General features: G+C 38.0%; 13 protein-coding genes across 34 annotated transcripts; 7 read left to right on the top strand and 6 right to left on the bottom strand.

The window, feature by feature from the left end:
* Positions 1–1,306: 1,306 nt before the first annotated feature.
* LOC126368545 (transcription factor AP-4) lies at positions 1,307–7,705 on the top strand. The gene is made up of 3 exons (XM_050012555.1): positions 1,307–1,692; positions 3,078–3,243; positions 3,420–7,705. Exons 1-3 carry the CDS (start codon positions 1,604–1,606, stop codon positions 4,203–4,205), a joined length of 1,041 nt encoding a protein of 346 aa, XP_049868512.1. The 5' UTR covers positions 1,307–1,603; the 3' UTR covers positions 4,206–7,705.
* Positions 7,706–9,233: 1,528 nt separating this feature from the next.
* On the top strand, positions 9,234–18,684 carry LOC126368546 (plasminogen activator inhibitor 1-like). 4 transcript variants are annotated; one of them, XM_050012559.1, is made up of 10 exons: positions 9,234–9,424; positions 11,889–11,963; positions 12,785–12,873; positions 13,066–13,196; positions 13,492–13,569; positions 13,985–14,315; positions 15,433–15,573; positions 16,898–16,989; positions 17,073–17,510; positions 18,117–18,684. In XM_050012559.1, exons 3-10 carry the CDS (start codon positions 12,788–12,790, stop codon positions 18,266–18,268), a joined length of 1,449 nt encoding a protein of 482 aa, XP_049868516.1. In that variant the 5' UTR covers positions 9,234–9,424; positions 11,889–11,963; positions 12,785–12,787; the 3' UTR covers positions 18,269–18,684. The 4 variants fall into 4 exon arrangements, with proteins under 4 accessions (XP_049868516.1, XP_049868517.1, XP_049868515.1 ...); XM_050012560.1 differs by lacking the exon at positions 11,889–11,963 and having other exon boundaries at positions 12,788–12,873; XM_050012558.1 differs by lacking the exon at positions 11,889–11,963.
* Positions 18,426–19,977, bottom strand: LOC126368547 (male-enhanced antigen 1). The gene is made up of 3 exons (XM_050012561.1): positions 19,666–19,977; positions 19,423–19,554; positions 18,426–19,024 (listed from the first exon to the last, which is right to left on the bottom strand). Exons 1-3 carry the CDS (start codon positions 19,858–19,860, stop codon positions 18,896–18,898), a joined length of 456 nt encoding a protein of 151 aa, XP_049868518.1. The 5' UTR covers positions 19,861–19,977; the 3' UTR covers positions 18,426–18,895.
* A 433-nt stretch (positions 19,978–20,410) lies between these two features.
* Positions 20,411–26,588, top strand: LOC126368587 (protein-L-isoaspartate(D-aspartate) O-methyltransferase). 3 transcript variants are annotated; one of them, XM_050012652.1, is made up of 8 exons: positions 20,411–20,477; positions 20,898–21,053; positions 21,126–21,262; positions 21,553–21,778; positions 22,067–22,152; positions 23,293–23,370; positions 23,564–23,651; positions 26,474–26,588. In XM_050012652.1, exons 1-8 carry the CDS (start codon positions 20,414–20,416, stop codon positions 26,512–26,514), a joined length of 876 nt encoding a protein of 291 aa, XP_049868609.1. In that variant the 5' UTR covers positions 20,411–20,413; the 3' UTR covers positions 26,515–26,588. The 3 variants fall into 3 exon arrangements, with proteins under 3 accessions (XP_049868609.1, XP_049868610.1, XP_049868611.1); XM_050012653.1 differs by lacking the exon at positions 26,474–26,588 and adding an exon at positions 24,666–24,859; XM_050012654.1 differs by lacking the exon at positions 20,411–20,477 and having other exon boundaries at positions 20,647–21,053.
* On the bottom strand, positions 22,918–40,427 carry LOC126368560 (DNA repair endonuclease XPF). 3 transcript variants are annotated; one of them, XM_050012596.1, is made up of 16 exons: positions 40,412–40,427; positions 30,647–30,796; positions 30,404–30,556; positions 30,142–30,322; positions 29,887–29,999; positions 29,255–29,420; positions 28,709–28,845; positions 28,474–28,628; positions 27,901–28,391; positions 27,502–27,813; positions 27,188–27,284; positions 26,876–26,994; positions 26,607–26,780; positions 26,023–26,163; positions 25,534–25,728; positions 22,918–25,023 (listed from the first exon to the last, which is right to left on the bottom strand). In XM_050012596.1, the coding sequence occupies exons 2-16, from the start codon at positions 30,775–30,777 to the stop codon at positions 24,868–24,870; spliced, it is 2,721 nt and encodes a 906-aa protein (XP_049868553.1). In that variant the 5' UTR covers positions 30,778–30,796; positions 40,412–40,427; the 3' UTR covers positions 22,918–24,867. The 3 variants fall into 3 exon arrangements, with proteins under 3 accessions (XP_049868553.1, XP_049868552.1, XP_049868551.1); XM_050012595.1 differs by lacking the exon at positions 40,412–40,427 and adding an exon at positions 35,710–35,905; XM_050012594.1 differs by lacking the exon at positions 40,412–40,427 and adding an exon at positions 30,904–30,922.
* An 834-nt stretch (positions 40,428–41,261) lies between these two features.
* On the top strand, positions 41,262–57,354 carry LOC126368565 (hrp65 protein-like). 4 transcript variants are annotated; one of them, XM_050012606.1, is made up of 15 exons: positions 41,262–41,414; positions 41,518–41,712; positions 42,173–42,469; positions 42,624–43,214; positions 43,306–43,527; positions 43,618–43,919; positions 44,003–44,111; positions 44,195–44,349; positions 44,709–44,931; positions 45,629–45,694; positions 48,440–53,208; positions 55,686–55,726; positions 55,886–55,951; positions 56,290–56,732; positions 57,185–57,354. In XM_050012606.1, the coding sequence occupies exons 2-11, from the start codon at positions 41,533–41,535 to the stop codon at positions 48,560–48,562; spliced, it is 2,268 nt and encodes a 755-aa protein (XP_049868563.1). In that variant the 5' UTR covers positions 41,262–41,414; positions 41,518–41,532; the 3' UTR covers positions 48,563–53,208; positions 55,686–55,726; positions 55,886–55,951; positions 56,290–56,732; positions 57,185–57,354. The 4 variants fall into 4 exon arrangements, with proteins under 4 accessions (XP_049868563.1, XP_049868564.1, XP_049868565.1 ...); XM_050012607.1 differs by having other exon boundaries at positions 42,176–42,469; positions 48,440–55,726; XM_050012608.1 differs by lacking the exon at positions 48,440–53,208.
* Positions 57,355–57,408: 54 nt separating this feature from the next.
* Positions 57,409–59,756, bottom strand: LOC126368580 (lipase member H). The gene is made up of 5 exons (XM_050012638.1): positions 59,672–59,756; positions 59,392–59,575; positions 58,804–59,201; positions 58,282–58,485; positions 57,409–57,955 (listed from the first exon to the last, which is right to left on the bottom strand). Exons 1-5 carry the CDS (start codon positions 59,715–59,717, stop codon positions 57,732–57,734), a joined length of 1,056 nt encoding a protein of 351 aa, XP_049868595.1. The 5' UTR covers positions 59,718–59,756; the 3' UTR covers positions 57,409–57,731.
* A 518-nt stretch (positions 59,757–60,274) lies between these two features.
* LOC126368555 (protein turtle-like) lies at positions 60,275–149,285 on the bottom strand. Of its 9 annotated transcripts, none has more exons than XM_050012577.1 (19): positions 148,976–149,285; positions 125,380–125,420; positions 91,751–91,779; positions 76,642–76,767; positions 76,292–76,434; positions 74,956–75,102; positions 72,992–73,127; positions 71,659–71,903; positions 70,961–71,231; positions 70,400–70,660; positions 70,251–70,321; positions 69,980–70,171; positions 69,433–69,654; positions 68,012–68,120; positions 67,498–67,581; positions 66,886–67,071; positions 66,486–66,713; positions 65,041–65,110; positions 60,275–64,826 (listed from the first exon to the last, which is right to left on the bottom strand). In XM_050012577.1, the coding sequence occupies exons 4-19, from the start codon at positions 76,712–76,714 to the stop codon at positions 63,782–63,784; spliced, it is 3,483 nt and encodes a 1,160-aa protein (XP_049868534.1). In that variant the 5' UTR covers positions 76,715–76,767; positions 91,751–91,779; positions 125,380–125,420; positions 148,976–149,285; the 3' UTR covers positions 60,275–63,781. The 9 variants fall into 9 exon arrangements, 7 of the variants coding, with proteins under 7 accessions (XP_049868534.1, XP_049868537.1, XP_049868538.1 ...); XM_050012580.1 differs by having other exon boundaries at positions 71,659–71,900; XM_050012581.1 differs by having other exon boundaries at positions 76,304–76,434.
* Positions 149,286–151,201: 1,916 nt separating this feature from the next.
* On the top strand, positions 151,202–160,312 carry LOC126368562 (polyphosphoinositide phosphatase). Its single transcript, XM_050012597.1, has 12 exons — positions 151,202–151,391; positions 151,674–151,884; positions 152,530–152,959; positions 153,542–153,862; positions 154,011–154,355; positions 154,775–154,973; positions 155,562–155,695; positions 156,336–156,563; positions 157,034–157,217; positions 157,782–157,936; positions 158,454–158,624; positions 159,828–160,312. Exons 1-12 carry the CDS (start codon positions 151,317–151,319, stop codon positions 160,066–160,068), a joined length of 2,694 nt encoding a protein of 897 aa, XP_049868554.1. The 5' UTR covers positions 151,202–151,316; the 3' UTR covers positions 160,069–160,312.
* A 485-nt stretch (positions 160,313–160,797) lies between these two features.
* Positions 160,798–165,563, top strand: LOC126368557 (synaptojanin-1). The gene has a single exon (XM_050012585.1). The coding sequence runs from the start codon at positions 160,913–160,915 to the stop codon at positions 164,225–164,227; it is 3,315 nt and encodes a 1,104-aa protein (XP_049868542.1). The 5' UTR covers positions 160,798–160,912; the 3' UTR covers positions 164,228–165,563.
* A 110-nt stretch (positions 165,564–165,673) lies between these two features.
* LOC126368598 (uncharacterized) lies at positions 165,674–166,593 on the bottom strand. Its single transcript, XM_050012666.1, has 3 exons — positions 166,434–166,593; positions 166,168–166,344; positions 165,674–165,897 (listed from the first exon to the last, which is right to left on the bottom strand). The coding sequence occupies exons 1-3, from the start codon at positions 166,506–166,508 to the stop codon at positions 165,757–165,759; spliced, it is 393 nt and encodes a 130-aa protein (XP_049868623.1). The 5' UTR covers positions 166,509–166,593; the 3' UTR covers positions 165,674–165,756.
* A 586-nt stretch (positions 166,594–167,179) lies between these two features.
* Positions 167,180–168,370, top strand: LOC126368599 (ubiquitin-60S ribosomal protein L40). The gene is made up of 3 exons (XM_050012667.1): positions 167,180–167,312; positions 167,607–167,839; positions 168,100–168,370. The coding sequence occupies exons 2-3, from the start codon at positions 167,614–167,616 to the stop codon at positions 168,261–168,263; spliced, it is 390 nt and encodes a 129-aa protein (XP_049868624.1). The 5' UTR covers positions 167,180–167,312; positions 167,607–167,613; the 3' UTR covers positions 168,264–168,370.
* A 1,248-nt stretch (positions 168,371–169,618) lies between these two features.
* LOC126368563 (WD repeat-containing and planar cell polarity effector protein fritz) lies at positions 169,619–185,749 on the bottom strand. 4 transcript variants are annotated; one of them, XM_050012599.1, is made up of 14 exons: positions 185,577–185,749; positions 185,192–185,490; positions 184,682–184,803; positions 183,152–183,318; positions 181,189–181,303; positions 179,965–180,198; positions 176,812–176,945; positions 174,916–175,036; positions 174,281–174,422; positions 173,712–173,838; positions 172,742–172,893; positions 171,607–172,226; positions 171,006–171,218; positions 169,619–169,895 (listed from the first exon to the last, which is right to left on the bottom strand). In XM_050012599.1, the coding sequence occupies exons 1-13, from the start codon at positions 185,651–185,653 to the stop codon at positions 171,033–171,035; spliced, it is 2,496 nt and encodes an 831-aa protein (XP_049868556.1). In that variant the 5' UTR covers positions 185,654–185,749; the 3' UTR covers positions 169,619–169,895; positions 171,006–171,032. The 4 variants fall into 4 exon arrangements, with proteins under 4 accessions (XP_049868556.1, XP_049868555.1, XP_049868557.1 ...); XM_050012598.1 differs by having other exon boundaries at positions 171,062–171,218; XM_050012600.1 differs by lacking the exon at positions 171,006–171,218.
* Positions 185,750–206,731: the final 20,982 nt, after the last annotated feature.

Here is a 206,731-nt window from a genome sequence, read left to right as displayed (position 1 = left end):
CTCCAAACGTCGTTTCATGTACGGCTCGGCTAGCTGTATTGCTAGTTTTTTCAGGAAATTGTTTCTGAATTTGTTAGCTGGCGTATTCGGATGCTTAACTTCTAGATAGAGAATCATAGAATTGATCCCTGCTTGATCTAACATGCCAAAGAAAAATCTAAGAGGCCAGCGTCGAGTACCCCTTGCAGTCGTATAATTGTGCAATTTGTGCATCATCTTGTCAAAGGTATATCGCATTGTAGTCCTCAATTATAATTGGCTTGTGCGTTGTGGGATTAACTTCTTCCTTATTGTGCATAGTAGATAGCAATATCACCGATTTGTTCACCTTTGAACAAAACAAAATACCTACGTAAATAGTAACAGGGGTGACGCATCACCCCACACATACCTGCAGAACGAAATTGGCGTGCTGCCGGACCCACCGCGCAACGACTACTGATGACTGACAGTAAAACAAAAGAATACACAAAATGCTAGAGCGGGATAGCTAATAATTTTCAATAAATCGGCACGTGATTGCTCGCGTGGGGTGTTGAGTCACCCCTGTTACCATCCTAGGGTTAATAGAATGAGCGTCTTTCCAAGCAACGTTCAGGCATCATCATCATAGATGGCGTTGTACAGACTAAACGTGAAAATTAATTATATTGTTTTTGGGAGTAAAAACATAACACTACACGAAATTTTATAACATCATGACTTGGGTTGGGTTACTAATACAGCTAAGAAAAGAGTACCATTGTCGTAGCTAACATCAAAATAAAAACATCAGTTTAGAAAGAGTGAGTTTATTTGTATGTTACGCTTTCACGATTTATTTAACTTTTCAATCGCTCATCGTGAAATTACATCATAAATGTAAATTGAAACACATCACAATAAATAAACAACATAGTATTCCCGCTATTCCTAGTGTAGACACAACTTAATAAAATGAGGTGGTGATTAGTGCATAATTAATTTTCTTCTTTACTTTTGTCTACTCATTCTATGTGTGGATAAGATTACAATAAAATGTTCTGAATAATTCAGTATTAGTATACAATCATAATTTTTCAATTTTTTACAAAATTAAGGGCCACAAAATCGAGTAATGCATGCAATGAATCAATATTTTTGAAGATGTTACCTTGTGTTATTCAAATAGCGCTAACTCTATCACACTCACAAAATAGTGGTAAAGACATCTTGCTTTCTCTCTTTACATTTCTTGAGGTCCCAGATAAAAATGTTGCTATAAAAAATATTTAAACATTATACATGGCAACAATACTATGGCCATTGATTATAGAGTATGGCGTAGTTTGCATCGATGTTACGTTGCCCTTGACTCCCTCCATTTAATTGCTGTTTTTAAAAAGTTCTTCGCGTAAAATCAAGAAAAATCGTTTTTACTTGATTTATCAAACTGTGAAAAGTGACTTCAAAAGTGATAAAAGTGTTTAGTGTGCAGGTGTTAGCTTAAATTTATGTAGCGTCACCTGACCGAGCTCATTGTCATTTCCCGCCATTGTGGCTAATGTAAAAACTAATTTCTACTTTACTGCGAATATTCAGTGTGGTTTAGATGTAGAACAACTTTAATTATTGTACTTAAGTTATGTCATTACACGGCAATGATGTTTGTTTGCTAGAAGTGGAAGATTACAACCTGTACGAGGAAGAAGCATCGGATCACGCTTTCAGCAGGTATGGATGCCCGGCGTGGTCGCCGACTTATCGGTTTATTCTGTTTATAAATGGCATTTTAACACTCATTTTAACATATAATCGTCAATATCATAGCAAATAATGTTGTTATTTTGAGAAAAGTGTGATTTCGCGGGCCATATGACGCCACTCCCGCCCGTGCCGGTCCATAGTCAGCTGTTGAGCCGCCATGTTTGGACAAATCAAATAGGCGTAGTAGGCGCCCCTACCTATCCGCCGTGATGATATCGTACTATCAAACACATGTATGATTTAGCGTAAATACAGTCATTCATATGTTTTTATGCACATTCTGTTCTGTTAGTTACCATATTTAGGCTATTATTCCTATGAAAGTACATTTACATGATACTGAATGTACAGAAACACATGGAGTACCTATATTATCACTGACTCTTGCAACAATCTCAACCATAGAATGGTGTGGCTTTCCGTATATATTTACCCAACCTTTCACAGGACATTTCCAGAATTTGGTAGTTTTAATATTGTAATCTGATTGGGGATTATTGTAAAAAAAAAACTGAATTGGATATCTTAATTGATGAAGTAATGGCAATAGGCTCGGTCCCCTATTACATGGGATATAAACATAGCTGGCGAGGAGTGGGTATATACTATACACCTATTCCTAAACCCCTTGGAGATACAAACAATGCTATGTTATGTTATTAGATACCTTTTTGTATTTTATTGTGATTATGTTATACAGGAAAGCAGAATATAATAATAATATTGTAATTATTATGATCATCATGTGCCCATCACATCGTGACATTACTATAATACCTATCCTAAAGTATAATATTTCAGTCTTGACCATCTCAAAAAAGAATGGCCAAAAGACACTTTAAAAAAATGGTATTATAGATACAATAACTTACACACAATATGTTATACAAATAAGAGAGATATATATTATCTTCATCTTCACTGTTACTGAATGCGTACATATTATGATGTATGGTCTAGTATGAAATGTATGACACATGGGAACATGTAGTAGGACTAAAAAAGTGGGAAGCACTATAGTTCTGCCTATTAAATGGGATTTAAATGTGAATAAAAGAAAATATCATTGGTTTGCTAGGTAAGCGTGATCTACCCTAGACCACACACACATTGTCACTTACCGTCAGGTGAGATTTGGCTGACCAAATCTATAGGCTCTCGTCTGAACGAGAGCCTATATGATGTAAATAAAAGAAAACCATAGTTACATTTGTTTTTTAAAACAACTGCAATGCTGTTTGTGACATTATTTTTGATCTCACAGAATAAAATATAAGATTTTAATTAAACACTAGATAAATTCTCTTCCCTCTGGTTAAACTTTTTTACATTGAAGTAAATTAATATTGCAGGAACGAAAAGCACTCAGGTTCTGGAAGTAAGACCATGGAGGCAGAGAAGAGGATTCGGCGCGAAATTGCTAACAGCAATGAGCGCAGACGAATGCAGAGCATCAATGCCGGCTTTCAGGCCCTGCGCACTCTTTTACCGCGACATGAAGGCGAGAAGTTAAGCAAGGTAAAAAAAATACAATTTCATTTCTGTAGTTTTTTTTTCCTCTCTAACTTATGATCAGTTTTCCGACCATAAGCAGTTTTTTTGCTAAGCAGTATTGGCCCTAGTGTGTGCCCAAGCAAACATAATTTAAATTTGTTATTATTATTTAATAATTGCTTGTATTTTTTCTCTTTCAGGCTGCTATATTACAACAAACAGCTGAATATATTTACTCCCTTGAGCAAGAGAAAACAAGACTCCTGTCACAGAACTGTCAATTGAAAAGATTGTTGAATCAGCATGAAGGAGGTGAAGTACCTTTGAAGAAAAGAAAAAATGACATATTGTCTCATGTACCATCAGTCATCCCACCTGATTCTACTGATGATACTATTACTAATTCAAGATCGCCTGAACCTGTTGCTGTTATCACTGTAACAAGTGTGTCCCAGAAGAAAGAGGCAGAGGGAGGAGAACTTCGCTCACAGTTAGATCGTGAGAGACGACTTCGACGTCTGTTGGAAGAACGTTTGCATGCTCTGGAAGGGCAAATTTATCCTGACACCAACCACTCGACTCGGTTTGAGCAAACAGATTCCACGGAGTGCAAGGTGGAGACCGAGACCATAGAAGAGCTCCCTGTGGAGGTCCCACCCGCACCCGCGCCGATCGCACCGCCTCCAGCTCGCGTCACGCACCCGGCGCCGCCCGCACCGTCTGCACCACTGCTTGAAGCTGCTATCAAAGCCGAGCCTCGCGTTGAAGTAGAGGTTTTACCAGATGCGGCCCATGAAACACCTTCACGCTTGTATCTCGCCAGTACGAGCCGCCAAAACTTGGAAACCATCGTAGAAGCAATTCGCCACCTGGAAGGCGATCATTTGTTCCGCGAGGAGGCTGGTGATGCTCCCCTGGCACTCACTAAGAAGGTAGAGCGCGCGCCGCCGTCGCGGCCCGGCGTCATCGTCGTGAAGCACTCGTGATCGCGTTGAGCGCCGTCGCCGCTCGGACTCGTCTCGTTAAATCGCTTTCGCTCTGCAAGCGCTCCTCATCCTCCTCGAATATAGTTTTAAAACCTTAGTTGTTTAATTGTCTTTTCCAAAGTGACAAATTGATAAGTCTGCATCTTTGTTTTTTATTGCATTAAAGTCAAATCAAAAGTAGTAGAGTGTAGCTGAGTGCATTGTAGCATGATGTCGATCGGCGCTGTGCTTAGTTTAGTCTCAAATGTAATTAATTTAAAGTTGGAATGTTGTGTTACTCTGGCTTTAGTACATGTTTGACTTGATGGATTGGGGACTGACTGACTTGGGTAAGATAAGATGAAGGAAGGTAATAAAGGGATAGTGTGCCGCGTGCCAATTATTACTTCATGACGTCTTTAGAAAAGTTTAGGATATAGGCGAGTGTGTGGAAGGTCTTTTATAATTAGGCTTTGTGATAATTTTTGTACTACTTTACCTAATAGAATTGGAGTGTAAGGTTTGATAATACCATTGGTGGAAGCAATAAATCAACATGAGATTGGTACTAAAGGGTTGTTGTAGGTAATGTTACAGCAATATTATGCATCAAGTGATTTAAATCATCTTCAAGCATTTTAGTCAAGTACATGTTAATAGAAGATTGGATTTAGGTAATTATGTATGTGGGCATGCGGCTACAAGACGTCTGACTTGCAAGCATTCATTTTGAAAGATTTTAATTACTTGTGTAGTTTAATGCTCCATATTATGATGATTATATATGATCACTGTCTTGTGATCAAACAATTACAAGCATATGCTTATTGACATAAATTGAAATACATGTTGTTATAGTTTGGCCTGTAGAACCAGTGTCATATTAGTATTCCCAGTGTTTTGCTTCTCTTGACATTAGTAAAATTTTGTTGATAACATAAGTTGTCAAATATTAAAATTACAGCAGACATTTTAAAGCATTCCATGTTGTTGAATTCTCCCTAAATATTATAAGCAGTTTTATCTGCGTATTAAATATTCATAACTAGTTACTTGGGTCATCAGTTATATGTATTGTATTCAATTTAAATAGTGTAATTATGTACTGTTTAGTCTAAAGCATCCTTTACTTAAGTCTGGTGGGTGTAGTCAAGTAAGGATGCTGATAGATAACTATCATGTATCAAAATCAGATGTTTTGAATATTGACACAATTCATATTAATGTAATTGCAATGTAGGAAAATCTACAGTTACGTATTTGATGATTTAATCATCAATCTTTCAGATGTGTAAAATTTGGCAGTGAATATTGGTTCACTATTTTACTTTTAAGAGTTTTTAGGTAAATGGGCTCTATGCCAGCCCATGGCTTAGGTAATGTAATCCTAAACAGTGATTTAATTATTGTTTGCTTTAATGTGCTGACATTTTCGTTAAAATTTAACTTGCAGTGCTTTTTGTTAATATTTCTCTTGTAAGTTTTGAATGTATTTTGTTTAAGTTAGGCTCAGCAACAGAGTGACATATAGTTCTTGCAGAAACAGTGCCGTGATCCGTTTTGTCGGATCACTTGAATTTTTTAAGACTGATCATTTATTCATTGTTAAGTTATGCTAGTTCGAGCCACCATATTGGTAGTACATAACAAGTGTGCGTGTGTGTTTATTGTACCTATTTGTGTATGTATGTATTTGATAATACGAATAATTGTATTGTATTAGGTGTTGCTGCCTCATAGTATTACAGAGATTCTTTAGATAAATATTAGCAATAAGTTGTGGATCTTACTTTTAACTTGGTTATACATTACATCAATTCTCCTTAATTTATAAGAAGTATTCATTAATGGACCTCTGAATCTCTCTAAATCTTTGAGGCATTAATTTAATACTATTTGTATGTTGTGAGTGTTACACAGACATTGTATTATTTATTTTGCATTTGTCTCTGATATTGACTAGGGTATAGAATATATTTTAAAACAATACCTATCTAGGACTTCAAATCTAAAAAGTCTTCTAATTGCCACGTTTGTTGCAAATTACATTGTAAGCAACTCCAATTGTAGTTTGTGACGGATAGATAGCATTTTACTGCCTAGTCTTGTAAAGACTTCAGCTACCTAAGTCCTGAGAGTTTTTGATTAGAAGTCCTGGCCGATGGATTCCCTGAATGGCTTACTCCGCACTCTGTTCCTGAGTCCATAGTTTTAAGGAGTTGTCTGCCTACCGCCTTTTACATTATGTCAGTTTAGAATAATTAACAATGTAATATAACGGACTTGGTTATACTATTAGTGTAGTCGATAGTAATAAGAGATTTTAAGTCAAAGAAAGCAAGTTAAATTGTTTAAAATGTGTTATTATTTATGTCTTAAAGTATTAAAATGGTTATTTCTTATTAATTAGTTTGTAAATGGTAATCATCTGTATGTAATCGAGCTCTTTCCTTTGTCGTATATTGTATAGCTAAAACCAATAAAACATCTACATTAATTTATTTTTGCGGATTGAAAATGATACTTTATCGTATGCAAGTGAAGACTGATTGTGTTAAGAAAACGGCATCAGGAGAGCGTGTTTATTAAAAGTGCACAAAATATACATATTCATTGTGAGACCCATCAATATCTCTAGTCTAGGTAGGAGCTCGGCTGTAATGCTGAAATAATTCTCAGTGTTTTCATACTATAATGATATACTAATAGAATAATAGCCACCAAGTTCATGCTTGTAACAATTTGAGCTTACTTTCGAATGAAAATTGAGAATTATTTTGGTGAACTCTGTAGTTAGATATAAGATTCCCCCGTAACATAAGCCAGCACAGTGTTGATCATTCTGGTAAATAGCTTGGTCAGGTTAGTTCGTGCCATGTTTTATTGGTTTTAAGCACCTCATTGTGAATATTTCCATTTTCTACACTCTATCGCGTGAAATGTTGTCTATCATGTGTTAAATTCTGACTATTCCTAAGTAAATTGTACATTCAGCTTTCAAACCGAATAAGTCAGTTATGAAAATGTTCAATTTATATTGCATTTAAAGTTAAGTTTTGGTTCAAATAAGTGTCTTTATTGAGCCTTAAATTCAGTTATGGATTTATTGACAGGGGAGAGACGACTATTTTTGTTGTAAACCACCCCTTGGATGGCAAACCTTACAACAGTATTCAATACTCAAACTTCTATGTGAATATTGTTGTGACATGAAATAACCAGTATGTTCTGTAGCAATATCCACCATAAATAAATGTGCTTGCAGTACTGCTGGCAAGTCTGGGGACAATATAATTTTTAAATACTTGTCTATTCTCTGTCAATTAAAAAGCTCATATGTTCCTATACATATTGCTATTGTATAATAATTTACAATTCATTCATAAACTAAGATTATGATAAAGTGTAGAAAATAATGCATGGATGTTTCCTTTTGATATGAAATTGATAAAAAATATTTCCTCTGATTTTAATTGTACCACATTTGACCTATATTTACGAATATTTATAAAATATTGATACTTCAGTGTTTTATTTACTTACACAAGTAGTCCTAAAACGAAAACCTTTTATTATATTAAACAAAACATAACAAAAGAAGAAAAGTAATCCGCAACCTGTGAAAAAACGTTTAATATACAGGATGTTAGTGACATCGTAACGAAAACTTTGAGGGTGATTCAGACCATGATTCCGAGGGAATTTTCCGTTACAAAAGAACTATGGAACTGAATTATTTAAAGAAAAAACATGAACACGAATTTTCCGATATATTGTACCTAGATTGTGAAGGTAAACGAAAATATATCTTGATTCTATTCATGTATACAGTTTCGTCATCAATCACATTGGTGTATTCATAAAGACCTGCTACAAGAGATTGTGTGAGAGTGGGATTACCCCGTCTAGAAGAGAAACCCAAACAAAATGATGTTGGAAATGGATACTCTCCAACCAAACTATTACTCTAAACTGATTGCTAGTAAGCTAATTCCGTTATTAATCTTTCAAACCGCTTGGACTGCTGGTAAAAATTTCCTCAAACAATTAACAAACATGGATTAACACCACTGTTGTCAGCGATTGCGTTGCGTTTGAAATTTTTCTTTACGTCACGATTCATCCATTAATTAAATCTTTAAAAGAATAATATTTGCTTTGGAGACGTTTTCTTCGCATCTACCTCTGCTAAGGAACATACCCTTCTACACACAGGTGGTACAGATAGCATGGCTGGAACTTTTGTACCGAGAATCTCCCACCAGTATAGAGCACCCGCCACACGGACCGCCCAACAGGTACCTACCTATTGCCTCTGTATGAAGACATGTCTCTCTCACGTTTTGCAACAAGAGTCGATCCTGCACAACTTTCTTCTGCGAAACCAAAAGCACCCGCCATCAGCGTGTCTTGTAACAACCAAGTAACAACAGATAGGTCGATTTGGTGTACCTACTTCTGCTATAGTACCTTTACCAGCTGCTACGTACGTGTGCTGATCTGTCTTCAGTGAGCTTTTCTTAGCATTCCTAGATCAATGGCAGCCACATAAAACCGCAGGCTTCAAATCGTAGTTATACATAGGAACTTATTTGTGTGACATAAATACATTAACGCTTGCAATCCCTTATGGCGTGACCAGAGCCACAAGTCATCGAAAGTCAACGTAAACCATCAAGTTAGAGGGACGTACCTATTTTCATCGTTTCCAAGTAGTCTTACTTCAGTCAGTCAGTAGCAAGGTGGGTCTGCCGGACTGGGATTCGAAACTACGACTTTCAAAATGTAAGCACAACGGTTACAACTAGGGACCTACACATTTTCATAGGTACCTACTGTTGATTAGATCGGGTAAATCCAAGAACCCACTAATTCGATTTGTCAATTCGTCTTAAAACTTAGTTTTTTTGCTCCGTCAGCATTATTATTACAATACAAGTAACGTGGTAGGTTACCTAATGTATTCCACAAGTTCAGTGATTCATTTTGTTGTCATTCCCCGAGACCGAGCAAGGTTAGTAAGCAGTTAACATTACATACGAACGGTTAGCACTTCTACTTTAGTAGCCTATTGAGCGGCTAAAAGAGTGGTTGTGTTCGTTTGTGTGTGGTAAAATATTTATCGATCGATTCAGTCTGTCGTCCCACGGTTTCAGTCAAGAAAATCTACTATTTTGGAGACTTACATTTTTAAATGTACTTATCTACCTATATGTACAATTCATTTACTTAATTTCTAGGTAAGTCTAAAAGGATTTAACGTCGAAAAACATTACATTCTAGGGTACCTATATCCCGTATACAAATAAGGTTTACGTATTTTGATAAGTTTATGACCGAAGTATAATCCATCCGAAGTATTATCACAGAGAATACAGAATCAACCGCCACAAACCGTGTACCTATGTAATACAAATATAAGAAAACAACATAAGGTTATCAAATAATAAAATGGGTTATCTACTTAGGTATTTACGTATACTTTAGTTGGGGTTAATATGTATAATTTGGAGAAATTACATGGTCCGAATACCTTAGCGCAAAGACCTCTGTGGGATTTCTACTGGGTGAGTGAATAGGTACACAGGAGACACTAGGCCGCGTACGCCTCCTCCTTCCGTCTCGCACCCATAAACTCCTCATTTGTGGTGGGAAAAATAAGTATGTTAATACATGTTTCTCATCTAGCTATGCATGTAGATATCATTAGTTGTATCTATAATTTGAACCTCGTCCAGTAGGTAAAACGTGCCATTTAGGGTTCCAAACCTCAAAAGGAAAAACGGAACTGTTAAGACACTTTTTTCGGGAACGCGTGGAGGTATCAAGTAACAGGTTACCGGGTGAGAGCCTTCAGCGCTCCCCATTTGTCCGGCCAAGTAGGTAATGCCATCCGCGGCAAATTTACAATAAGTCACGTCAAAAAAAAAGGTTCATAGGTACTTATGTTTGCGGTCCGTTGACGCTAAAAATTCAAGTTTATAGATCAACCCATTTCAAAGATACGGCTATTTTTAGCTATATTGTCATACATTTCGTAGGGGAATCAAAACCTATGGGGACTTGCCATAGACCTAGAATCATGAAATTTAGAAAACAAAGAACTAAAGTATTGCACAAGTACCTAAAGGAAAAATCCGATAATCTTTTTTGTTCTTCCATCACGAAAATAATTTGCATTTTTGTTGCGATTAGAAACTCATTTGCAGTTGGTAGGTAAACTAACGATATATAAGAGACAAAAGTTTTTGAGGCCTCGGAACCCTCGTTGCGCGAGGCGGACTCGCATTTGACCGACCAATTTTTTACATTCAACACTCTGTAATATTGAATTAGAGTCGGTAGTTAAAGCTCGCAGAGTAACGTAATGTCCGCTTAAAAAATACAACTGAATTGAGAAGAATCTCCTGATTTATTTTTGAGGTCGTTTAAATACCTGGTGCTAATTTAAGTAGGTACCTACTCAAGTAAGGAACTTTATTAGGATTTAAGTAATTAACGCCCGTAATCCCGATTGGGGTAGGCAAAGAAAGCTATAAGGCGTCAGAAATTACTGGTGGATTCGCAGTGTTAGGACTGATAACATAGTAGGTATTAATCTATGCCATAATAATCTCTGCTAACAAGTAATTGGATAGAATACCTATTAATGCAAACCATTATTGAGCTGTGGTAGCCCAGTTGGTAGAACGCTTGCCTCTCACTTTTCCAGCACAGGCCTACACCAATGATTTTCAAATTCATGCTTGGATCATAAAAGATTATCACGTGCTCAGCGGTGAATGAAAACATCTTGAGGAAACCCACATTCCTGAGACCTAACCTGTATTGGGCTGGTTTTCCCTTCGCGGGTTTGAAGGACAAGCACTCGCTTCTGTAAAAAACCGGGCCTATCAAATCGTTAGGTAAGCGGACCCTGTGCAAAACGAGATAATGCTAGGGGGATGATGACCTACAATGCAAACAGTCACCTAAATAAAATGATTACTGCATATAAGTACTGAGTTCATTGCCTATGTACATAAAAATAAGCAAAACTCAAACTATATAAAACAGGTAATTATGTTTTAAACGCGCTCGGTTTACGATTGTTCAAGTAAAGCAACTTTCGCAGAGGCCGGTCATAGGATGGGTGACCACAAAAAAAAAAGTTTTCATCTCGAGCTCCTCCGTGCTTCGGAAGGCACGTTAAGCCGTTGCTGCATTAGCAGTCGTTAATAACCACCAATCCGTACTCCCTATCCATCCATAGGGAAGGCCCGTGCCCCAGCAGTGGGGACGTTAATGGGCTGATGATGATGACGATGAATTATGTTTTATGTAGACAGTTATATGTTTACCCTATTACATTGTTACTTATATGTACCTTACGTATATGTACCTGTATTGCACCGTCCGATACTCCAATTTTGAGCAAGTTCTTTCATCTTAAGGTTGCCTAGAAGAAGTAGCTATTTAGCAATAAGGCCGTCGATTGAGCTTTTCTTGACATTTTGTTTTTAATGTTGTGTTCATACGTATGTGAAATATTTCGTTTTTGTATTGTATTGTACCTATCTACTAGGTACCTATTAATAAAATAGGTCTCTCAGTGTACTGGTGTGAACCCAACGCGTAAAATCCGTATACGTAATCTGTACCAACAAGTGACGAATTCGACGAATATTTAACATAACCAATTAAAACTTTTGCTTCTCTACTTAGTTACTGGATGACGGAATACCTACCTACTTACTATTCCAACTACACGCACACCACTACGTTCTACTACACCACTAGGTAGGAGTTATTTACCAATTGCACAGATAAAAAAGTAATAGAACAACATAAGCTCACGACTACAACCCAATTGGGGTAGTCAGAGATACAACCATCGCAAGATGAACTAAGTACCCACACCTCACCGAGCTTTCTGTCAGACCAACAACGTGATAGGTGGTGAGTGAGCCGTGTCGCCGCCTATAATGGTCGAGCCCAATGTGAATAGAAAAGAATAAATGTTTTTTTTTTCATACACAAATTTGGTTACAATAAAAACCATAAAACCAATTGCTGGCACTGAGCCGTGCCGACTACACGCACGCATTCGCTTTGTGTCTGTCATATTCGAGTATAAAATAGGTATGTACATCACAATTTGGACAATTCTGAATGGGGTAGTAAGATATCTATACACACGGTACGGTGCGGCTCGCCAGTTCTGTTTCTTGAACTTGGCTTATTTGACACGCTACCGCGTGTCTAGATATAACCTACCTATAAGTTTCATAGTAAATTTTTCCTTGTTTTAGTGTAATAAAGTACGTAGGTATATTTGTGTTAAGTAAGTATATGCGTACGCTACGTGTTACCTATTAGGAAAATTAAGCGCGTGTTTCTGGCTTATATCCTCAAAATAGGTATTTTATTTTTCCGCTACCTACTGCCTCGCGTAACTTTACAATGATAAATGCTCCCTGTTAAGTTACACTTCGTTGCTTTTATGAGAGAGGAGCTAGGTATTTTATGGTAACAATATTAAAATATGATTACACCACACGTATTGCGTTACATACCCACCTACACAGTTTTCATAACTTGGCATTGAAATTTACTTTCAGAAGATGGCTATCAAAATTGCATCGATTATATTCGTGACAGTATTGTACATTACAAGTTCAGTACAAAATGAAACTACTGAAGTGCCAAGGTAAGCTCAGAACTTGTTAACCATCCGTGCTTTCGTTTCGTAGGCCAACATTTCTCATTGTTACAACAAAAGCTTCAGAATTGCTTATCAATTACATATTCAAAACATTTTTCATATAACAACGACCGTGACCTATAGGCGGCAATGATACGTTGACCCCGTTTCATAAATAACAACAAATTGTATTTTTAGCGCGATGGCGGCCACACAGGAACGGGATGTTTTATCGCGTTCTATCAACGAGTTTGGATACCAACTTATGATGAAAATGATGAAACAGAATGTAAACAACAATGTTGTGATGTCGCCTACAGGAGTTGCTGGTAAGATTTCTTACATGCACATCGACAACTTAAAAAAACTATATACTTATCTAAGTAACCTACCTGCCTTAAACGGTGCAAAATAAATTGAAGTTCAGTTCATGCAGATATAAACAGTAAAATGTAGTTTCTCCACTTCTTTAGTAAATTATAAACGCATTTTTCTTTTCTTTGCGTTACAATGGAAAACCGTTATGGCAAACCCCCTGACATAAACTATCTCTTGCAAAATAGGTACGATGGTTTCTGAGCCGTTAACATGGTACTTATTTTAATTACTCATTCTTTTGTACAGGTTTACTGGCGATGACACTTCTGGGTACCGCCGGAACATCGTACGATGAACTAGCGAAGGCACTCGGGTTTTCCCAAGGTAAGCTTCGACGCGACAACAATACAAATATGGACAATGGTTTTTAAACAACCACACGCTCTACTTGCTTGTATACTGTTATGTACACATAAATAAACTCAACTATGAATATTTTCGAGTTACCTATTTACCTACTAAGTACGTATTGGATGTTGCGGTTTTTGTACCTACAAAAAACCGCAAAGATGTAGTATTGTTTTTTCACAAAAAGTACGAGGAAAAAAGAAAACAAAAGGAGTTAGGAACATGTTGATCTTTAAATAAAAAAACAATAACGTACTTGTGAGTAATAGCGGGAAGTTATCTACTTACGGTTTACATTTTCTTATGGCTAAGGCCAATTTTCCTTTCTTTAGAACGTAATAATTGTCTTTAAAATGTAATAATAAGCTAAAATATCAACCTACAATTTCAGATATACTGTCAAATCGCAAGAATCACGAGATATTTGGTAATTTATTGAAAGAGCTCAACAGCGATGATGAGAACCTTCCTAATAGCGAAGCTACTCATACTGTTAGCAATGAAGTTACCCCGAGCGTTAGTTCAACTGAAGTTCCTACTAACGATAGCATCCCTTCTAACATCGAGTTTCCATCTCGCACGTTGTATGCCGACGCCATCGTGGTTGATGATAATACACGCATTCGCAAAATCTACCGCGATTACCTTGAACGAGTATACGACGGTGATGCTCTGACTACTCAATTTGCTGACACAGTCAAATCTCAACAGTTGATTAACGAGTAAGTTGGTTTCTAGTTTACTTAGTCACTTTTTAGTCAATTATTTTTTACTGAATAGAATCAGGCGTTAATTTGCGGAAACCTATTATTATTATCTAAAAACGCGTGTCGATAAATTACTTTTTAACCGACTTCAAAAAGGGAGGTTATCAATTTGACCTCCGTATGTAATATTGTTGGGATTGCATAATATTTGTAAGTATATGTTAGTCTATATGTGGGCTTCTAAACACATGTGCCAAAATCACATTAGGTATGTAAGTAGGTAGCATATTTTTGTCCAGGCATTTCTCGGAAACTACAAATCGTATTGCAATATGTTTTTTTATTTAATTAAGTACCTACGTATCATTCAACTTAGGTAAAAGTGCAAGTTTCAGCAAAATCGGTTTAGAAGTTTTAAAGTTACGGTCAAAAACATTGTGGAATACCAACAATTAACTCGTTGATGTCTTTTGTATGAAGGGAGTTTTTAGTGTTAGTAAGCCTTACTGTAAACCTTAAACCTTAGTATTTATAGGCACAGGCAACATGAAGCAGAGGTCATTTAAAAGTATAAAATATCATGAATTCAGTTAATTATAAATGGTTCGAATGCGTTAATCAAAAAAAGTTGAAAACTGTCAAGGGTGTGTCGGAAAGATATTCGAACATCATGTCCACGGTCCATCCACCCTGTAATCATGGTAGGGTATTAGCAGGGTTACAGGCCTCCCCTCAATCAACCGGTGGTACGAAGCACGCGGGTTGGTGAAAGTGCGGTTACATTTATTCTGCAATAACCTAGCGAAACAAAGGACAGTCTCACAAAGTGATTTCGACAATGTCGCCATCCGTACAGCTCATGAGCCCAGCGCTCTAACCACTGATCACGGCGGCTGTATTCAACAAAATACATTTTTTTATGCTTTTTAATTATTTGAAAATTATTTTGATGGCTTTATACTTGTGCATTGTCAGCACGTGCAGTGACTATCCGTTGTTCCGCGGAAATAGCTAAACATACCTACAACCGTACACCGCCTCTGTTACGTAACATAACCGTATACCATGCTATACTTATCGACAACCTTAAGCCTATCAATAATTATGTATTTTGTCTTACCTTTCATCGTAGCTGGGTGAAAACCCACACCCAAGGAAAAATTGAAGACTTTCTGAAGGAGCCATTACCAGTGGCAACCAAGGTGGTGCTCCTGAGCGCTCTGTATTTCAGCGGACAATGGGCGTTTCCATTTATTCCAGAACTTACAAGAAAGTAAGTTGTTTTTTTTGTATGACACTGTCCGCAAATCAATTGCACTTTTTCTCTCTCCGCCAAACGTGCGAAATTATTCCTATTCGTAAATAATTGTACCAACCCAGTGGTTTTGATTGATGTTACAAAAGAAAAAAAATACTTATAAGTAAGTATCATTACGATCAATAATTATTAACTTGTTTAATTACAGTTTTGCATTAGCTTGTTTGACAAATTGAATCTAAAGCCCAAAGTTCAGTAAATATCAAGTATGTTAATGCGACAGGGTTCTAAAGAGATACAAAATATAACTGATCCTGAACATCGACATTAAAAAGCAAAATAAACATGGTGCGTCGCTTACAACTACGAATAAATATTATTATTTATTCGTAGGCTTACAAACATTATTTTCTGATACTATGCATCAACGCAAACACTTTTGTGACTATTTTAACCGTATGTATACTGTTCTTTGGTTTATAAAATAATGTTATAGCCTTCTGCGGGGTCTGCATGACAACCGCGCCGCGCGCGAATTATATTGAGCGCTTCAACCAATCTAAATATATAAAAGGAGAAATTGACTGACTGACATATCAACGCACAGCCTAAACGGCTAAACGTAGGCACTTGAAATTTGGAAGGGACGTAGCTTATGTACCGTAGAGGTGCACTAAGAAAGGAATTCCCGAAATTCCAACGGGAACGGGAATTAGCGGGAAAATCCTTTTGTATGAAAAATCTATCCATCTTTGGACTTCGTATCAACAGTGGCTGCAAGTTGTCTTTGATTACTTGTGGCTCTGCCCACCCCATTAGGGATTACGGGCGTGAGTTTATGTATGTATGTATGTGTATGAAAAATCTAAACCACTCAAGTTAAGACGTTTGAAATTTGGTATGCAGGTACCTTAGTAAACTTAAAGCTTAGTTGGAACAGGATATTGCAAAATTCCCACGGGAACGGGAGTTAGCGGGAAAAAACATTTGTATGAAAAAATCTAAACCGCTTAAGATACGAGTAGATGTTTTCAATCTAGCATGCATGCATAGCTTAGTAAATATAAGGCTGTATTTTGAAAAATGGGAGTTAGCGGGAAAAAAATCTAAACTGCATAAGTTAGATGCTTGAAATTTGACATGCACTCCCACACACACAAAGATCTCTATTTTATAACACGCCACGCGGACGAAGTCGCGGGCAAAAGCTAGTAAACGATACGAATGCTATCAAAGTAGATGGACGTCAAACGGCTACTGGTCGAAGGTCTCAATAAATTCGAGCCGCGCGCGGCGCGGTTACCGTGCAGAGCCTACTACACGTCTTATTTTGTTATAGAATGGAGTTCCATACTCCCAATGGAGGCAATGTAACGGCCGACCTCATGTTAAATCAGGGGCAATTCAACTACACATTCAGTAAACAGCATCGTAAGTAATTTAATAACTTCCGGGACATGTTATTTATATTGCTACTTGAACCAGTAATGCACTATTATTTTATTTATTTTCAGAGGCACAAATGTTAGCATTCCCATACCACGATAGGTCTACGACTATGTACGTTTTAAAACCCCTCCTCCGTACTAGAGTGTCTTTAACTGAAATTTTGGACTCATTGGACTATTCGAAAATAGAAGCCATAATGGACAGTATGACTGAACAAAGATGCATCATTAGATTCCCTAAGATGGAACTGAAAACGAGAGCAAATTTAAAGGATGCTCTAAAAGAACTCGGTGTCAAGTCCGTTTTTTCACCTAGTGAAGCTAACTTTGCCCTTATGGTAGATAATAATACGGTTATTGAGAAGAAAAAAGAAGTAGAGTTAGTTTCGAGGATATACACAGGAGACGAGGAGTTGGATGTCATAAAGGAAGCGATTAACAAACTGCCGAACCCGGGTGTACATGTCGACACTGTGCTCCACGAAGTAAAGATGACCGTTAATGGTATGTATGGTCCAGATTATTTCAGCAGTTCGTACACACAACATACGAACGTAACAAACGCCACTTACGTAACACACCGGCTTGCTTCTCAATCGGGGAGTGCCGGTTCGAAGCCCGGTACCAGATTTGCACCAATGAGTTAGTAATTTCACTAACACAGTTGGTGCGATTATTAGCGTTACGGCTCACCACCTATCATGTTGGTCAAACAAAAAGGTCGGTGTGGTGTGGATATTTAGTTCATCTTGCGAGCTCGCTCCATCTTAGGCTTCGTCAATGCTTTCGGGCAAGTTTGAGGCCAAGAGCAAACCCATCAAAAGTAAAAAAAAACACTACCCCAATTGGGATATACTCGTGATCTTATGTTTATGTACACAACATTAAGCATGAATTTCCCACTTTTACTTTTTTGTTTTGGCTACATAATGCGAACATAGTGTCCACATAAGATTGCTTATTCAGGTATGCTTTATCTTTGGATGAGTAGAGGCCACTATCAAATACCCAGGCCCGTATTAATAGATGGATCTAAACCGAGAACTTAAGTTCATCTAAGCAGTAATACAGACCCTAGTGTCATTCTCTATGTATATTTTTTCTTTTCAGAATATGGTACAATGGCAGTAGCAGTGACTAGCGGAACATTAGCGCGTACAGCTCAGATGTTCTATGCGGACTCTCCATTCTATATGTTTATACGAAATGAGAAGACTAAACTGGTGACATTTAGTGCAATTATATTCGATCCAACGCAATGATTGCCTAAGGCTTTATCGCCAAACTAAAAGATGTGCTGTATGGATGTGCATTTATAGGATATTTTAGGGAGAATGTTGAACATTCCTGTTGTGTATGTAATACTTATAGAAAATCTTACAGTCACAGTGAGCTGGTTTCAGTTGTTAAAAATTAATCTAAAATAGGCTCAAATTATATATTCTGCAAGTTCAAAGTAATGCAAGCTAAGCTTTGTGTTCAATACAAATAGTATGATCTAACTGTGATGTCTGGGATATACTTATAAGCACAGAATTTATGTAGTTCTACATAATATATAAGTTATAATATATGATCATATTCAATATAGTTATATATTTTATACTTAACAATAACTTAGGCATTGTCATTATTTACAATTTTATTTGAAAATAAAATATGAAAGTACTTGTTTAAAGTTAATCGTTTTTTTTAATAATAAAAGACTACTAATTAAGGGATTTAAAATACATATAAATGGAATGTATATAATCCATTAGTTGATTACATATCTGCAAGACATCAAAGTATGCAATACATCAGCAAAAATTTGATTTTAAATAAATATTTACGTTAAATAAGCCTACAATACTTCAATTACTTATTTACCTATCTTGCATAGTCTAAAGTTATCTGTTAGACTTAATTTTTTCTATTTTGTCTATGAGAGTTTGTTTCCATTGTTCTTCAGATATACTCTGCGCCCATTCAGGTATTGATGTTCGTGGAAGAGCAAAGTTAGCCATTGCAGACATCACCTGGAAATATTTTTTGCATTAATACTTCACCTTAAATCTTTCTCATCTATACCTATATTTGCAGAAACTTATCTTCTTCATATTTCTGATAACATGCAGCCACTTTCATGTAGGTCCTATCTAGCCACACACAATTTTTATTTCTTAGATTAAAATAATAATACGGTGATTTCGGTACCTAGTGCCTATCAACATAGGCACTAGGTACTGAAATCAATTTAAAAAATAAGTACCTAGTTAGTTGTAACTAGGTACTTATTTCATCATTAGGAACTTAATAGTACCTACACAGTTATTAAAAATAAAACACTGATTTCAGTTAAAGGTCTTAGAAAGGCACTGAAAATGATCAAGCATGAAATATGGAATAAAAAGTCAACATACAAAACTAATCTTACCTCTTGTGCTCTCTCATTGTCCATTTGTATAGGGTCTATAGGTCGAGGAGAGTTCCATACTTCTCTTGTTAATGCAGTCTCAATTGGTTCTATTGTTGGTACATCACTAGGGGGCACTTGCAGACCAACGTTCTAAAACGAGAATAATATAAATAATAAAATAAGAAAAACTTAATGGTAAATTTTGCTTTCAAAAAAGTGGCCGTATAATGGAACAGGTAAGTAATTTATCTAAAAAATTACCTCGTCTTCATCATCACTTTCATGATCCGAATGTACCGCATCAGGCCCTTGTGGTAAAGGCTCGTAGCCAAAGTGCTCAGTTTGCTCCTCATCGCTTTCGTCAGCCTGGGGTCCATTCATTAGTAGATCTTGCCGTGTTGGAGGGGTTAATTCCTGTGGAGAATGATCTGGTGGATCTGGACCGTGGCACACCATGGCTAAATTGAATATTTTATTTGTATAATTAAATTACTTTTTTATATAAAGTAAAAAAAAATCGTCACACCACGAGAAAACAAAGCAAAATCATCATCTTTTTGACAATATGTTTCTGTCTGAATGCTTGCTGTGACAAAGACCATTAACTCATACCGCCACATTTATTTTCATCAGTCTTGGCTGGAATGATGAAGTCTTCATTTTTCAAGAAGCTTCATCAGTCGTTGACGAGTTAACGAAATTACAAACAAATCAGCGCTTATATTACGCCTCAAGCGTCATTGCGACCCGATGCCTCAAGGTTGCGGGTGTAAGTAAGTAGTAAGTATAAAATGTATGGTGAAATCTTAGCCCTATCCCAAAAGAGCAGCATAATATAATTACTATACTCTTTGCATCAATTGCTTGCATGGACTGTTGCCCACTGCGCACCGATGAGCAGAGTCTCCATGCTTGATGTCTCTCTGATTGATTGTCAAGTGTAATAAACACTTTACTGACGATAACTAGGCAGCATGGGTCATTTAATCTTAGCCTGACTCTTAAACGGATGAAAAAAGTCCCCATCTGTCAAACGAGACTACCCAAATTTCTTTCTTGTTTGTCTGGTAGAAGGCTTTTCGGCGGGAAACGGGAACGGGACAGTTGCTTTCTTCATTGAGTAATCTAAATAATTAATACGAAGTGGTGTTTTGTGGTTAATGATCGCATTAAGTTAGTCGGAAGACATTCGCGAGTGTTATTATATTGGAGTATTCAATAAACAAAGTGTATCTGCCTATTTTCGCTTCGTGCCGGGAAGCCGCTTCATAACTCAAAAGTTTATGCGGACTTTTGAGTTAATTCGTTTGGGGTTCGGAGTAGGAGTCTACTCCGAGGGTGGGGGCTTAGGTTTCATCATCATCACCTTTCATCATTTCATTAATCATCAAGAAAAAAAAATACGTAAGACATGGCTGTATGGGCATAGTTCCCTTTGCCTTACCCTTCGGGGAAAAACAAAACAAAAAAAAAAAAAAAATTGTCTGGTAGAAATTCTGAATTTTTTAGAATTATTACCTGTAAATCCGACAAAATTACGTCTCAGTGGATAAAATTTTGTGTACCGTTAGGTTGCTTCTTAATTTTATCAAATATGGCTTGGCGGAGCCATGGAATAAACAATGTCGATATGGTTCGGAACCTTCGCGGTAAGAGCAGCTATTTTTGTAACTGTATATTATTATTATTATGATGTTTATCTAAGTAAGCTTTTTTTGCAGCCAACGGCATCATCAAATCTGATAATGTTGCCAATGCTATGACTGCTGTTGATCGAAAAAATTACTGCCCGTATGCCCCGTATCATGATTCCCCACAATCAATAGGGTATTCCGCTACCATCAGCGCTCCCCATATGGTAAGTGTCTTAGTATTAGATAAACATACTTAAATTCACAGTTATGCCGACTTTTTACGTTTACATACTAGAATATATTGAATGACGATAACTAAAAACAGCCTTATACCTTCATCCCACTGTTGCACCTGTGCCTATGGAACTACTGAGGATATTCAGGGGAATTTGTTTCAAGAGAACTTTGAAATTAAAATGTCCTAAATAATAATCTGAAAAAAGTGGTATCAATAAAAAAGCCGATTTCTATTTACAAAATTTATTTTTTATTTTAATTAAGCCTTTTTTTGCAGCATGCTCATGCACTAGAAAAATTAAAGGGCCAGCTGATACCTGGTGAGAAGGCATTGGATGTAGGCTCTGGATCTGGTTACCTGACTGCTTGCATGGCTATCATGCTTGGTGAAACTGGGAGAGTGGTTGGCATTGAACATATACCAGAACTTGTCACTATGGCCACAAAAAATATACAATCTGATAACCCACAGTTGCTAACATCTGACAGAGTTAAATTAGTTGGTAAGAATCTGCTTTTGCTATTTCTAAGCAAATTTAATTACCTTTAACCTTTCGAATGCCGGAACACAGATCTCGACCAGACATAATTTGAAAATTTATTGTATCTGGTATATCAACAGATAGGGGGTGAATTCATCCTATAAAGCTGTACCTCAGAGTATGTTAATTGGGAAAATAGTTGTAAATTATGGTTTATTTAAGAAAATTGATATTATTATTATCTTTTGTCTATATTTTTAGAATATACACACCCATGCTCAATTATTTAAAGTGAGTATTTATTTTCAGTTGGTGATGGTCGCCAGGGCTATCCATCAGAGGCACCATTCAATGCTATACATGTCGGAGCAGCAGCTCCCCATCTGCCCAATGCTGTAAGGGAATACTTTTTAATGATATGACAACTTAATATTATTATTTTTTGAAATGGAAAAGGCTTGAGCTGATACAGCCCCAATGGAGACTGCAACCTTGTGACATCATTTGCAACCAAGTCCCTAATTTAAAAGTCCCCTAGATCAATCCGCTTGATAAGATCCAGTGTCTAGGACAACTTGATATTTTTTATTGATTATTCAATTGCTTTTTTAAATTAATTGTTTCAATGTGGCTTTTCTAGCCCCCCAGGTATTTTTAGGAAATAGTTGTATATTGATTAGTAGTCACACAGTATATTGATTGACCTATTTATTTTTATAGACCCATTTTTGAAATAATATTTTCATAACTCCCATATTATTTCTCATTTGTTTTACAGTTACATCATGAATAAGCCGATAGTAGAGTATGAGTTTACCAAAATAAATGTTAAGGATAGGGTATTTCACAAATAGGGTGTTGTGAATACAAGGTGGTTTTACTACTAAACGTTAACATTAAATGTGCTTAGTTCCATAATTCATACCTATGTATGCAGAGAAGATATGTCGTGGCCAGATCATAGAATTGACCATTTCATGAAATGATCGACCATTTCATGAAATGATCGACCATTTCATGAAATGGTCGTATTTCATGAAATGGCCAACTTCAACTGACCATATCGTTTAAACGTTAGCGTTTAATGATATTTCCATCCACGTTTGGCCATATCATTAATGTAGGGTATCCATGATAAGTGGTGTAATAAAAACGCGAAATAAGGTAGGAAATAATGTATTACTCTAGTACAAAGTACAAAAATGTTTAAAAGTCAATTAAAAATTAAAAAGTCATTTCGATTAACGGAGTGTTGATGTAGTTGACATATACGCCGTAACTGCATCTCGCTTTGAAGTCGTCGTCATATTTTTTGACACTATTTCATGCCATTGGTCATCATTCAGTATACTTTTCGTGTGTAAGATAAACATACTGGCGGCGTAGGGGTGGCCCAAGGGCCACCACCGCCGCACCCTAACCTACTGTTATGCCTTGTAAAAATTATAAAAAAAAAGGATTATGATAATTTAAATTATGACAAAAACATTTATGCGCCACAATATATACATATTTAATAGTTGTCTACTTTTCAGTTGATTGAACAGTTGAAACCTGGAGGTAGACTGATAGTTCCAGTGGGGCCAGAGGGTGGCGAACAACACCTCACGCAGGTAAGATCTTTCACAATTTTTTATATTAGATTAATATCAGTTGAGATTTCTTTAGTAGAACATTGCAAAAAAAGCTATGCTTTTTCTTTCTTTCATATCCATGTTCACTATGGCTGATCTAACATCATATAAGGCATTTTAGTTTTCGGCCTATGGCTTGTGAAGGCCGTTATTAAAACTATCCTTATTTCAGGTGGACAAGGCAGCTGATGGCACCACTACAGTGAAGAAGTTGATGAGCGTGATCTACGTCCCTCTCACTGACAAGGACCACCAATACCGTGAGTGACGTATCCCATTCGTTCTCATTTGTGTCTCAATCATTGGCGCGATGATCCTTTTATGCCTGTCGGCACGATCGGCATGGAAACCTCGCAGACCCTGAAGATTCGTAGCTTTACAAATCTATGTAAAATTGTGATAAACCTTAAGTAAGTTAATTTTACGCTTATATTTATTGAAATTTATATCCATGACGATATTTTTGTAAAAAGTAATCCTATTCAAATGATTTGTGGCTTACAAATGTAAAATGCAAAGCATCTTCAAATTTTAATGACTGTTAGCTGTAGAGATTTTATTTATTTTCAGGGTTTTCAAAGATTTGTTGCATAATGTGAAGTAGTAAGTTAAAATGTTTATTATCTTTAATTGTAAAGACATGTATCGCCAAACCAGATGTATAAATCAAATGCATGAAATGAAGCCACTTCTCTACAGCCTGCAGACATATTCTTAAAATAACAGTGGCAAGCATTTTTCTGCCTTAGTTTAAAATAGATTGGTTTGTGTATAATAGTACTTCATTAGTCGTATGTGCCTTTCATTGTTAGTAACATATTTCATCAAACAATAATCGGGCATTGTAGACAAGATAATCTTTGTGGACAGAGTCTGGAGTGCCAAGGGACAAAACCAGGGCGGGCGGCCACTTAGCCGTCCTGTTGTCGTGCATATTTATATCCGTAAGCATCAAGATGGCGGAAGCATGCTTCGAATTTAATATATTTCACTTCAATATGTCTCATTCACATAATATACTATTTGTACTTGACATGTGAATACCTTCTGTAGGCCCAGATAGTAAGAAAAAATCCTGGTAATGGTAAACTTGTTTAAGGCAGGAAGCAGTAACAAGATGTGAAATATCATAAATTCGAAGCTTTAAGCCGCCATCCTGAAAAGCTGACTATGTGTCTACTAAGTGTTGACCTCTATAATGTATTTACAACAGTAGTTCTGTCCCGAGATTTGGCAGTCGCTAATGCCCATTAAAAGGCAAAAATTTGTTCTAGGTACTTGGCGTTAGATACATATACTCTCAACTTTAATATTTGTATAAATTGTCATAAATAATTAACACCGTACTGGAGGCAATTATTCAGAGTCACATGTTTATAAAAATAGTAAATTTATTGATATTTGTATTCAAAATAATGGACCTTAAATCTTAATATACTGTATAAAATAAATACCTAAAACTAGAAAACATTGGTATTATTTTATACTTTTGAACAATTTCCCTGCGAATTTCCTCTTGCCGTATGGTTTATCGTCTTTACCGGTAACATCCGCAGGTTTCGCTTCCACATGTAGTATTGAGTACAATGATTCTGCTTCATTTTTGTTTTCTATAATTTCTGTTAACTGTTCCTGCAAGAAGAATTAATTCTTAACTAGCGGCACACTGTGATGGCCAAAAATCAGAATCATTTATTCAACGTAATTATCATGGATAAACTTGTTGAAGGTCAATCTAACATTTTTGAATTTACGTCATTTCGCAAGGTGTTATGGCTGAGGAGAAGAAATGACAAGAAACTGCAACAGAAACACATCTTATACGTAAATCAATGCATTACAAGTTATTAAAATAACTAGAGGAACACATTCAGTACCAGACATTTTTATCATTTAGGTAATCATTAATCTTATAATAAGCTTTTTTACATAAAGTAAGCTTCACATGAGCTGTAAATTTATTTTAGGCCATTTTGACACAATAAATACTGCTAATCCCTCTGTCTACATTAAAATGAAACTTGATGAACACAATAAAGTACAGCTATTTCCTTGTTTAACATACCAAGTTATTAATTATACAGGAAGAAAATACGTTTGTTCGAAGCACAATGATAATAAAATATCTTAAGGTATATTTACCAGTGTGAGAGTAATTAAATGGTCGAGCGACACTCCTTTGTTCATGATTCTAGTTATATTCTTGGAAGTCACGCCAGGCAACTTCTGTACAAAGTCGTGAACCATCACGTTGTACCTCTCGTAATTCATATCGTCTGCGGTGTTCTCTCCACTAAGTGCTAGCGCCTCGGCCACGTTTGGGTTTTTTCTACCTTGCTGTAAACATTATTCTGTTATCAAATAGAAGTCGACCTTAGCCAGACCCGCCATTCGCCATTTTGCGGCTAAAATAGGGAACTAACTTTTTCCAGATTAACATCAGGTTTATTAACAGACCCATAAAGCGTAAAAGATAGCAGCGCTTTTTTATATTTTTGACAGCCTCTGATTACATCTAACATTGTTTTTATATTAAAAAAAGCAAGATATGGATTTACAGACACGAAAGTCTAAAAACACTCTTTTTTATTTACTAAGTTTATATTTATTAAAATCTAAGTAGATCTTTACCTTAAGTTCGTAAAATAGCTCGGCAGTCGCATACGGGCTGGGTGACCACACTAGTTTCAGTCTTGGGAAATGTATCGTAAGCAGTTGCAATTTCTGTTGGATGTCTGCACCCGATATGTCGGTAGACACCACAAAATGCCCCTAAAATAGGTTTAAACAAACAGGTATTTGAACTATTGCTAATGTCCAATATTTTTTCTGTAAAATTTCAGTACCGAAAGATATTATAATTTTGACACGAAGTCCATGGATTACAGCGGAGACGTGCAGAATCGACCAATCGCAGCGCGTGAGAGAGCTGAGCTGTGGCTCTCTCCCTCGCGGTGTTGGTCGATTCCTGTACATCTCCGCTTTGTTGGAAACTCATCCTAATATACATATACAATAACATGTGTTAGACGACACATTAAGGGTAAAATGATTTACTAATTTATTTAATATCTATCTGCAGGTTTCCGAACTGGAGGCCCATGGAAAAGAAGAGATTTATAAGACTTAAAATTACACTATTTATTTTAACTTTTGTATTTTCCATTAAATTAAATTATTTAAACGATGTTACATAAGGCCTTGGATTTGTTTACCTGTAGGTTAAAGGATTTATTCTGGTCAAATTCTATAAGTAGGACTGGGCGGCTGTAGTTACGGCACATTTGCGTGCACTGGGTATAAAGGCGGCCCGAGTTGAGAGAGCCGATCAGGTCCGATATCGACTTCCTTTCCACACATATATCTGGCGTCAGGATATAGTCTCCAATCTATGAAATATAGAAGTCTGCTGATGTTAATACAAACTATATTTTTATCATATTACGAGAGAAAGAGATACAACTGGTAAATAACATGTACTCACGGTTATAGTGACCGGTTCGATATTAATTCCTTTTTTATGCAACAGTGAGGGCAGATCCGAGCGGAATTCTCTCATGTCCACTATTACCACTGGTTTCTCTTTAATTTGAGTTTGCCCCCCTGTAATAAATAAAAATATTTATCTACCAAATAGCCTATTGTAACAAAGTTGAAACAAAAGTAGGTACTAGGTACTTACAGCTTTTGAAATAAAATAATAAAAATTTAGCCTATTTTAGAAAATGATGACAACATGCGAAAAATTTTATTCGTAATGAAATGCATAATAAATAATATAAAGCTTTACTATTACCAGCTTTTCGAGTGTCTTTTGAATCATCTTCCTCTTCAACATTCATATTGAAGTATTCATCAGTTTTTCCATCTTGATATGAAGGAACAACCATTACCTGTCAAAATGAGAAACACCTAAGAGAATGAAGTTGCTTATTGGGCTGATCAGTAGCTCTGATGGTTCGACGATAGCTAGGATGATGCTAGTTAGAGCTAGAGGCGAGAGAAATGTAGAAATTATACAAAAGCCTATACTAAGTAGTGGTAAGATTGTGCGCTTAATGAATGATGGATACAAACTGCAACACTACATATACATAAACGTGACCTTACACATTTGGTTTGAATAAGCAATTCAAAGGACTGTTTCTCCCTCTTCAAGGCAGTGAGGTATGCTTGTTCTTCCACAGTTTTGTCGTGAATCATAAAATACACTTTAGCCACTGGTTCTTCAGCCTTTTTCTTGCATTCAAATATTTCTATCTGTCTTACTGCGGATATATCACTGTGATACATTATAATGTATTCTGGCCGTAACGTTTCTAGGGTCTTCTCTAGTGAAAGGTGATTTCCATTTTCTTTGAATGTTTGTATATAAATTAGGGGTTTTTCAGCTTCGATTTGTGTTATATCTAGATTGTCCAGCTGTGAAATGTAAAATATAAGTACACATACTACATTATTATTTAAAAAGTCGTGTTTATTAATGGAATGATAAGAACATATTTATACCTGAGAAATAGGCTCAAACATACTTTCATTTGTATCTTTGCTTGTGTGGGCCTGTGATGCGACTTGTGTCAATGTTAACACATAATTGGATTTGTTTGATTCATCTACATTAAATTCATCATCATCTTCTAGTTCACTTTTTGTATCAATATCTTCTTTCTGAACATTTTTATTGTCATTCTGTTTGGAATTCTTCGTTTTCTCTTTTTTAACTACTTTATCAGTAGGTAATTGGTTTTTGAAACCAGTGAATTTTGATGACAATTTATTTATAGTAATATCTCTTCTAAAAGCAGTGTAGAAGAGGTATTTGTTGGCGCCCATGGTGAGATAATGATTCAACTGGCTGCAAGTTTTATTGTCTTGACACAGTATAAGTATCTTGGTTTTATTTAAGGAGCTATTTTGTGTAGTCCTTACTTCTTTTGGTATCTCATCTAGTAATAAATCGCTGAGACATTTCCATTTAGGACACGGTTCTGGTTCAAATGCTGAAAATTATAATACTGCTGTTCAGCAAAGTAATCAGTCACATCCTCTAAAATAGAAAGTAGAAAGAGTGTAAATATTTACCATTTTTGGAGTTAAACACTCTGTTTTTGGCCAATGTAAATAACTGCTCAGCAGAGTCTAAGAGTATCCAACCCGAGTTTATTTTGGCATATTCCGGTGATCTGTATTTACTAACAAGGGCGTAAAATGACACAGAGTCATCATGAATGAGGTTTCTGAAATGTTAAAATGTTATGGAATTATTTGTTTGTCTCTTAAGCAGCATCAATTAAAATTGACATAAAATAATACTGACATAATCATACTTCTAAGAACTTTGAGGTCTTGAATATATTCCTTAGTTCTGGTGCTTAGCTGATGCCAAACACAATCCAACTGTGACTGGAGAATTTTGTGGAACTTCTTAGTCATACAATTTTCTGTTGTTATTTCCTAGAAATTAAGGCCATAAGAGAGAAAGAGTTTAGTTTGTTATACCTACTATTGTTTTATTTTTTTATAAACAGGAAAACAAAGAGATTGCACCAAATATTTATTGTGTAGTCACTTTCATTTTTTTACATGAACATTCTTTGTAAAGTTGTAACACTATATGTATACAGACACTATACAGGCTGCAGCAAATGTGGACAAATACAGCAGGAAGTGGTCTTCAATAATGTCATAGTCACTGTTACTTAATCCATTAATAAAATTTGAAAATAAGTCGAAAAGTAAAATGATTTTTGATCATCTTAGTCTTCTACTTCTATTTCTAAATTAGCATTTTATAATTTATCTTTGACCCAGTTAAATATCCCAATGTAATTGGGAAGTTAAATATCCCAATGTAATAACTTGCCTGCATATCCAAAGTTCTATTCATACTCTTTAACTGCTTGACAGTGTAGTTCATGATGTCCAGTAGACAAGTTTGGATGAATGTCATGTTTGTGGTCATTGGCACATGCAACTCCACAACTTCAGCCTTCCTGCTTTTAAGACTTTTGATAATCGCACCATGAAACCTGTAAAGTATAGGTTTTAAGTTGAATAATATTCAACATACATATTATGTATTATATAGGAGCAATGAAAAGAAAGAAATCTTAATTACTCTTGTGTACAAAATCACAGGATAAGTTCTCGACAGATCTACAAACAACCGCGTTACGACGCACCACGCGCTAGTATACATAATAAGACGATGCATACTTTCTTAATTTGACACAATTTTATTGAATGTATATACCACTGTGTATTTACATTCACTAAGTTTTCGCCGCATTTTTGTGTCAAGTGTTGTATCTATGGTAGTGGTAAATCAATGGGTGTACAATATTCTATACACCTCTGCCTACCCTTTCGAGGTTACAGGGGTGATGCTATGTTAAGTTTTCGTCATTGATCTTTGTTACTACTATTAATTTCAGTTTTATTTAATTATTAAAAATAAGATAGGTAGTCATTATTATGTAACTGAAGTCAACTTACCTAGGCCATAAGAACAGTTCAGTGACAAAGAGTGCCCTCATAACCTTTTCTACTTGATGGTATCCAAATGTGAAGGATATAGGCGAGTTGGAAAATGCCTTGATGAAACCTGTCTAAATTACAAATAACTAATTACAACATAATAGGTACTTTATAGTACAATAAAATTGATAAACATCAGAAAAATTATGAGAGAAAATAATATTAAAATAGCAATGGGATTTATGACTAAACAAAATTAACAGATTTACTTACCTTATTTTTTTGTCTATACAACCTCAGTGCAAACGCTTCCTGGCAAGATTCCAACACAGTGTGTGCTCTTAGCACAATTATGCCAGTGATGTGTGAGATTGGCACACGGTCCTTCAACAGGTCTACCACCAATATGCGAGTTGACACAAAGTAGATGCCTCCTTCCAAATAAGCTTTCTCTCTGAATTACAAATTATTACAAAAATTAACATAACATTATGCATAATACAGACAATAACGCAAAATAAAAATAAATTGTTACCTTTCTGTTCCAAGAGCAGGCAATGCCGTCAGGTTGAATTTCTCAGTGAGGAGTTTTTCTTCATATTCGCCACTGTTTATAACTAGCACTAAGTTTCCAGGATCTTTGAATACCCACAATAGATTTGATAGTATTGAGGTATAGTTGAGTCCCCTGCAATTTAAAAATTCACAAATATGAATTGTCTAACGGTTTATGGTTGTATAGCAACCGGTCGTCATTTTATTTAAAGTAAAAACTTACTTTGCCATTATAAGCAGAGCATCTTTTTCGAACATATCAATGAAGATTTGTTTTTCAAACGGTAGTAAGGGGTATTTAGTTTCTATGTTTTGAGTTTCATGTTCAATTTCTTCCTCTTCGTTTACCTCCATTGCTGACCTTTAAAAGAGGCTGAGAAATACCATATACCATAGAAATTATTACAAATAAATAAAATATTCGAAACTGACCAAAACAAACTTAACCACAGACTACAAATACAACCTAACTTAACCTACCCACTAACCCCAACCCACTATGTCAATCGACAAAATGTCATTTTTCCTTTTAATTAATTTTTTTTTTTTTTTTTTTTTTTTTTTTTTTTTTTTTTTTTTTTTTTTTTTTTTTGTAATGGCTTCGCAACGCATTTAGCCAAATACAAGGAATTAAAGTTAGGGAAACGTGGATATGGAAAAGAAATACGGTAATAAAATGAAGGGAAACAGGATTGGAATTTGGGATATTCTAGTTAGATATATACATGTTATTTACAATTACATATTTACAAATACATGTTTTTATAAATTAATATCATTTTTAGCAATATATAGGGCAATAGTTTTATATACAATAGAACAATTTAAATAAAGTAAACAAGAAATAGAAGTAGGGAGCGGAACTTGGATATGGAGCAATTGGGTAATAAAACTGGAATGGTCATTTAAGGGACAGGAGAAGAAAATATGATTGACATCTCCATATTCACCGCAGGAACAAAATGGATCGGATATAATATTACATTTATATAGATGTGCTGGAGTGCAGACGTGCCCTAGGCGAAGTCTGCATATGACAGAGGTTGCTCTTTTATCAATACCTAAGCCTGATTTAAAAAACCAAGGTTTATTTGGGATCGATTCTTGGATAACACGGTAGTATTTACCTTTGGCCATGTTGTTAGCCCAAAGCACATTCCAGGCGTCTCTTAAGTATATGTCAGGTAAGTTCTGTAAGTCGTGACTAAAGTTGTTGTAAGGGAAAATATCTCCAGAAAGAACTGCATCCTTAGCTAATCGGTCCACCCTTTCATTACCAGTTATACCAACGTGTGCTGGAATCCATGCCAAAGTGACATTATAACCCTTCACCCTGCATTGTAACAACAAATCTCTGATAGAAAAAATTAAAGGGACCTGTTTGTGAGATTTAAAGGCAAAGCGTTCTATTGCCTGCAGAGAGCTGAGAGAATCAGTAAATATAATAGATTTTTGTAGTTTCATTAAAATTATGTACTCCAATGCCTTGAAGAGGCCAAAACACTCACCTGTGAAGACAGATGTCTCCGGTGGAAGTTTAATTTTCTGTACAATATTGAATTGAGAGTGATAGACTCCCACACCGACGCAACTTCTACCGGAATGCTTAGAGGCATCAGTGTATATACAATGTGTGTCAGACCAATTTTCGTTGACAGCATTTCTAAATTCAAAGTTTTGGTTGGAATCATTTTTAATAAAATCGTAAATAATGGTAGGCTTTAATACGAGACAACTAAAACTAGATTGATATAAGGGCAACAAGGAAGATCGATAAGTCGGGGCAACTATATTATTGAATCTTTTATAACTTTTAACTAAACAAGGGAGATCTTTATGAACCCAATAGGATGAGGAAACAATTTCCTCAGAGAGTCTAGCAATTTTAGTGAATAAAGGGTTATTTACAATCTGCAAAATTCGAAAGAAAAATCTATCGCACAGATATTGTCGTCTCAACGCTAAGGGTGCTTCACAGCACTCAACTTGGAGGCAATTTATCGGGCTAGATTTCATCGCACCGGTTACGAGTCTAAGGGCTTTTGATTGAATGCCATCCAACTTTCTAAAAGGACCTACATTTCCTGGATGTAACAAAAATGATCCGTAATCAAGAACACTCCTTATAAGAGCGTTGTATAGGAGTTTCATGGTAAACGGATGGGCTCCCCACCAAACCCCAGAAATGCATCTAAGAATATTTAGATTACGCTCACATCTCTTCAGAACATAATCGCAGTGAGGCTCACCAGAAAGTTTAGAGTCCAAAATAACTCCCAGGAATTTGTAATGTTTGTTAACGGGTAAAGGCAATTTATTGTACAAAACATTTACATCTGGGTGAATTCTTTTCCTAGTAAAAAGAACCACAGAGCTTTTAGATGGAGATAGATTAAGACCATTGTTGTCTAACCATATCTTTAGATTAGATAGTGCAGATGAAAGAGAGCCGCAAATATCCTCCGTAGATTGCCCCGAAACATATAACAGTAAATCATCTGCATATTGCAGGACGTTAGAATATCCATACAATGAATTCTCTAAGTCGTAGGTATATAAGTTATATAGTTGCCCCGATTCCTGCAGACATCTCTTAATTTTACTTTAAGTTATACCTGTCATTTTCTTATCCGCCGAAAAGGAAAGGGACGGATGATTGACAGCTCTTAATTTTAGGAAGAATGAGTAAATAAATGAATAACCCGGGCGAATTTTTAGACGGTTGTTTTAGATTTGTGCTTAAAATTGACGTGTGTTCCATAAATTTTATGCTTGTCGATTACCCGTCCCTTTCCTTTTCGGCGGATAAGAAAATGACAGATATAACTTAAAATAAAATTAGATGGTGTTTACAGGAATTAGCACCAATATAGGGCTTAAAACTGAACCTTGTGGTAGACCTTTCCAGACGGTCCTGCATATCCATGAATCGTCTTCATTCATCACTCGGTATTTAATAAACCTTTCGGATAACATGTTAATAATGAAATTACTCAATACATATGGTATGTTTAATAATAATAATTTCTGATGAAGTATGGAAATAATTACATTGTCGTATGCGGATTTGATATCTAAAAAAGCAGCAACCACCGAGTCATTTCTAGAAAAAGCTAGCCGTATGTCTGTGGTCAAAATACCCAAACTGTCAAATGTGCTTTTTCCCTTTCTAAATCCAAACTGACTAGCAGAAAGAAGTTTATTATGTTCAATGAACCATTCTAGACGGTTTTTTACTAAATGTTCTGTTATTTTGAGCAAGACTGAAGATAAGGCTATTGGACGATAGGAAGCAGGATCAAGTTTTGACTTATTTGGCTTTAATAACAGGATTAATGTTTGAGTCCTCCAAGTGTTTGGAATAACACCAGTGAAAATGACATAATTTATGATTGTGAGAAAGTAATTAAGGCCATTAGCGTCAAGGTGGGTGAGAAAGGAGTATGGTATACCGTCTTCGCCCGGAGCCGAATCTTTAACATAAGAGAGAACACCCTTCAATTCTAGCAAAGTGAATGGAGCGTTCATGTCATCATGTTGAATATTATTATTTGGATTGAATGGTAAATCAGTAAAAGGAGAAACAATAAAGTTTTCAGGGGCTGATGGAGGAGCCAAACGATCCATGACCTGTTCAGCAAGAATAGGAGATATCACACTGTGTTGGGAGTCATTAAAAACGGACCTGAACCGTCTAATATTCTGCCAGACTAAAGACGGCTTTACATTTGGGCATAAAGATAGACAGAACTTTTTCCATCCATCATATTTCTTTTTTTTAAGTAGAATCTGTGTAGAAATAGCAGCTTGAGAATAAATAATAAAGTTATAATCAGACATACATAAACAGTACTCTTTTTCTGCCTCTTTTCTTTGTCTAACTGCTTTTGTACATTCCTCATCCCACCATGGTGGAGATGGGATCCATTCAGGAGAATTACTCTTTAAGGGAAAAGTTTCATTAGCTACTTCGATTAACATTGTAGCTAATTTTTCTGAACAGTCTACCACATTGTTCTGCGTAATTTCTGGTAAATCTACTAATTTATTCTTGGCTCTAATACTAAATAAATTCCAGTCTGCATCTGCCAGCTTGTGTTTCAAATGAGTTCTTCTTACTAATTTGGAAGGTTTATTAAAGGGAAAAGTAATTACTAATGGATAATGGTCGCTACCTAGTCTTGATTCCAAAGGGGCCCATGAGAGAAGAGATGCAAGGTCAGGTGTACAAATAGATAAGTCTGGAGCACTAGGCTCCTGCCGAGGGCCTCCAAGACGAGTTATTAAACCAGTATTTAATACGCATAGATTAAGTGAATCCAGAATGCCTAATAATTCATTACCATAATATGTGGATGTAGAGCAGCCCCAGCTTTGATGGTGTGAATTAAAGTCTCCCATGACTACAAATGGTTTAGGTAAGAGGCTAAGAATGTTCTTAATTTCAACAAAAATACTTACACTAGGACGAGAAAAATATACAGATATAAAACAAATGTTATTTACAATAGCAGCAACAATTGATATGTTGCTGTCATGAGGAGGAAGGGTGAAAGGAGAAAAAGAAAGGGAATTTTTGATGAGTATGGCTACTCCGCCATGCTCATGTGGTCTATCTTCTCGGATACAGGAATAACCAGGAACTTTAAAAATTGTATCCTGCTTAAACCATGTTTCCTGGAGACATAGAACAAAAGGTTGATATTTATTTATAAGATAAATCAGTTCAGTTTTCTTAACACTATTAAGGCTTTGACAATTCCATTGTATTGCCTTGGCTTTTAGGTCCATCTTGGGTATTTGCTGTAAGTTCGTATAAAACATTTATGATATAGGCAACGTTGGACGGTGAAATAGTAGTAGAGGTGGAAAGTAACTTTATTAATTCTTTTATAATCTCAGATGTCTTAGAAGTTTCACTAGGCTCACCACTATAAACTGGTTTGCTTTTATCTAAAGTGGGTTGTCTAATTATTTCATTATGAGCAATATGATCATAACCCTTAGGGTTATAGGAAGTGGTTGACCTGGGCTTGAGGAAGACTGTCTTTTTATAAGAACGGGAAATGTTTTGTTGTGTTGAGAAGTTAGGATTATTGGGAGTGGATGGTGAATTGGAAGGTGAAGATGCTTTTGAAGGAGAGGGTGGAGCAGTAAGTAAGGCCTCTGCATACGAAACTCTGGAAACAGGTGGGTGAAGCTTCACAGCTTCCATATATGATACACAACTTTTACTCATGGTTTCTTTTATGGCTTTCTGTCTGCTGAACTCTAAACATTTCTTACTTGTGGCTTCATGGCATCCTCCACACAAACAACACTTATATTCTTCCTCCTCTACATCACAGGACTCTCTAGTGTGCCCTTTACCACACTTTGAGCACCTTGGGGTTGAGCGACACTGATTTTTTACATGTCCATATTTACAGCAGTTGTAACATTGTACAGTAGGATATATATAAAGAGACACAGGTAAGGCTGTATAGCTAGTGATGGGCAGGGAAAGAAAAAATTGGGTGGGAAAGAAAAAATATCGGGAAAATATGGGAAAATAAAATAAACACCCGAAAAATTCCCGAATCATGGGAAAATATTTTTTATTTAATTGTTTTTAATCTTATTATTATTTGTATGTCGTTTCCATGTCTCGGGTCGGGTCTGTCATGGAGTCCCGGACTTTTGGAAGGCGTGCGTGGGGCCGAAGCCAACACGTAGAGGCCCCTTAAGACAATTTACTCTAAATGTGTTGTGACACCAACCGGCGATTATCCCTGTATGCACTATGGGAGTGCACCCAAAGACAATCCCTGGTTCGTGTAGGACTATTGCAGATTATGGGAACAAAAGGAACTGGGCTATTGGGTTGGGGGTTAGTGAACCTATATACTGGGGCTATGGGGGACTATGGCGCCTGCTCGACCAATGTTAATAACAGAGATACATGGGGCAGGCGGTGACTCGTCACTCACTGGTTGGGCCACCTATCTAGCCGACGCGACTGGACGGCAAGGCAGCAACATGGTTGTGAGCATCTCAGGGTGTCAAGAGGTGTACACCGCTTTCTGCGAGGCGGTTTACCCGCCTTACCAACTCGCGACTTATGCATCTTTCACTTCCACCCTGCGAGCGTATAGCTCTAACGCCCCACTCTGGCTGGCCAATGAAGTCAAGCCAGAGGTGAGAGTCCTGCGGCCCCCGCTAAGGTCCACTCCGGCCAGCCAGTACTGTCACCATCTTTGTTGCTCTTCTTTGGACTCTCTCTAGTAGTGCAATGTCCTTCCGATAGTAAAGTCTCCATATTTGAAACCCATGTTCTAACAGCGGTTTGACGTAAGTAAGTTTTGTAAAGCCTAAGAAACAATTCCGTATCTATATGATAAAAAGCTTTTCTAATTATGTATAAGAGGGAGTTATCCTTCTTAGTGATTCCAATAATGTGTTCGTCCCACTTTAGATTATGTGTTATCGTTATGCCAAGGTCTTTTTGTTTTTTAACACACTCGAGAGGTTTTGAGTCAATGGTGTAACTCAACGTGGGGTGGTTACTGCCAACATGCAACACAGTGCATTTGTCTACGTTTAATGTGATTAGCCAATCTCGGGTCCAAGCAATTACTCTATCAAGATCATCTTGGATTATATTATGGCTAATAAGTGGATTCCCTGTTATTTTCGTGTCATCTGCAAAGAGTGATATATCAGACATGATACCATGTTTAAGATCTGTAAGGTAGATACTTAATAAAATAGGTCCTAATACCGATCCCTGCGGCACACCGCTGAGGACTTTTCTGGGAACAGAGTATGATTCTCCGATGCGCACAGAGAATGTGCGATTTGACAGGAAGTCTTCAATCCACTTCACGACATTGCCTCTGATTCCAAAGGGCTCTAATTTAGCAATCAATGGTGTGACAGGAACTCGATCAAAAGCTTTTTCATAGTTCAAGTAAATAATATCTGTAGGTATTCGTGCCTCCCAATTTCTTGCACAAAACCATGTTGCTCCTCGATGATGACATTCTCTCGTGCCAAAAGCATCCTATATATCCTATTGCATGAAATTATTAAAATCGAACATTCCATTCAAAATATATTTCCAATTAGATCATCGGCTTTCCATACTTTGGCCGGCCCAAATTTGAAAGTGCCGGTCAGAGAAAAAAAATGTGTCCAACCTTTCGAGTAGATTGTTCTGAACATTTTTTACTATGACACCAGACGTGTATGACCATTAGTTTGGCTTTAATTGGATTTTAAAATTCTTGATTTCTCATTTATTTTGTATGAAAATAAAGTGCTTTGGGTAAAAAATGCGGTACGGCGGATTACAAAGGACCTTTAGAACATTTAATAATCTGGCGCAAAACATTTTTGACCGTTATCTTGACTTTTTATTCGTGTCTCTTTCCGTTTTGGTTTAAATGGGAAAAATGTCAGCCAGCGAAACAAAATAAGTCAAATCTTTTGGTAAACGACTTGAACGACGTATTTTTACTATACTACCAAATGTCGACTTTGGCTTTTATTGGACTTTTTAAAAAAACTTTTTTTTATACATTTTAACAATGACAACAAGCAGAGCTTTCCCAATGACTAGTTATTAGTGAGATAAATACTTTGTGTTTTTGTTTTGTATGTTGTTAGGTGAACTTCTATATTAATACTATCTGATTTTAGATATGACGTTGGCTGTAGTTTTTGCATTCGACTCAACGTTACGGCCTAAGTTTAGGTTGAATTATGGTATTGATTCACCTTGACTGTAAATGGTTACCACCCTCCAAAGATAAGCTTGCCATCTAGTGACGAAACTCGTATATTGGCATGACGTCTGAAGTATCTGTTAGGGAAAACAGGAGTCGGGTAGTTGTACTTTGCAAATATGCCTATCACAATGTCCTGGTGCTACTCGGCCGATAACATAGTAGGTACCTCTATCACCCCACTGTTTATTCCTTGTATACACTTTTCTTTAAAAAAAAATAGTTTCTTAAGCGTGTATCACCATCAGGTAAGGTAGTGGTCAAACGCAAACCTACTTTTCAAAAGACGACCACCATATTACGCCTTTAGCAAGATAGTTACATTATCACTAGATAAAACTTTTTTTGATTTTTGGAAAATCGAATTAAGTTCAAAATATTGGTCATAGTCGTTTAATGCCATAGTAATAAACATTCTGACGATCTTTTAAATAACGCGCCTGTTATATTTTATTTTTATACAAAATGAATCAAAAATCAAGTTTTTTTTTAAATCCAACAAAAGCCAAACTAATTAATGGTCATACACGTTTTTGTCATAGTGAATAATGTTTACAGGTATCTTCTCGATAGCTTTGACATGTGTTTTTTGCTGACCGGCACTTTTCACACAGAAACTATAACGTAAAGTCCAACAAAAGTCAAAATAATGGTCATAGACGTTTGGTGCCCTAATAATAAATGGTAAAATGGATAAGTTCTAACGGGATATACAAATATTGTTTCATGGCCGGCACTTCACATTTACACCAAAAATGTATGAAAATTCAGTTTTTTTTAATTCGAATAAAACCGAAAATATTGACCCTACAGCTTTGGTGCCATAGTAATAAATGCTCAGACGGATAAGTTCTAAGGATATATACCATTATTGTTACTTGGCCGGCACTTTACATTTTCACCTAAAATGTATGAAAAATACAGTTTTTTAAAATCGAATAAAACCGAAGATATTGACCCTACAGCTTTGGTGCCATAGTAATAAATGCTCATATGGATAAGATCTAACGGAATATAGCAAAATTATTTTTTGGCCGGCACTTTGACTTCTGGGCCGAAATCCGATGATCTCCTTTAAGTATTTTAAGAGTTCATACGACACTACGACAGAAGATAAATTGGGCATAAGTAGGCATACATTATATTTAAATGGTCTTTGTTGGAAATCCTTACTTTTAATACAAATATATGCGATAAAAAATATTTTCCCTTGAAATGGGAATTTTTCGGGTTTTTTCCCTCAGAATTGGGAAAATTCCCAAAACGCGGGAATTTTCCGGGTAAGAACCCAACACTATGTATAGCACATATAAACACGAGTAGGAAGTACCTGTCCGTCAAAAGTGACGACAATGGTACCTTTGAATAAGTATTCCGTAGTATTATTAACTGTAATTTTTTGTTTTATCTTCCTTATTTTAATAATAGGACCGCAACCTATAGGGACAGTAATGTTTGCAATGATCTCCTCATCTGACCAGTCTGCGGGCACACCTCTAACAACTCCCATTCGGGTGATATTGAAAGTAGGAATAAAAGCTTTAAATTTCTCCATTAGTAAATTCTGATTAGATAGGAAGGTATTTGCAAACATGTAACTGGAAAATTCCATGGAAATTCGATTTCGTCCTATCCTTTTTAAGCTACCATTGACGATACCTTGAATATTGTTTCGTTTTAAAAAACGGCCGAAAGAAACAGGGTGAAGGGTTACTCCATCATTACTGGATGATGTTTCTCTTTGAACATGAACAATGTATGGAGAACGGTCCAGAGGTTCATACGAGACGCGACCGATAGGAATACGGGTTGATGGATCATTGGATACCGGTGAGTCATTAGATACCTGAGAGACTTGCGACCCATGAGGAGCCTCAGATTCCTGAGGGGCCTGATGTTTCCGAAGCTGTGTACTTTGGTCTATTTCGTCTTTTAATAAAAGACAGTGGCAGTCATTTGGACTGCTTTCCTTTCCTTGTCGTCTTTTTTTCTTGTGGCAGGTACTACAAACGCGACGTGGAGTAGCTCGTTTGCGACTTTTATTAGAAGTCGGTGCCGAAGTAGAGCAATCAGTGTCCATTGATGACTCCAGCACATCTATTAATATGTCCATGCTAGTAGGTTTAGTGAAATTTTCTTGTTGAGACCTTTCAGGGGGAATCGTGCCCCCTGGGTCGTCGGGCGGATCGCCCATGGCGCCAAAAAAAAATTAAAAGACTTACCAATGTGAATACAGCTAACTACACTTTTAAATAATAAACTATACAAGTAAGTTATAAGATATATACAAATTATACTAAGAAAAACCAATCCTTATCGCGAAAATAATAATTTTAAAATTTTAGCGCTGAAAACTACGTCCTCTAAACACGGCGTTTCCCGCCCTTTTTCTTTTAATTAATTCTTCAATCACGCTCCTTGGTTCCGCTCACTCTTCAAAGGCTTTCCTTTTTCAAGTCTGGCATTTTTAGTAGATTACTCAAATATGTTTGGAAAATGTGCAATCATCGATGTGTTAGAAAAAAGCTCAATCAGTTTCAATAAAAAGTAATAATAATGAAACGAACGACCCACTTAAAACGCAGTGTTGCCAGTATTTGAGTAATACTTACATCCCAAGCCACATCCGGTTATTGTCTTTGTCTTTGGTACACGGAAACTGAAGCGGGTGCAACACACATGAGCGAATCGGTCACAAAAAATATTCAGTTTATTCCATTGATGTTGTAATATGTTCATTCAAACACACCATAAAAAAAAAAACTTGTTTAAATGATAATTTGTTTGATAATAACGTTAGTTACGGGTCATATTAGTTAGTTCACAACATGTCATAAGTAGGACTCCACATGACCCTACAAATAACGGTCACAGTATAATAATAACAAGATCGATTTTAGTTTGCGTAAGGCACGCATGATTGACGATTGATTGAAAGATGTAATAAATATCGCTCTATGTGAACATGGCTTTAAGAAAACCAAAGACCAAGTAAGAAAACATTGATTGAATGGATGGAACAAGGAGGGAATGAAATGAACGAAATGAAGCATCGAGTGAAAGTTTGATGTGGAGGCAAATGTGGAGGGGGTGGATTTGGATACGCCATTTTGTCTTGTCGCTTCGCTTGTCTTGTCGTTTGATCGATCCAACCAAGCGTCGAGCTATTTACGTTACGTTGCAATATTTGAGGGGTAATTTCACAATAATTTTATTTTACAAGTGGTAAGCTGTTTCCTTTTCGTATAATTGAGTATTTTTAGAGTGCAATTACAACTTTATTGCAAAGTGAAACGAGACTTCACTTCATTATCCTTTCCCTTTTTAGGATTTGGGTTAAACTATGCAAATGCATGCCATGAATCAATTCGGAAGAGGTTATGGAGGGCCACCTCAGCCACAGAGACAGGGTGGCCGCCGTGGAAACCGCGGAGGAATCGGTGGCTTCCGTAATAATTCAAGATTCGAGCACAACCAGCGAAATAATCCAAATATGCAAGGCGGTCAACGACCCAATAATGAGGTGAGTACATACGCGTCACTTGTTAACCAAAATTCTTGGCCTGGGTAATATGTAACTGTTGCGGATACAATCCAAAGTAACAAATTGAGATTGATTGATTAATTACAGCTGGATTCTCAAATTCTACGCATGTTATTTTGTAAGACCGCCATCTTGTTGGTACTTGAGTCACACGATTGGATTCTGGGGAAGTGTACTCTGTCTGAGCCTGTTATCTAGTACCTATCCAAATTAGAAAATTTGGTACCTACTAATATTATATACAGTAATTAGTACCTTTCTAAAAACCTAATAAGTTGTTTATGCTGGTGACATCTAGCTTTTCAGAGTAAAATCAGAATATTACTATGCATGTAAATTACCCATACTTTGCGAAATAGTCCAAGTTAATAATTACTATGAATATTGTATTTTTTTTTACAAAGCGGCTCAGTTAAATTTATGTTTGTTCTATTTACAGCAGAATAAATTCCAGCAGAACAAGCCTCAGCAGCAAGGTGTGAAACCAGTGCAACAGCAAGCTCCAGCCCAACAACCAGCTCCAGCCAATCAACAGGCTCAACAGCAACCTGCTCAACAACAACCACAGCAGCAGAAACCGGAAACTGTGACACCACAGGCACAACAACAGAAACCATTGCAGACTACCCCTGCTAAAGCAGAATCACAGGACAAAGTAGATAAAGCAGTTGTTGATCAGAAGCCCCAAAACCAGGGCAATGTTCAGCAGAGTCCACAACAAAATAATCAGGCCAAGGTATGTTATGTTTCAACATTGGAATAATAAAACAATAAGTGCCAATTAAAATATGAAAAAATAGTCATTTTCAACTTATCATTAAAAATGACTGTAAAAACTTCATCATAGTCAATAGATGTAAAATTAACTAACAATTTTTTAAACATTGCAGAATGTCAATGGTGGGCAATTTGGCAATAAGCAGGGAGGCTGGCAAGGTGGCCAAGCTAATAAACCACAAGGAGGCAACTTTAACCAAGGAGGTCAAGGTAATAAGCCACAGGGTGGCAACTTCGGCCAAGGGGGTCAAGCTAACAAATCACAAGGAGGTAACTTTAACCAAGGAGGCCAAGCTAATAAACCACAGGGTGGCAACTTTGGTCAAGGAGGCCAAGCTAATAAGCCACAGGGAGGCAACTTTGGACAGGGTGGTCAAGCTAATAAACCCCAGGGAGGCAATTTTGGTCCAGGTGGCCAGGCAAATAAGCCCCAAGGAGGCAGTTTTGGGCAGGGTGGCCAAGCTAACAAGCCCCAAGGAGGCAATTTTGCCCAAGGTGGCCAAGCTAATAAGTCACAGGGAGGCAACTTTGGTCAGGGTGGACCTAATAATAGTGGTCAACAAAACAGACCATTTGTACCAAAGACAGGTGGACCACAAGGTGGTCAACAGGGAGGACCACATGGGGGTCAGCAAGGAGGTGGTCCACCTCGCAATCAGTCAGGGAAGCGCCCACTTGATGGTAACAAGCCAGTGCAGAGAGAGGTAAGCAGATTGATTGTTGTTATTTTAATTTCAAAATACCATTTTTTCTTTGTAAATTACCATTTGTCAATATTTTAAAACATTGTTTTAGGAACATATGCTAGCAAATAAATTAAAGGAGTTGATGGGACCACTAATAGACTTGCAACCAATTGATCAGACTGAAGTGAAGTTCAATGGTAGAAGTCGCTTGTACATTGGCAATCTTACCAATGATGTTTCTGAAGATGAGATCCAGAATATGTTCAAAGAATTTGGAGAAACTGCTGAGCTGTTCTTGAACAAAGAGAAGAACTTTGGTTTTATTAAAATGGTAAGTATTTTATTTAGTAATTAAATGGGTAGTTGGTCTAAAGTTTGATATGTAATTTATAAGCAAAATCTTTGAAATGTTGTTTCACAGGATTACAGAGTGAACGCTGAGCGCGCGAAACGTGAGTTGGATGGAAAAATGCGAAGTGGTAGGCCACTGAGAGTCAGATTTGCACCACACAACAGTGCAGTGCGCATTAAGAACCTGCCCCCGTTCGTATCCAACGAACTCCTGTACCGCGCGTTCGAGATCTTTGGCAAAATTGAGAGGGCTTACGTAAGAGTTGATGAGAGAGGGAAGACTCTCGGAGAGGGAGTTGTAGAATACGCGCGGAAACCCAGTGCATTGGCTGCTATCAGAAATTGTACGGAAAAATGCTTCTTTTTAACATCGTAAGTAACCAATTAAGTGGATGGTTTTCAGAGTAGAAAAGAATTGGGAGTGTTTAAACCTAATTCATATGTTTACCTTCCAGATCGCTACGCCCAGTAATCGTGGAAAACTTTGAAGAACCAGATGAGTTTGATGGTTACCCCGAAAAGAACTTGCCAAAGAAGCATCCGGAATTTTTGCGTGCCCGCGAGGTTCGTCCATCGACAGTTTGCTTCTAATTATTTAAAAGTAAAGTTGTGAGAGCATTGTTTTAATGTATGGTCTGTTTCTTTAGCTTGGGCCGCGTTTCTCGGAGCCCAGCAGTTTTGAGCACGAATATGGCACAAGGTGGAAGCAGCTGCACGAGCTACATCGCCAGAAAGAGGAGGCGCTGAAGAAGGAACTGGCCGCAGAAGAGGAGAAACTTGAAGCTCAGATGGAATATGCCAAGTAAGTATTGTTTGGGTACTTGGTCTATTCATAGCCAGTTTAGTTAGCTCCATAGTTAGTTATTTTATTTTATAGTTAAGTAAAAATATGATCAAAAAACTATTTGTTTTCTTTTTGATATATTTACTAATTTTAATCTAGAACAGATGGAATATGCCAAGTAAGTATTGTTTGGGTACTTGGTCTATTCATAGCCAGTTTAGTTAGCTCCATAGTTAGTTATTTTATTTTATAGTTAAGTAAAAATATGATCAAAAAACTATTTGTTTTCTTTTTGATATATTTACTAATTTTAATCTAGAATTAGGTAACAATGAGTACCATTTGGCCTCGTTTATTGATGACGTAACAACCCGCAGGTACGAGCATGAGACGGAGTTGCTGCGCGAGCAGTTACGCCAGCGCGAGCAGGACCGCGAGCGACAGAAGCGCTCGTGGGAGATGGCGGAGCGCGCGGCCGAGGAGCGGCGCGAGCAGGAGCGCGCGCACCTGCTGCGCACCGAGGAAGAGCTGTCGCAGCGCATGCGGCGCCAGGACGACGAGCTGCGCCGCCGCCAGCAGGAAAACACGCTCTTTGTACAGGTTTGTTTCTGTTATACCTCTGTTAGGCTCTGGGAGGTGTTTGTCCTATCCATTGATTGACTAAAATTTGTACATTTTAACCAATGAAAATATAGGGAGTATAGAGAATAGGGTTCCTCTCTTTCACGCCACTATTTCCGGTCCTCTGCTCATCCACATTCACTCACTCTTTCTTAACAACAATGTGAACAATACTTAGAAGTTTTACGAACTGAGGTTTTCAAGTTTTTATTTATTTATAACACTTCATAAATTATATACATAGGTAACATCGCTAAACTTTCAGTCTACGAAAAAAAAAATCCTGTAGGAAGTAGACTACACTCATTATTAATTTTATAATGTTAATTTTCTTTTGAAGTACAGTGTTAAAAGTCATTTAGTACATAACAATTGGATATTTGTTAGGTACTTCCAACTAATAACTGTATCAAATACCGTTACTTGGAACTTGACCTCGAATTGTGCTCAATTTCGCATCTGATTACACACATATGTTTTTAGCTCGGCCATTGTATTCTCGGATTAAATTTGTAAGGTTATTCGCACATCATCTATACTGCGACGTGGTTGAATATCTGAATATTCCATATCATCAGCCTGTTTAAAATGTGAATTCGTTTCTCTTTTCGTTGTGCTGCAGGTTTTGACCGTGAATATGAAAAGACAAGGTATTTATTATCAATGTTTGTTACAGGCGCAAAGGCTCAACTCAATGTTGGATCGTCAAGAACAGGGCATGTTCGACCAACAGCAGCCAATGGTGAGTACTCTCTCTCATTTCAAAGCTTGCACCACATTCACGCCACTCAATGGACAGTGTGGTACAAGCTTCACAATTTTATTACTTTGTTTTTTGATTTATTATAACAACATCATCATATTATTTTCATTCAACTCTAATCGAGTATTTAACAAAATCTATTCCTTTAAACAGTACCAAAATCAATAATAGGACGAATCTATACAGGAATACCATAAAATTGTATTAGCCTTTGTTGACTTTTTCATTATATTATGAAATTATATCTATTCATACATTGTAACAATTACATTTTTTGGAGGAATGCGGTCGATATTTACGGACTTGGTCCATTTGCTGATTAATTTTATCGGAACCAAAAGGAACCAAACAACGTGTTACGCAAAGCTTGACTGAGCTTGTAGTGGACATAATTTTTAAGCACTTTAAACCTATACCTCAACCCTATTCATTTTGTGGTTTAGTTAATAGGTTGATATATTAAGGAATGGATACTTACTCATTTAAGAGCCACGCTTTTGTCGGTGTAGCATTCTCCATGCTACTTTTTTAGGGAAAAATAGGGCAGTGGTTTCGTTTTACCTCCGCCTTCGCACAAAAGGAATGGATAACTCTGTAAAAAATCTTATTTTTACTGTGTGCCGCCTTATTGTATAATTGCGAGCGAAACAGATAGTTCGCGCGCTCCCTTTTACTCTTTAGCGGCATACGGCCATTTAGACTAAAGTAAGACCCAGAGGTAAATCCACCTCGGCGCCCGATACGAATTGGTGCGGAGAGCGTTCAGTTGTATGTAGTATCATTCTTTATTTTATGGTGAAAGGTGTCGTGAACGGTGGCATATATATTTACCACGGTTTACTACTGGAATGGTGCAAACTGCCTGCGTTGCGCATCTATCTATCTATCTATGCGTTTGTGCTCGAAGTGCCTAAAATATCGTTTGCCTAACCTAAATTAATAGCTGCTGAACGCATTCTATGTTTTTCTGTAGTCCAGGAGATAAGACCTACACAGAAAAAAATAAGAAGTTATTGGTGCAGATTCCTGTAGACGCCATTTAATTTTATTTTAAGTTATTCCTGTCAATTTCTTATCCGCCGAAAAGGAAAGGGACGGGTAATTGACAGGCATAAAATTTATTGAACACACGTCAATTTTAAGCACAAATCTAAAACAGCCCTATAAAAATTTTACATTGGCTAATAACCCGACAGAATTAAGTTCACAGCACACGTCCAACGGTTTGCATACCAGCGAGATACCTTTTTGATTCGCCCAGGTTATTCATTAATTTACTCATTCTTCCTAAAATTAAGAGCTGTCAATCATCCGTCCCTTTTCGGCGGATAAGAAATTTACAGGTACTTAAAGTAAAATTAGGAGGTGTCTGCAGGAATCGGGGCCACTACTGTACAAAATCAACTACTTAGAATAAAATACTTGTTTAAGAAGTTACCATGACTGTTATAGAGGTAAATACCGTTGTAGAAACATGAATATTTTAATCGTTACTATTACGGTTTGGGGGTGCGGTGCAGGAGCGGTGGTTATAGCTCAAGATTTGATAAGCACTTATCAAGGGTCACTAACACATACACATATAGAACATACTATGGTGGTAGAAGATACATTTAGTTAGACCAGCGCCCGCGGCACGGTATCGAGGGTTTCGATCAATATTCGTACGACGTCTATCCACGTAGATAGGATTCGCTACATTTATTGGCTAAACCTTTCGATATAATTGGCGCCGCGCGTCTGCGCCCTCGCATAAGCATATACCGCGCCTTAGGTATCTGTGCAGCGGGGGCTAATGTATTCAATTAACGAATATCTCTTACACAAAGGGCTATTTTAATAAGTGATACAACAATAGCAAATAATGCAATAAATACACGTAGCTATATCTTTCAGGAAACCGAATTATACTTTTTACTTCAACCAATCTTCTAAGTATGCAAATATGAGGGATCCGTTTTTCCTTTTGAGGTTCAGAACCCTAAAAAAGGTTGTATGTGGTTGTGTGCTTGAAGGGGAATAAAACACTTGTCATAAGGTGACGTACAAAACATACACGTAAGGAAGGGAATGTGGATTTAATTATGTATTAAGTAGATACTAGAAAAGCCAATGGTTGTATTATAAGTTTGATAGAAGGTTGGACTTGGTTATAATAACAATTTAAATGCGCTTATATCATACGGCTTGACGTAACAAATAGTAGCTACTGTTTACATGTATATACATACAAAACTATACTGTATATATTACTGAATAATTACTACGTCAATGTTTTAAAAATCGTACGTATAGTCATGGTGTATGAATAGATGTAATCTCTTTGAAAAAGAAAAGTTAACACAATATGACAAAACAAGTGAATTACTCCAGGTTAATATCTTCACTCTGAACATTGATTGAATCTATTTCAGCATCAATTTATACCTCTAGAATGTATTTATCATAAAAAAAAAATACTGCGAACCACAAACTTAAGCATTTATTCTCGAATGCGAACCAATTTCTATTTTTCAGATTTTATTATATGAAAATCTTTAAAAGAGAAGTGAACTTAAGCAGCGACTTCTATTATGTAGTTTTAAGTTATTAGCATTATTGACCTGTAATTTATTCCTTTATACAGCGTTTTTTATTTACCAATGATATTTTTTATTTAGTTTTTTTAATTATATCTTTATATGAAATGGAAATCTATTGGCAAGTTTATGATTGCTCATTTAGGATGGAGGCTTCAGAGACCAGTTCGATATGGGACGAGGCGGCTATGACGACATGCCACAAGGGCGCGGTTGGGAGGGGCCCCGCCAAATGGATGATTACCCTAACAAACGTCGCCGATTCTAGGTTGCGAAATGTTGGAGCTCCTAAGTTGGCGACGCGACGCCATCCAACTATGCAAATTCCACACTTATCTTTGTACCGAGTCCTTGGTTAGGCAAGCAAAGGGAGATTATTCTGTAATCTACTAGGTTAAATAGGTTATGTCGTGTTGAATGTTTCTTTTCTATCCACGTACATAGTTACAATACTTAGAATGTTTTTACAAAGTTATATGACGTAAGTCGCGGTTTCGACGCGCTCTCTATCTACCCGTTGTTTGTTCTAACCGATGGCTTGCCTGCCTTGGCAGGATTGTCAGTAAATTGTCTAACACTGAACTTGAATTACTTAGCCGTAAATTACCATTATTATAAATTAAATATTATAAGTATTTTAAATTTTGAAACTGCAAACGTCTTCATCTCATCCGTAGTTATTGATCGTTATCATAACTACACTAGGATAATTTCAATCATCGATACAATATCATTCTGCGCATCAACCACCGTGCTTCACTCTCCAATATATTAATGACATATACTTTCATATTCAATCATCATATGTATAGTTAGGTATTGGGATAGTCTCAAATTAAGTAACGTAAGTTGTAATTTTTATAGTTTGATCACATGGATGTTATTTTTATATTTTGTGGAGAAACGTAACCTTTCTAAAGTTCATTTAACGAGACCCTCGGAAAACTATAGTGAAAGCTACTTACGCGTTATGTCACACGATGTGGCTCTTAGTTATAATTTTGACTTTAAAAAGATATTTATTTATAATAAAAAAGGTAAATATATATCACGTTTTGTGAAAGGAAGTATTATATATGAATGAATTACGATGATGGTTGCAATGAAAAGTTGGTTTACAATTATTTTCGTGAGCATATTAAAGATAGTACATTATGTTAATTTTATAGTAGTAGTAATGTAGGTAGTGCGAATTATTCAAAGTTCGTAATTTCGGCAGTATATTTTATTTAATAAACTAAGCTCTTTACGTGTATCTGATGTTTTTTTCTTTAAAATTCACCCGTTTATTTTCTAACATATTTTAGTTATAAATAACATGGTTGAAAGTATTCTATTATTGCAAGCTTTTAGATGCATGCGTTGAGTAGTGAAATGCTTCGACCACAATTTTTTCGTTACGAGCATACGGTCGAATCGGTCTGCACTTGAATATTTAGATAATAACAATAAAATAACTACTAGTTTTAAACTCCATTTCATTTATGTCGTACGTAACATAGTTACATAATAAGGATCTTTGTCATAATTCAAAGTAATACTTGTGGTACTAGATACGCAAGGGCGGTTACCGGTTAAATACAAGTTCAAATTCAAGAGTAGTTTAAGCGAGCTTATATAGGACGGAGTGATATTACAACCCTAGTTTAGACTCAGCATCTTTAAAGTACATTACTGAAAACATAATATTGCATTATCATATAAGTTGATATCTACCATGTGATAATGATGATGTCCCTCGCGACGTAGGGTGCTGGATTCAATTCCTTCGATGCGCATGGATCTGGCTCGCAAATCCAAACTTTTCCTTGAAGGTATGGCTGCAGGATGCACATTACATTGGCCACTGTCATTATAGTCATGGGACTGTCACATGTACCATGTGCTTAATGGAGGAAATAACCTTTTTACTTACTTACTTTACAGCAAACTAAATATGTGTAGTATGTATTTTGATTCATAAGGTACATATCTATCCATTATAGCGAACCATATTTATAATACCAGCCTTTAACTTTCTCACAAACAAGTCTTAATTTGGCTAGATACATCTTATTTTATTTGACATTTAATTTTGTCAATCATACCAATGGTAGTCTTTCTAGGATTATAACAAGGATCCTACGTTTGTAACCATTATACAACAAATATGTTTTTGCAAATTATAGCCTCTTCAGATTAATTGTTAACAGAAAAATAATTTTTGTTTCAAGTAACTCTTGAATGTTATCTTAGACGACTACTCATATCACAGGGAGTTTTTTATGATTCGAGATCAATCAATATATGTGGCGCGAGTGTTGCTACATGTATATGTATGGCTTAACACGTCTAATCACATTATATCTTAGTCCAAAAGATACTGAATAAACAAAGGTACATTTCAGTATTACGATTCCAAAGATACTTCAAGGAAACCTCAATTCACGTTTGAAGACGTTTCGTTTTCCATCGGGAACAACTCTTCCCTACCTATTTATATTTCGGATGGTGGTGACTATTCTGTCCCATTCTTTTAGTCAAAGTGACTGACTTAGACGTCACTTTATATTTTCTACAGGACAAATAAAAGGTGAACAAGTAAGTATATCATGTACACGAGTATTGAAGCAAATAAAAGGAAGTGGACACAATATACAACATACAGACACTCATTGAATAATACACCTGAAACAATACACATTCACACTCCTTCATACTTTCCGTCCTAGTCAGATTTTTTTTCAATTTAATTTTCTCTTTGTGAGTTTCCCTAAGCACGGGTGAGTGCTATAAAAACAAAAATCACTTATACATTTACACACTTTTGTGTGATATGTGTGTAATAAATACTTAGTTTGAGTAGCACATACACATTATGTACAGAGTACATACACGTCTCTCCCGCCGTTTGCTTCTGGTACAGAACGTCAAAATTTCTTGGATAATAATTTCAAGGATGTTATTCTGGGTGAACAATGAGAAAAACTACGGCTTTGTAAAAATAGACCGAATGAAGCCAGGGGGAACTTTGTCGAAAGGTTTTAACTATTGCGGTTCTATGCGCAATACATTTTTACATTGGATTTATGAGAATGTCCAAAACAGGCGATACGATTTCGTTCACTACACTGGATAGAACGAACCATTGTTTTTTACAAAACGAAGACTAAACCGGCTTCATAAGAACTGCGGGTTCAAGTCCCGTCCGAGTCTGAAATGTTTTCGATTTAATTTTCTCTTTGCGAGTTTCCCTAAGCACGGGTGAGTGCTATAAAACAAACATACATCACGACCAAATAGTCCCAGGCTTTGGCCTGGCGGTGGGGCACATTTTGAAATAGGGTAGTGTCCAAATAGTAAAATCAGTTTTTATCTAAACAAGAAACTTGCTATAGGATTTGTATGAAAACACACTATAAAACGTGACAAAATATCAAAGTTATTGTTGCGTCTTGCGTAAATATGTTAAATAGAACAAATAAAATGTTTTTAATTATTTTAAACCTGTTATTGTTGTTGTTGCTGTATGTTGTTTAATAATTAACATTTCGTAATTTATTTTTCACCTAGGACACTACCCAAATATGGACTAACATTTATACACAGGCCATAATTCGTCATCTTAAGGATTTCGGAATTCAAATCGCCTTGCAGGGATGGGGGATTTATGTATACTTCTTCTATAGTGTGAGTTGTGAGGTGGATGATCAGCCCAGCAATCCTGGTGTCAGGGTTATTATTGGGCCCCCAGAGGCCTGACATGGCTCACGTACCGACTACGTACTTATGTCAGTAAATAGTAACCAGGTCCAACGGTTTTACGTGCCTTCCGAAGCACGAATTATCTTACAAACTGGAGACAATCTCACCAAGTGTTTTTTTGTTGATGTGTCACCGGGGCTCGAACCCAGGTCCTCGGGATCGTGAACCCAACGCTCAGCCATTGGACCACGGAGGCCGTTGTATACTTGATTCAATGCTAATATTGTTTTAGAAATATGAAGTCCCCACAGTGATATTTAATATCTCTTCTTGTTGGGTTATAAAATCAATGGATTCGATGGTGAAACAAAAATGGGACTATTGTTCAATAGTAATTGATTTTTTGTTTCCATTGAGGGTTGGGGTGTTGTGAAATGAGGGTGAATTTGCATTCAAAAATGAAGGGGCGCAGGCATCGCAAGACAATGCAGTATTTCAAAATGAAATAGTGTTTTACCTTATATAAAATAATTGCGATAATAATGAAAATCAATTTGGGACTTAATAAGTACATAATTTATTTTGTATAAAGTATTGACGCGCGTGTCATACATAGATACCTCTACCTACAACAGGGAAGCTGTTGAAGTTGCAATTATTTTAAATACAGTGTTATACAACCTGTATTTTAATCTTTCCTCGGGGATTTGGTTTTCTTTTCAGGTTTGACAGAGCTCATTAAATTAACACAGAATTTGACATTTACTGTCTTGTACTCCCAAATAGTTGAATCTTGTGAATTCCTTGCTCAGGTCTTCATTATTAAAGTTATTCTGATTACGAAATATCTGTAGTTTCTACGCCTATATTGACGACATCTATTTTCTGTTAGTAGTCATATATTTTTTACTTCTTTTGTTTCATAATCGCCCTTCTATAATCAAAGTAACCTCCATATCAAATACATATTTCAATATAAACACCGTTATTTTCAAATGCTTCCAATTTCAATTATATCAAAGTTTCATATGCTTTAAATGCATTTTTCCAAACAAGAGCGCGTATGCGAATTTTTTTGTAACAGCACTTTGTATTGAGGACTTAAGGAGAGAGAAGATACACAAAGTTCAAGAAACGATCTGCCAGAGTATCATTTCTGAGGACCACTCGGTCCTCCACCGTCAACGAAGAACTTATCTCTTTCTATGAATTTCTGCGGAATTACGTGTGGTAAGTTGGAACGTAAACTCTGCACACAGTGTAAGGATAACGATGGCACTATTTTAGGAGTACCTTATTAGAACAACAAATAATTATTTTGTAAATGTCGCTGTAAAAGTCCGTAATGCGGTAAATTCTGACATTTACCAAGGTGATGTTGGTAAAAGTTGGAATTGTTTTACTATAATCGTTCATTTTGGACTTTTAACCGGCAGGCACCTGGTTAACCTTAGAATTTACAGAGAATTTTGAGTCATGGTTGTAAAGAAGAGATGTTTACACATGCACGGCATACGATCACCTCCGTGATCTAGTGAAATATTAAGATTTACCGTGCTTCGGGATTTTGCAGTAACATATACAAAGTTACTCTGAAAAAGAAGCCATTGTTGAACCTCATACTATGTCAACGTTTATTTTATATTTCGAGATTAATAATTTTATACTAAATCGTGTTAGGGACGATTGCACAGCACTGATTCGGAAAGTAAAGATGCAGTTTTTTATCTTGAAATATTTTTACTACGATTTCTTGAAATATTTTAATATGTGTACGACGTCTGTGACTTATTATTTTATCGAATGTGGTTAATTTCTATGACACGTATTAAACATTTTTGTCATCTGAATTAACATTTCGTTCCATTTAATCAGCGTTTTGACTGCGCCACGTACTCTATCAACGTTTCGTTTCCTGGTGGTTTCTTAGTTACGTGTGAACTTGCTACGTATTGAACAGAACACTGTTCTAGTGTCAAGTGAGGACAATTAAGGTAGAATTCAGTTTAGAAGCCTGTAATAGGCTAGTTTTCAACTAGTCAAATCAGTTACTTTTTACTAAACGTCAAAAAACGAAATTACTATGGAATTTAAAAATAAAATTCATAAATAAGCTAAATAGAAAAAAGAAAACGTTTTTTGTCACCTTTAGATCTGTCTTTATTTAGTAATCAGAATTTAATAATTTATCTCTGACCTAGGAAACTACCTAATTGTGACAGGCCCATCAACTTATTCATTGCTCGTAAAATATACTGTTTTCACAAATACGATGTATCAAGCAATTAGACCATATTTGACCTGTTACGTGACACGGGGCCTTATTCAAGTTGGACCTGATTGTGACAATCAATAGTCACAGTGACAAAAATGCGACATAGCAATCCTATATATTTTTATCACTGTCACTGTCAATTGTCATAATCGTCTGCAATTAGGCTAAGACCTCTGATGGCGTTAGAAGACTACGCCCGAGTTAATTTTACCACTATTCCGTTGTCGGATTTTCCGGTTACTAAAGACTATAAAATGGGGGATTGGGGTTTTTAGGTATGTACATTTTATGTGCATCATCGGGAAAGAGTTTAGGACTTTTTTAATAAAATTTCTCTGAAGTTGTTCTCGGCTGTGGTAGTCATTTGCCTGCGAAGCCAGGCTATTTGGTATGAGTGATATATTGAGATGATATGGGATGTAAAAAAATAAAACTATTCGGTTATACATCAGTACTAGTAGTTCACAATCTTTACTTTCCGAATACGATTCGAATCGTTTAAATGTTTCTATGTATTATTATAAGTTTTAATAGTTTAATTAATGATTTCGGTCTGAAACGATCAAAAATACTTACGTAATTCAAAATGAGCGCACACGTATATTTTAACATACACCAAAACTTAATAAACCGCTGCTTGAATTATGTTCTCTATTTTAATATATTTTTTACATTATATTGTCAATATTCATTATCACGGTATATCCGTTAACCCAATTTGAATATAACTTAAGCTACGTACCGTTAATTTAAAAATCATAATAAGCAACTTAAAAATAAGTTTCATAATCTTTAATTTGATGATATCTCTCTGCTGACTTAGCGTTTGCACAATGATAATGAATTTTCTAAGTTATAAATTATTAGGTATGGTACTAATACGATAAATAAACACTGCACGCTGTAATTCAGACATATTTAGAATAGAATAGATAAAACTATTGAATTCAAATTTCAATCAATTTAGCCGATTTGGTGAGTAACAATATCGACCGGAATTTCTTCGGGAGCCAAAAGGCACTGAAAGCTGTTCAAAAGCCTGTTTTGATAGACTTTTATAAAAAGCAAACTTACTCTTAGTTATAACATACCATAGCGGATACATCAATACTGATAATTTATAGTACCTACCTAGTTGACGCAAGTCGCAAATGTGCAAACCTATGTACTGACAAGTGAGATGATTTTTCTGCCATGTTCATACAAACCGTAAATTTAAAATAAACTTGTAATAATCATACATTTATTATTCCCAAATTCTTTTATTACAGCCTTGTATCGTTACTGGGATTTCAACTAACGTTATAATTAATTATATCTCTTCTAAATAATTAGTTTTGATCAATATCATTCAAGAGTGTCGTACAGTATATTGCCTTCTAGATAATTTAAACTTAATTTCAAGTGCACTAATATATTTTTATGTTCGCAGGTGTCCGTATTTAGTTAGACGCGAGACTGGCTGTCATGAAGGTAATTATTACATTTATTATTCTTTAATTTCTAAGAATAGTGTTTTTTAAATAACGAATAATTTATTCCATTCGTACTTATTATACCTATTGTTGTTGTATTGATTACCTAGGTGACCAGGAAACTATTCGCAATAATATAAATTTATTTTGTTTGCAGATTGACCATTGGCAAAAGAAAACTCTTCTGATCGTGTTGAATTTCACCTCGGCTAGGCAGTATACGGTACGTTTTCTATTCCTAAATCGTGTTCCGTTGTCTAAGACCAAAGTATATTATAGATATCACATACTCCAATTAGCAAAACATACATATATACATATAACTTTTGCATCTTTCGCACGTAAAAGCCTTCAAATGCCTATGCATTTAAATTTCGACCCAGTGACGTATGTTCTTTTTTTAATTGTTTTCTATGAAATGATGATTCTTTTATTTTTGTCTTCTTTTCCCGACGGATGCATAATGACGCATAACACTTAAATCTGATACATGCAAGACTTATATCACTCCATTTTTAGTACTATATGATATTTAAAATTAAGTATTTTATTTATTTGCAGAAGGAAGGCTGTTGCGCTGATCATCAGCAGCGAAGACATCATTTTAATTAGTCTAATCAAATACTGCAAAATACGCAATGTAGAAAATTTGAGACCATTACATTACAGTAGTTTATACAATATTAATTTTTTTATGAAACTACTGACGTATATCAGCAATAATTTAAAAAAACATAATGTGGAATTGCAAATAGACTCAATGTTAGTAGTGCCTTAAATGTTTTTCAATATCACAATATTTAGAATATTTTACAAAACATTCCGAGGTATAATAGTTAGACTGATTGTTCATGAATATTGTTGTAAGACAGATTAGGTTTGTTGCTACCCTTTTGTTTCATTTAGACTTTTGTTAGGACTTATGCATATAAATAATTGCAGTATTATTGAGACTAACTTAGATATATAGCAGCATCGGTGAGACGCCGGTTGTAGTTTTAATGGTAAGTTGGATTTGATAATGACACTGTGGTCTTGTGTTGTGATACACAGCCTGTGTGATACGGCTCACCACCTATCTATCATGTTGGTCTAACAGAAAGCTCGGTGAGGCGTGGGTATAGTTCATCGTACGATTAATTTACCCCTCACTAGCCCTATTATGAATATAGTCGTGAGTTAATGGTAAGATTAAAAACTACCTTCGTCTCTACATCGAACTACATGTAAGAAAGCAATATTGCAATTTGACATTTGCGCATGTAAAAGTAAGTGCGCAATGCAAATACAATCGACTTAAGTACCTACTCAAAATGATGATTCCTATTTTTTTGTCTTCTTTTCCCGACAGATGCATAATGACGCATAACAATTGTTTATCTGAAACGCTCCTAAGATACAAAATTTATATTTTATATCAACTGTAAATACTAAAGTGAACTTTATTTTGTTACAGATTACGACTACAACAGTGGTTAGGTAGTTAAAAATATGATTTTGTTTGTCTGTCATGTATCAATTACATAATAACGTTACGAGAAACACCATTGTAACAATATGATGTACCTACCTACATAAACGACTTTTGTAAAACTATTAAATCAATATACATTATCATGATTTGAAGTATATTTTTTATTTATGCTAGAATATTATACAGTGCATTCACAAATACTCTTTATTGCAGACAAGTCACAACATAAAAGACAATAAAACACACACAAGAAAGATTACCCTTATTCCTCTGCAGCAATTTCATCACATCTACATTTCCTCGCCTTATTAAAGCGCCTTTTTGACATATCATTCTGATATGATTTTCACAACGACACTTCTACTTCTTTCAATTATTTGAAGCCGGGTCAAAATTAAGACCACAAATTATTACTTTTATTAAAACTTTGTCTATTGCGAGGTTTTATCTGCTGAAACCACACCCTAATGTAGGTTTTTCACTATAAGACGACGATTTGTATATAATTATCTATATCTAGAAATACATTTCATTCAAATTCGTCGCCCATGGCATATTTGTATGTGTTATGGGTATGTAGGTAATAGTCTCCTCGACTGTTCAAGCATACTGGGTCCCCCATTTTGGTAGAGTCCGTCTTGCAGTTTCCGTTTTGGAAGCTTTTCCAGCTGTCGCAGGGATACGCTATAAACGGGACATCCGAACTTATAGACTCGTTATAAAATTCACATGATCTTCCGTGACTGCATCCCTCTGTAAGATAGTTGAATCAAAAAGTTTGGTCAGGAATACATATTTGAATAGGCACACGATTTATTAATATCAATAATTTTTGAACTCGATGTCATCCATGGATGTGACCGTTTTCACGGGATTGCTTCTAATTAACAGACAGAACAGATTAAAACTGACTTCGGACTAAAACTAGCTCGATTTCTTTCATGCACATTGTGAATGAACGACGACATTACTTTAAGAGCTGTCATACTAAAATTAGTTTTTTGCAAGTTCAACAATATTACATACATAGGTACGTCAAATTGATAACCTCCTTTTTCAAGTCTGTTCGAAATACTCACCTATCATATACTGCGGACCCTCACAACCTGGTTGCCGTGGACGGCCGCTATTAGGGTAGAAATCTGCGTGTCCGTGACTGTTCCTATACCCATACACTCCAGCGCAAGAGTGAATGATATCTACGAATTCCGCGTCACTTTTCTCTAGACGAAAGTTTGCTGGCATTTCAGGGAATTCGAAAAGTGGACGGGCAGGGTCTAGTCCTGAGAAAACAATTATATCAATTAAAATCTGTAGAAGCTTTGGTGCGCATGTGCCATTTTGATTAAATACAGACGATTGATAGCTTACTCTCATTAAACACGTTTGTATTTTCTTGGTAGGTGAGAATCTTTTGTTTTTGTCTCTTGCTTACGTCATTTAAGTTAAATCTTAATTAAGTTCGTAGTAATAAACTATCGCTCTCAACTCTGGCTGGGTCTTGAGAGCGCTGCCCATTAGTTGGTCGAGTAGTAATAATGCAATTTCTTCCTTAGATCCTTACGACATCTGTACGAGATGTTAAGTTTTGCTTTGCTCACCTGTAATTCTATCAATCCTCCTTCCTGAGAACATGCCAGCGTAGCCCATCACTTGTGCTCCTAAACTGTGCCCGATTAGATGCAATTTTCTTTGTCCCTGGTAAGATTTTTCTAGAGAATCGAGTAATTTGGCGACTCGCTTCCCTACATAACGCGTGCTAAGAGCCGGCCATACATAGGACGGGTTCCGTGCTATTTCGCTCCAATCTACTGTGATGACATTATAGTCATATTTTACCAAATATTCGTCCCTTATGTTCTGTAGCCAAGTGGTGCTCTCGCTGGATATCCACCCATGCGTTATCACTTTAATATCATTTGAAGCATTGAAGTATGTGCTATTTATGTTCGCGTCGCCTTCAGGTATGATTAGTGGTTCAGGATTATCCCGGTTTTGTCTAGAATTAAGAAGTGTTGTCTGTAGTGTTTCACGTTTCGTGTCGTTACACAGTACAGAACTGTGGTAGGTAATATTCAAGATTCAGGATTCTATAAGTTACACTACCTACACCTAAAGTGACTGTCTTCTGACCACTTATGGCTCTGCCCACCCCACGTGGCTAATAATTTGTGCTTTGTATAACAAACCTGGTGTACAAAGTGAAGTAAGCTTCTCCGAATAAGAGTCCTCTGGTGTCAGCAGGTAGTGAAGAGAAGTTCATCACGATTCTCGTAGCATTGTCCGTGACGAAGTACAACCACTCGACACCATACTCGTCACCATACTCGTTCTCGTAAGGGTCGTCAGCCACTACTGCCCATGCCGCTAAAACTAATTTAAAAACTAACTCAAGATTTTATTTTTATAAGAAAAGAAAATATCGCTAATTAGATATTCTGATTTTAAATAATTTAAAAAGCAAGTCACCGAAGAAACAAAAGACGTTCACTGTCACTCGTTTCCGAAAAGACATATCGCTACTGCGCTTGTGACGAATATGAGTTCTAGCAATTTACGTATTTCGAGTGTTAGTAATTATAATAGCTCTATTAAGCGAACATTCATAACGCCAACTTCCTCTGATAAGTCTACACTTATCACTTAGGATAAACCTACGTTTATCCTCATATAAATTATACTGAAATGCACTGCCATGTTTCTTAGTAAATAGGCGTTTCTTTGAAAGTGAAGATAAGATGTGTCGGTGTCGCGAATGCATATTTTACGTTTACGGCTGCATCCTGATGTTTGACGTTAATCGTTGAAATATTGCTTTGGGTTTACAGTGTTTCTGATTCCTTGTAATTCTATGCATCCAGAAGCGAAGGTCTTGTAAGAACAGAAATTATAGTCTTCTCACAATTTGTAGTTTTATCTCGATCGTTAGCGATTCTGGTTATCGTCGACGTGGCTGTGGTATGGTATTTGGAAGGGCTCATTACCTCAGTTTCATTCTTATTTAAGAATGAACAGTGTTTCAGTAAATTGATTTTAAAGGGTACGTAATGTTTAACAAATAATACAACAATGTAATCATAGCAACGTTATTGTATTTTTATTTTTTGAATTGAATCCTTTTTGTGCTTACACAGTAAACACATGATCTCAACACTTATAACTAAAAATATTCTAAAAATGAAAATAATGGATATTTCGAGTTATAAAAACGTGGCTTGTGCAATTTTGTTTCCAATCGAGGCGAACTTATTGTGGAGTTGGAGAAAAGTGCTTCTGCTTTGAGTATGATACCTACTGAATAGTCGAGTACATTATTATCATTGTGCTGAGATATTGTGCATATGCCTTAAGTTTTTAACGTTGGGTGCCCCTGTTTCACCGCATTACAATCTGCCAATGTGCACATAACTTCATTTACTTACTTTCCTTTATACAAACTGATATATACGATTTAGTTACATTAATCTAATATATTGCTATCTTTTTCATTTTAGTCTATAGAAAATGTCGAATGACTTTAGGCTATGTTTCAAAATGCTATATCTTCGTTATTTTGTTTGGATTTTTATGTGTAAATAAATAAATAATTATTTTTAAATAGTTTAGACGTGCTTTATACGTGAGGGTGTGAGTGTGCTCCGACTGTGTTTGCTCGTGTCGGTGATATTATATGGTAATAGCTAGTCCATCTCTTCACAAATCAAGCGTATTGCGATTCATTTACGTCTAATGTAATATTTAGTAAGTAAAGGAAGGATAAGTAATTTTAATGGAAAAAGACTAGATATCACATGGTTTGAGCTATGTCTATTATTTTTGAATTACTTACTTTTTTACATACAAACGAGTCAAATAATATGCTCATATCAGCACATGTTAATTGATTTGAATAGTTTGGTTCTTGTTGGTGGAATTATTCAAAGAAGAACGGAAATAGGAGTCAGTGTTAGGCATATAAAACCTACATAAACTACCCGAATGTAGTCGTGTTGTGTACCTACTCGTGTGCGATATATAGTGGTCGCGTCATATCGTTTGTCGAAACATGGGAAACAAATTGAATAATATTTACAATAACCAACTACGTCAAAAATGTTACTGTAACCATTGAACAAAATGTCTGTATATTACTGATGTCGCTCTCGACTCGTAAAGCGTCTACTGCGCTGGTCCTGTCACTGACAGTACAGGGGCTTCAACAACGTTACACGTTTACTGTGTCGTAAGGTACCTCTATGAGGAGATCAGACAAGGACCAGGTAGCAGGCGACACGAGTCGACCCACATCAAAGCGTAAATTCGTGTTAGGTATATGATCGTTTACCAATAATTTTTACACTTGGTCAGTCGAAAAAATTGAGCACATTTTTTAACATATAATTAATCGTATTGAACGGTGGATAATAATTTATTGCACGAATCGTCGACCCTAACATTCTAAGTGTATGCTATGGCAGAAGTTACCTAAAGAACATATTAGAAAATGATAAAAACAAGGTCTATTGTGTGTCGTTATACGTAGCTTAAGTCTAGTCGTCGTCGGCAGTGAACTAATGCAGCGCCGGCGGCGGCGGGGCGGTTGCCGCTCCGCCGCCGCGCCTGCGCTGTGTACAGACGCTTCCATGCACGCACATACATTACTACACCTTATCATACCTACCTATCTATTTGTTATGAGTAATTTTATTTCAATTTCTTTAAAGCGTACATTTTTATACTTATCTCTTAGGAGGTTCTTACACGATATTAAATTTGAAACAAATCGGTATCATAAACAATAGGTATAAAAAGTGCGACGTGCATGCAAGGAAATATCGATGAGACATTTGACACGGTAAGTATAACTAATAACAAATAACACTAAACAGTCTTCGCATTGACTGGTCAACTATAGGTGGGATCGCTCCAGGAACCGACAGGATACGAAGATCTCAACAGATATCTTGGTGCCTCAGTCGAAAATAAAACGTGAACATAACAAACCTTCAGTCAAAACATTCTTATCGGATAGGATACGTACAAAACAATTGACTGAACTTTTGCAATTGCTTTGGGCATTGACACGAGGGCGCGGGCGCAGTCGCGGGTGTACCGTGTACCTACTGTACGAGGGCAGTTGGACACTGCACTGGCTCGCTGAGCGGCGCCGGCACAGCACCAGCTCCGTCGCAACCAATTTATAACTTTAAGTAAATCAATTTATCAAGGGTGTGTGTCTAGTGCCTCAGAAGCATTGACAAAAGCTCTTCAGAACCTCAATCATACCATATCTAAATAAATAAGTGTATACGATAATATCTATTTTGTTTTTACATATGTACAGCATTTTAAAAATTATAAGGTAGGTACACAAACAATAAAATTAATAAATTTGTACTTGTAAAACAATTAATTAAAAAATATCAAACAAAGTTAATCAATACGTTTTTGTCTCGACCTACTTGTTATGTCTAAATTCTACTTATGATTATTTTGTTGTATATTTTGAAGGGGGTACAGGGCCGGCGCAGGACGGTTCTGCTTATTAATTTAGTATTCCGTCAGTCGGCGAGTCGAGCGCCGCCCCTGTGCTCCCCCCTTCAATAAGTCGTTATTCGTAATTAGTTACAATAATAACTACAATATTATAATGTTGGTATGAGCGGTGTCGTGGATGCTTCCCCGCTCATACCTAAAGCGTTTAGGTGAACGAATTCCCGCACTGCCCGCCTGCCAGCCGCGCCGTTACACGCCCAAGCCCATTGGACACTATATATGGCACTTTCTTTTAGAACAATTAATTTTGAAAACAATACCGACACATGGAAGCGCGTTTCAAGGGGTTCAACTGCATTTCAAAATGCAGGCAGCTCTGGTTCGACGAGTTTAAATGTCACGATGATAGTGGCGCAACTTAATGCGTAGCTTTGCAATGACACCGTTCAATTAATTGACATTTATATGGGATAAGGAAAGCGGGCAGTGCGAAGATAAAACGCCACGGCATCCACTTTTATACATAAGTACATTATTATTACAGTCAACAGCGACTGCAGTCATTGTTCCTACGTACCTAGAAGTGTCCGCCGACGCGGTGAGGTGGGATCCTTTACACTACGAAACGTGAACGTATCAATTCAGGCCTATCGGAGCGTTACCTTACTAACACGATATCGGGCAGTGTGATCTTAAAATGCTCTACCTACAGACAAAACTGTCGGAAGTTTATTATCAACTATCTAAGCCCGGGCTCTCGCAGCCGCAACTAACTCGTCAATGAGGTAGACCACTTTCGACAAAGGCATTTCTTTAATTTTATTCGTTTTCAATACGTTACAAAGCAGTTCAAGCGCATTATTTCAAATAAAGATTGGACTCATCGAAGTTATATCGAATTCTAAGTCGAGTTCTAAGTGTCAGAAGTAATTAGTAAGTACCAAGCATTATTTTGGGTAAATTATGCAGGGTTTCGGTGGGGGAGCGAGCGAAGTACTCTGTCCTACGGCAAAACGATACTTAACGGAGTTGGATGATATAATTCGATATCAAGTTTTGCCGGAGGAACATCAGCCGGAGGATGGGCGAGGGGGAGCCGCGGCGTCAGCAGACGGTCTCGGCGGGCGCCGGCGCCAGCGGGGTCAGCGGCAGCGCGGACAGCGTGGCGAGCGGCGGCAGCGGCGACAGCGGCGGCGGTGGGCCCAGCGGCTCGGGCGAGCGCCGCCGCAGCGCCTGCCGCTTGCGGAACTCCAGGAATTCCTCCTTCATGGCCCGCACGCGCGCCTCCACGTCGTCCCGCGAGGGGCGCGCGCGCGGCCGCTCCGGCGTGGACGGCGTCGGCGTGCGCGTGGCGCGGTCCCACTCGTAGTGCACGTCCACCGAGCCCGCGTCCGCCGCCTCGCCCGGGCCGGGCCAGCCCGCGTCCGCCGCCTCACCCGAGCCGGGCCGCGGCGGCGGCGCGGGCGGCGGCGCGCGGTACGGCGGCGGCCGCCACTCCGCCAGGCTGCCCGTGCGGCTGCTGCGGTTGTGTTGCGATGACGACGCGTTCTTGCTGCCGAACCCGCTCGACGACGAGCGGCTCTCGGGCGACGCCTCGTGCGGCGGCGGGGACAGCTCGGCGGCGCCGCGCGGTCGCACGTGGCGCGGCACGGGCCGCGCGCGCGACCGCACGAACGGCCCGCTCGTGCGCAGCGTTAGTGGCGCGTGCGGCAGCGAGCGCAGGCGGAACGGCGAAGGCGGTGTCGGGAAGCTCGGGAAGGAGCCCTCGGCGGAGCTCGGGAAGGGCACCGAGCTGAGGTCGGAGATGTGCAGCGGCGACCAGGGCGTCCAGGCGGCGGCCCACGGCGGCCAGGGCGGCCACGGCGGCCAGTTCAGCGCGAGCGCGGGCGAGGACGCGCGGAACAGCGGCGGCGCGGCGGCCGGCTGCAGCGGCGCGCGCATGCGCGGCAGGAAGCCGCCGTCGTCGGAGGACGAGGGCGCGGGTGAGGCCGAGGGCGCGGGCGAGGCGCGCGACGAGGCGCTCGCCCAGGACGCCGGCGCCGCCCGCGCCCAGTACTGCGGCTCGCCGCCGCACCGCGACGCCGGCCACACCCAGTTGGCCGTGAACTTCAGACACTGCACTATACTCGATATTCCGCTTTCTCTAAATCTGAAATTTGAAGATCGTGTGTTAACTCTTAACTCAGTACCTATACGTCTTGCAAAATACATCATAATTCGTAAATTGTGTATAGACTAAAGTATAATTCGTTTCTGCGAACTGACCTGATTTCCTGAGGGCAAGCGTAGTAAAATAACAGAGACGGGTTAGATGTTGTGTTACATTCAATTCAATCTTATTCTATTAAAAGAAACACACTTACTTCTTAAAAGGCACTTGAGTGCTGTCTGCGGCGCGGAGGTCGGTGAGCCGCGCGGCTACCATGTTGTATGCTGCAAGCGAATAATTTCTGAACATTAACGCAGCGTCACTCGTCCGTCCCCTTCCCAATCGCCGCCGCCCGCGCCCGTGCCTTGCACCACACCGCCACCCACCATATTGTCAACTTTAAAGCTATCTACGATTGGAAATGACGTCATACTGCAATTACTCATTCAGCGATAAACATTTGACTTCGTGAAGGTACATTTCATAGCGTAACACTAAAAGTAAAATTGTTTAGACAGCTAATGATTTGGAATCGATAAGTTGTGTAAAGCTAATATACACACTGAATAGAAAACCCTTTCGTCATTTCCATTCATAGATGTTAATGGTGTTAATAATGGCAAAGCAAAATAATCGAAGTCAATTATCAATATGTAAATGTAAGTAAGTAACATTCATATGATAACTTACTTGGAATAAGGATAATGGTTATATTATGTATGACATACAAAGTCAGACGTTGATCACATTCATTCTCACAAACAAGTTTAAATAGACATTCACATGAAAAAGATTAATTTCCTACAAGAATGTTAGTGTTAACACATAATTTATATACATTAGTAGAAAATATGTTTAAAAGTATATAGGTAAGTACTATAAACACCTCAAAGCATTGACAGACAGCGTAAAGTACTCAGAGAAAACAATAAAGGTATAAATAACACTATTTCTACTAAGTGATTCTAGGGTAGATCTAAATATGAAATCTGATACAATACAGACAATTTTACGATAACATGCAAAAAAGCTGGGGAACTCATAAGTAAAGGTGATAATACTAAATGATTGTGGTGATTTTTCGCTTCGTCACCGACAATATGGCAGTAACCAGGGACTTGCCTCCATACTTGGACATGGTTACTAGGCTATGACGATTGTTGTTACTGTGTAACTGATTTGACGCCAAGAATACTTTTATACTTAAGTGTACAAACTTATTAGAGCACATGTATTCGTAATTGTTTAATTATGGTACTAAACGCTTATGATCTATTACTATCTATCTGTATTTGTCGATTATCTACGTTTCAAAGAATTATTTCACTTCTGTCCTGTGGATGACCAACCCCAGCAACCCTGGTGTCAGGGTTATTATTAAGCCGTCATAAGCCCCTGACATGGTTCGTGGCTATCTTACTGAACACCTATTATTCACTACCTTCTTACTGTGTGGAAATTAGCATCTATTACTTGGATATTGACAGGGTACTATCGATCGAGCACGCAAAGCACTCTTCAAAGTGTCAGCAGTTTTAAAACCTCGTAAAATCTAAAGGGATCTATAGAGGAACGTATCTGAGCTAGTCGAGCGTCAAGGTGAGCTACATAGTAACAACGCGTCACGGGAGCGGGCGCGCGGCCTCGTCCCGGTCTCACCTTTCTCCTGCTTGCGGCGCTTGCGCTTGTTGCAGATCTTGACGGCGCACACTGACAGAATAATAGCCACGATGAAGAACAAGATCCCTCCGACGACGCCCGCCGTGATCGCTTTGTGCTTCACCCTCGCTGGCACCGGGAACTTCACTTCCTCAGAACTCTCGTAGCTGGTGGCAGAGTTTGCTAGCACCCGGAAGTAATACGTACGGCCTCCGACCAGGTTCTTCACTGGAAGGTGAGTGTAAATATCAAGATTAAAATTGGCGATTTTCTCAACGGAAAGCGAAAAATTCAACTCTGCATTTAGTTAAGGAAAGGGAATTTTTTGTGTGGAATTGTGGAATTTTAGATTTTGAGATAGGTAACATTTATGTTTCAGATGTTCCTTTTTTTTTCTTACCTAAATAACTAGTCTCCTCAGGGCGGATCTGTCCCCGATTGAGCGTCTTCCACTGAGCGTCAGTGCGATACTTGATGGTGTAGTATTGGACCAGGTTGGCGCGCTCCAGCGGCGCTTGCCACGTGATCAGGAACCCATTATGGACCTCTGTCACAGTCAGGTTGCGAGGGTTGCCCGGCCGAGGACCTGACGAAATATGTAGGTAATTATTTTAGGGAATGGCAGCAGGTTTTAGCCAAACCGTAAAGATCAGGATTTTCTTGCATGGTCTTTTGGTCTAGTTAATGTGTCTACGCACATTGTTTGCACTAAGAAAAAAGAGACGTTATGCTGGCAGATTTCGTTGACAATAATTTAAATGGACCAAAAATGAAAATGTAATAACAGAATGAGGCTAAAGCCTAAGACAATGCATAAGTTATACGGTTATATAGCACAAGAACTCTAACAGCAAAATAAAATTATGAACTGAAAATACATCGAATAATAGTAAACGAATCAAAAATATGGAAGCAATTATAGCGAATAAGAAATTAAGGAAGCAAAATGTTATTTCTACAAGGTTAATTGTAGGGTGAAAGCAGATAGCAGTAACAAAAGGTGAGTCAGTACCCGAGTCCCTGGGAGCGTTTACGAATATTTTCTCGTCTACAGGCCCCGGAGAGCTTGGCGGCGCCTTCGGTCTGGCACCTACATCTACAAAAAGCAACAACAATGTGTTAACACTACCCTCAGTTACATCAACCGTTAGTTGCATCAACCCTTGAATAGAAAACGGTTTAGTCACAACCTCACAACATTATTCAATGTTTAACCCCATTTTTTTAATTATGGGTTTTAAATCCAGTAACAGTCTTTAATTGTCAAGTTCGTCAACAATTAAGCTTTATGTTATAGGTATTTCTCTATGTATAGTCATGAGTAATATTATGTAAACACTTTAGAACTTTGTCGCACTATCATATTTGTCATTTTAATGTGACATGGTTTCAAACTGTATACACTATTAGTACTCGTGACCGTACAGTTTCATGCCACCCTTTTCCCTTTTAAACAAATATTATTGTCACACAAAAGTTAGTCCTATATACGACCCACCAACACCGCTAATAAAAGATCTACATACCGAGAGTTCGTATCGTTATAGCTTTGCTCATCATCCCTTCGCCTATTGTGTTTTTGCTGTTCACTTGAAATTCGTAGGTCGTTCCTGGCTGGAGTCTATTTATAGTTACCTGAAAACAAAATTGGTTAAATTACGAAACAGGCTCGACTAATATTTTTTTACAATGCTCCATTTCATTAATAATTTAAATAAGGTTTTATGTATTTAATGTTTTATGTTTAAATGTGTGTATGTATTTAATAAGGTTCAAGTACGAAATTCTGATTACTAAATAAAGACAGACCTAAAACTAACGAAAAACATTTTCTTTTGAACTTATTTATGAATTTTAATAAAAAAAAACGTACAAATAAGTCCGAAATTTTATCACGTTTGTCTTTCACGTCACAATGTGCTTTTTCATACAAATTCCATAGTAATTTCGTGTTTTGAGGTTAAATAAAAAGTAACTGATTTGAATATTTGCAAACTAACCTAAGCGCTAATTTCTAGACGTCTTCTTGTAGCCTAATCATCTAAAAGCTAGTGATATTATTTCTATATTTGTTTTCAAAACAAGATCTGTCCTCAGTACTACTAATGTGTAAGTAGATAAACTAAGTAAGGTTTGTATGTCGTCTGATAACTTTTCTTACTTTCTGAGACAATCTATAAAGAATCGTTCACACACAATTAATTTGTCAAATGAGTCAGCAGGTGTAATTACGAAGTTAACTGTAAAGTTATCTGTTGTATTGTTTTAATTGCCATTGTTCTGCACCGTGACTGTTGAACTGATCTCAGATAAACTATCTGGTGAACAGTAGCACCAGATGCATGTTCAAATCACTCTATCGCCGGAGAATGCGTCTCAGTTGACCTATTTGCAATAGTCTGTCTGTTTTGGCTTGACAAACTGGTTCAAAAAGCTTCTGTGACTTCATCGTTATACTAATTTCTGAATCAAAAGCAGCTAACAGATGTAGCACCAGAAGGAACAAATGAGTGAATACCTTAATAATGCTGATGTTAAAATTCGAAAAGCTTCCTTCCCTATATTATACTTCTATTTTGTCGTGCCCGAATCGTCTATGATGTGAAGATCATATCGTCGCTGACATCGCTAACTGGTGTAGGTAAGTATATATTAAATTTTTGGCGAATCTGATTGCACCTTTTGCTATTGTTAATAAGACAAATTATTGTAGCAAAAAATTGCAGATACGTCAATTTGCAAAGTCAGCCACGATATGTAACTTACCAATATGTACACCGTAATAGTTATGCTAATAAAAATTGAATATTGACGGTCACCCACTCGGGAAGCTGGGTTGTAGTTGGGCGTACCTGGGTTGCTAGCGCAGAAGTCCGTCGCCGTGCCAGATACATGTTTTTGCGAGTATTGATATAGGTAGTTAGTTAACAGAGCCCTTTTTACTTACAGAAGTAGCACCAGAAGGAGTGACGGGCACTTTGGTCCACTCGGAGAAGCCGGCCTCGCGGTACCAGATGGTGTAGTCCTGCTTGTAGTCGGGCCCGCCGGCGTACCCGGGCTGCCAGCGCAGCGTCACAGAGAATTCCGTCGCCGTGCCAGACACGTTGTACGGCGCGTGCGGCTGCGTCCCCTCTATCACCAGCTGCGTGTCCGCTACTATCGTTGCCACCTGAGGAGTTATATCACAGTTTAGAATGAATTATTTTACTCATTTAGCCGTTTGATCGCATAAGTTATTGTCGGGATATTTGTAGTTAAAACAAGATCGATCATACCCTACATAACAAGATCACGCTTGTTCTCAGCGTTGGCAGTGACGTATTTATTACGATCTTAGCTCAGTCGCTGGTGGGTGGGCAGAGAATTTTTGTACGTCCTTATTCTATGGCATGGTTTAATGTACTTTTGGTCTGACCTTTCTTTAAAACATCTTGACTTTGATTGTCGTATGTTCGCCGAGAGCTTCCTCTATTGATATTTATCCCGCTCCTTACCTCGTTAGAAGCGACGCACTGATAGATGCCGAAGTCCTGCCGACGCAGCGTGTCAATGGTGATGTTTCCCCCGAGCGCCCGGACTCGGTTCTTCTGCAGCGGTAGACCATCACGCCGTCGCCACGTCACGCTGGGTCGCTGCGTTCCCTCGGCTTCTTGCGCCTCACAGTGCATTTCTACCGATTCTCCCACCTACAGAAATAGTAACATCATGTTTTACTGTTTGATCATTGATTAATTTAAAAACTAATCATTTGATCAAAAGCCTTACCTTTCGTTGATATAAAGGTTCTGGTTCTACAGTGAACACAGGTGGCTTCCGCACTAAAACTTCCATAGGACCTTAACAAATGAATTTCACTATTAGTAAGCAATTATACATTCGCAATTTTTATAGCGAATTTTGGATTAAATTTATACCTGACGACCCTTGAGTCCCTTGCGCGTTGTAAGGCGTGCACGTATATCTTCCTTGATGGTTCTGATTGACGCGTGTGAAGAGTAGCGAGCCATTGTTCATGATGACGATATCCTTCGTCTGGTAGGGCTCTAGAAGCCTCTTGTCTTTCGTCCACGTGACATACTGTAGTGGCGGGTTCGCTTTTATGTAGCACTGCACCACTCCAGCGAGTCGAAAGGGAAGGTATTGTACCGTAGGCGTGAACGTTACTTTCGCTGGATCTGTTGGTGAATTATTTAGCGTTATTTACGATACAGTTTCTACTGATGGGTGTATCTATAATAATCTATTATTGTTGTTTCTATTAAAATTATACAGCAGTGTAACAGAAACAGTAGCGTGTTGTGGAAAGAGAGGAAGGGGAAGACTAAGAAGAGCGTACATGGAACAAATTAAAGAGAAGGCGAACGTCGTGTCTTATGAAGACCGAGCGATAAGATGATGATGAGTTACTCACAAAATGTCAAGTCACAAAATTGGTTGAGGAAATTTGAAGACGACAAAGTAACATGAGATCTTACATTCAACATTAAGATAGGCCGATGCGCTCTGCGGGTCTCCGATGCCATTGGAAACTTCGCAGAGATACTGTCCGGAGTCGTCAGCGGCTACCGGGTTGATGACGAGCGCGCCGTCTCGCCGGATGGTTACACGTGTTTCTAGTGCTGCCACCTCCGCCACTGGCGCGCCTTCGCGGAACCACTTCACAGTCACATTCCCTGGCAGTGCTTTAGCTTCACAAGAGAATTGGACCTTCTCCCCCTCTAGCTTCGTTTGGTTTGTCGGGGGCATCTGAAAGTTCACGTTACACGTTACAGTGTACGGTTCGGTGTATATTTGATTAATTTTGATTCTTAGACTTCCAATAAATTACCAAGATACCAACAGATATTATTTTATTTTTTATTTTGTCTCTATTTAAGGTCAGCGGGGGAGGGTACAAGGTCACTATGGGGAGCTGGTTCCTTGGACATCGTTAGTGGAAGAAAATCAGTAGAAAATTGTAGGTACTTAATTAAATATATCTAGTCTACTAACATTTACGAGTATTAAATTGTATTTACGAGTATTATATTCATTGGCAGTCGCTTCTGTAAAGACTGTATACCTGTCATATGTTTCAGGTTAGTTAATCTGACAACGGGAAAACGGGTTATTTAGAGAGATGATGGATTACGATTGTCACAGCTTAGGTACTTTTATTTATTTATTTACTTACGGTAATAACAGCACCGCCGGCGATGATGACGCGTGCGGTGTGCGACACCTGCCCTTCGCCGTTGCGCGCGATGCAGGTGTAGTCGCCGATGTCTTCGTGTCGGATGTTGCTGATGCGCAGCTCAGTCCCGTCGTTGAATATGCCCACGGTCCCTGACGGTTCCACGGGGTTCGCATCCTTGTACCACAGGATCTCGGGCGTGGGCGTGCCCTCGGCCTGGCAGTTGAGGATGATAGCATCTCCTGCTAACGGATGTTTGGTTACGTTTCTATCTTTCATTCAGGAAAACTTTGTCAAACCCTACTGGTTACATAAGAGGAAACCTGAAATATGGGACAAATGGGAGGGTAATGATGATTTAGAATTATTTTCTGAGATTGAAGGAAGAGTTTGACAGACTAGTTTGGTTGGGAAATTGCAAGGCTGAAGTCACCCGATTGTCATGATGATCTAATGGACATCCTCTATGCTTTTTGTAATTGCTTTGTGAAAATTTTTAAGTGTTCCAAGTGTCGTTAGTCCCAGCTACTTACTGAAGTATACATGAGCATGAGTAGTCGTTACATGAGCTGTATTAGTCTTTGGCGTTGGTGGGTTTGATTTTGTTGAGGTTGGTCATGAGTCTTACAACCCAAGGGACAGAAGAATTCAGGAAAATAGGAATTGTTGGTATTTGAATGTAGAAACTCTAGAAAATAAATGTAGATTTAAATGTGGTCGGCGAGATTTACAAGTCAGACAATGAGTATTCGCTGGCGCATGGCCAAACGGAGGTAAGCTCAAAACGAGGTAGGTTGTATGTTCCAAAAAGAAGGGACCAATTTTGTATACCCAATAGGTACCTATACAAAGTATAAAGTAAGTGTAAAATTGTTGAGAACCCCATAACAGTTGCCTACTAGGAAAGTTTTATTGAAGCTAGCCATCAATTAGTTTGCATAGGATGATGGAATTTGAGGATAATTGACCAAATTGATTTACCAACAGTCTTATACATTAAAAGCTTTCAATATTCATCAAGTACTTAATAATTTATAAGGGCTGTGTTGCTAAGAAAGAGGCTTGTCGACTATTCTCATCATATGTATAATACCACTCGAGAATCCGAAAGGAGTGGGCAGAAGTACAAGTAATGGGAAGACCACAAGAGTCATCTTTATTAAGAAGTCATGAGATTATTTTGAATATTTTATCATGCTGACACGTCGCCCATATCTACGCCCATATCATCTGACTACGAATCGGATTTCAGGTTCGAATCTTGGCAAGGTTCCGTTTAGTTTTCTAATGGTTCAATGTTACAAAGTCGATGAAATAACAGAGATGTAATCACCTAAATTAACGTAGATAATGTCTTCCGGTGTGATGGAGAAGCGCGGTGGCGCGTGCACGTCGAGGTGGAACCAGGTTCCGTTCTTGTGCTGGTTGGGGGACCGGTTGAGGAAGACCACCTTACACTCGTACCACCCCTGCATAGCACCACATGTTAACGCCGAGAATGCGGGAGTATTTACGCGCTCCATTGACGGTTAGTATCAGTACTGACGACCATTGTGCCTTGTTGATGTTTAACATAACACGACATAAGCTCACGACCATATCCACCACCACGACTTTCCAGGCTACGTTCTCCAAAAACAATATAGATGGCGTTGTACAGTTGTAATATGAAAATTACCTATTTTCTCATTGCTCGGGTACATAATTATTCAAATTACAATGTAAATGGCAAAAGCACATATACAAATAATTGTTGCTTGACATTTGGATCAGATTATGTATAGATTTATGTCGCTACCTATATTGCGTCTCTTTATTTTGATTAGAATAATATTGGGTGGAAGATGTAATTGTACTTGGGTGTAATAACAAGGGTCATCATTGGTATCCATAAACAAAGATACATACATACATACATAAACTCACGCCCGTAATCCCTAATGGGGTGGGCAGAGCCACAAGTAATCAAAGACAACTTGCAGCCCCTGTTGATACGATGTCGTAAGCTGGATATGATGAACCTTATGGTGATAAGGGATCAGACTATCGCCCGTAACATGAACAAAGATAAAAGATGCATATGTCTGTTATCCGTGAAATTAGATGGTTGAACGAAGGAAAAGCTGTACAGTGCCACCTACTTATATGGTTTTTGAGGAACGTATACCTGGAAAGCTTGTTTTTTGTTGACGAGCTTGTTTTTTGTTGATGTTTACGGTGAATTAATGTCAATAGTGTAGTTATGATTAGTCATAAGTAGTTTAAGTTTACTGTAGATACTGGAACTGATTCATGCAGGCACCAACTTGTTTTTAATTTAGTTTATCCGTTGTAAAACAAACTGTGTTGTTCTTATAGAAGGATAGCATTACTTTTTTCTAACTTTTTTCTTTTTTTTTATTTGACTGTTCTCAGTAAAATTAAGATAAGATTACGTTTGTGTCTGTCTGAAACAGCACCATTATCGGACTGTTCTGTGAATAAATAAATCGCATGATTGATATTTTTAGTTTCAGTAGTGCATAGTAGCTATCTGGGGGGTTAAAAAGGCCACATCGAAGATATTCATCTTAAAAAGCAACATTGCAATTTGACATTTGCGCATATAAAAGTAAGTTAATGACAAATGGCAATATTGCTTTTTAAGATGAATTGCTTTGCGGCCTTTTTGTCCCCCCCAGTAGATAGCGATAATATTCTCGAACTCTACACACCGACATCAGTACTGTCGGTCAATGGAGCGCATAAATACGACAGGGTTAAAAAATAAAACATAAAAAGAAAAAAGCATGCATATCTACTTAGATTAAAGCAAAAAGGGAACTATGACGATTTACTATTACACTCAAAATCTACATTTCTGTGGCCTCTAAGTGATTTTGAGGTGTATGAAGCGCTTACTATAGGGATACTTAATTGGTGGTATGATTTGCGCCTTTTTGCTTTAATCTGTGTCTTATGTTGATTTTTTCATTTAAAAATGTCGTCGGTTATAAAATTACAATGGAACGACTAAACTGATATTGGTGCAGTTTTTAATGTTGTGTTAAGGTTTTTTCAATGCAAGTTCACGACAAAAAACAGTTTTAACATTAAAAAATAATTTAAGTAATGATATGATTTAATTACAGTTGAATAAATGTCTGATCTATCAAGCTTTCAGATCAAAGTTTGAGTATATGACAGATATTTCGATTCCGAGGATGACGTTATATAAACTCTTTGCGGGAGAGAAGATGCCAATTATGTTTAAAAAAGTAGAAATAAAGAGTAGTAAAAAAATAAAAAGAAACGTGCCTGGTCAGACTCGCGGATATTAGTGAGGTTGAGGCTGGCCGCGCCGTAAGGCGAGTCCGGGGCCACGCGGGAAACTCGCCCCTCGTAGCCCTCGCCGCTGTGCGTCGGGTAGCTCTCGTACCAGATGTAGATCGGGATGTCCTGTCCCTACACACCACACAACTATCAACCACCCTCGAAACTCCTGGCGCGAGGTCTCTCCACTACCACTTACGTACGCTACCACACTACAGCTCAACCCTGTCTGCGTCTTCGAGACAGTTGCACGATACTGCACGACATCCAACGTGTTCTACTTTGTACCAGTAACTACTTATCATACTTAATTAACACTTATAATTCAAATAAAGAAGAAATCTAATTAATTATGTTACTGTTACAAGATAAAAAACGCACAATGATTATAAAATGATCTACTGGAATCATGAAACATGCAGCAATGGTTTGTTTCAGACACGGTTGTCCATTGATGACCGTTTGTATAATACGTTTTCAAAATAAGTACTTATTTTTAATTTAGTTTAAGTAATTAAGTTTGCTTATTATGTTTATGAAGTGCCAATGAATACTGTGTCAAATCGTTAAAGGTAACATTTAAGTTTTATTTTTAACAAATTAAAGGCATGCAAAAAGTGAAAACATGAAAATGCATGAAAACGAAACAATAACTACGGCATGCATAGGAGTGGGTATGACATTATGGTGTGCATTATAAATGTAATATTGTAAGTTGTATACGTTATTTAAAGTACTTGTACATGAATCTACGTTTGCAAGAGCGTGGGAAAAGCCCACAGCCACAGGAAGAGAGAAACAGACAGAACCGCCGCCAGTGCGCGAGGGAGTGCCGTGCCCGTGTCAGCCGTGTAAGCGCAACGTGCTCCCGGAACTATCTCAGAAACAGGTGCACCCCAAACAAAAATAATGGAAAAAAAGTCTTATCATAAATGTCAAGTGGCAGTGTATGTGTATGTTCGTATCTAACGGGGGTCTGCTGCTCTCTCGGACTCGCTTTGTAGGCCTTTGTCACTGTGGTGTTAGTCGACCGGTCGGTGGGACGACGAGCGCGGTAGGAACGAGGCAATACGCAGAAGAGGCAGAGATACACAAAAGGCGTGCGCGGGGCGCCGCGAGCGGGGTCGGGCGGGCGGGCGGCGCCGCCGCGCGCGGCGCCCGCGTTACCACTAGACGGGACAAACGTGTCGGTCTCGACACAGCAATATACTTTACAGTCTGCGGCCGCGTCGCGGGGACGAGCCGTCCTCTACTGAACAGAAACACACACACGGTAGATGAGCAGCGTTGTATTGTAAGAGTGGAGTGTGGGCCGTCGTACCGTTTCGCCTACCTTCTTCTCCCACTGCAAGACGTACGGCACCGGGATGTCTTCAGGGAAGTCCACCTGGCAGTTGAACACGACGCTCTCGCCGAGGATCGCCGTGATATGCACAGCATCTTGGTGGTCTTGGTGGCAGGTCACTGCAACCATATATACTCCATGTACTTGCTAGATAGTCATAAACATAACATTACGTATATATATAGGTTTGTAACTGACCTGCGGCAGGTTAGCTAGCAGCAAGCCGGTAATGATTTGCTGCTGTTGTACTGCGCAAACTCATGAATACTCGTAGCGCAGCGCCAGGTGTAGTGGCTGATTGCAAATGTAGCGTATATGTTACTGACCTGGCAGGTTGGCTAGCAGCAGTAACAGCAAGCCGGCGGCGATGTGCGGCGGTTGCACGGCGCGCCAGCCCATGCCTGCGCTCCCATGTCACGGCCGCGCGCGGCGACTCATCGTTGATGCATCACCTGCAACCAAACTTACTCCATTGTCATCTTGACCACAAAAAAAGAAAGACAAAGAACAATCGCCGTTATGTGTTCTATGATTATTATCGTTACATTGTCCACCATGTGTCTGCATTCGGCGATTTATGGGCTTTTCCGAAAGCACGTCACTGCATCCAATCACCAACGTTCCTCATGTTCATTGTCCATGTTTATTGTCATGCATCGAACTGGATACTTCTTACACTACCGTCACTATAGACCTTTGAAATCAGACATGGCTCACGACGTCGTGTTTATTGGAAAATTCAATGGATCGAATTAATTCAATCAGCCTGCAAGTCCTAACCAAACTAGGGAAAGTAGGGAAAGCTTACATGAGGATTCGAACCTAGAACCTTCAAACGCTCTGGCTACAAGATCGTCAATGCCGTTATATATTATATATACATGTTCTTGTTCTGTAAAAGTAACTTGCGTTCCCAAAACTGATCACCTCGTTCCAGATCACATCGTTCAGCGGAGCATATTATATTTATAACCAATCACTCGCTAGCAAACCGCAAACTAATCTAGCCGTAAATTAACGTAATCCAACCTCGGCGATCAATCACGAGCCTCTACTAATTCCAGCCCGCCCGAACCGCAACTGTTGATACAAGAACGAAGCCTATCACTGTTTGAATTAACAAGCCGGCGCTTGTTAATTAAAACAGAAATTACGCTGTATTAGTTCGCCAGTGCACAGTTGTGAATAGGTTCACTTAATTACCTACACAGGTTGCAAGTACGGTACGAGGGTGGGTGGCCTTAGCACACCGTCCTTGGACTATTTCCATGTACACAGAACGGTAATTGCGCTGCATCACGACATACAATCGACCTCCGCGCCTCGTGGTTCACTCGCGTACTTGTGGAGTAATCAACTTATTGATTTTTTATACCTCGCCTTCATGAGCTACCTATGACTTGCAAAGGTGAGATTGCAATAACGTTGATGCAGACTCGGTGACTGAAAATTAACTCGCGACTGAAGTTGTTGGGGTTGTTTTGGGAGCGACTTCCAAAATCGATATGAATATTAAACTGTTTTGTTTTCGCGTCATTTCTTTTGTATTACATCAATTTACATGTTCTTAAAAAAAAGTTTCCGGGAACTGTTCCATTTTTTGATCCGTATAAATATGTATAAGCTCTGCACAGTTCTTATTACACAAAAAAAGGTAGAAACAAGCAAGGAGGTTTCTACCTTTCATAACAAACAGCGTGTTCTCGTGTTTGGTGAGGACTAATAGAGGAATAATTAACCGGTAATAGGCAAGTGAAACTAAATTGTGGTCGCGGTTGGTAACGGCGCGAGTTAACTTCTGCAAGTGACGAACATTCTCGGATCCCTATGCGCGTAATGTAGTGCTGTAAATCTGCTACTTTTATGCACTTCTTAGTCATTAAATAAGTTCACTGGGTGATCACAATCTACCTGCCTCTTTCTATTGGGGTACGCGAAGACGGAATAGTTAATTTATACACTTCTTTTCTTTTATTGTTATTTAACTCTGTATCTATAACATAGTGTAATAATTGTTACATATACACTTACTTTAAGGTATAGTTTTTCTTTTGTACTTTTCTTTAGAATACATTTCCGAATTTATGATTTTCTTTGATTTAACAGGTGGATGTGCCTAATATGGTAAATACTTAATTGTAAGCCTTGATAATATTATTAATCTGCCAAGAGCATAAAATATATTGAAATATACTCAACATCAGATTTTTTGTTTACAATGTCAAGAATTGTATATAGGATATGTTTGTAATTGTATATGTTATTAGGTCCATTCCATTAAAAAAGTTGATTTTATAATTTACTTAAGTTTTTTCAAACAATTTTAATACATAAGACAGAAATATGTATGTTCTTATTCTAGATAATCGAAAAAAGTTACAAACTATAATGAAACTTGATAGATCTATTATAAAAGTTCAATATTGTTGATTATAGGGTGTTACCTATTATTTATTCGTAGGGAGGTATGAAAGTTGGAGGAGTTCGCCATTTAAGTGAAGTTTATACCTTTTTGTTATTAAGTAACTTTTTTTCGGATTTTATGTGAATTTTACACATTATTTTTACAAATAATTTATACAGTTACGAAGGTGTTCAATGCTCGTTCTATGTAAGTAATGTGAGTACAAACTCACATTAAATCTGCTAATTTAAGACAACTTAATTTTATTAGCAGATTCGGTGAAAGAAAAGAGTTTGTCAGAGATCTACATTTTTAGCGTAGTTTGTGTTTAGTTCTAGCGTAGGAAGACAAAAGTACATACTTAAGTGCAGATATTACCTCCAAAAATGGATGTAACACTACTTATTTATCACTTTAAGGCACGTACTTATTTATCACGTTGGAATAAGTAAAGATATATTTAATGGTTAATATTTTAAAATAGTGTAATTCGTTATATTTGGATTGACTTTTCTCTTTAAGATATTGTGTTAATAAGTAGTCCAAGGTTTGTGTTTGAGAAGAAACGACTCATGATTCTGTTGTACCAACGGGATAAGGTACGAATGTAACTGTAACTTATCGCATATTTCAAAGTTGAATATACGTACATGTCCGACCGTCGCAAACTTTCCCTAGTTATATTTATTTCACATTTCCAGTAGTCGTTTTCCTGTTTTTCAATTTGACTGATTTAAGGTACACGTACGTAAATTGAAGCCCTTTTCAAAAACTCGCGTTGGTTTTGGTTACCTCAATTATATCAGGGTTTTATACGTAGCTCACTGGGAATGTTGTTGTTCAAGTTTTAATTGCTGCTTTCGTTGAATGTGTAATAGGTAGGTATTTCAAAAAAATGTAAAGGCGTTTCTTTTTGCTAACAAACGGGAAAAGTATAATTATGAACACGCCTACATTTTTTTTTATTTAGAATTACACTGGATATTGTTATAAGTGAGTCTGGAGTTAAGCTACAAAGATTAATTGAACAGTGAATTATATATTTTTCATCATAACTAATTTAATAGCCACGCTTTTGTCGGTGTAGCATCCTCCATGCTACTTTTTAGGGAAAAAAATAGAGCAATGGTTTCCCATATATTTTTAAACATTATTGTGTATGTTAAAAAAGCCAAAAGCTATAGTCAAATTTAAAAAGTATAGTCGTTAATTTAGCGATTTTTTTATAAACTTAAACTATTTTCCTATACTGTTTTATTAATGAACACGTTTTATCAAATGTTAAAATGTCGGTCCATGTGTGTTGCACGCTATGCGCGAGGCGATGGTGTGCGGCGAGGCAGAGTGGGTGGCTGGTGGTCGGTTGTGGCTGGCGCTGGGCGTGCGCGGTGCGGGCCGCCTGGGCGAGCTGCGAGCCCCGGGCCGCCAGCACGCAGGCCGTGGGCCGCGGCTATCGATCGTACCTGGTCGTCGTGAGTGGCTGCGTGCGGGGCGAGGGCGAGCTGGCTGCGGGGTCGGAGCGGCTTTCTCTTGGGGCGCGGGCGGGCTCCGTCATCTGTGTCTGTTCATGTGTCTGCGAGCGTGCGGCTCCTCGCGCGGCGGGCCGGGCACTGCCCGCAAGCGCGTATTGATCGCTGCGCGCGCACGCCGCCGCCCTCGCACATGAATGGTCCGGGCACCTCACGTGCTCTCCGCAAGCTCGAGCCGCCAACGAGCCCGCCGAACTGCCCAACCCCACATACTAAATATGTTCCACTTAACATCTCTATAATTTAGACATAGGAATCTTGGCACTTGGAAAGTGCAACTTTACTAAGTCACAGTCTTAGTCATAATATGTCGCGGCTGTAATGAATATTAATTTATTTTTATGTGAATTTATTAAGCTTACAATATGAAGTGAAAGACGCAAAGTATATTTTAGAAAAATCTACGTTAAGCATATTATGCTAGGTGGACGGATTGTAGCAAAACTGCTACGCGCGTAGTCATTATGGCTTACGCACATTATTTAGTTTTTCTAAAGTAGGACATGTCCTTATTTTAATACCGATTTGGTCTAAAAACCGATGAGTACAATTATAAGCGCACTACATACATTCGGCGTCGATCGCCCAGCAGCCACAAATGTATCGCGAGTTCGCGTAAAATGTTATGGCTACGACACATTTTCCGAATTAAATTCCTCCCATACAAACTCTGATATTAAACTTTTGTATTGGTTTTGCTTAATGAAAATTTCGCTATCGACGATTCACTGTTACAATGGAGCGCTTTCTGACTAAATAGAGTGTAAATATATATAGTTCACTTCACTTTTTGCTGAAGCTCGTCAAAACTAATTCTTTTATTACTGGGAGGATGTAAACAATAGTTGGTTCACTATTTAAACTATATTTTCTTTTTATTTAAGTACTTATAATAAAAGATCCATACCGGAATATAAACTACTTGAAATGTTTTTTTGGCGACTTTCCCCGTCGGTTGGGTGTATCTATACCCTAGAATATGTATGAACAAAGTGGCAGAATAAATCTAACATTTATCGAGGAATCCGGCCATAATGTGGCGTTAGTTTGGTCTGCGGCCACCTTGGTCGTATGATCGATGTCCACGACACCGCTCATTGCCGTCACAGACCCCCCCTCCAGCCCCTCGATACTTTATTAAATCTTCAGGATATTTTTTCCCGTCCCCTTATTCCACCTCCGTTATTTGTGGAGATGAAAAAGTGCAAACAGCCCACTTATTCCGTAATCTTTTACATCAACAATCTTTTATTCCGACCGTTTAAAATGTATTTCTTCCCGTTTTATATAAAGGTAACAGGGGTTTAGCGATAATAAACACAAAACGGCTAAAATGTATTTGTAAATGTTGTAACGAAAATGGTTTGTTCGAGCGTCATTTTGTGAAAATGTGTATTTTCTTTTAAAACTTTAAAATAAAAAAGCATTTAGGTGCACATGCTTTAGTTCAGTAAGTATATACAAGGCGTTAGTGACATCGTAACGATAACTTTGAAGGATGATTCAGACCTTTATTCTGAGTAGTTATCAAGTGGAATTTTGCGTCACAAATTTTTCATAAATATTCCTACAGGAAACTCCACTTGATATTAACTCAGAATCATGTTCTGAATCACCCCCCTCAGTATTCGTTACTATGTTACTAACACCCTGTATATTATTACGTCCATGATATCGACTTAACTTTTATAAACTTCCTACTATTTAGTTATTACTTTCACCTGAAACTAAGCTATATAAAGCTTTACATTGTAATCCTTATTGAAAAGGGCATCAGAGACTTCACACTAGGCAGACAGGCGCCCTAGCTAGATAGTATTGAGATAGTTTTAATTTCGTGGAAAAAAATAGCAGGAATTTCACGTAACGCGGTTGTGTCTCATGTAATGAGGGGCGCATCTATTGCCGTAAAGACTTCGACGTCTTGTCATAACGTTATCAAAAAATTGACAAGCGAAAATGTAGATGCTTTAAACGAAAATGTACTTAGATGCTATCAATTAATATCAGATGTATTATATTTAAGTAATTAACCGGACCTACCAAACCTGTCTTGTGACCTGTCAAATCTTCAGGTTAGGTAAGTGGATCCCGTGAAAAACGGGATAGTGCAAGGGAGTTGATGATGATATATTTAAGTAATTAAATTTTGTAAAGAGTATTTAGACTGTCATCTACTATAAGTTTGGTATCACACGAATTGCGTTGCGCTATGAGGAAGGTCGCTAACTTTATTATTCATTTCATTGAAAGTAGTAGTTCATTGAAATGATAAGCAGTATGTAAAATCAGCGATTTTTCTTCTTTGACCACTTATGGAACGTTGTAGGAATTTAATATCTCTTCCCACTAAATAGATCAGAGTCGAAGCTTACAGGGCACAAGAATTTCCCGAGCTGCATCCATAGCGATAATGCGCTTACGCTAAGGTCTTAAATTGTCGCCTAGGGCAAACGCATATTTATTTATTTGTAACACGATAGAACTAAATTGCAATCCTTTTGTATGGGAAAAAATATTTTGCTGGCCTTTTTATATTCGTGGACTACAACGAAGCTTTTGTTAAGAAAAAATGTTTTAGATTAAGTACTTAGATATATTAATGAGAAATGAGTCCTTATACTTTATTTTCTTGAAAGTTTGTCTAGGTGAGCATATTTGTGCCTCATTTACCCTCCGATCGACAAAGGGAGGCCTGTATCCAGCAGTGGGATGAATAAAGTATTGTAATACAATACTCGCATACTATGCGAGTTGTTTGTCGTAGAATAGGTACTATGTTTAGCTTTGGTTTTGGCTGGTTACCATTTCAGATAATGTCCCAATGGCACGATGACAGAGAAGGGTCCATTTGTATCATTATTATCAATTGTGTTGTTCCACACCCTTGTGCTTCCTTGTTGCCTATTCGCTTTAAAATCATATTGATTTCGACCTTAGACTGCATTGTCTGCCTGCTAAGTAGTTAATGCTATTTGCGACAAACCTACAATAAGTCACATAAAAAAAAAATACTGCATTCTCCATATTACGGAGGGGGACACTACAATACAATATAAAAACGCTTTATTGCTCATATAAAAACAACACTAAAAACAATTACAAAGGTGAAGAGAAGAACAACCGGCACACTACATGTGGTGAATCTACAAATCGTCGCCTCCAAGAGAACCTCTTTGAAAATTCATATTTAGAAGAGATTTTTGTTAATAAAACCTCGCAATATACAAGTTAGTTTCAATAAAATGTGATTTTTCTAAAAAAGCGCTTAAGTACATGGTTTTCACTATTTACACAGACACTACACATTTACGTTATCGTACACGCGCACCTGTGTGTGTGACGTATGACGCCCATACGATTGAAGGCTAAAGTACGACTGAGGGGGGTGAAGTGAACCTAGCTCAGACGTTGGTGGAGGGAGCCAAAAGTGACCGTTCAATACGTAGTATTATTACGCTGCACGCTGTCGAAGAAGATGCGACGTATTTTAATATCGCGGGCTACAAACACATACGCTGCTTTCTATGTAAATAAACATTGCATAATACTGCCTACGATGTGTCTATTGGCCGTAGCCAGTAATAATTTGTCGCGTCTACGTAGATAACGTGCACTATACGGCTGACTCATGCGCGTCTACGATTTGACTACGCGCGAGCGCGTAGTGCTACGAGCGTTACACCGTAGCAATAATGTGCTCTTGACTTGAATTAGAAACGTCAACAATTCCGAGTTAAAAAGTAGGTTATTCCTCAAAGGTTTTTAAATACAAATTATATTAGTAACTAATAAAAGTCTGAAAATGCAAATGAACAAAATACATTTTTTAAATAGGTTTTGTTTTACTTTCGAACTTCAAAACAGGGGTAAAATCTGTCACAACTGTAATTTAAGTATTGATAAAAACATTTTCCAGTTTCGACACATATTGAATAAATCGAAACTTTAGCTTTTAAGTACGTCGTGTTATTGTAATTATTCTCTTATTAATATTAATGAAACGTCGCTCTGAAGCACACTCACATACCTATTAATATCGCCAACAGTTTGTGGTATTATTAAATTAATATCACATGTATATATTTAAGTGATTATATTTCAATAGATGGACATTTTACCGATAAAACTTTGCATAAACACTCTTACACACATGAACAGCACTTTCCTGTCGACAAAACGCGCGACAACTGCAGTTGACGTTTGACGTGTCGCGTCGGCAGCAAACGTCAGTCGACATCGATAGCAAAGTGCTGTTTCAAAGCTGCTCCTGTTTAAGGCCTCTTACTCACGCTCGTGTTCTACCAGGGTGGCCAGAGTGCAAAGTTATCAAAGACCATTTGCAGAAAACTTCTTTGTCTGCAATTTTTTTTCTTAATGTTGTTCTATGACATATTAAGTATATATTATTTATTTCTTAAAAAAAGTATGATCAAGCAGTGTTTTTAGGTTTTTTTCTTCTATCGTGTGGGTTGTAAGGTTGATGAGCAACCTTTTCAACCCTGGTGTCAGGGTTGATTGAGCCGCCAAAGGCCCCTGACATGACTCATATCGTAACGAGTACGTATTTACATCAGTCGTGTTTTAGGTGTACTCGTGTAAACACAATAATTATTGAACGTATTTATTTAGACACTTAAGTAAGTACATTAAAAAGTATAATAGAACCCATCTTGTCATTAACAAAAGACAGAGACCCGCTCTATCGTTAAAAAAGAATTGAGCCGTCGAGAAGAGAAACTATCTAGTTATTCTCAGTTTTTTGTATCTATCTACTAAGCCTGTATTCACCCACTGTTGGGTATAGACCTCTTCACTTTCACGCCATCCTTTCCGATCTTGTGTGTGTAATTATGTACTCAGTTTTTTGTATAAGTATAAAATAATATAAAATAATTTATATTTCAATTAATTAAAGGTCTGCCTATATTAAATCGCTCAAAACTCACTGTCCAACTATATTGTGGTTCCGTGTTAGTCCGCATAACAATGAATCTGCATAATGTTGGTTTTAGTAAATTAATACGCATAATTTTATGCTCATTAGGTTTTTGCTTCCAACAATAGAATACGCATTATCATATTATTAGCGATTCGCTTTATTCTTTTTCTACCTAACCTTCATTACCCTATAGACTTCAGATCGCAACAGTAATAAACACATTTACGCGGCTACTTCCAACATATAGCAAACATTTATGTATTGACGATTTAATCAATGAAGGACTTTCCAGGCTATGTCTCTTAACAACAATATACCTTCTAATTATATGGATATGACATAATAATATGCATCTTTTTTTATCTTTGTTTTTGGGTATAAATGATGATTCTTTATATTACACACAGGCACGATTTTCTTCCACCCATTATTAATCTGATCAAAATAAAGAGAAGCAACATACGTAGCAACATATTCTATAAATAATGTGATCCTAATATCAAACAAAAAATATTTTTATATATGCTTCTGCCATATATAAAGTTAATTATCTAAGAACCCGTTATTATGTGTTTTAATTACGATAATAACCGCGTAAAATTAAAACAATGCACATTACGTTGTATTTTAGAGTAATTATGTACTCGTGTAATGAGAAAATAGGTAATTATCATGTTAAAGCTGTACAACGCCATCTATATTGTTTTTGGGGAACGCAGCCTGAGAAGTCTATCACAGGCCAATTCCTTGACTTCCCTATAAGACACGACGTTAACCTTTTCTTTAATCTGTTCCATGTAAGCTCTTCTTGGTCTTCCCCTTCCTCTCTTTCCTTCTAGCTTTCCTTCTATGATGTTTTTAATGAATTCGTCGTGTCTTATTAGGTGTCCAATCATCTTGCCTCTTCTGTCCTCAATAATTCTCAGTATTTGTCTCTTTTCCCTTACTCTTACTAGCACTTCCTCATTTGTAACCCTTTCTGTCCAACTTATTCTTTCCATCCTCCTCCAACACCACATTTCAAAGGCCTCGAGTCTCTCTCTGTCCTTCTGTGTCAGTGTCCAAGTTTCACATCCATAGAGGGCTATACTCCATACGAAGGTTTTGACACATCTTTTGACTGGAATGGAAAATGCTACACCGACAAGAGCGTGGCTCTTAAATTGATGATGAGGAGCCTGAAAAGCCCATCATTGACCTAAAAGTATGGAGTTCTGTGATATAGGTAATCTGTTCATTTTCTTTAGGTATTTTCGTAACAAAGTAGCACAATACATTTAAGTGACTAAGTCACACTCACTTTCAGAATATTGTATAACCACGGGCTCGGATGCCTAATGGCTATTACTGGTATGCAATATGGGTATTAAAAATGTAGGCAGCAATTAAGTGTATAAAGGGTGGCAGGCAGGGCGTGGTAAGGTAACACGTGAACTGGAGTAGTAGAGTTGTAACGTCGTTGTAACCGGGACAACATTTCACATACCATGTGGATGAGTTTTATAAAACACACTGCCAGTCTAGTACATCAATCCATGACTCTTATTGATAAATACCTAAATGTATAGATAAGTAAAACAGGTATTTGCGAAACCTCACACACTCATACCTACCTATACCTAGCGGATACGGATTTAAGAATGATTATTATACGGATACGGATAATAAATTATTTCGGATTATCCGTTAGTTTCGGATAATTTCAGTTACGGATATTATTTTTTTAAGGAATTTCAAAAGTAAAATACAAATAGGTAGTAAAGCGGTTTTATTTATAACGACAAAAGAAGAAAAAACAAATATTGCGCGCGGCTTGTGTGTCGGCACTGGCAGCGGCCAGCCGATGAAAACAACTTCAATGTAATCAACGTCATAACGTGTCTCAATTAGGTTCCGCCCCGATGATTTTTTATATCGGATATCCGATAGTTTCGGTTACGGTTACGGACCTCCCTAACATCCCTGTTAAAAACTACATAACGCTTTCGGCCACGTTTCATATTGAGGTTTTAAATGTAGGTTGTAATGGTAGGTCACAAGTTTTTGAAGTCTTAAAGGGACGTTTCTTTATTGTGAAAACCACGTAACTGCATTTTTGTATAATTACACTCTGATGTGATTTTGGAATAGCAATGGTAAAGCAAGCCTCTCTCTTAATCCGACGTCGGCGCCATCTTTCTAGAATATTAATTACTAATATTAACGATACTTATTATTACTCAAAGATCGAAAGAATTTCGCATGGACAGGTGGAGGACCCGGTGGTGTAGTTGTTAACACGCTCGTCCCGGCTTGACAAGATCTGCGGTTTCAAGTCCCGTCCGAGTCAGATTTTTTTTTCCATTACAATTTACTCTTTGTGAGATATCAAATTGTACAACGGTATCTATCGTTCCTTTAATGATATCAATAAGTAAAAGTATATGCTATCAAAAAGTAGGTAAGTATACATAAACAAGTTCTTTATGGCAGCTCTATAAACCGGGACATGTCCCGGTTTTGGGACGAGTGGCAGCTCTAATGTTAACTTAATGGTTGGCTAATGGCGGCGCGACTTGCCTTCTCACCGGCTCGTGTATGTCTTCTATTGACTGACTGACTACCAACGTGAGGCAGACTAGTTCCTTGTAACTTAAGATTACACGAGGAATTACTTAAGGATTACTTACATCGTACTTGGAAAACAAAGTACTCATGTAAGGACTTTAAAATCAAAGAATTAGTAGAACGAAAGATAGATTACGACGTTGATGTTAGAGAATAGCCCCCTTGATTTGCGTAAATTAAGCACCTATTCACAAATAAGCAAAGCGTATGCCGTTTTTTGTTATGAAAAGCGAACTTCAACAACGAATACGATAAGCAGGAACAAATGCATATTCCACTTTCACGGAGGATTTACTTCTTAGATAATATGATAAACGGCCCCCGTAATCGAGCTGTCACAGAGTAACGTTCTCGATTTAAAGGTCCCAGATTCGATTCCCAGTGGGGACACTGTCAGAAATCGGTGCAAGACATCGCAGGTTGAATCGTTTCGGAAGACACATTGGTTCCGGCTACTAATAGCTTAAGCACAGATACTTGATACTTTTACGACAGATACTTTTAGTGTCTCAATATTATCTAGGCCACCATAGAGTTGGTGAAGTCGATCATCGACCTTAAAACCCACACATGAAGAAGATACAAAATGCATTAAGGACGCTGCTTGTTTATTGTCGAAATTCTGAAGCTCATTAGTGCAGCTTTTTAAGTAAAACGTGGTATCTACATGTGAAACTTCTGATTTTAATACAGCACTTACGGAGACGGCGGACGGAATAACATGGCGTACTAAGTATCATGGACTATTTACCGCATATCTTTTGAATATAGCCTCTATGGCGATGAAGGAAGGTGCATTTAGTGTGTACGTGTCTAGTGAAGCATCTCGTGACCGGAATGAGTGATGGAGGACGGAGGTACCACCGGAGGGGGAGGGTTTAGGGAAATGACTTTCACGCCAAAAAATACTACATTTTCGCTCCTGTATTCTACGAGTGTTTCATATCCGAGATTCATATCTGAACGGTCTGATTTGGTGACACCGTCTCGCGTAAATAAGTTAAAACGATTGAATATCTAGTAAGTAAGTATAAAACATACTATGAAACAAGTTTTCTTCTTTAAAAGTTAAGTATTTACGTTATCAATATACATGCATTTTATGTATTGTTAGTAAGTACTTACATACAAAAGTAACAAGTTCACAGTCGAACAATATTGTCATCGTTTCATCTTCACAATAAATCACCTCCGAACTTTGAACAAATTCATCCAATGCTAACTGGGTGAATTCACGTGCCTTTTATCTTTAACACAATCACATTTTGCGACAGGAACGCTATGATCAAACAGCGAAGTTTCTTTTATAAGTAACGAAGTAAAAAGCTGGAGTCGTCGAGCCATTGGCACGATCCAGCAATGAAGTGCACGATTTGGAATACCATCTGCGAGGTGCATCGTGCCGAATGCAGAATGCGGTTAAATAATGCACCAAATGCCCTGCCACCGCACCAAGGCTGCTCCTAAATTTATCATACACGAGACCGTACTTTAATACTGTAACTACTACCTGCCCAGGACTTCATTTAAGTTCTGCAGTTTCGTGCATGCATCCACTGTAAATTATGTCACAGCGCCTATTCTTCGTGCCACAGAAATTGAGTAGAATTGTTTTTAAGTTGGACACGCTCGTAAACTGTTCGCAACTACCATGGATGTCGCACATTATGGAAATATACTAGCTTTCAAATAAATTTGAATTACTTATAACGTTTATAAGTATGAGTATACTAACATGTTATTATCGTGTCTTGAAAAGGACTAATATTATGAAAAACTGTCCAATCTGTATGAAAAGGGGACGAAGCTTAATTTTATACGTGTAGAGAGAAGGCGGAGGAGAAGAACCATAAACGACAAAACTCATTCAAGACTCATTTATCATCGCATCTCAAACCCCTGCTCCCGGAAAACGATGCCATACAAAAAGTTTGAGCTGTCTGTCTGTTATCAACTTATCATGACGACGAGCCATTCTTGAAATTACGTCAGTTACGTTATAACTGTTATTAGTCGAATAACGAGAGTAATGATGAAGCGTGTAATAAGCTCCCTTTATTACAGAGCCCCTCGCAACAGGATTCTCGAGTTGAAAACAGTATTTTAACTTTCCCTATTCATGGACACACCAGACCCGACAATGGACGCTGAAAGCGATCGATATTCCGAATCAGGTTTAGAAGTTGGAGTTTCAAAGGTTTAAGAAAGTTAGCTGAATGCGGATCTTATTACTCTTTCGTCGCATGCAAGTTTAAAGTACAGAATCCAGAAGAGCGATCGTCGAAGTTGCGGCTGTCGCGGCAAAGCGGATTAGTTGGGTGCTCGTGGGGCCGCTAGCGCCGCCGCGCGCCGCGCCGCCCAGATAACTCGATTATTATAGCTGCTCCGCGCTCACCGGCTATGTTCTATCTAAGGGCATTAGTCAATGTTTAAGAACCTATTTTACTTTAATAGTGGCTGTAAACACCCTTAATGGCCGTTCGTGGCCAGCTCATGGAGGAAATTTCTCTTGCTTCAAGAATTAAACTGGTATTCGTATAAACGTAAGAATATTAGGGGCACCTAGTTAGTGTGTTATGTAGTGAGACTAGGCAACTAAATGGCAAAACAAAAAGCTGCCAAATTGAGCGCAAATATTCACAAGACCCTTATCTCTGTGTAATGGAATGAGTGGCATGTATAAATTGCCCCCTCGTACGTTTGCACCACCACTAACAATAGGTAATTGGAGGGGTGGCCCCCACCAGTTTAATTGATTGTTTGAGGAAGACACAAAACATAGTTTAGCCGTTCCGTTCGTACCGCAGATTTGCAACACATTACCTATATTTAAGACTATCGACAGGTAACATAAGTAATTACTGAAAGTAAAGAAATATAAAAACGTTTTTTCGTCAGAACTTTTTTGAGAAAACCATATAACTGATGGTAAGTAAATACTTCTTATAATAAGATAAATCAAGTAGTAGTATCAACAGATGTAGCACTAGCACATGGTAGGTAGGTAGTTAGTACCTATTTTTATACCCATCAGCTACAGCCATGGCGACACAAAAAATACGTTGTTTAAATTCAAAAGCGCTTCAAAAGAGTCGTTCTCATTCTCGGAAGTCCAATATTCGAGCTGAGGACGGAACCCGCCTTTATTGAATTCTAAATCAGACCTCTTTAATCAAATGTCTGACATTCTTCCACAAATTGAACCACACATGGTGTCCCATTTTATTCTTAAGGCTTAATAAAACAATCTAACGTGTAACGTCTTATAAAGGATGTTAATTAAAATACACCAGCTGAGTGGTGCACGACATGGATTTGGTACGATAAAGACCATTATTTGGAAATTATAAAAAGAGGAAACACATGTGTGTGTTTTATTATATTAATATTTTTTATTAAGTATATTAATAATAAAAATGTTTATTTCGGACAAACTTAGAAAATAAATACTAATTAAATGGCAAGTACTTACTTGCAAAAGTAACTTCAGTCAAAGGTTGGCGAGTCAGTTGCCTACTCGTTAATAAATAACTAATTCCAGTTACAAGATCAAGCTTATCGCTGGAATGAACTTTGTGAACTTTTTACCGTTGGCAGTGTTTACGGAATGTGAATTGTGTACTTCAACAAAGCAAAGAGTTTTCTTTGGTGGTTTTCTAAAAGCACGGAGCGTTACATAATTTAGGGAGAGATATTGAGCTTCGACACGCGGCGCTAGCGCGTGGTGCGGTTACCCCGGGCGTCGCGCGATGTATCCGCGCGTATATTTCATTTACGCACAATTTCAGCCCGAACCAAGCGTTGGAGCGAATAAACAAATAGACGATTAAAGTCGGCGGCTGTCATAACTCCCGAACAAACGTTAGTAGCTGTTTTAATTAGCCAAAAGGCACCGAGCCAAAGTATTCGAGTGGAAAGCTCTCAAAGGAAACAAAGTCAAGTGGATATCTCACCATTCGCTGCATCCGACCACAGCCAGACACTGAAACAAGAGAAAAAACTTTTAGATTTTCTCGCCGTTAAAATATTACGTCCTAGCGGAGGACTTATTTACGGTGGAAGTCAATGCTGAAGATTGCGCTATTTTCAGGGGGAAATGTTCAAAATAAGGGCAGGAAAAACAGAAATAAATATCTCGTTAGGTGGCGTTTGGAAGCAGGTTTCTTAATTCGCAAAAGACTATTATTTTTAGATTTTCATAATGTATTTAAATAGGGTGGCTATTTTTTTTGAAATTAATCATATACACGTTGCTGTATGTAGGTTTCTCTGTTCAACTATTCTAAATGGCGTGCTATCATGGTAATCTCGTAGTTAGAGTTAGGATATATTTTCTGTAGTAAGGGTTTGGGTACTGGAGTTGTCATCGTTCTTTCATTACCAACAGTGTTCGCGGTATGCGCCGCCGGCGTGGGTGCGGGCTGGCACAATGGCGGAGGAAGTTAATTAAGTGCGGCCGATGCCGTTTCCATTTGCAATTCCGCTAAACTCGCTGAGACACTGTACCATAGACTAATGCCTACATAATGTCTATGATAACTGAAACGGGCCTGACGTAAAACGGAACGGGAGACCGCTCTCTATTTTATTGGTACGAGCTTTTACTTTTCATTGCGAAAGAACAAAAGAAACCATAACTAATATCTAGATGCTAGTGGTTGGTTGGAGTAAGAACATAAGAACCTCTAGAAATATTATTGTAGGCTTCTTCTTGAGTGTCTAATGAAACCTATACTGCAAATGATAACGATTGAGTAACGTTTAGGTAGTCGCAGCGTTGGGTTAACTTTATTTGATTGAGCTTCTTTGATCAGACTTTGATATTGACAACTTTATTGTTGTCTCGAAGATGTGTTAATTGGTTAATTGAATAATTATTGAATTTCCTCGTTTGAATTTAGAACTCGCCTCTTTGATTGTTTGATACGACCGCTATAGGCTACTAATACGGAATAGGAAGTAAAATTCTAGTTTATACGACTGGTCGCTATGAGCTCATATATTCAAATATGCATTTATTTTCGTAATAACTAGACTTTTAGTGGTATCCAAATGCTTCATATTATAGTATCTTGTGTTAAATTCCTCTCTGCCTTGGCATAGATTAGACGTGTCATATTAGGCACGTGTATAAGAACGGGGGCTACATAATAGAGTCGTGATATCCGCGGTGGGCATCCATCACGAGAACAGGTGACGCGTGCCCATCGGTTACCGTCACGCGTTCGCCACGTCGCGCGTCGCCTAATGCGTTCCTTTACGTGTCTAAGCCTGGCATCTCCGCATACCTGAAATTCTTATATGTTTTCTGTGAGTTTTTTTAATTTGAAATTTTACGGCAGAGTAGTAAAACACGTGCTTTGCATTCAAGGTGCCCCAAATTCTAAACTTAAAAATAATACAATTCTGTAAGTACGACAAATCCAAGGCCTTGCGAAAAAGAATTACTTACGTAATTACTTGTTATATGATTTCATATTTTCCTTTAGTTCAGATGATTTTATAAAGTATCTAAGCGTATAAAAGCATCGATTGACATAATATTATATAAATGCACTGCATTGGGACTAGAAAATCCAAATTTTACACAGAGCTTTTGTTTATAATGTAGGCCCAGAATTACAGCATAAAAATTCTTCTCTACCAAACCTGGCTATGTAAGTGATCATGCTATTAACAATTTACGAACCTATGTAATCCATACGAGTACAAATGTAAGTGAAAGGCTAAGGGCGTGTTTATTTATTATTTATTTAATTATTTCGCGCATACATGAAGCGTCGCCGCTTTTTCTTTGGGGAACTTTGTTAGGTACCGCGCGGTTAGATGATTGCAAGGACTTTGAATGTTGTTCTCTGATAAGTAAAGACAAGAGTCGTTTAACCGCAGCTTTAACATAACATAATAGTCTATACACGTGCACAGGGTACAGGCCTCTTATTAACCGGAGGTTTGAGCTTTACGTGCCTTCCGAAGCTCGAAATCATCTTACTTTTTCGGATAATCAGGTGATACAGCTTACAATGACCGTCTCACGTAGTGATTTCGACAATGTCCCCGAACCCGGACCTCCAGATTGTGAGCTCAACGCTCAGACCATAGAGGCTTTTGTTTGCTTTTACAGTGCTGTGATGTTGTAATAAATGTGCGTGTGCATGAACGGGCTGCGGCGGCAATCACTCATACCACGGCACAGCTGTCTTCATTTACATAATCGAACGACGGCGGCCGGAATAGGACAACAAATTATTTGCCTCATCGGTAGGTACGCCAATCCATCGTACACTGATTAGGTACGCGATTTGTTCGGTTTGAATCTTTTTCCATATATTTATTGGCCCCAATTCCTGCAGACACCTCCTAATTTTACTTTAAGTTATACCTGTCATTTTCCCATCCGCCGAAAAGGAAAGGGACGGATGATTGACAGCTATTAATTTTAGGAATAATGAGTAAATTAATGAATAACGCGGGCGAATCAAAAAAGTATCTCGCTGGTATGCGAACCGTTTGAGGTGTGCTGTCAACTTGATTCTGTCGGGTTATTGGCTAATGTAATTTTTTTAGACGATTGTTTTAGATTTGTGCTTAAAATTGACGTATGTTCCATAAATTTTATGCTTGTCGATTACCCGTCCCTTTCCTTTTCGGCGGATAAGAAAATGACAGACATAAAATAAAATTAGATGGTATTTACAGGAATTAGCATTAGTATCTATATATTTTTTGTCTAACTTGTAGGATCAGTTTTTAATATCGCGAAAGCAATAGAGTACTTAGTAACCTACTTATATTAGGTAATCTATGATTATACGTATATTACCTTTTTTAATTCCATAACGACAGGGTTGTTTTACATTCAAACCGCATTAGTTTATTATTTTCCCCGTCATGTCACTAAACTATTACCGTGTGTAACTTGTTAGTCACATTCATTTAATTTGTACTACAAATTAATTCTAAACTCGAAGCGGAGTTGCGCTTTCCAATTTGTTAGGGTTGGTAGGAGATTAATCTCGTGTTTCAATAAATAGAATCGTAGCGAATTAGCTACTTCGACATGCCGCTCAGGCAATGACATTATACCTACTTATTCAGATATAAATATATGACAGATAAATAGCGACTTATTGGTTATTGTTTTAGAGAAATAGATATGTAATCTATACATATGATTTTTCTTTTCAGTATATTAAACTCTTTACTGTACATATTGTAAATAATGACAAAAAATAGGTACAAAAGGTGGACTTATTTATATTTTACATCTAAAAGAGATCTCTTCCAGCCAACCCCGCATGGTGTGAGAAGTCAATAAAAGTGATGAAATTGATAGGTAGGTATATAAATAAATGAATAAATAAATAAATATATAAATGACTTCTTTTACAATAAAGAGTATATTAGACTAAGTATTTATTTCCATTGCGAAACAGTATTTTCTGTATCCATGTTCCATTTCAAAGTAGAAAATGGTGTCTAGTTCCAGTGGTGTGGTGGTGGTAGGCGACGGAGTTAACCGCAAATTTCCGGCGGCGCCGCGCGATACTGCAGCTCCGGTGCAATCCGAGAATGATTAGATTTGCTTCATCAACTCGTCAAACATGCTCCGTGAATCCACCACGTCTAACTACACCCGCAGCACCCACGCCGTGCCATCTATGTACCCACCTAATTACATTTTACCTCGCTGATTTCAGAGTAGTTGTTGTTTGAGTTACGCTGGGACGTGTCTTCATTCTCATTTACATTAATTTACTTAATAGTCGCTCGGATGGATTACATGCCGCGATTTCAATATAAATTTTCAGGAAATTTCCAACGAAGCTTTCAGCGACGCGCATTAACGCAAATACAAAGTCTTTTAACAAAAATCTGATAGCTACCGGCCGGCTATTATTGGCATTCACCCTGAAATGGGCAGACCAGTTTACCCGGAAAACATTTTAGATAAAAGCTACACGAAAGGCGTAATCGGGTACGTGGACAGTACTAAATAAACCTATTGGCCACCGTTACGCGGGGCGGACACGCCGCGTAATCAACTCGCAAGTTTAATCATCGAGGGATGTCGCACCGCCGCCGCCGCCGCGCCCAAATAAACCCGCATCGCTCGCGACCAATATCTCACTCTATTATATTTTTTCATCACAAAACATCAATAGAGTTCGGAAGTTTTTATTTTTATAAAAAAGAACCTTTGAAATATTTATTTCCACCATAGACAAAATATTTACAAAGAGTAATATTGAAAAAAGGAAACCATTTTTTTTATAATATTTCCTTTATTATTATATTACAAATACGTGGGATTTTCTAATTTAATGCAGTACCTACCTCACTTATCAAAAACTCGTGTTAAAATTGCATATTACTTACCTAATTAATGAAAGTTAAAAGTTTCGAACAGTTTTAAAAGCTTTTCAAGAGGAATTATTCCCAGAAGAGCGAGGAGTAAAAACCATGGCGTTTGATGGCTTTTTACGCCATAACGCCACGCCACATAACACTTAATATGTTGTAACGTAATACGCCACGCGAGACAGAGAAACTCACAAATTCATACGTTTTGCATCCGTAATGCTAATGGTCTTCCTTGCCTGTTTTAATATAAGTACATTTCAGTTCTTAGCTTTTTATACTACGTTTCTTATTTTAGGATCATGGTAAGTACATGCAAAATTTGTTAAGACTGTTATTATCGTATATATAAACATACGTAATAGTGAACGCGAAGACCCTTAAATAACTACAAACTATATTTTAAAAAACTTTTCATATCAAACTTTTGTTGGCTCGATCAGGAATTTTCCACTCGTTTTCCTCAATGAACACATTTTCATCTGGTGCGAATGTGCTAAGTACCGCAAAAAGGAATAAATCAAGTCAAGATATTCGCCGGTATAAATAAACGTAATTTACGGCTACGCTTCGCATTCAGAAAATAAAATGACATTACTGAGAGTCTCGGAGAATGGAGCGACGAAGGAAATCTATACTTTCTTTTTTTACAGGTATTTCGTAACTAGTACGAGAAGATATTTTTTATTTTTTTCACTCGTTATAGCCGGTAATTCTTGACTATCAAAGCTTTTATAGAAAATCGTTGGAAATTGTCATCTGCAAGTATGGGTATATTTGAGTACTTACTCGAAAAGTTTAAAAAGGATCTTTAAACACCCTCCTACTAAGTACTCTGGCACACTGGCTAATCTTGTCGCCAAAGAGTTTTCAAGCCCTAGGGTTGCACAGATCAATGGCGACTACGTGATATGGTCTCTGAGAGCTGATAGACCTGCAAGCTAAGCACTGATCCTTTATATTCCCATCAAATTATTGATTTTATCGAAAGATATTTAACCAATCGCCCATCGCCTTTAGGCTGCCCCTAATAATGATTTCAATATGTCGCTACTAATGCGACAAGTCACGAAGCACGGCTGAACTGAACTATGATATGTTCATCCCAATTTGAGCGATGACGGATCTGTCGGATACGATAGGATTACTATCCCGGATTGGACCGGAACGTAAAATGGTTCATAACACATTCATAAGAGGCAGCCGGAACCTTCGTCCCTGCACCCCTTAAACATTGAAGCGGCGAAATGGCTTCATGAAATCAAAATGTAAGTTCTTGTTTGCATCTGGTTTTTTTGCTTTCATAATGTAGTAGTGTAGTGACATGGTGGAGCTTGGGAGGTACAATGTTGTTGACTGTAGATACATAGTTTTACATATACCTAATACTTTATTGACACAATTTAGTCAAGTTTGATTTATTCGGATGTCGAGGCAACCACAATGAAACACAAATCATTTTCTAACTTAGTAATCTTTTAAGTTTATTCCGTAGATTTTACAGCGCTATATCCATACACTAATATATGTGTGTGTTAAGAAATAACCTATCCAAGTTGCGAGACTGAAAATCGAAAAAAAATACTTAGACATTAAAAGAGATGTCAGACTTCAAAGATATCTTAAGTGGGGATTGTCAACAGTTGGCTATTGGAAGTTATCTGGTCGGTGTTGGAAGCGAGGGTAAATTCAGCTTTATCAGGGCAAACACGGCGCCGGAAAGGAAATGGAACGATGCCTAGCCGCGCCCAGCCACCGCTGCGGACGAGGAAAACCAGACGTCTCGTTTCAATGTAAAATGAATTTTATAAAAAAGTATTTGGAAACGTCCGAGTTGAAACGTGCTGACGTATGCTGGAGTGTTAGAATGAATAGGGAACGACGAATAGAAGGAAAAATATTGTTTGTAGTCTCAGATTCTGAATTTAAATGTAAGTAAGTATTCAATTTACCACACGTTGAAACACGCTCCATGCATTAAGGGCTTATTGATTAACGGTTATAAACAGTTTATTGTTTTTATTTACTTGCGACTTCTTCTTCTTCTTCTTCCTAGCGTGAATCCCGCCGTCTTGCGCCGGGGTCCGCTTTCCTACTTTATTTACTTGCGACTAATAGCCTAAAATTTTTTACTCCTGATAAAAAAGACACTATCATGAATATGGGCATGACTTTACGTAAGTATCCATTGTAAGAAGTCTATCATCTCCCGAGCATTGTCCTGTTTTCACATGGTCCGCTTAATCGTAAAGATTTGATAGGATCCTTTGTAAGAAGTATGAACGATATATCTACTTATTAAAAAATAGTCATGTGCAGTTTACATTATTGCATCAAAGTGGTTGAATCTTCAATTTCCTAGATACGATTAGCAGTTGGTGACTCCAAATGAATTTAATTTCCATACCAGCAGATAGCACGCTGAATGCGAATTTGCAAGGATTTGATAACGGAACAAATTTCCGTTGCACGAATCGAATATTATAGAAGATTTACCCCAAAAGACGCAACGCCCTCCTTGCTTTACGAAATTATGTATTCATCGACCAATTTATTTTGAATTTATTCCGTTTAAATCATAACACAACTTGCATCACTTTTGATATGAGTTCCGAAAAAGGAAATGACGAACTATGTGATAACAGGGTGTGGTGAGGTGAGGGGACTTTAGCGGCTCGATAATAACCCTGACACTTGGGATGATGAGGTTGGTAATCATAATCCACCTTACAACCCTTATAGAAGAATATAGGTGATTAGCCTATGGTAAGTATGATTCTAACATAATAAGATAATTTTATATTGTGTCGATTCGCATACAATCCCGCTGTTGGTATTTACGACATGTTCGGGAAGTAGTAGAACATGTTATGTTACGTTAGGATACCTATATTAGAGTTTGAGTGAGTACATTTTTGCGTGAGTGATACAATGGATCAGCGAAGCAGTACAAGTACAATATCCTGTAAGTAAGGTATATCGAATCTCGACCGCATCCTGGGCTGACCGGCGGAAATCGAGCTGGCCGCAGCCGTATAGATAACATCCGACGTTGCAAAAACAAGTAAAAGTCATTAGCAAAGGAACTTTTATTCCTTTGTTTCATCTCCTCCCTGTAATGGAGATGTTGTCAGCGTGGAGCGTGGTGTCCTCCAGTTTACTACCTACTGACGTAAAGTTATAAAATTCCGTAATCCTTGCTCCGTATCCCAATAAGGGGATGGGCAGATTCGTAAGTAGTGGCGTGTTGTTGACCAATAATTCCTCCTCTCCCCTGTCCTTGATCGTACCTTGCGATCGTCCCACACCTTATCCCTTAGTATCCCTGTCCATTCCACTGACTTTTATTCTTGTTCTTTCACGTTGCGGGCTGTCCGGTTGTGGAACTTTCTACCTGAGGCTGTCAGGAGGACGGCTCCTTCTCTGAACTCTTTCGGGGAAAGAGTGAAGGCGCTTTTCCTGCAGGCATAACTTGGAAGTGTTTTTCTTATTCACCTTATATGTATTATATTGTACAGGCTATTTGTATGTATGTTTATGTATGTGTGTGTAAATATATACAATACAATACAAATACACTTTATTGCACCAAAATAAAAAGAAATAATTACAAAAAGTCTCTTAACTAAGTACATGGCAAATGGCGGCCTTATCGCTTAAAGCGATTTCTTCCATATAACCAACCATATATATATTTATTTACGGTATTGTTTAGTTATGTTAGTATCATTATATGTTTATTGCACCATCCCGTGCTCCAATGCATAAACTTTTTCACCCTAAGGTTGCCTGGTAGAAATTGCTGTTTAGCAAGAAGGCCGCCTATTGTGCTTATGTTAATTCGTTTGTTTACGTCCTTTGTATATGTTGTTATGCAATAAAGTATTATTGATTGATTGAATTGATGTGGTGGTTTTTTTCAAGATCGAAATTATAAAAATCATGGAACAGTTATACAGGGTGTTAGGGACATCGTAACGAAAAAAAAAATGGAACGCCTATTTGATTGTACTAAAAACGATGGTGGGTGTTTTTCTTGTCGCAAATGTTTAATTAAGATTTTGAATTTTTACTGTGCCGCAATGTAAGTCGAACAACGCGGCACACAGACGTTAAACCTACGCACGGCTACGTTACGCGTGCGTGCGTGATACGATGTTGTATCTAGGTAGGAGTTTTCATTCTCTTGTATTTAGATGCTTAGTGGTGCAACGTTTAAAAATGTTGAGTTTGTTGAAGTAGAACAACTACTGCCACGATTTTTCACGCACGGTACCTACCTACCAGTTATTAAAACGTTCCTAACTTATTAACAATAAAAACCCTACTCTTGCCTTACCTTAATTGTTATTCCTTCGGATGAAGTACCTAGGTACGTACCCTAGAACATGTCACGTCACGTAGGTATGCAACATCGCGTTTCCTCCGCGGTAGGTAGGTATCACACGCACTCACAAACACAACACCTTGCTCTTTAATAAACATCAACAATCTTCCATACTTTTGCGCAGTAAATGGTCTATGATCTATCATCATAGTCGACACTACTCATTTACAGAATGAAACAAACACAAACAAAACACGAAAAAAATATCCTCGAAAAACATCACGCGATTCGGGTCAAGCTTAGTATTCGACTGAGCGGAAGCGCGCGGCGGCGTTAGCGCAAAGCATCAAAGGCGCCGACTAAGGGCGCCGACGACGCACTGGCCGCGGCCGAGTCGAGCCGACGACTAGAGAGAGAGAGAGAAGTATGTTTATGGTGCAAGTGACAGAGAAAGAAATAGTATCTGTTCGTATGCCTACTTTATTGGCGAGCGTTGCCCTTGACCCGTGCGCCGGCTATTCACCTGCGCATAGCTGAAGTTGTAGATACGTTATTATTATTATTGATGACATTGATAAAATTTAATAATTAGTAATTTTTATTTGTTTATTTTAAATGTGCGTTCTATGCAGTTTAAAACACAATATGGGACTGAAAAAAATCTAATTTTTTTATGAATTTGGCGACAGGAAACTTCACTTGATACCTATCAACTCAAAGAAATACCTAGTATCTGTTCGTAATGCCTACTTTATTGGCGCGCGTTGCCCTTGATCCGTGAGGCTATTCACGTCCGAGTATCCATCAAGACAGATCAAACAAGCCCTAACTCGGAGGTCTTGCGTCCCAGGATCCTTTAATTATGTCTTAGAACCTTCTTGGCCTATGTGGTCCAGTGGTTGAGCGATGGGATGCGGAGGGCCCGGGTTCGTTTCCGGTGGGGACATATCACAAAAATCTGTTTATAAGGCCTTTGGTTGGGACGTTACAGGCTGATCACCTGATTGTCCGAAAGTAAAATGAACCGTGCTTCGGAAGGTACGTTAAGTCGTTGCTCCCGTCTACTAGGTACTTATGTAAGCACGTAGCCGTTACATGAATATTGTACACAGAACAGGATAGGTTTAATTAGTTCTTTACTGTTGATTTAACAATGAGATTTAAAACCACGAATAACTTAGTACTTAGTACCTCGGTACCAACATGTAACAAGAAAAATAAGATCACTCCTCTCGGACAATTTTTTTCTTTGAACATGCCGACATTGCCTACGCGGCGGAGTTGCCGAACTATCGATAGGTAGATTATCAATTGTTGAACTTGAAAATTGTCTAAACTATCGAAAGTAGTGATAGTACATTTAGATCGATACAAGCGATAGTACCGATAGGTCTTGCTTTGTAACAATAATGGGTATTGATCTAAAAGATCTATCGATAGGTACCTACTATTGGTTTTTTTTTAACTAGGTATCGATAGAATATCGATAGGCAACACTCTGGCGGAGTGTCCGCCCAATTCTAGACGCGATCTCGCTCGATTTTTGTGTAGCGAGGTTTTGCGTAGGTACTTACATACTAAGTTGGTGGATGGTTGACATAGTAGGTAACTAATTACCTAATCTGTGGTGGTTGTGTTAGTTGGTTGTTAGTTATTCTAATGACAACAAAGAATACAATTATTTACTGTTTCAACTGTTTTAGGTAGATAATGGCCCCGATTCCTATGAGTAAATGAATGAATAACCCGGTCGAATCAAAAAGGTATCTCGCTGGTATGCAAACCGTTTGACGTGTGCTGTCAACTTTTCTGTCGGTTGTTTTAGATTTCTGCTTAAAATTGACGTGTATTCCATAAATTTTATGCCTGTTGATTATCCGTCCATTTAAGAATAAGAATAAAATAAATTTATAATTTACGATGGACAGAGAAAGAAATAGGATCGGTTCGTAGTGCCTACTTTGTAGGCCGCGCCGCCGCCGCGCCGCCGCCGGCGTGCGGCGCGGGGCGCGCGGAGCGGGGCGCGCGGAGCGGGGCGTGCGGAGCGGGGCGCGCGGCGCGGTGCGTGTGGCCGTTGACCCGTTCGAGCAGCTGTTGTCCCCATTACATCGAAAATTTTCGATAATTTGTCATTATTGTTTTTTTTATTGAAATTTGGGTTCTATGCAGCTAAAAGCACAATATGGAATTGAAAATAATTAAAAACAAAACTCAAAATTTCATGAATTTTGCGACGGAAAATTCCACTAGATATTAACTCAGAATCATGGTCTGAATCATCCCTCTCAGTATTCGTTACGATGTCACTAACACCCAGTATACAAGATACGACTGTATTTAAAGGCAGGACGGATGCTATAACAAATTACTGAATATTCGTTTTACGATGACTATCCTACAGTAGGTACAGCGTTGCCTTCTCCAGACTACAGGCACACCACGGTAACTTCATACAAAATACCTCGTTTTACACAGACATTACGTATTGACGTTATCGCGTTCGCGTTACGCGCGTCTGTCTGTCGCCCATACGATTGTAGACCAAAGTAAGAGAGGTAAACCTAGGTCAGCCGCTGGTGGGGAGCGCAGAGTTGCCGGTCTATACGTAGTATTATTCCTTATTCTATGCTACAGGCTAAAGTAGTGTTATATCTACGTATAACTGTAGCCATATATGTTCACTTTGATATTCATTGCAGATTGTGTTCCACGAAACCGAGAGACTAATTAAAATCCATCGATCTGATGCTAGTGCGGTGCTAGCATAGAGGTGTGAGTAGTCTCAAGTTAAACCTGGAGGGACTCGAGTATTGGGACGCATAGAAAACAAGTGTTAAAAGGTAATTTTTTACATACATTTTCACATCCTTAATCCCCAATAGAGGGGACAGAGCCACAAGGAACCTGTCTTCTTCTTATCGTGTGGGTTGTGAGGTGGAATACCAGCCTCATCAACCCTGGTGTCAGGGTTACGATTGAGCTGCCAAAGGCCCATGTAACGATTGAGCTGACATGCTTTATGTAACGTTTAATCACATCAGTAAATAGTGACTGGGACCAACGGCTTAACGTGCCTTCCGAAGCACGGATCATCTTACTTTCGTACAATCAGGTGATCTGTAATGTCCTAACCAAACTAGGGATCACAAAGTGATTTTTGTGATATGTCCCCACCGGGATTCGAACCCGGGTCTTCCGGATAGTGAGTCCAACGCTCAACCACTGGACCACAGAGGCCGTTAAGGAACCAGTAGACAACTTAGAGTCATCTTTGATACGAATTACGAAGTCCAAAGGTGGATATATGGTGACAGGTGATCAGCCCATCGACCACTGTGGGCAACATGTTAGACCGGACTCAATCTCGAGGTACAGTCACGACCCACGGCCTCCTATGTACAATCTGTCAAAAAATTAGTTTAAGTACCACCTAAGGTTCAATTTCATGTCAAGATCATGCATCTCTTTCATTGTTACACACACGTAGTGCTTAAATATAGCGATATTTGGGCTACATGGGAAGTATTGTCAAAAATTGTAAATCAATTATTTGGCCAACCGTAAACATACTTGCTAGCAATAAAAAAAAGGGATTGTTTTATGTTTTTGTTAATATGTGGTTCAGATTTGAAAGTTTATTATAGAAATTTATTGTAGAAATAGGTATTGTTTACATATGTCGCAATAGGCATGTACCTGTAATGACTATGTGTATTGAATACTTTAGTAAGTAAATAAATAAATCTTCATAGGCATTTCGCTTCTTAGGCATTTATAAACATTGTTGTCAAAGTATATTGTAGGCAAAGGGCATTGAACATTTCACTATGGAGGCTGGCATAGCCTGGTGGCGCCACCTAGCGGATTTTTTAAAACTGCGGCGCACGATGAAACCTGTGCATATCGATAGGGGGCACTTTTCTGAACAAAAAAGCTTTAATGAACCTATGCTCTAAAGCGTCACGTTTTCAAGATATTTAGCTTGAAAGTTCCGAAAAGTGTTGTATGAACAAATCGATTTTACTTTTATATGCAATTGGAATATAATGACTAAGTGATTATGCATGGAATATTAGTGTTTAATATACCACATATTTACTTTATTGAAAAATAAATAAATAGAAAATAGGTAAAATAAATATCTATAACTTACTTTTATGTGTAACTTAAAAGAAATCCAGAAACGCGTCGTGAGATGTACAGCTCATGACTTATTCTCGTGGTAATCACGCTCAAAGTTATTTGCTATGATTGTCTAACAATTTCACACTTTTTGAGTTTTTATGTTTATTCAATGAAAGCAGGTGGGGTGTGAAAATTCGCTTTTAGGACTACTTTACTTTACAGCAGTGTATGGAACATACCTAGTTCGTATAGACACACCAACGGGGTGTGTGCCTTCAATGCAACGGGACCTTAAGCTGTTTAGTTCATAACAATCATATTACATGAACACATTGTTCAATTATTTATCGATTTTCTTAGTTGTGTTTTTATAAGTATGAAATAAAACATCGTAAAAGTAGTCATATAGTTATTTATATTTTGCTTAAAATGAAATCAATACTAATTGTTATTGAATACATACAGTGTATATACTTATAACAAATAGGCTTTTTTTATACAAATTCGTACCTATTAGGATAATGAATATCAGTCTTCTTGAATAATCAATCTTCTTCTTCATCAGAAATAATAACTTGATCTAAAAAGGCAGCAGGGGGTTGAATTTCTTGGTGCCGAGCCCATCCCATATACCAAACTATGCACATGACATGAGCACAGCACCCGAGTGTCCGTTTTCCAACTATACAGCTGCAATAGTGACCGACAAGTTTATTTCTGTTTTTCAAACTATTATTTAGCAAGATATATACAAAATAAATTCTGTTGCTCTGGTGCCTCGAGAGTATTTTAGCTCTTGTCAGCCAAGGATCACAAACTACTATGTTGTATTGATTTAAATTATAGTCAACTTCAAAATCTTCATACACTTCAATGAAAAACGTTCCGTTTTCTTTTAGGTGTTCGCCATAGTAGCTTCTTGCCTGCGTCACTTGATACGGCCCCAGAGACATTATCAACAGATCCTCATATGATAAGATGGGAAACTGTTGAAAGCCTTCACTTGAGTTCATAGCTTGGAAAGCGGCTCTGCGTTGATTTAAATTGTTTTGTATTACAAACTCGCACAGATAGTTTGGGGCGTCGTGCTTAAGGTATATATCGTTGATTATTTCATTTACGAGTGGGTGATCTGTCACCCGTTTTCCGAAGGCATTTATTAGGGCGCAAGCAATCCTCACTTCCTCTTTTAAATGTGGCATATTCGGTATTGCGTAGTTAGCTGGAAACGATAAGAATACTGTTCCATCAATAATGAAGTAAGTACGTCACATTTAGACTGCGTTTCCACCAGTAACATGCTAGATGCTACGTTGCATACCCTACAATCGGGTTCATTGTGCCGATCAGAATCAGACCCAATTATCTGATTGGTGGATATTAAACCTAGCAACGTAGCACATGTCAGATGAAAAAACAGCCTTACCGTTGTGCTTGCATTAATATGAACTGATTACTCTCTACTGTTACAAAAAATGCAAATATCATTTATTATACATAATTAAGTGGTAATAGTTGGCTATAAAATCTATTGAAAGCGTAAGTCTGGTACACAAGTGATACGCTTGGCGTAAGAGCTATCTCTGGCTAATTATAATAGAGATAAGTTGACGACTTTCTGTTAAAAATGTTTTGCGTTGATTACACTCCGTCTAAGACGCTACATAATGAGAGCTTCGATAAAGTAGGATATATATTATTTTCATACACGATTTTTTTTTCATATGACATTTCGATTATGAAAAGCACGATTGAGAAACGAGCCGAATTATACATTGTCATTTTATGTATTATACTGACCAGGGACTATAATATAGATACCAGATACACTGCATACTGAGATTTTTAATTTTTGCAATGTTCAAATAAGATTACTTAGCTCTCGATCGTCAAATAAGTGGCGAGCATAATTCAGGATGTTGGGGTGCCTAGCAATATAATCTTCAGTTGTCAAGTAAGACTATATAGGACGCCGAGATCTTCGGCGCGGGCCACGAACAGTGCTTACACCACAACAAAAAACATTGCTTGGCACCAACATGACTGGACATCTTGCCAAGACAACAACAACAAATTCAACAATAACACTAACAAAGTCAACAAAAATACTAACAAACTCAAGAGGAATATTAACAAACTCAACAGTGGTAACAAATACAACAGAATGAACAGGATAGAGTCTCAGAACAGAGAAAAGCGCGTGCGCACGTTGAAGATGAAAGTGGCAAACTGACTGAAAGTTCACCCGGCTGCCAATCGTCCTATTGTATTTATTGTATGATGTTGTCTCACTCACACTTATTGTATGGCTATTCGCTATCCTTGTTGATTCCGCCGAAATAATAGAAATTCGTGCAACTTTAAACAAAGGACCTCCATTTTCGTAGTTCCTGGAATTAAACGAGAAAGCAAAATGGCAGTTAATAAGTACACCATTTTGTTTCTCTTACACAGATTTCTTAAACTTCGAGAATTCTGCTTTTTAACGAGTACTAATGATGCCGCACTAAACGCATTGCGTTTATAAAAATGTAAACTTTATTTTATATTTCATTAGATCCTATCGTTGTGTCAAGTAAAATCAAGTTAAGGAGTAAATGACGCCTATATCATACATAACACAAACTGATAAACTCAGTTTGCAATTAGTAACCTTAGATAAGGTGTGCACAGTTAAGTACCTATGTACTTCCTATATAATGTAGCAAAGACAAAAACCATTAATGTTGTTGCAAGTATTTATTAATTTCATTTTTTCAATAAGATAAATATGTTGTATATTAAATAATGTTTCATGTATAATCAATCACTTTGTCACTATATTACGATTGTATATAGATAAATAGTAAAATCGATTTATCCATACGACACTTTTCGTAACTTTCAAGCTAGATATCTTGAAAACGTGACACTTTAGAGCATAGGTCCATTAAAGCTTTTTTGTTCAGACAAGTGTCCCCTATCGATTTGCACAGGTTTCATCGTGCGCCGCAGTTTTAAAAAATCCGCTAGGTGGCGCCACTGAGATATGCCAGAAAGGTTCATAGCCCTTTGGTTTTAGGCATTGTGCATTTTAGGTGCTTCGCTCAAAAGGGCTCTTACCTCCATTACGAGTAAGTAGGTACTCTGAAAGAGTTTCCATGTCTACACCACCTCACAATGTGACAATGTAAGTATACAAAAATAACATTTCAAGTGATGTCAAGTAATGTCAAGTTAGTTGCCCGACCTTTGTGTATTTTCGCCGTAATGAACGGCTCCTTCATTCTTCGCCTTACCACAAAAAAGTTACTATCTATGGAACAGAGGGTAGAACTAACCCCTTTCAAAATTTAGGGAGCTATTGTTGTTAGGAGAGGGGTTGCTACCTGGGGTATTCAAAGCAAAAACAAACTGCCCAAATTTTGCAATTAATTTTCCACTAGATGGCGCTAGGGTAGTTTTAAAACGCGGTATTGAAGTTTACTATCGTTTTGATTGGGGCCAGTGTTTTTTTTGATACAGTCGCTTCACGCCGGCTCGGTCCTTAGACGTCCGCGGACTTTTAAGGCCGAGGTTCCTAACCTAACCAACTTCTTGGGCCTCTTTCGCGGGGTTGCGGGTCGGCTTTCGAGCCAGGAAAAATTGAAACCCCGTACACTTAGTCATAAAATTGGATGACTAGCTAGTAAAGAGAAAAAGTTTTGATAGGTAAAAATTGTTTAAATAAACGAATAGTGTTGCTGAGTAATCTTTTATTTTCCCTTGAATATCGATATGGCTGTTATGGCTATCGATTTAATCGATACTATTGGGAATTCTACAATTATATCGATTATAATCTAATAAATGTTAGATATAATCGATTATATCAAAACTATCGATTGTAAAGTAATGGCAATACTATCGAATAAATCAATTATTTAAATATAATCGATTGTTACAATATAACCGATTTAGTTTTGCATTTATTTTACAATTGATTATATCTATCAATTATTAGATTATAATTGTAGAATTTTCAATATCGATATTTAAATTACTTAAGGGTTTAGAAAATAATCGATATACAGTCGATTATCGGGCAACACTAATTACGAAATATTTCTTCGGGGAGGACGATAGAAAATCTCAAACGGTCTTGAAGAAAATTTTTCGCTTCAATATCTTCGCGTTCTCAAGTGTAAAGTAAGTAGAAAAGTTGGGAAATGAAAGCAGTTTCTTCCAAGTTTGCTGGCACTACAGTAGCAATAATTTCTTAGCCGGCATGAACGCGGTTATTATCGATTAGGTCGAAGGTTCAACTCGTCATCACAGTATTTACCAAGTCGGTGGGCTTCAAGCAGTTACTTTACATTATAATTTCATAAAATGTTCCGCGCCGTGACGCTAATTTCTTGGCTTCGTGACGAATACAATATCAGTATTGTGAAATCGAAAACAGTAACTATTCTTGGATTATGATGTTATGAAATGCTAAATATACATTGTTAGTGGAATTAAATCTAGTCTCTTAACAGGGTAAGCATACAAAAGACGACGTTAAACGCGTATATTTTCCATTTCCTTTATATCAGTCATTTCCTATGAGATCTTCGCGACTGAGAAATAAATTTGTTATGTGTTCCGCTTCACATACGTATCGTTGGTAAGTATATAATATATGACACACCTACTCTAGTATTGCCTGTATTATACTATGCACAATGAGCGGCCTTTAGAAGATCAGCGTTGAATGGTGGATGTGCATTCGTACAATTACAAATTGCCAACCGGAAAATGTATCCATCACTCACTCGGTTACATTCAGCTAATTTTACCAGTTAAGTCAGGTAAGAATTTATCAAACTGCGATTTTCCTTTCCTCGGATATATATAAATTTATCCTGAACAAATAGGTAATGAATTATAGTAAGGTATACTGTTATTTATAAAATAGAACGTAGTAATATAATACATGAATGTGCGTCAGCTATCGTCTTTTTCCGCTTTTAGACGTGTAATGTATGTTTCTATTGTCCCCACGGGTGATTTTCCTGTGACTTAGGGCGTTGAAGCCAGGGGTGGAATGCCCCTCAATTTAGCGCTGTATTTTCCTTGTTTAGGCAAAGTTGGCCAGTATTATTTAGTACGAGTGCTATTATAACTTCGTTTTGAATCAGCATCTGACAAAATTTTTGACAAACAACAGTCAGTTATTGATTTTAGCACATTCAGTTGTTTCAGACAGGGTCGTTTGAGGGCGCACGCGGGCGCGGGGCGCGGCGGCGGGCGGAGAGGGAGGAGGCAGTAAAACGGCAACCATACCTCCACACGTGAATATTTGATGGCTGAATCTCGCTGTGGCTACAGATCCACACGGATATACAACATGTCAGACGGTTTTCTAAGCTGCACGCCAGATATTAGCCCCGCTGATTAGGGGATCTATGGCTTTGTAGTGCGTGTCATAAAGAAGCTTTGATCTAAGACTTTTCATTTACAAAACGAGGATCCTTTTCGCTGTCGGCATCGTAAGCTGTGATTACTGCGTATTTATAAAGGAAAATGACTGAGTCGCCGCGACGTTAGTTGGTCTGCCGAATTTATTTTAAAATGTTCATCTTAAAGATACTATTAAGGTAGCAGGGAACTTTTTTTACGTAAACCATAAACAAATACCATTAAAACCCAGATTCAATCATCGCGTATTTGTGTATTGTCTATTCCTGAGAGGTGTAAAGATTTTATTGTGTATAAAGGTAGGTACTTGTACAGCCAGCACAATGTGCCAGTGTTTCAGGATGAGAGTGCCAGATTGTATAGGTACCCGGAGCGCCGTCACACCGAATGTGTTTTAATAATTGATTCCGAGTGGAAAACGAAACCAGAATGGTGAAGTCGACACCGCGTTCTTTAAATATTTCCAAACAAAGATATTTTAAACAAAGAACAATAAAAGGTCGAATTTTTTAATATAATTAGTGCTGTATTTTTGTAATTTAATTCTATTTTGCCATTCCTTCCGGCTCAGATGCATATTTTTGTTTAATTACAATGACGGTCGATTTGTTTGGCATAAATTAATGTTTTGAATTTAGCAGTTACGTTTTGCGTTAAGTTATTAAATTATTCGAATATATTTGTGTGAGTACATTGGTTTACACAGTATTACACTACCTATACAAAAAAAGCATAGGTATATAAAAATACTGTAAGTAAATATGTCTACAAGTAATTTCATTAACAGAATTATAACTTTACAAACAACACTTAGTCACTTTCATTTGTCGTCGTAGGAAAACATGCTTTCGCAGCAATAATTAGCAAAAACATGACATCAATAGGAGTATGAATAACAAACGTAATCACGAGACGCTATCGCACTTCCGATGTAGATAAAAAGTTGCAGTTTCCGCGTGTGGCTGCAATCATTGCAGATACATGGTTAGGTACTGGTATAATAGCGAACGACGGCAACTTTTATCATGTTTCCTCCGCGTTTCATTATCCGAGATATATCCGTGACATGTACGCGTGATATGTGGAGATGATGTAGATATTCAAAGTTACGGCTTCAAAGGCTGAATCAAAACTCGCTACACACACCCGTAATCCCTAATGAGGTGCGCAGAGCCTCAAGTAATCAAAGACAACTTGAAACCATTGTTGATGCGAAGGCTAAAAAGAGATATGACGAATCTTATAGTGACAAGGGACCAGCCTATCGCCCATAAAAAATACCATCATGTCCCTCTGTCGGATTTTATGACAAGACTGGGAAGACAAGCAGCTGAACGTGTTCTATATATTTTGTTTGCTCCCAGTCCAGCTCAGACCGGAAGGCGACAAAGGCGAGGCCAGCATTGCGAGCTGAGATTTTTATAACGTTCGAGTTTATATGCATGCGATTATTTACATATAAATTCGCCGCAACCCTCGCGGAAATACTTACACATAAAAATAAAAAAGTAGCAAAGAAAAGACTAATAATTGTTAGGTACTTCTAAACCAACTTTGTTAAGTGTATTTAGCATTGAAGTGGAGTATGCTCTAACCCCTTCGGTTGATGAACGGAGGCCTACGCCCAGTTATTAAAGGATAGTACTCGTATGCACTTACTTTTTCTTCTACCGTGTGGGTTGTGAGGTGGATGAACAACCTTAGCAACCTGGTGTTAGGGTTATTATTGACCCTGGAACCTCCGGGAGTTCCGGGACAATCATTGGCCCATGGAAAACTTACTATAAACATAATATTTATACGCTTAAGTATATTAAGAAGGGTGCACAAAATGCACAACAAAAATACGAATGTATCAGTCCGTTGCTTGCTGAATCAATTTGCATAAAGGATTGTCTTTGTACGATGTTCCGGACTCGAGCAAAGGTTTTGAATTAAATAAATTGTATGCATGACAAACTATGGATGCGCAAGTTGTTTAACTGACTTCAAAGGAGTTGATTCTACATATATGTCTTTGTAAGCTTTGAAACTATATAACTGGTTTACGTATTTTCGTTTGGACGTTTTTATCAATTTACAGATTGATCTTCTTCGTAGTTTGATAAAAAGTTTTGATTTTCTTAGTTTTGTCTGTTAAAAGAGTATCTAAATCTGATAAAGAGACCACCACATATCACGTTAGCTTAACAGAAAGCTTTCGATTAAGAAAGAAAGAAAGAAAATATTTATTCGGCAAAAAATACGTAATTACTTACATATTCTTAAGAGGTAGGTAGTTAGTAATAACAATAGAATTATAAATAATGCCGAAACGGCTGCAGCTCAGCAAATGTCGCAGCCTAGCTGTAGCTAGATTATGGCGCTGATTTTCAGCTGCAGCCGATTTATCATCAGAAAGAATTGAACAAAAACTGGGCTCCTAAGTCAAAGCACATTTGTTCTTACGATTAATTAAGTATATACGAAACTAAAAAGAATAAAAAATATATATCAGAAAAAACACAAAGAATAACTGTCAAAGTAATTAAGTATTCGAAATATTGAATACTTAGTGTGTATTTTTCTGAACCGGCGTGCAAGTATTAAGCGATTGATGAATGTGGAGGAAGCAAGAGAAGTGTGTCAGGCTCTAATCCCGGTGGGAAATAGGCGTGAGTTTATGTATGTATGTGTATTTTTCTATTTTAGTTACTGCCTGGACTGCCATTTTCAGTTACTATTATCTTTTTTACCAATCCATACCAAGCTAAATCTTTATGAAATGGATGGTACAATATTAAGCTGTGCTGAGAAATAAGCAGAAAAAGTTCGTAGGAAGAAGTTATTACAGTCCTCCGATATAAATCTAGATCTCAGTCTGCGATCGCGATTGGCGATTGTATCGCAACAGCGAGCGCGGGAGCGGAAGCGATAGCGGAATCTTTACATCACTACTATATAGTCGGTTTGATTTATCACCTGACGACTATCGGCTTAATAATCGCATTTCCGATACTATTCGAAAAGACTATTTCCAATGCAGATTTATTGCCGAGCCAGATTTAGATCGTCAGCCAGCACGCATCACGTGTTATTTTTAGAATTTGCTTTGCGAAGAATTATTGTTTAGTTGGGTCTATGTTCTTGACTGTGTGTAATATGTGAAATGACAATAGATTTAATAAATAATACTTACTTAAATATTCAGATAGAAAGATCATATAATTTTATTATTTTTAACTTATACTTACTTAATCTATTCGTGTACTCGTTGATGTCTTTTAAATAAAAAATATTAAGTACTTACTAAGTTTTTCGATAGCTGTATGTAAAGAAGACGGTCTTTTCCAAAGAAGCAAGATTCGTTCGTTCGTTCGCTCTAAACACAGAAAAAAATATCTACTTATTGTGAATATATTTATTGCACTTAACAACTAGTTACATAACAAACATGAAATGGACGTTTACAAGGGAGGACTTATCTCTAAGAGAGATCTCTTCCAGCCAACCCAAAGGGTAGTAAGAATGGCTGCGGGAGAATAAAAAGAGGTGCAATATACGAAATACATTATAATAATTACATCTACCTACATAAAATAATAATATATAGTGTTATAGCCATAGCTTATATTTGAAGCGATTACTATTATCTAAGTTGTAATGTAAATGCAATAGTTGAAACTCACTATTTTTTACTTGTATTTGTATTTCAATCACACCTACTTATCCATGGTCAGATGATGTAGATTGGCCATTTGAAGAGCGTAGGTGACTGGTGTAGTGTGGTGAAGTATGTGACGACCTTTCAACAGCCTTGGGTCATACCTCGATGGAAGAGACAATCAAACAATCTGTCACTTTATTCAAATTAGTCACATTGTTGTCGAATGTGTGAGTGCTCATAATTTAATGTACCGAATTTTTTTTATTTTTAATCTTGTTTCTTCGTTTTGTGTCAATGTCTATTCCAGGGGGCTATTTTTATGGTTTCGTAGCCAAATGGCAAAAACGGAACCCTTATGGATTCGTCCGTCCGTCCGTCCATATGTCACAGCCACTTTTTCCCGAAGCTATAAGAGCTAAACTGTTGAAAGATGGTAAGTAGATGTATTCTGTGAACCGAATTAATATTTTTATACTTACAATAATAATAATAATAAAAGGCGTCGGGATGTGACGACCCCATCGCCCCCTGGTGAATTCATCAGCGAACCTGGTGAATTCAACAGTGCAGTCAGTCTCCGCAGGCCAGCTTGTGGCGAGCTGTTGGTGAGTGACGACACCACGGAGCTGAGATCCCCCGAGAGTCGGTCAGGTCCTCCGTCTCCGGCTTGCCTTCACTGGCCTGCCGGAGTGGACCCCAGCGGGGGCCGCAGGACTCTCACCTCTGGTTGCCTTCATTGGCCGGCCAGAGTGGGGCGTTAGAGCTATACGCTCGCAGGGTGGAAGTGAAAGATGCATAAGTCGCGAGTTGGTGAGGCGGGTAAACCGCCTCGCAGAAAGCGGTGTACACCTCTCGACACCCTGACCTGCTCATGACCATGTTGCTGCCTTGCCGTCCAGTCGCGTCGGCTAGATATGCGGCCCATCCAATGGGTGGCGAGTCACCGCCTGCTCATTGTATCCATGTTACCAACATTGGTCGAGCAGGCGCCATAGTCCCCCATAGCTCCAGTATCCCAGTCCACTAACCCCCAACCCAATAGCCCAGTTCCCTTTGTTCCCATAATCTGCAATAGTCCTACACGAACCGGGGATTGTCTTTGGGTGCACTCCCATAGTGCATACAGGGATAATCGCCGGTTGGTGTCACACCACATTTAGATTAAACTGTCTTAAGGGGCCTCTACGTGTTGGCTTCGGCCCCACGCACGCATTCCAAAAGTCCGGGCCTCCATAGGCCCGAGATATGAAAAAGACATACAAATAATAATAAAAAAACAATAAATTTGGGTGGTTGCCAATACTTAGAACTGAAACACAGAAAATGTTTTTTCATCAAACCCATACGCGTCGGGTATCTATGGATAGGTCTTCAAAAATGATATTGAGGTTTCTATTATCATTTTTTTCTAAATTGAATAGTTAGCGCGAGAGATTCTTCCAAAGTGGACTAAACAAAATATATGATATGCAAACTTGTACCAAAAAAAATGGTTTGAACGAGATTTATTAAGTATTTTTTTAACATGTCATAATTTTTTAACCGATATTTACATTAAAACATCGAGCAAAGTTACAACGAACCACAAGAACTTTTATATTGTGTTACTTGATGCTACGGAACCCTTCATGGACGAGTCCGACTCGCACTTGGCCGCTTTTTATATTTATAGTAACTACTCTACTTTGTACTCTTCACTCTCAATGTTCCCTAGGATTCTATTGTCTTAAGTTCACAAAGACGGACACAATTACAGTCAGAATTGTCTAGGCGGAAATTAAACTCAGACCTTTTACTCGGGCACTACTAACTTAGCTAATAGGTGGTGAAGTTAGTGCGATAAGTGGCCTTTGTCAAGATCTCCATCTTCTATCATAAAATCGGGCGAAAATCGGCAGCTACTTAAGCTAAGTGCTAAGCGCAACTGACAGCATTACAGATGTTGAAAACTCTATAATGCATATTCCAGTGGAAAGCGCACTGTAGCTCTATGCAAACTTAATGCACTTAACTTACAAAGGAACTTTTGTTTCGTTGCTCGAGACTGGAGTGGGAACTGTAATTATTTCTGAGCTGGACATTATATTGAGAGTGAGAACCGAGTGAAGTTTAAATTCAGCTGATTTCAACTTCTTTTCTAGAAAATGGCGTTACGAATGTAGAGGTGTTTTGTTACATTTAGTTACATATACATGTCTACTTTACGCCCATAATCCCTAATGGGGTGGGCAGAGATCAAGTAATCGAGGACAAATTGCAGCCACTGTCGAAACGAAGTCCTAAGAGAGATACGATGAACCTTGGTGACAAGATCAGCCTACCAACTGTAACAATGCTTTACTTGGATAATACTTATTGCGGTGGCCGAGTTAGGTCAGACTTTGACGCTAATACGAGTGTCCGCCATTTACAACAGAATAGAGATATTCAAGAAATAAGACATTTTATCTTAATACGTACAGTAATTAACCGAAAATTGTACAATTTATTACACTCACTCTACACTATCACACGCAATCGGCGTATTCAGAGCGAGTTTGTCATGGGAAAAGCTCACACAAATAAAGTTCATGTTGCCTCGCACCCAACAGACCTTAACACTTGTAATGACGTAGGTATAAGGTATACGATTAAGAAATAATTATCAAGGGCTTTGTCGTCATTACGTATTCCACGGCATACGTATGGCTAAAGGTGTGTACCGCATGGTCGCACGGCACTTTCGACTTAGATTTTTCAAAATCGTGTCCAAGAGACCATTATTTTATTTTACTTATTTATTTAAAGGTACACACAAAGGTTACAGATGTGGGTAATAACTAGATTGAAACCCAAAACGTGTATACACGGCATGGTTAGGAAATTTTGTAACGTGAGGTTAGTTGCAGTTAAATGCTAAAAAGTGGTTAATTACTACATAACAACAAAATAAGAGAAGAAAAAAAGTTAAAAGAAACATTCTGTCACGGAGGGTAAGCATCCATCATATTATTATCCATAAGTTAAGTAAGTACTAATATTATATATGCAAATATAACAATATCTGTTCGTTTCTAAACCGGTGAACAGGTTAAAATTAAATGTGGTAAGCACGAAGACAGTACGAGACCCAGGGAAGTACATAGGATAGTAAGAAAAAAACAATTCTATGTGAAAAGAGACTATTAGAAAAAAACGTAAACTAGATAAATAACCTAAATCCTCACGAACGGAGTCGCGCCCAGAAAGCTAATTCATGTATATTCGGCTTATAATTAACAAAACAAAATGAATAATAGAAAAAAGCACGAACTTGTCTTGGTTGGTTATTTCTCAAAAGTTCGTCCATATATTTATTAATTGTGTCTAGAGTTTCTGCTCGACAAGTCTCGAGACTCGACAATTTGGCTTCGAGAATGCTCGTGCCTCGAGAATGAAAATAGTTCGAGAAATCAGAAACCCTAGTTGTGTCCATTTAATTCAAGCCGTACGTGTGTGTATTGGCCCTAAGCTCCGCTCTGCGGCGCTCCTCTCATAATTAATACACAGTAAGATTTTGATATACTTGAAGCCGAGAGCGAGCGTCATTTAAATAATGCATTGGGCTGTAGTTTCGGAAACGTCCGTTACTTTGTGTATCATGTCTGCCGGATTACACAACGCTCTGTTGACTTATGTCAGCCACCGTTCGAATATCCACACCGTAAATACAAAATTTGTACCAAAAATGGAGCGATGTGTCGTGTGACGCAATATTAGGAACACCTTGACCTTAATTGCTTTGTAATTTATGTTAACTTAAGCCACCTACGTGTTATTCAAGATCAATGAATCTCTAAAAAAGCATGGTTATGTTCAAACGGAAGTGTAGGAATACATTAGTACTTTTATGGATATTATGACAAAGATATTTTTAGCTAAATGTATTCGAATATTTTATTTATATCGTCAGTGAAAAGGCAAAATTACGTAAGCGCCGAAATGCAATTTCAAGAAAAAGTCATTTAAAGTGTTTTATCATAACTTTTTACCCATATAGCCAATTTAGATGACGTCTACGCAAGATTACATTGTTATTCTTTTTAAATTTTTATCTCTAGCAGTAGATATCATAACATGGACTACTATTTTAGGATATTTTGGCGCTTATGTAATTTTGTCTTCCAGTGACGATATGTATGTATATGGTTTGGCACCAAAATAAAGATGTAGATTAAGTAAGTATAATATGAAGTGACTGCAACTAACCTTGTAACATTATGTAACTAACATTATTATTATCATCCCCCTAGCATAATCCCGCTTTTCACAGGGTCCGCTTACCTAACCTTAAGATTTGACAGGTCCAGTTTTTACAGAAACGACTGCCTGTCTGACCTTCCAACCCGCGATGGGAAGACCAGCCCAATACAGGTTAGGTCACATATCTTTGAAAATGCATTTCTCGGGAATGTGGGTTTCCTCACGATGTTTTCCTTCACCGCTGAGCACATGATAACCATTTATGATCCAAACATGAATTCGAAAACAAATTCAGGTTTAGGCCTGTGCTGGATTCGAACCTGCGATCTCAAAGTGAGAGGCAAGCGTTCTTCCAAATGGGCTACCACGGCTCACGACTCGGAATATTTCCTGCATTATGAACGAATTCGTATGCAGCACTTGTTACTTCCGAGTGCCATCATCGCAGCTGTGACGTCACAATCCCCAGTATCAGGTGACAATGCAACATGAACTAGCCACCACCGCGCGCCGCCCCAAGGAATCGGGGTGAGGAATCTAATTAGCAAACTTCCCCTGAATGTCTCATGGGTCGAGGGGAGCAGCGGAATGAAACTTCACGGAACTTAAATATGCCTTTGAAGTCGTGTAACGCGGATCAGACAAGTCACAAGTATCGTATTCTCAATTGTTCCTTTCTTAATGAAATAAAGGAAGTGATAGCTTGGGATTAAGCTTGACTTGTGAATGAGAGGTGTCGAGTTCGTTTTAAGTCCTTCCTTTTTGTAATGAATAAATATAAAGAAATCTTCAAGCCTTTTTAGAAGAAAAATAATAGTCGACTTGTAAACAAATAAATCTTACATAAACTGCAAATAAAATACACCATTAAGTAATACACCACAAAGGAAGTGGATTTAATAACAAAGTAAATAATAGGAAGACAATGACGATATAAAACGAAACAAATAAACGTTTTAAAATGACATCCAACTATACTTTCTCACAGTTTTCTAAGAGAGAACAAATAATAATAAGCTCGGAATGAACGTGCGAAATGTGGAACTAGACCAATCTGGGAGCATGCTACTGACAGGTTTGTCGCCTCTCGTCGTATGCCGTGTCTTTCTCATCATTAGCAGTGACGCCATGTTGTGCAGCGCGAATGTATTCTATTTTTGAATAAAATACCAACGGAAGAGATTTCCCCTGCGGGTTGTTAGACTAAATATAAAAAAAAACACGATATTCGATAGGTACATATTAGCTACCTAATGTTAGAACAGAATCGATCGCCGGATCTCGACTGACACATCACTGTGCTAATTTACGTCACAGCACTGGCTTTTGAATTTAGACAGATCGGCGTTCTGTTTAATACCAGCCATCGGTCGTCAAACTAAAGAAGAAAAAAATATTTCGGTCGACCATCAATGTAAGTAGGCCCTGCCGGCTGCCGATACAGTAATGTACTTACTACCTACTTACAATTTGAGGGTAGACTTTTTATTTTAAGCAACTTTCTTTTATTTTTTGAACTTTAATATCAGTTGGAATAAGTAGCAAAGTGACTTTACAAAAGAGAAAGTAAACTGTAAAGTGTGCGATTTAAATTAAGGTTAACTTTCAGCTAACCGATGCTCATTACCATAGTACTAATAACGTTAGAATCATTGACTGTCGACTGCTTTGGGGGATTTCACGCTTAAAACAACTGGTACCTACTTAGTAGCGACTAATGACAGAGTTTCCAACATTGCGGTGAATTCAAGCTATCTGCGTTTAGTAGTAATGTCATTAGTATTAGCATCCGCCAACCCCACTAGAATAGAAATAAATTGTATGGGATTGACAAAAGCTAATGCGACATTTCGTTAGCTTAAATCAATCGAGACACCAAGGTTGATAATGTTGTTCATTGATCTCACAACCCACACGATAGAAGAAGAGGGCTAATTATTATACAGTATTATATAATGTGAAACTAACTTAGGGTGGTATTAATAAACTAATATCAGCTGAGACTGCCCTCAAGATCATGCTTAAGTCCCTGTTTTTATATAAGAACTGTCACATTGACATGATCTTAAGAGCAGTCTCAAAGCTGAGATTAGTTTATTAATTCCACCCTTAGTCTCTTAACTTAGTTTGTTACCTTACAGCAGAAACGCTGGGGCGATTTTGACGAAAACTGGCATAACGATTGGTCAAAAACCATATATGCTATGATACAGAAGAATATTCTTTCCAAGTATAGTGTGTTCCAGAGACACTCTTAGAGTGCTTACTGCGATATAACCAAAATCCACGCAGATGAAGTCTTGGGCGGAAAGCTAATCCCATAATCTTTCTAAGACGCTAAGGCTAGACTCAGATAGATAAGGTACTCGTATTACCATAGAATAAGGAATAATACTACGATTAGAACGGCAACTCTCCACTCTTCGGTCTTACTTTAGTCTTCAATCGTATCAGCGTCAGACGTTACACAGTCATATAGTACGCGTGTACATAATAATTATAATAACGTCAATTTGTAGTGTCTGTGTAAAACGAGGTGTTTTATATGAAGTGTCCGAGGAGTACTGTTATGGAAGAGGCGCGTCCGCGATGGTCCGTAACCACGGAATAGAAGAAACCTCCTCCCTTTTTATTCTATTCCGTGTCCGTGACCGTCTCGTCGTGTGTACTATATTCCAACATGCGTGCGCTTGCGCATCGATTGTTTATTGCTGACCTTCGTGCAGTGAACCTGTTTGCTTTTTGCAGTGATGTTCCTAGTAATAAAGCCTTGACTTATTTGTTGTTATGGTAACAACATACAGACAGCAAAGAATGGAACAGAGGGTCAAACCAAAATGTTATCGCTTTTGTTAATGCTACGCTAACACTAACGAAACGAATGAAAATGTCAAACACTTTGGCTTATCATACTGGTTAGGCCCTCAGTAAAGAATATTACTTACGTTACGTACTTACAAACAAGAATTGAGTATTCCTTTACAGTCTATAGGGTAGAGGTTTGACGCCAACAATTGGATCATGAACGTAGGATTTGACGATCGAGGTAGGTATCTTCTAACTAGTACCAATAATAGAAATTTGCTACACCATAAAGGTCATCAAGATTTAGTATTATTACTAGTAAGATGTACAAGTACTAGTTACTATAGAGTTTTTATAAACTCATGAGTGAAATAGCCCACCACTAGCTATTATAAAAAGTTATACAGTGAATTAAAAAGGTAATGGTAACATATTGTGTTTGTATAGTAAGTTGTGACAAACATAATACTTACATAGTATATACCGCAATCACAACAAACAAATACTACGATACTACTACAGTGAATAGGAAAATATACCTAATAAACTATCTAGCAGTAGTGTGTAGTGTCGGGTTTTGTGGCGAAGGCATCGCGGCATGGCGGACCGGTCCCGGTCGATGACCTCAAGCTAGGCTTTACATTACACACCATCCTTATTTGACAACGACTTATTAAAATCTGTTACAGTGTAGGTACAAATCGTTCTAGGCTGACTAACGGTTGAATAAGTAGGTTAATGACGACTATTGTTGTTTTGTTTTGTTTTATAGGTTTTTGTAAAGACAAATTATTTTGGCTTTTTTTGTTTCATATTTGCTAATTGCTCTAGCACATCGAAGCGAATTAGATGAATCCATCAAAGAAAGCAATATTGCTATTTGATATTTGTTGACACTACGCACTTACTTTTCTAGGCGCAATCCCCGTGCTGTCTGTTTTCTTTGTATGTTCTATTGTGTACAACTAAATAAATAAATAATTTGTCAAATTGCAATATTTCTTTTTAGATTAATTGTTTCATTGTGGCTTTTTTAATCCCCCAGTTCACTTAGCTTGTACTGGACTCTATTTACCCTTTGTCTTTTCAGGTTGATTGAAAATAGGCTGCGCTCTTTTGGAACTTGCGCTATTTTGTAACGAACCAAAATGTGAACAAAAAACTTTTCAAATATGTCTACAATCAATGAAAAGCACGTAAGCGCGATGTGATTTTTCTTAACAAAACTTTGCAATACACAATTTAGTTTCAATCCGGGTAAAAATGGAGACCACTTTAATGAAATTAATTAAAGGAATTCGAGGTTTTGTTGAAGAAAATCACATCCGAATGTTAATTCAAAACGGTGCTTCTTTTTCTTCTATCATGTGTGTTTATGTGATGTGTGTGTATTACCATCATCAACCCTGGTGTTAAGGTTATTTCTGAGCCGCCGAAGGCCCCTGACATGGCTCATGTAACGACTACGTACTTACATCAGTAAGTTACCGGGACCAACTGCTTGACGCGCCTTCCGAAGCACGGATCATTTTGCTTTTGGTCAATCAGGTGATTAGCATTTAATGTCCCAACCAAACTAGAAATCATAAAGTGATTTATGTGATTTGTCCTACTGGGATTCGAACCCGGGACCTCCGGATCGTGAGCACAACGCTTAACCACTGGACCAGAGTGGCCGTTAAAAAAGGTGCTTACGTGGTTTTCACTGGCGACGAAAAGGCAAAATTGTTTATCTATTGGATCGCATATTTGTGCATCCACTAGATAGCGACAATAATCTATCAATGTAGGTATTGCCTATTATTGCCGGATAATGACGGACAATCCATTAATAAGGGTTCCCATTGATTACGAGCACCTGTGACCGCTGATCGCTCATTCTGTCCGTACCCGTCGCTGGCACGCGCGCAGCCCATCTACATATAGGTACTACGTCATTCGTATTGTAGTAACATGTGTAGCTATATCGTGTACTAACTAGGTTCAAGATTATGAATTTCTGATTACTAAATAACGACAGATCTAAAACTAATGAAAGACAACTTATTTATGTATTAATTTGAATAAAAAAAACGCAATAATAAGTCCGACATTTTATCACGTTTGCCTATGAAGTCACAGTGTGCTTTTTCATACAAATTCCATAGTAATTTCATTTTTGACGTTTGATTAAGTAACTGATTTGACTAGTTGGAAACTAGCATATTCACGTTCTAGATGCTTCTAGAACTAACATGCTTGTTAGGGACGTAAAGAAAACGAAGTACTTAACGAATACTGTGTGGAGTTTGATCACAGAGATCTTTGTGTCGGCGATTTTTTTTGACAAGACTTATTGTATGTCTGCCTCTGGCAATAACTACTTGGCCGGACAATTGGGGAGCGCTGAGCTCACACCCGGCTCAAAATTTAAGAAGTTTTTGTAATGTTCGAGTTTTTATTCATGCATTGACATATAAATCGTCGCGACGCGCTTTATAACATTTCGTTTGTACCGAAACACTCGCGGGACTTCTGGGTCTCTGTTGAACTACTATAATAATGTAAAAGCATATACTTATACGTAATATATAAAAAACATTAGCTTCCCACTAATCGTTGTTTGCCATCATTTTACGACACCTTAAAATTATGTTACCCTAAGGCGTGGTAAATGGAGTTCACAAATAAAGGCTCGGCATATTTCGTTGCTGGGGAAACTCGTAAATTAATTTCGTTTGGATCATAAAAGTCATTTACTTTCCTATAACATTATCGATGATCTCGTAATATTACAATATCCATTAGGACATTTACGGCGCTTTCATGAGTGCAGCTAAAATAACCTTTTCGACTTTATTTGGCTTTTCCCACTTTGTTTATCCAATGGAAAGCTTTTCAATGGGGAGCGTGAAAATGAACAATTTTGTAACAAGCATAATCCGTGCTGTTATCGTGGGCAAACAGATTGGTTAATTCATTTTCTCTGGTATTGCCGATTCTCGTATGAATGGCGGGCCCTGAATGTCCGAAGGTCGCAATCCCATTATGCTGAAGGTTGCTTTGAGGTCCACCTTTGATGTTCTCTGTGTTTTTATATTATAATATATATAATATCGTTAAAAAGGACTCATCGCCTGTAGGTTAAGTGAACGTTATCGAGTTGTATTCTTATCGAGTACTTACTTAACTGATTTGTTCACAACCGACATTACTGCCATCGGCGTGGTTCTTAAAAAGGGATCGCCGGTTCGATCCCCGGTAACGGACTTGCATCAATGAGTTAATAATTTATCTTACATGCAATTTCCAATGACACTCTTGGTTTGAAAATTGTAGACGGCGATAGGGCTTACCGCCTTTCACGTTTGTCTAAAATAAAGCTCTGTGAGATGTGGGTAGTTTAATTCGTGCATCAGGCGATGAATTTACCTCTGACTACCCCAATTGGGAATATAGGTGAGCTTATGTTATGAATTGTACAGCAATCTTACAGCGGGATGTTTTATAAGCTGTTAGTTTTCCATGTAATAAATAAATAAATAATCTTTTAAAGTCTTTTTTTAAGTATATAAACAATATATTTTTCTGAAACACCCTGTGCAGTTTATTTTTTTTCATGATATTTGCTTTCTCATAGAAAATGTATGGGAAGGCTGTTATATGTTTATGGATTTCTATCACCATGGTAATAAGCGTTACAGGTGAATGGTCTTTATGGAGGGGGAGTCGAGAAACGAGAATTGGAAGGCATAAAGATGTTTACTTTTTCATAAAAATGAAGTCTTAGTTTAACTTGTAAGTTCGAACATCTAAAAAACAAACAAACAAACATCTAGTAAACATTCATAAGTGCGATGTAATCTTGTAACTCATGAATAAAACAAAACAGCATAATGCGGTCAAGGTTATAAGTGTTGTACAAAAAAGGTCTTCACACCAATAAACTTCCTAATACACCGAATTATTTAACGTTGCATAACACGACGTGAATTAATGAATTTGATTTGAATAGAGTTATACGAAACACGTGGTATAAGCACAGGAGTTTACTTCTATCGTGTGTTTGTCATTCATTAGTAAACTTTTATCATAGATTCAACAAGTGAGAATTATCATCTGTTCGTTTATTATAGGTACCGCACGCAACAAAAATACGTAAAAGTTACATTTGTTCAGTTCTTCTTCTTCTATCGTGTGGGTTTTGAAGTGGATTACCAACATCAGCAACCCTGGTGTCAGGGTTATTATTGAGCGCCAAAGGCCCCTGACATGACTCATGTAACGACTACGTACTTACATCAGTAAGTAGTAACCGGGACCAACGGGTTAACGTGCCTTCCGAAGCACGGATCATCTTACTTTTGGACAATCAGGTGATCAGCCTGTAATGTTCTAACCAAACTAGGGATCATAAAGTGATGTCTTCACCGGGGTTCGAACCCGGGGCCTCCGGATCGTGAGCACAACGCTCAACCACTAGACCACGGAGGCCGTTTTCTTTGTTCAGTTAATAAATTTATATTGGAGTTTATTGTGATCGTGAATCACTTTTTACATACCTATAAACTTTTTAAAGATACGTGCGGGGTTGCATGGCAACGGCGCCGCGCATGGCGCGAATTATGTCGAGGAGGATTAGAAATAGTGGAATGCAAATATAAGCTCTTTCCGCAAGGTCGATTGTTGTTACATACCTATTCCAGAGCCGCATACAACTCTCCAACACCGAGAAAAACTGGAACGATAAAATAAATTGATTAGCATTACTTCTATACAAACAAATATACCTACTTATAAATATAAACAAAGGGTGAGCTGTGGTAGCCCAGATGATAAAACGCTTGCATCCCACTTTAAGATCGCAGGTTCGAATCCAGCACAGGCCTAAACCAATTATTGTCGAGTTCGTTTTAGAATTCATGTTTGGACCATAAATGATTATCACGTGCTCAGCGCTGAAGGAAAACATCGTGAGGAAACCCACATTTCCGAGAAACGCATTTTCGGAGGTATACGACCTAACCTGTATTGGGCTGGTTTTCCCTTCGCTGGTTGGAAGGTCAGACAGGCAGTCGCAATCTTCAAGTTAGGTAAGCGGATCCTGTGAAAAACGGGATAATGCTAGGGGGATGATGATATATAAATAAATTGATGCAGTTGGAGCCACAACTAGACTGATATGTATTCACAGTGATAAATAGTGCTGGATAGTAACTGTTTTAAGATTGCTAATTAGATAATACGACAGAGTACGGAACGTATCTGGGGTGATGTTAAGTATAATGGAGTATTTGACGTCTTCGTCCCAAACAGACATGGAAAGTTTCACTTTCCTCCATAAAATATTATCAAAATAAAACTGTTTACGGCGGAATTAAAAAGTGATAAAAAATTAAACCGACTTTAAAAAATCTGTCTAAAAAGTAAGTTTTTTGATTACTACTAACTACTACACCCATTTGGATAAAACTGTCACTATGCCCTAAGTGAAATTATGCTTAATCCAATAAAAAAATATGTTTGCAATACTTAACATAAACTGCCTATATACGTCCCACTGCTGGGCACAGGCCTCCCCTCAATCAACCGGAGGGGGTATGGAGCATACTCCACCACGCTGCTCCACTGCGGGTTGGTAGAGGTGTTTTTACGGCTAATAGCTGGGACCAACGACTTAACGTGCCCTCCGAAGCACGGAATCATCTTACTTTTTGGACAATCAGGTGATTCAAGCCTGAAAAGTCCTTACCAAACAAAGGACAGTCTCACAAAGTGATTTCGACAATGTCCCCATCGGGAATCAAACCCGGACCTCCAGATCGTGAGCCTAACGCTCTAACCACTAGACCACGGAGGCTGTTACTAGACCACGGAGGCTGTTACTAGACCACGGAGGCTGTTTGCAATACTTACATACTATTAAATGACCTCTAACGGCTTCATGTTGCCTACTAACACCCATAATAGCTTCTTTCATACAAAAGACATCAACGAGTTCATTGTTTTTTGACCGTAACTTTAAAACTAGGTACTAAGCCGATTTTGATGAGACTTGCCTATTCCCTAAGTTGAATGATACTTAATCCAAAAAAAATGCAATATTATTTGTAGTTTCTGACAAATGCGTGGACAATCATACACCTATGAAAGGCAAAAGTTACGTGTTTAGAAGCCGACATAGACTAACATAACCGAATATTTTGCAATTCCAACAATATTACACAAGGGTCAAATTGTTTGCTTTGAAGTCGGTTAAAAAGAGCTGTTATTTATTTAATAATTTCGCATGTAGACTCATGACTCAATTATAACAAAATTGTACGATTAATATTCCATTTTCCATTAATAATATTCCTTGTTTATTGACATGAAATGAAATATATTTTGCAACGAATAATTCGACGAATCGATAATTGTGAAATGAAATGCATCGTCGCGAGCCTGCATGTATTGTATTCTTGATTACCTCTATAATGCAGAGTTAAATACGTATTATTATCAAGTTTAATCACTTTGAACAAAAATATCGTCAACTTTGAGATTGAGATAATAAATTAACTAGTAATTTTTGAAGTGAATTATGCTGTATAATGTCTGCTTATATATGTATAGAAAAAATATTTTATAGAGATTAATTTATATCGTAATTACTAGACTATTTATACACAATTTACAATAAATAAATTTATACACAATTTACTGACAATTATTAAACATTTTGATTATTATTATATAAATTTATGGACTCAATAAGTTTTATTTTAATTGTTTACTTTTTTAAATTATTATTATTTCAGTTAAGTACACACATTTCTACTGATAAATAGTTAATAGAATACATTTTGATTAACTTTTTTAAATTATTGTTGTTATAATTATGAATAATTATTTGCATGCCTAACTGTGGTTTAACATTTAGGTACTATTTTATTATTTTAAGAACCAATGTTTTCCGCAATTAAATGATGATTGATTGATTTTATTCCCTAAGATGTACTTACATATTTTTTATACTTATACCTACTAATCTTTACCTTATTCATCATCACAGGTAAAAACACACTGGAAAAAAACATTGGCTGTAAGCGAATTTTCAAGAGACTAAGATCGCAGTCGTTTGCCAGTGTTATATTATTTCGCATAATTTTATATACCTGTACCTGAAAAACCAGTTAAGTTAAAGTCACGTTCACATTGGACCAACGAAAGCAAAACAGGACAGAGAGCCGGTGAACCGAGACATCAACATTCGCTTTCGGTCAACATTTCGCGAATCTTGCACTCGACAACGTTCTGAAGTTAATTTACCATGTCGCACGCGTCACGGTTTTTGCATTCAATAGGTTTTTTATGGATGATGGTCGTTGCCATTTTTATGTATATTATAAACATATAAACTAGTGAATAATCATCTCATTCATATCATTAGCAAATGATATACTTAAATCAATTTTCCCTTGCGGAATTGAAAGGGTGAAATAAATATATTAAAAAAGTGTTGTCTCTAACGTTTTATGTATCTGCCCGTCTGTACTTATGTTCAAATTCAAATTTAAAAATATCTTTATTTAATAGGTAACCTAGTCAATTCTTACATAACGGACGTCCTAAAACTACTGCAGCTTCTGAGACAATCTGTAAAGTCGAGGAAAAGTAGCTGCAAGAAAAACCTCGGCACAGGGCCCTAAACGTTCTTAAAAAAAGCCTAAATTATTTTTCCATAGTATTATGCATATAATTGACAAGGCTTTATGAAGTAGATGTGTCTGCGGCGTTAGTAAAGCGCAGGCCGGCAGCTGCAGGCGCGGTCGCCAATGCGGAGCTATATTTCAGTACCACCTGTTTTATCTGGCCTGTTTTTACTGCAAGCGCCAACTACGTCGCATCTTAATAATATACTAGTCACACAGGATGGACGGCATAAAAAGGAAGCTCATATTTGTTACTGGGAATACTCTCAGATGAGTTAGTGGCATAAAGTTAATATAGAGTCAGTAGCGCGGCTTAGTTTAGCTTGACAACGCAATATTGGATTAGGACCTCACTTAGCAACCAAAGATTCACCGCTTCATATTTCGACTCAGATCACGATTTCCCATCGACAGAAATATATTAACTTTTCCCTGGCATAATACGTAAGTTTCCCGTGAATCCCGGTCGTGTCGCGGAGGGTGCTCGGCTACGACACCAAATTGCCGACATAACGCCGCGATAAAGCACTCAGCCAAGAACCAATCTCTTTTACGGTTTAATCAGAACTTGCCCTACCTAATATTATACGCTCGACGGTGCTGTGCGATCGCAATTTTACGCATAGATCGTTGTGGGTAATTCCTTACGCGTCTCGTAAGAATAAAGTTTATTTATTCCTCATGCGTTAGTATTGATGATATGGGTTGTTTCGGAATACGGATATCCTTATGGATATCCTTCCTTACTGTTATCAGTAAAGAAGGAAACAGCTAGGTTAAAATGAGCAATACAATATGTGGGTGTAACGTCGCCTTATAGCGAAAACCTCGTAAGAGCCATTTTACACTGAGACTATAATTTTTTACTTGGATTAGCGTATCTGGTGCGTTTTCATTGTTTTCAAAACTCTATGAAGCGACGATAAGAGCTAATGTTAATATAATTTGTTTTCCTATTATCATACGTAGGTATTTTGCTATCTGTTTATTTTGTGCTATAAGTAAATGTTATTTATAAATACCTACTTATTGACGAGAGATATTGTGAACTTACGTTACGAACATTTTTAAAGCATTTATTTTGATAATAAGTAGATATAACTGTTTAATAACCTGTTTCTATAAGTCAATATCCTCGTAATACGGCAAAAGGACTGAATTTAAATCAGAAATAACAAGATGGAATCTCTTTTATTTATGCTAATACGATAAGTAACTGTATTGTAAGAGCAAAGTTTTTAAAAGTTAACATACAGAGTGTTAGTGACATCGTAACGAAAACATTGAGGGATGATTCAGACCATGATTCTGGGTTGATATCAAGTGAATTCTGAGTTTTGAATCGCAAAAGTATGAAACTAAAAATAATTTAAAAAAAACACTAGAATTTTCGTGAATTTTCCGATGGAAAATTCTACTTGATATTATCTCAGAATTATGGTATTAGTCATCCGCCTCAGAATTCGTTACGGTGTCACTAACATAGGGGGTATAAGTGACGTCGTAACGAATACTGAGGGGGATGATTCATCTCATTATTCCGAGTTAATATCAAGTGGAATTTTAAATAATTTGAAAAACACAAAAAAATAAACATGAATTTTGTGACGGGAAATTTCACTTCATATAAACTCAGTATCATAGTCTGAATCATCACCCTTAGTATTAATTACGATGTCACTGACATCCTGTATATAAGTAACATAACACCACGCCTGTATCTGATAATGAATAGAAAGAGGAGTATAGTTTATACATCTAATCCCTGGCCAGCTATGTATAAGTGTCATGTAACAATGAGCGAGGTTATTACCATTAACCGGGCACAAATCCTTAAAGCGCTTCAGCGAAGGTTGGTGATAGGGCTGGCTAATGAAGACCTTGAAGGGCATACATTGACCAAATTAGAGATGTCCCTAGGAAATGTTTAGTACGATCTACTCTGAACCGGGGTGAGAGTATGAAACGATTGATGAATGTGGAGGAAGCAAGAGAAGTGTGTCAGGATCGAAGCAAATGGAATTCCATAGTCTCTGCTTACCCCGGTGAGGAATAGGCGTGAGTTTATATATGTGCGAATTTTTTAAATCCACGAGATATTAATTCTGTGATCCAAACATGAATACAAAGTCAATAAAGTAAAAATAAAATGAAAAAGTTTTAAGTAAGTACTTAAATCAAATATTTTATAATAACTGAATTTTGTTGTTTCGGGCAGTAGATCTTATAACTTCGTATCAAATCATAAGTGGCTGCACATGTCTTAATTTATTAATTTCTTATTTATGTCTTTAGATTAAGTACTTGTAACTCTGCTCTTCCCATTAGGGATTAATTTGTCTCTTTATAGGCTTATTGTATTATGGGTATACAGGGTGTTAGTGACACCGTAACGAATACTGAGGGGGATGATTCTGAGTTAATATCAAGTGGAATTTTCCGTCGCAAAATTCATGATTATTTTTTAGTTTTTTTTTTAAATTATTTTCTATTCTATACTTTTGCGATCGAAAATTCCACTTGATATTAACTCGGAATAATGAGCTAAATCAGCCTCCTTACACACCGTATGTATACTTAGATCTAAAAAGTAATCTATTGTTGGCCAAAGATTGTTGGCAAGGTGCTTAAATCCACTTGCATTTGAAATTAGTTTTGACAGTAACCTACGGTAAACTAATATCCAGTGTGATGGAAGACGTTGCGACATGAATAACTGTAATGCAGATAATGACGGTACAGGCTTCGTGTTGTAACAACGAGCACCATACGAAAATGTAATGTAATGTAGTATTGACTTTCTAACCTCGTTCCCTTTTGCCGCAATGCCATGCCGATTTGTCATTAAACTATTTTATATTTATAGTGACTAGTCGTGACGTAGAGCAATTACGCCCTAGATATTCTTAGGGCTGTTAGGGTTCGTTATTTTATAATTTAGATATTATTAGATTCATGGGACTATATCAAAAGAGAGGTTGTAAGTAACTTTTTTTTTTCTTATTTTGTGACTTGCAATCGGTCCGAAGACCATAAGCAGGTCTGTTCCTTCATATCATCAGTCGGGTGAGGAGCATTTGGATTCATCAATCTCAACACTCCTTATTAGAAGCCAATCCTCTTTTGCACAATTGCAGGATCTGGTGTCTTTTAAGCCGCGACCTTGTCGTCTCCTTGTTAGTCAGCTGGGTTGCGAGAGGATTTATGTGGTGCTGAATGTAAGTAACATAACATAAACAGCTTATATACGTCCCACTGCTGCGCACAGGCCTCCCCTCAATCAACCGGAGGGGGTATAGAGCATACTCCACCACGCTGCTCCACTGCGGGTTGGTGGAGGTGTTTTTTACGGCTAATAGCCGGGACCAACGGCTTAACGTGCCCTCCGAAGCACGGAATCATCTTACTTTTTTCGGACAATCAGTTGATTCAAACCTGCAGAGATTGTAACTATTACTTATTTAGAAAAATATTAGTTTAACCCTTTCACGGACAGAGACCATGGGTCATTGGTGGTTCATAATAGGTAGTATGAGAGTATGACAACTTGGAATCGGAACGTCATTAGACGTTCTGTCCTTGAAAGTGTTAAAAACTAAAACCCGACTACGGAAAAATGACGCTCTCAAAAGTATGAAACAAGAAAAAGTGATTTTCTCTGAAATTCTTCCGAATAGTGACGTTTATAAGATAGCCGTGGTTGTATGCCTATTTCTCCTAAAAGTTTGCTTACCACGGTATAAGACCACGGGTAAATAAATTTAGTGTGACGTCACATAGCCTGTAACCATCGCATAATCAAGACGCTTCTTGTGGCACCTTATTTGTTAAATTCTGACAGGTGGTTTAAAAGTTAGGTTGGAACAGACGTGCCTACATACATACATAGCGGTCAAACACATAAATAACCCTCCCTTTTCCTTCGCCGCAGTCGTGTAAAAAAGTTAGATACAACTTTTATTATTACTACCAAAGAGGTACTACCTACAACTGTTTGTAATGTAAATTACTTACGTAGAATAAAATGTAGAATTTATACAGGAACTCTTAATAAATACTTGAGATCGGAAAAGATACGGACTTCAAGATACTTTTACTCATAATTGAAAAGCATTGTTATATGGATGAGAAACAGAGAGATATCTTGAGATAACGAACTTAGTGGCTAAGAGCTACTTAACTTCTCACTTTAATTCATTTGCCAATGGTCGATGGAAGCGAAATCGGATTCAACGTCCTATTTATTCAGTATCGAGTTCTTAGAGAGTTAATTCAGTCGTTATACTGTTTCAATAGTTGAACTGAAAGCCAAGCTTACTGGAATATAGTTCGACGCGCTGCTGCGTACTTAATGCATGAAAAGTTATTCAATTAGCTTGACAGACTTACTGTTTAATGTAATAAAGCCCGCATTATGACACACAGTTGAGTTGTTTACTTTCTCGCTTGTAACAATTTGCAACCCTTAAATAAGGCTTAATGTAAATTCAGTTTATTGCAGCCGAGAGTCGGAAGTTCGGAACGTGACGTGATTTCAACACAACACCCCAGTACCCCCTTCAATTTTGTTTACTTACAACAAACCGCCACCAGAGTCATGTTGTCCCATTAATATATTTTCCAGTAGGGCTATTAAAAGCTAATTCTCTTTTAATTTGTTGGTCTGAAGCGGCACTTCCGTCCGAGGCGGCGCGCACCTCGCCGTTCATCGCGAACACTCAAAAGACTGCTCGCTATATTTTTCTTTGATTATACTTACTTCCTTTATTCAGCCTTTTTGGTAGCTATTAACCTATTTGCGTGACCTGGAGTCGAAGCTGGGTCTATTACAGGGCTTTTATGACATCAAACTAAAATGCGGAACAATTGCCTCGAGCGCGCCATTTTTTTAAATGTGCAGTATTTTCCAGCAAGGTAAGTGCCTCAGTTGAGTAGAATTTAAAAGACACTGAATATTAAAATGCGAAATGTAAGCACGTCCCAGCATTAGCTGTCGGAATCTTCTTGTCGACTGGAAGTAGCAAGAAAAGGGCTTACAGGACTTGATTTAAAACGGGACATGTCCCGTAGAAACGGGACTCACTGCGCTGTTACAAGCTACGTCTGATCATTAGCAATCATTATGAATTTCTATCTTAGATCAAGTACAGTCTACATACATAACTGAATGATGGGAATTTAGGAAAATATTGCAAACAATAAATAATCTAATCAAACAACAGTGCCTGCATTGTTTTGCATAATAAATTAAATGCAGTTTATAATAATGATTTTGCTATGCCAGTGTATAAATGTGTGGTTTGCACTTCACGTCGACTTGGGTTGGATTCCAATTGAAGTCAAATTACGAATAATTTAATACATTTCGTTAATGTTGTAGAACAAGCTCTTTACGGCACACTTATATGGTGTTATGTTTATGAAAAGCTAAAGGATTCGTGCTAATTTAGTGAACCCGCTTTGTATGGGTTGGTTCGTTTGTTGCGTGTTCTCGTCTATAATTTATTTTTTCACGTTGATATTTTCGCCCGGGCTTTCGTGTTCGCCGTAGTGACAAGTGGGTGGCTTTTTGTAGAGCCTACAAGGGCCTTAATTTGTTTGATTGCTTTTCGGATAACTCGCCTTCCATATCGCCGTGTTATCGGACTTTTTGTGGCCTCGTTTACCTTCACCTCTGTGTACGTGGTGTAATTAAATAAGTTTTTTCGGTTTCCCGATAAATATTATGATTATACATATTTGCTGATAATATGTTTGTTTCCTGTGTTTTTCGTTTCAAATGAACTGATTGTCGCTAATTAATATTATCATTATATTTAATACGAACTACGTAAATCGTTTATACATTCATTATTATTCATAGGTTATAAAAATACCTACACTTATACCGTGTAAATTATAAGAAATAAATTATTGACTAGCTGATCCTACCCAGCGGAGGTGGTCCTCTGTTCAAAAAGCACAATATTTTTAAGTATATTAAAATATTATTCAGACTCACTGACTTTTTAAAATTCGGTTGTCTGATCAGTGATGCGCTTACCATGAAAATATTTATTTTTATTCGACTCAAAAATGTTTTAAATAATATGTGCATATATATGTGTATATGTTTTATTATATAAACTGTTGGTGTACCTTTTTATAAATAAATAAATAAATATCCTACAACAAAGTAATAACGGTAGGTTAGTGGATATAAATCCGCGTTCATTACGAAGGGTCCGCGCAACTTTGCTCATAGATTCACCTCGTGATCACGAACCCCGCTGGCTCTGACTTATATGATAGTGCTGGCTTTGTGGGTTCTATACTATCTACTGTTTAAAATAATCAGTTGTGATTATTTACCATGAATGGTAAATGGTAAATTTACCATGAATGGTCTAGATTGACTGACACGAGTCTTAATACTTTAGTGGAGTTTATCACTTTGCAATTTATACGCTGTTATCAACCCAACGACGTCGTATTTTGTTTTGATTCTTCAAATTCGTTCGCGCTGTTAGAAATTTTTGTTTGTAAATTATCGCAGAGTAGATAAGGTCAATATCTAATGTCAATCATCGCTCATACACAGACATACGAACTGTTCAAAATAAACAATAAAAAGCAGATATTGCGATCGAAATTCTGATATATACAATTAAAACTTGTATTTTGTAAGTATTATATTGACGTATCACGCATGTTATCTCTATCTTCTACTAGCCATTGTAATTGTTACTCAACCAAACAATTGGCTTCACAACCCACATGAGAGGAGAAGAAGAATTGGTAATTATGTGAGTATTCCTTTTTTAAGTTGTAAAATAAGCGCCAATTGATACATCTAAGACGATTGTTTGTCAACCTATTACAACTGTGACAAAAATACCAGCTACCATTATCGCGTTCCTACCAGCGTATAAAATCCTAAAGTTTCCCGGCGGTTTGTTTTTCCCAATAGGGTAACTGAAACTTAATAATTACATGTCTTATACTGTTGTTTGTAAGTTGTGAGACAAGTTGTTTGTCTTCGAAAATAAAACAATGGTTTTAAAAACATAGGTACTATCCTTAAGAACATAGGTACATATAAATACTTAGATTGGTTTATTATTAGTATGAGTAAAAACTCATTGTTTATTGAGCAGACCCTAGGCGAGTGTATGACGATGGTAAAGTAAATTATGATGCATTACATACTTTTAAATGTCGGAAACGCATAAATTGTACGTAGTAAATACTTCGCAACCTTTCTGTAGGTATTACTATAAGTACGTAATATTTCCCTTGTGTGATATTCTCGGTAAAGTATGTAATTAATAATTCTATTGAAAATGAATCATTAGATATTGTGGCAATTTGTTTGCGTTTTAATACCCGTGTAGCAAATAATGAAGCCCGATAACATCAATTCCTGACCATGAAACCTTTGACATATCGGTTTTTTACAGACGCGACTGCCTGTCTGACCGTCCAACCCGCGAAAAAAAAACCAGCCCAATACAGGTATGTGACCTATCACATACCACCGAAAATGCGTTTCTCGGAAATGTGGGTTTCCTCACGAAGTTTTCTTTCACCGCTGAGCATGTGATAATCATTTATGATCCAAACATGAATTCGAAAACAAAATCGACAATCATTGGTTTAGGCATGTGCTGGATTCGAACCCGCGACCCGATAGTGAGAGGCAAACGTTCTACCAACTGGGCTGCCACGGCTTCCACTACATCAATAGCCCAATAACTTCAATTAAAAATGTATAAAATATTTCGTGGAAACAAATAAAATCTGGTATTCAATTATCGCGTTAGTGAGTAGTGCGAAGTTTATTGAGTTATATTCCCAGTAGCGGGTAATAATAGTTTATCAGTTGGCGAGGTAGCAACTCTGGTTGAGTTAATTAAGTCAAGTTTAGCGGTGGCACGAGCAACTTGCAGAATAACCGGAACCGGGCGATATGAGAAAACTCCCGCTCGGCACAACACCGCAACTTATCGGGCCCATATTGTTATCGCAATAAAAAAGTTTCCTTCGTTGTCTTCTTATCCTTGTTTGCGGAATATTAATAAAATTACAACTCTGCTTGAGATGCCCTTTGTTGCTTGGTGTAATGATAGTCTGCTCTATCTTTACCGAGTAGAGACAGAAAATTACCTTTTAAAGACACTCTTGTTTTTCTTCACATACTCACGAGCGAAAAGAAAACTTAGAATTTTTAGATCCCAGGCAGATGCACCGTAAACTTGATATTTTAATTATATTTAAAGCGATGATGATTGCGCACGTTTGTGTATGTATGTATTAACATACTTTTACTAATTTCTTTGCTTACTTGTTGTAAGTTAGTTTAGTTTGTTTTTTTATAACTGTTGGTTTTCCTTAAATAAAATAAATAAATAAGTAAGTAATTGTCACTTGTAGGTATAATTATTGAGATAATTTATTTAACTTGACCACGTCTTGCTAGCATGAATTTAGCGTAGAAGCAGTTGCACATTAGACGTATGATGATGTGTGAAGTTTAATAAAGTAAACACATAAGCGATCAGTAAAAGCAGAGAATGTTTGTCATGATTAAACAAATTAAACCGGCGTGTTATGCATGGTGGACCGTACAGTAGAGCCGTTAAACCGGCTCGGAGTCACGGCCGCAGCGCCAGTGCGCCTGCGACGCAATCCCGCGCTCAATCTATACCTCGTGGCCTGGGCACGCGCACTCGCGTATGGACGAAACGAATCCATCGCTCAAAACATCCAAGAACCCAGATCGCTACCCATTGCAGACAAGCTCTGTGTGAACAACTTTGTTACCTAAGTACCTACTACAGTTTCATAAATTATTTATCGAAGAAACCATTTTATAGTTTAACATACAGATTTTATCTTATGAAAAGATATATAACAACAATGTAAACGAAAAAGAATAAAACAAAACTGACAACTTAATAACATAATACACAAAACAACATCCGGTATTTGGTTCGTCGGATAGAAAAATTGGAAACACGAAGCTTTCGTCTTCGACTGAAAGTGGCAACATCGGATAGGATCGCAGCTCGAGCGGATCACGGACTCGACGGCGATGAATAAACGCATCGAGTTTCGAACACGAGCGTCTCCTATTGAGGAATTCAGTGATCAAGTATTTGCTGCACTAGCCGTTTCAATTTGTCTACTTATATGCCAAATCATGTTACATTGGAATGACTGCACTCGTCATTTACATTATTAGGCAAGGTAATCGAAAAGTAACCAAGCATAAAACGGATGCCAAACAGACAAAAGGAGCAAACACATTCAAGTGTAACATTTCTTCATGTTAACCTCCCCACTGAGTGAAAGCCAACTGACTCGGAAGCGTTTGAATTTATCACATACCAACAAACAAAACAAGCAAACAGATTTCCATTCCGTGCTGTGCGACAGGGAGACATATATGCCGAGGAGCGGGTAGGTCATCCATCAACAGAGATATGTGTTTCTTTAGGTGAGGGCACTCTTCCGGTTACTCCTCGTTTTTGGCTCGCCTCGTATCTACCGACACGCAACCACATCAATCTTGACACAAGTGTCGTTTGCTCAAATGAAAATCATCGTATACGGACTTCAGACGTATAACGTGTCAGGTAAGCACTGAACTTCGCTGTTCTGGAGAGCTTTTTCATATAACTTTTGGAAGAGAAATATTGTTGCTATTTTTCGTCATATTGCGGATTGAATAAAGTAAAAACCAAAGAGAAAATCACAGGTCAGGAAATAGGAAAAGGAAAAAAATAAATAAATGTCGGAAGAAAATAGTGGGGTGTGATAGTACGGGGAAGGAATAAGTCGGCGGCGGGCGGCACGGGGCTGTTTGCAGCGGCTTATTGAGTGCAAACAGCGCGCGAACAAACACCGCGCGAGCCGCGCACCGCACCGTACCACAGGGAGGAGCGACTAGGGGGCGGCGATACCAAACCACTGGAACGTGAGGAAACCTACAAACAGAGCTGATTTTATCTGAGAATCTAACATACATACAAAATGTGGAAAAAAATCTAGCTTTTTCTCACAAATACAAAACTTCTAAGCTCAGAAGCTAGTAAAGCAAAAGAGACGCAGAATGTATTATTGTATAAATAATCAAACTCAAAACATTGGTGGCGCCAAAGATTCACTGAGGAGCATTAAAGTTTCCAATTACAGCCCTGGCTCCTTTCCTCGGTTCGTTTGAAGTAGACTTCTTTACACAGTGGAACTATCAAAGCAGTCAAATTAATTAAAGAAAATGTTCAATGAAAGAGAGTCTGTATAATGAATTATAGAGGCAGGTGTACAGCGACAGATGGCTTGTTAGAACCTGCGGGAAACATATGGCAGGACGATTAGGGTGTGAACCATAAAAAATGACTACTGTTGTAAACCACAGGAAGTGCTGAACAATATAAATTGACCCAAGTTCTTGAGACAAAAATGTTGTAAAACCTATTAGCGCCGTAAAAGAAAATAGAAACAATAGTGAGTAATTATCGACTTGCATTGTTATTCTACTCAACACTTGCTAGAGTTGCCAGTAACAAATAGTATCCGACACGCACGCTATTTTACTCAAAGCATCAGTACCGTTACTCTTTTATTTCGCTTGCTTAGTTTTATTTTTAAATTGTCACTTTCGATAATGCTTTTGAATGCGTGAGAAAAAGAAAAATAAGTATTATTAAAAAGCATAGCAATATATGGTAGGTATATAAAAAAATCCTCCCATGCGTATGACGACAAGTATTATCATAGGGAAAAATAAAATGATATTATTATTATATCGTTTATCAAACATGTGAGGTATGAGATAATGAGTAAACTATTGTCAGATTGTAAAAGTGCATTGAACCCCAAACATCAAAAACTGCTTGGTATTCTTTCGCGATTCGCACCTCTGCCTCCCCAGCAAGTGTTACAGGCCTATTCAAGGTCACAGTAGCGATATGAACTTGAAGTCGCGGAGATAAAACGCGATCGAGAGACAAGTGCGGTGCGTCGAACCTTGCCCATCAGGTTTGTCCCGTCCGGCGGCTCTCCAACCGTCAACTACAATTATGTAAGATGTTTGAACATATACGTATATACTGTATACATATACTTTGTAGTATGTATACAATTATCTCATGCTGAGGTGTTATCGCTTTAATTAGAGGAGCTTGTGTTCGTGGCACTGCTGAGATTACGGTGTAAGTTATGGTTTAGTAGGTTGGTGGATTATGTGGTTTATATCCACAGTAAAATATGAATCCACTAGCTTTTGCCCACGGCTTCGCTCGCGTTAAATTCGGGGTAACACGGTTCCCCTTTCCTAATATACCAAATTTAGCTTCCCACCTTGAAAACTGCAAAAATCCCATATAAGGTTTTACCCCCTCTTTGAAGGGGTTGGGGGCAGATTTCCACAAAAATAAATGTACGATTTTTTTGTTGGTCACAAATAGTCCGCATACCAATTTTAAGCTTTCTAGCTTGAAAATTGCGGGATGCTCCACACAAATTTCCACCCCCCATTTTAATGAAGTGGGGGATTAGAAAGAGACAAAATTTGGTCTATGTCAACTATCTCCACTTAAAAAAAATCACGTCCATTCGTCGCTCCGTTTTCCCGTAAAAGACGGAAAAACAAACAGACAAACTCAAAAACACTTTCCCATTTATAATTATTAGTATATGGATTTATAACTACCTAATTTACAGTGCTAACCACTAATTAACTCCACATTAGTTGTCTCTCCATAAGTCAATTTGTAGGCAACTAGCCAACAATGACATATGTCTTAAGATAAATAAATTATGACTTTGGAAAATTGGATACAAACACCGCTGCATTTTCTTCATAGTTTCCAGAAAAATCCTTTATGCATTCTCGTTGGATCGCCGTCCCATTCGTGATATCCTCATAAATTACACGAACGACAGAGATAAATCGTTTGAATAAATTTATACAGATATTCCATCAATTGGGGGAACATCAAGTCTACTATATTAGCGTATACTTAAATGTACCTACAAACGCTAATCGTACAAATTATTCTTACTTAGTATGAAAGAAAGAAGTGACCGAAACGCGTCTCCCTGTAGGTACATGACTATCTTGGAAAAACACTGAACTTTGTATGCAATTTTTACGTTATTGTAGTGCAGGGGGTTAAGGAGGCCACATCAAATCAATTCATCTGAATAAGCAATATTACTTTTTGACATTTGTGTGCATTGCGCACTTACTATTATATGCGCTAATGTCAAATTGCAATTATTTTTTTAAAATGAATTGATAGTTTCAATTGAAGGTTCGTTTTAGAAGTAAGGACCTGGTTATTATTTATTGTGCTTTTGTACGTAGTATTCTTGAGTACGCATCACAGGTTTGGAATCCACAATATGAAACCTATATAAACCGAGTTGAAAATATTCAGAAACGGTTTATGCGTTATCTGGACTTTAAGGCACAAGTCTATACATCTGGCTATCTGGAACGCTGCAAGAGATATCATTTCCTATCGCTAGTACTAAGACGAAAGGTCACCGACATAGCACTTCTAATGAACATAGCCAATGGTTCTATTGATTGTCCGGAACTTTTGTCTAAATTGCATTTACGCGCAAATATTCGTAGTTTGAGGCAACGTCCTATTTTATGGGCACCTTTTGCGAGAACTAACTATAGGCATAATACCTACTTGATACGAACAGCTTACCACCTGAGTACGATCTAGACTTGTTTTGTTCTAAAATATCCATGATGCAACAAAAAATTGCGAAAACTTTCTTTGAGACACAAGTGACTTATTAGCCCTAGTTTGAGAACGTCAAATGTTATACCTTACTTAACCTGCTTTAACCTACTTACTTAATTCTTGATTTTTATAATTGTAAAAGGGTAAATAACTTAGCCACTATTAGGTGGAGACTTGTAATTAGCCTTTAGTTATTGTCTGGTTATTATGTTAGAAAATGTATATGGCCGTAAGTCTTCCTCAAAATAAATAAATAAAATAAATAAATTATAGAAACATGGTCAACCTAGTAGGTACTATAATAACAGCGATAAATTAGAGGTGAACGTAAGGTGTTATTATGTGTACGTATGTAACGTACTAGTAACTGCTAGTTGCGTAACTAGGTTACTGTACATCCATGGTGGTCAGTCGGTTGAATGGTCTCAAACTTTTAATATTCTATTAAGTAGGTCGGTTTGGTTCACTTATACCTATTGTATGCTGTGTTTTGCTACTGTGTTTGATAAAATATGTTTATTTTTTGCAGCTGAAAATTAGCGTCATAGTCTAGCTACAGCTAGGCTGTGTCATTTGCGGAGCTGAAACCGTTTCGGCATTAAGTATGTATAATAATTATTAAGTAATTTAATTACTCTAAGTGAGTAATGTTAATGCATGTTATGCTGAATAAATATTTTTTCTTTTTTAATCTAACTACATGGTTTGAATGATGCCGTTGAACCACAGAGGTTTGTCTCGACACCCATTCTATGTTAGGTGAGCTCGAACTGACCGTAAAATTCTAATCTAAGTATCCAACTATTTTGATTAGTCTCACTTTACAAATCTTCGTAGACTTGATACTTTTTAAGTTTCACAAAGACTCTTGGTATATAGATCTAAAGGCTTACCCATGTGAAACCTGTGTTTACTGTTTATAAAAATCTTGTTATTACTAGGCTTCTATAGTGCGTATACCTTGCACAAATACCTACGATGCATACTGAGGACTTGTGCCTCTTGCTATTCCTAGTGTATTTCCTTTGAAATGATTTAATACGTACTCTTAAACAAAACTCGTAGAACCAAAGTCCACGTCTATTCATTGAAAATGTTCTTCGTTCGAATTCAAACAGTTAAGACGACGAAGTTTGTGCTAAACAAAATAACTGAGATGGAGCTCTCGGAATAGTAGGTTGAGCTGAGAGTCTGAGAGCCCGAGAGCCGGGCTCTCGCCGAGAGGTGTGTGTTGCGAGGGCCCTCGAGTGTGCACAGTGGTTGCGGTTAGCTCGGCGAACTTTCACCGATGCTCATTAGCAACGCCGGCGCCGCACCAGCTCTTCAGTAAACACTCCACGGCCTTGCCCCAACCGCGATCACCAAAACAATGTATCAACACTCAATCCTATTTTCACGCACAACTCCATTTAGTGGAAAGACTCTTGTAAACATACAAGATTGATACACACATTATTACGTCATAAGTTTATAACATCACAGTTTTATATCGACGCCGCCGCCGGCGAGCAAGATTCTAGAATCTATTGATTTTATTATGATATAAACTAGTACGACACTTACACTGACAATGAGACAACCTATTCAGGTGCCACTAATGGGTTTTAATGGGCTTACATCTAGGAGCTCGTGTAAGAAGGGCCGTCTAGTCGCAAACAAAGCTTATCGTGTGTATAAGTGCGAGTAGAATTAATCCGGGCGGTCCAGTGGGGCAGTGGCTGTATAAACGGACAGATTTGCGCGTCATGAATCCGGGAAGGCGGGGCACGTCCCGGCCAGCCAAGCATAAATAGCTTACAGTTGGTCCACAATAGACATCTGTGAGAGCGGACTATTACATGCATTCATCACTGCAGACTGCCTCTGTCGTGATAACGAACGTGTGACCTACCAAGCTGTGATACATTTCCGTGCGCAGTATTGGTTTTAGTGGACATTGTTCGTACAAAATAAATAAACCAGAAGAAAAATGGAATACAGATATGGAATTCCTTGAAATTTGTTGCTGCATTTAAACGATAAGGCCACGATGTATTTTAACTCAACAAAGTTGAGACTAGAGGTGCGTATTCCGAGTAATTCGCGGTACGCCATGTTTGGGTTTCCTCACTTTCATGTTTTCCTAGAGTCATCCCAATTTAGATACGGGAAGAAACCCAATTTATTTGTTTATCATGAGCACGCCCTAGAGAGAGTTCTCTATGTATTTCGAAAATACCACCCACAGCGCGTTAAATTTATGCCGACACTTGACAGGGTTATAAAGATAAAATTGCTCCACCATTACTTAACCTGCTATGAAAACTGTGTTTAGAAAAAGATTCAAATATTCCCTTAACTAGCGATTGAAATTTTACATAATGATTAACACCATCTAGAAAATTATAAATAAAAAATTGTATAGTTCTCCAGCAATGTCAGTGTAAGTAATTCAATATACTTAGTAGCGTAACCCAGCGCGCCGCTTACAAGCCGCATTCCCTTCCCTTACGTGACTTTATGTGGCGCACTGCTAAAAATCGATAGCACGAACCTTTAAAATTAAAGACATTAGCATGCGAGCCTGAGCCCGACAAAAGTACAGGGCTAACGAAAGGGCTCCCTGCTCCGGGTTATTATTACGTGCCGCCGGGCGCCCGCGGCGTGGGACCCAAATTTTGAACAATCGTAATGATGTCAATTTTTCTCTCCCACCCCAGAGTTTTCTTGACGAGAAACAAAGCTTAAAGTGCAGCTAGTAATTAAAGCCGGCAGATCGTTAAATCACAAGGAGACAGCTAAAATAGTTCAACATTGAGGTATTTATGTGGATGAAGGCGGTGCCTTTATTTGTTTCTTGAGAATGGGTAATGAAAGCCGATATCCTGCCGACTCGCTTTCGTCACGCTATATTACCTTTACGTATGTAAAGAAAATACCTTTAAAGTAAGATACGTTTTAAAGGCATATTTATTCAGGTGTAAGTACACTTATTACGGTCTTAAAATAAGCATAAATAATAATTCTCACTTAGTTACGTACGCGCGTTGAATTCGTAAATTGTGTGTTTGTTTCTGTAATTAAACAATCAGTATGCATGAAACCATATTAGCGAGCTAAATTTGACATTTGCTAATTCAACGCGGTGACTGAAATTAAGCTGGTGCGAAATTATCGCGCGACCTATTTTCGTTTAATTTTATTAGCGCAATTCGATCCGAATTGATTATAGACGTGATTGGAGTATTCCGGCGGTCGATAATAGAAACAGATCGTTTTGTTAAGGCCGGTCACACATGGTGTGCGCGCGACGTGAATGTTAATCCGGCTCGTGGTAAGTACAAGGACCTGGCTCCGCATCGTTGCCTCGCTGCGGCGGGGGTGAGTGAGACCCAAATAAAATTTCAACTCCACTGAAAATACCGCTATATTTTCCAGCTAACTTTAATGAAAGAACTCTCAAAGAACTGTTACGCTATGCGCTATGATCGTTACGGGTCTGTTTAGGAAAGAAATCTCAAGCGACATTAACTACCTTCGGTATAATATAGTAAGATTTCGTTTACAAAAAACGCAATTTGTTTATCAAAGTATTTTTAAATATTAATAACCGCAACTAAAACTAATATTATGATAAACTTTCCAATTCCTTCCCCTTCTTACGATTATAAACCCTTTCCATAGTATATGTAGTAGTTTAAGTAGTGATATTTATTTATTATAACAATTATAATTATGTGTATTATTATTATGTAGTTTATGTAGTCAAAAGTGTATTTTTTTTTTTTTTTTTTTTTTATATGCACAAGTATTCGCATGCTGCACTATCCCGCTATATTACCTAATATTCAATATCTCCTATACTTAAAGGTTGCCTGGAAGAGATTGCTACTTAGCAATAAGGCCGCCTATTGTACTAATTCTATTTCTCTTTTGTTTTGTATTTTGTTTTTTCCTGTTTGTGCAATAAAGTATTTGTTATGTTATGTTATGTTATAAACATTATACATTCATAAAGTCAAAGTTTGAATGAAGGAACAATCTCGAACGTAAGGATTATAATATGTTAGCCGGCCTAAAAATAGAAAAGTCGTAGTCCTAAACCAATATTTAAAACTTCAGTAAACGAGTCCAGTAAATATAAACAGATCTATTCACAACCCACTTATTTGGTTTCCCACGTCTAGTACAACTTAAGGTAAATCTTAAATTGAGGTATAAAATTAAGGAATTTATTGTTTGTTGTTCGAATCTGCAAAGTTCCACAAATTACGCAGCATGATGTCAAGGGTACAGAAGAAATTTCCTAGAAGATATTCTATAGATTGCGATGGTGACAAAAAGTTTACGATGAATCAAAAAAGAGCAGGTACGTGTCTGTGTACTGTAAAGATTCACAGCGGAGTGTGTCTGAATGGAAGGTGCGTCATCACTGGCCGGGCGCCCTCGTTATTACAAAAGGCTGAATGCTCCGCATCCCTCGTCTGCCAATTTTTTTGCGGGAAGTCCTATATTTTCAGGCCGTGATTGAGGAAGAGGACAAAATTGAACCTCATCAGGTGGCTGTTACGCATGGTCCACAATGAAAGGACAGAAATTGAAGGGTCGACATAGCAATACGTAATGGGAAATAGACTGAGCGGCCGCCACTCACACATTGATTTCTTTCAATATCGTTGGAAAAATGAACGTGTAAAAATAAATGCCCTCGTACTGTACGTGGAGTCATTTGTTTTCATTGAACTTTTGGATGTTGCATTTTTTTGAATTCCTTCAACGTGAATATTGAATGTTAGGAATAGCTTGTTACGAACAATGCTCATTTACACTTTCACCTAAAAAGTATACGATACAACGATACGATTTACGAAATTTTTCAGTTCAATAAAATTCCCTTTCGTTTAAAATTGTCTCAAGCTCCTTTAAGCTCCCTCCTGAATGGCATTCTTAATTTTCAATCGTATTTTTCATTTATTTTTGGGTGAGCTTGTAGGAGTGACTAATGATAGTTGACTTTATCATATCATAAGTAAGTACTAGAACTGATCACGACAATTCTTGATCTTGCAATTTTCTTTGTTAAAATGTAAGACGGGTCGTGATCTCTTTTCTTCCCACTACACAGCACTTCATTGCACTCGAATAATACAATCTTGCAGTAAGTGAAGTGGGGACAAGACATTGTAAGGAAACAACAATAGGATGAAGTTTTAATGTTGAAGTCACATACTGAAGGTGACCGTTCGAAAATAAAGCTAACAATGAATAGGTGTTATTCCTCAGTAAAAGAACTACAAACTAACTTGTAGCATGCGTGAAACAGACTCATTACTGGAATAAACAGTAATTGGATTGGACGCGCCCTAAATAGATTACTAGTGACACTATACATTTCCCAAGAGAAAAACGTCGGCTATAAAAGAGTAAAATCAATAAAAAGGCAACATGATTACACACGACCACCGAAGCTTATAACAAAGATTGTTGCTTTAATTTTAAATCTTCGTGTCGGTGTTGATATTGTATGGAGTTATTATGCGTCAAAGGATTACTTCCAGGAGAATACACAGCTTTGTGTTGCCGGGTCTTTTCATAACGTGACGTATCACGACCCACGCCTCGTGGCTCGATGCACTTACGGCAAGTCACCTCGTACAATACGCCGTCACTCCCACGCGTAACTTCGGATGCCTTCTTGCTTACACTACTATTTAAACCACATTTTTACTGCAATGAAACACTTTCTTTAGCCTAGATTGGTGTCTGTAGCTCAACCTAGCATTTCAACTATGTAGAATGTAATCTTGACAATATCCTAGTCACTCAACGGCAATCTAATCTAGGTACAACAATCAATCAAATTCCATCAAGGGCCAGACAAGATGGACGGGCGTGTTATACCGTGTTAATTAGATCTCAATTGCATGCTGATGTTGATAATGTCTTGTACAAGTTTCATATTATCATCATAGTAATTATTACCTGAATAGAGCGATCGTGTAATTACCATGAAGTTCTCATGTAATTAATTGTATAATTTAACTTAATATTTCATGTCGAGTACCTACCTATACTACCTATAGATATCGATATTTTTTCATTAATGTTATTAGTTATTACTATTTCTGATTTCGCCGGTGCTGACTTTTTTAATTTTAATTCAATTTTTATTATGTAGGTAATGTGTGTGAGTCGTGCAAGAAGTGCAATAAAGATTTTTGTATTGTATTGTATTATTATTATTATATTATTATATACGATTCAAACGTGTAATTGAGCGAACCTTATCCCTTTTTACTAAACGTCAAAACACGAAATTATAATGGAATTTGTATGAAAAAAGCAAACTGTGACGTCACAAAAAAATATTACGTGTTTCTTGATTAAAATTCATAAATAAGTAAAATGGAAAAAAGAAAATGTTTTTCGTTAGTTTTAGATCTGTCTTTATTTAGTAATCATAATTTCATAATTTATCTTGAACATAGTACACGACCCAATTAGGTAGTTTCCTAGGTCAAAGATAAATTATGAAATTCTGATTTTACTAAATAAAGACAGTTCTGACAGGTGACAATAAAGATTTTCTTTGTTATATTTACGCTATAATCAATCAAGAAAAACGTAATAATAAGTGCGACATTTTGTCATGTTTTTCTATTACGTCACAGGTTGCTTTTTCATACAAATACTATAGTAGTCATTTCGTGTTTTGACGTTTAGTAAAAAGTAACTGATTTGACTAGTTGCAAACTACCCTATTGTAACATACAAAAGGTAAAATATCGACTTCCGCTTCATGAATTATTGATATCCACAGTTTACAGCGAAGGCAAACAAACGCAAATGACCACGTAGAACATGTTACATCTAACAATGGATATTTTATAGTTCTAAGTCGTTAGTGACGTTCGCACACTATCGTGAGAGCGAAATGGATCGAAATAAATCTCCGCTGGCGGCGGGCGGTCGATTGTCGAAAAGAAAGTGATCTTAGTATTCTGTCTTTGGAGTTACTTCTTACTTAATCCAAAACGTGTCTACTTATGTTATATGTACTCTGTACAGCCATTACGCTATGATATTTCGCAAGTTTAGAACGTAATATGTAATTTGAAGTTTCGAGCATTATCAGTAGGTCGTCAAGCGAGGCATCAGTGAGGCTCTCCTACTTGTTTATAAATTGCCTTTGTGGTTCTTTGTTATCGGTTACCTATATTATGAAACCATTAGTTGTTCAACAATAAATGATATCATTTTTTATATAAATTGTTGATAGTTATAGGTTACGTGTTTTGTATAACAATGTAGGAAATAATTGCCTTGGTTTCTGGTAGAGATCTAATTAGGTAGGTATATGAAATCTTATTTTGCTAATATTATATTTTTAGATAAATTACCTACCTTCTAAAAATATATATTAAGGCGTTGGCTGAGCATGAAACATATCTAGAGGTATCTAATTACCTACTTAGATTCAAAAATATTTCAAAATAAGTAACGACAACGTAAAATATTTATATACTAACATACTTTATATTAGCCTATCACATTATAGTCTAGTAAAATAAACTAGGAAGATATAGGTGGGTAATCTTTATACTGTTCTGCGTTCTCTATCTGCTTTAAACTGTCGTAGGATAGAATTTTTATGTACTTAAATTTAAGTAACGTGATATTATTATGTAAGTACCTATTTTTTCTGCATTTCAGTAGGCACTTATTTAATTTCACGTCATTATTTTCAACTTGAATTACCTAATAACTAAAAAAATATAAGTAAGCACTCTACCTTTTGCTTGTAATTTGAATAATCAGAGTCGTTAAGTTAAATCTCTCGTAACAGTTATTCTGGTTTGAAAAATAAGACTTACCTGTTCTTGTATGGTCAGTATTGTTCGATCCCTATTCGTAAATGGGGTCCCGTGGTCCGCAGTAGTTAAAATTGCCGCATTCCACTGTAGTCGGGCGTGAGCCGACGCAGCTTCCTATCTGGACCGGTTGTTTACCCGCGCGCACCCCGGGCACCACCACTCGCGGCCACCATACAGGAGACGTTATAGCACTTGATAATTAGGAGTAGCGTCTGAAATCATGATAGGGTGAGGGGTTTCATTCAGCGGAGCGGCGAGTGCGGCTGCGAGTCGTGCCGGCGTGGACAGGTGGCGCGGGCTCGGCGACGCGCGCGGGACTGCCGGCCGCGCCGCCGCGCCGCCGCCGCCGCCTGCCCTCGCGCCTGCGCTCGGGCCTCGCCGACCTCACTTACACGCACTCGCCCGCCATCCACGCTCGATGCACTCCCGCATCCCGGTCCCGCCGCCAACCTCATCCTGCAAACCTCCACGATGCAAATTTACGAGCAGCTCGCTTGGCAGATGCGTCGCACAACTAATTGAGTTATGGTGCACCGCACCTCGAGTAGTCGCGTCAAGGGCCACAGGTTTGACCCAGTTCCTAGTCCACACAAATATTTCAGTGAAGCTGGGAGTGGCACCTTGACGTAACGAAATGTTCTGCTACATGCGTATATCGCGGTAGGGGCGGTTTGAAAGCATTATATTAAAGAAACATTAAAGTAAATGAGCTAAATATGCCACCGCATTGCGCATTTTCATAATAAAACAGTTTAGTACGCATAAACAGTGTCCCGTCCCGTAGGAGTATAAGTAATGGTTTCTTGTAGCGGCTTTGTTTCGTTAAATACTCGAATGGTAAGACACACGTAGTACACAAGACTCGTACAAACAATGTAAGAATACTATCTATGCACTAGCCAATAGAGATTTCATCTCCCTTATCTCATTCGTCGTGGGCAAGAGTACATGAGATTTACGCACACAATAGACATCAACGTGCCCCAAAATGAATTAAAAAATATGCCCTTACGCAAGTCTTATTTTAATCGTAAGTAAATACTTACTGGTAAATCAAAATGAAAAACATGTAACAAATTGTAAGTTATTTTATTTTATCTTATAATTAATAATATGAACAACACTGAAATAAAACGAAATTCTTTACTTATTTAGATCCTGCCCCTACTGAAAAGTAAATATAAATAAATATAATTGTTTTAATATTTATTTACACCACAGACAAAATGTTTTAAAATTCCTTACGTAGTACTTACATCAATCATCACGCCACTTATCTTTTGGGGTAGGGTAGGCAACAACGAATCAATGCATAATATTTATCTTCATCTTCACTAATACTAGTGTTAAAAAATAAAATTAACCCCGTAGCATTATTCTATCTCTATCGAATTTCAGGAGGTTTTCATGTCTTTTTTTATGCTTCTTCTATCAAGCAACGTTTTCCGATTAGTGTTTTTTCAGAACCAGTAACGCCACGCCATCTACCGGCTACAGAGCATAGAGCAACACGGACGTCCGAGAAGGGTTACATTATTACAGGGTTTGGATACAGGATATTTGAGCTAATAAAAAAGAAAATCAATTTGACAGTTTTATGTTTTTTGTGCACCTTTTTTCCATGCGCCTAATTTTATCTTTGTGTGTACACCACCCCTGTAACACACTTAGTACTATCAAAGGTTCGTTGACTAGTTGGTGGTATGGTTCTAGTACTTTACTCTGTTGTGAAATAATCGCATCATTTTGACACTTGGTCTTTGTTTTGACATAAAAGTATACTTTCGAGTGTTAGTTAGACTTTTCTTTATTTTATTAAGGCTTTTTGGCGGGAGGCGGGAACGGGACAGTTGCTTTCTTCATTGAATAATCTAAATAATTAATACGAAGTGGTGTTTTGTGGTTAATGATCGCATTAAGTTAGTCGGAAGACATTCGCGAGTGTTATTATATTGGAGTATTCAATAAACAAAGTGTATCTGCCTATTTTCGCTTCGTGTCAGGAAGCCGCTTCATAACTCAAAAGTTTATGCGGACTTTTGAGTTAATTCGTTTGGGGTTCGGAGTAGGAGTCTACTCCGAGGGTGGGGGCTTAGGTTTCATCATCATCACCTTTCATCATTTCATTAATCATCATGAAAAAAAATACGTCAGACATGGCTGTATGGGCATAGTTCCCTTTGCCTTACCCTTCGGGGAAAACCAAACCAAAAAAAAAAAAAAAAATTTTGAACTTATCTCGTTTCCCAATGTTTTCCTAGACATACAGTGATAATAAATAATCATAATTAAACATAAGTAGTTTCAGAAGTGTTGTCTAATCAAATATTATACGTTTAAAATGTCGAAACAAAATGTTTTGTTCCACCCCATTATTAGCTCTATACAGAGGATAGCTTTATATGAAACGAAAGCTGTGAGTATAATAATTTATACAATTTCATAATAAGAAGTATTCTTATATCATTGATATCATCGACGACTTTTAAGTCGCCTATACACATTTATTAACACATATTATTATCCGTCTTACGAATCTGTTACTAATACTAAGTTAAGCTTTCTGTTACTAACATAATATGGACTAGTTTCCGAAATAAAAAAGAAACTGCCTTATCAATTGATATTCCATTGGAATTTCAAACACTTTCTTTATTTATTTCCTATTTGATTAACAAAGGTACTTCATTTCTTACAGAGATTCTACCTAATAGGTTCAAACAACACCCAAACTCGCTTCAGAGTGTTGAAGATCGATAGGACGGATCCTCGGGACCTGATATTGGTAGATGACAAGGTGGAGTATAATAAACAAGAGATCCACCAACTGCTGAACATGATTGGTTTTGGTAACCGCACTGGCAGGACATCCAGCTTCAACAAACTTGTCTCTGCTTTTGGCATTGTTGGTAATTATACATTTTTGTACAATACAATATGCTACACGACATAGATATACATACCTACTATACTATCACAACCTACTATTACAGTAGGATTTCTATAATATAATATAGAGCATTATATATAAGTATCAGTTAATTTTAATCCAATCTTATCTATCTCTAATCTTATTTATTTTGTTAGAATGCACTAACCCGCTATTATTATACTTGTACAAAATTTTCTTGTACCCAAAGGTTGCCTGGAAGAAATTGCTGCATGAGCAATAAGGCCGCCTGTTGTGCTTTTCTGTATATGTTGTCCTTATCTCTGCATTTTGTGTCCATTGTGCTCAATAAAGTATTTTATCTATCTATCTCTACTTGCATTGCTTTAAATACTTTTATTATATTGATTTCTTTTCTATTGTTTTATTTTTTGGAATTTTATACAATGGCATTGAGAACTTTTCATCTAGGGGGTTAAAAAGGCCACATCGATGCAATTCATCCAAAAATGCAATATTGCTATTTGACATTTGTTTGTATTGGGCACTTACTTTTATATGCACAAATGTCAAATTGCATTTTGACATGAATTGCTTCGATGTGGCCTTTGTAGGTTTACACTATTTCTCAGTTTCTTAATTTTTCTGTAAAATTTTGTTTCAGGTTTCATCAGATTCCTGGAAGGGTATTACATAATTTTAGTGACGAAACGAAGGAAAATCGCCATGATTGGCTTACATTCCATATATAAGATAGAAGACACAGCTATGATATACATTCCCAATGACACAAGCAAGCCACAACACCCCGACGAACAGAGATATGTAAAGATGTTTCTAGCAATGGATTTGTCTACTAACTTCTACTACAGTTATAGCTACGACATAACTCATACTCTGCAGATGAATATGGCACCTCCTAGGAGACTGGCTCCAGCATTATTTCCTAAGCCAGTTACAGCTGCAGTGTATCACTCCAACCTGAGATCTAGTTCTTGTCAAGAAGAGCCACAATGCACCTGCAAGGAAGATGATGATGAAGATATATTCGAGACTTGGAAGAAACAGTTGCAACAGAGACAAGAAAAGACTGGGTAAGCTATATATAGTTTTAAAGAAAAACATAGGTTTTAACTGTGCAAAGTATTACTAAAGTCAGTAAAAACACTTTATAATTTCCACTATACATTTGTCTACTAATGAAATACATATTAATAACTTTTGTAAGCTGTAACAACCAGTTGTGGTTCAAATTGGCGAACATCATCGACAGGTAACTGACTCTAGTCTAACTTTAGTGAAAATGCAATTCCATCAAGAAGTATTAATACAGACTGTACAATATATGTAAGAACTATGTACATCCAAATTACTGACTTATGGAAGTGAGCCATGGTTTGTTATGAACTTTCATTTCACACCAATCACCATTGCATCCTCCATGCTACTTTTTAAAAATGAGAAATGGGAAAAATAGAGCAGTGGTTTTCCTCTTGCCTTCTGCCCCGCAGTACTCTGTCTGTCGCGAGTGGGATGGCGCCCAGAGTACTCTATTTCAGAGCCATATTAGGACTCCTGTCCTGCACCTCTGAATAGTGCTACAGTAGCAGTAGTGGTAGTAGTCGTCTGACTATTTTCAATAGACAAGAATCAAAAATGTTTAAATTTATTTTCAGTCAAAAAAGCCAAAGACTAGAATTCGGAGTTCGCACAGTACCTGAGTGGAGGTTTGTGTGGAACAGCCACCTCCTGTCCGCTGTTCACTCACACTTGCACCCTGACTGGATACTATACATAGTCCATGGATTTATAGAACAGAGTAATCTGAACATCTTTGGGAGACCAATATTCTTGACTCTTATAGCACGAAGAAGCAACAGATACGCCGGCACAAGATTCCTAAAGAGAGGTGCCAACATGCATGGGGATGTAGCCAATGAGGTGGAAACTGAACAGATTGTTCACGATTCCATGGTATCTTCATTTACATCTGGCAGGTAAGAGATGTTTTATTTACAAATATATAACAGTTTCGCAGCACAAAATCAGATTCATCAATTCCTCGACGATACAAGCGCATTTTTAAAGTATTCAAAAGTTTCTGTTAAATGGTCAAGGCTAAGAAAATATTTATATACTTTGCAGATTCAGTTCTTTCGTCCAAATGCGAGGCTCCATACCCAGTTACTGGTCTCAGGATGTATCCAAGATGGTGCCAAAGCCTCAAATCCTGATCGACCAGAGTGATCCTTTTGCAGAAATCCCAGGAAAGCATTTAAATAACTTGATGAGGCGATATGGTTCTCCGATAATGTTCCTGAATCTAGTCAAGAAACGAGAGAAGAAGAAGCATGAGTCTTTATTGACAGATGTGATCAGCAATGCAGTGAAATATCTAAACCAGTTTCTACCACCAGAACATGGGATTCAGTACTTCCATTTAGATATGGCGCGCATGAATAAGGGAACTGACGCCATGGTGCTTGATAAGTAAGTCTTAATGTTTGCATTAATCCAAATATATTATGTTATTCTCTCAGATGTTGATTTTATCAACAAAAGGCTATATTTTATTAGACAGTATAGTAAAGTATTTATTATTAGAGAACGGCACAGTACGTATATAATCATAGGACAATCAGCTGCATATTTTTCTGGGTATTTTGTAAAACCCGAGAAAGGCATGAAGGACCATATTAAAGGCAACGGGATTTATCACTGGTTCTCAAACGGTTCAGTTGATTGACTGCAAATTGACTTCTGAACTCTGGCTATTTCGTCAGGGATTATTGTAATCAACAATCAATGTAACACTGACCATTCACTACCCCATTTTCGTTCCTTTTTCTATACCCCACGCAGTATACACACACGCACACACACGTAGTTTTATTTTTCTACACTTCCAGATTAACAGCGATAGCCGGCACCGTGGTCCGTCGCACGGGCGTGTTCCTGAGCGCTTGCGGCTACAGCGACGATAGCGGCGTGGCGGGCCACCAGGCGGGGCGGCTGCAGACCGGCCTGGTGCGCGTCAACTGCGTCGACTGCCTCGACCGCACCAACACGGCGCAATTTGCTATCGGCAAGTGTGTGCTCGCTCATCAGGTTCGTTGGATTTTATATGAGTGAACAGGGATTCCGGTTTGGGAGAGGCTTAGCTTTTTGCTGTAGAAGGTATGGGTACGTGTTGCGGGTATGATATAGGTACGTGTGGGTACATGATATGGGCACGTTTTTATTATAAGATTAGTGATTATCTAGAAGATATGAATGCATGGCTTTTTTCCCCGGCTATACAGGTTGTGAAAAGCTGCAGTAGTTTTAGGCGAATGAGACGTTCGTTATGCAAAAGCCTCCTCTGTTTTCCACTCCTCTCGACTTTGCGCGATCTCCGTCCAATCCTTCCTATAAGCATTGAGGTCGTCACACCATCTTTTACGCGTTCTACCTCGACTTCTATACCCGCCTTGAGGTGTCCAGTAACGACTCGTGCCCATCGCTCCGGATGCATCTGACAAACGTGTCCGGCCCAGTCCCACTTCAGATTGGCCGACTTTTTCCCTACATCACTGATACCTGTTTTGGAGCGCAGTGTACGCAGTCGATTCGTTCGACGCCTAGGACATCCATTGCTCTTTGGCAAGGAAGGTTCTTTATGAAAATATTTAAACCATGTATTGTGTGTTTTTACAGCTCTACGCCCTAGGACTACTTGGAGAGCCAGTGATCGAGTTCGACTCAGACTGCGCGAGACTGCTCGAAGGATTGTACGAGGACCACGGCGATACTCTAGCGCTGCAATACGGCGGGTCGCAGTTGGTTCACAGGTATTGTATTGTCTTAGTATGTATTATGAAAGCTGCCAGACTATTACACCATCTTCAGAGATATAGCCGTGGTAGCCCAGTTGGAAGAACGCTTGACTCTCACTGTGGGTTTAAATCCCACCACGGGGCTAAACCAATGCTTTTGGAGTTTGTTTTCGAATCCAAATTTTTATCATAAATAATTATCACGTGCTCAGCGGTGAAGGAAAACTCACAAAGAAACCAAAAATGTGGGTTTCGGGAAAGTTCCCAAGAAATGCGTGTATGTAAGCAGTATTAGGCTAGATTTCCCTTCGCGCGTTGGAATGTCGAGTCTATCTTCTTAAATATGTATATAAAAGGAGAAACTGACTGCCTCACTGACTGACTTATCAACGAACAGCCAAAACGGCTAAACGTAGGCACTTGAAATTTGGAAGGGACGTAGCTTAGGTACCGTAGAGGTGCACTAAGAAAAGGATTCCCGAAATTCCTACGGGAACGGGAATTAGCGGGAAAATCCTTTTGTATGAAAAATCTAAACCACTTAAGTTAGACGCTTGAAATTTGACATGCACTCCCACACACACAAGGGCAAAAGCTAGTTTTAAATAAACTTTTACTTTACGCTTCAATTTTCTTCAACATAGCCTTGTTTCAGGATAAAAACTTACCGTAAAACGGCGCCATGGTCGTCTCACGGCAACGATATAATGCAGACTCTAAGCCGGTACTACTCCAACACGTTTTCTGACGCGGAGAAGCAGAACACTATGAACTTGTTCCTGGGTTTGTTCATCCCGGACGCCGGCCGGCCGCCCATCTGGGAGTACACTAGTGATTCCTCCCTGCATCATCCCGAAGCTACCGTCTATATACCGCATAACAGGTAATCATACATAAAAAACAGCGTATATACATGTCTCTGCTGGTCACAGGACTCCCGTCAATCAACCGGAAAATACTCCACCACGTTGCTCCACTGCGGGTTGGTGGAGGTGTTTTTTAAGCCGGAACCAACGGCTTAACGTGCCATCCGAAACATGGGACCATTTTACCTTTTTAAGACAATCAGATGATTCAAGTCTGCAAAGTCCTTACCAAACAAAGAACAGTCTCATAAAGTGATTTCGACAATATCCCCATCGGGAATTCTTATTTCAATGATTCTTTATTGCGCAAATTACAGATAGGGTAGGTACAAACGGATATAACAAGCACAAGGCAACCTTACGATGAATAACATATTGGTGCAAGTCCAGTACCGGGGTTCCAACTGGCGCTCCCCGTTTGCAAAGCTAACGAGGGTATCACAGTGACTAATAGTGATTATAGATGGATAAATCTGCTATTTGTCAGGTCGTTAACAAAATGGTGGGACGAGGAGGCGCTGCGCCACTTGCCACGCGCGTGTAACGAGATGCGTAAATTATGCTGCGAGATCATCGGACTGCAGGGCGACGCGCTCGAGATGCTCGACCCCTACCACGACTGCCACCGCCCCTTCGAGTACACGCAGTTCCACGACTGCTACGAACTCAAGGTAGCAATCTTTGTCTATGGCTTGGGAGGTGGATTAACAACCTCATCAACCCTGGTGTCAGGGTTATTATTGAGCCGCCAAAGGTTAATCCGGCTCGAAGAACCAATGTAAGGGCGTGTATAGTATGTTGGTGGAGTAAATAAGAATGTTGAAAATGTTCGTATGTTATGTTAAATCGTAATGTTAATGTAAGTGTGATTAAAATGAAAGCAGGACAGAGATATAGTACATCACTAGCGCGAAAGAGACGAGAGATATATTACTAATCATGCTAATCATGCTATGTTTATATACAAATGTTGTTCTCCCCGATCGTAGCGCCACCTACCACATAGGTTTTTTTTTAGTACATACATACACACATACGTACATAGTGCATAATTAATCAATATAAATTATCTATGCTTCCAATTAAACGCATGTAAAGGTCGATCAGAAGGGTCGAACTATTTTCGAGATCTTTTAACGCTATCTTGATCGACCCCATTTGTGGCCAGTTATCCCAAACATAATTCTTATAAACTTAATTTGTCGCTAGTAATAAATAAGGATGATTATTTCTAGATGTGCCACACACTACGCGACTTGGCCCCGACATTCACAGAGAGTTACAGCCCGTTCATGGTCCGCGGACGTACCCTGGGCCAAGCCAAGGGGCCCACCTCTAAGAATCCGGTCATCAGTGGTCGTTCCAGCACCACTTCTAATAATTCAAGCGAGTATGTTTTTGTTTTACGCTAATATTTTGAGAGAATACAAAAACTAGGTTTGAAAAGAGTATAAATTGGAGATAATTATGTATCAACAAAACAAACACTGGACCACGGAGGCCGTTAAGTTATTTACTGATATGTTTGTCATGTTCATCACCATCATCACCCCATTAACGTCCCCACTGCTTAGGGCCTTCCCTATGGATGGATATCGGGCCTTAAACCATCACGCGGGCCCAGTGCGGATTGATGGTTATTAACGCCTGCTAATGCAGCCGGGACCAACAGCTTAACGTGCCTTCCGAAGCACGGAGGAGCTCGAGATGAAAACTTTTTTTTTTGTGGTCACCCATCCTATGACCGGCCTTTGCGAAAGTGGCTTAATTTCAACAATCGCAGACCGAGCGCGTTTACCGCTGCGCCACCGAGCTCCTCACATCTCCGATATCTGTCGTAAAAATTGCGATAACAGGATCAGATTCAATGTTAATAATCGTCTTCTTAATTTAAATGATGTTCCCAGTTCAAACAGCGACTCATCGTCGGACGACGACCTGCCGAGCGCAGCAGCGGGCGCGCGGCCCTGCGCCCCCGCCCCCGCGGCCCCGCCCGCGCCCGCTGCGACGCTCTTCCCCGCCATCAAGCGAACCGGACGCAACCTGATACATGAACCTGCTAAGCGGGACACGCTCATGTAAATATTCATTTTAAGATCTTGACTTAGAATAAGCAATAATACCACGTATAAAAGGGACACTCTCCGCCCCTTATCCCGTTACGAGCTCGATTACCCCACCCCCGATTTGCGTACACTTCAGTTTGGAAGACGTAACGAGTAAGGAGCGACCGTCTAACTTGCTCGCACGCACGTGGTAACGCAGCACGGTACACACACAGTTGCGCGTGAACTACTTATGCATTATGTCATGACATGACAACAGGAGAGAAATATAGTCTTCTTATCGTGTGGGTTGTGAGGTGGACAAACTCATCAACCCTGGTGTCAGGGTTATTACTGAGCCGCCAAAGGCCCCTGACACGACTCATGTAACGACTACATACTTGCATCAGTAAGTAGTAACCGGGACCAACGGCTTAACGTGCCTTTCGAAGCACGGATCATTTTACTTTCGGATAATCAGGTCAACCTTTTTTTTTTTTTTGGTAACGAAGGGGAAATCCTCATGGATACCTCGCCACCCGGGGGAGTGACGAGGTTATGTCGGACTCTTACCGACTAAAACCCCTCCGATGGCCCTCTGCTGCGCATGTCGGGAAGCTCCGGGATCTCTAACGAACGCACCGGTGCTTCCCTCGCGCCTGCTATAAAAAAGCGCGTACCGGGGTAGGTCCCCACCCCTACGCCATGCCAGTTGTACGGCAATGAGAGGCCATGTCACATTGCCGTCCCTCCCGGAGACCGTATGAAGAGCGGCTCGGGCCCCCGCCCTTACCACCCACGGTCTCCAGTGTCCCCTTTCAGTCGCCTTTTACGACAGGCAGGGGGTACCGTAGCCCTATTCTTGCGCCCGGAACTACAGGGCGGAATCAGGTCAACCTAATCTAACCAAAGCGATTTTTGTGACATGTCCCCACCGGGATTCGAACCCGGGGCCTCCGGATCGTGAGACCAACGTTCAACTACTGGACCACAGAGACCAAATAAATATAGAGTAGGTAATACAAAAGAGACACTAAGAAAATTTACTATTCTGACAGTTGTCATCCGCATCATGATAGAGCGCAAATAGTATAAAAAAACAAGACAAGAGCTTTGGTCATATTCGTCGTGTTGCGAGATAATTACTTCAAAAGCTTTCCTTTCCGGACATTCGACAATGAAGAGATTTTATCATAAGCAAAATTAAATGATACTTCATTTTTTAATAATTTCTAGTTACAAGCGCTACGTCAACTTCGACCGGCGATCGAATCCGCATTACGAGAGCGACATTCACATAGTGATGACGGTGAGCAGCGCGTTCACAATCGACAGCACGACCCACGTGATCCCGCCGACCGTGTCCCGCGCCGCCCGCGACGTCTACCGAGATTATGTCGCCCGCAGCACGGGACATGTCACCGTGCCGCCAGAATCGGTAGCGATGTATCACAAATACGTAAATTTTAGTTTGTAATTAAAAATATTGGTGCCGATTCCAGCATACAAAACTTTATTTTATTTTAGTATGACAGCTTCAAAAATCTTCGCGATTTTCGCTTACAACGAGTGCAATATAGAGATAAAGCTAGTTTTAGAGCTGTCAAACTAAATTAAAATCAGTGAATCAGCACCAATACCTCTATGTAAAAAAATATACCTATGTATATAAAATATGTTACGTTGTTATGTATGTAAATAAAAAATATCATTGTTATATATTCGTTTGTTTTATTTGATTCCTCCTACTTCACGTTTAAAACACCTTCACCAACCCGCAGTGGAACAGCGTGGTGGAGTATGCTCCATACCCCCTCCGGTTGATTGAGGGGAGGCCTGTGCCCAGCAGTGGGACTTATACAGGCTGTTATGTATGTATGTACTTCACGTTTATGTGTTGACGAACTATCGAAAATAAATCGCAATAAAGAGTAATAATAAAAAATTGTGATTTCAAAATCTTATCTGGTAATAAGTAACAAATAAATATTATTCAGTAGAATACGATGCCCCACCATTGACCAACGTGGTTACTTTAAAAACAGCTGGAACATCCTTCAACTAAACAAAAAACTAAAACCTCATTTCTCACTTTTACTTTGTTGTAAATTCGGGCCAGCCAGCCAGTCCCTATAAAAAAAAAACAATAGTTTAACGTTCATCGTGTAGGGGGCGTACTAAAATGACATTTGTTTGACATTTCGGTTGTGGTCGATTCGATCGTCCACAAAATCCGTGTGGAAATCGGTGTTGTGATAAAAATAAGACAAAACGGGGGGCGGATAGCACTTGGCTGCGTGTAATCACGACCTACAGCAGCCATGGCTATGTCAAAGGGTTTTAAAATCCTCGAGAAGTCGTCACCGCCGAATCCATACAGTATAATATTACAACATAGAAATAAAGATACGGCGCTACTGTTCGAGTCTCAAGCTGTAGTTGCGTTGTCGTCACAAGAAACGGAAACTCTTCGTAAGCAATATCATAAGATTGCTGATGCTTACGGGTGCCTGGGAGTCCTACAGCTAAACGCCGGTGAAAGCTGCCTACTGTACCTCGTCCTCGTCACGGGCTGCTGCTCCGTGGGAAAGGTCGGTGACGTAGAAGTGTTTAAAATAACACAAACACAGTTCTTGCCGTTGTTTTATCAATCTCAAGGAGATGATAAAGTGTCAGAAGTGAGAAAATTATTAAATTCTGGGACATTTTATTTTTCATGGAATTCTGGCAAAACAAATGATAATCTCTTTGATCTTACGTTATGCGCTCAAAGAAAAAGCAAGGGAGCGATTCCAGACAACAGATTCTTCTGGAATCGTACATTATTCATTCATTTGATCAGGTATGGGATAGACTGTGAAGAGTGGCTCACTAGGGCCATGTGTGGCTCTGTTGAAATTCGAACTATCTATGTGGGTCATCGACAAGCACGCGCAGTTCTGGTTTCTCGACTCAGCTGCGAGCGTGCAGGCACTAGGTTTAATGTCAGAGGCTGTAATGATGATGGCAATGTTGCTAACTTTGTTGAAACAGAACAAGCTATATACATTGATGATTCAGTGGCTTCATATATACAAACCAGGGGCTCAGTTCCACTGTTCTGGGAGCAGCCTGGTATCCAAGTTGGATCTCATAAAGTGAAGATGTCCAGAGGATATGATGCATCAACTAGTGCATGTGACAGGCATTTCACTCAATTAAAACGTAATTATGGTTCTGTGATAGTAGTGAATCTTTTAGGATCCAGTATGATTGGAGGCAGTGAAGGTGAAGCTACTTTGAGCAATGCATTCCAGAAACATATCAATGAATCACCTCATTCTGATGTCATACAAATCATCTTTGACTATCACCAAGAAGTTAGGGCTGCATCAGTTGAAACTGCTTTGGGAAAATTTAAGAAAATCATTGAAAAGTACTATGACACTATTGGCATATTCAGTGCGAAAGGTATTGATATCTATAATATACAAAAGGGGGCTATTCGCACAAATTGTTTAGATTGTTTGGACAGGACAAACTCTATACAAACATTTATAGGTTTGGAAATGTTAGCAATTCAAATGATGCTACTACAGTGCATTGATAAAAAACAAAATGTCACCAGATTTGAAGAAGTTTTCAGGCAGATGTGGGTAAACAATGGAAATGAAATATCTAAAATTTATGCGGGCACTGGTGCCATCCAAGGTGGCTCAAAGTTGATGGATGGGGCGAGATCTGCTGCTCGAACTATTCAAAACAATTTACTAGATAATACTAAACAAGAAGCTATTGATATACTTTTGTTGGGCTCTACTTTAAATTCAGAACTAGCAGACCGTACCCGTATCTTATTACCATCACATTTACTGCACACATCCACTCCAGTGCTAAGAGAGATGGTTCGTAGAGCCAATGAATATACACAGCCCACCAGCATCCGAATCACAATTGGTACTTACAATGTTAATGGAGGTAAGCACTTTCGTAGTCTGGTTTTCAAAGATGTGTCATTGGCTGATTGGCTCCTGGATTGTCCAAATTCTTCTTTAGTCAGCACTGTAAATAAAGATCAACCATCTGATATATTTGCAATTGGTTTTGAAGAAATTGTTGATTTAAATGCCAGCAATATCATGGCCGCCAGTTCAGAAAATGCCAGAGCTTGGAGTGAAGAATTAGAGAAAGTACTATGCAGAGATGCCTCTTATACTCTTCTTTCAAGTCATCAGTTAGTTGGTGTTTGTTTGTTTCTGTTTGTTAGGAAAGATTTAATTCCTCACATAAGAGATGTTGCACTTGATTCTGTGAAAACCGGACTTGGAGGCGCGACCGGCAATAAGGGTGCAGTGGCAATTAGAATGGTTATATATGGATCCTCATTGTGTTTTGTTTGCGCACATTTTGCTGCTGGTCAATCTCAAGTCACAGAGCGAAACGCAGACTATGCAGAAATAACGAGAAAAGTCGCCTTTCCTATGGGCAGATCATTGTATTCACATGATTACGTATTTTGGTGTGGTGATTTCAATTATCGCATAGATTTAGATAAGGATGAGGTGCGATTGTTGGTATCACAAAATAATTTACAACGCCTTCTAGAAAATGACCAACTTTTGAAACAAAAATCTCAAGATTTGGTGTTCAAGAACTGTTTTGAGGGAGAGATTACATTCCCGCCCACTTACAAGTACGATCTCTTCAGTGATGATTACGATACAAGCGAGAAATGCCGTGCTCCCGCATGGACAGACCGTATTTTATGGCGAAGCAGAAAACATACAATAGAACCTGAAGCATCTTCGGAGCTAGCCGCGGGCAAATTGCTGTATTACGGCCGAGCCGAGCTGAAGCAAAGCGACCACCGTCCAGTGATCGGGATTTTGGAAATCGAGGTATTACAAGTCAGTTACACTAAGTGTATGGAAGTTTTTTACGAAGTCGTGCAAGACCTCGGCCCTCCAGATGCAAGCATCATAGTTCAGCCCTTCGAGGAAATTAACAGTGAGGAGTCCGTATTCGACGACAACGTTATGGCGGCGGTATTGCAAGAACTGGCCACTATCGGGGAAGTCACTCTAGTTCGCTTCATAGACGAACATTCCTTAAGCATTACATTTAGAGACGGTCAAAACGCATTAGCCGCCGCTCAGAAGGGTCAGATCTGCGTATGTTCGATTCCTCTGTCGATAACATTAAAGTCTCCTAATTGGACCGATATAGTTCGCTTGGAAATAAGTTTATGTTCTAACAATACGGTGCCGCTATTCGGCGAAGTTCAGCCCGAGCGGCCACTCAGGTCGGCGCCACCGACTCCGCGGAGACAGCAGCCGAGTAGACCCCCGGCGCCGTCTCCTACCCCGTTGGTACCGTCGAGAGCTCCGACGGCGAGCCCCGCCCGGCCGCCGCCGCCGCGGCCGGCGCCGATGACCCCCATTACCCCCGAGGCCGGGGCGCCGGTCGGGTCCCCGCCGCCGATGTCGCCCCCGCCGGCCACCAGCGTCCCGCCACCCACGTGCGCGCCGCCTCCGCCGCCAAGCAGCTCGCCCCCCACGGAGGGCCCTTCCCCACCGCCCACGGGCCCGCCGCCGCCCGTGCCCGCGCGTCAGGGAGCTCCGCCCCCCTTACCGGCGCGTCCACGTCCGGTCACATAAAATACAGCGATGTATTGATACTGTCTCAGTCGAGTCGGAACAATCGAGTAGTAACTTAGGAGTAGTATTATGCCGTATATTGTATGTACGTCCCTTGCTTTGAGATTATAGTTAACGTACCTACCTACATGGAATATAATAATATCGCTAAGTGTTACACCTTACACATGTTGCGAATATTGTACCTCTACATTATTGTGTGTACCTACCTACTAAGTAATGCTGGCATATGATTTGCTGTAATGTTATTATAAATATGTTACTCACTAATTTATTTTAATGAACTTTTTAGCTGCATAAGTACATATCAGGACAGGATACCATCATATTAGGATTCCGATCCTTCAACAAATGAACAAAGTTTAAATGAACTGATTGTTATTACGAAACAAATGAACGAGACTCTAGCTAAATTATAATTTGTTGACTGATATTCTATGCCAATCATGTTTTTTCTGTCTGTTCAGCTTTATTAAACATAATTATACATGTTCTCAAGCAACGAAAAGATTAATTTGTAAATGTGCAATCTTAGAAATCAGTATTTATTTAAAATAACGTAAGATAGGATATAGGTACCTATTATAATGCATAAGTTTGTAATTTCTGTATGTCATTGTGCATTTGAATCATGTTTGCATAGCTGTAGTATAAGCAATTGTTTAGAAAATAGATCATTATACACGCATCCCTGTTAAAAACCTAAAAAGAGTTCCTTTTATTATTTTCAAGATTGATACGTATTATAGGTACCTACGTAATTATGAATGTTTTTTATAGTGAGTACCTATTGTATTTAGTTTATTTTAAATCTCAGAAAATGAATTTATTTTTTATTGATTTATGGGTCCACATTTTAGATTAAGATGCCACTCCATTTATTTGTTACGGCTGTGTTATAGCATTTATTTTAGTAGAAATTATTTTTCTTAACAAATGTTACTTTGATACAAATAGAACATTCGTAATGAATGATTATGCTTGGTCATTATTGGATGGACCCAAACCCCTTTAAATCTCTTTTATGAATTTTTTACAACATTTATACCTACCATTTTTATTATATTAATTTGTCCTTAAAATATCCATAATGTACCTGACTGTTCCATGTTTCTGTAGAAATGAAATGTATTATAATAAAGTGTTCATTTTGATGTTAATGTTTCTAAAATTAATAATTGAAAATATTGAATGAATGACAAATTTTGCGCATAACATGTAGATGCTGTTGTTCAACATTGCTATGTTTGTCACAAAGGCATCATAAGAGGCCAGTGTTTATATTGTTACATAAATATCTATATGAAATATAGAGAATTGTTTAAAATCATCTCTTCATGCTTGTTTTATTTATAGAATTCCTGCTGTATGAATGCATTGTCTTTTGGTAAAGGAAAATGGAACCAAATATAACTATGTATTTGTTTCAGAAATAAAAAAATCATATTTAAATTTCCCTTTATTAAGAGTGCTTCGATTGTCTATAATATATATAACACAGGCAACTAATACATTAATTTAATAAATATTTACTGTTTTTTGGGAACAGCATGGGAGTAAATGGTATGTACGACACCAGCCAAACCCACAATGCATAGTCCCATGGTCAAACGGTAGAGAATACCATCAAGAGGACCACCCTTCAGGAACACTGGAACGTCATTGTCTTTCTGAAAACAGTATAAAGAAAATACTTTAGTATGTTGTTATTTACTAACTGCTTGTGAATATAACACAAACAAGTGGTGAATGTTTTAGTATTTGACAGTAAAGCAAAACTGAATCCAATTACCAAATAATTCGATTGAACTTTCCTTGGCTGTCAAACACTTAACACACCTTGTTTAATTTAGTATTGGGAAGAAGGTTAGTTTGTTTAACGCACATTTGATCAGTTGATAGAAGTATAAATTATGTTTTAATACACGGAAATAGTTTACCTGGAATTGGTCCTGGCGTTTACGGATGGTCTCCGGTACGGGAGGATAGGGGATGTTGGTGCCAGGAACGAGCCTCCTCTTGCCAGGTGCGGCGCAGGCAGCCTCGGTCACCGTAGACAAATGAGAAGTGTTGTATTGGATGCTAGGCGGCTCCGCTCGTTGCAGGGCAATTGGTGCCTAGTAGGTACCAGAATATTAAGAGATAAGCATATTGGGTTACTTGAAACTTCAATAGTACATATATCTAGTTACGCAAAAACACTTACAACAGGAAACAGTGGGCTTTGCAAGTGAGTAGCAGCTACCAGGCGGCCGGACATTTTGCTAAGTTGGTGGTACATTTTTATTTCCAGGTGTTTTTCTACGAAAAATGAAGAAAATCTGAGCTGTTACGAAACAACTCCTCACGACACGTTCAAAAATTACTATTCAGCTATTATATTATGATAATGTTACTGTTACTGACGTAAGATACAAATAAAATGAAATACAGAATTTATGTAAATACTAATCAACTAATTAATGCTTTATCTAAAGTTTACTAAAATTGTGTATTGTTACTGTATTTTGGTAAATAAATAAGATTCTGATTAGCCATTGTATTATTTTGTATCTAATGTTAAGAACAAATCTTTCTAGAATTGTTGCCATCCGTAAAATTCGTAGGAAAATTCTTAAAGAAAATATTTGCTGATTATAATCCATAAGTGGGATGGTAGGTCTTTTAATACAATATCAAAAGATCGTACTGTACTGACTGACATAAAAATTACTGTAGCTAGAGTTTATGCAAGTTATAAAATTAAATAATTGTAAATAATAATAATAAAATTAAATATTTTTTCATATTGTAACATTTTGATGTCGTTTAGAAATCTAAAAAATGTATTGATTTCATTTTGAAAATCGTAGAAAACAATATATTAATTTTCAGAAGCTAACTATATAATACTATAACTACATAACTAATATTAACACAAAATTTACTTTCCTTTCTTGAGCGATAAACAACAATAGGATATTTTTTCAAAATTTACCATGAGTTTCACTATAATTTTAATTTCAGAATTTTTGAACGGTATGTCCGCCATATTTATTTCCCGAATTTGACAGATTCTTTCTTTTTGAGCACGTTGTAGTAAAAGGTGAGCTTGTAAAATATAATACTTTTGTTACTTTATGTGAGTCCTACGAGTTATATTTCGTATTTAACCTACTGTTTGATATATACGCCATCGAAAAAAGCCATAGTGTGCAACAGTAACCGCCTACCTAACCTTGTATTGGCATTTACATTCGAAATTTGAAAATCCGCGTGGCGTGTCATTTTGACGAGCTCGATCTGCTTTTGTTTTTCAGTTTCAGTTCTTGGACCGCCGTGATCATAGATCACCAAAAATTCAGTAAATGTTTGTCCAATAAAATAAATCTTTTTCCAGAACTGCAATGCAGATATTTGTGAAAACCCTCACGGGGAAGACCATCACCCTTGAGGTGGAGGCTTCAGACACCATCGAAAATGTGAAGGCAAAGATCCAGGATAAGGAGGGTATCCCTCCCGATCAGCAGCGACTGATCTTCGCCGGCAAACAGCTTGAGGATGGTCGCACACTATCAGACTACAACATCCAGAAGGAGTCTACTCTCCATTTAGTGTTGAGGCTCCGTGGAGGTATGTGTCAAAATGTTTTTGTTGTATCTCTTGACAGTATAATTCTATAAATTAACACATAACTAGAGTAATTCAATTGGATTTTAAATATTGCTAGGGGATATTTTAAGGTTACATAAAAGAAAAATTAAAACAAATATCTCCCTAACATTATTTTTGTATTTCGAGTTCTCGAGTATCCACTGCTAGCTGTTCAAGCTCATTCTGATCTTTTAACATAAAGGAATATATAAGCAATAAGTTTCAATTTGTTTTTACAGGTACCATTGAGCCCTCCCTACGTATTCTGGCTATGAAGTACAACTGCGACAAGATGATCTGCCGCAAGTGCTATGCTCGCCTGCATCCCCGTGCGACCAACTGCCGCAAGACCAAGTGTGGCCACACCAACAACCTTCGCCCCAAGAAGAAGCTTAAGGATTAAACCATCTAATTTAGTACTATCAATTCCATCATTGAAATGAAAATACCATTCTAAAAATGTAACTGAAACTAAAATTATTACAAGTAATAATAAATACATTTCAAAAATTTTTTCTTTCAGTCAGAATCCCTTCAATTCACCTATATATATATCATGCCTCATGTAGTGCTAATATGTGGCGTTACCACAGCGACATGTCCCTAGAGATATGTATCTCACGACATTTATCACGCATTTACCTTTTTGAAGCTCTTGAAGAGAATAGTAGTGTTACAATTGCCGGGCAGAGATCGCTGATGGCTGTATAGCTGTGGTGTGCTGTACCGATGATAAAAGCTGAGCTGTGCTGTGCTGATAGAATTTAAGCTGAGCTGAGCTGTTATTTATTATTACGCAATTATTTTATTTAACAATCAAAATAATACTCCTTGGTGGAATATAGTTGGTATAATCTAGCAAGGAGGCTCAATATTAAATTGATACAGGCGTAATTGAAACTTGTTACGTTCGGTACATTTTTAGACTGTGGTTTTAAAAAGAAAAGGGTGAATTCTTTGTTGTTAGTTTTTGATGACGGCAGTTGAAAAACTTGTTAAATAAATAATGGCGCAATTATACACATAAAAACTATTTCGTATTTAATTCAGCATCTCCTCTTACAGTAGTCATTCAATATTCCTCTAGTCTCAGTAGTACGGTTGTTTTGTCCGGTCACGTACTACTGAGCCCTTTTTAGTCTCATTAGTACGGTTATGACGTCAAACCGAACTGTTGAGCCTATAGCTGTAGTTCGGTTAGTGGTGGGCAAAACCTGGTGTGACCACGAGTCCGAAGGGCTTTAAATAACAGCCGGCATTCGGGCAAAGCTCACTCTGCAGTGAACGTTGGCATATCTTTGTACATTGGTATACGAACTTTTAGCATAGAACAAATTAAAAAATTTGGAGTGAAGTCAATATTTCCGGGGGGGGGGGACACACACGACAATTCTCGCCGGGGTTCAAATGGCCACAGAAAGCAGTATTGTAAAGTAAGTGTGCGCAATGCAAACTAGCAATAATGTGGCCATTTCTGGTCAGATGACGTTGTTTCAACAGCAGGAAAGTTTCGAATGAGGTCAGAGCAGGACCAGAAAATATGGTGCAAAATATAGAAGGCCTAGCCAGCATTGGAATGATACAGGCTGATTGGATGGAAGGCTCAATCTGTCACTAGAAATGATGATTTTTGCCCTGCCCGAAGCAAAAGATATTACGAGCGTGACGTAATAAAAGTTAATGGGGTTTCAATTAATTATCAATATATTCTACCTATGTTAAATAAAACAACTTTTTTTCACAACCATGTATATTCCACAGATATTGTAAAAATATGGATGGTATACACCCTTATATAATGTATAAAAATATATTTTATAGCAATATTTTACAATACTAAGATTTGTTGTTATTTGAGTAAATAATTATACTTATTGGACATATTTATATAAAAATACACATTTCTGGCTTTCTCTAATGTACGCGTAAATGCTATGTAAATGGACGGATACGATTTCGGTCACTCAAAGGTATTATTACTATACCATGCCAAAATGGACGACTTTTATTTTAGGCGGTTTTTGAACGGAATTTTCTGAAACAAAACAAAAATCTTTATGAGATAAAACAAGAAAGTACCTACAATGTGAAACATCATTATACAACTGAAGGTATGTAACTCTTAACACTTTCCTCTAACTAGTGCTATTTCGTTTTCACGGAGCTCACCTACCGCTTACTTAACCTGAAGATAAGAGAGGTATATATTACAGAATCGACTGTCTGTCGACCTTTTAACCCGTGGAGGAAAAACCAGCCCAATACAGGTTTGGTTACGTACCCCGAAACGCATTTCTCGGGTATATGGGTTCCCTCACGATGTTTTCCTTGACGGATGAGCATGTGATAACCATTTATGATCCAAAGATGAATTCGAAAATCATTGGTTTAGGCCCGTACTCGAGTTCAAACTTGTGAACTCACAGGGGAGTCACGCGCTGTTTCAACTACTAAAACACACACTAAAAAGACTGTTGAATCAGCCGACATTCTGAATTCAAGTTGCTGGTTCAATCTACACAAAAAGGTCAGGCCACTCTATTGGACAGAGAACCTAATGTCTTTGGGTTAATCTTTGATCTGTGTGTGATAAGGATCCTGGCCCATAGGACTGATCCTGGACCTATTTTTACGTAATTATCCACTCTAATTCTATCGCAAAAGGTTTAATATTGTGTTTTGAACAAAATTTAATTACCAGCATACTAGCTGCCAAAGGAAGTATGCCTTTCTATCGTAATACTTTTTTTTTTGAAATTGTTATTGTGCATTTTCATGCTATTTCCTTTGACACTTTAATTTCATGCAGAGCGTAACAAAGAATCGACATGCGTAACAAGCAAACATATTTTTTATAGTTATCTTTCACTCTATCAGACTTTGAATTTGGTTACTTTTAACACTTTTATTGAGTACTACATTCTTCGTGCAACAATAAAGATAATGTTGGCGTGTACGAAATGGCAAGCAGCGGTTCGATATGATCAAGTGCGAGAAATGCAGCATTTCATTGATCTTGACTTATGAAACAAAAATAGTGAAGAAAAAAACTACATGACTATAGTGCATGTTTGATGTGACTTATTATTTCCCGTGACGTTGAGCGTTGAGGGCTGTGATAAAGTGCAATGAAATGATAACAAACATGTGCATCGTGCAGGCATGCGGTGTGTCACACTTCGACGTAGTCTAGCGGAGTACCGGGCGGCGCATGGGTGGCGTGTGTCGCGTGGGTGGCGTGTGTGGCGTGGGGCGGCGGGTGCGGCGCGAAGGCAGCCAGGTAGCGGTGCGGCGCGCACAGCGGCAGGCTGGCCGCCAGCTCGCGCGCCGGGGACGGGCACGCGGGCGCGGGGGGCGGCTGCGGACGTTGTAACATTACTACAATAAACAATAACATTACCTATACAAAGGTGACCCCCCGCTCCGCGCCAATTCGTATCGGGCCCGACCTCATCCCCTCTGGGTCTTACATGGCGTAACGGTGTGCACGGACGCGTGTGTATCGCTCGCACCTACGCGTTAGGCGGCATACGGTAAGTATAAGATTTATGTATGAAGTGTTTACTACTCTTTTTTCTTCATGAAAGCGTAACAAAGCAATTCTGTTTCGCATTTAGAAAGAAAGAAAGTATTTTTAATATTTATCAAGATAAAAGAGATTTGTTTGCTGATAGGCTGTTATAAAGACACGTGGCTTTGTCCTACTCCGCCTTCTACACATAAACGGCTAATTCAAACAGACTTACCGGCATAACAGCAATGGTAACGGTATCCGAGAATTTAACTTTGTTCTTCTCTCCGGCGCGACTCGTTCTCTCAGGGATGTCGCCATCGTGTCTATATTGTCTGCTAACACTTGTGCTTGGAAAAAAATTGTTCGTGCTTTGGTAACGGTACAGTGTATTTGGCACATCTTCTCTTAGTTCTGTTTGGAGTAAGTGTCTGAAATGGGCCGGAGTCATTCTATCGTCGTGAGGCATTAGATGGGACTTTGTCTCGCTTATAGGTAAGAGAGTATGCTTTGAGTTCTGCTTATAGCTCGATAGCACGTTGTCGACGCTGTGACACTTCATGCTTTGACTGAGAATGGGTTTGAGGTCATTGTATCCGTTGACGTGCGTGTCGTCTCTAACAGCTGTGTTCCATATAGTGTTGTCTCTTTCTAGGTATTGGTGGAGGTTCGGTCGGATGCTGTTGGTGGATATTGGCTCGGAGTGTGTGTGTACGGGCATGATGGTGGGTTGGGGCACGCGCGGCAGCGGCGGCGGCTTGGTGGCCGGGCCTTCGGAGGACGCGCTCGTCGTCACCTCTGAACCAGAGTACGAATGCGAGCTGCATTGCGAACATGAGTCGGAGCAGTCTGATTCTGTAACGTAAAAGATGTAATGTTTTAGTATTGTCATAGATTAAAGATTAATAGTACAGATCACCTGATTGTCTGAACAAGATGATTCCATGCTTCGGGCACGTTAAGTCGTTGGTCCCGGCTGTCAGCCGTTAAAACACCTCCACCAACCCGCAGTGGAGCACCGTGGTGGAGTATGCTCCATACCCCCACCGGTTGATTGAGGGGAGGCAGTGGGACGTATATAGGCTGCTACGTATAGATAGATTTGCACGGTAAAACTTTTTTAAGTTTGAGAGGTACTGTATTAAATATAAAAATGTACTTTGCAATTGTTTATAATAAATAAAAAAAAACCGGTAACTCCCCACCCAGCAGCATTTTCGACGCGGACCTCACTCGCTCTGGGCTAAGCAGTAAGTACATACTTACGCACTGCCGCGTTACGCAGCTCATGGTAAGATTTGTGTACGTATAGTGTCCGGGGTGGGGTATAGGACCGCCGATGTATATGTACACGTAGCTCCGCGGCGTACCGTGCGCGTGCGCGTAGTGCGCGGCGAGCGCAGCAGCCTCGTGCGCGAGCGCGGGTAGCGCGCGGCGGGCGGCGGCGCAGCGCGCGTCTACGAACAGGTCCCAGTCCGCCAGGTCCACCGCCAGGCTGAGGGCCTTCTCCACGCGACCGCGTCTGTATACATATTTTTTTTTAATATTCCACAACTCATGTCTCGACTTGTGGTTCGACTCAGTCTCATGTTGCATTCAAATTCACTGTGCTGTTTAATAATAACCTGTGACCGGGATAGGAAGTGCCATTTGGGGTCAATAACCCTGAATGTCGTAGTTAATGTAGATATGACTTAATAATAATTATAATTGGTTTCACAAAGTTATAACCCCTTAATTATACATATAATAGTGAACTGTTGTTAACCCGAATATAAAAAAAAGACCACGAGATTTTTGAGATTGCGTGATTACGTTACATTATAATATTGTCTTCTTCTTGTATTACATTGTACTACATAATATTCAATTTACTTTCTTTTTCTGAATATAATTATTAAACTTGTATTAAATAAAAGTCAATAAGTTCGAGATACCATAAGTACAGTCCTACTAATCTTATAAAATATGTGAAAGTTTGTTGTTCCAGACAAACAATAAAAACAAAAATACATAAATAATAATAAATAAACAAAAACAATACAAATTCCTAAAATAACTCACAAAATAAATCGAATATTGTGTATCGAGATTTGAGTGACATATCCATGTTAGAACGACAAATGTCGCAAATGGCAGTATATATCCCGATCACTGATAATAAAACTCATACAAAATGTGTTGTGTGATTGAAGACATTAAAGGTCAGAAGAAAATAAATGTACGCATTTTTAACAATCATTTTAGAAGGAATATCGGAGTGGATACGGTTGATAACTTTATGTAGGTTTTTGATTTCTTTGATTGAGAGTTTTAAATAAAGTTAGAAGATAGGTGTACCTGAGTAGATGATGGAAGAACTTTCTCGCGAGGTCATGGACCGCCGGAGCCAGGCGCTCCGCCTGCGGCCCGTGCGGCGCCGCGGGGGCCAGGTACGCGCCCAGCGCCGCCTGCGCCGCCGCCTCGCCTGGGCGGACATACACACACAGGTAAACACTTTAATGCTCACATAACATATAGCCTAGATACGTCCCACGTTTAGTACAGACCTCCCCTCGATCAATCCGTGCTTCGGAAGGCACGTTTAGCCTCAGATTAGATACTTATGCGTTAATCAGCACACGATAAGAATGAGTTTCTTTTCTTTTTGTATGAGCGGAACACGACGTTCGTGCCTCACCCAGCAGGGTCCTCATTATTATGAGGACCCATACTACAAACACTGGTATTCCAGCGTCGTGGTTCACGCCGCGACTTGTGCCGAGTGAGGCCCTTTTATCTCAGGACGTCCACCACCACCTTATGATTATTCTAATGAACATCCTCCTATGCTTTTTGTAATTGTTTTGTGTGGCGTCCTTTTATAATAAACAATTTCTATTGTATTCTATACTCTATGGTAATATTACCAGCTGCTCCCTGCAGGCCGGCCCTCAGCGCGGCACACACGATGCGATTGATACACCACAACCCCTCCGTGCCCTCCGCCTCCCAGTCCAAAGCTCGCAGCAACGACACCGCGTTACCCGTGCGCCCTGCACGCACCCACGCCTGCAAATATATTTAAAATAGTAAGACCGAATGTCCTTATAAAATACGAACCCACTGATATCCTGTAAAAAAACGGGAGAGCTACCGTTACAGGTATAATTATACGTTATTATATGTCATCTCCATTATCCCGTTTTTCATAGGATCTTACCTAACATAGATTTGACAGGTGCGGTTTATTACAGAAGCGACTGCCTGTCTGACCTTCTAAACCGCGAAGGGAAAACCAGCCCAATACAGGTTAGGTCACATAAATAAAAGCATTTCTCGGAAATGTGGGTTTCCTCACGATGATTTCCTTCACCGCTGAGCACGTGATAACCATTTATGGTCCAAACATGAATTCTAAAACAAATTCGACAATCATTCGAAGCCTGTCCTGGATTCGAACCTGCGACCTCAAAGTGAGAGGCAAGCGTCCCAACTCAGCTACCATTGCTTCAGATACGATATTCTTTGTCAATATGCTAAAAACCACAGACTAAAAACTTACAGTCAACAATCGTGGGTGCATGATACGTAGCAGGGTGAGCGGCCCACCGGAGAATGAAGCCAACACGAGCGGACCGCCTCGAGACGGCTTGGTGGCTAAGATCTGCAGTCGCCTCGAATCTCTGGGAAAAACAAATTCTGTACTTATGATTTTGTTTTGATTTTCCCCGAAGGGTAAGGCAAAGGGAACTATGCCCATACAACCATGTCTTACGTATTTTTTTTGTTACATATGAAATGATGAAGGGTGATGATGAAGAAACCTAAGCCCCCACCCTCGGAGCAGACTCCTACTCCGAACCCCAAACGAATTAACTCAAAAGTCCGCATAAACTTTTGAGTTATGAAGCGGCTTGTTGGCACGAAGCGAAAATAGGTAGATACACTTTGTCCACCGAATATTCCGATATAATAACACTGTCGCGAATATTTTCCGACTAACTTAATGCGATCTTAACCACAAAACACCACTTCGTATTAATTATTTAGATTATTCAATGAAGAAAGCAACTGTCCCGTTTCCCGCCAAAAAGCCTCTGTACTTATGAAATAAAAATAGATTATTAGTGTAATTGTACCAAAATTGTACACTCTGGGCAAAGGTATCACCTCTCTTCTTCCACTGTTCCCTATAGAGGAAAAAAACTAGAAGTTTTGAACTGCATTTGTGTAGGTGGCAGCACTGTTGAGTGTTCCTAAATTTTGACAGTTCTCCATACTGTCCAGCTAAAATTCGTGATAAATTGGTTTAAAATATGGAACAACGTGAGTTGTATCCCGTCTGAAGGATGAGTTACGAAAAAGAAAAGCAGTCAATTGTAAAAAGGAAGTTATGATTGAAAATAAGTTTTTCTTCTTTTTGCAGTTTAATGCTGCGCTAAGGTTCATAGTGTAAAAATATAATCAAATAATATATTTGTACCTACTCAAATAGTATGGGGAACTGTCAAAATTTAAGAACACTCAACAGTAGCGACACCTGATGGGAGAAAAGGGCAGTTTTTATCCGCAACGTAAAGATCTCAACGCTTATCAGGATTGTCCGGAGTTCGAGAAGAATCGAGAAAACTAGAAGGACCAAGGAGAGTTCTTTACTAATGGGTTTGCGCATAAACGCTGTGCTTGTAGATTCTTTGAGGTTTCACTCAAGATGGAATAGAACAGATTTCTTATAGAGATAACTTGCATTTCGTAATATCGTTTAATCAGATACCTACATTTTATTTATTATTATTTGAAAGTTGTGAGGGCCGGACCGAATGCGGCCCGCGAGGTCACTGCGACCTTGACAGATCTATTGTGACCTTAAATCCCTACATTTAAATATCCTCCTCTAGACCGATCCGTTCGAATAGATCCAACGTCTTTTTGGGAGAAAGCTCCATGACTTCCTGGGGGTCCATTATGTGGCCCCCAAGTGTACGGCTTCTACTATGTATGAGAGCCTCACAGCTGCATAGCAGATGTAGTGGCGTCTCATCTTCCCCTAAGCAGAATCTGCATAGAGGAGACTCGGTCAGCTCCATTTTGTGTAGGTGCTTATTGAGTCTACAATGCCCTGTGAGGGCCCGTATCAACAACCTAACCTGCCCCCTAGTGAGAGTAAGGATTTTTGATGATAACTACATACACGAGTATTTGATTTCATTTTGATAAGTATTTTTTTTACTTAATTTTTTCGTAATGTATATATTTTTATTTTATTAACATGCTATTTATAATATGTTTTTAAAGTAGATAATTATAACGAAAGAAATTAAGAAATTATTTTTTATTACAGGCCACAGTAACAATACAATAGAATAAAAAAAAGAAAACTTCCCAAAAAACAAAACATAATATAAACAAAAAAAAGATGTTGGTCGAAATAGTGATGTAGCGGTGGTGGTCGTTGTACCTGAAGTAGGAGGTGAAGTCGAGGCACTTGGCGTGGTGATTGAGCAGCGCCAGCGCGCGGTCGAAGCTCTGCAGCCGGCCAGCCTCCTCCGTCGCTACCACTATGTCGCCCGTCCACCGCACGTCAGTCGCTATCTGCAATATAAAGAAATGAACATAAACCATAAACAGCGTCCCACTATATACATCCCACTGCTAGGCACAGGCCTCCCCTCAATAAACCGGAGGGGGTATAAAGACCATACTTCACGTCGCTCCACTGCGTCAGAGTAAAACGTGACAAAATGTCGCATTTATTATTACATTTTTCTTTATTAAAATTAATGTGACACTGGTTATAGCTCCTGACACGTTACTTGTCCACTCAACGAAACTTATAGTCTAGAGGACTGAGCGGCAGTGGCGGATTTACCAGTAGGCTGAGTAGGCTGAAGCCTAGGGCGGCAGATTTTAGGGGGCGGCAAATTTGGCCTAAAATTTTTTTTTGTCTTACAGAAATAAAAAAGACATTATTATATAAGTAAGTACATAAAGAAACAAGTGACAAGAATTTTAATATTTTAGTATAATGGACAGTGTACTGCACATTCTTACGTCTGTACGGGCTTCAACCGAACATATTTTGCTAACATTACGCCCTGCTTTTGGTAGCGCTGTGCACTCGATTATTATTAGTGTGAAACGCAGCGGCGGCGTAGCGTAGTGGAGGCGGCAGGGGCGGGTTTTTAGGGGCCGACAAAATTTCACAATTTATAATCTATAAAAAATTCTTCTTCTATCGTGTGGGTTGTGAGGTGGATTACCAACCTCATCAACCCAAAAAAAAACCCGTATATAAAAATGAAACCCGTTTTCCGTTGTCACGACATAACATAGAAACGGCTTGAGCGATTTGGCAATTTTTTTTTGTAGTTTTCTAATAATCTGTACAAGGTTCTTACGGAAAAAATATTAAGAAAAAATCTCAGAAGGATTGAAAAATATACATTTAATTTTTCATATTTTAAAAAACGCGCGTAACGAATATAGACATCATTAAATTTAAAACAAAAAATCTGTGGTCATTTGTAAATTGAAATATCTAAATAAAAGGGCGGCAAAATTGTCTTCCGCCCCGGACGGCCGACACCCACGCTACGCCGCTGGTGAAACGGTCACTCAACGTAAACGATACGTACTAGCCACGAGCGCAAATAAAGAAATAAACCTACTTAAACGAATCTTTGAGTTAACGATCAAATCCTACAACTACAACTGAAGGTGGAGCGCTGATCGCCGAGCTACTAGAGTGGAATGTTGTGTTAATGACTGTGATAGCGAATCGATGCTTTTGGCCTGCCGCAAGCGGGTCTCACCAACTGCATTGAGAAAGCGCACATATCACTGTGTAACTAGCACGTTCTTCTTCCAGCGAAGCTTTAACAATTGACGCCACGATGGCAACTAACATAGATCAACTCCTCGAGAAACAGAAGGTGAACTACGATAACATCAAGCAAATCACCTCCAACTACGCCAAGGATACTGTTCAACGGAAGATTTTCAGTTATCTAGAAAAACGTCTAGAGGCTTTGGAGGCTCACTGGGCTGAGTTTAGCATGAATCACGGGAAACTTGCACCACTCGTGACGCCTGACATGGACTACGTCATTCAAGTAAACGGTAGCTTTATACGACAAAACACGACAGAAGATGTTCAAGGAAAAACTATCTATATCTCTCATGTCACCACGCCCTACAATTGATGTCCAAATGAAAGATAACTAAACGGCAAGTTCATCTAAAGACAAGAATAAAGTGCTTTTGAAAAATCGGCTTCTAAAATTAACGTCGAGACACTAATCGCCAGAAAACAACGCCTAAAATTGATATACCCGAGTTAAATAACAAGTGGGTGTCTTTTTGCGATTTTTATATGCTAACGAAGTCGTAAAAATTGCAGCTACTGAAATCTAAACTGAGAGGTGAACCAGAAAAGCTCGTACAGCATTTGAATATCAGCGCCGACAATTACGACTCGGGCTGGGACATCTTTCGTAACCGGTATGAGAATGGACGACTCTTATGGTCATCATACATAAACACGGTTCTCAGTTTACCTGACATCCAAGCTGCATCGGCAATCAACTTATGCAGGACACTGTGAACGAGTGTATAAACGGCCTTAACACAGAAGTTTTGCGTCGTGCTGGTCTATCCGGGATAGAAGCGCTCATCATAAAGCATCGACTGAGATGGTGCGGTTACGTCTTGCGAATGGATGACAGCAGACTACCGAAAGCAGTTTTCTATTCCGAGCTCTCTAGCGGAAAGCGAAAACATGGTGGGCAATATCTGCGTTACAAAGACGTGCTTAAGCGCAATCTCGTGGCATGTGAGATACCAACAGTTAGTTGGGTGGATTGTGTTTGTCTTAGACCGGAATGACGCCGCGCCGTTCACAAGAGCGTCAATTTATTTGAAAAGAAGCGTTTACAAGATCTCGACGCAAAGCGCCAAATGTGGAAGACTCGATCAAAACCCACACACTCAATTCGTCAGGCCAGCTTTATTGTGTGCCGTATGACCGGATCTTCAAGTCGAAGTTCGGTTTCGCCAGCCACATCAGAGCCCACCACAACATCGATCCAGGATAGATATTCAGGAGTCACCGTCGCCGGATACGGTTTGGACGACATGAATTATGATAATTAGTACTTACATGCTGCTGTTTTAGCTCAACAGTATACACTTCACTAAATCGACTGCTGTAAAAAAATCTAGAAACTGACACAACTTACTTCACAATCATATTAATAACGGGAAAAAGCCGATGTAATGAGGACGATAGAATACAAATCCGAAAGTTGCAATTTTATTAACAGAATAAAAGTACTAATTAATTTGATTGTGAACTAAACTAGCGTATTGAATTTTAGAGGTCAGTAGGGGCGGCAAAAATTGAATAGCCTACTGGCGGCAAATTTGTAAATCCGCCACTGCTGAGCGGACTGACTAAACCAAGAAAAAATAATAGTTAAATAGATTTTTTGTCACATTTAGATCTCTCTAAATCCCCCAAAAAATCTCTAAATCTCTCTAATGTGTGGTCTTTAGTAGGTAATCAGAATTTCATAATTTATTTTCGACCTAGGTATATCTCGACGGTACTTACAAAGCCAGCCCTCGTGGAATGCGTGAGTCCAGCTATATGATGCACCACATGTATGGAGCCGTCAATACACGCGGCCAACAGTTTCCCGTCGCACTGCGAGCGCTGCGTCACCCGCGCAGGCGCCGGCAGCGACGCGCGCGTCACACTTTCTCGTAGTGACGATAACTTGGTGCGCTCTGTCCTCTCCTCGCCGCTGGGCATTTCATAGCGGATCCAGTCTAGCGCCACGCCAGTCTGTGGGTCAAAAAATAATGGTTATTATTAGGGCTGCTATAGCTCGTCGCTCCACGAAGCCTGTGAAAACCCCAGGAGGCTTCTGAGCTTCTGGAAGAAGTTAAGTTGGCTTACGTAGCCAACAGTAGCGTTGTTCAAAATTCTAGAGTAAGTAAATTAATTTTTTTTTTTTTGGGATTATGTATAAGTTTTTACAATAAAATACCAGATGATATTTTAAATTTGTCAGAGAATAAATTTAAAGCTCACGTGAAGCTTACTTTATGTAAAAAAGCTTATTATAAGATTAATGATTACCTAAATGATAAAAATTTCTGGTATTGAATGTGTTCCTCTAGTTATTAAATAACTTGTAATGTGTACCATTGGTTTTTAAAAGATGTGTTGCTGTTGCAGTTTCTTGTAATTTCTTCTCCTCAACCATAACACCTTGCGAAATGACGTAAATTCAAAAATGTTACATTGACCTTCAACAAGTTTATCCATGATAATTACGTTGAATAAATGATTCTGATTCTGAAAAATATCACGCATGGTCATCTTAGAGCCTAAATGCGGAAAACAGAGCCCACTAACTAACTAAGAGTCATAGGTCGGATCAACATTATCTCGTGATTGGGGTTAATTGAAGGACAATAGAACCACTGTGGTCGTGTGGCACACCGGATTGCTTCTCACACGAGGAGCGTCGGTTCGAATCCCGTTACCGGACTTGCTTCACTAACACTGTTGCCTCGACCATTATAGATGGCGATACAGCTCACCTATCACGTTGGTCTAACAGAAAGCTCAGTCAGGTGTGAGTACTTAGTTCATCTTGCGATGGAGGTAACTCTGCCTACCCCATTGGGATATAGTCGTGAGAATACGTCAAAACAATTTTAACCACCACTATCACAATACGGGTCGTATATACTCAATCTGTGGTGGTTTTCGCGGATTTGCAAGGTAAAGTATGTGTTTAAGTTATCGATGAAGGACCATTCTCACCTTATGATTGGCCACCTGCTCCACAATATGAATAATATTGTCACACTTATGTGCCAACTCAGCAGAGAGGGTCTCATTCTCCAACTGGTGATATGCCAGCAATGTTACTTGTTGTCTGTAAAATAAAAAAATCACAAAATCAACACAATAATATATTCAGAATATATTTATTATCTTAAGGGATAAGAGATGTTTTATCCGGCCAAATACAGGTCACGTAAAAAAAAAGAATTTAAGAGATGCAGTTTAGACTTGAATCGTGAAGGCTGCGCGCGGACCATTGTTTTTATTTTTTGTCAGTTTAGTTTATATGTTCGAATTTTGAAATTGGACGCCGATGTTCTTTCGTCTGATTCGAATATTTGACCTCATAGTAATTGCCCGCGCTGGGACGAATGCGCGGCGCCTATAAATATTTATTTTTAATAGTGATTTTTCACCAAAACATGCTAATAATTTGCAATAAAATCAAACCTAGGCTAAGTGCTTGATGTAAAAATAATGCGAATGAAATTAATTAGTTCAAAATTTCTTGTTTGTGATTTGTGTGGTAAATAAATATTAACTGATTATTATAAAAGCATCTTTCGTAAGTAGTACTACCTATCTAACCAAGTAATAACGATTAAATTAGGTATTGTGTTGAGGTCATATTGATATCATTGTGGCAGCGCAGGACCGATCGTCGTGGAGATCCTTGGGGGAGGCCTATGCCCAGCAGTGGGCGTCGTACGGCTGATGATGATGATAGGTATTGTAATCGGCAGCCCTCAGACGTCACACACAGTTGCACGTGTTGATAATGTCAATGTGTAGTGTCTGTGTAAAACGAGGTCGTTTGTATGAAGTGTCCTGGGTGTGGTGATAGGTGATGACATTTGTTTTAAAAATAAATAATAAACCAATTTTCTTAACAGCATACAGTTGAAAATGTTGAAATGCTTTTGTTTAATTGAAGTTGACACAATTTTTTGCCAGTGTGTTTTTTATTGGTTCATTGTTAAGTAACAATGGATAATTTACAACTGACCTGTTGACTGAATTCAATGGCATTGCGATTTTCAATGGAACATTCCAATAATGTGCAGTCCAATTATCCATCATAGGGTGAGTAAAGTCCTTTTCTGGGGAATGTAACATTCGTACGAACGATGCAATGCAGGCAAACGCTCAATTTTCTCGAGCACTTCCATATAATGTAACGTTGTTGTGAATGGTCGACGCTGTGCTCGATCGACGTAATTAATAATTACGGCGAGTGAACATTTAGCTGTAACGTATCTTTCTATCTCTCTCTCTGGTCGTAAATGTTGTAATAATACATCGAGTATCGTGTTTAAAAACGGCGAATGTTCGATGTTCTGTTACAAGTAAATGGTCAAGTCTACACTCACCTTTAGGATGATTTTCAGGAACGGTTCTGGGTTATCTCAATCATAATTTGTGGCTCTACCCGCCCCAACATAAACTACGTATGTGATTATAAAAATCACGTCTAATATATATCCAATAATGAGTGGATGGGTTGAATTCAAGGAATGTAATGTACTTTTTCCGATTAAATAATACACACAGACAGAGAAAGACCGCATATCACTATAATAATCTTTTATGGAGTAAGCAGAAATAAAAATCATTACAGGACAACGCGTAAACGTACCTTCAGTCGTAGCATAATAGGAGAGAGTCGCGCGCCACGCGCTGGCATGTTACTACAGACTCTGCACGGCTACAGAGCCGCGCGAGGCGCGATTTATATCGAGGGAAGGAAAGGGGAGGTTTATAGAGGGTGGGGGAGGGAGGGCTATGACTAATTGGCGCTACGTGGATAGACATCATAGGGCTTATTGGTCAAAGCTCTCGATATAATTCGAGTCGAGCGCGGCGCGGTAATCGTGCTGCGACGGCTGGTCGAACGATAACGTAGTTGATATAATTACCTATGAAGAATGTATAAGCTCACCCGTGCAGCTGGTAGAGATGCAAATTAGCGAGGTCTTCCAGCGCGGGGCTCCAGGGCGCGGGCTCAGCGCCGCCGCCCGCCCACAGCAGCACGCGCGCGCCCGCCGCATTCTCCCGCCATGACACTCGTCGCTCGGCTCTGCGACCGCCTCCGCCTAGCTCCAAGATCTGTCAATATACATCTATATATATAAAAGCGAAAAGTCAACTGTCAAGTAACTGACTTACTCATCAGGAAATCACAGAAACTACAACTGCTGGTAGTCTCAAAGGTTCCTTTTACGACGTACATACTAAATAAGAAGGTGATTTTGCGAATTTTCTACCCCTAGTGGTGTGGGATCGGACCGATCGTCGTGGAGATCCTTGGGGGAGGCCTATGCCCAGCAGTGGGCGTCGTACGGCTGATAATAATGAGTGGTGTAGAAAGGGGTGACAAAATTTGTATGAAATTTCTATAGTTTTAATTCAAATTCAAAAATATCTTTATTCAGTAGGTAACACAGTTACGCTTTGAATCGTCAATTTTTACATAACAAACGTCTCATCCGCCTAAAACTACTGCAGCTTCTCACAACCTGTATAGCTGGGGAAAAGAAGCTGCAAGAAAAACCTCGGCACAGTGCCCTAGATGTTCTTTAAAAAAATAAAAATAAACATAAAATAATAGGGTATCACACTAACAAAGTCATGGGTAACAGCTAGTACATACATAAACTCACGCCTTTAATACCTAACGGGGCTACTTTTGGTAAAAAGTCCTAAGATGGACATGAGGAATAAGAACAGGTGATCATCCCACCACCCATATAATTAATTGTCCATCTTGCTAGACACAATACTAACATCTGTCTGTTTAATGACATCCTCTGGAAGATAATTAGCTAAACATGTGTTATGTTTCCTCTCAGACAAGTATAGAAAAAAGTTGTATGCTGATTTAGTAAATCTATTTGGAAATTTGGTTAATGGTTTATAACATGATTTAAGGGCAGATGGGTAGACAGTATTTCTGTCATATTCATGTCTAGCTCAAGATAGAGAAGAGTGGTGGAGGTTAGGAGAAGCTGTGCCAAGAAGCACACTACCTTGGCATAAAAAGAGTTACTAAGGCTGTTGTAGGTATAACAATTGTAACACCTAATTCAAATTCAAATTCAAGAATAAAGATATTTTTGAATTTGAATTAGGTGTCATCTATATGCTTTGTCAATTCAGGGGACTATCGAGAAGAATGTTGGTGAAAACAAGCATAAGAGTAGTTACTTCACTACATAGACCACAGCTTCTACACATTCTAAAGAAAAAGAAAAATCAATTTACATTAGGTTGGTACTCCACCTCACAACCCACATGATAGAAGAAGAATTTACATTTACTTATGTTATCTTTGTGTATGCATAGATATTGTTAGAAATTGTTCTGTCTACCTGACTCACTGTTTTTAAGTCTCAAAGTTCATTATTAATTTTGTTGTATGTAGAGAGCACCATTATACGGTGACAAAGTGTAGGCATGTAAAACGTGTTACCTGTAAGTGTGGGTCTCTGTCTGAGATGCGGCATGGTTGAGTATTCACTGTTTTACCGAAGCTAACTAACGTAGCTGATCGGTCTGCATGTGCGAACAGTAAGTGTGACTTACATAGCACAACTGAAAACAGAATTTATACTAATAACACCGAAATTATATTCTTTATAAATTATAATTCCAACATAAATACAGACAAACACAAATACTGATTCAAACAACATGTACATGCGACATAAATGCTATTAATCCAACATAACAATAAAAAAAAATTAATTAAAACAAATTAAATTATACTACATATTCTTGAGCCAACACAAGCAAATGTATGCACGACAACATTGACAAAATATAAAATCACATTACCCAAGTTGGTTTGATAATGTTAAGTACCTATTTAATCTGCTGACTTACTATGGTTCTGAGGGTAAAAAAATAGAAAATATTCAATAGGGGTACTAGTTCTTGCAAATAAGTAACTCAATACGAGGATAATTTGATTGTGACTTACCACCAGTAACGGCTTGGCTTGAGAGTTTCCCTACACAGTACCTATCAAACAGGATCTGTGTTACATCTAAAGTTTCAGGTTTGATAGTGAGGTAGGCAATGGCACCGGTTGAGAATACGATCGTGATCAGTGTGTCGGTTGTCCAGTCGCAGAACACCACGCTCCGGTCCCGGAGTTTGGACTCAAGCTGCCGCATATGCCTTGGCCGCGGTGCTCGCCAGTTTCCACCTCTTCTCTCACAATAACTCCTTTTCCCGGCATCGTATACCGACTCATCCACTCTCTTCTTGGTTTCATATCTAAAAAGTGAATCACAAAACTCGTTCTAAACAATTTTTAGGCTAACAAAATAGAAAGCAAACAAAAGTTTTTGACAGCAACCTACTTGTAACTTTTGAAGTCTCCGTTTTTCAAGTGCACTGAATCGTCGCAAGTAAGAAACTTGACTTCGTAGTTTAACATTATCACTTCAAATTATATAATGTTCATTTTTATTGTATTTCAGTCATTTTAAATAAAAATATTTACAGTTTCACATTCCATACCAAGCGGAAGCAACGAAAGCTAACTTGACATTGACAATTGTTTGACATTTAAGACTTTTTTTTTGTTTTAGTTTTCCCCGAAGGGTAAGGCAAAGGGAACTATGCCCATACAGCCATGTCTGACGTATTTTTTTTCTTGATGATTAATGAAATGATGAAAGGTGATGATGATGAAACCTAAGCCCCCACCCTCGGAGTAGACTCCTACTCCGAACCCCAAACGAATTAACTCAAAAGTCCGCATAAACTTTTGAGTTATGAAGCGGCTTCCCGGCACGAAGCGAAAATAGGCAGATACACTTTGTTCATTGAATACTCCAATATAATAACACTCGCGAATGTCTTCCGACTAACTTAATGCGATCATTAACCACAAAACACCACTTCGTATTAATTATTTAGATTACTCAACGAAGAAAGAAACTGTCCCGTTCCCGTTTCCCGCCGAAAAGCCTGACATTTAAGACACTTGACGGTTTTTTTTTTGCAATCACGTTCCGTATTACGTATTATCTATCTCACAGGCAAGGCAGCATGGTCTTATGATCTTAGCCTGACCCTCAAATGGGCAAAAGGAAAAAAAAAAACTATCTCACAGGAATGGTATAATACTATGAAAAGGCTTTTCGGCGGGAAACGGGAACGGGACAGTTGCTTTCTTCATTGAGTAATCTAAATAATTAATACGAAGTGGTGTTTTGTGGTTAATGATCGCATTAAGTTAGTCGGAAGACATTCGCGAGTGTTATTATATTGGAGTATTCAATAAACAAAGTGTATCTGCCTATTTTCGCTTCGTGCCGGGAAGCCGCTTCATAACTCAAAAGTTTATGCGGACTTTTGAGTTAATTCGTTTGGGGTTCGGAGTAGGAGTCTACTCCGAGGGTGGGGGCTTAGGTTTCATCATCATCACCTTTCATCATTTCATTAATCATCAAGAAAAAAAATACGTAAGACATGGCTGTATGGGCATAGTTCCCTTTGCCTTACCCTTCGGGGAAAAACAAAACAAAAAAAAAATACTATGAAAATTTAAAATCACGACATCAAAAGTTGCAATTTCTCAGTCTCCGCGTTTTCGAAACCATTCAAATAAGTAAATACCAATTTTTATCGAGTTTTAATACATCGGCAACCGCCATCTCTCGGACGCGGACGGACACATTCTCACCATAGGGGTTTAGCATTTTTGTATATGGGTTCCGTAACCCTAATGATATTTAGTTTTATATTAAACTAGCGACCCGCCCCGGCTTCGCTCGGGTGCAATGCTGAGGAAAGAATGAATATATTTACATTACATTAAAAACCTCAAAAATAACAGTATTTCTCCACTATTTAATGGATGATATATTATTATACATATAAACCTTCCTCTCGAATCACACTATGTATTAAAAAAAACCGCATCAATATCCGTTGCGTAGTTTTAAAGATTTAAGCGTACATAGTGATGTAGGGATAGAAAAAGAGACTTTGTTTTATACTATGTAGTGATGAATTATGTCTATAATATAGTTATAATTTACAGTTAGTTACAGTAATGATTAGTCCTAATGGCAATAGGGTCGCCCCTACGAATAAGAATTCTTGTTATTCGTAGGGTCGCCCTCTTTTACATTGTAGGTACTTAAACTTAGCCGGTGACGAGTAGGTGTACACCTCTGTCTACACCTTCGGGATACAAGCGTGATCTGTCTATTAATGAAGCAAAGTTCCTATTAGAGAAAAGCCACTTTTCCTTATTATTTATAGACTTTTCCCGCTTTCCTTGTTCTTTATGGAGCAAGCATTACCTCGTATGGCCTCTCTCTTCAGTAACTGAGTAGGTAAGTATGATCATTTCGTTCACCATCCTATCTTTCGTTTCATAATACGTTCCAAATGGATTAAGTTTGACATTAAATTGTCTGATTTCCCTTATGATTGTATATTATGGTTGTTGTGTGGGTTTGGAGTGGAAGGAAACTGATATGCTGTAAAAAAAGAATAACTTACTTCGTTCTGAAAGCTTTTCCGGATATTTTTGAATGAACACTCCATTGAGTAGGTACCTATCTACATTATATAATATTCATGACATTATATTTGCTTTGTATTTTGTTTCCTCTTTTATATGTTTTATGAAACCAATATTTAGGAAAGCGGAAATTATTTTCGTAGAGGTTAATTCAAATGAATCGAGTACAATTGAAACAATTTGAATTATGTTATAAGATAAAGACTACGCATTGATTACGTCTGTTGGTCTAACATAACTAGATTATACATTGTTTTAATTATGGATTTTTAAATTATGGATCTACCTACTCCACTCCAATCTCATCAGCCATCCCGTGATCTTGGCACTTGCAACAGTGTCGAAATATCGGGAGTCTCATATCCCTATTTTAAACGCGGTAAAAACCCGTTACTCTTAAAAAACATAAAGTGCGCCACATAACATAAGAAATATTTGATGTTTTATGTTATTTTTGCATATCGGGCACATTTGTAAACAATGGTGCAGGAACTCCGGTCCGCGGAGGTCCGTGTTGCTCTATGTGCAGGAAGTACGCAGGATTATTAAATAAGTACGAACTCCTTAATGATCGACATTTGATGGGTTGTCAAGAAAAATACTGGCTGAAGTCCAAAACTTTCTCCAGGACGATGATGGCATAGTAATCGTTGTATTTTGATATCCTATTTAGATGTCTTGTTACTGGGGTAAGTCGTCTTTATTGCTTGTTTACCCCAAAACAACCTTATAATATTTCTAGGTCGAGCCGATTCTCTCGTTGAATATTTCTTGGGAAGACAACGAAAAGCGAAGTGTCGCATTCTAAGTCAGTTTGAGAATTTTAATTTATTATAATTAGGTAAGTAGGTGATATTCCATTTGTTTATTAAGTATGTTTATTTATTTATGTTTTGAATAATAATAAGTAGGTATAAACATTTCTTTTTCATTTTGTCTTTCGCATAAATATATTTTTTTAAATGTTTAATTATTTTTAATATATAACGAAAAATATTTAATTTAATACATCTTTCGTCGTCATGGTATCTAATTAATTAATTACCTATTTATTATTATTTAATTTTGTTAATGAATTTCGTGTTTCTTTTATCTATTATCCTCTCAGATATTAAAAGGCTTCCGGCACGAAATAGGTAGAAGATATATTTTGACAAATGATTTCCTTCTGATACAAATCACAAAAGTAACAAGATTTTTGTGTGGTTTAGACATAAATATTGCGTCGCATCAACCACGGTAACGTCCGGACGGAAACAGCTGCGAGTAAGTTAGTTTTGATTAGGGTAAAGAAAACTACATACTTTGAAGATTATAACCGTAGGTATTTACCCTTTTTTTGTGCAGCCGTGGTAGCCCAGTTGGTAGAACGCTTGCCTATTCCTTTGAGGTCGCAGGTTCGAAACCAGCACAGGCCTAAACCAATGATTGTCCAATTTGCTTTCGAATTTATGTTTGGATCATAAATGATTGTCACGTGCTCAACGGTGAAGGAAAACATTGTGAGGAAACTCACAGATCTAACCTGTATTGGGCTGGTTTTCCCTTCGCGGGTTGCGGTAGTCGGTTCTGTATGAACCGCACCTGTCAAATATTCAGGTTAGGTAAGCGGACCCTGTGAAAAACGGGATACAGCTAGGGAGATGATGATTTTTAGATACTTTTTGCTTGAACAGACAACTTTCATTATTCAATTATACATATATACCTGTTTACTTAATATTTAAAGTCAAGAAAATCGTTTTTCGGTTCACTGAACTCGAAATGAGTAGGTAATCAACTTAAGACTAAACAAAATTTTAATTAGGTAAACAATTATCTTCTGCATTAGAGTCTTTGGATTACGATTTGGCCATTGTCTGCGGTGTAACTTGATTTTAATTAAAATAATTTTATTAAGAACAACTTCGACGGAATTATATAATAGCAGGCATCTGGCGCTGCGGGGCCACTTAGGCGGTCTCCCAATGATAACAGTATTCGCCCGAGTGCTTTCAGGTACGGTATAATTCCGTCCAAATTTTAATTACTTACCAGAGGGCAGTTTCGCGAGATTAGAATCGTAAAGTAATCCTAATATGATTGGTTCGATGACGAAATAACCGATTCATTGTCTGTTCTTGTATATGGGTGCCTTGACTAAAAAGCAGAGTGTAAGAACTGCAAACAAAATCCTGCGAGCGATCAACTTTTCCCGCTTCTCGGATCTGTCTGCAGCAAGCGTGATAATGTTGTAGGTTGTAGTACCAGTGGACTTCATTCTAGTATAAATCCGAAAAGACGAGGTTATACCAGGTTTAAAAATAAATTATTATTATTAAGTATGACTTTTCAATTAGTTCGATTAAAATCCGTGTAATTCTTTCGTGGCGCTATATTTTAAACCTGGTTTCTTCCAAAGAGAAAATTCGGCTACGAGTGAATGCTTCTTATTCTATCGTGTGGGTTGTGAGGTGGAGTACCTCATCAACCCTGGTGTCGCAGGGTTACTATTAAGCCGCCAAAGGCCCCTGACATGGCTCGTATAACGACTACTTATTTACATCAGTAAGTAGTGACTGATATAACAACAAAAATCTTTAGTTTTCGTTATGTAATAGGTAAGGTCGATGGAGTATGATTATTTAGGTGCTTGAGATGTTTTGTCCGTTTTGCCATAAAAACACATAAGTACATACTTAATTGATTAATCTAAAGTACGGGATTGGATAGTGGTATCGATAAAGAGAACAATAATGTAACTGAAAGTTTGATTTAAAATTACGTACTTTAGATAGGTACCTACGTTGTTATGTCGAATTCAACCAAGTGTGGATAAGAGGAGAAGGTGGTGTGACGGTGCTTTAACTAACTAAGGGCTCTAAGCTCTTAATCTTCTCACGACATGTGCACTGAAGCACAAAGCGAGAAATAGGGTGAAATTACCCAATGTTACGCAACTTGTGGAATTGTAGGTATGAAAGTGTCTGTACTGGCCACTAGTAATAAGACTAGACGACTTTTCTACAAAAAAAAAGTAAATTAAAAATGACACCGACTTCCAAATTTGTCTATGCGAAGTCATTTAAGAAAAAAAAGAAAATCTGTCTATAAAAATCTGAAGTCTTCTTCTTATCGTGTGGGTCGTGAGGTGGAATACCAACCTCATCAACACTGGAATAAAAAAAATACCTCTCGCAAAGCTGAAGAATCTGAAGTGATTTTTTGTTAGACGTCTCTCCACCGGGAATCGAACCCAGGATCCCCGGATCGTGAGACCAGTAAGTCACGTCAAAAAAAAAGTACCTACCACAGAGGTCGCTTACACCACTGGCAGTAAAAGAATTATCGAAGTTCGTAAAATTGTTATTATTATAGAGTACTTTTTAAATAGATAATTATTTTTAAAATAATATAATATAAATATGTACGTAGGCGTAGAGAAGTGCCTATTCCACACAGCTGATTTTCTTTTAAATGTTATTACTTTATTGATGGTTATTTATATTTAGGAAAATCGGATACAAATTGTGCTGTAGAATAAGTATACGTCAAGCAGATCAAAAGATATATTTAGGGTTCCGAAACTCAAAAAAACGGAACCTTTTGTTGTCCCTCCGTCTGTCCGTCTCTGTCTGACGGACAAGAAACTACCTCTGATTTCGCACTTACCCGGCTTTTTAAATAATTAATTAGACCAGCCCCTACCCTCTCCGGTTGATTGAGAGGAGGTCTGTGCCCAGCAGTGGGACGTATATAGGCTATTTATGTTAATTAGACCAGAATTTGGGATTATTTTTAATGTTATTATACTTACCTACGTTATTTACATTCTGTTTTAATGGGCTTTTCCATTCCATTGGGCAAGCATGATCTTTTTGAATTGTATAGGTACCTAAGCGGCAGGTACTTACCTATTTTTTGTCGTGCGTTTTTTACCTACTTAAAATTAATTCCAGTTTAATTATGTATTCGTATTTTTGTATTAAATATAATTTGCTTAATAGCATTATAAGCCAGGTAATAGCAGTTAGGAGACGTGTTATTAGCCATAAAATGTAATGTTTTAAAAAGTAATTCTGCTGTAATGTTTAACTTTTAAAATGCAGTATGATTAATTTAATAATTCTCAGAAATAATGATGTAATATATTTTTTTATTTTTTTATTATGTAATATTTGAAGTTTAATTTGTTTTCTTCGGTATCAGAAGGCTTTCAGCTTTATATAAACGTGTTAATTCTTCTTCCGTCGTGTGGGTTGTGAGGTAATGAGTACCTTCTCATTTGAGTAAATTAAATCGGAGGATATTGAAAGCATTGAAATAGACTTTTCTGGGCGCCATCCCACTCGCGTCAGACAGAGTGGGAAAAATAGTGCAGTGGTTTTCCTAAAAAGGGAAAAATAGAGCAGTGGTTTCCTTCTGCCCCGCAGCACTCTATCTGACGCGAGTGGGATGGCGTCCATAGCATGGAGATTGCTACACCGACAAGAGAGAAGAGAGTGGCTCTTAAATTAGTGATGCGGATGTATAGGCTATGTCCCGTTTTTCTGTTCTACAGACAAAATAATCAATGCTAATTATTTAATTTTCTTTTTCCTTTTAAATCCTTTTTAGTTTCCAGTGTTTCATTGGTGTAAAAAGAAAAGTAAGTAGATAGGTACTAACGAGTACTTATATGCGGAAGGCCATGTGACCGTCCATTTGGATTCAAATAAAACGACGACATGAATAAATATTCCGTCCTTATATTCTTTTCTCAGATCGTTACTAACCGTTACAGAGATGTATTTTATGTGCCGAAAACTTCCATCCAATTTATGTAATGTGATATTCTGGAATTGATACATTATCACTTCGTTACGCGGTTGTATTTTACACAAATGGCGTTTCCAATGTCGTAAAAAAGGTAAATCGCTACCAGCCAGTAAACAAAAGGGATAACGCGGAGTATTTGTGGACTAAAATTATTAAGGGGCACAAGCCGGGATTCTTATAACAAATTGTGTGTAATACCTTTTGTTTTAATGGTCTTTTGGATTTCGTACTGTCTGTAATTAATGCGGTTCTAGGATTTAGGGATGAGTAGGAACCTTAATGTGCTAATTTAAATCTGTTTGCGGCGACATTTTGCGGCCATTTTTTTTGAGTTGAGCTGTGATTTATCTCAGGGTTAACATGTCGGTTTTGTTATTGCTTTTGCGATAGTGATTATAGTAACTAATGAAAAACAGTATTCTTATCAACTTTTCATTTTTTTTTCTGTTTTATTTGCTATGCTTTGTAGTTTTTAATTTAGACGCCTCCAAATCTAGGACCTCTGATCTACCCTTGTCTATTCTAAGTTGCCATTTATACAAAGTCTATAAATACCTAAGCATTTTTTATTCACGCCACTCCTTCAGCTAATCAATTGTGTGTAGCGTGTGCGTATGGCTCTTCTGTGACGTGACGTAATGGATAACCAATTCATTATTCCCATGCACAAGTTACTTTCGGATTGTCGTAGTCTGATAAGCGAAGCACGTATAGGCTCGTAGCAGAGTGGTCTAACACGCAAAGTTCAAGGGTCGAGGGCACACGTGCAACTTTTATTAGTTTCCCAAAATAAAAAAATATAGAACCTCTCGACTATTAACTTTTGTTTCGATAAAACAAAGGTCTGGTTTGTTTTCCTCCCGGCTATAATAATATATTGCAAAGATCTTTCGATAGGAACTTAGTGATGTTCTGGGGGGTAAAAAGGCCACATCAAAGCAATTCCCTTAAGAAAGCAATATTGAAATTTGACATTAGTGTGCATTGCGCAGTTATTTTTATATGCGCAAATGTCAAATAGCAATATTGCTTTTTTAGATGTGGCCTTTTTAACCCCCCTGTTTATTATTATTATTATTTATTAAGTAGACTAGCAGCATAAGCTGATGCGTGTACGTCACTGCACTTGGGTTTTTGTTTTTTATAATATGTTTTTTTTTATGTCAATATAGGGTCATTGATTTTATTATTATGGTGATGTTTACAAAGAAAAAATTAAATCGATAAAATCTGACTCGGACGGGACTTGGCGTCGGTATAATGACGACATCGATCAAAAAATTCGCATGGACAGGATGAGGACCTAGTGCTGTAACGTCGTCCTGGCTTGGCAAGAGCTGTAGGTTTAAGTCCGTCCAATTTTTTCGATCGATGTACAATACAGGTTGAGTATGTATTTATAGACTAAAATGTATATTTCAACTTACCAGCTAATATGCCACAGAGTATATTGCAATCCATCTTTGAAGAATATGACTTCGTTGTAAATGTTTTAACATACCACATTTACTGTCGAGTCTGAGGAACGGCCATCAATTTTTAACGCCGCGAAGGAATTTTGTAGACAATTTGGAGTGCCAAGCCGCCGTAGTCAGTTTAATTAAATGGAAACTGCTTCTTACGTAAGTGCTCTTTGTCTCTATTAGTGCAGCTCTAGTATTTACATTTAAATGAAAATAAATAAATGTATCTTCCTACCGAAGTGCCTCTCTGTAGTGCAGCGGCTTAAAAGCTTTACCTTTCAGTTTGTGCTTAGTCTTTATTGCTTTCCATTTGAAAGAGATTACCAGGTTTAGGTCACATTTATTTTAGGGCTTTTTACTCTTCATCATAACATAACATAGCATCGCGTATCCCCGAAAGACGTATACGAGTAGTATGTATACTCACTCCTCGCCAGCTATGTTTAAGTCCTATGTAACATGTCCTATTGCTTTCTATTTTCAAAATGAAAGTCACATTTCTTTTTAAAGCTCTCTACTCATATTTATTTTGATTTATTTATTTGTAGACAATAAAACAGACACAAGCCACAAAGTGTACGAAAAACAAAAAAAAAGTATACAAAAAAGAAGGTGTAAAAAAAGGGTGTTAGTGACACCGTAACGAATACTTTTTTTATTATTTTCCGATCTATACTTTTGTGACGGAAAATTCCACTTGATATTAACTCAGAATCATGGCCTTAATCATTCCTCAAAGTTTTCGTTACGATGTCACTAACACCCAGTATACATACAAAAATATAAATAAACAACCCACTCACAACTTACCAGAGAATAATTTTCAACAATATCCACATAATATCCATTGGTGCATTTGTGTCTCATCATAGTTAAACTCAATAAACCGGAGGGGGCATGGAGCATACTCTACCACGCTGCTCCATTGCGGGTTGGTGGTGGAGGTGTTTTAAGGGTAATAGCCAGGACCAACGCCTTAACGTGCCCTTCAAAACACGGAATCATCTTACTTTTTCTGTTGATTGAGAGAAGACTTGTGCCCATCAGTGGGACGTATGTAGGCGGTTTATGTTATGTCTTGCTATACTGTTTGTAGACCCAAGTAGGTAATCGAAGAAGAAGGTAAGATCGAAGAATTTCGCATGGACAGGAGGACCTGGAGGTGTAATGGCATAGAATAAGGAATAATTATATACTACGTATAGAATGGCAACTTTTCGATCCCCACCAGCGGTTGACCTAGGTTTACCTCACCCCCCGGTCTTACTTTAGTCTTCAATCGTATGGGCGTCAGAAGTCACACACCAGATGCGCGTGTTCGAAGTGTCTGTGTAAAACGAGGTATTTTGTATGAAGTGTACGGGTTGTGGATATAGTTAACACGTTCGTTCCGGCTTGACAAGAGCTGCGGGTTCAAGTCTCGTCCGAGTCAGATATTTTTTCCATTAATTTTTTTCGTATAAGTAATGTTAACATCTTTGATATTTCGGGACGGCGGCGGCATGGAAACGTACACCAATTGAACGGACGTTCCGAGAACTGGAACCTTCAGGGCTTCTAGAACAAACAGAAACGTGAATTACAGTAACATTATAATATTAATGTTTTGTGTGACAAAAGGACAAAGGACATTGGTCCCTTGGCAAACTCCTTTGAGTTGGGATGTCGACCGGTCAGTTTAATGCGGGACGTAAAGTGTTAAGACTTTAATGAGTAGGTAAACACGTGTTTGGTTTCACACGACAGCAGGGGATTATAGTTTAGTTGGGCTTCTGGATAGGGTTGCCACCAGCAGGTACGTGTATTAGAATCGGCCAAGGGTGTATTTAAAAACATCGTAATATCTTAATGTCTTCATGAACATAAGCTTTTTTCTTCTGGCTTCTGCTTTTTTTTTTACGTGACTTATTGTAGATTTGCCGCAGATGGCATTAACTACTTGGCCGGACAAATGGGGAGCGCTGAAGGCTCTCACCCGGTACAACGTTTAAGACAACAGGCCTGAGGGTGCCCAGTTGGGCGCGAACCTCGGCTCAGGGCGTCGTCTGAGAGAAAAAATATTTGAAAGAATTAACCGACCCTAGTGGGTCGATAGCGATAAGCGCTGAATGAGGGAAATCGTCGACCACGCCGGCGGGGTCGGTATCGGGGACCTGAAGTGTTTGGTGTCGCGAGCTGATTGGCTGCCTCTATATTACGTGCTGCGGATAGCAATGCGCCAATATGAACATAATTTGGTTATTTTCTTATTCAATCGGTAAATTTCTCATATTTATAAATATGATGTTAAAACTTGCTATAATATTGATCATAACATAACATAAATAGCCTATATACGTCCTACTGTTGGGCACAGGCCTCCTCTCAATCAACCGGAGAGGGTATGGAGCATACTTCACCACGCTGCTCCACTGCGGGTTGGTGGAGGTGTTTTTACGGATAATAGCCGGGACCAACGGCAATATTGATCTCATTAAAAGATAATTGATCTATTACCTTTCAGTTATATACTATTGTTATGGTAACAATGCCTATGGTGGCAAATAAGTGATTTTAAGAAATAAAAAATGCACTGAATTTGATTTAATAGATTTTTTAATTCTGCCTAATCACATTATATATTCAGTATTTCATACTATTATTTGAGAATGATTAAAGTAAAAGATCCACGTGAAAAGTACCTAACGGATAACCGCGGATATCTTTTTGATTGTTAACATTTGTCAAAAAATACTGGATACATTACTCGTAAAAAGTTGGTAACCCTGCTTCTGAATGTTTACGTAGACGTGGCCTAAAGATCTTTGCAACCAGGCCAAAAACCCAAAAAAAGTTGAAATATCTCGTTTCATGGCCATTTATTTCGGACCCTAAATATTTAAACCGTAATATCCGTACTATTATAGACGTTGTATTATTCATCCATGATACCATTAATGGCCTTTGGTTTTGAACGGAAGGTTGCTAAGAAGATCCTTTAGGTATTGTTGTGTATTGGGTAAGATCTATTTATTGTATTGATGATAAGAAAATGTAATAATGTTGATCTACTGTATTAAAGAATGTGCTATGCTATACTCAACTACGAATCGTAACTCGTATGTGGTATACGAATCGCTAGGCTTGAGTGGAGATGGGCAGGACACTTGGCAAGACGGGATAACACCGGCCCACTGAGTTTCTTTCAGGCTGTCCAACCTTAGCTGGAAGAAATCCTAATTAGGGATGAGCTCGCCTATGCTTTATCTAACGATAAATTATATGTAAATTTTCTTTGTATTTTAAAGCAATAAAGAGTATACAAACAAACAAACAAACGGGTTGACAACAGATAGACTAAGGCTGTTACTGAATGGTGGTTTAGGGATGGTATGCGATATCGAGGCAGACCACCAGCCCGCTGGTCGGATGACATTGTGAGGTATGTTGGAAAGCAATGGATGAGACTTGCACAGGACCGGAAAGGATGGCGTGAAAGAGAGGAGGCCTATAAGCCAGCAGTGGGTGGATACAGGCTGAATAGATAGATAGATACTATACTACGCTGTTCCATTGCCACTCGGTAGAGCTTCAAAAAGCCCACAGGTTGTTTAAAAAACTGTGTATAAAATTACAGCCAATAAATATAGCTTTGCAAATGTAAATACGGTCACCCATCCGAAGTTCGGCTGCGCCTAGCATTGCTTCATTTTGTTATTGTTTCGTCCCTTATGAATTAACAGGTGCGTTCGCCACTCGTACAGAAAACAATAAAAGTACTAAAATAAAAATGTTACGGAAAAGTTGCGAAGCGATAATATTATTAAAGCGATAAGAATCTACAACGTCGTTTCATAATTATAGTACCCGCTTACCTCACCTGCGCACGTCGTTATCCTGATAAATCACGATTCAGGTTTCTATATAATGGTGTGGATATAGAAAATGCAATAAAAATGTATTTAGATTCTCTAATTGAAATGTGCTTACAGGTATATAAGTATCGAACAATTTTATTATATTGCTGGCAGCTTTTAACTAATTTCTGTAAGTAATACCCTCATTGATTTAAAAGATGTGTTGCTGTTGCAGTTTCTTGTCATTTCTTCTCCTCAGCCATAACACCTTGCGAAATGACGTATATTCAAAAATGCTACATTGACTTTCAAGTTTATCCATGATAATTACGTTGAATAAAATGATTCTGATTTCTAAGACAATTGAACGGATTATTTTATTTGGTGCAAAAATACGTTGTACGGTACATACCTACACATACATAAAGTCACGCCTGTTTCCCACCGGGGTAAGCAGAGACTATATGTAGAATTCCATTTGCTTCGATCCTGACACACTTCTCTTGCTTCCTCCACATTCATCAATCGGTTCATACACGCACGCCGGTTCAGAGTAGATCGTATTAAACCTTTTCTAAGGACATCTCCAATTTGGTCATCGTACACGTTGTACGGTATATTTAATATATCATATACTTACATAATTATTTAGTAAAGTAATATAGCCTCGCGTTGGAATACAATCTCAACTGATGGTAAGTGACGATGTGGTCTAGGGTGGATCACGCTTACTTTCCTAGCAAACGGTTATTCACTCGAGCCTATTAAATACACATAAGTAATTATACCTATCTTTATCACATTGAAACATTTTTGCAGATAATAGGTTAGACCGGTATCATTTTGTAAAACGTGATACATTGAAAAACTAATAGATACCCTACCATATTTATTACCTTGACATTTTTCTTCCACGTTACAATGTATTTCAGTATAGGTCATAAGCATTTATGTCAATCTATATGGATGTTTGTGGCTCATTCGAACTAAATAGAGCAAAGATTAGGAGGAGGGAGTAACGAAGGAAATGATGTATCCTTATCTATTTTCCCTGGCTTTCTCTAAGCGGATATTATGGCGTGGTAGAGCGCGAAATAAAGGGATCACAGAAATTGTTCATTCCGGTACTTTTCCGATGTGGGGATATGATTCTACGGAATAACTTGCGACGTCCTTGGTACTATTACTTCCAAGCGGATAATCGTGTGAACTTCCTCGGTTGAGATTTGTATGGCAGTGTGTTATTGAGGTTCTACCCTTTAGATCTACGGCTCGTATATGAAAGGAGATAAGAGAAATTAGTACTTACCGTCCATGCAAATTTTTCTTGTGCCGTGGTAGCTCAGTTGGTAGCATGCTTGCCTCTCACTTTGAGGTCGCAGGTTCGAATCCCAGCACAGGCCTAAACCAATGTTGAATTTGTTTTCGAATTCATGTTTGGATTATAAATGATTATCGCGTGCTCAGCGGTAAAAGAAAACATCGAGAGAAAACCTACATTCGCGAGAAATGTAAATAAGTAAATATGCTGAAGCAAACATCTCAGACAGATGACCCAATTTGGGCGCCAGTGCTAAATCTAGTTTTTTGCGGTTTTGATGAATTTAGGGTTTCAGTTTTACAAAAATCCTAAGGGTGCTTAGATAGGTGCCAATCTCTTCTCGAGGTGCTGTATGAGAAGCGTGAGAGAAGCAATCCAACCAAAGTAAAACGACCACGTAAGTATAAGGAAGAACGTGGACACTAAAATTAGTTAACGGCACTTGACGACAGCGAGCTTAAGCTGGGTCCACATAACATAAGCTCACGGCTAAGTATATCCTAATCGGATAGTCAGAGGTACTAAGTACCTACATCTCACCCAGCTTTTTGTTAGAATAACGTGATAGCCAACCCAATCCAATCACCGCATTCGAATCACCGACATGTATCACGATCAATAAACGTTTCCATCGAACGAATTGATAACCTTTCCGAATTAAATGAACATTAAACACCTGACATCAAGGACGATACGTATGCCAGCTATTATACCTATATGCCAAGAACTAATTTAACTCTAACCAATAATAATGTATATCGTATGTGCATTAAAATTTATAATGCCTTACCATTTACTATAAAGGAGTTACCATTACCAATATTTAAAAGTAAATTAAAAAAAATCTTATTCACCATACCTTTTATTCAATGAATGAACATTTAAATTTAAATTCATCGTTTATATAAATTAAGGTTAATTGTTTTTTGTGTATTTAAAATATCTAGTTTTTTTTAAGACAGATTTATTAAAGATTATATATAAAGCATATTCCTTTAATTATAAATTATATAATTATATATTCGCACGCTATATGGTTGAGTGTTGGACTTTTTTTTGTTACAATATATATTTAAGATCTTTTGTACCACTCTAGAGCGAATAAATTTTATTTCATTCATTTCATTTTACGTTGGCCGTACGCGTAGTAACTAGAAACTAATCTGTGGCGTGGCATATGTAGGTACGTTACCGATTCCTCCGATTCAACTTGGTAAACCCCCGTCCGTCAACGTTTCATGCCTGCATAATTTAATTAAAAACAGATTAAAAACGTGGTTTCTTGAGAAGCAATTTTTCGATTTTTCATTTTTAATTTGATTATTTCTACGAAATTTGTAATTGTATTATAATAATTTTCATTTACATGGAATGACATTGATTACGATTATTATTATTTAATGATTTTGTATTGATATTATTTGTCTTTTTCATGTCGATTCAATAAGTACATGTAACGTACCTACGCTGTATTATTGTATTTAATTAATGACTTGTAATAGTATAATATTATTAAATAAAATTTTCATTTTCATTTTCACCATACGCTGTCGATACGATACGAGGATCTTTGGGTCATAGCAACGATAAGGAATAATACTACGTATAAAACGGCAACTCTCCGCTCCCCACCAGCGGCTGAGCTAGGTTTGCCTCACCCTCCCGGTCTTACTTTAGTCTTCAACCGTATGGAGTCAGACGTCACACACACAGATGCGCGAGTACGATAATGTGAGTGTGTAGTGTCCGTGTAAAACGAGGTGTTTGTATGAAGTGGCCGGGGTGTGATTGTACCGTAAATTATAACTACTGCTTTGTATTTCTGCTGTCATTTTGTGATTGATCTTTATGTTGTGTTTATGCGCAAAAAGTGTTTTGAATTGAATGATATTAATTCTTGCCTAAAATAAAATACGGTGACTTTTCTTTTTAAATATATTATCTTATCTTGTACAATATGTGGACCTATCTTTATATAATGACAAAAATACATCGTAGATCCATCTATACGACGACGTGACCCACGTGTTTGTAAGTCTATTGACACTTACGTACTTCTTTATTTTTGTTTCATTCTAATAATGGATAAGGGAATAATTACGTCGTACATTGATGACACAGTGGGAAGGAAGAGAAAGTAGAGCCTATTGGTTCGTTCAATATTAGGCCGTACATTGAGTACTTTATAATTTTATTTTGAGCCGTGGTAGCCCAGTTTGTAGAACGCTTGCCTCCCACTTTAAGGTCGCAGGTACGAATCCAGCACAGGCCTAAACCGATGATTGTCGAATTTATTTTCGAATTCATATTTGGTTCATTAATGATTATCACGAGTTTCGTAGTCTCCCTTGCACTTACGCGTCAGGTGGCACACGGTCTTCTTCAATCGTGTGGGTGGGTAGGTGAATTATCAACCTCATCAACCCTGGTGTCAGGGTTATTATTGTTAGCAAACAGAATTTTATCGTATTAAATGTACCTAATAATCATATATTATTTTTATAATAATTATTGAACACTTTTAAATAATTATTTATCGCAATATTTCATACTTAAAGATTTTATTTTAAACTTATTGATTGTTAGATGTGTATTCGAGTTTTTGGACGTCTCCCCACGAACTGTCACTTGTCGTTGATATCGCTCTATTCTCGATGCTTTTTGATCGGCGATGTTTTACGATTGTTTGTTTGTAAAAGTTTAAGTACAATAAAAGTATTTTCTATCACTTAAATAACATTAGTTCGTCATTTAAAAGTAATCCCGCTGTTCCCGTATGCTTTTGGTTTACAATCAGAAGCCAGGATACGAGCCCACTATAACAAGAAAGTGGTAATGTTAATGTAATGGATGAAGAAAGGTCAGTGCGTTCCAAGTTATCCCTGTGTGTTATTAAACTGTGTAAACAATATAAACTGCTAGTTAAATTGAACTTAACGCTTCTACTTACCTACTAACAATAATAATAAACTAATTTTTATAACAATTTAAACAAAATCTTATGTGCATAAACATTACAGTGGAGCACAAAAATAATACAAGAAAGTTAATAAATAAATTGAAGTTAAAGACCTAAAGAATAAATATAATAAATAAAAAAAAGATAAACTTTTTATGATTAAATATAATTTGATTAAATTATTTTCATGACTGTTAAAACTATTGTTAATTCACAAAGTGTGTTCCTATTTTTCTTACTTAAAACAAGAGACTTTTTAATCAAAACAAGAGTCACAACAAGTTATGTTGTGTAATAAAACATTTTATCTTATATTTAACTGTGACTGTTTGGAGAAGTTCTACTTTTAAAGATTACCTACCTAATTTGATGATACAATTTCCAGTTACACTTTAAAAAAAAAAAAAGGAGAAAAGAAACATTTTGTAAATATTGTTTTAATCTTTTGAAGTTTGTAGTGTATAATAATTATATATTTTTTTATACATATACTTATTAATAAACTAGTATACATACTATGTGTTATATGTAACGAGTTATCTGTGTGTTATGTCTCTTGCTCTGAACAATTTATCAAAATAATATTCTAATTACTATCTGGGTCATGTATGGTATATTGGTCATACATGGTATATAATTTATAGTATGGTATATTATAGGTTAAGGGTGTAGTGATCGAATTGATTGGATTATTACTTAGAAAATCGGAATCTCTTACTATGGGTTCAACTCGACGATCTCGGTCTCGAAAACGTCGAGATACTAATAAACATCGTCGACGTTATTCGTATTCTAGTAGCACTTCTTCCTCGTCATCGAGCTCGAGTGTGGAATATTCTCGTAAACGCAGCAAGAAACAAAAGAGTAATGCAGGCGAAAAACGTCGACGACATTATAGAGAGTCCAAAAGAGTGCGGCGACGTTCTGTCACAAGGAGTGATAGGGATGGTACCAAGACGCCACCTGTTAGGACATCATATCAAACTGCGAACGTTGCACAACCAGTGCATGATCAAGCTGCTACAAATAATGTTCCAACAATATATCCATCTCACTCATTAGCCACTCATGTTAATCCGATACCTGAATTTGACCCTAGTGATGGTACACAGAATATCGAGTCTTGGATTCACAAAGTTAATGAATGTACACAAATGTATTCATGGAATGAAACACAGACTTGTCACTATGCTTTAGCTAAATTAACAGGCTTGGCTAGGCGCTGGTATCAAGGACTGCCGTCGCTCTTGCATACTTGGGACCAATGGATGGAGAAGTTAAAGTCTGCATTTCCTTCTACGGAAAATTACGGGGATTTATTACAAAGGATGTTGCAGGTGCGTTGTAGGATTGGACAACCATTGGATGTATATTATTATGAGAAGATGATTTTGATTAATAAATGCGAAATATACGGACGTAAAGCGGTAGGCTGTTTAGTTCATGGGATTGAAGATAAATTTGTCAGAATGAGCGCAAATTCGTGCCGATTTGAGGAACCTGAACATTTATTCTCGTATCTTAAAACTCTTTCTCAAAATGACAGTTATTCTATGGTTAGACGTAGACAGAATTGGAACAGGGATTCGAAACCGACTCAACCACCTAACAGTGGTGCAGATTCCTCTAAAACTCAGATAATATGTTATAACTGTGGGGAGGCTGGACACATTCGATCAAGGTGTACTAAGCCTATGAAACGTTGTACAAATTGTCGTAGAGTGGGACATTTGGCGAAGGATTGTCGCACGAGAACGTTCACATCTACTAATTCAATCGAAAATAGCAATGAAAATATTAACCCGAATTTGCTACAACTTACAGCTTCCACAGACGACAAAACTGTTTTGCGTATACAATCAAATCAATCAGATAACGATAAATATTATAAGGATATTCAGTTAGATGGTCATTCGATGAGAGCATTTATTGATTTAGGAAGCAACTGTACTTTATTAAAAGAAAGCAAAATGAAAGAAATTTTCGGCTCTCTGCAAAGTTTTGAGTAATTTACCAAATCTGAGAGGTTTTGGTAATTCCTGTGTTAAACCATTAGGTGTTGTAGACGGGTTACTGAAAGTTGATGACGTTCAGGCTGCAGTAGATCTGATGGTCGTTGCAGATCATTATATGCCATGCGATGCCATAATTGGTCAAAATTTCTCCGAGCTTCCAAACGTCGTTATGTATAAAACGTCTAAAGATTTGGTGTTTTATGAAGCTCCCAGCGTAGAGTGTAGCGAGGACAACGTCAAACTAAAATTATGTACTTTAACCAACGTTGTTATTGATTCTAATTCTACTTCCCCGGTTGAAGTTAAATCGACAACGCCGTTAAATGGTTCCCTTTATATTCCGGAAACATTTTGCGCTACAAATATAATAAATTATCTTGTTTTGCCGGGACTATACAACTTTGTGAACGGTGTTGGTTATGTTATGGTTTCGAATATTGCGAACACGGATTTAAATATCAAACAAAACCATCCACTGGCTAGAGGGATGAAATACGAAGAAGTTATTGAACCTCACGTTAACTTAATAGATACATCGACGCAAGAGAAAATCCCTTTACCCATGAATGACATAAAAACAGGTGTAAAACTGTCTGACACTGAAGCTAAAAAGTTTCATGATCTTTTGAGTAAGTATCGCGATTGTTTCGCATTAGATTTGTCTGAGCTAGGGAAGACTAATTTGACAGAGATGGTAATAAAACTGAAGGACGATATTCCGGTTGTTTACAATCCGTACCGAATGTCTTTTAAAGAAAAAGAACAGCTTACAGCCATCATAGAAGATTTACTTAAGAACGGTATCATAAGGGAAAGTTCATCTTCTTATGCAAGTCCAGTCCTATTGGTCAACAAAAAGGACGGCCAAAAACGTTTATGCATTGATTACCGCGCTTTAAACAGGAAAACTTTGAAAGACAAATATCCCCTGCCTAGGATAGAAGATAAATTGGATTGTCTCGGAGGGAACAGCTTTTTCACGAGTTTGGATTTAGCCTCGGGATATTATCAGGTCCCTGTAGCCGAACAATGTAAACATTTCACAGCGTTTGTTACACCACACGGCCTCTACGAATACAACCGTATGCCGTTTGGTCTAGCAAACGCTCCGAGCGTTTTTCAACGATCTATAAATGCCATGTTAAACGGAGCAGGCCGAAATTTAGTGTTAGCATACATGGATGATTTGTTAGTTCCGTCCAAGACAATCCAAGAAGGGTTATATAAACTCGAGAAAGTGTTTGGGATGTTAAGGGAGGCCAAGCTCACGCTGAACTTGAAAAAATGCGTCTTCTTTCAGGAACGTATTGAGTATTTGGGATATGAAATCTCTAAAGACGGTGTTAGACCTGGAACTCTTAAAATGGACGCAGTTAAGCGATTCCCAATCCCAAAGAATGTGCATGAAGTCCGACAGTTCGTTGGACTAGCGAGTTACTTCCGTAAATTCGTAAGAGGCTTTTCAATGATTGCTCGCCCGCTTACTATTCTCACAAAAAAGAACGAACCGTGGCGATTTGAATCTGAACAAATAAATGCATTCAATAAGCTAAAAGATATTTTGATCAGCAGACCGGTTCTCACTCTGTATGATCCTCAAGCTCGAATTGAAGTTCATACGGACGCATGTAAACTTGGAGTTGGTGCGATTTTACTTCAGGACGGTGGCAGAGGTCTTCAACCCATTGCATATTATAGTCGGCAGACTTCTCCCGAGGAGCAAAAGTTTCATGCGTATGAGTTGGAGACCCTTGCCGTTATCACGGCGTTGAACAGATTTAGAGTATACTTACTTGGAGTACCATTTAAGCTAGTTACGGACTGCAGTGCAATAAAAAGTACAATGAGTAAAAAGGATTTAATACCTCGAGTCGCAAGATGGTGGATTGCCATGCAAGAGTTCGATTTTTGCATAGAGTATCGTGCAGGGGCTAAAATGGCTCACGTAGATGCCTTGAGCCGAAACCCAATAAACTCAATGAAACCACCAGCTCGTGACGAGGACACAAACATATTTAAGATCGATGCTGTTACAATTGGCATCGACGAAAGGTGGCTACAAACTGTCCAACAGGCTGACAATGAGTTACAAAGAATAGTTGAAATTTTAAAAGATCCAGATAACGATAATATAGTGGAAATAAAAAATAACTTTACTGTAAAAAATAATAGACTTTATCGAGTACTTAAAAAAGATGATAATGTCAGCCTGTTGTGGGTTGTGCCGAAATCCGTCAGATGGCAAATAGTCAAGAGCAATCATGATGACGTCGGACATTTTGGTTATTATAAAACATATGACAGAATTCGAAAAGTATATTGGTTCAAAAGCATGCGACGATTTATAAAAAAATACTGTAAATCCTGTTTACATTGTGCTCATAACAAAGTGCCTGGAGGGCCAAAGGAAGGTATGCTGCATCCGATCCCGAAACCCGATAAACCTTTTGACACTCTACACGCCGATCATTGTGGACCATTTCCCCAAAGCAAGAAACGTAATTCTTACATACTCGCAATAATAGATTCTTTTACTAAATATATATATATTAAGCCGGTTAAGAATTGTAAAAGCAAAACGACG

The sequence above is a fragment of the Pectinophora gossypiella genome, chromosome 7, assembly GCF_024362695.1.
Source record: "Pectinophora gossypiella chromosome 7, ilPecGoss1.1, whole genome shotgun sequence".
NCBI lineage: Eukaryota > Metazoa > Arthropoda > Insecta > Lepidoptera > Gelechiidae > Pectinophora > Pectinophora gossypiella.
The sequence above is the reverse complement of the archived record's forward strand: the minus strand, read 5'-3'. Positions and strand labels throughout refer to the sequence as shown.

Excerpts from the sequence above, each read along its gene's own strand:
- LOC126368547 (XM_050012561.1), bottom strand. The coding sequence starts at position 19,860 with ATGGTGTGCCACGGTCCAGATCCACCAGATCATTCTCCACAGGAATTA. Across the intron at positions 19,555-19,665 it reads AAAGTGATGATGAAGACGAG|AACGTTGGTCTGCAAGTGCC; the intron begins GTAATTTTTTAG and ends TTCTCGTTTTAG. Across the intron at positions 19,025-19,422 it reads ACAATGAGAGAGCACAAGAG|GTGATGTCTGCAATGGCTAA; the intron begins GTAAGATTAGTT and ends AAATATTTCCAG.
- LOC126368580 (XM_050012638.1), bottom strand. The coding sequence starts at position 59,717 with ATGTCTTTTCGGAAACGAGTGACAGTGAACGTCTTTTGTTTCTTCG. Across the intron at positions 59,202-59,391 it reads TACTTCACTTTGTACACCAG|ACAAAACCGGGATAATCCTG; the intron begins GTTTGTTATACA and ends TCTTAATTCTAG. Across the intron at positions 58,486-58,803 it reads GAGGATTGATAGAATTACAG|GACTAGACCCTGCCCGTCCA; the intron begins GTGAGCAAAGCA and ends TTGTTTTCTCAG.
- LOC126368560 (XM_050012596.1), bottom strand. The coding sequence starts at position 30,777 with ATGGAGGTAAACGAAGAGGAAGAAATTGAACATGAAACTCAAAACATA. Across the intron at positions 29,421-29,886 it reads GAACTGTTCTTATGGCCTAG|GTTTCATGGTGCGATTATCA; the intron begins GTAAGTTGACTT and ends TATACTTTACAG. Across the intron at positions 25,729-26,022 it reads AGCTATTTTACGAACTTAAG|CAAGGTAGAAAAAACCCAAA; the intron begins GTAAAGATCTAC and ends TAATGTTTACAG.
- LOC126368587 (XM_050012652.1), top strand. The coding sequence starts at position 20,414 with ATGAAAAAAGTCCCCATCTGTCAAACGAGACTACCCAAATTTCTTTCT. Across the intron at positions 21,054-21,125 it reads TATGGTTCGGAACCTTCGCG|CCAACGGCATCATCAAATCT; the intron begins GTAAGAGCAGCT and ends CTTTTTTTGCAG. Across the intron at positions 22,153-23,292 it reads CTCCCCATCTGCCCAATGCT|TTGATTGAACAGTTGAAACC; the intron begins GTAAGGGAATAC and ends TCTACTTTTCAG.
- LOC126368546 (XM_050012556.1), top strand. The coding sequence starts at position 9,683 with ATGTATAATTTGGAGAAATTACATGGTCCGAATACCTTAGCGCAAAGA. Across the intron at positions 16,990-17,072 it reads CACATTCAGTAAACAGCATC|AGGCACAAATGTTAGCATTC; the intron begins GTAAGTAATTTA and ends ATTTATTTTCAG. Across the intron at positions 17,511-18,116 it reads AGTAAAGATGACCGTTAATG|AATATGGTACAATGGCAGTA; the intron begins GTATGTATGGTC and ends TTTTCTTTTCAG.
- LOC126368562 (XM_050012597.1), top strand. The coding sequence starts at position 151,317 with ATGTCGAAACAAAATGTTTTGTTCCACCCCATTATTAGCTCTATACAG. Across the intron at positions 151,885-152,529 it reads CTCTGCTTTTGGCATTGTTG|GTTTCATCAGATTCCTGGAA; the intron begins GTAATTATACAT and ends ATTTTGTTTCAG. Across the intron at positions 154,356-154,774 it reads GACGCCATGGTGCTTGATAA|ATTAACAGCGATAGCCGGCA; the intron begins GTAAGTCTTAAT and ends CTACACTTCCAG.
- LOC126368555 (XM_050012577.1), bottom strand. The coding sequence starts at position 76,714 with ATGGGCTGGCGCGCCGTGCAACCGCCGCACATCGCCGCCGGCTTGCTG. Across the intron at positions 75,103-76,291 it reads AGAAGAAGGTAGGCGAAACG|GGACAGGACATCCCGATCTA; the intron begins GTACGACGGCCC and ends TGTGGTGTGTAG. Across the intron at positions 73,128-74,955 it reads ATATCCGCGAGTCTGACCAG|GGGTGGTACGAGTGTAAGGT; the intron begins GCACGTTTCTTT and ends GGTGCTATGCAG.
- LOC126368565 (XM_050012606.1), top strand. The coding sequence starts at position 41,533 with ATGCAAATGCATGCCATGAATCAATTCGGAAGAGGTTATGGAGGGCCA. Across the intron at positions 41,713-42,172 it reads GTCAACGACCCAATAATGAG|CAGAATAAATTCCAGCAGAA; the intron begins GTGAGTACATAC and ends TTCTATTTACAG. Across the intron at positions 43,528-43,617 it reads ACTTTGGTTTTATTAAAATG|GATTACAGAGTGAACGCTGA; the intron begins GTAAGTATTTTA and ends GTTGTTTCACAG.
- LOC126368563 (XM_050012598.1), bottom strand. The coding sequence starts at position 185,653 with ATGTTAAACTACGAAGTCAAGTTTCTTACTTGCGACGATTCAGTGCAC. Across the intron at positions 180,199-181,188 it reads AGCAGGTGGCCAATCATAAG|ACTGGCGTGGCGCTAGACTG; the intron begins GTGAGAATGGTC and ends TTTGACCCACAG. Across the intron at positions 172,894-173,711 it reads TTCTTCCATCATCTACTCAG|ACGCGGTCGCGTGGAGAAGG; the intron begins GTACACCTATCT and ends ATATGTATACAG.
- LOC126368545 (XM_050012555.1), top strand. The coding sequence starts at position 1,604 with ATGTCATTACACGGCAATGATGTTTGTTTGCTAGAAGTGGAAGATTAC. Across the intron at positions 1,693-3,077 it reads TCGGATCACGCTTTCAGCAG|GAACGAAAAGCACTCAGGTT; the intron begins GTATGGATGCCC and ends TTAATATTGCAG. Across the intron at positions 3,244-3,419 it reads AAGGCGAGAAGTTAAGCAAG|GCTGCTATATTACAACAAAC; the intron begins GTAAAAAAAATA and ends TTTCTCTTTCAG.
- LOC126368598 (XM_050012666.1), bottom strand. The coding sequence starts at position 166,508 with ATGTACCACCAACTTAGCAAAATGTCCGGCCGCCTGGTAGCTGCTACT. Across the intron at positions 166,345-166,433 it reads AAAGCCCACTGTTTCCTGTT|GCACCAATTGCCCTGCAACG; the intron begins GTAAGTGTTTTT and ends GGTACCTACTAG. Across the intron at positions 165,898-166,167 it reads AACGCCAGGACCAATTCCAG|AAAGACAATGACGTTCCAGT; the intron begins GTAAACTATTTC and ends TACTGTTTTCAG.
- LOC126368557 (XM_050012585.1), top strand. The coding sequence starts at position 160,913 with ATGGCTATGTCAAAGGGTTTTAAAATCCTCGAGAAGTCGTCACCGCCG.
- LOC126368599 (XM_050012667.1), top strand. The coding sequence starts at position 167,614 with ATGCAGATATTTGTGAAAACCCTCACGGGGAAGACCATCACCCTTGAG. Across the intron at positions 167,840-168,099 it reads AGTGTTGAGGCTCCGTGGAG|GTACCATTGAGCCCTCCCTA; the intron begins GTATGTGTCAAA and ends TTGTTTTTACAG.